At 37.3% G+C, this 288,358-nt stretch overlaps 10 protein-coding genes across 17 annotated transcripts in view; 7 read left to right on the top strand and 3 right to left on the bottom strand.

Annotated features, from left to right (window-relative positions):
• The window catches only part of phf1 (PHD finger protein 1), a 16,003-nt gene extending 6,486 nt beyond the window's left edge, over nt 1-9,517 (top strand). Inside the window, exons 7-15 of one of the 5 annotated variants that reach the window (XM_079895665.1) lie at nt 1-52; nt 141-209; nt 297-420; nt 1,174-1,241; nt 1,641-1,772; nt 2,934-3,012; nt 5,305-5,420; nt 5,760-5,843; nt 7,581-9,517. The exon at nt 1-52 is cut by the window's left edge and continues 44 nt beyond it. In XM_079895665.1, coding sequence (XP_079751791.1) covers nt 1-52; nt 141-209; nt 297-420; nt 1,174-1,241; nt 1,641-1,772; nt 2,934-3,012; nt 5,305-5,420; nt 5,760-5,843; nt 7,581-7,839 — 983 coding nt within the window. In that variant the 3' untranslated portion in view covers nt 7,840-9,517. Of the gene's footprint in view, nt 53-140; nt 210-296; nt 421-1,173; nt 1,242-1,640; nt 1,773-2,903; nt 3,013-5,304; nt 5,421-5,759; nt 5,844-7,580 lie in introns of all 5 variants that reach the window. The other 4 variants (XM_079895663.1, XM_079895667.1, XM_079895664.1 and 1 more) reach the window with 4 other exon arrangements.
• A 4,888-nt stretch (nt 9,518-14,405) lies between these two features.
• On the top strand, nt 14,406-130,138 carry syngap1b (synaptic Ras GTPase activating protein 1b). Its single transcript, XM_079893710.1, is given in 22 exon segments — nt 14,406-14,653; nt 44,754-44,890; nt 53,662-53,767; nt 89,274-89,368; nt 95,214-95,335; nt 99,107-99,260; nt 99,856-99,954; nt 101,825-102,064; nt 102,633-102,968; nt 103,869-104,013; nt 104,105-104,249; nt 106,241-106,477; nt 107,374-107,575; nt 107,684-107,889; nt 109,249-109,462; nt 111,466-112,041; nt 112,421-112,864; nt 113,853-114,029; nt 115,621-115,832; nt 120,691-120,763; nt 128,688-128,897; nt 128,899-130,138. Coding segments are annotated over 22 exon segments (4,224 nt in total). The 5' UTR covers nt 14,406-14,631; the 3' UTR covers nt 128,971-130,138.
• Nucleotides 130,139-135,292: 5,154 nt separating this feature from the next.
• smg5 (SMG5 nonsense mediated mRNA decay factor) lies at nt 135,293-161,434 on the top strand. Its single transcript, XM_079894875.1, has 22 exons — nt 135,293-135,703; nt 136,778-136,876; nt 137,123-137,246; nt 137,341-137,497; nt 140,248-140,337; nt 140,431-140,520; nt 140,696-140,774; nt 140,980-141,105; nt 143,200-143,268; nt 143,374-143,585; nt 144,211-144,348; nt 144,642-145,487; nt 146,272-146,441; nt 146,553-146,628; nt 146,729-146,904; nt 148,255-148,413; nt 155,196-155,255; nt 155,382-155,541; nt 158,024-158,114; nt 158,210-158,284; nt 158,400-158,538; nt 160,341-161,434. The coding sequence occupies exons 1-22, from the start codon at nt 135,639-135,641 to the stop codon at nt 160,422-160,424; spliced, it is 3,285 nt and encodes a 1,094-aa protein (XP_079751001.1). The 5' UTR covers nt 135,293-135,638; the 3' UTR covers nt 160,425-161,434.
• Nucleotides 161,435-164,940: 3,506 nt separating this feature from the next.
• Nucleotides 164,941-187,951, top strand: paqr6 (progestin and adipoQ receptor family member VI). Of its 2 annotated transcripts, none has more exons than XM_079894418.1 (8): nt 164,941-165,203; nt 177,365-177,609; nt 178,621-178,748; nt 181,586-181,791; nt 184,320-184,446; nt 185,356-185,452; nt 185,585-185,729; nt 185,845-187,951. In XM_079894418.1, the coding sequence occupies exons 2-8, from the start codon at nt 177,559-177,561 to the stop codon at nt 186,102-186,104; spliced, it is 1,014 nt and encodes a 337-aa protein (XP_079750544.1). In that variant the 5' UTR covers nt 164,941-165,203; nt 177,365-177,558; the 3' UTR covers nt 186,105-187,951. The 2 variants fall into 2 exon arrangements, with proteins under 2 accessions (XP_079750544.1, XP_079750545.1); XM_079894419.1 differs by having other exon boundaries at nt 181,564-181,791.
• A 4,776-nt stretch (nt 187,952-192,727) lies between these two features.
• On the bottom strand, nt 192,728-220,834 carry ntrk1 (neurotrophic tyrosine kinase, receptor, type 1). Of its 2 annotated transcripts, XM_079894959.1 has the most exons (17): nt 220,343-220,834; nt 216,821-216,895; nt 216,258-216,329; nt 213,299-213,367; nt 212,957-213,108; nt 212,529-212,671; nt 212,081-212,219; nt 208,360-208,692; nt 208,254-208,271; nt 207,396-207,451; nt 207,203-207,305; nt 204,691-204,855; nt 204,465-204,595; nt 203,279-203,451; nt 199,091-199,331; nt 198,632-198,790; nt 192,728-196,431 (listed from the first exon to the last, which is right to left on the bottom strand). In XM_079894959.1, exons 1-17 carry the CDS (start codon nt 220,519-220,521, stop codon nt 196,246-196,248), a joined length of 2,394 nt encoding a protein of 797 aa, XP_079751085.1. In that variant the 5' UTR covers nt 220,522-220,834; the 3' UTR covers nt 192,728-196,245. The 2 variants fall into 2 exon arrangements, with proteins under 2 accessions (XP_079751085.1, XP_079751086.1); XM_079894960.1 differs by lacking the exon at nt 208,254-208,271.
• A 22,020-nt stretch (nt 220,835-242,854) lies between these two features.
• On the bottom strand, nt 242,855-244,308 carry LOC307173023 (apolipoprotein A-II-like). Its single transcript, XM_079895824.1, has 4 exons — nt 244,225-244,308; nt 244,037-244,106; nt 243,427-243,553; nt 242,855-243,323 (listed from the first exon to the last, which is right to left on the bottom strand). The coding sequence occupies exons 2-4, from the start codon at nt 244,080-244,082 to the stop codon at nt 243,104-243,106; spliced, it is 393 nt and encodes a 130-aa protein (XP_079751950.1). The 5' UTR covers nt 244,083-244,106; nt 244,225-244,308; the 3' UTR covers nt 242,855-243,103.
• A 1,550-nt stretch (nt 244,309-245,858) lies between these two features.
• LOC307172926 (apolipoprotein A-II-like) lies at nt 245,859-246,968 on the bottom strand. The gene is made up of 4 exons (XM_079895685.1): nt 246,908-246,968; nt 246,723-246,792; nt 246,320-246,446; nt 245,859-246,216 (listed from the first exon to the last, which is right to left on the bottom strand). The coding sequence occupies exons 2-4, from the start codon at nt 246,766-246,768 to the stop codon at nt 245,997-245,999; spliced, it is 393 nt and encodes a 130-aa protein (XP_079751811.1). The 5' UTR covers nt 246,769-246,792; nt 246,908-246,968; the 3' UTR covers nt 245,859-245,996.
• Nucleotides 246,969-248,143: 1,175 nt separating this feature from the next.
• Nucleotides 248,144-252,079, top strand: rbm8a (RNA binding motif protein 8A). The gene is made up of 6 exons (XM_079894065.1): nt 248,144-248,267; nt 248,741-248,800; nt 248,880-248,957; nt 249,848-249,984; nt 251,367-251,503; nt 251,661-252,079. Exons 1-6 carry the CDS (start codon nt 248,201-248,203, stop codon nt 251,704-251,706), a joined length of 525 nt encoding a protein of 174 aa, XP_079750191.1. The 5' UTR covers nt 248,144-248,200; the 3' UTR covers nt 251,707-252,079.
• Nucleotides 252,080-252,925: 846 nt separating this feature from the next.
• otud7b (OTU deubiquitinase 7B) lies at nt 252,926-279,816 on the top strand. 2 transcript variants are annotated; one of them, XM_079893842.1, is made up of 13 exons: nt 252,926-253,141; nt 266,304-266,490; nt 269,110-269,290; nt 270,066-270,236; nt 270,499-270,726; nt 271,687-271,788; nt 272,104-272,231; nt 272,785-272,891; nt 273,244-273,371; nt 273,852-274,001; nt 274,317-274,431; nt 275,256-275,340; nt 275,932-279,816. In XM_079893842.1, the coding sequence occupies exons 3-13, from the start codon at nt 269,206-269,208 to the stop codon at nt 277,384-277,386; spliced, it is 2,754 nt and encodes a 917-aa protein (XP_079749968.1). In that variant the 5' UTR covers nt 252,926-253,141; nt 266,304-266,490; nt 269,110-269,205; the 3' UTR covers nt 277,387-279,816. The 2 variants fall into 2 exon arrangements, with proteins under 2 accessions (XP_079749968.1, XP_079749969.1); XM_079893843.1 differs by having other exon boundaries at nt 252,930-253,141; nt 275,256-275,334.
• Nucleotides 279,817-285,650: 5,834 nt separating this feature from the next.
• mtmr11 (myotubularin related protein 11) overlaps nt 285,651-288,358 on the top strand; it is a 30,634-nt gene continuing 27,926 nt past the window's right edge. Inside the window, exon 1 of the mRNA XM_079893610.1 lies at nt 285,651-285,996. Within this exon, the coding sequence (XP_079749736.1) occupies nt 285,940-285,996 (57 nt within the window). The 5' untranslated portion in view covers nt 285,651-285,939. The remainder of the gene's footprint in view (nt 285,997-288,358) is intronic.

The raw sequence follows: 288,358 nt of genomic DNA, 5'->3' as shown, positions 1-288,358 counted from the left end.
TTCATGAAGCTTGCACTCAGTGCCTGACCAAACCTCTTCTCTATGGAGACCGGTGAGGCTGATGCCATTGTTGAGCACATGCGGTTGCTAAGCTAATCCTGTCTAAACCTTTTCATCTGCGTCTCTGCTTCACCTTTCAGCTTTTATCAGTTCCAGTGCTCATCGTGCACAAATGGTTTAGAGACCATCCAGAGGCTTCCAATGACCTGGTAAGTGCACTTCTTCTGTTCTGAATGAGGAACTGATCTGAAGAGCTGAATGTCATTTCTGATGATCCTTATTCTGTTGTATTGCAGGGTAGATTTGGCCCATTTGGTGTTGTATCACCTCTCCTTGTGCTGCAAGAGGAAGTATTTTGATTTCGATCATGAAATCATGTCTTTTGCAAATGAAAATTGGGAATCTTTGCTTCTTGGCACGGTAGGAAAATATCCTAGTCAATAGCACAGCACAATTTAAAGTCAACGTGAAACACCAAATGCAATTTTTCTTTTGCTTTCTGACATATTTATGAAAGAAACAGGATATTTATTAAGAACAAATGTTGTGCAGGACCTTATTTTATTTACAAGAAACTGGATCAAAAGTCATTTTAAAGGCAGAGCAATATAAAACCATTAAAATTCTCTTTCATTAATTGCAATCAAGCTGAAATAAAATCAATTATTAGATGCAAAACTTAAACTTAAAAAAATAAACAAATGAAAATGAGTAAAATGCTACTAATTAAAAAACAAATAGGAATAAATATATATCAAAGCTAAAAAGATATATTTAAAACAGTTTTTAAAAAATGACAATCTTAAACTGAAAGGAAAACTGAAATGTAAAAAAAATTATAATTCATATGAATTTTATTGGGCAAAAATAATGTTTTCTCCAAAATAAGCATTTTTCCTCCATAAATTGTAAATGCCACCCGCCCATCATGATTCATGGCTTTGATATTGACTAATATTACGCACTTGAATATGTCCCGGTCCGACATTTCAATAAGAAATACATCAACACAGGAAAGAACTCATAGAACTCAATAAAAAGGTCAATTTTGATTTCACGTTGTGAATGCATTCACTTTGAATACTCTCTCTTTGTGGTCAATCTGAGCTTTTACCTTTCAAATGCATTTGTTACACACTGCCTTTCATTCGACTCTATATTTTGGTCCCTCAGCTGTCGGACACACCGAGGCAAGACCGTTGCCAAAACCTGCTCAATGCTTTAAATTCCCACAAAGACAGGTGAGACACGGATTATACTCTGAAAAGTGCCGTTCTGCTTGATTTCCATGCGGCAGCCCATAGGGTTATAGCACATATTTCCAATAATATCTGCAAAACCATTACTGTAATTGCTTTACATTATAAGTGACTCTGCATGTGTTATTTCGCTCTCTACAAATAGTGTTTTGATAGCTGAAGGTGGTTCTGTCTTTCAAAATAAATAATTCAAAGCCCATTTCCATTTTCCTTCTGTCAAGGTTTGTGGATGATGCCGCTCAAATGCTAGCACTTCATTAACTGAATCAGATGTTTTAGTTGGCGAGTGTGAGACGCCCAGGAACAAATAAAAATCTGTCAGCGAGCCCTGAAGAACAGCAGTTGAATACCAATCCAATGTGATTTTGATCTGTCGTAAAGGTTTGTCTCGGGGAAGGAAATAAAGAAGAAGAAGTGTCTCTTCGGTCTCCAAGTTCGGGCTCCTCCCCCTCTGTCATCGGACCAATCTCCTTTCATCGCTGAACAGCCAATCAACATCACCCACAGGAGAAGGTCAGAGGCAGGAGCACATCAAGCTCTTTTCATATCAGCATTCACAAACTATTTTACTTCTGTAATCTGATGTAGTTCTGAGTAAAACAGGATGTCAGTAAGATAGAAATGTATTTTTTCTGTTGGATAATTCAATACAATGGATAAATCACGTACAGTACCAGAATGAACACGGGAGTTGATGAGATGGGAAGGGTTGAAAAGGAAAGAGGGATTAATGACATAAGCCGAAAACAAAATGTATTTTAATTTTATTTAAAAGATTACGGAGACTTTACAAAATAGAAACAATAAAACCCTGTAAGTTGTCTTTAACACAAGGCAGAATTAACTTTGAAGGAATGAAAATAATTTTTCCTAATTGATGATTTCCTAAACATGAAAAACACAAAAGTCACATTTTTTAAATAAACTTTTGGCTGTTTTTTGTGATCATGTTTGCCAAGTTCAAAAAACGGGACACAAAAACACCACCAGTGTGATTTATATATTTTTTTATAATTTATATTATAACACTATTTATAATATTCTATTTATTCTTAATATTTTAAATAATTACTGTTTGTTTTTTTTGTGACCATGGTTGCCAAGCTCAAAAACAGGATGCAAAAACATCACCAGTATGAAATATTATTTAACAATTAATATAATTTTAATATTTTTAATTATTATTGGCTGTTTTATGTGACCATGTTTGCCGAGCTAAAAAAACAGGACACAAAAACACCATCATTTTGATATATATTTTTAATAATTGCTATTTTAAATTACACATTTTAATATAATATTTAATATTTTAAATAATTATTGACTTTTTTGTGGCAATGTTTGCCCAGCTCAAAAACAGGACACAAAAACACCACCAATATGAACCATATATATTTCTTAATAATTTATATTTTAAAAATATTATTTTAATATTATATTTTGTATTTTAAATAAATGTTTAATAATTAATTTAATTTTTTTATTTATTATTATTATTGACCATTTTATGTGACCATGTTTGCCAAGCTCAAAAGCAGGACACCAAAACACCATCAGTATAATATATTTTAAATGACAAATTTTAATATAATATTTAATATTCTAAATAATTATTGACTGTTTTTTGTGACCATGTTTGCCAAGCTCAAAAATCAGTTGTCGTCTTTGCTCCAGCCCCACGTCACTGTCCTGCCAGCGGAGAGCGGTGGGTCCGGAGGCCCGTAAATCAAAACGTCGGGTCACTGAGACACAGGTCAGTGCGTCTGCCTTTAACAACAGCGATCAAAAGATGTCTGGCAGAGGCCAAGACACCCTGCATCAGTACTGAGACTTTCTCATTCATGAAAGACACCCAGCATCCCCTTTTGGGTTTGTTTTTCTCTTCATGTTCATTTGACTTATTTTTTGCAACATGCAACACTGAATCAACAAGGTCTGTCTAGCCTTGCAAGTAGCCATAAAATACATGTACACAAAGACACAATGATTGTATGCGTCCATTTTGCATCCACACTTGTACTGTAAGACAACAATTTTTCTTATTCCGCCGGGTAAGTGTGCAAAAAAAATTACATTTTGATGTTATGTTTTTATCAGTTCATATACAAGTTTTGGGTAGGAGTCATAGTATTTTATTTTATTTTATTTTATTTTATTTTATTTTTATTTTTTTTATTTTTTTATTTATTTATTTATTTATTTATTTTTTTTAATTTAATTTAATTTAATTTAATTTTTTTTTTTATTATTTTTTTTTTTTTTTTTTTATTTTATTGTTTTGCTTCATTTTGTTGTTGTTGTTTTGCATTGCACAGGTAGTCAAGCTTTTTTTCCTAACCCATATAAAAACATATTAGTTATTGTTTTGCAATTGCTTTTTTTATCTTGTTTTGTCCCATTTCTTTTCATTTCTTTTTATTTTATTTTGCACTGCACAGTTAGTCCAGTTACTTTGTTTTCCTCATACATCTTACATAAAATATGTAAATATGTTTTAAAATACCATTTGTGTTAATGTTTTGCATTTACTTTTGTATTTTTATTTTCATTTCATAAAAATATGTATTTCAAAATACCTTTTATTTTATTTTATTTTATTTTATTTGACCACAATTTCCTTTAGTGTGGCAAGCACCATTTAAATTATTTATATGCATTTATATGTTGCTAGCAAAAAAACAAAAACAATTATTGACAAAAAAGTTGTCATAATACCCATTTATTTTTAAATGGTTCTCAATGGAGAATAATGCTTTTTGCATGCAGATTGTTTTTGTAAGGACATCTACCAATAGGGTCTGACTAACAGCCATAGCTAACTAGCCAAACCTCATCTAGTTAATGTGATTGTTCATTACCATCATTTCCAAGTGACCGGGCACTAATGCTATCTCTAGTTTTGAGCTGCTGTATCAAACTGCTATTGTCAGTTGACTTTGGTATGATATGTAATGTACCACAGAATAATGCAGTCATTTAGATTCAGTATGTGTACGAGTTCATCCTCACACTTGTGTCACACGGCACCATCGCTTCTCCCCCACTGTGTGCTGTATTACAAGGCTAACACAGCCATAAATCTTAAGACTATGGGCAGAAATCACCTAATATCATTTGAAAGTCTAATTTTCTTTTGTGCTTTCCAGCACTTATGAACAAGAAACCATTCTGTTGGAGAGGCGTCTCAATTTTTTTATAATCATCATAAATAATAACAAGAGTCCACAGGCATACAGGCGACATGAATAAATGCATTTCTGCATTTATGACATTTGCAGTCTTATTTAAAGGTACAATGAACCTCAGTTATAAAATAATATCAGTCAAATATTTTCAGCTGTATGTTTTATCTTAATTATTTTATCATGGAAGCTTGTATCCACCACAGAATAATTTTTTTCTAAGATAATTGTGACTTTTTAATCTGACATTCACGATTTATTTTTCTCTCAATTGCGTCTTTATATCAGGCAATTCTATCGCAATTCTGACTTTATAACATGCAATTGTGACTTTATATCTCACACTTCTGACTTTAAAACACGCAACTGCGACTTAATATCTTGTAATTATGACTTTATCGCAATTATGACTTTATAACTCTCAATTGAAACTTTATATCTTGTAATTATGACTTTATCGCAATTCTGACTTTATATCTCTCATTCTGACTTTATAACTCTCAATTGCGACTTTATATCTTGTAATTCTGACTTTATCACAATTCCGACTTTATAACACGCAATTGTAACTTTACATCTTACAATTCCGACGTTATAACACGCAATTGTGACTTTATATCTCACAATTCTGACTTTATAATACGCAATTGCGACTGTATCACGCAATTGCGAGAAAAAAAGTTAGAATAGTGAGATAAAAATTCCCTTTTTTATTCCATGGCGGAAACAAGCTTCCATAGTATATACATATGACTATTTATTCCTTAGAACACAAAAAGTGATTTTTGGAAGAATATCCTGGTGAATATGCCTTTTAAACTGATCATGTTTATTATTTATAACAGTTGATCATGTCATTTTAGACTTGTCCACCAGGAGTTGCGACAAACGCTATTGACCTAGTGCCATGTTGCCATGGTTATGGTGATGGAACAAGCCTGTATAACCCCAGAAAACCAGAGGAAGAGATGAGTTTGGGGTTAGTAGCGCGTTAAAATGAAAAACCATAACATTTTCAGATATGAAAGCTTGTTTCTGCCACGGAATAAAAAAATGAAATAGGTAGACCAATTGCGACTTTTTATCTCACAATTCTGACTTTTTTCCTCAGAATTGCGAGTTATCAATTTGCATTTGAGACATACAGGTTGATATCTCACAATTCTGAGTTTTGTTTCTCAGAATTGCAAGAAAAAAGTCTGAGTTGTGAGATAAAACGTCACGATTACCTTTTTTTATTCCATAGCGGTAACAAGCTTTCATACTATGAACCATAATCACTGTTTAATTTATTAAAAAAAGTCTTTATGTATTACAGTTCACCTCCCAAGAGAATGTTTGCGCTCTATCACCCTTCATACAACGGATCTCAGGACCTGTCTAGAACTCTGCATCATTACAGGTCTGTACACTGAAGTCAATTAGAGATGAATTTAATGCTACTGTCATTCTGAAAATGAAAATGATTTACTCAGCTCATGACGTTCCAAACCGGTATGTGGTAGGCTTTATTCAAGCTTATCAGCAGGTATCAAGCTCCAAAAAGGACCACCATAATAACGCAGCAACTGTGTTTATACTTCTTACTTAGTATTTTTGTCTTTTTTCCAATGCAAATCAAGATACATTTACTTGGGTAGGAAAATTACTTGAGAAAAAGTCTTTAGTCTTTAAAATTGATCAATATTAAGTGAGTTCATGCTTAAAGGGGTCATGACATGAGAAATCAAATTTTCCTTGATCTTTTGACATATAAGAGGTCTTTGATCCATTAAATCATCCTGCAAGTTTCAGAGCTTAAATCATCCTCCTCATTAAAAATAAGAATTTATTTAATCAAGCCCTAAAAATGGCTAGTGTTGATATTGCGGGATCTGTAACGTCATACGGGCAAAAATGCATTTGGGAATGACAGCCTCCAGAGCAATACATTGGCGAATAGATATACATCATCACACCACAGGCCCCGCCCACTGGTGTTCAGCCACTTAAAGGAATAGTTCACCCAAAAATGAAATCATCCCATAATTTACTCACCCTCAAGCCATCCTAGATGTATATGACTTTCTTCTTTCAGCCAAACACAATCGGAGATATATTAAATAATATCCTGGCTCTTCCAAGCTTTATAATGGGAGTGAATTTTACCATTTTATTTTGAAGCCCAAAAAAGTGCATCCATCCATCATAAAAGTAATCCATACGGCTCCAGGAGTTAAAAAAGGCGTTCTGAAGCGAAGCAATGCATTTTTTGAAAGAAAAATTTCCATATTCATAATGGCAGTTATAAATATGGAAATTATATTAATAAATTATAATTATATTTTATAAAAAAAAAAAAATTACATAAATTTTTTTTGAGTTTCTTTTTCAAAAAATGCAAATCATTTTCTTCCCATTATAATCACTGACTACGCTGGATACAGTAAACAGATCCTCGTTCAGTTTCTGACGACAACAGGACAAATGAAAAATCTTTCTTTTTAGTAAACTCTGTGTACACAAACAATGTTCTCAATGCTCGAGTTCATGTGTAGAGCCTCTGGTGATACTTCCAGCAAAGTTTCATGTTGTGTCGAGCCTTCTTAGTGTTTTAAAAATAGCGATTTTGATGCTATCATAGTCGTGCCCCATGCACTCCCATTCAAAAGTCAATTTGACCGAAAACGAAAATACGGTCAAACTTAAAAGTGGCGTTTCCATTCTAATTATGCTTTTACACGAAAGTTTGACTCGGGTAGATTCACAAAAATAACCTAGGTTGCAATTTGGCGAGAGTTACCCTTTAAGTTTATTTTTCTTACCCTACTGACTGATATTTTTTCCTGTTTTAAGCATAAACTCACTTAATTTTGATACATTTGTCATAAAACAAGACTTAATATCTGAAGTAAGTTTGCTTCTCAAGTAAGTGTATCTTGATTTAAGAATGCTTAGATATTTTTATTAGAAAATAAGATTATTTTTATTTAATTTTTTGGCTGTAAACTATTGTTGAACAGAAAATATATGTATAAGGATGCTTTCCAAATTCCCTTTGAGAAAAAAAAAATATATATATATATATAATTTAGATTTTGGCTGAACTGTTCTTTCAAATTGAGTACTTTTTGCATGTCTGTGTAATTGTTCTGTTCAGTGCAGAGGACCCTTGTCGACTTCCAGCCCCCTGCCTTCCATTCTCTCCGTCCTCGGGTCACCCACCCGGACAGCGGTATGAAAGCTGCCCTTCTCTCTTCCTGCGTGACGTGCCACCCTACCCCAGCACGGTCGGCATGGGGGGGCCCACGGCCATGGGATGGGGGGGAGGCGACGCCGTCCGGATCCTGGCCAGACGCGTGACGGCGGACGGAAAAGTCCAGTACCTGGTTGAATGGGGAAATGTGAGCGTGTACTGAGACTGTGTGAGATAGAGAAAGAGAAAGGGGAAAGGGCTAGAGACATCAAGACGCATCATTAAGGTTTGCATGGTTACGAGCAGAGGTGTGAAAGCATCAATGAGCAGGTGGGTGTCTCGAGAAGAAAACCACAGCGAGCAAATCCAGGTTGAGCTACACAGCAGCTTCACTCTGAGATTATACTGTTAAATCTCTTTAGTTTCTTTTACAGTGTCTCCTATATTTTGAATACTGTTAGAAAACGCCTTTAGAATGCCTTGAACTTTATTATCATGATTTGTAATGTATAAGCTAATCATCGGCATCACATGTCGTTCATGTACGCATAACGGTCAAAATGTACAATTTCAGGAAAGCTTTTTTTTTCATGCGGTCACATCAATAATTGTAATATTTTAACGACAGGGAAATGAGTTGTCCTCTAAAAATAGTCATTAAAGAAATACGGTTCAGTATGAGTTCAGTCGACAGCAGTTATGGCATAATGTTGATTATCACAAACATTCATTTCCTCTTGTCCCTCCTTAAAGGTACGGTTACATTTACAGTGGAAGTGAAGTGTTAACATGCTCGCTATTTCAATAGTATAGCCGTATTTAACAACTGTAAAAATGATTTAAACTACTTTACAGCTCAAAATGATAAGATTCACATTTCTGCTTTTAAATTCTCCAAAAGTTGACCGTTACTTCCATTGTAAATGCTTCACCGTAATCTCGAGTTTTATGCCACAAATGTGGTCGATTGACCTTATCTTGTACTGAATTGAGGAATATTCCTTTAATAGTAAGCATATCATTCAAATGTTTCATGATGGATGGCAAATAAAACATAAACAATGCAGATAATCCCCATCTTTAAACATCAAGAGATCATTTTTTTTAGAAGATATGCTATTGAGAGAGTGGATTTAAATGAATATAAGACTGTTCTTAAAACTTTTAACCCTGTTAAAATCACTGTAACTTATATGGAAGCCTATTTCTGCAACAAAAGAAAAAACAACATGCTTTTTGTCATAATTATGACATGAAAAATCATTATTGTGACGGTTATAATTTTGATAAAAAGTAATAAAAAAATCTATTAACATTTTCTCATCATTTCAACTTTTGTCATAATTATGACAGAAATTGACATAAAAAAAGTGAATGAACTCATAATTATGTGAAATGATGAAATACGTCATAATTATGACTTTTTATCTCAGAAATAGTATTTAGTATGTAGGTTATGTCGTGTTTTTTTTTCTTACATGGCGGAAGTAGGCTTTTATTGTAACTCGAACGACTGCAACAGAAAAATATTTAAAGATGACAGAAACGAGTCCCTGAACATTTATCAGGTCCAATACAGATTACATGCAGATCATTCTACCTGAATAAAAACATGAGGCATTTAGTCCTTATGTGAAGCGCATTTCATCAGTGAATGATAATGAATGTATTGTGTGTGTTTTTATTTCTTTATTTTTTAAATCCATGGTACGTACTTGTTAGGTCATAGATAGACAAATTTTATGTCAGGGTGACCAGAATTAGCAGACTGTAGTCCTTTTTTTTTATAGTCAAGTTTAATTTGATGTATTCTTTGACGTTTTGTCAGATTATGTTTATATGTACTCTAGGTTGACACCTAAAATGTAAACAAACAATAAAAAGATACCATTATGTTGTATAAAAGTTGCACTTGTCGACTTTCTCTGTTTAAATTCCCTTAAGATAAAATAAAAAAAAGAATTGTGTGATTTCCTTGTGGGAAAATCCCCATGAGGAAAACAGCTTATAAATCATAAGTGATGTTTTTTGAACATGTCAAAATGCAGACAGTTTTTTGTGATGAGTAGATTTAGGGGTAGGGTTAGTGTAAGGGGATATAATATACAGTTTGTAGAGCTTAAAAATCATTATGTCAATAGAAAATCTCCATAAAACATGAAAACACAACGTGTGAGAGAGATTAATTATAATGTGTATCATATGTGCATTTCTTATTGCGACCACCGGGTGGCAGCCGTGTACGACCATTGAACGCCCACCTTCCCCTAACAGGTGAGCACTATGACACTAGGAATTTCGTTATAATACTTCTCACAGGTTCAAGCACGTTGTATTATGTTTTATAAGGACTGTAATGTATTTTGAGAAATAACATAACAGCAGACGGCTGGAATGTTGTAGTTTGGAGTTTAGATATGCGCTGAACGCCATTTTGGCTCCGATTGCCTTGACAGCAGGCCTCAGTTTCTGGCTCTGTGGAGAATCAGAGAAATATGTGCATTAATACAGTACTCCTTCAAGTGAGCTTTGAAATATCGTAATTGGGATTTACGTGCACATGATTGACCAAGCCTAGTCGTGTTTTGCAGTGAAAAAACAAGTTATGACGTTAAAGGGGGCGTGTTGTTCGCATGAAAGATGGCGGGAAACAACTCTGCGTTATACTGAATGGTTTTGCAAAGTTATTTAAGTTTTACCTCTTTATTTCAACACTATTGATTTGTTATAAAAGAGCTAGACCTAACCTTTTTTCTTTAGATAGCCTACCATGCATAGTCATTTTAAAAGTGATGCAGGTGTATTTGTGTATGCAAAAGTGTGTCTCCATCATGCATTATTTGTTTAGGCTACTTCTGTATTTTGTTTCTGTTTTGAGTAGGCCTATGTGAATGTCAAAATACTGATTAACTTCCCATGTACATTCGAAGGCAACATGTTTAGTTTGCAAAGAGAGAGTTTTTTTATGCTTATTAATAGTTTGGCAATGTAAGAGTCTATAATAAGAGAGAAAATGTCAGTAAAGAGACTATAAGAGATCAAATGTAATTATGTTTAACATTTAATAGCTGAATGACAATCCAACATGTTCAGTTTGTAGTCTTAAAACCTGGAAGGGAACTTTCATTTATGAGCTATAGGTTTCTGTCTGCAATTTTCTATGTGTTTTTATTATAATAATATTTTATGTTTTGCTTTAACACATAGTCATACTCAAATTGGAATTTTGAAGTGCTTTTTTTATTTATTTTTTTTAAGTTGCTGACAAGCTTAAAGGGATAGTTCACCCAAAAATGAAAGTCCTGTCATTAATTACTCACCCTCATGTCGTTCCAAACCCGTAAGACCTTCGTTCATCTTCAGTGAGAATGTGTTGGAAAGGGAGCTTTCTGTCACTCCATTGACAGCTACGCAACTACCACTTTGACGCTTCAAAAAGTTCATAAAGAGATCTTAAAACTAATCCATATGAATTGAGCAGTTTAGTCCAAATTTCCTGAAGAGACTCAATTGCTTTTTTATATGATGAACAGATTGAATTTAGGCTTTTATTCACATTTAAACATTGATCAGAAAACATACACAGAAGCTCAGCTGAACATGCTTGACGCGCAAGAACAAACCTTATTGTTTTTTACGGGTGCTCAAACGTGCTGTGTAACACGAGAATGAACTTCATTGGTTCTCACACGTCAAGCAAACAAGCTTGAGCTTCTGTTTACCACAACTGAGGGCTGTTTCATAAAAGACGCTTAGAAAAGCGGGGATTAAACTCCAACACCTGACTTGAATGAACCTAACAAATAAGTTGGGGCTAAAGCGGTTTCATAAAAGGAAATTGAAGTTCACGCAATCCCACTAATTTGATCCAGGTTTATCACTCTATAATTGCGTGTGCACGCTTTTCCTAAGCAACCCTAGAGGTCGAGCATGGATCAAATGGATCCACCATCAAACAGCATATATTTTGTGCTGTTTTATGCATTTGAGACATGGTGTTTTTCTTTAGTGCAAACATATATTTCACAGGTATATTCTCCATCTGTAAATGTTAGAAAGTCGTGCAAATATATCCATTTGCTGCTAAACTTCACATTGAATGAGCGCTGCTGCGCGCATGCACGCCAAATGAGCGCAATAATTCTGACTAAAACATACATTTTGGTTAGAAAATGAATATGCAATATTTTATAACACCAGAAATATCTTCAAACTATAAATATTTATCTTTATTATGTTGGATAAGTTGCGGTGAACTCATCGCTCATTACACTCATGTATTTTATAGGCTACTTGAACAGAAGTATAATTCAGGGAAGACATTTTTAAGAAACCAAATATAATAAAGATACAAAATATAGTTTTGGGTGTATGCTATCTTATTTAGAATGCTGAGAATTACAGCTTTTAAAGCAATAAAAAATAATTGGAGAAAGCAAGAATCCCCAGTTTTAAATTATTGGCTAGATTTAGTTTCTAAAGTACACTATGGAGAGGATAACATGAAATTAAGCAATAATTTTGAAAAGATATAGGCAACTCTAATACATATTACATTATTTATTTATTTTTTACATAACCCATTAACTTTTAATTCTAGTTATTTTATTTATTTACTTATTATTTAATAATTATAAGTATACTATTCTTATTATATTCTATTTAAATAATATTACTTGAATAACTTATTAGGAATTATGTCATTATAAGACTTTGAGATAAATATGTGAATGTTTCATTTTTATTAATATTTATTTAATAATAAATATTAATAAAAAAATCATTTTTTTTCATATGTAAAAGTGTCTAACTATGTATTTATTGGTTATTGTTCTAATTATGTGTTTTTTATGTGTTGGTGGGTATTATCACAAAAGTAAAAATAAGGATTAATTATGGGGGAAAATATTATGTCTTTAAAGCAACTGTCCATTAATTGTGTTAAATGTGTTTGAATTGAAAGACATAAAAAAGTACAAAAAATATATATGCTAAAATATTTGTTGATGGACATTAAATGTGCCTTATTTAGAATTTTAAACCTACAAGCAAGTGTATTTTTATGATAGCAATAACTGTAAAGGGACTATTGTTATGGGGTAAATCAAATAGGCTAATACTGTAGGCCAATTACTAAGCTCAGATTCATTTTACCAGGTCAAATTAAGTCTGTTCTTTTGAAATTATTCATGTTAAATTTTGTGATTTTAACTTCTGCTTTAAAAAGAGTTTTTTTTTTTTTTTTTTTTTTTTTTTTAAGGTTCTAATGTTCTTCGAATAACCATAAAAATGTATTACAGCTGCCAAACAAAGCCAGAGAGAAATGTGTTCATAAATCTTTAATAAAACAACCTAATTAAATCTTGGGCACAAAACATGCAGCCAGTAAGAATAGAAAACCTGTAGGATATATATCTCTATGTATGTATGTATGTATGTATGTATGTATATGTGTGTATATATATATATATATATATATATATACACACATATATATATATATATATATATATATATATATATATATATATATATATATATACACACACACATATATATATATATATATATACATACATATATATATATTTGCACACACACACACACACACACACACATATATATTGCGCGCGCAAATATTATAAAGATGTCATCAGTCATTGGGAGATTTTCAAAGTTTAATCTGAAACCTTGTAAAAAGGATACAAAAAGTAAAAAAATTCCCCCTATCGAAAAGAAATGTTATCTTATTCTAAACTATTTATCCATATTAGGTAAAGACACTGTTAAAATAGTCATGTGACTTCTTTTTGTCACATTGCAGCAGTGCTTCCGGGTTCTACGTCAGAACGCTGGCTCAGTATTGGCCTGTAGCCAACCACATGCATCGTGGTGAAAAGCATCAGAGACTGACATGGAAGAAAAGAAATTGTTGAATAAAGTCGTTTTTTTTTTTTTTCACAAAAAGTATTCTCGTCGCTTCATAACATTAAGGTTAAACCACTGTAGTCACATGGACTATTTTAACGATGTCTTTACTACCTTTCTGGGTCTTGAAAGTTGTAATAACGTTGCAGTTTAAGTTTAATTTGTGTTCCGAAGATGAACGAAGGTCTTACGGGTTTGGAACGACATGGGTGAGTAATTAATGACATAATTTTCATTTTTGGGTGAACTAACCCTTTAATGTGTGTTTTATTCAAATCACGAGCAATAGTAATACTTTTCTTTACAGTAAAAAATGCTGTGTTGTTTGGGTCAAATATGGACAAACCCAACCGTTGGGTTTAAAATGTAATAAAAAAAAATGTAACCAACGGTTGGGTTTGTCCAAATTTGACCCCATACATTTTTATCCTATAACGGAAATCACTTATCATAGTCATAAATCATAGTTTTATATTTAACTGGTCTGTACAGTAGTTTGGTTATTATTTTAGATGTTAGATCGAGGTTCAAATGAATTGTTCACTCATCGTGTAACTTCAGAACCCAGCGATGGCATCAGAATACCGTAGTAGCCTACTCTTATTTATATGATGATTAGCCTACCATATTCATATTCGATGGTATTTACATGGTTAATTGTCAATTGAATCTAAATGGGATTATATCACATCCAATTTACAGACAGTGCATTTAGATCGATCTACTCTGGTAAACGCGCACACACATACATGCGCGCGCTCTCTCTCTTCACCGCCCCCTTCTCTCTCTCTCTCTCTCTCTCTCTCTCTCTCTCTCTCTCCCCCTTCGTTCTCCTTCTTCATCACTCTTGTTTTGCGCGTGTGTGATATGTGATGCGATATACGGGCTGTAATCATTCCAATGGCTCTTGTCGAGCATGGACGATGATTTTGTTTCGATTCTTCCATTCGCATTACGGGAATATCGCTCCAGCATCGACGCAGTCCATGAGCACAAGGGGTTTTTGGCTTCCTTTGACTGCTGAAGGATATTTTCGCATGTCGAGAGACTGATGAGACACTGAGAGCACGTTCAATGCCGTTGGAACATGTCATATGTTCCCTTTCAAGGTAAGATTTGTGCTGCGTCCTCCGTGTTCCTCCCTCAGCGTCCTCCTGCGCTAGAGGACCACTGATGCTGATGCTGATGCTCTCAGTGCTGCAGGTGGAGGACTGCTGTCATTTTATCACTCCAAGTCAGGCAGCTTCTGTGTGCTCGTGAGGGTTAGAGACCCCTCTGCCCTTTACGACGTTTTACAATCTGTTTAAGCACCTGCAAACCCTGCAGGGTCTCCATCCCACTGCATGGAAGCTCACTGGTTAGAGGAATTATCTTGATTTGTGTATATGAATGAAATGGCTCAGATGCTCACTACGAGTATTGTACTGACATATCCTTTCATTTGGATACTTTTTGTGTGTGTACTCTTGAGTTTTGTGAAGTAGCTGACTGGGATGTTATTGCATGCTTTGGGGGGAATGAGCTTATTGCCTTCCTTTTGCAACGATGCATCTGTTTTCCTCAATAGCAGGCGCATCAATACTTTAACAGGCACTTAATAGTTTTTAAATGGAGTATTGCTGTTGAGTGAGGAGCGCTGATCACTCATTCTTATTTTTTGTGCATGTAATATTAAGTCACTTAAGTGGCTTTGCGTTTTGATCTCTTGCGAGGAGAATTCAGCTTCATCGGACTTATATTTTGATGTTTTGTCTTTAGCTGAATTTAAAATGATGTCAGTTCAGCTTTTATATTTGAGTGCTGCTGGTTATGTTATAGCATAGCCTAATATTTGTGTGGACAGTGTAAATAGTTGCTTTGAACTCTTATACTGTATGATGAAAAAGGAAAGATGACTAACTGGGTCGAGAAGTAACTTGCCCAATGACTGACCTCTGTCGGTTCAAAGTCGAAGCGTGCAAACTGATTTTTGAGAATATAATGTGCCTGAGTTCCACCTAAGCTGTTTCCAATTTGTTTAGCAAAGAGGGTTTTCTAATGGGAATTTTCTTCTAATGTTTGTTCCGTAAGGGAGAATAATTGTTTTGGAATTTTGGAACACTTTCAACAGTGAAAGTAGACTATGGTCAGTGTCTAAAAAATAATAGTCTAACTGTCCTAACAGCCTCATAATGTGAAAGTAATACTATAAAGCTAATTTCAAGACTTTTGCTGCCTGTTATTAATGTCTACAGACATATTTCAGTGTGTCACAGCATTTTCATGGACAATTGACAATGATTGTTGTAAAGATCATCATTGGCTTTGTAAAAGAAACTATCAGTGAAGAAGGAAGACCAAACTAAAGGCCCATTCACACCAAGGACAGTAACTATAATGAAATCGATAAAGGTATAGTTCTAAAATCGTTCTTAATATAAAAGAATAGCAAAGTCCGCACCACAACTATAACGAAAACGGCACAGAGAAACAATATCTTTTTTTTCCAGCTGATGAATGATAAAAACATTGACAGCCAATCAGAATCCACCCTGCTTTAAAGAGCTTGAGCATTTAAAGTGACAGACAACAAAACTGTATAAACAGAACAATATTATGCACTGGTGTCGACGCTAATAGAGTTATTGTTATAGTTATCTTTATAGTTATCGTTCTTGGTTTGAATGGGCCTTAAAGGGATAGTTCACCCAAATATGAAAATTCAGTCATTATTTACTCATCCTCATGTCGTTCCAAGCTCATTAGAGGGCCAGAAAGCTCTCAGATTTCATCAAAAAGATCTTCATTTGTGCAAAATTGGAATACCGCATAAAACATTTGCGAATAAAGCACCATTTCCATCCAGTGAGTCAAAGAGATCAAAATTGTCTCTTCCTGATAAACTGCCGCTGAATATCACTAAGAAGAATGGAAGTTGATGTAGGAGAAGCCACTGTATATAATCATTTTTGTATGTAATATTTTACTCATCCGAGTGCGCAGTCGAAACGCAATAAACACGGTCATGTTAACGTGCTTTCTCAGGTGGATACCTGCTGTTTGGGAACGCAGTCGTATAAGACAGTTCTGGGGGGTTATTATACCGAACCACTTTGCTCAGGCATTTCAGAATGACCAAATCAGCATTTCAGACGCTGTGCAAGAGATCGGTCTGCTGGTTGGTCCAGTTGTGCCGTCCCATCGCAAAGTCACGTGTCTTTTTTGATGATTTATTCGGCAAATGTGTTTCCATCGTTTATGCGCATGTTTTTTTATCGGATAAAAAAATGATCCGACTCAGATGAGCGCATTTATGCACATTTTTAGAATTTATTTGCAACTGGCGTTTCCATCCAGCACATTTTTTATGCGATATCCCAAACTGTGCATAAAAATAGGTGGATGGAAACATAGCTAGTGAAACTTTACACTCTTTGGTCTCTCCTTCAGGATTGTTTCAGATATACTTTATAAAGAAAGGGCATCATGCCATCATGATCGTAGAATGACATCACATTCTGTGGCGTATTTAAAAGAAAAACATAATTCAACAATATCAATACATCATTTTTTTTTTACAAATATGCAATCTACTCCACTTTACTGCAACGCTGTTATTCTGCAGATTTACGTTTTGCATTCTTTTAATCCAGTTAAAAGGTCACACTGTGGTGTATCAATTTTCTATTAAACGTCTGCATGTGATATTAATTCGCAGGTTAGAGTTCATCAAACTTGAACTTTGCAACGCAGCGAAATGCGACACTTATTCGCTTGAGCTTGTGCTTCCTGTCACTCAAATATCGAAATATATATTGAGATTATGCCTTAAAATTCTGGCTAGGGAGTTCACCAGGGTTTGGAAGAAAGCTTCTGACTCACTTTAACATCAGCATTGCAGAAAAAACATCACTGTACTCCGGGGTTTTAATATTCACACCAGGACCAAAGAGGCCAGCAAGATGTTCCCTTATTATAAAGTCAGCCTTATAGTAATTCAATTATACTCAAATGTTTAGCCTACAGCTTGACTTAACAGGCTTCTGTAGAAAAGATGGTCTCCCCATTTTGATTGGTTTTAACTATTCATGTTGCCAGAAGGTCATTTAGGGCCAGAAAACCTAAAGACTGATTCAGTCCGAAGTCAGAATAAGGGGTTCTTAACAGATTTTACATCCATCAGTCATTTTAAATAGTAAAACTTTTAATAAGGATCTATAAACGTACATTACCGTTCAAAAGTTTTGGGGTGAGTGCGATTCTTTTTTTTCTTGTTTTCTCTCTTTTTTAAAGAAAGTACGATTTTAATTCATCGAGGATGCATAAAATTGATAAGTAGACTGCTTCAAAAGATTTCTATTTCAAATAAACTGTTTTCAGCACAGTTTCTTGAGCAGCAAATCAGCATTTTAGAATGATTTCTGAAGAATTGAACACTGCAGCTGAAAATTCAGCTTTGCATCACAGAAATAAATTACATTTAAAAATACATGCAGCCTTTTTTTATTTTATCCACCCAAAACTTTTGAACGGTTTACTGTATGCATACCGTATAAACAGCAGCTACAGTTTGTGATAAATTCATATTTTAAGCTGTAAGCAGAACATGCTAATTAGTGGGGTTTTTTTTGCTTAGACAAGCATCATTTTTATTGTAGCTCATATTCAAGGGATTTGAACAAATCTCTAACCTTATTAAACTTTGGTGTGTAGTTTGTCCTGAGTATTTCATGAGATTGTTGAGAAGAGGTGTGCTATTACTGTACTTTTGTGAAGCTCAATCACTGACATACTTTTTACTCATAGACTGTAGATCTACAGTAGGACTAAATATCATAGAGTGATTTTTTTGAAACTGTACAGTAGCATGCGAAGCTACAAACTAGTTAAAGTTTAGTACAGTCAACTCACTGATTTAAATAAAGTAGTTAGCTACTTTACATGTTGTTAAGAAAGCAGACAACTATTAAAGCTATTTAAGGGAACAATGCCTTTATAAATTCAAAAGAGTCTGATGATACTGTTTAATTCAGGAATTATCACATTTTATCCGGCACAAAAACATCTGCATTTATAATTTAGGGTGACCCCTTCTTAATTGTACAATGTACACTCTTAAAAATAAAGGTTCCAAATGGGGGTTTTAAGAACATTTTTATATTCTGAAGAACCCTTTTCCACTACAAAATCAAAAAACAAAAAATCTTTCATGCAATCAATGGAAATGTTCTATGGATGTTAAAGGTTCCTGGGAACCACAGAAGCAAAGAAATAACCTTTATTTTTAAGAGTGTAACTGCTAAAATTAGAATACATGCTCAGCATTTATATAACTGAGACGAACACATACTGCAGTGACAAACACTATAATTTAATTAAATATTTCACTTCAAAAGAGAAGATGCAGGAGTTTTGATCAGTGAATCATTTATTTAAGTGAACCTTCTGAAACAAACACATTCACTAAAATGTATCAGATTTGTTTATGCTGCATATGACATATACTTGTGGAAAAACTAGCTTGTTTCTGGAAAAGCTAGACGATTATGAAAACAGATAAGCTGCTCTCTTAAAAATAAAGGTTATAAAAATGATGTATTTGTAGAAATTATATTTCTTTATGTGAAGAACATTTTAATAATCTAAAAAAACATTTGCACAATGGAAAGTTTCACACTCTTAAAAATAAAGGTTATTTTTTGCCATCATTAGGGGCTTTTGCACCGGGTAGTTCTAAGAACTTTATAGGAACTAGCCACCAGGGCGGTTCCCCTTGGGCCGTTTTCCTGGTGACGTAATTAAGCCACGCCTGTTGTTGTGACTTTGAAGCAAACAGTATACAAAGAAAGCAAACAGTATATGAAAAAGCTTTAGCATTTGGTTGATGCCCAATGTCCCCAGCTGAGCAGAAATAATCGCTTGGTCCCCTCAAAGTCACGTTGGATTTTCTCCTTAGCGTAAGGGTTGAGAGGTCCATCTATCACTCTTTTCCATGTTAGTTTGTGGAGGAAATATACAGGCTATAATATGTGTGTACACAGGCTTTTTTTTAAATAGCAGGTGCTGGTGTTTCGTGTGCGTTTGGCCAGTACACTTATGTCACTGGTAGTTCCTATTGATCTGGTTTAGACCCTACTCTGAAGTAGGAGCTAATTAAGTTCCCCCATAAGTCGTTCCTAGAACTAAAATCATTAGTTCCTGCGGTGCGAACGCGCCAAAAAACGTGTACTTCCGCAATTAGTTCTAGGAACTATGAAAAGGTTCCTCCGGTGCAAAAGCCACTAATGATTCCATGAAGAATCTTTAACATTCATGGAACATTCATTTTCATTGCACAATGGTTGAAATTATGAGAAAAAAAGGATCTAAATGCAGCATTTTTATTTAACTGAGGCCCCGTTTACACGTACATGGTTATTTTGAAAAACTGAGACATTTCCCTTCGGTTGTGCCCCTCGTTTACACGCAAACGGAGAATTCGCCTCTGAAAACGATTCTTTCTAAAAACTCCGGCCAGAGTGGAGATTTTGGAAAACTCTGTTTGCACGTTTGCATGTAAACTGAGAAAAACGGGCAGTCGACGTCACCGTATGCGACAGAACTTGCACTGCGTCAAAGGTGCGACCTATATTTTCGGGATTCTGATTGGCTAACGTGGGCTTGAGCTTCTCGTTACACTGCCACCTACAGGTTTGGCATGCTCTTGACGGCATATACACGGGTTTGTGTAAACGAACACTTTTCTGAATACGGAGAGGGTGAAATGTCCGTTTATGAAAATAACCGGCCACGTGTAAACGTAGCCTAAATAACTCAACAAGAACTGACAATGAACAGAAGGTAACACAGAGCTTAAAATACACTGAACAAACCAGTGTATCAACTAAATGAACATCAGGTGCAATTGATAATCAAACAATGTAAAACCTAGGAGACTAACTAGAAGTGGGGAAAAGGAAACAGAAAACAGAGCAAAAACCAACTCATTGTAAAACTCAAACACAGATTAAACCGGACATAACCCTGACAGATTCTTAATAATGGAGAATGTTCTTTAAGAATTGGAAACTTAAAGGAACTAACAATGGTTCCTCTATTGCATCACTCCAAAAGCCCCCTTTTGGAACCTTTATTTTTATGTTAAAGTTTCTTCATGGAATCGTCAATGCCAATAAAGAACCTTTATTTTATGGTGTCACACTGCTGAAAAATGTACATTGTTAGTAGTGTTAGTTGCATCACTACTTTTATAGTTCTTCACACTGTTCTTTACATAATGTAGGCCTGCTATATGACTAACACCTTGAACTTTTTTCCATTAACTAGCCTGCAAGGGATTTGATCTTTTCCTCTGTGTCAAATTACATGCTGATGTAGCAGCTTATGATATAATTGTGTAGAAATTAATATGAAACCTACACAGTGGCACCTTACACCGAGGAGCTATTCGTGACACGTGAAGACAGTGGATGCGAGTCCATCCATTAGTTCTCACTCGAGACGGCCATCAGTGAGTGAGAGTTATATTTAAAGCTCTTATACTGAGAGCATCGGCCAGCTGACACTGTTAAACTACAGCTGTGCCTCAGCAACTTTTTGTGAATCTTTCGGGGAAGAAGAACGGATCATCCGCTCTCAATTCTCCAGATACAAAATATGATTTTAGCATTTCACTATTTACTGTAGCTTTCCTGACCCGAGTTTTAGACTCTCACACTTTTTCGGATGTTTTCTCTTGTTTCTGACATTGTGTAAGGGCTAAACATAGACCATGCAAGTATGTGACTGCAAATGCTACTAGCTATGCTAATGTAAATAACTGCAAACAAGCTCATGCATCACTTGTTTGCAGATGCCACTTGGTGTATACATAATGCACTGACATTGATATAGATCATTATAGATATTATTGTGTGGCTTAGGTGTCCAAAATCATTTGTTTTTTAAATGATTCAAAGCAGCAGATACTGTGTAAATCATTCATTTTTTGCAGTCTTAGCTCCAGTGATGGAGTATTAGCACACAGAGACAGATGACAGATGCAGTAGGTAGGTGGAGTGTGGCAGACTGCCTGTTTTAGGACTTCACGGCTCACGCTCTCGCTTACTGATGCAGTGATAAAGAATGAAGCTTACTGTAATTGACTGTAATCAACTCTACACAGCCAGGGCAATATAGAGCCAATGGACCCCGCAACAGAAGCCCACCATACTGGCATTTCATTACAGCACGTTTATGAGACTGGCCATGACTGGTTATGAAACTGTTTAATGTGTGTGCATTCCTTCATTATATAGAATGTTTGCATGCTATGATGCTGTTTGCAGTGTTTTGAATATGTAAAACAACACATTTATAGTTAGGACCTCCTTCATAAAATATAAATATGTATATTTTAAGACCTGGTTATACTGTGTGTGAACATTTTTTTCAAGACAGCATATTTAAATATTAAATAAATGGCATTAGTAACTAAAGCCAAAAGTTATTATTATTAAAATATTAATAAATATTTATTATACTATTTATTATAAAATAATTTATTATACTATATTTCACAAAACTGTATGCATATTTGTTTAATTTATACTATTAAAATTATGGCTCACGATATAATGGGGAAAAAATTAGAAATAATATTAAATAATTGCCATTTATGTTGCAATTTTACTAAAGGCAAAGGAAATTATTACATTATTATTAGGAAAATTGTATGTACGGTTATATCCTGATGAGAAACATTTTCATTTATATGCAGTTTAAATGTTCAGTGCTTAGAAATATTTAATGTATATATGTTAATTTAAAATATTAAGAAATATTTATTACACTATTTATTATAAAATAATTATTATATTTTTCACAAAACTGTGTCCATATTTGTTTCATTTATTAAAAATATAGCTCACAACAGAACATTTTGATGTAAATAACATTAATAATTAGCATTTATGTTGTTATTGTACTAAAGCCAAAAGAAATTAAATTATTATTAAGAAAATTTGTATTGTATTGTTAGGTGTCTAAATATTTCCATTTCCATTTATATTTGTACATCACTTAGAAGTAAATAAGACATTTTTATTAAGATTATTAAGAAATATATATATTTTAAATGTATTGTAATTCATTGAGGTATCATTCATGCCTCTTGTGTAAACGAGTTACTAAAGTTTACTAAGGGTTTGTTCAAATCACTAACCCTAAATATAATCGATTATAATAGTGATGCTTTTAATCTTGAAGACTAAAATTGTGTGCTTTTAAAGGATCTGAATAAATAAAGCTAATGGGAATTACACATTAATATTGCAGGGATACATTAGTGCGGTGATCGAGCGCTGTATCCACAGAGGTTAATTTCTTTTATAGACTCGTATGGCTCTAATTCATGTCAAATTTCCATATTTTCATCAAAACACTCAGGTGCTTTGGGAGTGGAAAGATATTAGAAACATTCATTATCCTTTGAATATTATCTTAAGGAATTAATCAAATCTGTAGCCTTAAGGGTTTATACAGACTATTTGAAATGACAATTCAGTCAAACATGTTTTTTTCAGTATTACTGAAATTACTTCTGTAATATTCAAATAATTTATATTGCATTGTTTATTTGCATTTCAACCACAATTTAGTAAGTTTGAGTTTGTTTCCATACAACTGCTCCTTTAAATAACGAATGCATGAGGTGCTGTTTAGAACGACTAATGTGAAGCCTATAAATGAGTTTAGGAAAGATAATAAGCATGTAAGATCCATCAGTAAAGCAATGGGGCTCTTTGCACAGACTGTTCTTTTGCACGTCTGCAGCACTGCATGTAAAAATGGTTTGATATTGAGGTTTCTCTCTTCACGCTTTCATGTATGATTTTCATTCATGTTCTCAGATTTCTGTTGTTTCTCCGATACACTAGTCTAGAACAACTCAGATCGGTGGCGGTTCACGTAGCACTTTGTTCTTTAGTTCTACCCCGCATGCTTTTCTCCAGATGTGACATTCTTGCTCATGGGGCTTGCAAAAATAGAGAAATTGATCATTTACATGGGTTTTGTATTTGGATAACATTTCTTTAAAGCATGTCATTTAAGGCAGCTCTTTTCCATACAGTGACCGGTTTTAGAGACCTTAGCTGTCGAGCTTCAAAAAGGACAAAAACCCATCAGAAAAAGTTCCATAAAGTTGCCTGTATAGGTTATATTTCAAGTCTTCTGAACCCAGACAATATCAAGCCAAAATTTAAGCAATTATTCACTGTTTTGATGTTTTGACATCAAAGTTTGTTTGAGATAATGGCATGAAGTAACAACATCTGGCAGCAGTGCTTATGACTGTTTAGTGGCCTTCTCTCAAAAGCTCTGGGTTTGAGATTGAAGCGAGATACGGTGGAGGGCATGTGTCTATTCCAGTTACTGCTACTCAACATGGAAGTAACCCTTGAGGTTGTGCTTGTGTTCTTGCTTATCATGTAACACGATGACATCCCTCCCTCGAGTGGAAGCTACACTGTGTGAAGCTGCATTCACAAACTAGCTGACTAGCACAGGGATTTTCAGACTGTTTGGATTTCAAGGACCACCTAATAAAATCATTGGCTTTTAAAGGACTGCCTTCATAAAATATAAAAGTAGCTATATATTTTAAGACCCATTTATACTGTGTGAGAAAAATAATAAGTTTAAGAAAACTTGTTTAAATTGAAATTTTGTCATAAAAGCAAAAATTATTTACATTTTATTATTTAATTGTAATTTTTTACTTGTTTGATGTAAACCATAGGTCATGACTCATGTATGTATAGATCAGAGGGAAGTTGAACGGTACGGACGTCACAGTTCGGTACATACAGTTAGACGACAAATACAGAAGTCCAGAAGGGGTCGCACGCGGTAATCTAAGCGTGTTTCTTTAAAAATGAAGGATACAACAGATGGATCCTTCCCTACCCCAGAATAGAATTGTGCGCCAGTGACGAGAGTATTTTTTGAGAGAAATTGCCGAATTACACTTTTAAACGTAAGTATTGGGTTTCAGCTTATGATACAAATGTAAAAAAAAAAAACTAAAAAAAACTTTAAAGCAGTTCAGATGTTGGAAATGGGAAGCCTCAGGTGCTGCTTCACTCGCAGGTAAAGTAGGCTTTTTCTACTTCTCGCTCATCTCTCCGTGATTTCTTGAAAAAGCGTAATATTTAACTTTGTGCATCCGCCATTGTTTCCACATGTTAATAAACTCAAACGGTCAACGACAATGACAGCGCAGGTTACACACAACACGTTAATCAAACCAATAATTAGAGTAATGTTAGAGTAACAAATCAACAATTCCTTATAGGGGTGCACGATTAATCGCAATTAATCCAAAATTGCGCTTAAACCGATTTGGCTTAGTGCAATTATGAAATTATTTTTTATGCGCAGCTTGTCAGTGAAGCACGGCTCTGTGATCAGTAGTAAATGCTACTCCATCTGAAAGCACTGCGAGTCTGAGTTGCTTATAATGTGCGTTTGAAAAAGCAACATGCGTCATACATCTTTCCAAACATGAGAAGCATTTATGAACCTCTTGTCTAACAAAAGTCAACATTTAATAACATATTTTTACTCCAAACTCACTTCATAACATTAGTTGAGTTAGTTGAGAACTTCCTTCTGTGAGATGATGTGGCTTCTTATGGTGTGTGCTGCATACCAAAAGTGAATGTAATTATTTGTGCGAGTAGATTACATACTAAGTCAATGCAAAGATGCAAATAGACTCTAATTTGTGCCGGGTGAATGACGAGAAGTGGGCTATGCGATTGCCGCGAACGCACGATATTCACCTCAATCTAATTTCAAATCAAGCGGGATATTTGCATGACTCACTGTCGCGGAAGCCAATCAGCAAAGAGCTTATTGACACGTCCGGTTTGACATGTCCGGTTGTATCAGAAAATGGAGGAGAGCATTATTGTAGCCTTCTGCGGGCACCCTGAAATTTCACCGACTCAACTTCTTATTCATACAAAGACTGGACAAAAAAGGAGATAGTTTGGAGACAAGTAAGCGAGGAAGTTGGACTGGTAAGTGATGAAAATATGCTGTTGTTGTTGATGATGTGCGTGAAGACACTCCTCATCGCGCAATGTTTTTATTTGCGTGAGTGACCCGAAAAACAAGTAATCCCACGAGTAATCTAGAGCGAGTTACGCAATGCGAATATTCGCTTCGCTTTTGGTGTGCACACACCATTACACAGAATAAGGCACACAACATATTATTTCATAGTATTCTATACAGTGATAAAGGATTTGTCGATTAGCATTGAAGTATAAATATACTTTATTAACTTGAAAATACTCAGATAAACCATATTGTCGTAGTTGTGTGTTTATTAGTCATGTTTAATCAATCAAAGCGTTTCAATCTTCTGTTTATTAAGATATAGGATTAGGATTAGGATTAGGATTAGTGATGTCTGGTTCGTGAACGAATCCTCCTTTTGAACCGATTCTTTTTAGTGACCCGGTCGAACCAGTACACCAAATCGGACTGAATCGTTCAAAACAGTTCGCACCTTGTGTCAGCGCTGATCAACAAGTTACTAAAGTTACTCACATTCGGACATGCCTGACAGTCACTCCGACTAGAAATAAACCAATATCCCGGAGTATATGTTACTCCAGTAACTACAACAGTTCACTAAACTGAGACGTGCTGTTCTGAGAGAAGTGATGAGCATGAGCAGCTGATACTGAGCATGCGCGTACTACCAAACGTACAGGTACAGGTACAGCGGTTCACCGAGAACCAATGAGCTGGAGATACTGAGCATGCGTGATAACCATCTCTGAACCAAACTTTCTTTCGGCCAACTGATGCTGTGCTGATAATATGAGCACGGGTGATCAGAGGACTTGAATGAGGGGGCGAATTCGGCAAAATGTAAGTTTATTTATACTGAACATAATTATAAACGCAACACTTTTGTTTTTGAGTGGCCTTTTATTGTGGCCAGCCTAAGGCACACCTGTGCAATAATCATGCTGTCTAATCAGCATCTTGATATGCCACACCTGTGAGGTGGATGGATTATCTCAGCAAAGGAGAAGTGCTCACTAACACAGATTCAGACAGATTTGTGAACAATATTTGAGAGAAATAGGTGTTTTGTGTACATAGAAAAAGTCTTAGATCTTTGAGTTCAGCTCATAAAAAATGGGGGGTAATAACAAAAGTGTTGCGTTTATAATTTTGTTCAGTGTAATAACAAAAATAAAATAAAACAATTGATGAAGACCAGTTTATTCACTTTATATCTTTAAGACATGTAAAACATCTGCGTTTGCACATCACCTATAGGGTTAATTTGCAAAACGTAATTGTAAGAAACTTAAGATGATTATGACGATGATTACTATCAACTAATTGAAGTTATGATTACTAATTATTTTTATGTATTTTTATCCGCCGGGGTGATAGAATTGACGTCATTACGTGAGGACGTAAAAGAACTGGTGAACCGATTTTTTGAACCGGTTCATTGAAATGAACTGTTCGAAAGAACCGCTTCGCTGAAAAGAACCGGACTTCCCATCACTAATTGGGATTTCCTGGAATGACATGGGTTTTCTATTTCTGCTGGGCATATTTGGAGTTTCTGAGCGAGAGCGCCCTCTGGCTTTCAGATGGAGCAGCATTTACTACTGATCACAGGGCCGTGCTTCATTGACAATTTGCGCATATTTTAAGCAATCAGGAATCTCTGGGGTAAATGTACCATGTAAACTTGTGTCAGACCATAACCCCAAAACCGAGGTACATACCGAACCGTTACTGTTACACCCAGTATATATAATTATTTTTTAATAAAACTTTAAGTAGTTTTGTTTTTATTTATTTATTTGTATGGTTACAACTATGCTGTCTGAAAAAAGTAATTTACACAATCTCATGATTTACAAAATATGATTGGGACATTTTGTTTTTTTGTTTTAGAAATTTTCAGTGAATCCCCTAGTTTTAGATTTAGTTTATTTAACTGTTTACAACAATTTAACTTGTGTCTTTATCTGTTTTTGCCATTGCATCATGTCTTTTTTGATCCTCTTTTGCCATGAGCATTTTGTTTTTTAATTCACCATGGGCAGGCAAGTTAAAAATAGTTAAATTTTCAAAATTAGTCCTGAAATCCTGCATTCTGAAGCCTGTCCTGCTGTTTTTGAACACAAGAACACTTGACTGAAAGCTATCTGATTAAGCCAGAAACCAGTCTAATTATACAGAGCTTGCTGAGACAGACTGGTCGATTATGAAAATATAGTTTTGCACATCCAATACACAGTACAGTCAGCATAAGGTTATGAGTTCAAAACAGCTGTTACTTCTTTGCCCTTTCATAAGTACCTGCAAATCCATTTATGAGAAAAGCGTTTTTTTGTTTTTGTTTTTTTTGTCTTTAAACGGTTCCCACGTGGTGCTGTGAAGTCTTTGTGGGATAAAGCTGGAAAGCAGCTCTTGAAGGTGAGCTTTAGAAATGAGTTTGATGAAGGAGTCTGTTGTGTGAATTTTAATATCAGCCTGTGTTCGCTCCCCACTGACAGCGCATTAGAGTCGTGTAGCTGTAAGCTGTCTTCTGCACGACTCAGGGTTCATTTTCACGCTGGCTTACAGCCCTTTTGCAGGATGACCTAGGTTTAGTCGGAGAGGATATCTGCATTATGTTACTTGTATGCAATAACATGCTCCACACACACGCGCTGTCCCTATTAAACCCTCTTTTCCCCCCTTCTCTACCCCTCACACTCGGTTTAACTGCGTTTCATGCTCCCGGACCACATTTTATGCTCATAATCTGCTGCACTCAATGTCCTCGGCCTATAGATCAGTGAGCATCCAGGCTTCTGCTGTATAGGCCACCTGCTCATCACTGTCTGGGACCGAAGGTGTGACCGGGACGGGCTGGCACACACTGACACACACAGATCGTGCAGGTAAACACACGCTGTGTTGCATGAAAAGTGGGCCAGCATGTGCCTGTGTCTCTGCTGTATAGTGTCCTCACTGGACCTTCACTGGTCTCTTCAGTACGCTGAAAAAAATTGGTGTAGAAGTTACTTTGAAACAATTCGTTATTTGCACTCAAAATTCACAAATAATTACAAAGAAATTGCAAGAAACTATAGAAACTTGTCTTGTCACGGAATAAAAAAAAATCAAAAGGTAATTGCAAGTTTTTAGAATTGAATTATCTTTTTTTTTTTCTCAGAATTGCGAGATGTAAAATCGCAAGTGCGAGAAAAAAAAATCTGAATTGTGAAATATAAACGCAATTCTGAGAAATAGTCAAAATTGCGAGGAAAAAAGTCATAATTGCGAGAAACAAAATCAAAATTGTGAGAAAAAGTCACAATGATGGACACAATTCTGACTTTTTCCCTTGCAATTGTAGGTTTACATCTCGCAATTCAGACTTTATAACTCGCAATTGTGAGCTGAAAAAAAGTCAGAATCACGAGATGTAAACCTACAATGTAAACCTCACAATTCTGACTTTAAAAATTGTATTCAATGTCGCAAACAAGCTTCCATAAGTAACACATTGGAAAGTAGAAAGACTAAAATAGTACTTTCTTGCTAAACATAAAGATCTTTGTTTCATTGTTTCACTTCGAAAAATCTTTTTTTTTTAAGATTTTAAAAGACTGAAAATTAATGTGACACTGCAAAGTAATGATGCTAAAAATTCAGCTTTGCATCACAAGAATAAATTACATTTTAAAATATATTCAAATAGACAACAGTTATTTTAAATAGCAATTATATTGTACAATGTAACTTTTTTTTTTTTACTGTATTTTGATCAAATAAATGCAGCCTTGAGCAGAAGAGACTATCTTAATTTTAACGACCCCAAACTTTTGAACGGTAGTGTACATATTAGAGTTGATTTCTCTTAAGACTTAAATGTATTCCTCTGTTGCTTCTCAAAAAAGTTCTGTCCATCTGCTATAGCACCATTGCGTGTGTCTGCTCTGTGATGTTGGCGAACTAGCGCAGGTATGAATGTTAGCGACTGGCCTCAGGGTAATGATACAATGACACAGTTCTCAGTCTATCTCTGGATTGAGGACGGATCACTATAATTACGCTTTATCTCTCAGGACCCAAATCACGACCCGTTTTCTCTCAGCGGAGCGACCCACACGCATAAAGACATATAAAGGAATACACTTAGGAGCAATGCAACAGAGCGCACACACACATCTCTGTGCTGAAGCAACGAATGATGGCTGTGTCATGTGTTTTTGCAGACACGGATGGGAAATATTGTAGCCCCAGACTGTCAGTGATTTATTCAGCATGTGGAATATTCCAGTGAACGGAAAATACGGTACAATGCAAATATGCAAACTTCATTGAGGCACTGCTGCACCTCGTACTTGTTTTGACAGTTTCTCCGGCGTTAAATGTAAAATAGATGCCGGAGGACAGGACGGCTGTGTTTCGAATGGAACATTAGCTTGCTGAATACACAGTATAGTGGCATATATATAAAACATAGTATGTGAAATTATGCAACTATAAACTTGTCACATGACCTCATCTTGTTGCATATAGATCTTTAGAATTCTGTCTTTGAACTTCCGATTTTGCGGTAGCTCTGTATATTTCTGTGGCATCACTGTCGAAGAGTAATTAGATGGTGAAGTGGATTTACATATTGTAGCGTTAACGAAAGTTATCATGAGCATTGTAATGTTTGAAGCGAATGTCATAACGCATATCAGTTAGATCGGGAAGATTTTAAAACGAGCGGTTCATTCATAAATTTGTTAGATCTTTCCTTCATGCTGTGGAAATACAAACCTGAAGACGGAACACAACAAGCAGCGCTAAAAATGAGTGGGGCTACAAAAGGTCTATAATTCAGTGAATGGCATTCAGTTGTCATCTTGAAAGTAAATATGAGCATTTTCATCTAAATTTGTGTAAAAATATTTTAACTCTTGGCAGTCGGAGCCAATTATGTGTCCAGGAAGAGATAGGGTGCACTGCATTGTGGGATACCGTGCACAGTGTAGTGTGCTCTGTTGTATGTGGCACCTTATTGCACATGGTTATTTTACGCAAGCGGTCAAGGTCTGGCTGGTTAGCATAGTAACCCCTTGCTGGTAGATGCTACCCTGAAAATCCAGAGTTCTCGCGAGAGCACAAATTGAATTTGCTCAGCGAGTTTACTCTGGCGTCGAGTAATGATGCTCATTAAATATGCCCTTGAATCCGAGCTGCACCAATCACATCGGGTTATCTGATATAGGCGGGCCAGAGGCGAGCTAAACAGAAGACAACAGCGCTATGACGTCGAAGTCATTAGTAAACATTGCAAGATGGCTATGGATGAACACCAGTTGTTTGAAACGGCTTTGGCCACTACAATGAACAAGTTAGACTTGGCTTTTTATCTAAAAGAGGAACAGAAGACGGTGCTCGAATTGTTCCTTTGCAAGAAGGGCGTTTTTGCTGTCTTGCCGACCGGATACGGCAAGAAGAGTCTAATCTACCAGTTAGCTCCGCTGGTAGCTAAGCGTATGGGGCTTGTTGTGATTGGTCGTAGTGTTATTCAATTGCATGCAGTGAGATTTTCAAATGCATGCTTGGTGCCGCCCCTCGAGCTGGGCGATTTTCATTAGTCGATGCCAGACCCTTAATCTTTCAGATTTAGGTCTGGATTTCCAGGCTAGGTAGACTAGGTACACTGCAAAAAATTATTTCCTTAGTATTTCTGTTTTGGGTTCCAGTACAAATATCTAAAATATTCTTAAAGGTGCAGTAAGCGATTTCTGGTAAACGCTGTTGATATTTGAAATCACCAAAGCAAATACGCCCCTACCCAAAAGGATCACACTCCTATCTTGATGCCTCCACCCCTACATTCACGTACACACTATGCAACACAGACAACGACTATGGCGGAATCTGCTGTGCCTGCCACTTGAGGGTGACTTGAAGTCATCAATTAGTGAAAGCAATTTGTGTTGCTATGATAATTCAGGTCAAATGTCTAAATGTTATTTAGCTCCTTTACTTTGATGGTAAAGTCATCCATTCCTTCCCAAAAACATGAACAGCTTCCTACATAACACGATAGTCCAAGTAACTAATATATTACAAATGTGACAAGATTAAGGGGTTCTAGAGATCACTAAAAGGGGAACCAAAAGAAAAAACATATATCCTCGTCCCCTGCGTCCGTTTTCCGGCCTTCTTGCTCCTTAATGGCGCTTTTCCATGACCAGTACCAGCTCAACTCGACTCGCCTCGTCTCGGCTCGCTTTTCGCTCCGTTTTCCATTGCAGATAGTACCTCCACAATAGTACCGGGTCGTCATAGCGACGCCGCAGGAAACTGCCGTGACTTAATCTTCTACGCGACACACACCCGCTACCCACACACACAGGACAATGGAGGAAATCGAGTGTATGCTGTTTTTGGATGTTTTTGTTTTTGCTGTTTTTTATTCAGGATACTCCGTCTGCCGCGTGCAATGATGACGCCGTGAATAGTGACGATTCTCTCTGACCAATCAGCAGTCTGCCATGTTTTCACGTCACATTTTAGTATCGCCTCAGCTCGCTTAGAACCTCGCCGGAGGTGGTACGAAAAAAAGTACCTGGAAGCAGCTTTTACACAGTGGAAAACCAAACAAAGGCGAGTCGAGTCGAGTCGAGCCGAGGCGAGCTGTTACTGTGTAGTGGAAAAGCGCCATAAGTCTATCCAGCACTGGAAAGCTTCTTCGATATCAATACGGGTTCTACCTCTTGCCTGATCATAACCCTTCTTTGTAAAGGTATATTCCACTGGCCTTTTCCTCTTTTGTATTTTTTTCTGCCATCACTCTCTTTGCTAATGTATGTCTTCACTGAGCTCTCTCTCCTCCCCCATCATGAGTGGACACGCCCCTTACTGCTGATTGGCTACAAGTGTGAGTTGGTGCTCGGTCCGATCCACTTTTAAACAACGTTTTTCAAAAATCGCTTACTGCACCTTTAAATTAATATATATTATAAGCATGATGACAATATATTAAGTGTTGTATTCTGACTAATGTATCAAAATTAGGTGAGTTTAAAATTAAAACAATAAAAAAAAAAAAAAAAATTCAGACCCCTGCCAATGTGGTCAGAAAAATATTCTTGTTTCCATTGTAAATTGTTTATTTTTCTGACCCATTAGCAGATTTTTTTTTCTTGTTTTAAACTCACTTCATTTTGATACATTTACTTAGTAAAATAATAAAATAAAATGAAAAATGTATCTTGGTTTAAGAATGTTTAGATATTTGTACTAGAAAACAAGACAAAGATTTTAATTTTTTTTTTTTTTTTTTTTGGCAGTGTAACTATACTATATTCTGAGGGCAATTTTTTTTTTTTCTATTGATGGCATTGAAAGAGTATAGCTGTTTATTCTGGTTAATTACATTTTGTTTCAAGCAAACATAAATGTTACAGATATTTAATATGTTATTTATATTGCATTTATAATGCTTTAAATTGATAAAAAGTAATAGTTAAGACATTAATAATGTTCTATTTCAAATAAATGCTGTTCTCTTTCTATTCATCAAAGAATCGTGATTTTTTTTATAAAGGTTTCTGCAAATAATATAAAGCAGTACAACTGTCTTCAACAGACTACATACTGCAGAAATAGTAAGAGTAAGAGTACGATGGTAGTATGCTATGCTATTCTGTCATTAAGAAAAAAGAGGGGTATTTTCCCACACAGGCGTGAGCACCAGCATCACATTTCTTTTAAGTGTTTCATAGTATCAAATACTATTTTTCTCACTGTTTGTGAATGCTGTCTCATTTTAAATATTTATGAGCTTCCAAATGAGAGAGAGAACGACAGAGGCTGCATCCGAAATCGCACACTTAAAACAGGGGTAAAACAGTATGTGACAAAATAAGAATGTCCGAATTCACAGTACTCATAAAAGAGTAGACAAAAGTACCCAGATGACCTACTACTTCCGACAAGATTCTGAAGTGTGCATATGATGGACACTTTACTATCCCATGGGGCTATAAATGGCAGTGAAGCAACAACTGATGCTGGTAGATCACATGACCGTAAGAACATGGCAAATGTAGTACGTCTGAATTACATTCATACCACACACATTCATACTATAGGAAATACTCTTTTAGCGATATTCAAAATAAGTACCTGCTCAAGTATGTGTTTTCGGACGCAGCCAGAGAGTGTGAGGGGAGGCCGGGAGACAGATGGATTAAAGGTGGAGGGGGGCTGCTAGAGGAACACACAGGAACGGAGGTTGCCAGTGAGTTTGTTGGAGGGTTGGATCTCATTTTTTAGCTCATCCTTTTTGTCTGAAGGGCTGCACAATTATGACAGTACACATAAGGGTTGATTTACAGTAATTATAATTATTCATTTCAATTAATAGAATTTACATTAAATGTGCACTCTGATGTTTATTATATGTTGCACTGGTCGATATCTCCTTGTGCTTATATACTGATACTCAGCAGCGTGAATGTACCATCACACACTGAAAAAAAAAAAGATATGTTCAATAAGTCATGACAACATGTTTTTACATTACTTTAACTCATCAAAATAAGTTCAGCCATTTTCAACTTTCTTTTTTAAGTTATAGCCTACAAGATTCATCTCATTTTTTAAAGTCAGTTTAATAATATTTAAGTTGAAATTATTTAAACAGCCAAGTTGATTGTACTTAAAAGTTTTAGGCAGCAAGGTTTTTTTTTTTTTTTTTTTTTTTTTTTTTTTTAACAGTGCATAAAGCAAAAAAAAATTTAAGTCACCAATGCCATTGTAGAACTTGAATTCCTCATTATTTTTCTGGTTAATCGTACAACTCTTGCTTGATATATATGACAAAATATGGCATAATATAATATTTAAGAGTTTTAGATTTGGCTCACTTTTTGAGTGTGCTTTTGAATTAAATGCAACAGGATGTTAAATTAAATTTGAATCTGAATGACAGGAAGAAGACTGTATTGAATTTCAATTAAGACATTTAACAGAATTTCAACCCAGTCACACATCAGGCCAATTTTATTAGTCCAACACATTATGCACTATAATTACATCTTTAATTTTGAGTAATTATGCCTGTTTATTCCCTGATTTGTGGAATACATTTCCTTTTCAAGTGTATATTACCATTTAAAAATCATTTGAAACCATGGTTTCAGATGTTTTCATGATTTCAAATGGTGTGTGTGTGTATATATATATATATATATATATATATATATATATATATATATATATATATATATACACACACACACACACACACACATTGAGTAGCCTATATTTACAAACTTGCGATTAATCGATTTGACATTGAAAGCATTAAACTTTCTTATTTATTCCATTTTAATTGTGTTTTCCTTACAGTTACAGTTCTGTATTGTGTGCCACTTTAATTCAGTTCGGAATGGCCCTGATTTACGAGTAACTTTACTTGCTTGTTCTGCACATGGGCGGCAGTTTCCATCAAACTGAGATTATATAACAATCATCACCACTAATTCATCCTCTGATTTCCACATCTCATTCACTCATCAGATCTCTGGTTTCATGTACACATACTATGAGCTATACATAGCGAACAGAGAGAGCAAACGACTGGAGAGAGGGAGAGAGAGAGAGAGAGAGAGAGAGAGAGAGAGAGAGAGAAATAGAGTATTTCATGGATGGCTAGGTTGCTATGGGAACAAGAAATGGTCTCTCTTTTCCCAAAAAAGTGTCCTCGTTCCCTCTGTTTCTCTCAAAACCCCTCATTTTTCTCTCTCATTCTCCTTTTGCTTTCTTTTCCATCTCTCTCCCTTCTGTTTTTTTCTCCCTCCTCTCAGTCTCTCGCTTTTTTCTCTCTCTCCCACACATTTTAGCACTCTTTCTCTCCGCCTCCCTCTCTCTTTTCGTCCCGTTCTATCCTCGTCTTCCATACCTCTCTCATTCCCCCTCTCTCTCTGATCATCTGTCTCTTTAACACTCACTTATATTCTATTCTTTTCTCGGTTGTCATGGCAATAAGCTGGGGGTGTGTGGGTGAGAAAGAGCGAGGGAACGTGCGCGCGAGAGAGAGTGGGTGTTTCGGAAGTGACATCTCTTGGGCAGTAACCTTGTTTCCTGTATGTAGATTTGTGGGGCGGGAGCTGTAAAGTGCAGCTACAGTGACGCCGTGTGGAGGATGCGGCGAGGAGACGAGCAGGTACTGTAGATGGAAACGCTGCTTCGAGAGCTTCCAGCTATTGATCAGGACTGCATGAGGACAGCTTTTCTTTCCACAACTACAGTGTGCAGTGGAAATGCTCGGGAGGATTAGCATGGAAAATCACTCTTTAATCTCAGTCGTTTCTCCTAGAGAGCAATGAGATTAGTAAATGGAGGCTTTTGCTTAAAAAACATGTGTGGATTGTAGTTTTGTGGCTTTTAGGCCTAGATATGGTCAAGTGTAATTCTAAAAGTTGCTTGAATTAAAAGTCTCATCTTTTGCTTATACTGAAATCAGCAGCAGTTACCAATGCTATTGTTGAAATCGTAATCCCGATTGTTTACTGTATCTGATTAAACGTTCAGTATATATGACAAATTATGGCAAAAATTCAGAGTTTAAGACTTGGCTTATCACACTTTTTGAGTGTGAATTAGAATTGAATGACAAGAATTTGCCACGCATCACCACAATATGTCCATCGCATTATTTTCAGATAAACATTTTATCAATAATAATAATATTAAAAAGTATTGTATTATATATAGCCCAGCCCAGACCTAGCCCATTGTTGAGGTTGACCTCACTTTACCTTATGTCGCAAAACAGAATTTTCTTCCTTGAAATTTTATTAAATAGTAATTAGGCATGTACCGGTGTTGTGTCGAATTCTGACCCCCACCAAATTATTGGGGGGTAATAATTTGGCAGGCAGTCGGAATTCGGCACAACACCGGTACACGTATTTGTACCGCAAACTTTTATGTGTCTGTGTACAAGACGAATACAGCATTGTAGCCTAACCACCAACAGTAATCACAATAAGCTACGCGTTTTTACTTTCTATAAGAAACAAAGTGTAATTTTTCAAATTATGTCCATTTTATCATGAAATTCAAACAATAAATTAGGTTTTGAAGGTCTTTAATTTGGCATGACAGATCACTACATAGGCGCCTCAGTTTAAGCAGCAGCGCGTGAACGTGATCCTATTGAACATCAGAAGGTATGTTGAAAGATACAGTACAACTTACTGAAGCGTATTATTTCGTGTAATCTGTCAATCAGTTTTTCAACGGTGGAAAGACATCAGTAAAACAGTTGTAAACAATATCCCACGTAGCATTACACCTCAGGCAAGTCATTCAGTGTCCAGTGTCCACAGCTTGTTGGTCAACTAGCGAAATTAACTAAATATATGCACTATATTAGCCTATATATTCATTATATTTTACTTAACCTGTTAGTTATGTCTTGATTATTTAATGTAGGTTTAAATAAATCTGGAATGAAAATGACAGCCACTGTGTATAAATGATTATAATTCAACAACGAATTGGAGTAAAAACATATAGACTAGGCCTAATTAAATTTAGAAGTTAATGCAAAAACTGCCTTACGTGCAGCTTACATGTTTGCATACAATTTGTTATTTGAGTGTTGATTATTATATCTAAAAATAAATAGCAACTGAAATTAGACTAATAGTTTGGGCTCTGTTGTTAACCTTTAATATTATAGTAATGTGCAAGTAACGGCTCCATATAGTTTACAGCATTAGCAGAGATAATTATTTTATCCTTAAGAAACTTTTAACTGTAACTGAATTCATTTAAAGACAGATACATAATGTATTCAGTAAACCACTGTTTAATAATGTTTAATAATGTGTTTAAAATAATTTTATGTTTAGTTTTCTCCCCTCCTGCTGTACCGAACGAACCGTCAGTTTGGTGTACCTATAGCGTTATTATATAGTGATATGATATTGATGTACAAAAACAAAACATGTTTGGCTCAATTGTGCAGCCCTACAAACAAGCCTGGAGCCTTTTTTGAAATATTAATGTTAAATCACAATATTATTTTTTTTCACTTATAAAAACATAACAATAAAATACAGATCTACTTTTAAATGGACTTCAATGGAGATTATTTTTTTCTTTACTTTTTTTTTTTGCCTTCAGAATGTTGGCATCTACCAGACTGACTACCAGCTAAACCTTGACCTTTTGGTGAGAGACCTTGGGCTCTGTAAATAACAAAATATGTATTATTTGAGCCATTCTAAAAACTAGAAAATCATAAACATTCTCAACCTGTCAGTCATTTTGCATGTTGGGGTTTGCTGGCAATATTGATTAATAACTGAGATGTCTTTGGAGATGTGTTTGATAAAATCACTTTTTGACTAAAAGTCAAGAGATCTCATTTCTCATCTGTTTACTTCCAGTACCAAATGATCTGAATTTCTATCCATATTCATTTTAGAACTGTATGTCAAATATTGTCTATTTGTATCTATTTTTATTCCTCCAAATGAGTTTAGGAGAAACATCTGAGACAAAGCCGATGCTTAAATCTCCTGAGCTGTAGATCATCCTCTGAGCAATAACATTTTGTTCCTGCTACTGCTGGATGACACATTCCTGCCTTTTAAAGTCCATTATGATGTGAGGTCACATGTCCATCACGGGGCATGAGCGCAGAAACTCTTTTGTGCATGCATCAAAGCACGGCCTTTCAGTGTGCTTGAGCCTACTGTAACAGACCATTGACATCGGCTAATGCAACACAGATATGATTATGAAAAACTTGCTTCTACTCTCTTTTCTGTGCACTACCTGCCTGGGGCATCTGGAGATACTGTGTGAATATTTTTAGCACTGTTTTGAGTGCAGCGATGTGAATAATCAGTGTTTCTCCTGTTGGGCTGCGTAATGACAATGTGAGGCTGACCCATCCGTGGCCTTTTCCTCATGTGCACGGCACACATCATCACCCACAGCCCGCCAAAGAATAGTAGCACCCTCTCAGAAGTGTGCAAGCCAAAGACACTCAGCGTATGTGATGGAGAACATGAAGAGGCGCCTGCAGCGTTTGTGTCTGATGTCAGAGGGTGTTTAGGACTCTAACTGGTGCACTCATTTACTGATCTGTTGCAAATGTGCTGAAACAGATGCATATGAAGAACAGCTTTTGTTAAGAAAATGTTACAGAAACAATTACTGTGCTCTAGAAATAAAGAGGTCATATTATGCCCTTTTACAAAGTCTCTATTTAGTTTTTGGTCTCTACTAGAATAGGTTTTCAACATTATTTTTCACATATTCTCCATTGTTGCAGCTCCTCTCTTCCCAGTCTGTCAGTTCCTGTCTCTATGAAGCCCCTCCTTCTGAAAAGCACAGTGTGCTCTGATTGGTCTGCTGGACCACTGTGTTGTGATTGGTCAACCGCTTCAAGCGTGTTTGGGAAATGTCACGCCCCTTACCATGACCGCGAGTTTCAACACACTACTAACGTAACTCAACTTTGCGTATGGCTTGGACAAGAATTATTTAAATGAGGATTATTGTGATGTTTACGCATAGCCGTGGGAACGTATTATAAGTGGGGGGAGTGGGGGGGGGGGGGGGTGCTGAGAAAAAAGGTGTGTTGATGTGGGGGGGATAAAGTTTTGCCAGGAATTAAGTTTTGAGTGTGCATAGTAGGATTGGCGCGGTAGTCGTGTTACCGGTGTACCAGTTTGTCCATACACCGAGTTTTGCATTTTTATAGAAATAAAATCATTTTAGTTCAGTTGGACAACGGATGCTACAGTTATAATGTGAGGCGCGTCTGCTCCATAGATCAAGTCATGACGCGAGTGAGGCACGATGACTGACAGGACGATGGCGGAGGCAAAAGCGCTTTTGTTAATAAAAGTTGCATTTCTTTGTCTAATTTAAGTGAGTTTGTCATTGTTTTATTGTTGTTGTGTTTTTTTAAAAAAGCAATAAGGAACCACAAAGCATTCACTGTAAAGTAAGGGGATTTTTTTTCTAAGGCCCCATGCCAGGCGATGCTGCAGCACGTTCAGCACCCCTACCTCCTGTGGTACTACATGTACCCGGAAGAAAACTCAAGACTACAATCGAGGCGCTTCAGGGAGTTCAGAAACAGTGACACTGATATAGAGAATACCTCCCTTTGGACTGGAGTGACTTAGTGCTTTGTAACTTTGCGGACCTTTTACATGCTCAAACAGCAACATTACACACTAAAGAAAGTTGAAAATGTAAAAGAGCATAATAGGTCCTCTTTAACTTTCACGAAACAAATCCTCCTTCAGCCAGGCTGTTTATCGAAATTAAGCTGCAAAAACAGGTGGTTCAAAATTATTATGTCATAACCATGAACATTATAGGGTTAGTTCACCCAAAAATTTAAATTTTGTCATTAATTACTCACCTTCATGTCGTTCCAAACCCGTAAGACTTGTTCATCTTCGGAACATAAGTGAAAATATTTTTGATTAAATCGGAGAGCTTTCTGTCCCTCCATTGACTGTCTCTCTCCATCTTTGAAACTTCAAAAAGTTCATAAAGAGATCGTAAAACTAATCCATGTGAATTGAGCGGTTTAGTCCAAAGAAAGAAACCATGACAAGGTTGTTTTTTTTTTTTTTTTTTTTTTTTTTTGATCAATTTAATAAATCCTTGCTGAATAAAAGTATTAAGTCTAGTCTTCTTAAAAAATCTTTTTAACAGTAAGTGTATGTTCCCTTTAGATTTATTGGCTTGAACAAACACTAACATAGTACCTTGTGTTATATTGGCATAAAGTCACTTCATATATTTCTTGCACCTAAATCATTTCATGTTCTTTCCCTATGAAGTCTTTAGTTATTGTCATAAGCAGTTTCTTTCATGGCGTGCCGTTGAACAGAGCAGCGCTGGGCAGCTCACCGGAACTTCTTGTCAGGACAGAGCTGGATGTGACAGGCGATTTCCATGGCAGAACAGATTTCAGCTGGCTTACTGTCAAGCCGGAGAGCCCAGCGCGCAGTAGTGAGTGTGTTGCACAGCCCAGCGGTGGGGCTACGGCTCAGAGCAGCGGCGCAGTACTGTGTTTACTCTGCTTGTTCGAGTCACTTCATGGCCTGCTGTCATGTTAAAGGAATAGTTCACCTTCAAATGAAAAGTCTGTCATTATCTACTAAATCTCATTTGTCGAATCATATCGACTACTTTTGTAGTTCCTTTGGGGTGCTTGTTGCATCAGAATTTATTTGTTTAAGTTCAATGTAAGGTTCTCTTATGCTCACACAATGGCTGCACTTATTTGATCATAAATACAGTAAAATTACAGTATATTATTAGAATTTAAAATAATTTTTCTATTTTTCTATATTTCAAAATGTAATTTATTCCTGTGATGGTAAAGCAGAATTTTCAGCATCACTACTCTAGTCTTCAGTGTCACATGATTCAATGCTGTTCAATTGTCAATGCTGAAAATGCTGCTTAACACTTTTATGGAAATCGCAATACATTTTTTGCGATTCTTTGATGAAAGTATTTGAAGTAATTTTTTTAATAATTTTGACATTTTAAATGTCTTTTGTGCATCCTTGCTGAACAAAAAAAAAATTGCTAAAAAAAAAAGGTGTTTTGAACAGAGGTGTATGTTCCCTTTAGCTTTATTAACTTGGATAAACATATTGTGCCTTGTGTTAAATCAAATCAGTAAAAGGTTCAGTGTTCAATAGACATTCTTTTCCAATTTCTGAAGATGCTTTTCAGAAATTTTTTTTTTTCTGAAGAAGCTCCAACAAATGAAAAACTGAAAAAATAAATGTCCATTTGTCTATGCATCAATTCTAGCAAACATAAGGCTACTTAAGTCCAGAGATCTGGTTTGTGAGTGCATTTCTCTGTTGTTCTCGAGTGCTTGGAGGAAAACTGACAAATGTGTGTGCGAGTCTGGACAGAAGCGTCCTGAGCTGGTCCAGCATCCCTCTGATGCCGCCACCATCTGTCAAGACTGTTTCTGATTGGCTGGAGGTTCCGAGGGTAGGGACTCATGCAACGAGAGGACACCGGGGCAGAATATCGACTCTGAGCTGTTTTTGGAGCGAAAGTGTGGGAGACACGTCTAGCTGTAAGTTTTATAGAAGAACAGAGATGAAGTAAAAAAGTCAAAGGCCAAAGTAATGGCTTTATTGCTCTTGCCTTGGCTGACAGGGCCAGAGCTGAACCTGATGAAACCTTAGAGCTGTACAGGGCTATCAATATCAAAGTCTGCACATGAGTTATACGTTTACAGTCTGAGGAGAAAGACCCCCTGGTGTCTGTAAGGTACATTGCTGTCTCAAAATGTAGAAGCTCATATGTATTGTGGTGTTTATGTTTGAAAGCTGTGTTTGCTATGCTTATGAGGAGCCACGGACCAAAGGTACCACGCATCTTAGGTACATATTGTGTCTGTTGGGTTTTTTCTTGCTGTTTTTGGCTGGGCGTCTATGACAGCCCATTGAACCATATGGTAAAAAGTTGCCAAATTTGGCACACTGATTGGGAAGGGTATGAATTTCATTTTGACCAACTGGTTTAACTCTGATGTTAGTGTTGGCCCACCAACAGTCCATTTACTGACTGATGTAATGCTTACAAAAAGCTAGTAGGCTGATAAGTGGTAAATTATGTGTGTGTGTGTTTTTGCGCAAACAAAGCACTCGCGTTGCTTCATGAAATTGAGGTTTAACTACTTGGGTCACAAAAGGTTGAAAGTGGTAGTTGCGTAGACCGTCAATGGAGGGACAGAAAGCTCTCAGATTTCATTAAAAAGATCTTAATTTTTGTTCCAAAGATGAACGAAAGTCTCACAGGTTTGGAACGACATGAGGGCGAGTAATTAATGACAGAAATTAAATGTTTGGGTGAACTATCCCTTTAATGATTTTAGACACACAGAAATTCGCATTACGAAGACTACACAAATTTACGCTGCTACTTCAGTAGGGGTGGGAATCTTTAGGAACCTCACGATCCGATCCAGTTCCGGTTATGGGAGTCACGATCCGATTCCAGAATGATTCTTGATCTACTTTTTTCCCCGTATTAAATCATTTACCAACTTGAAAATCTTAAAATCTTTTTATTTAATTTAATTACATAAGTATCATCACATAATATTATTTTTTTTTAGTATTTTTTTTAATAATTACACATGAACATTTTTTATTAAATATTAATATCCTTGTAATACGTTTCAACCTTTCTGAACTTTATAAAAAATATTATTTTATAGACTGTTCGAGTATTTGTGTGCGAGGAATTGGAAGCAACGCAATGTCATCGTGCATCTGCGGTTAAAAATTAAGCTCAGAATCTATTCTGAATCGTTGGAGAAAGAATCACGATGCATTGATGTATCGATTTTTTTCTCCCACCACTATTATTCAGGCGTTTCCATAAAACTGTTCATGGAGAGTGTTGCGCCATCTTTTGAAATAATTTTTTGCTGTGCCTGTCAATTATTGTGAAACAATCCAAGATGTATCTGACCTTAAATAGCACATAAAATTGCTGCACTAGTCGTTGTATGATGATCCCTCACTGTCTAAGTGGGTGTTTTTTTAGACATAATAAGCTTCGAAGTGGACTAGACTTTATGCCTCAAGTCAAAGGACTGTCTATACACTAAGGTTACTTTAGCAGTTCTAGCGCCACCTATTGGTTAGAAAATCACTTCTTAAAACTCTGGAAATCTTCAAGTGGTGCTAACCGCAGAGCCAAATTATGTAATGGGTGGAGCTTTAACTAGTCCTGCTCCACCTCTGTGGACCTAATTAGGGTTAAGGCCTGTTCACACCGGGACGAATTTCGCGCGCGATATTCGCCGACGTTTAACGCCTCGTGACTAAACAAAGGGCGCCAATGTGAGTGTGCACACCGACGTGAAAAACGCCACGCGTAAAAGCGTCATTTTTTTAAAAACGCCTCGGGTTCGTTTTTTTGGTTTGACGCACCGCGTCAAAAACTATCCGACCAATGAGATTGGCGCTTTTGCTCACGTGTCTGGAGCTTCTGAAGTTACAGTAAAACACAACTTGGGGGCGCTCAAACACAAAACGGTCTTGCCGAGCACTCATACGTAATGGCGAAGAAGATATACGCCAAGTAGCGTCTACACTGCCGGGAAGAAATAAGACGAGGAAGTTGCAAGGCAATATGAATGTAGAGCTGCTGGTCTCGTTGGTGTCGGAACATAAAGAACTATATGACAAACGCGACAGCGACTATAAAAATCTTGATAAAAGAGAACTGTTATGGAGTGGTATTGCACCTTGTGTACCGGGGTATTTCTGTTTTACATTAAGCACCATCTAATGTCAGGGAATGAATTTGCATGTTCACTCGGCTCATCGTCAGCGAGAATCGCTTGAGTGTGAAGACAAAAAACGTGTTGAAAAACGCTGGCGAATAGCGCGCGCCGATATTCGTCCCGGTGTGTAGGGTGCTTTAGGGTATGGCTAGACCCTAAAACCCCACCCCTAACATTCATAGAGTAGGGGCTGGACGTCAAGCTCCACCCATTGGATCTGCAGTGAGCATCCTCTCGATATTTTCGTGACTAAGATGAATGTTTTTTTTCGGGTTTTGGTGCTTTCTTTAGTTCCGTGCAGCGGTTGTGCTGCGAACTATTGGATTGTTGTGTTTTTCCAGGAATGTGGCTACAAGTCAACCCACCTAAGAAGACTTCTTCAATGCAGTCACGGCCAGTGCTGTGCTGAATTGTTAAGGATTGTAACACCTAATCCTATTAAGCAAATTGAAGTATGATAATTCATCGATATTCATACAATATATATCTTTAGTTCAGCCATATAGCTGATCCACTATTTTACATGGTTTTTCAGTCATTCTACAGTAATGCATAAATTAATTTTACCATGACAATTGAATGCTAACATTATTCAAAGCGACTTGCACTGCATTCAAGGTATAGATTATTTAAATTTAGTGGATGACTTTGCAGATGAATGTTTGGTAACAGCACCACATACTGGTCAAATGTTGTATGTTCCGGTTAAATATAGACTTTGAACTAATTGGAATTAAAGCATAGTTCTGTCTTGCATTTTTATTATCAACATGCAGTCCCTTACCTGTTGTCCTCTCCTCCTCCTCCTCCTCTCCCAGATGCGAGGTATGCTGTCCCCCCCTCCTACCGACAACAGCCCTCCTTCGCTGCTGCTCCCTCCTACGAGCAACCCGACTGGAATCCTCGTCTGTGTGTGATCAGTGGAAATCAGCTCTACATGTTGGACCAGGAGGAGGTACTGGCAGCCCAATCACATGTAATCATGCACTTCCTCAAGCACTTCCTTTCCAGCCTGTTCCTTTACTGAGTTTGTGTGCCGGGTGGTAATTTAACCGCCAGTTCACATGAGGATCTTTATTTGAGACTTGCAACGGATCAAAACACACACTTTCTGTTTCTATATTCTTTAGTTGACTTGCATGTACAGTCTGGGAGTGATGTAAGTGCACTTGTGTAACTCGCATAAGTATTAAGTGTGGTGAGTCATTATTATCAGTTTGTAAATTATCAGTAGTCTGATTAAATCAATATTTGAAGAAGAGAATACCAGTTTTTATTCTAAATATTTTTCAATGGCAAGTTACAAAAGTAAGGAGCAGTTATTATGTATGTTATATATATATATACATACACACTCACACACACACACACACACACATGCACAATATATAATATATTTTTTTATTTATGTATCAGGTTATAAGTACAATATACAGTATTATGTCATAATATAATAGTGTATGTAAAAATAGATATATATTATATAATATTTATATTGTTGTTATAAACCCGATAAATATATATTATATTATATGAATTAATTATTATTGTTGTAATATATCCGATTAATAATCTATTGTAATACAGTATAAATACAGTATACGGTATCATGTCATATTACTGTATAATAGTGTATGTAAATATAATGTTGTAATATACCTGATAAATAATATATTATATTATTAGAATAGCATTATTCTATAATATTATAATATATATAATATATATATTTTAGTTATTAATTAAAAGTCTATATAAATATTAAAAAATATATATTTACATTTTTTTTAGCAAATGAAATGTACACGAAATTGCTGCAGTTAACCAAACAGTGATTACTCGCAATTTGGAAAAGAGAAATAGTTTCTTATTCAAATGATCACTCATGGAGGGGTTCAGATGCAATTTGCTTGTTTTAGTAAATAAAAACAAAACAAATATATATATTAGGTTGGGACGTGAACACAAGTTCCTTTGCATGTTAAATGAACCCCACAAATTCCAACCCCATTCTTTTTTATTGCATTCTTAAGGTCCTTGAACACTGAGTCTGACAGTGTGTCTGAGTGTGCGTTTTTTCGGATTTGTCATTTGGTGGCTCTGAATTGTCAAAACACCTCTCAAAATGCTTGCTACGGATGCGAAAACCGCAGAAAATCGAACCCGATCCGATTTTTTGTACTTTTTTGACGAAAGTTTTGGTGGCAGTGTGTAAACGTGATTGACAAAACATGAGTCGGATTTATTTTTTAACTTGCGAAAATTTCAGACGCGAATTTCAGACTTTCGGACCTTTAGAGTCTAGTCTGAGCGTACCTTGAGGAAGTCAGCCGGTGCAGTGCCTGTGGATCTAATGGACACGCTGGCTGAACTGTAAAGCAGGCAGCGATGTGGATCAGGTCTCTAGTGGAGGAGAGCGCTGAGAGGCTCATTAATCAGAGGCACCGTCCTGACTAATTGCACCCGTTTTGTTGCATGTCCCGATAAGGCCACACTTTGAATAGATGTGAATCAGTCGTGACAGGCTAATGGCTGTCACCTCTGTGAAGATGAGCACCATGAAATATTCATGGTTGTCACTCATCTGCTGCAGGGGACAGTTGCAGCCCTGTTTGTGTGTGTGAAGGGTCTTCATTCAGGTCCTGTAGTGAATGACAATCATCTCCTCCATGAAGACATTTGCACTCTGGGAGTCTGCAGGAAGACATGCTTTCTCTGATTGTTTCAGGAGGTGTTGATGAGTGAGGCGAGTAAAGTACTTTCCAATCAGTTTATGATGTTACTACTTTTAATTGTTCTAATTTGCTTTGAATTTTAGTACTTAAATGTCAAACTTCAAATTGATTTCAGTTGGTTCCAAAGGCAACAATTCTAATTTTCATTAAAAAAAAAGTAAGTGTAATTTTATTTCAGCATTATTTCAATTAATAAAAAAATATTTTTAATAGTTTCAGTTTTTATTTTCTCCTCAAGTTCACTCAGGTGTCTTATCAGAGTAACTATTTACTAATAATACATATATGTATATGTATATGTATATGTATAATATATATATGTGTGTGTGTGTGTGTGTGTGTATAGGACTTTCTTTAAAAAAAAAAAGAAGAAAAAAATATATATAATGTTTAATATACATATATTTACTATTAGTGTTACTATTATTTATTATCTACATTATTTATTACATTATATATTTATAATAATTATATTAATATTATATATTATATTATAGAATAAAAAAAAAACACCTAAAACCTACTTCTGGTAATTTTGTTTTTAAAATTGTGCTTATATGTCTAAAAATAAATACCACTTGATATGTATTTCATGCAATGACATTGATACATTATATCAATAACCGTCTAAATACATTTAAATACTTTTAATTGTCTGATTTACAGCTAATTTGAGTCATCACGTAAAATCATGTTGAAAGAGAATCAGATTCAGAGTAGGTTACAGTTACGTGGATGATAGAAATGTAGTGACTTGTTGCTATGCTCAGAAACAGCCTTTAGAGGGAGTGAGAGAGTGAGGAGTGATTTGCCGCCATGTCATTAGATCCTAATTGATGTTTGGTGACAGTGGCCCACGTCCGACTCCACACACTCTCTGTGCACCAGCCCTCAGATGAATGGTCCTCGTACAGATCTGTGCAACCGTGACACTGCGTTACGCAAGTAGACCCAGAGCAAGGCTTCTCTCGCTGTGAGTGGGCGGCAGCCATTCTTGTAGTTGCCCCAGGAATCAGGCTATGGAATCATGCGCTAACCAAATCGCTCTCTGTGGCTGCTCGCATTGTGTTTCATTGTGGTATTCCAAGATGTCACAGTAAATATATTAATTAGTATATGGACACAGTCAACAGAGAGGCTTTGATCGCAGCTGACGCTGTGACAGAACATGACAAGTCTTTGAGAAGAGCCGTTAGCATTGTGGGAGTCTGTTTGAACTGGAGGAAAAGATTATGTAATGGATTCCTGGGATGTGTCACGTGAAAATATGAGGAGAGCTCATGAAATGGCTCTTTCCCATAGAGAGCAACAGTAGCTGTCTAGTTTTGCAACGTCCTTTCTGGCAGTATTTCTCCCATTCATTTCCCCCAAAGGGATTTTAATAAAGTCTTTGTTAATTCATGCCATTAACCAAACCAACCAGTTACAGGGTGTATATCACAGCAAAATAAAAATAATAGTCAAAATAAAACACTTACTAATACAAATATTTGATTTATGTCGTGCGATGTCTTCATTTTCCAAGTGGCCGGTTTGTTTGTGCAATTGCATAAAACCAGAAGACTTTCCAAATACTCATATAAGTAATAGGCTTTTTTTGAAAAGAATAATTAGGGAAGATTAATAAATTATGAATATTTTTTTTCTGATAATGAAGTAATCATGTAATCAGTAAAAAGTAACTAGTCTGATTATAAATTCAGATTTGAAAATGTAATATAATCTAATTACAAGTATTTAATTTTTGGAATCTGATTACGTAATCCAGGTTACAAATAATCAGTTACTGATTATTTATAATATACTGTATATATATATGTGTGTGTGTGTGTGTGTGTGTGTGTGTGTGTGTGTGTGTGTGTGTGTGTGTTGCAGAAAGACTTATTAAAAATAATTTGAAATCATGCAGACTGACGGCTTCAATAGAAGCATATCATCAATTAACACGCTCATTGCTCACAGTAAGTCTGTCTTTAAATGTTTAGAAGTTATTGTTAAAAATCTATTCCCCTAATGAGTAAATGAATGGGATTCCTTATCTAAAATAGCCAATAGGTTTTAGTTGCTATTGCTAGTCAGAGGCAGGAAAAGAAAAGATTGTATATTATAATGTTTTCAAATTTATTTAGTCAACTTTTAGGAGAGTTCTGGCTTATAAATGTTAGTCTCAACGCGAATGCTAATTTTAACCTCTTTTAACTGTTGAATAGAAGTTACTTGAATGCACTAACATAGGTCTAAAGATGTCTGTTTTGTTATTTCATTTATCACTATTAAAACATTTAAAAAGCAATGTAGAGCTGCAACAAGGCTGCCATTTTGTTGTAGGTGGAGAATTAATTTCCATATATTTGTGGTGAGAAAACTGTGCATCCATCTATCTATATCTTTCAACTGCCACATCTGACTGATTGCAACTGTATTTTCAATCCATAATTCAATGATTGCACAGTAGAAATGAAACAGGAGATAATATATCTCTAGTACAACGTTCTCAGGATCAGGATACAAACAAGTGAAAATCATCCTGTGTCATTTATTACCAGAGCAGCTGGAACCTGACAGTGATGTGATGTTGATAGAAGCAGACAGATCTCATCCTTCTTCTCTTTACCTTCGCTGTTCTGCTGTGATACCGCGGTGTTCACGGGGCAGATCCGGGATGGAGCGGGATGTCAGCGAAGTCAGTCGAGGTTCGGGGTCAGTCGGGCTGCCGGCAGGGTGCTGTCAGGTTGGGCTGTGATCTATTAGCGCACCATTAGGACAGAACGGACTGCACACCTGCTGCTCTCCTCCCTGTTTCCTCCCTCACCTGCCCCATCACACAGCTGGGCTGGTTTAGACTGCGCTGACATATGGCATACTCCCCTATAGAGCAGCATGGATGCGTTTGCCAAGCCTGAGCTCAGTCCAGATTTAGGTGGGATACACACAGAAAGGGTTCTTGGGTTCAAAACAGCTAGATGTTCAAACAACAGGACACAGATGCCTCAAAGGTGAACTACTGTATTCTAAAGGTGAAATTAGTGTCACCAACACATAATCAATTTTTTTCCTTCTAACACACTCCTGATCTGCTATATACATATATAATACAATGAAGTCTGGATCAAGCTGGAGAAATGGCTACCAAATTTGAATACAAAATACTGTTGCCACTGAAAAGAAAATTACTTTTCTCTAATTTCATAAAATATAGGGCAGCCTTTATCCAAAGGAAATTATTTTTAATGATAACTTATAAACCATTAAAGACAGCACTACTCTGAGGTTGTTAAGCCATCATGCTGCATTATTTAACCTTATTATTATTATTTTTTTAAATAAGCAAATTTAGCAGTGGAATTTCTAATAAAAAATTACATTATTCTGCCCATTATATAAATTATATACCATGATTCTGCAGCAAAATCTCCACCAATCAGAGAATCAAAACAAGGAACTGGCACTAAGGCCCTGTTTACACCTGGTATTAAGAAGTATTTTCATCAATCCGATCACAAGTGAATGACGCTAAATACAGGTCTAAACGTGTCTAGGGGCCGTTGACACAACATCGTTTTCAACTAAAAACGGAAAAACACATTTTTTGAAACCGATACCGCTATCACACACAGAAAGGATTCTTGGGTTCAAAACAGCTAGATGTTAAACAACAGGACACAGATGCCTCAAAGCTATCACTCACTATCCAGCTAGATTCATCATCAATCACCCCATCAAGGTCGGTCAGAAATCTTGGAGTAATATTGGATGACCAGCTGACCTTCACAGACCACATTTCAAAGACAGCTCGATCATGCAGGTTTGCACTGCACAACATCAGGAAGATCAGGCCTTTCCTAACACAACTTCTCGTCCAGGCCCTGGTCATATCTAGGCTTGATTACTGCAATGCTCTTCTGGCTGGACTTCCATCATGTGCAACTAAACCTCTACAAATGATTCAGAATGCTGCAGCTCGTCTTGTCTTCAACGAGCCAAAAAGGGCCCACGTCACTCCTCTGTTCATCTCTGCACTGGCTACCACTCGCTGCTCACATCAAGTTCAAGGCATTGACGCTTGCTTACAGATCTATCACAGGGTCAGCTCCCTCCTAATTTTACTCGCTCCTACGAATCTACATCCTTACCAGAAGCCTACGATCGGTCAACGAGCGACGGCTCGTGGTTCCATCACAGAGAGCCACAAAATCACTTTCCAGAACATTCTCATTCACGGTTCCATGCTGGTGGAATGCTCTCCCCACCCTCATCCGGAAATGCAGAATCCCTGACAACATTCAAAAGACAACTGAAAACTCATCTCTTCCGTGAGCACTTAACCTCTTAAAAAAAATTTTAAATTCCTTTTCCATTAATCCTCCCTTATCGGGCTTATGCTACTCTGAACAATGCCTCAACTTTGTATTTTGAGCACTTCTTGCGCTGTTTTTGCCTCTTCACGATGACTCGCTTAATTTAGTCCTAAACTGTAAGTCGCTTTGGACAAAAGCGTCTGCTAAATGACTGAACGTACCGTTATCATCTCCGTGTAAACTATAAAAACACAAATTTATGCAAATGGTGTCATGCGCATGCTTATTTTGTTTTCAGTCTATAGATCTTATGCGCCAGAGAAACAAGCCCGAAGCCATCTTTGAACTTCTTTGAACATCTTTGAACTTCTGTTTTTTTTAGCTCTGTATATTTCTATGGCATCGCTGTTGAAGGAGAAGTGAATCTACTTATTGTAGGGTTAATGAAAGTTATCATGAGCATTGTAATGTTTGAAGTGGATGCCATAACAAACGTCAGTAGACCGGGAAGATTTTAAAACGCGCTGTTCATTGACGGCGTTTTTTAGTCGTTTCCGCGGATCTGTGTGAACGGGGATAGTTTTGACAATGTATTCATCTGTCCGCAAAATATGCAAAGGAAAAACTTTTCAATTTTTATTACATCGTCGTCATATAAATGTACCCTAAAACGTTTTGAGCTTGTCCACTTTCGACCACTTCCAGAGGTAGTCAAAAATACATTCGACCGGATTGTAGATGCTCATGTGGTCGAATGCATTCGAACAGCCTCAAAAGACGCCTTCTCTCCGGCTACTGACTTAACATTACGGGAAGCGCAAAAATCCAGAAGGGATTTAAACCTTGTCGGCTGAAGACCTCACCTATGTTTGGTTTGAAAATGAAAAACGGACCAAGCACAATGTTCTCTCACCATTCCTGATTTCTAACACACACTCACAGCATTTGCCGTGATCTTGCGGCAATAAGAGTTGGCTGATGTGCTCCGTATGTTTTTTCCGTCATCTCCTTTCGCATTTATATATAAAATGTGAGTTTATTTCGTCCATTAGATCAAAAGAGAGTTTGTATCGTTGTGATTCACCATGTACATAGCTGGTTGGTTTGGTTAATGTCTTGTAACTCTTTAATGAAGACTTCTTGAACCAAGGCCGTTGGAAAAGTGGGCGGGCACTGTTGCGCTCTATATCCAGTGATTGCTCGTCTGTTGGGCAGCTGATTGTCGATCAGTAGTGGGTCCATCTCCACCTGGTCTCTGACTCTGTGTTTTGTTCACAGTTACTCTCTGTGTTGTGTGCCAGATAACATTGAACCAGGTAATTGCTGCCAAGCCAACGACTGTGTTGCCCAGCTGAAATCACAAGTAGAGTCCCACAAGTCCTGATACACATTGTAGATGTGAATCTATTGGTTTCAGTTTCTTGAAATTAGCATGATTGTGACAGACCAAGCCTAAATTAAATCTGTTCATAAAGCGATTGTGTCTCTTCAGAAATGTTGGACTAAACCCCTCAATTCATATGGATTAGTTTTACGATCTTTTAATGAACTTTTTGAAGTGTCAAAGTGTCAGTTGCGTAGCTGTCAATGGAGGGACAGAAAGCTCTCAGATTTCATTAATGTAAGTAATGACAGAATCTTCATTTTTTGGGTGAACTGTCCCTTTAATGGCGTGCACTGAGTTTATCCTTAAAAATAAATCTGCACTGCCTGCATAGTAGATAATTGTTCACATAAAAGGGCATGTACGTTAATAAACAACGATCTTGCATGCTTTCTAGTAAGTCATGAAGGATTTAGTGCATGCTGTGCATCTTTTATGAGGCAATACTTCATGCAATTATGTTGCAACTGGCTATAGAGCCATTTTAAAAGACATACAAGTAAAACATAATATTTAGTTTGCTTTGCCCTAACAGAAAACACCCTCATGGTTATAACATAATGTAGACATCCTTCATTTTTTAAACTATAAAGACAAACCGCACGAATGCACCGTCAGGCAGAGTGCGCACCATTATCTTACTGTCAGTCAGCTGTGTCGATCCCTTCAGACCTCCTAAATCTGCATTTTTCTCCGTGTGTGAAAAGCTGAGCTGTGCATAAAAATGGAAAGAGTTTCCCATAATGCAGCTGGGTCCGAGTGACAAGGCCACCCCTGAAACATTTTAGCTGCTTCCCATAGGGCTCAGTGTCTGATCCTCTCTTGCCCCACTCATTTATCACACCAGACTGTAGGTAATCGCCTCCTTCACAGCCTTGCTCTCGATATCCCGATCGTATCTCCCTCCGGATAGTGCCGGCGAACACAGGAGAGACGCTCACGCCGCTAAACAACCCCTGTGCAATTTGAAGGCAAACTTGCACTGAGATGTTATCCTCCGTGTGCTTGCGGACCCCGAGCTCACGAAGATGAGTGAGCTCTCCCTATTAAGAAGAACTCCCGTGAGATGCAGCCGCATACCGAGGCTTAAATAAACACATTTAACACACAAGTTTGCAATTATTTTCCCCACTCACCCCAAACACACACCATTGCTTTATTATTTCAAGGAATCTAGTCTCAACGGGACTTGTTGTTTTAATAGCGGAGGTTTCCGACTGGTTTAGCGCAGAGCCCTGCACGTTTGACTCAGCTTGCCGTATTGACCTCACACTCTTTGCACTGACCTTTTATCTCTGCTCTCCCGCAGGTTCACCCTTTGTTGATGCGCGAGCGGCGCTCCGAGTCGCACAGGAACAAGCTGCTGCGACGGACGGTCAGCGTGCCTGTGGAGGGGAGGCACCATCCTGAAATGGGTGAGTCGCACACGTGCCGTCCTGCTTCCACTCGATCTGATGCCTTGACAGTGACACCTTTAACAAAGCGCCTGCACTATTAAAAATGAAGGTTCTTTAGTGGTTCCATGAAGGACCTTTAAAATCCATGGAACCTTTCCATTGCACAAAAGGTTTTTATAGTTGAAAAAAGTTCTTTAGATTATTAAGGCAAGACATCAGGTGAATAGGGTAAAACATTTAACTAATAGATATCACCATTATTCCCCAGTTGATTGATTACATTAAGAATTACAAACATTTTTTTTGCATAACATTTTTTCTGAAATTGTTTCAATATGCAAATGAGGCATTATCTAATTAAAGGTAGGGTAGGCAATTTGTTTTTATACTGGTTGATATACTGTTTTACTGGTTAAAACTCTCTTCACATTCTGATAGCAATCAATAATAGAAGTGGTCTAAATAATAAAACATGTACATATATCTTCTGTGGAAGTCTCAGGACCAAAAAACGTTCATCCAATCATTGCATTCGGTCCGACAACATATGTATTTCCATACCTCCGCCAACTGCTCGCACAGAAATCACACGTCATTACCACAAACGAACAGCAGCCGCCTTTTACAGTTCCTCCTTAACCAAAACAACAAGCTTATGCTGCGTTCACCCCATGTCGTAAATGTGATTACAAGATGGGAACCCGTGAGGTTCTACCCGGAGCTGATTTATGCATTCCTATGTCAACACTATCAACACCGAAATTAATCTGCAGCAGTCAAGTGGTTCAAGCAAGAGCTCTGTAAATTGTTTACTTTGATATAATTGTAATGTTCTGTGGTTTAAAACATAAGGTAATTTAACGCAATCTCTCGTGATGCTTTGCAGAATCTGCTGTGTGTGTGTTTTGAAGGAGGCATGGCTTTGGAGATGCTCTGAAGGGAGGGTGGGATCTCATGCTTTCAAAGCTAACTTGCTATTGCTAGCCTTGCCTACCTTTAAAGTGTAACTTTATTTATGATTTTCAGCCCGCTTTGTATTTTTACAATATCGGAAGTATATATAAATGAACAAAGTTTACTCATTCTGTTACCTGGACCGAGAAATTCACATTTATTTGTCAGCAAATGTCCACCGGATTACACGTTTGACTGTTGACAACTCTGGGGTCTTTGTGAAAACTATTGATTATACTTCCGCATTTTTATATCTTCTGCCCACGGACAGTCGGATCGACCGAGGGTTATTAACAGAAAAGTTAGTGAGGGTAGGTTTATCACTGAAAATTGTACCGTACTTTGTCTGCTCTTTAAATAACATTATGGTAAAAATGGAACACTATGGTAACAGCTTTCTTACCTTTCTTACTTTGTACGAGACAGCATTTTTCTTTGAGTGGAACTGACAGAACGGCAGTTTCTTTCAGTTTTCTTCCACCGTTTGACCTAAAACACTGTTCATGTTTATCCAGTTTGTAATGTTTACTAAAAAAACCAGAGGTTTTTCAGATTTTCTGTCGTGGCATTCTCTCAGTATTTACGATTCTTTGCAGCCTTTAGCCACTGTCTACAACGCACTGGATCCTTCCCTGGAATCCGAAAGCAACTCACTCCCGCTAAACATTTACTCTTTGAATTCTTGCACCTGGGAACAATACAAGTCGACACCATTATGACTAAAATTTTGCTAAGAAGCAAAACTTCAGCAGCCAAGTTTTATTGAGAGCCCATTTTGCCAGTGGTGAAGTACCCCTTTTAATATGCACTAAATTTGCATACATTTCGAGAACAGAAATCTAAACATTGGATAAAGCCAGTTTCAAAATTCTTTTTTTCATGTTGTTGTTTGTTATGATTAGAGTCAAAGGTTTTTACATAATGGATTTTTATTACTCCATAAATATATATATATATTCCAATATAGATAAAAGTTTATATATATATATATATATATATTATATATATGAAGTGAAGATTTCTGGCTCATTTTGACAAAATGGGCTTTAAGGATATGCATTGTAATTGAAATATATGCAAATAGATAAAATGCTATAAAATAAACACTTACTATTTTCTTTCCATTAGTTTGAAAAAGCACGTTATGAAAAGCCAAAGAGCACAAAATTGACCAGAGTGTGAAAACACAATGTTTTTGCCTATATCTAGCCTTAAAATGTTCTTCAAACTAAGAAAAAAATGTTTCTTCTATGGCATCACTGCAAAACCTTTATTTGTCAGAGTATAGCATGCTGACTCCTGGTGAATAGCACATCCGTGCGAGGTGTTGAACGAGGTGGCCCTCTGCTGATCATCCGAGACTCCTTTCGCAGTTTCCGTGACAACGATTTGGGATTTGCACGGTTTCCGAGAAGGGCTGCCCACAGCTATACGTTCTAATGAACGTGAGCTTTTCTCTGAGCAACACAGGGGCTCCATACCACCATATGCCTTCCAGAAAAAGAGGCCTTAAGGAAAACGAAATATTGAATGGAATTTATCTCAGGAGAATGGTGTAAATTAGCTGACAAGGCATGCTATTTAGGGGTGGGAAGGGGGGTAACGTTTAGTGAACTATAGATTAATTCTTCATTGCATAATGACACAGTGACCTATTTTGTAGTGTCTTTTCCTGTGGTTCCAGCTTAATGTGCACATGTGTAGACTTTCAGGATGAGACTATTTAGCTCTGTTCCACACTTTAGTGAGCAGCCTCGCTGTCTAAACACTGCAAAACCTGTTTTCTTAATTAGTGCTCTATATAAAAATCCTTAAAACGGGCGGCACGGTGAATCAGTGGGTAGCACCTTTCTGTGTGGAGTTTGCATGTTTTTTTCATCAACTGTTTTATTTCTGTTTTTGAGTATTTACATTTACATCAACTCTCCACCATTTTGGATTTTTTCCTTGCGAAGGATGATGTTGCTTTACTGGCTGATACACCTTATATAATATAGAGTTTGGTAGTTGAAGGTGAAATGTGTAATTCTGGTGCCCTTAGCACTAAACAAAATTGCAAATATAATTTTCAAACACATTTCTTTTGCCCTAAGCAAACAGATCATTGATTGAGCTAGAAATTGACATGAAAAAGCACCCAAATAAACTGTGCAATATTTTGAAACCACCGCAGATAGCGGTGGTACCACACCACATAGAAAGTGTTTTAACATAAAATAAATTACTCTCTTCTCATTTAAGAATTATTTGGCTTTAAGCAGCTAAGTATGGTCAGAAGCTATTTGCTAGGATGCCCTCCAAAGAATTAATTGAAAAGGAAATTCTGAAAGCATCGGTCCGCGTGGTTGAAGTTTGTCTTTGGGTGTAGAGTACTTTCACTGATGCAGTCAAATTTTTTTTTTTTTTTTTTCTTTTTTTTTTTTTTTTTTTTTTTGGTGCCTTGGGCGTTAGAATTAATTGAAGACTAAGTAATAAACAAGCACTTAAAGCTTTGGGTTAATGTTGGTTGTTAATTGCAATTTGCAAATCACCAATGCAGTGGCTCTTATGCGGCGAAATCCAAGAAGGTTTGTCCAGATCCAGGCCATAAAATCGGCCTCAAGGTAGTGTTAATTTATTAATAGTAGAAAATATTATCTGCTATGTGACATCTATGTGAGAGAATTTTTGTAAGTGCTGCAAATCACTTGCTGTTGTTGGTTAGAATGGATCTAAAATACTCACCCAAAAATTATTTACTCCCCCTCATGTACTATTTCTTTCTTCTGCAAAACCAGAGATGTTACTTCCGCTGGAGCTCTTCAGTCTCATTTGTGCTTGTGTGTAATTTTAAAATGTCAAAATGGACACAACTTACACAAGGTTTTGTCTTCAACACTTTAATTATGATCTATTCTTCACACAAATCTAACATATGAGTTCAAATGACTTTTATGGACTACATTTATGGCACTGTTGTGGTATTTTAAGGTATAAATATCTACTTTAATTGAGTTGTAAAAAGCAGCTCAGACATTTCAAAGATCTTTTTTCGGCGGCCAAGAAGAATTTAATACGGCTTTGGAACCACTTGAGGATGAGTAAATGATGACAAAATGTTCATTTTCAGCCTTAAATAAATAATACTGTTAATAGTTAAATTAAATTTCATAGCACATACTGTAAGAAATTTCATCTTGACAAAAACCCAACTTGACAGTACAGCACTGGCTATGAAAATAGTTCTAGGCTAAAGGAATTACTGTGATGTGGCGAGATATATAGTCACATGAGAAAATGAGTCACATTAATGAATAAAATTCTCTTTATTTGGGATGGCAGAGCATATTGCTCTCAGCTAGCTAACTAACAGTGTGTGACTGGGCAAAGATTTTGAGACAAGGCATTTGTGTTTTATGCAGATGTCTTCATCAGAGTGCACTAAAGGAGTACACTTTTAAAGGGATAGTGCATCCAAAAATGACAGATTTGTCATTATTTACTTATACTCATGTTGTTCCAAACCTGTATGCTATAATTTCGAAGAATCTATATACAGTTTTTTTTCTATACAATGATGTTCAGTGAACATCTTAATGCTAAATGTTATTTTATTCATAAAATAAATACAAATAAAATGAATAAATAAAATTCACCGTTTACTATATTGAGATTACTCTGTATTGATTGTGTTCTACTAAGATTTTCAATCATAAAGAAAGAACAAAAACAAACACACACACACACACACACAATTTTACTCAAATTAACTTAGAAAATGATTGTGGTTCAGATAACATAATATTTTGAGTTTCTATTTATTAAACCAATCTGCTTCATTTTATTAACTCAAATTTTTAATTTCAATAAACTCAAATTTTCAGGCAACCAGGTAACTTTTTTAAGTTAAACCAACAAGAATTTATATATATATATATATATAATATATATATATTAGCGTGCATGCATTTCATTAATTAAAAGTAACAAAAAAGGCATGCATAATATAACAAAAGATTTTAAATAAATGCTGCACATAAATTAAGCAGCAGAACTGTTTTAATAATAAAACTGTTTTGATAATAATAATAATAATTGAGCAACAAATCAGTTTATTAGAAGGATTTCTGAAGGATCATGTGACACTAAAGACTGGAGTAATGATGCTGAAAATTTAGCTTTGTCTACAGGAATAAATTACTTTTCAAAATATATTAAAATGGTTTAAATATTTCGTAGTATTCGTGTTTTTATTGTAATTTTAATCAAATAAATGGTTAGCATAAGAGACTTCTTTCAAAAACATAAAAAAAACATACTGTCCCCAAACTTTTGCGCACGTTCAAATAATGAGAATGTATTTTTTTTTTCTGAACTATTCCTTTAAGTGGCATTTTTGTCTTCATTACACACCCAAGTATGAAGGTGTATATTAAATAGTCTTTGCTTGCGCTATTTTCGGCAGGGGAACATCATAACAAGCACATTCTGTGCTTGTTTTTGAATCAGATTGCTGAGATCACAGCCATAATCTTACTCCCGATGTGAGTTTTATGCGCTCAGAGTTCTTGCTTTAGTTAAAAAAAGTAGTGCTACATAGTGCAATATCTTGTGAGAAACTGCACTTACATTTGTACAGATTCTCCCAATGATTAGCTTTCTGTCTCTCTTCCTGTTTCTAGAGAGACTTCATTTCATTTTCCAATATTTCATTTAATGGAAACATTTCTTTGTACCTGCAGGATGCCAAAGGCGAGACTACAGTTTAGTCAGGCCTGTTCTCTTTTGTTCACCCTTTCTTCCCCTGTTCTTCACACACATGAAACTATATGAATTATTGATTCAGAGCATGGGCATGCAGTTTTTCTTCAGACAGAAAGAACATCATGCTGTGTCTTCGCAGTGCCATGAATCTCTGTGCAGCCGTTGGGTTGTAATGCTGAATAAATGCTGTGCTCGCCTGTATTCCCTGTGGCAGAGGGTCCACCTCCCCTTGTGCCTTCATGTCACGTCACTATCATCGTATTTACAAGATGAACGCACCACAATGTCGTGTAAGATTTTCTGTAAGCTTTGACTCTGAGTTGGTTTCAATTAGAGAGTCATTGTGGGAGCAAATGTGCTGGGGTCATAATATGTTTTTAATAGTTTGTGTTGATTTTGTGTACAGTTCATGAAGAGTACTAATTATTAATCTAGTTTATGAGCTGGCATGCTTGTGCGACCAAAATACATTTCATACCCTAATGGAATATTATAGTATTACTTTTAGACGAAAATGGGGGTCCCAGTATAATCACGCCACATCGGCTGTCTTCCAGTGCCCTGCGCAAGACTGAGACCCCTGTTGTGAGACTAGCACGGACAAAGGGGTAGGCTTAACGCAAGAATACCAAGGTACACTGGGTAACATATCCCAGGAGGAACATGTAAAACAATGCCTACTCATAGGGAGGACTTAGAATACACATATGACCCGAGTACAGGATGCATATGGAAGACTCAGAGGTATCCAGCCCGCAGGGTGGAATGTTTCAACCTCGAGAGAGAGGGAAAACACAAGTCGAAGGAGACTTACCGTGGAAATACACATGTAGGGGTCACCCAATGGGGGAACCATGCACGTGGAACACCTAGCCAATCACGTGGGCTGAGCAACCGGGCAGCACTCTGGTGACGGCATCATCAGTGTAGGAGGAACTCAGGGTCTTGGAAGGAAGAACTCATCTGAGTGAAATAGCGCACACATCCAGTGTGTGGAGTGGAATGGCACAGCAAGTGATGACACCACCTGGTTCACCACCTGATCTCTGAACGGAGTGGTGGAAACCTTTGGCACGTATCCAGGATCACGTGAGAGTTGGCTGGCCCGAATTCCAGGCACGCTTCGTCAACCGAAAATGCCTGCAGGTCCCCTACCCTCTTGATGGAGGCCAAAGTGGTCAGGAGCGCTGTCTTCATGGACAGGAACTTAAGTTCCACTGACTGCAAAGGCTCAAAGGGAGCTCTCTGCAGGGCAGATAGCACCACTGCGAGGTCCCAAGAGGGTACAAGAGGAGAGTGAGGAGGATTTAGTCTCCTCGCTCCTCTAAGGAACATGATGACCAGGTCATGCTTCCCCACAGAGACTTACCTTCAACTGCATTGTGATGTGCGGCGATAGGGGCAACATACACTTTGAGGGTGGAGGGAGACAGCCTTCGTTCCAACCCCTCTCGCAGGAAGAAAAGCACGACACTGATTGAGCATTTTCTGGGGTCTTCTCGGTGAGAAGAGCACCAGGTGATGAAGAGGTTCCACTTCAACGTCTTGTGGACAAGGCTCTAGCGGAAGTGATGATAGCCACCACCGGAGGTGGTAGGGTACTCAAACCTGCCTCGTCCCTTCCAGAAGCCACACATGTAGGTTCCATAGACTCGCGAGGAGTACTGGTTCAGAGAACCAGGTCTGGGTGGGGCAATTAGGCGCAACCAAAGTGACCTGCTCCTCGTCCTCACTGATCTTGCACAGAGTTCGTGCAAGAAGGCTCACTGGGGGAAATGAGGCCAGCTGTGCGCCAGTGCATCCGTGCCGAGCGTTCCCTCGGTCAGGGAGTAAAACAGGCTGCAATGGGAAGAGTCGTGGGAGGCAAACACATCTACCTGTGCGTCGCTTAACTGTTCCCAAATCAGCTGAACCGACTGGGGATTGAGTCTCCATTCCCCAGGAAGTAGCTTAAACCGTGAGAGCTCGTCGGCTTCATGGTTCAACTCTCCCGGGATGTGAATGGCTCGAAGCGACCTCAGATGCTTCTGACTCCATAGAAGGAGGTGGCGGGTGAGTTGCGACATATGGTGAGAGCGTAGACCACTTTGTCGGTTGATGTACGCTACTGTCGCGGTATTGTCTGAGCGGACTAGTACGTGTTGGTCCTTGAGCAATGCACGGAAGCAGTCCAGAGCCAAACGTACCGCCAGCAACTCGAGGCAATTGACATGCCAAAGGTGCTGGAGTCCTGTCCAGGTCCTGACAGCATGTCCACCATCGCTGCAAACCAATCCAACGGACGAACGCATTCGAAAATACGTTTCACTGTCAACATCTTGAATGGAAGCCTGTGAAGGGATCGGTTCAAGACGTGCAGGTCCAGGATTGGTCGTAACCCACCGGTCTTCTTGGGTACAATGAAGTAGGGGCTTTAGAAGCCGGACTTCATTTCAGCTGGAGGGACAGTCTCGATCGCACACTTCGCCAGTAGGGTGGCGACGTCTGCACGCATGACAGGGGCATTGCCACCGACCATGGTGTAACGGGCTCCCCGGAAGCGGGGAGGAGACCGTGCGAATTGAATCGCGTAGCCGAGCCTGATGGTTTTCGCGACCCAGTGGGACAGGTTGGGAAGCCCTAACCAAGCTCCCAAAAACTAAGCCGGAGGGGGAGCAGTGGGGAGTGGAGAACAAAATATTCTCCCCTGACCCTCCACTGGGGGAAGGAGTGGTCTTGCTACCATCTCCTGAAAATAACTGATTGCCATCTCTGAGCAGCCCGTCTCAGGAGCGCCGTTTGGCCTGGTGTTTGGCAGGCTGCGGGGCTGGAGCGGGCTTGGGCACCTTCCTGCGGCCACCTCCACGGCGCGGCCAGGGTGGAGGCTGCTGCTGGGGCCAGGCGGGAGGGGTGGGAGCTGCAGGAAGGCGCCCTCGGCGGCGAGCAGACTGAGGATTCTGTGCTGATGACTGGGTGGAGGCAGCAGCAAGCCATCGGAGCAGAATATGCTTAATAGCCTCAGTCGGCCAAGCGATTGCGAGAAGACAATGGAGACTTCCAGGACCTCGTGACCTCCTCATGCACTTCCGGGAAGAAAAGTATTGGGGGCGGCCGCTGACGGGGGAGTGCGCTCGCGGCACCCAAAAACCAATCTATACTTTTTTCTTTTTTTTTTCTTTTTTTTTGCTGCATGGGGCAGTTTGATTTGCTTTATCCTCTTGCTCACATTAAAGGGGCAAAACAACCACACATTGTGACTATAAACACACTGTTTGAGAGACAATCATTTAAAGAGGTTTATTTTGCTTTGTCACAGTGTGAAGGGAAAAATTGCAGCTCGCCGCTTAAAATGTCGATCAGAAGATTCTGCCAGCCATTGCTTTGACAATGGGCTGAACAAACACACAAACGGTAAACTGTTATCCCACGCGGCTAGCGTTCTCACCTATCAATGTCCGCCTTTCAGCAAATCAGTTAGGGCAAACGTCTCAAAGCGGCATTAATATTCATGACCAAAACCACGTCTGGCACATCCACTGACAGAACATAAACTTCCTGAGGAGAGAATATGTGAACAACAGAAGAGAAGAAAAGGTTTTTTGGAAAAAAAAAGTGCGTTTTTATATTCACAGTTGCACCAGTGTTTCAGGCTGAAATATAAAAACTTTTATAACAAAAATGAGTGACTGAAACTTTTACCACTGATACTGATTGGCATATTTTTTATTCAAAGTTAATACAGTTTTTCTCAGTCGCTTTGGAACATTTCTGGAATCATCCTTAACATTTGCAACCAGTAAGTGCATTTCTCAAAACAAGTGTTTATAAAGTATATTTACTGTATAATGTAAAATGCAATAATGTAATATTACAGTAAGTATACAGTATAACAGTATAATGAACATTGTCTGACACAGACAAGGTTGTTCTCCCAGCATTCGGCTGTATAACTTTCGACTCGTAAGGTCATGATTGAGAATATGGTAGTGGCCCTTATTACATCAGAAACATTCATACATCCTTGGCCTCTTCTACCACTTTGTCTGTTTTGCCTCCCTACCCTTCCATAACGCATCATTACTCCTCTTCTTCTTCCTGACTGTTGACCCTGTTTGTTTCCTTGTTGTTCTTCCATTATCAGAATTTGTCTGTCTATACTTGCCAAATGAAGGTTCATGAGATGCACCTAGTTAATCATTGGTTGATCTAATACTTTACCTTTCCCTTCATTAGTGATATTCAAGATTCAAAGTCTGAGAGATGTACAGAAAATATGCCTGACAGTTTATGACAACTAGTTCAACCATTTTTAACTAATACATCAAACTAATACTTTGACGTTGTTATAATACATTGACATAAGCAATTGATAATGTAATAAACAGCAGATAATTGTACATAATCAATTGCATGAATGTACCAAAGCATTTGCAATTTGTTCAAAAGAATGAGAAATTGCTTTTATGATGTGCACAAATGACTAGATAATGTGGAGGATGAACAAGTAGTTTTGAGAATTTCAGTTGTGATCTGAGAAATGCTCCAAAGCGACTGAGAAAATGTTTTATATCTTCAAGGAATAACATATTTTTCTGGAATGTTGTGGAGTCAAAATTTAAAGTAAAAGATTCTAAAAATAAAACTTTATTTTACTATAGTAACAGAGTAATAATGTCTACCGTAGATAAAGGATTAAGTACACACCTAATGCATATTAAAGATAGATGGATGGATGGATGGATGGATGGATAGATAGACATACTTAAATACAGACATAGATACATTACATAGATATAATTTAATAAATTAACTTCTGTGGATCAGGGTGAAAGAACATCCCAAAATCCATTATCTATATGGAATTTCTTTGAATTACAATTCAAATTCCTCTTCCTGTCATTCCAATTCAAATGCAAGATGTAAGATGTGGCCGATTCATTTTAAATTCCAGCTCATGAGTCAATTCTTCAGTTGTGAATTTTCTGCTAAGATAATGACTGCCTGGCTCTGCATCTCTGGATTTAACGCCCCTTTGCACTGCCCGACCTTCATTTCTCTGGCACAAAGAGGACGCCACACTCCCTTTCTGTTTGCACGCTCCCCCTTGGACATTTTAGACCTTCTTTGAATTTTATTTTGTAATATAATATAAATTCTGTGTGCCTGGCTCCTTTTCCAGACACATCTTTTACTGTAAAGTGTGAGTCAACTTTTGAATGATTACAGATGCACCATATATTGATTATACAAAACTACGGGCTGAAATAATCCCTGACATCTATGGCTCCCCAAAAGGCAGAGGTCATGCAAGGCCACGCAATTCCTTTTCAGTGCTGTTGTTTTTGCGGTTCTGCTCCAGTGCTGTTGCCTCATATGTTCTGTCATATGAAATATGCAACAGGCATATCATGGTGCCAGTGTGTCCGGAGGCCAAAGCATTGATATCTAGAGATCTACCACAAAAAAATTATAACGCTGACTAGTATTGATTTCTAGGAATGATCACACTGATTTTTTGTGGCATATGACAATGTAGATGCATTGAATGATTATCAGAAAGTGATCACACACAGATGCATCATGAATCATCGTTTAGATTTTGAATGCAACTTCTAAATAATATCTATATTAGATATTCATGTTGCACAATTCTCTATGGGCCCTATTTTAACTATCCGAAACGCAAGTATCAAACACGAAACGCAAGTAACTTTGAGGGCGTATCTCGGGCACTGTTGCTATTATACCAGCGGGATAAATTACTCTTGCGCCTGACACAAATCTAAAAGGGGTTGGTCTGAAGTAGCTACATAGGTGTGGTTTGGGTGTAACGTGAAATAAACCAATCAGAGCATCATCTCACATTCCCTTTAAGAGCAAGTGCGTTTGTTCCATGGCGGATTGCTATTATAACGGCGGATTTGCCAGGCGCACGCCAGGAGCGGTTCACAGCCGAGGAGACCGACGTTCTCGTCAGGGCCGTAAAACACAGAGAAGTGACATTGTATGGGGATGGGAGAAACCCAACCAAATTAGCTTAGTTAAACAGGCGTATAATGATTTTGGTAAATGTGTATGGCTATGTGTTATGGCTATTTTTTTACATCTTCATGGACACCACAATGATTTCCCTCATGTGGAATATTTTTCCTTGTAATTATGTATGGTTTGCAAAAATGGCAACTGCTGCGTCTGTGTGTAGATGAGAGAAGCAAAGTTAATGCGCGTTGTGCACACGCTACATTATGGCCAAGCATGCGCCCTTAAAATAGCATCTGAACAGTTCATTCCCTAATTTACCGACGTGCGTCTGTCGAGGGAAAAGTCCACTGTGCGTCGGGTGCAAAATAGGAATGATATATGCGTCGGTGTACAAAGTCAATTGCGCTGGGTGCAAGATAGGGCCCATAGTCTGATAAGTTTGTAATGATGGGATAGGCCTATTTAAGAAAGCCACAATGACTGTGTGTGTGTGTCTAAAGGCTGATGGTGTACTTTTAGAGGACATGCTTGTCTCTTAAGGGGCTTTCGCACCGGAGGAACCTTTTCATAGTTCCTAGAACTATTGGTGGAAGTACCCGGATTTTGGCGCGTTCTCACCGCTGGAACTAGGAACTATTTTAGTTCTAGAAACTCTATTGGAGGAATTAAACAAACAGATTAGCCTATATATTTACTCCACAAACTGACTCTACGAACATGGAAAACAGTGATAGATGGGCCTCTTAACCTTTACGCTGAGGAGAAAATCCAACGCAACTTTGAGGGGACCAAGCGAAACATGATTATGTATTTCTGCTCAGCTAGCATCACTGGACATCAACCACACAGCATACGCTACTAACTTTTCATTACTGTCTACTTTCTATGTCTAACAGTTCTATCTAATAATGTACAGTATTAGACAGGACTGTTAGACAGATCGTAAACTATAATGAACACGAAGAATGCAAGCACTGTTTGTTTGCTCAGGCTCTGGCGTTCTGACTCTGAGCGCCATCAAAATAAAGAAAAAATTAAAAGGTCAAAATAAAGATCCGCTGCGCCGTCAAAATAAAAGTCACAACAACAAGTGCGGCTTATGTCTCTTCAGAGTTCCTACTGGTGGTGTGAATGCAACCAGAAAACGTTCCTATGGGAACCATTAGTTCTCGGGGAACCACCCTGGTGGTTAGTTCCTAGAACTATCCGGTGCGAAAGCCCCTTTAGATTCACTATTTGTCATGAGCAAGAAGTGCTGAATTGTCTTGATTTATCTGATGGCTCATAATGGCTGCTGCTCTAGCTTTGCTGTTTTATGACTGTCATATTGAGGAATTAAGTCCTTCAAGTGGTTTGTTTTGTTTAATAGTTACCAGTGTTCAATTAAAGGTTGTTATGCAAAAAGAACTTAAAGCCATCTCTTAAAATATCCACTCAGTGCTCCGTGAAGGCTTGATGTCATGACTTAATTGATGCAGTGAGTTGGTTTTACCTTGCTGACAAGCATCATCATACTGCCGATGAGACTTGCTAGGTTTAAGAGTTTCTTTATCAGAGTGTCACCAAGTGCAAAAAGCGTGGGTGGTAGTATCTTTTGACGCGACTGCCCTGGGTTTCCAAATGCATTCTTCTCATTTTACTCGTTGTTTATCAGCTCGGAGAGAAGTTTATTTTAAATTAAAATTAAGAAAACATTTGAAAAGGGAAATAATTTGCCTGATTGGTATTTACTAGTGGAAATAAAGTGTTTAATTGGTAGGGTTAGGGGTAGGTATAAGGGAGGGCTTTAGGGATTGGGACAATGTCCCAATAAATAAGCTTCACTTTACAATTTTAATAAATATAATAATCACATACACTTAATATGTTGTTATTCATGCATACTATTTTATAATATAGTACTACAATACACTCAAATAGTATCTGCCACTATTTGCACTAGGTTAAATAGTCTAGCAACTATTTACACTTAGTGCAAGAAAATACTGCTATTTTTCACTTAGTGTAAAACGCATCTATCACTATTTGCGCTTAGTGCAAATATAGCTGCTGCCTTTCTTTATTGTTCCATCTGAACATTTCTTGTTAAATTAAAGTGATAAGGAATTCCACATTGCTTATTCACCAAACCCTGAGTTAAAAATGACTAAAAATCATACTATCATGCTATTGCATATTGTATAGCAGGGGTTTTCAAAGTCAAAGACAGTGGACCTCCCTTCTAAAACAATATACACAAATCCCCTCCCTCCCCCACCATGAATTACATATACACAGATTCTTAACACAACTATGAAATTTATAAGAGCAGTGATTTATTTTTGTTGTTGTTGTTTGATTAGCATTAACAGACAGACAGCAGCTGGCAGGCCTATATGAGACTGCTGTCACTTTAAGACCTTATGCATGGATCCAATATAATCGTAATTTTGCTGCTTGACTGTTTCAATTTAGACATAACTGACTGTTTACATGAATACTCACCAAGACAGGCATTTTGACACATAAGCGTGTGTATTTGACTGTTCAAGCGCAATACTAAATTCTACTAAATAGAAAGTTAAATAAATTCAGTACTGCACCACCGAAAGCCACCTGTCAGTAACCAATTCAGTCCTCTATCGCGGTTAATTGTGCTTTTAATAACTCATTATCAAGCACAACCTGCTGAAGGAAGGATTTCAATCCGATTGAGCCATCAGCCTGATTATAAACCGTTAATTTGAGATACTGTGCGGTGAGTACTTACTAGCACACTAAACTTCTAGTCTTAGTTTTTCTGCAATACTGCGCATTTTCATTATGCGTAAAATACCTGTATGACCTACTTCATTTATCAAAATAAGCAGTAATAGAGCACACTGTATTGGTTACTGTGTCCTACAATGCAATGCACTCAACCTAACCATTCTTTGCAGTTTGGATAATTGAATGACTGAATTGGAAGTGATATCATTTTAACATTTCTTATTTATATCAGAGTGATTTGGGTCTCATTGCAGGCACTTAGCCAAACTTTTTGATGTCATTACCAATAGAGTTCACTGGAAGTTGCGACCAAAGTTTGCTAACAATGCTTTTGTGTATCATATTGAGTATCATATTTGATACATCAGGATTTTAGGGCTCATATATTATGGGATAATATGTAGCTGCCACTCTAAGAGGAAAAACACCTAAGCTGAGCAAAAACATTTTATATAATTTGGTGCTGTTGCTGATACTTATATGGCCAAAAAGTAAGATGAAATTATAATAGTACAGCAGACTACTTACATACATATAAATATCAGTCATCACTCTATATCTCCCAATAATATGTCTTAGTAAGATGATATTTAAATGCTAAGTTTTATGATTAAGGCTCTGTAGTTTTATTGTGTGGGCAAAACATATTATGCAATGCAATATAATGATGATTGAGAGATTAACAAATAAACATTCATCAAAAGCCTGATGAATCATATTTCATACTAACATTTGAACATGAATTTTCAAAAAAAAAAAGATGTATGGATGATCAATACATCCTTGGATGACCCAAGTTTCTTCAGTCCAGTAAGTATTCATCTTGAATATTACTACAATATAAAAGTTATTCTTACATTTACTTAAAAATCAGAGAAGATTTCACAGCATAAAGACACGTACCACATCCTGAATACTATACAGTAGGCATTACAGGGTTAATTATAATAATAGTAATATTTAATATTTCTCAATAATTTCTAAAACAGGTAACAGCTAAAACAGGACAACATGACAACCATTTCCAATCAGGCAACAAACCCCTTCAGGGGGCTTGAATCTTGGACAATACTGGTTTATGGTGGCAGGACACATATACAAATGTGCCAAAGGGGTCTGTGCCCACCCCCGTACTACCTGTCCCAGTACTTTAATATTCTGACTGTACACTCAAAATGATGCACTTTCCCCACCACCAAAAAGTACATACTTTTAGTGCATAGTATAAGCAGGCGAATCGGGCCACAGCCTGCAGTCTCTCCAGCTGCCTTCCTCTATCATGGAGACTAGAGCCATTACTGCTCTAAATGATGATGTGCTCGCAGCACTGCGGCCCCACTAGTGCAGATCCTTTCCGAGAGGGTGGGGAGTGGAAAGGCTGTCAGGGTACAGCTTGCCGCCGATATCTCCTTTCTTCAGAATCACTGTGCAAAAGGCTGCACGAGAATCGCTCTCACACTCTGTCACTGCGGGTGTCGAGCGACATGCCAAAACAGATTAATGCGTGTGACAATTATTGTGTGTGTGCGATGATGTGGCTGTTTTGCATCAGTTGCGTATCATTAAGTGTCCAAGTAGAAGGCAACCCAAAACAAGCATGCGTGCATTTGTGTGTTCACACGTGCATATGCATGGAACAGCAAGTTTACACAACAGTCTTGGCGCAGGGCCTATCCAGGTGGCACTGTGTACGCTTCATGTGCGTCCTCATTTCAGCATCATTCCTCTCGCTCACACTGACGCCAGTTTTCTGCTGGTCTGTTTATCCTGTCTTATCTCGGCTGTCACATAAAACCTGCTTCCTGCTTGTCACCTTTTTACTAAATGTCAACATGAAATCAAAGTTGACCCTGTTTACTTTCATGTAGAGTATGCATGCTCCCTTTTTTTTTGCACAATATAACGGTACCATATTGGTTGTCAGCCGATATTGGAGAGTACTGTTCGTAAAACAATATGATATTGGTTTTTCAATTGTGCATGCTCATTTTACACTGTACATATTTTGCCATTATTTAATGCACTATTAAAGTTAATCTTTAAAAACGCTTTTTTAATAACACTTTGAACTTAGAATGAACAATACTTCTTCAGCATTCTTAGTTAATCTCAATTTAGTTAATCTTAACATTTATTAATAATTTTTTTAAGATCATAAGTTGTATCTGTTAACATTAGTTAATGCACTTTAAACTAACATGAACATTTTTATAAACTAGCATTAACAAAGATTAATAAATCCTTCAAAAATATATTGCTCATTGTTAGTTCACGTTATTTAATGCATAAACTAATGCTAACAAATGACACCCTATTGCAAAGTGTTATCTTGTAATCTTTAGCAAATCTCTAAATAAATATACATTTTTCAACATATTTCATTCAAGCCAGAATTCGCATTTAAAATGATGTGAGTGATTGGCATGGTAATGGGTATGACAATGTTGTATGTTTGGTCTTGGCGGAATAGATCTGCAACGCTGCTGCTGCTGCTGCAGAGCAAGTACGGGATCTGCTACTGCCAATACATACACGACACGCTGCTGTGAGCAAGTAAGACATGCTGCTGCTGCACAATATAGAGTACATGCATTACCTGTAGCAGATCTATACAGGTGGAGCTGGGGAAGGTGGAGGTTTTCTGAAAATGCGCTGCACTGCTAAGGCAAATGCTACCCAAGTATTTAAAGGTTGAGCAGCGAGCTCATTGGCTACTGAATACGGCAGGAACCAATCAGCTGCACCCTATAGATAACGATGTGATTATGAACAGGTGAGTAAAAGGACCTATCAGCCTGCACAATCTAGTTTCATGCCAGAACTTTGTATTAATTTGTTTTTATTTGAAAGTAAAACATCTATATGTATAAGTGCATTTATTCTATTTTTTAAGGAGAAACATTTACACAATGAATTACATATGTATATTCTACAATACAGTACATGTCCATTCACACAAAACAAAACTGTAGAGAAAAAAAATTACAGTATCCGGTTGATTCAAATGTTTGCTTTTTGAACATGTTGATATATTAAATTAGTACAGAGAGATACACGAGGGGGAGAATCATTAAAATTATTGATTTGAGTTGAGTTTTTTGTTCGTGATTCATTAAATCATTAATTCAAAAACAGAATCACTCAGGAACATTCATTTATGAGTAATCGTTGACTCGTTGATTTGTTCAAAAACACTGATTCATTCAAGACTAAAACAAGTGATTCGTTAAATCATTCACTCATTTGATTAATTCAAAAACAGATGAATTGAGAGACTTTATTTTATGAGTGATTTCATGAAATCATTAATTTGTCTGATTTGTTCAAAAACAATTTATTTAGGAAAAAACAAGTAGGGGTGATTTCAGGTAAATTGGGACACTGTTTTGCCGTTGAGATGACCGAGAAAAATGACCCAAATTATCCTGAATTAACCCCTAACTGTCTTTGTGAGTGATTCATGAAATCATTCAGAAATCAAAAGCACTGATTTTTTCAGTAACGCCAGTATGTGTTCTGCTCTAAGATATGCAACTGTTCGTTTACAATTTATCTGGTTATTGGCCATAATTGAACTTCAACCTGGGGCTATAGTGGACTTTTCAGCAGTATCGATGAGTTCCTCTCTTTTAATATACCTGTCACTTGCAGTTGCCTCAAATCGGTTGTCGATTGTGACATGTAGTTAGATTTTAGCAGCCGTAGTAATGCCTGTCATCTTCTTCATTATCATTTCGTTTGTCTCGAACTGATTTCAAATGACGGTCACAGTCGAAGGCATAAAAACCACAAAGAAATGTGTGCAAATGTCAGGAGTAATAATGTCCTCTCCATGTGGCTTGGCAAAGGTCAAGATATGTTCTCTTATTGGCCAGTCATTCACACAGGAATTCAGTTTGGTCATGCAAGCGTCCGATTCCTTCTCCCTCGGAGCGATGGCATCAGTGGGGACCTCGATATGAGACCGAGAATGCAGGAGGGCTGAACTGACACAAACAAGTGTCCTTTTAGAGAAAGTAATAAAACCTGTGCTGGTTGAGGTGTTTAGTTGCATGATTGTCCCTTCGGCATTTTGCAGAGCTTGTTTGCTAGGATTCAAAATAAGTAACCAAATGCAGTCATGTCTGATTAGCAGAAGGAAAAAAAAAGGCTTGTTACATAATCCAGCAATGCACCTTTTCACAGAGAAAGAGATTACATTAGTGTCGCAACCATGACAGGGTGGTGGAGGAAGAAAGAACACATAATGTTTGATGTATGAATGTAGTTTCCATATGAACAGTGTGTGTGGGGGGCTCTGGATTTTATACATTAGCTTTCACAGTTGAACGAGCTGTTGATGAGATTTTAAGTATATATGTTTACTAATTGTTTGTGGTTATCTGATGTCACTTAATGGTCATATGTATGGTATGGTAATGTCAGGGTTATATTCAGTGTTCCTGTGTTTGGTGCTTTGGTTACTTATTCAGTTACACCTGTTGTTCATTTTGTTTATTAGTTTTGCCCATTTAAGCCCTGTTTTTAAGTTTTGTTCTGTTCACTGTCCGTTATTGTCGCTTTATGCTAGGTAGTTCAGTTCATGTCTAAGAGTTTATTCCTGAGTCTTTTAAATAAGTTCTTGTAAATAAAGTTAAGCTGCTGCGATTAGATCCATCTTTGCAACCTAACCGTGACAGAATAACGGACTTAACTTGGATCTAGCGGCAGCAAAAAAGAATCCTCCTCCTCTCACAGGTGAACCAGTCCCTAGAGAGGCTCACACAGGCGTTTCTGGACCGTTGCCATCGCGTCCATTATGATGACGACTGCCTGTGTATGCTTTTCCGGACAAGCCTCAACGTGGAGACGAGAGCGCGTTTGCCGGAAATGAGCCTCCAGGGACTTTCATGGAGTACGTGGAGTGGGTAGTCCTCCACAACAGTTCACTCTTCACGTTCTGCAAGAGCGAGAAGCAGATCACCGCCAACCACAGCCACCAGCAACGACGAACCCTGAGCCCACTGCAGACGCAGATCCAGAGCCCGCCACAATACCAGCAGCAGTAACAAAGGAGATTGAGCCAAGGATCGTCCCGTAGCCCAAGCCCGAAGAAACGTCTGACCAGGTGCCTGTGCCCCTGGGATTACTGGTGGAGTTTGAGGGGATGTCATGGAGACCAACGCCCTCTACAGCGGCTGCTTATAGACTTTCAGAGTGAGTGCATCCTTCCCATTTCTGTTTTCTGCACCGAGCTTGTCTTTGTTATCAGTACTGAAATGTTAGAATTTGAATTCCCGTCCTGCCTCCCGCTCCCACCTCCTCTGCCTGTTTTAAGTCTGCCTGTTCCATGTCAGCCTAGAGATCCATCCCTGAATTTTATGCCTGTCCCGTGTGACCCTGTTAAGCCTGTCGTTTCACCCCTATCTGTACTGCCCAGTCCTCCAGCCCTGCCTGCACTGCCTCTCCTCAGCCCTTTGGCTCCCCCTCTGGTCATCATTGGTTTGTCTCTGTAAGAGTATTCGCCAGCTCAGCCCATAATGTCGACCCAGTAGCTCCACCTTGGATCTATGAGCCCGCCACTTCTCCTTGGCCTGTCGAGCAGTCAGCTCCTCCCTCTCTCGGCTTCACCTGGGACCATCGTCCCTTCGTCTCCACCGGGCTTCCTCGTCCCTCTGGCTCCACTTTGGTCAGTCATCGCTCTGCCTGCGCCATGATTTCCGGTCTTTCACCTGTGCCTCGTCCCTCCATGCCTTTGGCTTCGCCGGGCTTCTCTTTCCCTCCGGCTCCACCTTGGTCCTCGGTCGCTCTTCCTTCGCCTCAGTCCTCCGGTGCCCTGGCTTCATCTGGAACCTTCGTCCCTTTGGCTTCATCGGGTTTCTTCGTCCCTCTGGTTCCACATTGGTCAGTCGTTGCTCTGCCTGCGCCATGGCTTCCAGTCCTTCACCTGCACCTCATCCCTCCACCCCTTCGGCTCCGCGGGCTTCTCCTTACCTCCAGCTCCACATTGGACCTTGGCCACTCTGCCTTCGCCTCAGTCCTCCGACGACCTAGCTCCACCTCAAATGCTCGTCGGTCCTCCCTGCCCTCCAGAATCTGTGCCATTGCCCAGTCCCTGCAGTCCTGCGGTTCCACCTGGGTCTCCACTGCGTGCTTAGTCTCAGTCACTCGTCCCCCTGGTTCCAGCTGCCAAGCCTCCACCATGGCTCCTCCTTCCCTAAACTCAGGCCATGCCTGCATCCTGGCCCTCCTGCTGGGGATTCCTCCCTGTCTCTGCCCACCTTCATCTCTGCCCTTACCCTGCCTGGCCCATATTCCTGCTCTGCATCCCCCATCTAAGCCCCCTCCCGCCCTCCTCTGTTGGACTTTTTTATTATTGAGGCACAAGGATGCGGGGGATATGTCAGGGTTATGTTCAGTTTTCCTGTGTTTGGTCCAGTCTACTAATACTCTAATGAGAGTTAGTTGACATGTAGTTGCAAAGTTACTTATAGTTAGTATAAAGTCTGTAGGAAGTAGAATGTCTTCCTACAGACATACAGACATAGATCCATTGAAATATAGTGTGACCATAAGTTTTTATAACTTAATGTAAAGCGTTAGAAAAACATGCTTAGAACATATTTTTGTTAGCCGGGAAGCAGCTCTACAGAAGACAATGGTGTTGTTGTTCAGCTCAAGTCAGTTCAGTGTTGATTCAATTCAGTTCAATAACAGTGTCGATGTTGCAAAATTCGTGAAATCAATAATATTATTGAATTTTAAGGGTCTTTTAAAATATCTTAAGTGTTTTTTTGTCCATACAATGGAAGTGATTGGGCTCCAACGTTGTTTGGACCTCCTCACTCGTTTAAATATCTTATGTGTTCTGCAGGAGATAGAAAGTCATACAGGTTTGGAACGACATGAGGGTGAGATGACAGAATGATGAGGTCCAAACCACAATAAAATGATGACAGAATTTTTATTTGTGGGTGTACTGTCCCTTTAAGGAAAAACATCTGATGCAAAGTTGGTACTTAATGTAACTGAGAACTCTATTAAGTTTCCTGAGATATGTAAGAGCAATCGCTGAACAATACAATTTGAACCTCTGGGTGTTATTGTTCATTCTCAGCGAGTGAGACACACACAAAGCTGTAAGTGTTTGTTTGATGTGTGTCGGTGTTTGTTAGTCTTGCCCGGCTGCTGTTTGGTGTTGATCCCAGTAGGTGGTAAATCTGTGGGAGGTGGGTGGAACCGTTATTCATTCTGTATTCTGTGGTGATGTTGAGTTCTCTGTTACACTCTCTTCACTGATGGTTACCAGGATTCCACCAATACAAGAAATTATCTCAAATCAAACCTGGAGAAACACTGGCATTTATAAACATCACATGATTGCATTACATGCACAAGGCCTGATGCAATAGTTTGTATTGTTTAGAGCAGAAGTTGCTCTAAAAGGAGAAAGGAGACTTAATTAAGTCCTCAGTTATGAATCCACTTTGTCTTGAATTTCTTCTTAAAATCTTAGAAATAATAATAGACACATTTAGAGTAATTTAGTAGAGCATATTGATGACAAACTAATATTATTTTTATTTTTATCTTTATTTTAGTCCCACTGAGACAAAATAGCTGTCCAAAATAGCATAGCTCAGATAGGTAGAATCTGATGGGAGATATTGATATCAATATTAGGGAACACTATTAACTTGCTGCTTATTAGCATGCATATAACTAGCATACTGGCTGTTTATTACTTCTTATAAAGCACATATTCTACATTATCATATTATACATCCCTTAAAGGGATAGATACTTCCGGAACAAGCACCACTGAAAAAGGGGGCGGGCACTGTTGCACTCTATTGGGTAGGGTTAAAGGGATACTTCACCTAAAAATGAAAATTGTGTCATCATTTACTCACCCTCATGTTGTTCCAAACCTGTATGAATTTAAACACAAATGAAGATATTTTGAAGAATCCCGGCAACCAAACAGTTGATGGGCTCCATTGACTTCCATAGCATGAGGAAAAAATAGTCAATGGGTCAATGCAAAAGACTCAGCAAAGTCTCTATTTGTTCTCTGTTTGATCTCATCGCTGTCTGTGGGAAACAATGAAGAGACAGAAGAGATGGCCTCTCTGATTTGTCTTGGCCATGGGCTGGTTCTTTAAAAGAGGAAACATCTCAGAAGGGAGTAATTGTATGCTAACGAACACAGTCAGGCAAATTGAGGAGCTGAAAGAAAATGTGAAAGAGAAAAGAGACATTTGTACATTGAGCTTAGCCTAAGATCGCTAATGGTAACCATGGAAATAATTATAGAGCAGACTGACTGCTAGAGAGAAAAGAAAAATGAAAGAGAGAGGGGAGGAATTAGAAGAGGGAGAGAAAGAAGAGTGCATCTTTGAATCGTGAATCTTGGTTTCTAAGTTTTAATAAAACTCGGGGCAAGGCAGACAGATATTAAATTGTCTTTGATCACGTATCTAGTGTTCTTTTTATTAAATGTACATATGGTCAGGCTCTTGAATGAGGGATATACGTACATTAGCCGTGTCCATTTTCATGCGGTCTGGATCAATCGCGCTGTTCTTGAGGTGGATTCCAATCATCAGGAGGGATGATGTGTGCGTCAGCTGTCTTTGTGAGCATTAAGATGCCTCTCCACTGGAAATGTGTCCAGCTCGGCCTTGTCTCAATGGTTCAACTTTAGTGCTTGCAGGCCGGGTTTGGGCTTGCAGTCGTCATGGAAACTCACATCTCTATAACACGCTGATCATTTACACAGCACTTTCTCTGAAAATGACCATTCTTGATTAAAAACGTAATTTTTTATTTATTTTTGATGCGATGTGGGTGTGATTTGTTAAAGAACCCATTAATAATGCAGTCTTATGGTTTTTAGTGCTAGAAAGCTTCTAGAAGTTTTGTAAAAAAAAAATACAATATACAAACTACCATTCAAAAGTTTGGGGTCAGTATGATTTTTTTTCTTGAAAGAAATTAATACTTTTATTCAGTAAGGATGCATTCATTTGCTCAAAATTGCACAGTAAAGACAATCATAGTGTTACAAAAGATTTATATTTCAATACTGCTTTTTTTTCCCACTTTCTATTCATCAAAGAATCTTGAAACAACGTATCAAGATTTCCACCAAAATTTTAAACTTTCAACATTGATAATAATAAGAAATGTTTCTTGAGCAGCAAATCAGCATATTAGAAAGATTTCTGAAAGATCATTTGACACTGAAGACTGGAGTAATGATGCTGAAAATTCAGATTTGACATCACTGGAATAAATTACATTTTAATATGTATACATTTTAATACAGTATAATTATTCATTTTATATGTACATAAATCTGTCCCAAATGCTGTGTATAAAGCCTACAGATGATGACGAAATTTAAAAGATTTAAAAAATCTTTATAATCTTTATAAAATAAAGGTATTTTTATAAAACAAACTTAGATAGTCCACAGGTAGCGTCACAGTGTGTTCTAGTTCAAAAACTCACACAAACAATAACCAACAAGCAAGGCATAGAAACGAGGAACTTAAATATACACAGATAACAAGCTAAAAGACTAACAGGTGGGATGATCAAATGAATATCCATAGCAACTAATGATGGCAAAAAACATGAACTATGAACATGAACATGAAACTAAACAAAGAAATGACAAAAATATCCCTGACTCTCTCTCTCTCTCTCTCTCTCTCTCTCTCTCTCTCTCTATATATATATATATATATATACACATGCATACATACATACATACATACATACATACATACACACACACACACAAAATACATTATATATATTCAATTCTGAGAGTGCATGTACAGTACAGAGAGACAGTTATATAAAACTACTTGTCAATTTTTAATATAACATTAAATGACATTAAAAAAATTACTTTAAAAAAACATATATAATTTATACATTTAATTTACATTTATACATTAATTACATATAATTAATGTACATTTCTGTTAATAAATACATATTTATACATTTCAATATATATTATAAAAAAAGTAAATGTCTTGACATTTTAAATGTGTATTTATACAGTATATTAAAGATAGTCCATCCAAAAAAAAAAAAAAGTCATGCAAATTTGAAACGACATGAGGGGTAGTAAATGATGACAGAATTTTCTTTTTTTTAGGGGTGAACTATCCCTTTTATGATTGCTGTACTATCACTCTTCCAAGCAATCAGACTTTCAGACTGCCAGAATATCATAGAAACTTGAGGCTGAGCTCTTTTCACCAGTAATGAACCTCCTGGCAACCAGTCAGCACACCCTAGCAACCGCATAGCATCACTACTCAGAACACCGTAGCAAACACATAACCAGAGCACACAACCACGCAAACCACCCTTGTGCCCCCAATCAAATGTAAAAATCTATGCTAGTTATACAATAGAATTAATACAGTGAAAGCTAACATGCAGCTTGCAGCGTCTCTCTGTACTGTATATGTGCACTCTCAGAGTTTAATCTACATTGTCATTTGTCTTCAGTTTGTGTAGTTGTGTAATTACACACATTCCTCCCACATAACCTGCCTCTACACAAGCCTCTCCACTCACCGGCTGCCTGAAAGCATCACATCCACACACACACACACATACACAAGAGCTGTGTGTGTGTGTGTGTGTGTGTGTGTGTGTGAGAGAGAGAGAGAGAGAGAGAGAGAGAGAGAGAGAGAGAGAGAGTTTGCCCCAGGCTTTTACATGAAGTTCTCTCCATCAAATCCCATCTCTCCCCCACCCCCCTGTCCAGCTCACCCCCTCTTCTCTCCTCTCGCCTCCTCGAGTGAGTGAGAGCGCAGTAAAGAAAAGGACAACCGCAGGAAAGGATGCGTCGCCTTGCTGCTGATATTCCTGCGTGTGTGACTGGAAACAAGCAAACATATTCCGGAATACAGCAAGCCTTTCCTCATGCAAAGGATTTCCGATGTCATTTTGGAATTGCTTTTGGAAGTCCTCATGCAAATGATCCATCCGTCTGAATCCTCATCATCTGAGCTTTGATTCGTCGCTAAATGCATCGGTTTTGTGCAAGAATGAACGTCTGAACTTCGTGCGCTCGGAGGATTTACGCATCAGTGTCACTGGCACGGAGCTGCGGAGAAGTCTGGCTCCGTCACACACATACACGCACACACACACACACAAGTTTGCATCAGATGCCAGTGTTTTACTGTCTATGGAAGTGTAAGCTTAGAATAAACGCCTTAGTCATGTGCACGCACGCTCTGAAAAGTTCTCGTTTAGAGCGTTTTAAACGTTGATAGCTCAATTGCAACGCTAAACGACGCCTATAATTATAGCTGAAGTAAAACATGAGAGAGTTTCGCCGCAGATCTGGTGTTGGTAACCGCAGTAAAGGCAGAAGGGAAACGGCTCGTCGGTTCAGGGTCGTGCGTGAAGGCGCCGGTGAGCGTCCCCGGGACCCGGAGCTCTCTATCTGGCACTCTTCTGAGGAACAGCCGCTGTCAGGGCTGGAGAGAGTGACTGAGACGAGGTGGAGGAATGAGACACAACAATTCTAACAGTTAAATAGAGTCCTTTTATAGAGTTCAAATTCTTGATTGTAAATATTGACATTTTTAGTGATTTACTACATAACAATTCTTAGGTATCAAAAATAGATATCAAAATAGAAGTCTTAAATATAGTATAAGTGAAATACATGTATTCAACTATTATATTTAGCTTACTTGCAATAATAATTCAAGTTAATGCATAAATGGCTGTTTTTAGTTAGGATTTACATTTAAAGAGAAGTATTATGGCAGTGTTGAACTTCACAAGTGAACGTGACATGCAGAGATGTTCGTTAATGCATATAGGATTACTTGGGGAAAGCAAGAATGGAAGTTTTTCCGGATTTATTTAATGGTCAAAAAGTCGCTGATGCCAGATTTGAGAGAAGAGTGCATATAGACACATGATTACAACCAAACATGGTGTGGGAATCCACCCTTCTGTTGACCTTTAGAGGAACACTTGATCTGCTAAGGGAAAGCAATCGTTCTCAAGTGAAGCAGAAACAAGTGACTTAAAAGAAATCAAGACTGGAATATGATTGGAGAAGGACAGTTTGGACAATTTGCCTTTCTTGGTGGCTTGAGATTTCTTCTGGATCCTGGACGGGAATAATTAAGGAGGAATAAGGGATTGTACCGCCCCCTTACAGTTGCATTTCTGCTGTAGGTAGGAATAATATGCATATTACAGTCATTTGATTTAGTATCTAAACTGGTTCTCTCATTTTGTGAACAACTAGGAAAACACAAGGTCACATCATTTAACTGGTCTTTTGAATGAATTTAAACATGCACGGCGTGACAAGTTCTTTAAAAAGCTGACTTTATTTAAATGTGATTGTTATTGCTTTTGCAAAAATTGGAATTCAAAAATATTTCGTTATTTTAAATGAATTGCATCATATATCAGTCCTCATCCTTTTTGTGCTCCTAAAAAAATCAAAAAAATTTGACGATATGTAAAACTGCATAGATCTAGTCATTTGATTTATGCATAGCTACTATATTTCAGTCTTTAAAATGTATTTCTAGTCCGTGGAACTTTTTGGAAGGTTGTTTCGTGATGCTTTTATGAAAAGAGTTTTAAAAAAAAACAAAAAAAACAACACTGCTGCAGGAGAAAAATCCTTGACAATGACAATAGAAGAAAGCATCGCACAGATGTCCTTTGGTAATTTGTCTCCAGGATTTGCAGGCATCACTTTCTTTCCTTTTTTTTTTCTTTTGCAGCTTCACTAAAAAAATCTTCTTACATTTAAAAAAAAAAATAAAGCTAAAGTGTGTGATTTCTGTGCCACTACAGAGGCACCAAACGAATTGGACAAATAATGACAATCAAACAGGTTTCCCAAACACTCCCATTCGTCAAACACACAGATAACCCCGCCCCAAACTCACACCATTGGTTGAGCCAGTGTTATTGTTTCACTCTGATTCCTTTAGCCCCCTCCTGGTAGATTCTGTAACTACACCATCTCTATTGACGGCTATTCAAAGGTTGCTAATAGAATTTGTGGTAACACTTTATTTTACAGATTCCTTGTTACATACACATGTACTTACTATAGTAAAAACAGTAAATTATGCATAATTACATGCAACTAAACCAAACCCTAACCCTAATTATAATACATGTTCTTAATTTCTATTACTCAGTCCTTAAATGTATAATTTACACTGTAACAAGAGCACCTTAAAATAAAGTGTAACCGAATTAGTCATGTGACGTTTACAGCTCAGACCTACTTATAATTGTCTGTGCATATTGAGCTGGGATAGGAGATAGATTACAAACTTCACTTTTAAGAACAATACTCAATAAGGCTTAATTTCAAATAATATTGTTTTCATTTCTTCTTTGTTTTATTCAAGCCCCGTACACCATTACAAATCCAATTTAGGTGTAAAAATCGATCCACTTGCAACCCCACGCATATCAATCAAAAGTTGAGCATTATTTTTTGTCATTAGTTTCACTTTTTATCATGTTTGCTCCCCCTCCTCTCTCTGTCTCTCTCTCTCTCTCTCTTCCGTTCTGTCTCTCTCAAAGGGACTGAAGCTTGAAGCTTTTTCCACCCACACACTTCAGCTCTGGCTTTCAGCTTGACATCAGATTTACATTGAGAATAAAAAGTGCACACACACACACACACCCACACATACTTGTATACACCTATGTTGGAAGTCCAGCTTGTTCTCCCTTCCATCATTATTGTGTGATAGAAAATATCTCCTTTTATCCTCAAGTTGCAGAACACATGCTTATTTTAGCGATATGTTTGATAACAGACGGTGCCCGTTTGAACTTCATCGGAAAGGCAACTTGCCATTTCTCGTCCATCCGACAGCCTTGTTCATACATGTTCACATTCGTGTGAGTCTGTTCCATCACTTCAGTGTTTCATCATGTTAGTCAAATGTAAGGTACTAGAAAATGTTGCCATGGCAACCAAATAAAGAGCCTGGATTTGGATCCAGAAGGACAGGGAGAAATTGAAATAAATGGATGTATCGAGCCCGCTTTACTTTGGCTTTCAGTTTGGCATAATTAAAAGGAATAGTGACCTCTGACCTGCGATCAGGTTCAGTCCATTAAGTTCTGTGGTTCTTGAAGGGCATTTATAATGGTGAACATTTATATAGTGTTTTCAATGATCTCTCCATCTCAGACACATTAAAGTGATTTAAAGTTTATTTTTGTACCATATGATGATTCATATTAAAAACTGGAGATTGATTTGCAATTAGTAGTTGCAATGCATTTGATTTTTTTTATCCTTTCAGAACATTACTGTGATGGTACCATACTATACCATAGTACTGAATGACTACTATATTCATATACCCTAACATTCAAAAGTTTGGGGACACTAAGATTTATTCAGCAAGGATGCATTCAATTGATCAAAAGTGACAATGAAGACAAGTGCTACAAAAGATTTATATTTCAAATTGATGCTATTCTTTTGTTAACGTTTTATCAAATGATCCCGAAAAAACTGTTTTCAACATTGATAATAATAAGACATTTCTGAAGATTTCTAAAGGATCATTTGACACTGAAGACGAGTAATTATGCTGAAAATTCACCTTTGCATCACAGGAATAAATTACATTTTAAAATATATGCAAAGCAATTATTTTAAATTGTAATAAATATATATATATATATATATATATATATATATATATATATATATATGTATATATATATATATATTAGTAATGTATTTTATTCCATAATAACAGCTAATTAAGTGAAGGGTGTATTTTTTGTAATATAACTGGCAACACAACTCCATTTTCACGAATAGAGATGAAAATCATAGGAAATTCAGATTCTGATTGCATACAATTTTTTGTTTCCTTAAAGGAGAACTCCAGTCAATTTTAACATTGAGCTCATTTTTTTGTACATTTGGAGTGCTGTCAATACAGAGAACAACGACAAAAATCGGTGTTGCCTACACCGAGTTATTCTATTTTTAAAATTTGCACCCTGTTGACTTCAATGGGGCAAGTACTAAACCTGCTTTTAGCCTCTTAACATCCTTGATGTGTCATTACAAGTGCACAGAAAATGTGAGTGATTCCTTCTGAGTGAACACGAGTGAGTCTGACTGCAGTAGATGTGAAAGAAATGTATAAAAATGATGTTATTTAAGCCAGCGCAAATACCTTTGTTTACATCCTGTTTTTCGGTTGAAGTCCAAAGTAGTCGATTGCAGAGTTCACACGCATAGGTTTAATACCTATGATCACGCGCGTGAACTCGGCAATCGACTACTTTGGACTTCAACCGAAAAACAGGATGTAAACAAAGGTATTTGCGCTGGCTTAAATAACATCATTTTTATACATTTCTTTCACATCTACTGCAGTCAGATTCACTCGTGTTCACTCTGAAGGAATCACTCACATTTTCTGTGCACTTGTAATGACACATCAAGGATGTTAAGAGGCTAAAAGCAGGTTTAGTACTTGCCCCATTGAAGTCAACAGGGTGCAAATTTTAAAAATAGAATAACTCGGTGTAGGCAACACCGATTTTTGTCGTTGTTCTCTGTATTGACAGCACTCCAAATGTACAAAAAAATGAGCTCAATGTTAAAATTGACCGGAGTTCTCCTTTAATAGTTGTTTTAGAATCTTGTAGTAATTTTGTGGAAGGAGGAATGACCAATGTTTGACAAGCAATATTCACCATCCTCAAAAGAATGTTACATTTTTAGCTAATTTTTTGAATAGAACAATTTCAGAACAAAGTTATTCAAATTCTTGGGCTCGTCGTCATCATGGTAAAGCACATCTCTATTACATGCTGATCATTTCCATTGATCTCTTCTTCTGAAAATAACCGTTCTTGATTAAATCCATCAAAAAGCCTCATTCATGCTGTGTGCTTCTAAAAGTTGATTAATAAACTTTCAGAAATATATATCTGTGTCTGTTTGTGCATATACACTACTATTAAAAAGTTTGGGGTCAGTATAAGATATCTTTTTCCGTAAGAAGTTAATACTTTCATTTAGCAAAGTAAAGACATTTATAATGTTACAAACGATTTCTATTTCAAATAAATCCTGTTCTTTTTAAGTTTCTATTAATCAAAGAATCCCCCCAAAAATATATCACAGTTTCCACAAAATATTAAGCACACAACTGTTTTCCAAATGTTTCTTGAGCAGCAAATCAGCATATTAGAAAGATCATGTGACACTGAAGACTGGAGTAATGATGCCAAAAATTCAGCTTTGCATCACAGAAATAAATTATATTTTAAAATATATTCAAATTCAAAAGTTATTTTAAATGGTATTAATATGTCACATTAATACTGTTTTTACTGTATTTTTGATCAAATAAATGCAGCCTTGGTGAGCATAAGAGACTTCATTCTGATTTGTAATGTTCTGTTGAGTTCAGAAATGATCCCATATCCTTATCTTGAACAAGAATCACACTCGAAAGCTGATCGGTTATTCACAGTAGTAGAAAAGAAGATTCTAGCTGATTGTCATGACAACGGCTCTTATGCTTCTATTTTTGTTTATGGTTTTCTGTCCCCATTTGGCATAAAAAAAACTGTTAGTGGAGCCAAAAGTCATGAAAATGATTCAGTTCCAGTATTTTTGTCAAATAAAAATAAAAAACGGGAAACAAACAACCGATTCTGAACGAGAAACAGTTAAAGATTGCAAAACATACAGTATTCAAGAGACAGCATTACCAAGAACTGAGGCCTCAGATGAATCGGTATGTAAAATATACTTGACTTTAATGGACATATTACATAATAAGAACTGTAAAATCAGCTGAGTTGAGGCTGTGCACCAGGAGAGGGATCAGGAGGAGCGATTTGGAGATTTGAGGTCTGACGTTCAGGATCGCAAAGAGACCGAAAAAACTGATGAGATTGAAAGTGCAGAGAATAGAATGGATGTGAGAGGTGAGGGGAAGGAAAATGCTCTCATAAAAAAAGAGAGAGGCAGAGAGATGGATAAATACACTGTTTGATTTATGTAAAAGAGTTGCGTGGGTGCAAGGCGAGAGAACTGTATGGCTGTGATAGTGTGTGTGTGTGTGAGTGAGATGTGAGCTTCAGAGATTGAGAGAGAGAGACAGATTGCTTTGGCTGGAGAGACAGTGGGTATTTACACTGAGATTTATGGGAGGGTTATCACAGCATCGAGCAGGAGAGACTGATGGTTTGATGGTTGAGCACTGCTTCTTTCAGTCTTTTCTCCTCCCAGCACCTCTACGTTCATTAAGCCGCCCATTCATTTGTTTCTGTTGGTCTTATTTTAATGACTTAACATTCCTGAGCAATAGTCGTGTCTATAGCTCCGCCAATGACTACGCTTCGGTATCCGGTACTTACTCAAGGACGCCAGTCAATAAGCACTTTGTTTGCAAGTGCCTGTCTCTTGTGCCTGCAGTTAGACTGTTTTATTTCTCAGTGTTTTGCCATTTTCTTTACTTCGCTTTGGTCCAAAATTAACTTTTACCACGTCTGCCAATAATAGCAGTTGAATTGAGAAAATTCACTGGCCAAAAATATTGCATGGAAGTGTATTGTACATTATTTGTATTATCTTTGACTTTTTTTCAGCAAGGATGCATTAAAACTGATCAAAAGTGACAGACATGTATAATGTTACGAAAGATTTACATTTCAAATAAATTACATTTTAAAATATGTTCAAATAGAAAACAGTTAGTTTAAATTGTAATAGAGTTTTGCTGTTTTTACTGTATTTTTGATCAAATAAATGAATAAATATAATGAATTCTGAGGTAGGCAAGGCCGCGAAGGGTCCATCTGTTTTATCCTTCTTTAGCCGTGAAACAAAGGACGCATTTCGAGACCACATTTGAAGGAGCCTTCGAATTGGGACAGCCTTCGTTGTACACACGCACATTGAGCTTGTTCTTTTCCTTTTAATGGCGGTTGTTAAACCCACTTAAAGGTGAATACCGCCGCCTACTGCACAACACATGCGTGAAAGCTAACATATTGTACGATTTTGGGCTGTCCCAGATCAAAGATGACCAATCGTGGCGAATTCTGTGGTCGTGGCTCCAAAACGGTGGTCCTACGTCGTACAGTGAGAGAGATTCAAAGATGGCCGTTGTCACGGTCTTGCGACCAAAGATAGCCTGTGATAATTTTCTGACAGTTTCATAAATTTAGGATGATCATCGCACAGTGTGTTTGCTGAATAGCCAATAAAAATGAAACATGAAATGGCGTATTGATCAACGCGACATACTTAAAACGACTTACCTCAAGCTCCATTTACAAAACTGGCATGCCAGCCCAGTTGGCCTCTGTTCCCTAGCCATGACTGCATCCATATTCTCCTTTTTCGCTTCCTCCTCTTTTTTCAGCTCACATAAAAACCACCCAAGTGCGATTCATCTTGCTCTATTTGTTTACTACTAGCACATGCTGATGACTTTTTATTCTTCTATATTAACTTGCGTCGTAGCCTACGTTTCAATAGTGTCATTATCATACAGTCTATATACAGTACATGTCGTACCCAAGTTCATTAGATCCATGTCGTACAGTGTGATTTGTAATGATCTTATGGAATTTCCGAAATCACACAGTCTGTAGCAGGCATTAGGATAGCCGATATAAATCAGCCCTGATACTGATCCTTGAGATCATTTTGAGCTATTTTCCTTGCATATTTCTTGGCCACAGATCAATGGCTCTGTTCTAAATTGAAACTCATAGTGTAAGTGATTTGGAATAGTAAAATGCATAACAATTCTGTACATAGCACATATAAATAATCAATAAATATTCTTAAATGGATTGCATTATGTTAATTAATTAATTGTTTATAGTTATTGACATTTCTTTTGCTTCTTTTGCAATTATTCTTGTTGAAATGCATTATGGGATTGCCTTCACCACAACAGCTAAAAGAAGGTATCTTACCTTTTGGAACAGCCCTTGCATTGGGAATGCTGCCTACATTGGCAGTCCACTTGGTTTTGGGACAGAGCCATACAGTGTCACTCGCAGCATCATATACGAGATGAGCCAGACTCCGTCTCTCAGTGAAATGCAACCTGGCACTACAATGTAAAGAAAAGCCACATTGATTTTATCGCACAAATTGTTGTTTTGGTGGTTTAATGTGATGAACGTTATAAGTAGATATAAATATGTCTTTCCATGATACATTTTTTTCACTAGAAGTTGTGCGAATTCAAGACAGATGTCACTGACTAAATTGTGATCTAATGTGCAGCCAGTTTCACTTGCGTTTGGCAATATTTTTTTTATTTTTTTTTTCAATTAAAGAATAGCTGGTTTCACTGGTGATATGAAGGTGGTCTTAGATTTTGATACCTACTGGCATATAGATAGAGCATCTTCGATTACCAATGCATTTGTAAAAAAAAAAAAAAAAAACTATTCACAGGTATATTTATGACACATAATTTATTGAATCTATACCTGAAAGTATAAAGAAAATACTGTCAACATGATGAACATTTTATATAAAATAAAACAACTTTTGAAAAATATGATTTCTTTTAGCTTGATTTATATTTCTTTTCTTTCTTTTATTTTTTTGGGAAAAAATAATTATTTATATTTAAATTATAATTTATTTATATTCAGTAAAATGAATGACTTTTCATTATTGGGTGATTGATTTTTTATATATTAAATATTTAATATTTTATTGTTTACCATTATTTTTATTTTAGTTTTAGTTTCAGTTATACTAGTATTTCAAATTAAACTTTTTTTTTATTGCAGGCAGTTGGCACTTATTTACTTTACTTTTTTTTTTTTTTTTGTTAAATGGTTGCAGAGTAAAACTGGGCATCATAACACTAAAAGACTAAGGATCACACACTAGCAGACTTTCATGTCGTTCCGAACACAATAAACTCGCGCAGAAACGTGTGCCACTTTGCTAGGAGACACGTGACAAATCAAAACAATATGTATTCTAAAATCGGCTCAAAATATCAAACATATTTGACGACTGGATGGAATCATAGTCTGAAACTTAAAAATCTGAGTCTGTGCCCTTCATATTCTATGCGATTTTCTGGGAAATCTGTCAGCTCCGACTGCTGTATCCTGCAGACTGCAGACTTTTGGCAACTTAAACAAATACTTTCGCCTGGCTCCGCAGCGCGAGTCTCCGCAGAATGCGCAAACACCTCCCCAAACGGACGAGGCGTTTATACTTGACGTTGTACTATTCTGTGAAACGACAGGGGGTGACTCGAGTAATTGTCCTCTAAACCATCAGGAATCAGCGGTGAGAAGAAGAAAGGTCCACACGTGACAATGTTTATTTTAGTACATCACCACCAATACCACACTACAAAAAGAATCATGTAAAATCCAGTAAACCCTGATATTATTACTTGTGACATTAGAACAAAATATGTGGATATGAAAACATGTATGTAAGCAACTAAATTAACGATCTCTTAAATATTTTGTAATTTCACTAAACATTTCATTAAGTTTCGTGGACATTTTATAAAACATGGACCTTTATTTTTTATTAAAATGGCTTATGTCTGCTATAGGCTCATTTTGTAAATGTAAGCAACTAATTTAAAACGCACAAACTGGGTGCCGGTGCGGAGAGATGTACATGCTCGGCCAGATTCGGCTCGAAGTCGTGCATCTTCAGATGCGGAGCCGCACGCGCTGTTACAAAAAAAGCCGTGCACACCGGCAAGCAAAATGGTGTTTTGCGCACCCAACGCACAGGACCGCCCACAGTTTTGGTACGCGCTCGTGCGGACGCGGCGAGTATAAACCTAGCTTATGATACTTTCAGCCTGCAAATCGGGACAAAAATCTGTGCAGAAGTCGTGTAGTGTATTCCAGCCTTTTGTTACATTAGCCTAATTGTCATAGGTTAAATGGTCATAAATATTACTTAGTACCATAAAATTCCCTCAAAATACATAGTATTAAATAAAAAATATTATTGAACAAAAATATATTACATTTATTTCACCGAAAAAAAAAAAGTTAGGTTTGTTCTGACACTTTTTATCGCTCTCTCTTTCAGAAAACGCTCGGCTTCGGCGGAAGAGCATCGCCACCGGGAAGCAGCCAAGCATGGAGATCCCACCCACTGCCCCCCCACAACCCTTCCGACAATCCGTGAGTACCCCACCGTTCCATCCCAGATCCCTCTCTCCCTCCCTATCCCTCTCGCTCCCGTTCGCCCCTCTGCCCCTGTCGCCCTCTCTCTCCCCATCTCTCTCACACAAGAGAGTGAGCACCCCTCCGCTCCCTCATTCCCTCCCTCTCTCCCCGACCGTCTCTCTGACTCTCCCTCCCTCAGTCCCGCTCTCTCACTGGGCTGCTGGTGAGTGGAAGGTTGTGGGTTCTAATCCAGGGACTGGACCCAGTTTGGCAGCACAACCCTCTCTTGAGGTACGTTATCTAACAGCTGAGCTGTCTCCGACACAGCTTCTGCTGTGGGTTCGAGCGGCCGGCGTGCGGTTTGAAAGTGTTAGACAAACAGTTAGTCACGCAGGAAGCAATCATGTTTATCTGTTCTTTAGCCAATGATTGAGTCATTATGTCTGAGTTCATCAGATATATAACTAACAACTTCTTTGCGATTAAATTATTTTGTCTGTTTAATAATAGGCTGAAAGTGATGACTTATGTTTAGTGTCCTGGTATAATTGAAATGTGCAGGGATTTTAGCAGCATGGCAAATACTTAAAATTGAAATAAATGAAACTGAAACTACATTGTTACTCTTTGCGACAAAGTAGTGTTGACATTTTTGTCCCTCTGGTGCTCGGTCACTTTTCAAGAACACCAGAAGGTCAACCCTACCTTTTCACTACTTTCCCGCAAAGAGTAACAATATTGTATTGTATTGTGACAGAATCTGTAGTTGCTGTGGTACAGAAAAAAAATTGTGGTACAGAAAGAAAAGTTTCCTTTTTTTTTTCTTTTTTTTTATAAATGTTTTACTTCATTGGAATGCTATGACACTTAGTGACTTTTGTGGCACTTGCTACTGTATGTGAAAAAAATTAAGACCATGATTTGAAAAGGTTAAATGGTCCTAATTATTGCATAAATATTACTTAGTACCATACAATTCCTTCAATTATTGATTTATTGTTGAACAAAAATATATCACATTTATTTTACCTGGAAAAAAAAGTTACATTAGAGGTGTTCGGCCACTTTTGACTGGGAGGAGTATGAGTGTGTCCACTAAATGTGGAGCACAAGAGGGTTAAAAATAAAGCTTCCAAAAGGGGGTTTTCGCTGTGATGCCATAGAAAAAACATTTTTGATTCCCCAAATAATCTTACAGTGAACAGTTCTTCAAAGAACATTTTAAAAATCTAAAGAGCTACTACTATAAAGAACCTTTTGCGCAATGGAAATGTTCCATGGATGTTAAAAGTCCTTCATGTAACCATCAATGCCAATTTATTCTTAAGAGTGTGAGCAAGACGACTTTTGTTTAGTGTCCCGGTTTAATGAAATGAAAATCTACCATTGCAACTGCAGATTTTGCCAAATCTGCCAAAAATGCCATTGCTATGTACAAGCATAACACATTTTTATGGGATCTCATTTGGTTTTGATGATTCTGGTGGCAAACTAAGTTACCCTAGTTTTATTGTACTAAGAACTAGATTTACTAACAGCTTACGCCAATGCAAACCCTCTTTTGGCGTTAAAAAACTGTCATTATTGATTAAATACACACAGTGAAAAATTAGCGCTGAAAAGGCGTGGACACAGTAATTCTTTTGGCGGCTGACCTTGTTGCATATGCATTTTGTAAGAGTTTCCTTTCAGGCGCAAAATTTATGGGAGGAGATTATTTGAATGATTCATGTAAGGTGATTTAGTTGGGCTGAGCCTGGTCAGTACCTGGATGGGAGACCTCCTGGGAAAAATAGGTGTTAGTGAGGTCTGTGTGGGTCCTAACGCCCCAGTATAATGATGGGGACACTATACTCTCAAAAAGCACCGTCCTTCGGATGAGACATTAAACCGAGGTCCTGACTCTCTGGTCATAAAAAATCCCAGAATGTCCTTCGAAAAAGAGTAGTGGTTTAATCTCGGCATCCTGGCCAAATTTGCCCAATGGCTTCTGTCCATCATCATTGCCTTCTAATCATCCTCATATATACTGATTGGCTTCATCACTCTGTCTCCTCTCCACCAATAAGCTGGTGTGTTAAATGTAACAAATTATTATTATTATTACTAAGGTTTGCGTCAATTTACTGGTTTAGTTAGTTTAGTAAATCTGAGTTAATCTGTTCTGAGTGGTTGTTAATGCATTGCAATGAGGTGAATGTTCTTGTTGGCTTCTAACAAACGTCAGACCAGAAGTCATTCATTTCCAGTATATTGGAGCTCTGTGGCGTTCTGATCATTTTCGTATGCGGAATTTTCGAATCTGATTTGAATCCGCTTTTGACCGTACATGACTGCCAGACTGAATGTGATGTTTTCTAATCAAAACTATGAAAAAGAGTGTGAAAATTGCCAATATTTACTTTTCTTTATACACAATTTCTCTAAAATGGGCAGTTTTGAATAATTATGTCCGAAATAATCATTTTAGAATTATTACACAATTATTTACATTGATGAGTTCTAGAAAATGCACTATGCTTATCTTTCAGATATACTGACGGTGATTTGTTTTGTGTATACATTCATTATTCATTCATTATACCATGGTGAAAAAGTGGAGGGTCACTGCTGCTTCTCAACCAATCTGAAAGTTCTGTCCGCCTGCCACTAGGGGGACAAAATGCGAAGAGATAGTGGGAAGGCGGTTTCACTGAAAGTGACAAAAAAAATGCCCCAGATAATTCAAATATAGGGGCCGTAAATGCTCCTTGTTCCATAATTGATTTAATTGGAGTATTTGACATAATTAATGGCCCACTGTGTTTTTGTATGGCTCGAAAAAAAGAAGTAATCTATAGAAAAGCACCTACAAATCAGTTTTAAGTATTGTCTGTTAAAGGTACAGTAAGCAATTTCTGAGAAATGCTGTTGAAAGTGGATCGGACCGAGCTCTACAACACACTTGTAGCCAATCAGCAGTAGGGAGTGTATCCACTCATGATGGGGGAGGAGAGAGAGTGAGCCAATCAGCAGTAGGGGGTGTGTCCACTCATGATTTGATCATGGGGGAGGAGAGAGAGTGAGCAAGAGGGAGATTTAAAGAAAGAGTGTAGAAAGAGAGATGCCTGAGAGACATTACAAAGGAGAAAAGGTCAGAGGAATATCACTGGAAGAAGAAGGGTTTTGTTCAGGCAAGATCAAAGACCTAAGAGGGCCTGAAAATGGATGCCAAGATTGCGTTGTTTCTGCTCCATACGGGAGTTACATTGGTTTTGCTGTTTCACAGAACCAAGATATGCTGTTGCTGTAAGGTTAGCTATAGTAACAGGACAGTTTTGAGTGTCATTGTTTGTCTGGAGCTGGTGTGCTGCTGGCGACTAACAAGAGACTCTTGCTTGTATATACTCTTGTGTACTGTGTGTTCATTTTTTTGTTCTTCCTTGTCATTTGTTCGTCATCTTCACTGTATTTTTCACAAAGTTTTTTTTTTTTTTCTTTGCTTTAGCTATAGGGATCTCCCAGTCACGTGACCCCTAGCCGTGTGTCAGCCATTTTGACGGTACATCCGTCAGCTACTCACATTGGCTATACTGTCTATGGACTGTCTAATGGCAATATATCTATTATTAGGGGTGGGTAATATATTAGGGAGTATATTATTATACTAATAATCTAATTATTAGTATAATTGTTTTATAATTAGCCTAAATATTGCAATACTTTGCGCTACAGTATTGATATAATTGCGTGCGCAAAATATCTCGATACTGAACAGAATCGAGTTTTCCCCCACCACTATTATTAGCTTCAGCTAACTCTTCACGTCATGTCATCACTTATTAGCATCACAAAAATATATATCAAGTATACAAGAGGAAGATAGGAATAGATCCATATGAAGCACCGCAAGTTCTTTTTACAGGCATTTAATGTGTAGAAAAACTTCCTGACATTGAGTTCGGTGACATTTACAGCTGACGTTACCTTATTCACTTCCCATCACGCTACACCAGAGCTTCATTAAAAGCATACAAAAGCAGGCTATCGGTTGTCATGGACATGTTACAAAAACTGAATAGACGTAAAAAGTCAAGTAACCTTGTATAATTTCATCTCAAATTTATTGTATATTTTACATGCACTTTTATTATTTGTTTACATTTTTCTTCTTGTACCTTATATCACAAACAGAAGCCAAGCACCACCATCAGCGTTTTGCCTGTATATTGCCGCCAACCACTTGTTTCTCCGTTTTGTTTCTTTCGGGATACGGTATAAAGATAGGCCTATTCCTTTTGTATGATCACGTATCTGATCGCATCCAACTGCACAGCATCGCTCGGGCATGATAGAATATCGCGACGAGCTGCAGTATCAATGTAGTTTATACCAGAGCCCGTCTCTGTTTATACTGTCTATGGGTATCACCGGCGGTTTAGCATTTTCTATTCCGTCAAAATGGCTGCTCCAAATGGCGTGACGTCACGCGGGATGTCCCTATAGAGACATCCACTCTTGCATTGTGTGTTTATTATTTTGGGGGCAGAGCTATTTTGGGTTGATTTCAAATATCAACAGGGTTTCTCAGAAATGGCTTTCTGCACCTTTAATTAAATAAAAGTTAATTTCTAACCCTAGTTGCAATATGGTTGTTTACTGGTTGCGAGGCAGCAAAGTTTCAGGTATACAGGTTTTAGGCTTTGGATCTGTGCAAATGAAATGCCACTATCTAAATGGAAGGTTTTCAAAATGTAATTTGAGCTTTCTTTATAAGTATAAACTTTATAAAAACTAAGAAGTAGATAGCACATGAAACAAATGTTGAATAAAAGTTTTAGTTGGTTGAGCAGTTTGGGCTGAATTAATTGCATAAGTTTAATACTAAGGGTTTGTAGTGCATAATAAACCACTAAACAGAATGTCTGAGGAATATCAATACACTGCTGCCTTAGACTGTAATTATCACTGAGCAAATGAGGTTTCACAGCTTCATCTGCTATGTCTAAACATTCTTCTGTTGATGAGTTGTATCTAAGATTGCACGTCTTATGAACAAATTACGTACACAGTGAGATTTTACATGATTTTACTCTGTTGTGGCGTGAACCTCTGTTGCCAGTCTGTTCTTACTGTAGGCGTCGGGAAATATTTATGAAGCAATACTTCCCACTATTGGTTGACTGTGGATAGTGCAACAGTGCCAGAGTGTTTTGCCACGAGCAAGGGAATATCATTTCAGTCAGTTGCACCACAATTTTACATCTGCTCATCTAATTAATTTATTAATTAACATCTAATAATAATTTATATTATACATTTTTTTAATGTTTATATATAAACAACAAATTTTTTGCCATTTTAATATAATAATAAATATAAGAATAATTTTTTTGTAAAATATATATAATTTTGTTTTACATCTGCTCAATGTTATAATATTTTATATTATTAATAATAAAAATAATGAATAATTATTTTGTCTATATATATATATTTTTTTTTTTAAAGATATATGCAACATTTTTACTTTACTCCAATTAGATGTTTTAATAAAACAATACAATAAATAATATAAAAAAATCATATATAATAATTATAATAAAAAAAATATTATAAATGATAAAAAAAGTACATATATTTTTTCAGTGTTAAAATGTTACATGTAAAGTATAAATGCCTGTACACTGTGTGTTTTATATGGTTAGATGTTTTTTTTTATAGCCCTCATAAAGTTTTAATAAAATGCATGCCCTCACGTGAGCTAACATTGTCTATTATTAAGTTTTCTAGTGTCAGACTATGCAATCCAAATGATGAATTCCTTAGGTTTGTTGTCTGTTGTCATGCATATTAATTCTGAGTCTGTTCTTTTTCTCAGAGTTTCCTCAGTAGAAGACTGAAGGGGTCCATTAAACGGGCCAAGAGTCAGCCCAAACTGGACCGAACCAGCAGCTTCCGCCACATGATCCTCCCTCGTTTCCGCAGCGCCGACCAGGACCGGTACCGTCCAAACTCTTCCTCCCATAAACGCATGCTGAAACAGTGCTGTGTCATGAGTATTGTACAGTCATAATGAGAGAGTTCACTCAAAAATGACACCCTGTATTCTTTTCTTTTTTTCTGTGAAACAACAACACTTCACTTTTCCAATGGTTTGATGGTGAATTATACTGTTAAACTCCAAAAACGCACCATTAAAGCATCATAAAAAACAATCCAATGACCGGTGCACTATAATTCCTGACCTGAAATTTAAGGAATTCGTTTATAGTGCATGAGTCGTTTTGTGTTTCAGGAAAGAATGAAAATAATATAAAATCGTTATAAAATAGAGGTCAGCGAATCATCATTTTTGGATGAGCTGCTCCATTAAACGCCGGTTTGCACTGCGGTTTAATATCTCTTAATATCTGCAACGTCCTCTGGTTCCTTATTCTTCTTCTTCAAGCATCCAGACAGGTGCTGAGGTGCTCTTTTAATGGTTTTTTCATTCATTTATTCATGCTCTAAGCTCAACCACGGTCAGCCTGTGTTCTTTGAGAAAAAGGCAGGTCGTGCTTTTTGAAGTTCTTGCTCAGTTTGGACAGGGAAGTGCTCCAGTGACGTTTCCTTTTCAAAGAGGAAGTTTTCCGCTGTGCTGTATCTTCTGCCGTTTTGAGTAATTCAAACAGACAACTCCGCTTTCATATAATCGTTTGATTCAGCCCTTAACTGGAATCGTTCTGAGCTGGATTGTCGTGTGACGCACAAATGGAGTCTAACAGCTGGAGTGACAGTGTGCGGTGCGGCATTTCAGTGCTGTGAACGTTAGCTCATGGAAAGGCATCGTTTCTTCTGCTCCCTTTAATTTCGGGATGTAATTGTGATGTGATCCACCTGATCTCAAATAGAACTGCTTGTCAGGATGATTTAAATCCACAAATCCAACATGCCAGTAAAAATGCACTGGAATTTTGTGTACAAACCTCACTTATCTTTTGGATTTGACTGACTGCGTCCCAAAAGCTTGTTTGTGTAGTTTGTGAATGAATTTCCTCACCCTCTAGTCGTTCCAAAACCCAAAATGAGGGTCTTTGGAAATGTCCAAGTAGTTCTTTTCCATGCAAGCTAAATAAATGATCTTGTCAGGCTCAATAAAAGCTCCTTAAAAGTGGCTTGTATGATAGCTTTGTGCAACGAACAGACTGAAATGTAAGTCTTTGTTCGTCTCAGTTACTAAGTACATTGCTTTCCGAGAAGAATAATCCCTTTTTTTTTTTTATCTAGCTTCCCGCACATTAGTCTCCTCACCTGCTCAAAAGCCAAACCTAATGGAAGATGGATGTTATGTGAAAAAAATGAAATGTACAGTACATTTTAAGTTCAAACATAAATCAAATGCACCCTGTTTGAGATTTCATTCCAATATAATAAAAAAAAAAATTCTATTAGAAGACAAGGCTGCATTTTAGTTGATCAAAAATACAGTAAAAATCGTAATATTCCTGTTCCTGGGCTGTTTCTTCTTGTCCGTCACTGTTAGATGTCTGACACCAGTGACATCACACCTGGCGAGAATCGAGAGCTACAAGTCTCTAAACATGATATACAGTGCGTGAAGCATCATGACTACATTTACAATACTTTTATGGTGATTTAATGTTATTCTGAAGCTCGACAGCCCCTCGGTCACTATATGCCTTCGTTGTATGGACAAAAGCTGCTTGGACATTCCGCTTAACATCTCCAACGAGTAAATGATGACAGAAATGTTGTTTTTTCATCTCTGTCCTGTTGTCCTCTTGTTACTGCTGGATCTCTGTCCTTCATTCGGTCTGTCTGTCTTTGTCTTATTCCTTTCAGTTCCCATGGTTTATGTAACATTTTGATTTCCTCTGAGAAGTCTCTCACTGTCTCACTACTTTCACTGTCTCCATCTCTCTCTCTCTCGCTCTCTCTATCTCCCTCCTCCACTCGCTCTATCATTTCTTTCATTCTGACTCACTCCTTTGGGTCTATTTTTATACCTTCCATCTCTTTCGCTCTGTCTCTCTCTCTCTCTCTCTCTCTCCCACACTGTATGCACTTAACGCTGTGAGGCTGTATGTATACATATACAGTGATTCTCCGAAGACGCAGGGGAAGCGATACATCACTAGTAGGGATCTAACAATTTATCACACTTTTTCTCTTGATATTTATATAATTGTACTTCTCGATAAGCTTGTCAATCTTCTCTTCAGCTCTTTTAAGGGTTTGTGGCTCTAAACTGCGAAGTGAGTGTGTGTGGGGGTTTTGCAGGTACAGTGGGGTAAAGGTGTATGTTGTTATGCAGTGTAAATGTGCTCGCATTTGTGCTGAGACTGATTGGAAACGTATGCAAGTAAAGACTTTTTCACTTTTAAGAATTCTCGAATTCATGAAACTATACACTTAACGACACGTTCGCTCATGTTATTTCTGGGAAAAAACTTTCCTCCTACTCGCTAATTACCCACAAGCCTATGGAAGCTTGTTTTTACTCTGCGAGGTATAAAGTCTTTTTTAAGGAAAAAAGACAGGTTTTTTTTTTTTTTTTTTTTGAATTGCAAGTTTATATCTCACAATTCTGACTTTATAACTAGCAATTGTGAGATAAAAAGTCGCAATTACCTTTTTTTATTTTTATTCATGAATCAGTATATTTACAAACAGGATAATTTAAGTTTATTATTATTATTAAATTAAGTTTTTTATGCAGAGTAAATGTGCTCGTATTTGTGCTGATTAGAAATGTGTATGAAAGTAAACCTTCTCTTACTTTTAAGATCATATTAAAGGGATAGTTCACCCAAAAATGAAAATGCTGTCATCATTTACTCTTCCTCAAGTTGTTCCAAACCTGTATGACTTTCTTTCTTCTGCTGAACACAAAAGAAGATATTTTGAAGAAAGTCGGTAACCAAATGACTGATGGACCCCATTGACTTCCATAGTAGGAAAAAAAAATACTATGGAAGTCAATGGGGACCAGCAACTGTTTAATTACCAACCTTCTTTAAAATATCTTCTTTTGTGTTCAGCAGAAGAAAGAAAGTCATACAGGTTTGGAACAACTTGAGGAAGAGTAAATGATGACAGCATTTTCATTTTTGGGTGAACTATCCCTTTAAGGGGCAAATTCACAAACGATACACTAAACGTTTTCTCATGCTATTTGCTAATTACCTACAATCCAGTTTAACCAAGTGCAAAATGCAATGAAATCAAATCCACCTTGAGAATTTAAGATTTTTCTTTTCAGCACCAACAGTCTAATTTTTGGAAATTAGGCTAATTTTAGATGATTTTTTAGTACTTTATGCATTATGAAAAAATATTTGTTATTTTTAACGTTGAACTTTGAAAGTTAAATTAAGGAAAGGAGGTGGAAACAGAATTTTATTGAAAAGTGATGATTGTGTACATATTTTTACTATCAAAGTAAAAAAAAAAAAAAGTATATGGATACGCAGTGTAATTGAGTGCGCTTTCAGTATTTTCAACAACTTAAAAACGTGATGTGCAAAATCCGTTCAACACTATTCATTTTTCTTAGTAAATTCTCCCCAAGTGTTCAAGCCCTCATGATTTATCTCAGGGTTGATGATAGAGGCTGATGTCGTTGTCCATATATCACAAAAAAAGGACTTGCAAAGAAACCCGACTTTTGTAATGTCAAATGCAATACTGACCTCATCATGTAGGCGTGTGATGTAAGCGCAACCTGTGAGCCTCTTCTCTCTCAGACATGCTGTTATTGCTCCCTCACAGGACTCGTCTGATGCAGAGCTTCAAAGAATCGCACTCCCATGAGTCTTTGCTGTCTCCCAGCAGCGCAGCCGAGGCCTTGGATTTGACACTTGATGAAGATGCGATCATCAAGCCTGTTCACTCCAGTATACTGGGACAGGAGTACTGTTTTGAGGTGATCTATAGCAAACTATACACTTCAGACTCATAAGTTGCATGCTCCTTAGAAAATCAATGAGATGTTTATTAAAAAATTGAATTTTATTTTTTTATTTAATACAGCTCTGATGGAGCTATTTTAACTGTACATATTTAAAATAATAACCGAATTTATGCACATTTTCCTGTTCAAATGTTCACACACTTAGTGTTCACATTTCTTAAAACCACGTGTTGCTCCCTCAACCGTCAGTGACCTATCTATCTATCCATCCATCCATCCGTCAGTCCGTAGATCTGTCTATCTATCGTTCTATCGTCAAATTTTTCCAACTAACAATTCTGCATACCTGAATTCAAATTCATTTTAAATTCAGGGATTGAAATAGAATTTAAAAGGCACCAAATTCAGTTCTGAATGGTACATAACCATGTCTATCTGATGTTTTGCATTTCCTTTTGGTGCCACTAGTGGCATAGAAATCACACATTTCACTTTGAAGCATTTAATGCATGACTGTATTAGCTCCAGTGCCCTGTGGAATTGTGTTGCTTTTTCTCCTAATTACACTGATGGTTGAAATAGTGAAACTCATTATTCCTTTCCTTAGGTGACAACTGCTTCAGGAACAAAGTGTTTTGCCTGTCGGTCGGCTGCGGAGAGAGACAAATGGATAGAGAATCTACAGAGAGCTGTCAAACCAAACAAAGTGAGTGTAAAGAAGAAAAAGCAAAGAGGAACGCTCTCTTTCTCTCTCCTCTTCTTCCATGACTCTGCACCAATCTACTTCAGCAACAACCTCTTCTGTCATTTTCATCTTTGCACTCATTTTACCCTCTACTGGTGTTTGTGGGATTCTCAAATGAACTTCCATGTGCTGTTCTGCCACATAATGAAACAAACTCCTTTTTTTAATCTGGTATGCTAAGATGTATCCCAAAGGCCAATGCAGAATACTGAATGTTCCTTCTTCAGACATCTATTATCTCTCATGTTGGCTGTGTCTGTTGTTTGGGTTTTGAATGGATAGGCTTTAAAAAGTGTCTCGGTGGAACGAGCAGTGTGGATTGACTCGTCCAGATGTTCAGGCAGCGGGAGTTTGGACTGAATCGTGGAGAACATGACACAGGCGTCCAGAAAATGATCAGCTTGCTCAGTCTTGCAACAGATGCGTTGTCAATATTACAATAAATGAGGACAGACCAAGGGTGTTCATTAGTTTGGATTATTAGCTGATTAGTTTAAGAAGTTTCCGAAGTTATGGAAAAATCTGAGTAGTTCATAGCAAACCATTGAAGCACTCACTGGCAAAAAACACGATTTGAACATATGGCACCATGGGAATGCCATGTTTTTTTTGTCTTTTTTAACGTTTACCATAGTTTCTTTGACATAGTCACAGATGGAGTCACAGTCTGTTCACTGACCGTCAAAACGGGAAAGCTCTAATCAGAATTGTTATGTAACTTCTCGGATTTGGGTTGCAGTTTTTACCAGTCCACCTTTACAAGGTACAATGTGCTTTCCGTGAATGTGTGAAATCATCACCATATGTTCGCAAATGCCTTGAAAGATATTCAAAGTTTTAAGACACTTAGTTGTAAGTAGATATCCATGATCAGAATTGCCACTTTATTAATACATATTATGTTATAATATTAATGTATATAATAATAATGTTTAATATTATAAATATGTAAATCTATAAATAAAAAATAAAATATAAATATATTAATAACAACTTTATTATTAAAATACATTTTAATTAAAGTTATTTTATACTAATGATAATAATAATAATTATAAGAAATTCAGATCATTTTGTATAAATATAATATAAATATATTAATAATAAATGTATTGTTAATATAAATATTGTACTATTATTAACATAAAACATATTTTATATAAATTGCCGTAATAATAATTATTAGAATTATAATAAGAATACAATTAATATTTGAAATGTATTATTTCAGGATGTGCAGAAATTCAGATCACATATTTTTTCCACTGTATTTTTGGTACACTGAATTGACATTATTTTGATGCATTTCCACATAATCAATATGTCTAATGTCATGGATTACAGATTTACCCGCTTATGAACAGCATGTAAAAACAGAATGAACTGTGATTGGTTGCTTTTTGCATTCAGTAGCATGGTATGAATATATATATACCAAAGTATAACCACCTGAGAGACCATCACTGTAGCATATTAACATCACAGTATCTTTTAATAAAAGGACTGGAGCTTTTTAAATCTGTTTTTAAGGGTATATTACTATAAATGCCAGTAGAAAACGAATGTTCCAGGGCCATTTTGATGAGTCTGAATGACTCATCTTTCTCTGAAACATCATTGTCTATGACCACTCCAGCACTTTAGACATGCAGTAGGTGTTAGACTAACAGTAATTCAAATCATTATCCTTTCTAAAGCACTGCCACCCTCAAACTTGCAATCTCTCCTGTCTGTCCGCATGCTTAACAGCACATTTAAAGTTCTGCAAACCCTCTCACCATCACCTATAGTTTATATATGATGCAAATATGATTCTGTTTCCCACACTCAGGACAACAGTCGACGCGTCGACAATGTTCTGAAGCTGTGGATCATCGAGGCCCGTGAACTCCCACCCAAAAAGCGCTATTATTGTGAACTGTGCTTGGATGACATGCTTTACGCCCGCACCACCAGCAAACCCCGAACCGACACTGTGTTCTGGGGTGAGCACTTTGAGTTCAACAACCTGCCAGCTGTCCGCAGCCTCCGCCTTCATCTTTACAAAGAGACAGATAAAAAAAGACGCAAGGTAAAAGACCACCTCGTGCTCTTCTGCTAGACACTCAACTCCAAATGAATACTTATTGTGGCTTTTTGTTCATACATAAGACGTCTAGGCTAGTGTATTTGTAATGGCACACTAGCATACAAATATTTTGATAAGTGACATCAAATATATGAAAGATATTCCAAGGTTTTTTTTTTTTGAGGTGCTTGGTGGCATTTAAACTAGATATCCACAAACAGATTTGTTAAATAATATAATAAAATTTACATTTAATATTATCAAAACATATTAAAATATATAGTTAATATAGTTATGTAATCCAATTATATTGAATCCAATAGACTCTACAAAATAAATTCCCAGAATATATGCATTTATGCAAATAATGCTTCATGGTAACTGGCTATTTAAAAAAAGATCCTGGAAATACAAAACTGCACTTGACAAGCAATTTTAAGGTTTCGAACATTGGCACTATTTTATTTTTTATTTTTTTGTAGCTTAATGATGCTAGCCTTTCATTAGCTAAGACAGGGTGCATCCTGCTATTTTAAGGTGACTGATCATCATCATTTTTTGTCCATAACAGGAAAAGAGCACATACCTGGGCTTGGTCAGCATCCCCATTTCCAGCATCACTGGCCGTCAGTTTGTGGAGCAATGGTACCCCGTCATTCAGCCTAGTGTCCTGGCCAAGGGTGGCGGTGTGGGAGGGGGCAAAATCATCAACGCCTCTCTGCGGCTCAAGTCACGCTTTCAGACCATGAGCATCCTGCCAATGGAGCTGTACAAAGAGTTCGCAGAGTATGTCACCAACAACTACAGAACGCTGTGCGCGGTTCTGGAGCCACTGCTGAGCGTCAAGAGCAAAGAGGAAGTGGCCTGTGCTCTGGTGCACATCCTGCAGAGCACAGGGAAGGCCAAGGTAGGACTTTGTTTCAATAATATATTGAAGTTTGTAAGAATGTTCAAAATCTTGGTGAGGTGCCTACCTAGACAGGATTTTGAGGCATTGGATGCATGCTCCTGACGCAAAAGCTTGTCTAGGTAAGATATAGGTTAGCATATATACTTTGTTGTGACAAGCTCAGTTACAGTTGATTATAAATATACTTTTGAAAAATTATTTTCAGATACCAATCAAATGCTTTCAGCTCCATTTGACTCATTTTGCCATGTTTAAATCCAGCACCTGCTAATATATCTTTTAATACTGAAATTATTGAAAAAAATAGTTTAATCTAATTAAAAATGAAATATTTTGCCTAATATTTGTGTATCTTGTGTAATTTATACATTTTTGGAGATGTTACATTAAATTGGCAACATCCTAACATCAAACAAATGTGGCACACAGTATTATTTTACTAGTATTTATATACTATTATAGTATTTATTCATATTTTAAATAGACTTAATATATTCTCTTGTCATTTTAAATTTAGTTTGTTTTAATAATTTTATGTGCTTTTGTCATTTTTATATTCTTTTTTTTTTTAAATATATAGCTTTAATTTACATAGTTTATTTTTTAGTAATTTTAGTACTTGGTCTTAGCAATGGATTTAGCATCAGTTAATTGCCAAGGCAACTTTTCTAATTTGAAGTAAAAGCTTTTCATCTTTTCATTCATTTTATTTTAGCTTTATTTAAATGACCGAAAACCATTTTTACTAGCTTTAGTTAACAATAGCAACACTGGCACACAGAGTTGCTGCCTATCTAGGGCACTCCAAATCAGTCACTTATTTGGTTTTATCTTGATTTTTTACATGCAAGCAATTGTAAAGTGATTACAGATGTATCTTCTTTTGCTCTGCACAAGGATTTTCTTTCAGACATGGCAATGTGTGAGGTGGACCGATTTATCGACAGAGAGCACCTTATCTTCAGAGAGAACACCCTGGCCACCAAAGCCATAGAAGAGTACCTCAAACTCATTGGACATAAGTACCTCAAAGACGTTTTAGGTGAGAGTTCCTCAAATTTTGAGATTGTTTGAGAGTTGTCGTTGTTTCTGTTGCTTTACGCTCACACATTAAGGGTTTCATTTGAATTAAGGTGATTTTATCCGAGCGCTGTATGAGTCAGAAGAGAACTGTGAAGTCGACCCAATGAGAACTCCACCTTCTGTACTGCCCGAACATCAAGCCAACCTCCGGATGTGCTGTGAGCTTGCACTCTGTAAAATCGTCAACTCTCATTGGTTAGTTACAAAGCCGACATAGGACAGTCCTCTTATGGGCCGTTCACACAGTCTTGAGCTGTTTTAAATGGACACGCCGTCTTAAAGGATTAATTCACCCTAAAATGAAAATCAAGTCATCATTTACTGCCCCTGGTGTTGTTCTAATGTAGTATGCCATTCCTTCTATTTCGGACCACAAAAGGAGAAATTTAAAAATTATATTTTGCTTGCACTCGTCCATATAATAGCAGTGAATAGCAGGGATGAGCCTGGCTAGTACCTGGATGGGAGACCTCCTGGGAAAACTAGGTATCTTCTGGAAGAGGTGTTAGTGAGGCCAGCAGGGGGTGCTCACCCTGTGGTCTGTGGGGGTCCTAACGCCCCAGTATAATGATGGGGACACTATACTGTAACAAGCAACATCCTTCGGATGAGACTTTAAACCGAGCTCCTGACTCTCTGTGGTCATAAAAATCCCAGGATGTCCTTCAAAAAAAGAGTAGGATTGCCCGGCATCCTGGCCAAATTGACCCATTGGCTTCTGTCCATCATCATTGCCTTCTAATCATACCCATCTCAAAAACAAAAATATGAACAAGCACTTGTGATCCATATACAGCTCCTGCTGAAGCATTTCAATAAATGAAAATGCTTACTGTGAAAAACACTTAGGGTGGGTTGCACCAATAAGGATTAAATTAAGCAAAGTTTAACGCTAATCAAAGATTTGTTGATCTGGGTTTTATTTTAAATCGAGTTGTGTTGCACCTCTTCATTTTAAACGTAGATGAACAAATCAGGGATTACAATTCTAACCTGTGATTAAAACAATCAATCTACGATAAAAAATGACTCCCTCATGATGTATTCGCCAATTTAACAGCAACAATGTTAATATTCCATTTCCTCTTTTATTGACCACTAGAAACTCTCACTCTGACAATAGCTCTTGCCAATAAAAGAAATAAACTTGTAAAATGTCAACTGTGTTTATAAACTGCTACGTAGAAAGACTGTTAGAATTAAAGGGCTGATCAAGCAGCATAGGCAGAGGGTGAACCAACGGAGATGAACTGACTTATTGGTGCAACCCACCCTTAAAGTGCCTTAATAATGTACTAAAACAGAGATATTAAAAGATCAAATTCAATTTACACCTTTTTGATGATGCCAGAATTTGAACTGCGGCGCTAATAAGAGTCTCACGAACGCACACGTTGCACAGCTGTGGACAGAAGACCAACAGCCAATGTCAAGATGTTCGTTGTTTTTTACCAAACCCTATTGTATACACCCAGAACACTTCTGTGATACTTTTGTGTTTTTTTTTTTTTTTTTTTAAACCTTGATGCTGGTCGATATTCACTGATATTATGGACGAGCGGGACATTTTTTTAAATTACTTTAAAAAAGGGCATTTGGCGTTAGAACAACACTAGGGTGAGTAAATGATGACTTGATTTTCTTTTTGGGTGAACTATCCCTTTAAAAAACAGCAAGATGCACTGCAGCAATCAAATACATCAATATAGCACGTTTACATAGAGGAAAAGATACTACTAATAAAAAAAACAGCTGGGACAGATGCAAGAACACATACTGTGTGAACGGCCCCTTGCTGCTTTTTTCCTATGAAAAGTGAAATTCTTCTTATGCACAGTGACAGTAAATTTTTTAAATGGGTACATTTTAAAATTTATTATATTTAATAATGTGCACTACGCCACAGGCCAGTAAAATTGGTGTTATTTTATACAACTGTGACTCTTTAAAACAGTTTAAGTGGCAAAACAGCTTTTTAATGATAGTTATGATAGCAGATCTTCATTAAAATCTTTCTTAAGATTGCATGGTGAAAATTGTATGATGATGCACATTATTCTTAATCATGAATTTCCAGGCTTATATATTTTAATGTTTTAATATATTTTAAAAGAATGGACAGTGAAAACATGATAGCAAACCAACTGCGTTAATCATACTGGAAATATATTGTTTGTTTTCCCCAGTGCGTTTCCAAGAGAACTGAAAGAGGTGTTTGCGTCCTGGCGCGTGCGATGCGCTGAGAGAGGAAGAGAGGACATTGCAGATCGACTGATCAGCGGTTCCCTCTTCCTGCGCTTCCTGTGTCCAGCCGTCATGTCGCCATCCTTATTCAATCTCACACAGGAATACCCCGATGAACAGACCTCACGCACACTCACCCTCATAGCCAAAGTTGTGCAGAACCTTGCAAACTTCTCAAAGTCAGTACACACTTCTTTAAGGTGTTTTAACTTTATTACCATGTCATCATTTTTGCTGTATGCTCTGACTCTGAGTACTGTGACTTGCATTCACGCTGGTCTTTTCAGCAGGGAAACCATTCTGATTGGAGATGGATGATGTATTGGGACCATTTTGGTTATCATATCATACCGATATTTAATTGAATTTTTCACATCGGATATTCAATTGTGCATTCTCATTTTCATCATTCTGAAATGGGATGCGTGATATAATGGGACCATATTAGTTATCAACTGGCATTATTTTATTTTATTAATTTATCCACACTGGATATTTGTATTCTCATTTTATCTGTTCCAATGCTTAACATATTGGGACCATATTTGTTATCAACTTTTTTTAATTTTTTTTTATCCATATTTGATATTTAGTTGTGCATTCTCATTTTCCCAATTTTTAAATTTAGAGTATCTTTGTGCCATCTAAAGCTCACTTGAAATTAATCTTTAAAATGACTAATACTTCAATAACACTGTATAATGTAATATTTAGCAAATATTCAAAATTAACATCCATTTTTCACACTGTACTTTATAATGTTATGATGCTTAAAATCACCTTTTCAGCATTTAAAATAATTGATCCGGGACATTCTTCTTAACTTTGGGTTAAGGACACAGTAGTGATGGGGATCTCTTTTTTCGTGCTCCAGTATTATGGGTTACATTATGACGTTAGGGCTGTCAGCCCAGATCATTAGACATTAAGCTATATTAAAGCTATAACATCAGTGCAGCTGTTACTGATGTTGATGATGATGATGAGCATTATCATCTTTATCATTGACACAACATTCTATGTTCCTACTAACCATATCAGCCCGTGTCCTTACCAGTTCTTCTCTGTATTACAGGTTTGGCAGTAAGGAGGAGTACATGTGCTATATGAATGAGTTTTTAGAGATGGAGTGGGGCTCCATGCAACAATTCCTCTACGAGATCTCCAATCTCGATACCGTGAGCAACGCAGTTGCTTTTGAGGGCTACATCGACTTGGGAAGGGAGCTCTCGATCCTGCACAGTCTTCTGTGGGAAGTCATGGCACAACTAAGCAAGGTAGATGATGTTTGATAATCTAGATGAAGATAACTGTGATTGTCTACTTGCGTTTGTGATCGGTCATCAGGTTGGTCTCCTGTTTTCTGTCTGTTGTTTGTGCCAAAGGACGCTATCATCAAACTCGGACCATTGCCCCGCCTTCTAAATGACATCAGCATGGCCCTCCGTAACCCGCACCTCCAGAGACAGCCCAGTCATCAGACAGACAGACAGCCTCCAGAGAGACAGACAGATAGACTGCTCTCCAGGCCCAGCTTCAACAGGGCCATCTCGTCCGAGTTCCAGAACCTCATGATGAGAGACCTCAACAGGTAGCGCCTGGGGTCTTTATATGCACGCGTTATTTGTGTCACATCGCAGCACCTTGGAGAAGACAGGATCTTCCAAAACCTAGTTAGTCTGCCTAATATTTTTAGGAGTCTATGCCAGGGGTTTACAAACTGGAGAGGAGATGCAAATGAGTGCTAAAAAAAACATTTACAGGATTTCATTTCTTTACTGTTTCATTCATGCTTTCTGTTTTTAAGCTTTTTTATTACATTTTACATATACTTTTTAATAGTTTTTGTTTGTTTTAGTACAATAACTATATGAAAGACAATTATTTAATTTAGGAAACATGTTGTCTATAATATCACACTTGTATTGTATTTAATATAAAATCATATATATATATAATCAAATAAAATCAAATATAATAATCATTAAATATAAAAAGGTGATTTTATATTAAATATTTTTCAAACAGTACCAAAAAAAACATTTAAAATAAAATGTATAGATATTATAAAATACTATAAAATACTATAAAATATTATATATAAAAAGGGGTCCCTCAAAAGAGCATCACCATATTTGGGGGGGATGCAAAGCCACCTACAAGTAAATAAATAAATAAATAAATAAATATTTATTTATGTATTGTATTTTATTTTAGATTATTTTTTTTTTTTTTCTATTTTTGCATTTGGATTTTCTTTGCCGTCATCTAAAAAATATATATTTTTCATACTTCTGCTTCTGTCAAAGCTTTTATTGTTAACTTTAACTAAAAAAAAAAAAAAATTATTTAGTTAAAAAAAATAAACATTAACTGAAATAAAATAAAATATATTTTATTTCAGCGAGTTGCCAACATTTCTCATTTTTATTTAGTTTAACTTGAAGTACTAAAATAACTAAAACTAATTAATAAAAATGAATAAAAACTATATAGACAAACTAATAAAATGACAAAATTACTAAAGCTTCAACTAAAATTAAAGTGAAAACAGAAAATAAACAAATAAAATCTACTTTAAAATATTAACAAAAACTATATGATAATAAAATAATACAGTATCAAAGTTTATTTTATTTATTAATAAAATAAATAATCAACTACAAATCAAATATCACATCATATGGCTTGCTAGGTTTTGGAACTGAGCTTGGTAAAACTTTATTGTGATGCTCCCCAACCAGACATTCAACTGACTATAACAAACTTTTCAACTACATGTAAACTTAATGAGAGTTAGTTGACATGTAGTTGACAAGTTAGAATGTCTAAAGTGGACCATCGAAGTAAAGTGTAACCCTGAGCTTAAATGAATGTCTTATGGAATATTGCTCCTGGAGCAAATGAGCATGGAAACTCTTCCTTGTCAACTTTCTCATATCTCATCCAGTTCAATCGATATCACTCGCCTGCCCTCTCCAACCTCTGCCATGTCCAGTGGCGGAGCCCCCCCATCCCGAGCTGGAATAGGGGGTTTTGTGGATCGCGATCATCCTCACCGAGCCTCATCTAAAGAAGTTTTCTACGTTGCCCGTCCCCCGTTGGCCCGCTCTAGTCCAGCGTACTGTACTAGCAGTTCTGATATTACTGATCCAGACCCAAAGGTAAGTCCCAAAGGACAGTGGTTCTGATTGGGTGGGGTGTTCTGATTAAATAATATCCCCTTTCATTTAGAATTCTTTCATGACAATGGTCAGTGCTTTCTGGTCCAAATTCTCATTTGAATAACAGCTCACTCCCTAGCACACGTTTCCCCAGCTTTTCTGAGGGTTCGCTTTGTTCCTGTCGGAGAAGGAAGCGCCACTGACCTGCTCACTGCATGGTCAAATACCACCCAAGCATGGAAAAGAGGGCTACAAGATGATGTGGGTGCAGTCAATACATAAAGAGATTCTTTACGTTAATCTTCCATCACCATTTAGGATTCAGGGTCCTGACATACAAAAATGTATATTTCACCCAAAAATGAAAGTTTTGGGATTATTGTATCCTGCACTTTCATGTGCAATGTTTATAGTGACAAGTTTTCAGAATGTAAAATAATTAGATAATCTAAAATAATTTAAAATCATATTGTTTGCGAACTATATTTCAGGTCTTATGAACACATACGAGAGAGCGATAGAGAGAGAGGGAGAGACAGATTTAATGTATTAATTGAAAAAAGTTATATGACACAAATGGCACCTGTCATGTAAGGTTTTGCCTCAGACGGACACACAATACCATGTTTAGTTCATTTGACTTTTGTCATCCATTTCATCTGTACTTTGGCTTCAAAATATAAGTCTCAGAATATAGCATGTGTCATTCTCCCAATAAATAAAAATAGAAATTTAGTTAAAATTAATTTTTCTCCTATAAGAGCAGATGGTAATTATTTATTGTTTATTTATTATTATTTATTTTATTAATAATTGTATTAATTATGTATTATTATTATATAATATTATATTATTTACCATCATTTAAATATTATATTGTATAGAATATTATATTTTAATAAATAAATATAATTTTCCTTGACATCATTAGCAGGGGTGTGTTTCCCAAAAGCATCGTTAGCCAATTATGGTCACAAGTTCCGTCATTATCAGCATAGTTTAACAAGTCTGTGTTTCCGGAAAACATCGTTCCAACGAACATTCGCAAACAGCATCTCAAACTTGTGTGGTTGGAACAGCTCTCGACCTGTGGTTAGAAGCATAGTTTCTAGTTTGCATGACATGTGGACTTAATAAATCCTTATCTTTATCCTTATCGCAAAATAAGCAAGCTGACATTCAGTACAACCCGTGTCTTTTATTTAGAATACATACAAATGTAATTTACGTCTTTTAGTTTGGAAATCTGGAAATAGAGCAAAATAACTGAGAAAAATGAGAATTAGTCCTCAGATGCCATGTCTGTAATTTATAGCAAAACATCTAGTGTTAATTCGATCTCAAACAGTTTCATTTAAAGAAGTTATTACTCCATCACCTGCGTGACATTATTAACCAACGTGGTTGAACGATCAATTTGCAACAATATGGTTTCGGGAAACAGTCGTGACTAGCAAGTTGATTTCTCCAACGATGCTTCATACGTCGTTATACGGAAAACGCACCCCAGGACAGCTTGGCTTCTGTTCTTTATATTATTATTTATTATACAACATAATTTTTTGAAGATTCTGTAAATTTAACCAAAAAAAAAAAAAAAAAAAAAAAAACGTACCTCTGTATAGACTATAATCAATAAGCGAAGCATGATTTTTATTTATTTTTTAAATGGAAAAACCTTTTACACAAGCATTAAACAATGAAACAATGAAACATTTAAATGTTTCAAATAAAAATGTTATTTGACAAATTGTATGAAAAAGAGCTGCATAAAAATTATGTGTTTACATTCCACTGAAAAAAGAACAGCATGACAGAGTAAATAATGACAGAAATTTCATTTTTGGGTGAATTATTCCTTTTAACCCTCAAGTAACATCACTCACATGCAGTCAAGCCACATGCATAAACCGCCCACAACTGCTGCGCCCGGCAGGTATCTGCAGCGCTCTCGCCCGTAGGTTCTAGGTGTTAATGAAAGCATTTCTATGATGGACCTCCAGGACTCAAGAATGAACAGCGTCTCTAACCTGCAGTCTATGGGGGACATGCTCAACTCTTCCCAGGCCTCGATTGCCGGCCTCGGCAGCTACGGTGGGCTCGCGGCCTTGGGAGGAGGCCTCGGAGGTCAGCTGCGCGCCGGAGGGCGTATGTCGGCCGGATCCGGCGGTTCCAGCATGTCCGGAGGTCTGAGGTTGAGCCAGCTGAGCCAGATGGGAGCCACCACCGACTCGCTGTCCCAGCAGCAACAGCAGCAAGCCGCCGCGCTCCGCTACCCCCTCTCCTTCCAGAACCCTCTGTTCCACCTCGCTGCTGACGGGCCTCAGATTCACCACCAGCACAGTCGAGCCCAACCTCCTCCTCCTCTCCTGCTGGCCCCTGAGCCGGACGCCTCTCACCCAGCGTACATCCCGCAGTTCGCCCATGGTGGTTTCTCCCGAAGCGAAGACCTGTCCACCCTCAGACCCGGCCCTCATCTGGGTCAGCCGAGCATCATTCACTCCCACAGCTACAGCGACGACTACACCCGCCATAACCAGAGTGACTTCAGGGGACGCCAGCTCTCGATGCACATGCAGGTATTTTCTTGACCATCGTTTTGATCTTAAAAAGGACCTATTATACCCTTTTACAAAGTCTTGATTTTGTTTTTTGGGTTTATCAGAATAGGTTTTCATGCTTGAATGTTGTAAAAAGACTTTTTTTCTCACATATTCTCCATTGTTGCAGCACCTCTCTTGCCAGTCTGTCAGTAACTTTTCTGTTAGTTCCTGTCTCTATGAAGCCCCTCCTTCTGAAAAGTGCAGTGTGCTCTGATTGGTCAGCTAGACTAAAAGCATAAAATCTGTCAAATATTGTTATATTATCCATTGTTTACATCAAATTTCTGAGTAAATTGATTAATAAATGAGTGGCAGAAATGGAGGTCGTTTATTTAAGCATGTGTCTCATGACCAGGAGCAGCAGCAGATGGCAGGCATGGCATCGCAGACCGGCACATCTCATTCATCACTAGCCACGCCTCCTTCCACCGTTCAGCCTGTCCGTCAAAGCTCCATGGCTCCTCCCACACAGCGCATGAAATCGCAACCCTCACATCAGCTTTCGGTGAGTTCTGCCGCCGCCGCCACCCCTGCAGCAAAGACCAGGCCACAGAGCGGAAACCTGCTCCAGTCCCCGGAGTCTGGCTTCGGGAGCCGGCAACAGGGGCCCCGACAGCAGCTGTCCGTCAAAGACAGCACCCCCCCGGGCCTGCCCCATCAGCAGAGCTCCACCAGGGAGAGCCAGGGATCCCAGGGCTCTCAGGGCGGAACGCCACAGTCCACACAGCAATCGAAATCACATAAGGAACGCCAGCAGGTCCAGCAACAGCATCTGCTCAAGCCTACCATGAGCAAACAGGTGTTCGGATCAGAAAACTCCTACTCTACCTGTTATCAGTGTCTAGTATTTCTTTTTGTGTGTGATCTATATAAAATTCTTTTTAAAAAAGTGTAGAACTTTTCAATAGCCACCAAATTGGCAATATTTTAATTGTTTTAACTCATTTTGTTTTGTAATCAGCAATATTTATCACACCACAATTTATCCATCTGAATGGAAAACATAGTGATAAATGTGGTTATTTCAAATAAATATTTATTTCACTATAAAAAAATATATATCTATATCTTGTTAATTGTACTTTTCACAAATTATAAAAAAATAAATAAATTTAAGGAATATTTATCACACACAAAACTTTTCACATATTTGTGTAGATTTTAGAGAAACATCTGCAGAATTCTGTGAAATGGATTTAAGCATAATAAGATTAGTCAGCATACTTAATAATAACATTTTTGTTCAAATAAATTAATACTTTTATTCAGCAAGGACGCATTAAATTGATCAAAATTGGCAGTAAATGCTTTTATAATGTTACAAAATATTTATAGCTGGGTTTTTTAAACCTTCTATACATCAAAGTATCCTTTAAAAAAAAAAAATGTTCACATAAATGTTAAGCAGCACAACATTTCCAACATTGATAATAATACTTTGCCAACAATTGTAATAATAAGAAATGTTTCTTGGGCAGCAAATCAGCATATTAGAATGATTTCTGAAGGATCATGTGACACTGAAGACTGGAGTAATGATGCTGAAAATTCCTCTTTGACATCACAAGAATAAATTACATTTTAAAATATATTCAAGAAAACTTTTTTTTAATTGTAATAACATTTCATAGCATTACTGTTTTCAATGTATTTTTGATCAAATGAATGCACCCTTGGTGAGCATAAGAGACAAAAACATTCAAAATCTTACCAACCCCAAACTGTGTAAATATTGCAACCCAAATGCCTGTTTCCTTACTTACATGATGTTTTGCTCTTTTCCGCAGGGCTCGTCCCAATCTCCATCCACTCTCAACCCCACGACCCCAGCCTCTGAGCGAACCGTCGCCTGGGTGTCCAACATGCCTCATCTTTCTGCTGACATAGAGAGTTCCCGCATCGACAGAGAAGAATTCAAGCTAAAGGAGTATTCCAAGAGCATGGACGAGTCGCGTCTGGACAGGGTGTGTTTCTCTGTTTCTCAACCAGATACAGTCAAACCCAAAATTATTCAGACACCAGATATCATTTTTTATATTTTTTTACTAGTGGGTGCAGGACACTATAGTTCATTTATCTAAGTGAGGATAGCAAAATAAAGTAAACTGTGACATATTATACCCAAAGATTCTTCATACAGCGGACTGCCAGTAAAATGTATAGAAATTTGGGACCAAAAATGATTCAGACACTTGTTTTGTTTAAATGTTTTTCCTTTAATTGCTAATGCAACCTTTTTACACCACAGACTGAACAAAATTAAGCATTGTTTGGTAATTGGTTGACCTAAATTGGTATGATCTAATTGTGTACTTAACAGCTGACAGCTATTCAACCTAATTCATTTGTGAGACAGTCTAAACAAAACCAGTGAAATATCAACTGATTTGATAACTCTGAGTTCTTGTCATATTTTATTACCATTTTCTAAACTATAGCGAATAAACTGTGATAATGTGAGAAATGTTGAAGGTGTCTGAATATATTTTGGTTTGACTGTATATTAGTTATGTGCTTTGGGTTTATTTTAATTAAGCCAACAGATATTGCCATGCTAGACGGCTGTTGTGATGTGAATGTTGTGAGCTTTGAATTAGAATTACTTCAGAGTGTTTTCACACAGTTTGTTCTTGATTCCTCTACTCGTGCAAATGAACTCGTCTCCGTATACCAAATGTCCCAAGACACTCAGTTGACTGAGCGCAGTTGTGTCTCAGCACACAAGTGTCAAGGAAATGCATATCATGTCTTTCACCTTGGCAACAGATGGTGCCTGATTTATGCATTATTTAAATATAAAATGAGAATGAACAGCCTTTTGCTCTAAACAGACTACAGGAGAGAGCAGCATGGGCTTTCAATCAGGACGTCCTGACTGTTCTTTACCCTCTGTTCCCCCGTCTGGATGTTCGTGTAGAGGTGACACGCAACCTCTTTTCATTGCTTCTCGGTGTGCCTATTAAAGGACAGTTTCATCTTCAAAATCTGCCATTAAATCCTGTTATGAATCAGCACTTTCTCATTCCCATGTGGTTTGCAAGGAGAATTTGTTCATTTGCATTGACTGTAGTTGCCCACCCAGGCAACATTTTCATGCATGAATGACACACTCCTTGCGGAAAAGCTGTAGGGAGCAAAATCGTGCTTCCGATTGAAGTTGCAAAATTTTGGCCAAAATCTGAAAGTTGCTCATTACTGGAAAAACCACACTGTTTTGAAAATGGCTGAGCTACAAAATTATAAAAACAGTCATTAATTACTAAACCTGATGTCATTCTAAACCTGCATGACTTTCTTTCTTCGCACAAAAGATGCATTTTTGCATCCTGCCCTGGATATCCTTCAGAAATGTACTTTTTTTTCCACTGAAGAAAGAAAGGATTTGGAACAGCATGAGAGTAAGTAAATGATGGCAGAATTTTCGTTTTTAGTTAGTCACTCGCCAACGCTGGACACTAGAAGTTGCTTAATTACCTTACTGTCTCAACGAAACGTCAAGAGGGTGACATCTGCTGTGATAACATGCCCGCTGTCCTCATCTCTTGTCTGGTGCAGGTGCGTGAATACGAGGAGGAGATCAACTCTTTGAAGGATCGTCTGATGATGTCACACCGTAAGCTGGAGGAGTACGAGAGGAGGCTGTTAACTCAGGAGCAGCAGACCAATAAAATCCTGCTGCAGTATCAGAGCCGACTGGACGACAGCGAGAGGAGACTGAGACAGCAGCAGATGGAGAAAGACAACCAAATTAAAGGAATTATTGACAGGTAATATGAAAAAAAAAAGAGGCTGGAGAAACAGCAGTGGTCACGTGATCACACTCGCTGTGCGCTACGCTGTGCACTTCCTTCTAAGCTCAGTTGACGATGACCCCTTATGTCAGGGTTCACCAATCTCGGTCCTGGAGGGCCGCTGTCCTGCAGAATTTAGCTCCAACCAGCTCCAACACACCTGTTTGAAAGTTTCTAGTATGCCTAGTGAGACCTTGATTAGCTGGTTCAGGTGTGTTTAATTGGGGTTGGAGCTAAACTCTGCAGGACAGCGGCCCTCCAGGACCGAGATTGGTGAACCCTGCCTTATGTAATTCTATATAGAAATAGTGGCCCCAAAAAGTATTTAAGCCAAACTTAAAAATGTCTGAATGTCATTGCATTAGATAACAAAATATCAAAATGTCAAATCAACATAATTGACATAATTTAAAAGAAATATAGCTCACTTTTCATGCAAAGCACTTCCCAAAAAGAAGTGAGAAAACATTATTTACACTTTCATTCAAAAGTTTGGGCTTAGTAAGATTTACTAATGTTTTTGAAAGAAGTCTCTTAATGCTCACTAATGTTGTATTTATTTGATTAAAATAGATTTTATTAATATATATTAAAATACAATTTATTTCTGCGATGAAATGTTGTTGAGCATCATTATTCCAGTCTTCAGTGTCACATGATCCCTCAGAAATCAATCTAATATGCTGATTTGCTGCTCAGGAAACATTTATTATTATTACAAATGTTGGCGAAGTATTATTATCGATGTAGAAAACAGTTGTGCTGCTTCATATGTTTTGTAGAACTCATGATACATTTTTTTTCAGGATTCCTTGATCAATAGAAAGTTCAAAAGAACAGGATTTATTTGAAATAGAAATCTTTTATAACATTATAAAAGTCTTTACTGTCACTTTTGATCAGTTTAATGCATCCTTATTGAATAAAAGTATTCATTTCTTTAAAAAAAAAGAAAATCTTACTGACCCCAAACTTTTGAATGGTAGTGTAATCTGTTCAAAATGAAGACAGATTTATGTATTTATTTATTTATTTTAAGAAAGTGAAGTTCTTTGATATTTAGTTTGACATTCAAGAATTTCTTTCTTGAAAAACATGCTTTTTAGGGTCACTGTATATATGTTTTATACATTTTATAAGGGGTTTTCTATCTAGAGCGTCTGCCATTTCTATACAGTATAGTAGCTTAACCACATCTTTACTCTTGGACTTCTCAGTCTTGTAATTGCCGTGATGTGTATCATCACAAAGCTGCTTTTTAATTGATGAACTGGGTTTATTTCCTTCCTGTTGTTATTTTTGTTTCATTTCATCTTTTTTATTACCCTGTTATTTGGATTCGTTGCGGCTTTGTGAATCTACAGAGACACATCTGCCAATATTTTGCTTCTCTCTTAAGAAATGACTTCACCCCAGCCATTGGTTGATGAAATGATGTAACTTCCTGTAATGCAGCATTTACTGCATATTTTGTGTCACAGAGTATATTGCTATTTCAATCCAATTCTAGGAATGAAGACATGGAGTGAAGACACTCAGATGGGGAAGGGAGACCAGGGTTCTTTCTCCCAAAAGGGCATACAAATATAAATCATCGTCTCTTCCTTCCTTGGCGTGTATTAGTGCAATACCTTTATGGAATGATCTCCAAAAATCATCATAATCATAACTGATCATAACAAGATGTGTTTGTAATTGAGGCAGTCGTATGTGTGCAGTATTGTTAATGTATTTGTCATTTTAAGCGCTGCCGTCCGAGGAAACAAGTTTGACATGGACAAAGTGTCATAAATTGTGCTTAAGCTGAAAAGAAATTGCTTTATGAATTGCTAATGTTTAAAGCACTTATTCAGAAAGAAAAATCGCTGTTTTCTAAAGCTCTTACAAGGATCATTCATCCATTAATAGAAATACTGTGGTTATTCATTCATCCCTCATGTCGTTGCGAACCTGTATACTGTCGTTAACTTTTCAATGGAACACAAAAGGAGATTTTTTTTTATCTACACACATCTTTCACACACAAGCACCAAAAAGGACAAAAACACCATAAAAGCAACCATCAACTTTTGTGTTCAGCTGAAAAAAGACAGTCATACGGGTTTAAGAACGAGATGAGGGTGTGTAAATGATGATGACATTTTCATTCATTAGGGTGATTTGATCCTTTAATGAGGGTAAAAACTGCATAGCTGCAATAATAAAGTATTTAGACAAGCCTTTATTTGGCTTCTGCTTATTTGTCTTGAGACAGAAATGGTGCAGGGGATTTTTCTTCCAAATAACCATCATTAATTGTAGCAAAGCATCTTGAAAATACACAGAATCACTTCCTGATCGACCTGCACATGTTCTCTGCTGCACTTCTCTCTTCACTGTGTTCTATAACATACTGTGATGAAAGTGATCATCAAAATAGATCATATTTCAGATGTTCATGTTTTCCATATCTTTATGTGCTATCACGAGAACAGCGATCACTTGTGTCAACCACTCCTCATCACATTTGGATTTCAGTTGTTCAGGTTTCAGTGTTTTGATCATTCATTTTGAAATATGCAATAAAAGCAGATATTTCCAAGCTTCAGAAAGAGGCTTGTGTTTGCTTATATTCAAACAAAAGCCTCATATATGATTCCTAATATTCAAACTCATGACTTAATTCTCACAAAACCTGTTCCAGGTCATGTTTCAGTCTATAACCAATAGATAATTGTGTTTGTATATCATTGCACTGCCTTAAATTTATGCTGCTTTTAATTTATTTATTTATATAGTCATAATGCAAAATACAAAATAAGTTTAATTCTCTTTATGCAAATTATAATCTTTTTTATTCTTTTGTTTTAATGGTGAAAATTTGATTTCACCCTCATAGATAAATATTAACACAGTTTGGTGAGTGTGCTTTGGTATTATGTTCAATGTAAAATAGCAAGAAGATACAGTATAACATATTAAACATGAGGTAAGTGAGTTGTCATGCTTATGAATATCTTATTTTGTGTGGTGCTGTTTGTGAAATAAACATAGAGATATTAATTATAGAGCAGGAAACATAAAGAGTTAGTTCATTTAGGACTGAAATGAATTTTTAGAAAATCTCTTTTGTAATGTGATGTTGATATAAATAATCATTTTGACTGAAATAAGCCTTTTCCATTGTTAGACTTTCATATATTAAATTGATGTATAAAAATGAGTGTATTAAATAATCTAATACTGTTAGAAAAGAATAACAGACATTGCTTCCCTATAAATTCTTTTGAAAGCAGAAACATAGAGCATAGAATCATATATATTCTGTATACGAGATGATATATATTCATAACTCTTGTAGCCAAACTGTGTGCAATAAATATACCTTGATAACTGTAGCGATGAAAAATAGCACAATGAAGGTTTATTAATGATTCCCTCTCGTGACCCTTCTGACCTCTGCTTGTGAAATGTGTCTGACCCCATGACCTTTTGTCTGATCTTTGTTAATAAACAATCACATTGTTGAATATAAAACAGGCTTGAGCATATCTTTAATAAATTGGATGCTTCTGTCTTTTTAAGAAATCTTGAAGCACTAAATTTTTTTTTTTTTTTTTTTTTTTTTTACTTTTGCATTTGAATTTTGTACAAGCAATATAATATATGTACATTTATAAATGTAATAAAATATCCAATCATACTGTTTTAAACCTAAACTGTGGAATTCATTATTTATTAGAATAAATGCTAAAGACTAGAATAAGTTAAGGCCCGTTCACACCAAGACAGATAACTGTAACAATAACTATATTACCGTCCACACCAATGCACGATATCACTCTGTTTATTAAAGCACGTGCTGCAGTTTTGTCGTCTGTCGCTTTAAATGCTCGAGCTCTTTTAGCAGGATGGATTCTGATTGGTTGTCAATGTCTTTATCGTTCATCCACTTAAAAAAATCTTTCTGAAAGTGATTCCAACGCTGTGCCGTTATCGTTATAGGCTAGTTGTGGTGCAGACTCTGCTATTCTTTTATATTTAGAATGATTTTTAAAACTATCTTTATAGTTATCATCCTTGGTGTGAACAGGCCCTTTTCTGCAATGAATTAATGTATCTTTCATGATTATTTCATATCAGTTTACATCAAAACAATGTCCAATCTGTCCCCTAAACTGGCACAATGATACCTATCCAATGAAACTTCTCATATTTGACCCAGATGCATCTTATTAACATGTACTGTCATGTACTCGTGTCGTCTTGTCAACATAAATCAAACCAAACATCATTCCTTAGAAAGCCGTCATTCACTTGATAATCGCACCACTATCCTGCCCATTAAAGTGCTTCGTTTGGCTGCCACTTGTTCCTAAAAACAGCATCTGATGTGATATCCCGAGAGGAAATGTTCACGTGGAGATATGAGAACATCCCTGTTTTTGTGTGTGAAACCGAACGTCGCTTTGATGCGCGCTGGCGGCCACTTCAATGGCGTGTAATTTCTGAAATAAGCTGCCAGTAAGAGCGGCAGCCGTCGTTAGAAGCCATACAACGTGGCCCAATTTCATTTATCAGCTCACTTATTCCCATGGGATGATGGAAATATATCATCATGATATAATATGGTTGATTTTTTTTCAACAGTATGCTTTCCAGATTGGACCAAAAGCCATTTCAAAGCAAACTAATTCTATTTATCCCCCAATTAAAGCATGTCGACCTGATATGTGTGGCAGATGAACACTTATTGTTGATTGTCTGATATCAATAATGTCTGTGTGCTTTGGAACTAATAATGTCTCCCTCTTTCACTCTTTCTTTCTCCCTCGCTTTCTTGTTTTCCATGAAGACTCATGGCTGTGGAAGACGAGCTGAGGGTAGGGGTGGTGCCTGAGCAAAAACCCAGGATATTCGCAGACCAGGTCTGTCTTCTTATTCTTTTTCTCTGTGAATATCTCCTGGACCGTTCTGTCCGTTGTTTGCGTGTCTGTCCCTCTACGTCCACGCTGGAATGTGTCTTTGCTTGTTCGCTCTGCCTGTCTGAACGCTTTACAGGACTGCCGTATTATATTCAGTAGGTCAGCACTTACAGACCTCAGATTTGATCCACTTGAGGAAGAGCAGCACTGAAGGAAACATCCTGATGCTAAACGCTGGACTTTAGGAAGGAATGCTTTACTGATCAGATGTTGATCTTTTTCTAAGCTCAGGACACTTAGCCCCTGTTTCAAAGACAGGGCTTGGATTAAGCCAGGATTAGGCCTTAGTTCAATTAATCTTAGAAAAAAACACATTACTGGTGTGTATCTTGAGACAAAACAATTGCAATGACATATTTGAAGATATTTAGTGCAAGTTGCTTTCAGTTAAAACTTGTGATGAGACTTAAGCCTTGTCTGTGAAACTGGGGCAAAAGTATCAACCTTTCCTTGATCTTATTATTTTTTTTATTTTTTTTTTATCTATGGATACTGTAGCTTTGTGCAAAAAATAATAATAATGTCATAAACCCCAAATTTTAAACATTTAACCACCCATGACTGTCTTATATAACTACATTACCGTTCAAAAGTCTCTTCTGCTCACCAAGGCTGCATTTATTTGATCAAAAACAAAGTAAAAACAGTAAAATTGTGAAATATTATTACAATTTTAAATAATTATTTTCTATTTAAATGTACTGTGATCAAAGCTAAATTTTTCAGCATCATTACTCCAGTCTTCAGTGTCACATGATCCTTCAGAAATCATTCTAATATGAATATTTCTTATTATCATCAATGTTGAAAACAGTTTGCTTAACAGCTGCTTAATATTTTTGTTGAAATCGTGATATTGTTCTTTCAGAATTATTTCATGAATAGAAAGTTCAAAAGAACAGCGTTTATTTGAAATGGAAATCTTTTGTAGCATTAGAAATGTCTTTACTGTCACTTTTGATCAGTTTAATGCATATTTGCAGAATAAAAGTATTCATTTATTTAAGACAATCTTACTGACCACAAACTTTTGAACTGTAGTTTACATTAAAAAGGGGATTTCAGGGAGAGAAAAATATAATAATACAAATATTCAAGACATTACCCCCTGAATAGAGTTCTTTATTGTTTCATTTAAGTAATAATTATTAAGATGGTTCATCTAAATTACAAAGAAGAAAAGACAAGAAACCAATGAGACATTGTTATCACACCAAAAGAATATAAAGCTATAAATTAATGTAGTATATCAGATCACTTGCTCTTGATGATACATGTTTGAGTTCATACTGAGATCTCTTCGATTTGAATATCTATTTATTTTGATATCTTGACAAATCTGAGCACAAGTTTGAGACAAGGCTGAGATCTCCTCTGAAACTCTCTTTTGATCATTGGGGTCTTATGAGAAACATTTTGCTCTCCATTTAATCTTATTTTAAGGTATTATAGAAATGTTTCCAATGAGATAGAACCAAAAGTACGTTTTGCATAATTATTGAATTTTTGTAGCATTATTTGCTCAGTGTTGCCTTACCTCGAGTGGAGAAATGTTTAGTTAAGCATTAGCACCTCCAGTAGGGATGTCAAATGCTTCATGTTTCTTTCCATGTGTCATCCCTCGCTTCTTTTTTATGCTTTGATTTCTCATAAATGGTGCATCGCTGTACTCTATGTTACAACAAACACCAAATTCTCAGCAGTTCCAGTCTGTGCACACACGTCACTCGACTTCTCTGATCCAGAGCTCCAGCTGTCTTTAAATCAACTTCCAATGTGACTTTGAAAAGAAGAAAATCAATAATCCTGTTTCTGATGAGATAAGATAAAACGAGGGAGTTGAGTATGAGCTGCACGTATAACTCAGGGATCAGGGAAACAGCTGAGTGGACAGAACCTCAGACGAAAGTTCAGCACAGTCAGCATAGATTCTCCTGAAGAATACAATTAGAGTGTGAAAGAAAGCATCTATTAGATGAAGCTCAGGTGGACGTTTGGAAGAGATGCAACTGCAGGGTTCCAGAAGAAAACATCCTTTTAACATTCATTTAACATGTTTTAATGTTTAAATCACCCAGATGTGGTTGGTTAAAAAGAGTCTGCAGATTAGCTACATCTGGGCCTTATAACATCCTTTAAACTGATGATTAGGAAATCTGCATGAAACGTAAGTTGCAATAGTCTTTTCTTCCCTATGATGATGTATATCCAAGTGAAGCTGCTTCTCAAACACTGGGAATTGATTGGTTGTGGTTTGCTATTGGTCGATCTCATGTGAGTGACAGGTTGTCCCGCCCTCGCGCCAGTAAACACATCATCAGAGAAGAGAAGAGATTTGGCTGAGAGAGGGAGGGCAGTTATTTTGATTAAAGAAGTGATTTCAAGGTCATATGAATAAAAAAAAAAAAAAATTCACGGATAAAGAATGTATGATAAAAACTGCAATATTCCATAAATAAAGCAAGAATTGCTGATTTTGATGTCATGGTGACTTAAATATCAATTAATTTATAATAATAATGAATTTAATATCATTCATTTTCTTAATATTAGGTCAAAAGTTATTTTTAAAGTTACAATTAATTGTTTCTAATCACTTGATAATAAACAATTGTAATAAAATAGCTTCCTTTTTTAAATTATTATAAAAACTCTTCCAAAGCCACTCTGATTTCAGCAAGAGAGAAGTTTGTGTTTGTAAAGTGCCCTGGTTTTGTCCCGTAGTTTTTAATGATGCGTCTCTGTCAGTTCTGTGTTTGCTCATGTGCTTGGCAGACGTTCACACGCTGTGTTTGTTTCTGTTCGGCTGTTTTTCCCCCCTCCACTTTTATTATGTCAGGTGCATTGAGCCAGTAGCATGTACCTGTTCGCAAATGATTAGGATTTTAAGAGCTGAGGAATAATTCTGTGGAATTTTGTAGAGAAGAGTTTTATTTTGTTTATCCTGTAGCTGCATGTTGGCTGCAAAATAATAAAGATGACCAACGTGGCATTTAGAGCTTTGTTTGCCTTTTACTTTGTGGTGAGCTGAGGTATGTATGTGTAATTTGGTGGACATTTAAATGTTTGTCTGGGAATTTGTGTGTGTTTTTGTGTGCGTGTGTGCGTATGTCCACATGCATGCCGATCCCGTCTCACGGACACACACTCCCTTTGCCTGCTGTGCACAGGCCCACACCCTCACATACACACCTCTCTGTCCTCTCCTGTGTGTTGATGAGATACGGTGATTTCTCTTAGGGGAGGCGGCAGTCCATCCTAGTGCAGCCCCGCCTTGCACCCGTCCCACTGCGAATGCAAAGGTAATGAATCACCTGACTGTGACCCGCCCACTCCACCTCTGTCTCCTCCCACATCCACCGTATGTACACTGGACTTGTCCACACACATACTGTACACACACACACACACACACACACACACACACACTACACCTCGCCTGCACAGAGTCATATGCACCTCTACTTTCTTTATTCTAGAGTTAATTATACTAGAATAAATGTTGGCTTGACAAAATCTGAAAAAAGCCATAATTGTATGTAAGCCTTATGTAGTTGAGGAGTTTGAAAAGAGATTTGATGATTAAAAGTTGAGTCTTGTGATAGATAGATAGATAGATAGATAGATAGATAGATAGATAGATAGATAGATAGATAGATAGATAGATAGATAGATAGATAGATAGATAGATAGAAGATAGACAGACAGACAGACAGACAGACAGACAGGCAGATAGACAGATAGATAGATAGATAGATAGATAGATAGATAGATAGATAGATAGATAGATAGATAGATAGATACACAGACAGATGTATGGATAGATAGATAGAAAAATGTATTAATAGACAGATAGATAGATAGATAGATAGATAGATAGATAGATAGATAGATAGATAGATAGATAGATAGATAGATAGATAGAAAAACAGACAGATGTATTGATCCTGTATAGATAGATCCTGAAAAAAACAGTACTGTTAACTGCATTATTCCTACCAAAAATAAGAAATTGCATTACAATTAGTTTAATGGAAATGAATGCATCAGCTAGTTTTTATTACTTTTGCATACTGCAGAAAAAACAAAAACATTAAAACTACGCCAGACTGATGAATGTAATGACATCATTTGGATACAAGTGCATTGTCAAATGCTGACTATCCTGAAAATAATTTTTGCTACCATTCATAGATTCCTAGAGATGCTGTCATTTTTAGGAGCTTGTTTGTTTGTTTTGCAGGAGGTTTCACCTCACATCCATACAAAATGCCACAATTTCAGCATAATCTGACATAAAATAGAGGTGAGCAGGGCATATGGCTCAGTGCAAGGCGAAGGACTTCTTGTCATCATGTCCATTCTATCTACATCATCACCATTGCACTTTGAAACAGATGATGATGATTTCTGGGAAATCTCCGTATCTTTCTCCGTGCCGCCCTGACAGGAGTCAGGGGTGGGTTATCAGCGTGCATGAGAACCCGGATGAGTGTGAATGTGTGTAGGTGTTCATGCTTCTGTTGCGGTGTTTAGAGCGCTTCTGGTGGTTTACAGTAGAAGTATTTGTGTAGACATTTGTGCATTAAGTGGTGTAGTTTGTTGCATAGAAATGTATTGTTCATGGTTGCATTAATAACTCATTTTTTACACAATTTCTTTTGGGTAAATTAAGACATGCAACGTTCATGTGAAGTAAAAGGCTGGATGAAAGTGAAGGGTGAATGTATTTGATGATTTAGTTTGCTTTAGATGATGTTTTAAAGGTTTCTACGTGTGATTGCATCAAAAGAGCTGTAGAAACACATCAGAACGTATTAACCCTTTCTTTTGAACCTAAATTACCTGACAGACCAATTCAACCAGGACTTCGATTTGACCACCTAAAGAAAAGCAATGGTTCCAGACAAAAGTGACCGTCGTATGAGTTTCAGTTCTGACAGAGATGCACCCTTTACTCCTGTTGTCGTCATCACTTGTCTTTGTTTAGTGTTGCAGCTAGTTCCAAACCTCCGTTCCCCAACACTAATTCCATATTCATTCTCAAATACTAGGTTCTGATTGAGAAGAGAAAGAAATTGCACCATAACGGAGTCAGACTGACTTATGTTAGCAAAGCTAGCCACTTCGCTAATGTAACAGTCTGGAACCAAAGCAAATTCCTTGGTGTTAAAAACATAGAACCTATTAAAGTTGAGCCATTCACTTATAATTCTTGTAAAAATGAAGTCAAATACAAATACCAGGTGAGTATATTTAGAATGGTAAAGCATATTATCACCAAATGTTGTTGTCATGTTGTTTTGTTGAGTTTCTCATGCATTAGCCTCAGCTTTAACTTTAGGTTGATTTAACTCCAATGTTTCCACCCCAATCCAGATTTCACTGAAAAGGACTGAACTTGATGAAAAACACACTGAGCATGATTTAGATATAAAATGAGCTGAGGCTGCTTTTGGCACTGCACTGCGCCTCTGTAGGTAAGATTAGAGGATAAGAGCAAAATAAAAATGGTGTCTCCACTATATGAGAATCTTAGCCCAGCTACACATAACAAAAAAATCTGAAAGTCAAACTATCCCTTTTTTTTTGTTTGTGTGTGGCAGAAATGGGCTTGAGGTTGTTTTCACGCTTTTTGTGCAGAGCGGACCCAAGTTCAATATAATTTAACCAGCAATGATAATATACTAGCTATGAAACTATTGCGGGCCCAATGTAAATATAGAATTTTTAAAAAAGTGTTAAAAACAGAATACTATATCTGACCTGTAATATATTAGCCAAAGTGTTATATAAATATTTGAGTATTTGAGTATACTGATAGATAGAGAATTTAGAAAATCTGATATATCATTTTAGCATGACTCTTTCTGCAAGTTACATAGTTACGCCAGTAGGTGGCGACAAGTGACTGTTTTCTGTGTTATGAGTGATTCACTGAATCTTTCTCTACCAATTCGATCAAAAACACATATTCATTTATGCACAAAGCAAGTAAGCTATTTATGAGGGAGTCATTGAATCATTCACTCAAACGATTCATTCAAAAACACGAATTCATTCAGGTATGAAACCAGGGCTGCATTTAAGTCCACTTTTTTATGCCCTTCCCTTGCTAACATTGCACAAGTGCCCACTGCTGGTGAAACCTTGCAATGGGTTTAAATGAAACGCCCTAAGCCCTTGATCACTTGTGGATAAATTAAGTGCGAGTTTCTGTTGTGACGTCACAATTTTGTTGCATTGTGGTCTATGAATCTGCCTGAAGTGTACACGCTCCCTCGGTTAAAATCGAGGGGTCGAGGTTCTGTCGAAATTAACTTCCCTCGTTCACTTTACAAAGTTGAATGCATTTCAAAATGGCGGCGTGTAGTTTGCAATAGGTTGTATCCGAAGCGCACACTTCCCTACTACATAGTAGGCGAAATTCAGTATGTGTCAAAAGTAGTATGTCCGAATTCACAGTACTCATAAAAGAGTGAGCAAAAAGTACCCGGATGACCTACTACTTCTGGCGAGATTCTGAAGTGTGCATACGATGGACAATTGTACAGTTGGAACCAACCGAACTCGGGTTCAAACCAAGTGTGGAAACTCCCTGAAATTCTAAATAGTGGATTTGACACTGTTTTGTAAATCAAAAGTAAATTTTGATATAAAATATCAAAATTGTATAATCATGCAATATAATACAAATATAAACTACTTTCTATAAAATATTTATAAGATAGTAAATGGATTGAAAATTTGTTCCCTAGAGTCATTTGAGCTTGCATAACACTGTCAGGCACATCTTCACAAGGCAGACTGTCACAACAGTCCAGATATGCTTGTGATAGCAGAACAAAAAGCACCTACATTCCACATAAATATTCATTCTCACTTCCTGTTCTTTTCAGTTGATCACACTTTTGCATCAGTTGCATGCTCAGTATAAGTCTATTGTACTGCACTCAGACACTGGAGTGAGTGCAGTGGTAGGGGTCATATCATGAGTCATCAATTTTTCTGATCTTTGAGGTCAAATAAATGTAAACTTTGGGACGTGACATTGCCACTTTATATATAACTGGTAATCTATTTTTATGCTTCCATGAGAAGAATTGAATGATCCAACATATATTTTTGGACCAAAATCAAAAAACAAAAAAAAAATCGATTAATCATGATTAATCACATGTAACATAAAAGTTTGTGTTTATATAATATGTGTGTGTGTGTACACACGTATATGTATGCATATATATATATATATCTGTGTATATATACACAGACACGCACGCACACACACATCAAGATTAATCGATTTGACGGCTCTAAAAAATATGTGTTATGACCCCTTTAATGCAAAATTGATAATAAATAAATAAGTTTCTCTTCTTACTTAAAATCACATTTTGGGTATATTTACCCCAAAAAATCCAATATTGAATCGTTCAGTGTCACTGACAACCACTCTGGTCTTCTGCAGTGCAACCTCACAAGAGCACAAGTGTATCAACAGCATTTGTAATTCCCTCCTCATCCCTCTCTCTTCCTCTTTTTTTGTGTCTATCCCTCTTTCCCTGAGCGTTTCTATGGAAATTTTTCATTCCTCTGCTGTACAACTCATGCTCCTGTTTTATTCCTCCTTTACTGCTCTTCCAATCCCTCATCACCTCAAATCTCTCTTTCTCTCTGTGACCTCTATTTCCTTTGATCTTCCTGTTCTGCATTTCCCTATCGATCAACTTGCCATGGGAACTCCTTTGCATTCCATTTGCCTTTTTTTTTGTGTGTGTGTGGAATCTTCATCCTTCCATCCCTCTTCCTCCGCCTGCTCTCTTTCTTCTCCTCCCTTTTCCTCTCTCTCTCTCTGTCTTGCTAGGAAAAGCAGCTTTCCGCCTTGGGTTCAGCAGACCCCGGTGTGAGTTTTGGAGGAGAAATGACCAGCACTCCTGGCTTTGTTGGAGTCTCCCACTCGGACAAATCCTCCACCCGATCCCCCCTGAATGGAATCTTGTCCTTCCCGTTAGCCCCCCCTCCTCGTTCTCTTCCTCACGCACAACTCCGGCCAAACGGAGAGCTCCCCGGCAACTGAAAAATCAGCAACAGCATCAAGGGCAAGTTTGGAGGGGGAGCAGGTCAATTACAACGTTGACCATATCTGAGAACATTTTTAGGAATTCCGAAGAAAAAGTCACATCTTTTGTCATCCGCATTATAAGGATGTTTTTTTTTTTTGTACATTAGACTGAGGACAAATGGGAGGCGGGACATTACTTGCACCATCCAAAACAAAAGGGCTCTCCATTGGATCCGATATGTTATTCCGACATCACTTTTTCTTTGGATCAAAGTTAAAAGCCCCTTGCACGTACAGTACCTCTGCCACCACGTCATCCAAACCACTGGAAAGTGCTTGGTTCAGTTTCCAAGTTTTTGACTGAGCTCCCTCATATTGCGTTTAAAAAAAATCCCAAGAACGTTGGAAAAACAAACGAATACGTATGTTTCGAAGTGTATAGAGATCGAAATTTGACCCACGAACATGCATCAGCTTTGTCTTGGGGATTTTGTCTTGTCATCTGCCTTCCCTAGTGCCTTTCTGTATCTCTAGACAGGGTTTTCAAACGAACACAAGAATAAGGATGGCAGAATTACAGAAATGGTTGTGCAAACTCCTCTCTCTTCTCGAGATTGCTCATTTAGGAGAGATTGATGTGTTCTTCTGCCGCAATGTAATGCTGAAAATGTCAAGTTTGGGAATCCGACCATGGCTCGGGTTTTTGTGGACAATGTCTGGAAAGTGCTTGTGGTCTTTGAATTGCCTCACTAGACTGAACTTGTGCAATGTTTTCTCTTCTCAATCTCAGAACCTATGTGTATTTAACTGGTGCTATGGATTCACAAAGCATTGCTCTGTGTTACATCACCACCTCTCATTCTGTCATCGTCCTAACCGTTCATATACAGTATGTCTTCGTCCTCCCATTCATCTCCTTACAGGCCAATTTTGATTTCTTTCAGTGTGTGTGTGTGTGTGTGTGTGTGTGTGTGTGTGCAGCGTGAGGTGATCTCTGTCAGGTCAAAAAACCTTTTGTCTTTTTTCTTAAAACAAAATGCTAGGCCAGAATGCAGTTTTGGTCATAAGGCATTTTTTTATACTGATGCGTTTTCCTCAAAATGGCATGATGCGAAGAGAGTTGATATTTCAAATAAGCAGAACTTTGTGTGTGTGTTTTTTTTGTTTGTCTTAAAAGACATTTTAAACTCAACATGAAAGGCAACTTGAAAGCAACCAATTTTTAATCTATTATGTGACACGTTTTTGAGTATAAAATAGATAAATTTGAACTTTTAGGAATTGATGGGTATAATGGATTTTGGTGGCTGAAAATTTAATTTACATGGATTTGTGATTTTTTTAAGAGGTGGTGCATGTTATATTTTGTTAAAAGATTATGAAAACAACCCTGTTTTTAATATAGAATACCATGCACCAAATCATCATAAAAAAATAAGATCAAGAATGTGCATTGAAAAAGTAAACAGGGACTTGCACCAAATAATCATTTACATTTATGCATTTGGCAGATGCTTTTATCCAAACTGAATTCAAGGTATACATTTTATCAGTTCATGCATTCTCTGGGAATCGAACCCATGACCTTGGCTTTGCCATACCGTACTGTTTGAGCAACTGGAAAGCTACAAATTTAGGAAAGCTCTTGTTAGATAACTGACTTGGTTTGTAAAATAATCAAATCTTACGTACTGTACAGAAATATTGCTAGCTATAATTCTTCATTTAAGTATCACTGCCATCTGGTACTGATTGTATACCTCATCGTTCACTACAGCTTTCTTTTTATTGTTTGTTTTACGATTAATCAGTTCATTGTCATGTTTCTACAGACTCAAGACATTCTCGTGGCTTCGCTGACACAAGTCATTCATTTGTAACCCAATTCATTGCTGATTGCCTTGTTGTTGCATTGAAAAACTACTCAAGTTCTGTATGTAATACAGCTACACCAATACAGCAGGCCTAGATGAGAGCAAGGAAACATTAATCATAACTGCACAATAAAAACACTGAGCTGTACTGTAATATTTAAAGGTTGGGAAGGCACTAGAGAGGAGAATGGACTGATTGCCATTTTAGCTTTTTAGAGCTTCGAGGGCTATCTTTAAGTGACTTCTACACCATTTAGTAATAATCAACAGGCAATTTTGTTTATGTCCCAAAAGCGGTTGAGAGAAATGGGATAACAGGGTTATCGGCTGATAAATGTGCCATGACATGAATATACCTCAGACGTAAAATCGAATGACTCAGGTAAACTTTCAATTGCCTCACAGTTTACTGCAAACTGGAAAAAAAAAAAACACATTTTAAGTTGACCTGCCTGTATTGGTAGTTAGTCCATTTCTTCTCTGAGATTAGTAGCAGTGATTGGTCAGCAGCTCATCAAGCACCTCCTCTTTTCCCTGCATCTCCAGCCAATCACAAAGCTTCATGGAGGACAATCTGGAACCTAATTGGAGGCCTCACCAAGGACATTCTTCAGGTTGGCCGATGTTTAATTCCAGAGTGCTGTCACGCGATTCGGTTGGTTGACAGAGGGGAAACTGAGGCTTAGACTCAGTGCCAGAGCCGATCCAAAGAAAAAAAAAATAGGTTCCCCTCCTCTGACGTGCCCTCTCTCTGATATAATTTGATGTGATGGCAGTTTGGGATGCTTAACATCCGTCAGATGGCTTCTGCGTGCCTCTTAACAGTACGAGAGATGACGTCGCATGCAGCGCAAGTGGTTCGTTGAGAGAGTTGGAGAGGTTCTGTGGATAAGATCAATCTCAAAGGTGCTGTTTTTTAGGTTCTTTACTAACTACATGTAGGATATTGAACAATCCTCTACTTCTTCTCATTATGATCTTCATTAGCTCTGCCTGTCATGCCTGCCTGTGTCTCAATCATGTCTTTTATTTTGGGGAAACAGAATATGCCCAGCCTTTTATTCTCAAGAGACGCTGGATTTGGTTAGAGGCTGGAAGTATCCGAACTTTTGTTTCCTGGTAGTTTTCTACTACTTTGACTGGACCTCACCCAGATGAAATCACATATTTACATGCTGGTAATGTGAGACAAGAACTGAAAATAATCCTTTTTAGATCCGTGAATTTATGTGACAATCTCCTTGCAAAGAAGTATCGACAACCTGTTATTTTACCTGCTCCCCCTCTCCGCATTTTGCTACGTCCCGGATCCTCGGCAACTCCTTTGTATGTGAAAGAAAGATGGATTCTTTTACTTTTTAACTCTCTTTCGTTTTGCTGTGGAGTTCTTGGTTTTATGAACGACGCTGTTTGGATGTGGAATCCTCTTGTTTAGAAAATTGGCGGTCGAACGTTTGTGGGTAGTTTTGAAAAGCGAAGCCAAGTTGCTGTTTTAAATTTAACTTTATTTCCTTTGGATGTCATTGCCGGGCAACACAGACATTTCTCTGCTTCCTTTTTACACCACTAGACAAAAATATCAATTTTGAGAGATCATGCAGGTCGAATAATGCTGTGGGTGACTGTGTGTATATACAGTGTGTGTACAGTTTTTGTGTATATACTGGATGTATGGTTATACAATATAAATATATATATATATATATGTATTTGTACATAAGGTATGTTTGTATATGCAGTGTACAGAATGTGTTCTTTTACACCGATTTCCCTTTTTCTCAATATGTGGACAAGAAAAAGCATAACAGAACTTTGTGGGAATTAAAACTCATGTTGGCGACTCGTCGACGGATGTCTTCGAAGCACTTTTTGCTCAGGCTGATTGTACGCAGTCTGAAACCTACGATGCGTCGCCGTGAGTCCGCCACGTGGTTTGCCAGTCTAAAGCTTGCACTCATTTTCTCACTGATTGGGGTGTTTTGTAACAGGTTCTGGGTGACCAAGCAATGCTTGTACATAAATATATAGCCTAGGCTTAATACCTACCGTATGTATGCATATATCAACTTTTCCAGACATAAGTCACCTGCTAATCTTTGCAGCTTTTGCATCTCCTCTTGCTTTCAATTTCAATGCGGTGCCGTGCATCAGATGAGTTTTTTTCTTTTGGATCGCTGTTAGAAGGTCGCTCTTTTGAGAAGACGTTCCCATTTTACTATAGGCTACTGACCTTTTATATGGCTTGATGCTTTATTCCCTCATTACTTGCCTAGCAACTCTTCCATGCAAGTAAGCGCTTCTTTGTCCCCTGTAAATGAATGGAGTTCCCATGATGTGCCTCTTTCTAATAAACTTCAGTTGATCTTTGTCAGCCATAAGCCAATCACAGTCATCTTTCTTGACAAGCCATAAGCCCCGCCCCTAAATTTCCATTTGTGAAAAGGGCAGACACTTGGGAATTTTATTTCTTTTTGTATATATTATATTAATAGAAAGAGTGGTATGTCAGAGTGTATTGCCAATGTTTTTGGATTTGTTATGAATGTTGATATTCTGGTTATTGAATTATGATTATTATTGTAATAATATAATGACTGCTGTTATCATTTCATCATTCTTTAGTTTATTCAAAGCTGTTGAAGACTTTCATTTCTTTTTGAATAAATCGGAATTTATATTTTTCGGGTGGGCTAATTATAGAAATGAAATCAATTAAACAGATGAATAAAGAAATACATTTGTATTGAATTCATTTATTATATTGAGAATGATGTTTTTATCTATCTATCTGTCTGTCTATCCATCTATTATTTCCTATCTATTATTGAACTAATTTATTATATTGAGAGTGATGTTTTATCTATCTATCTATCTATCTATCTATCTATCTATCTATCTATCTATCTATCTATCTATCTATCTATCTATCTATCTGTCTGTCTGTCTGTCTGTCTGGCTGTCTATCTAATATTTTCTATCTGTCTGTCTGTCATCTATCTATCTATCTATCTATCTATCTATCTATCTATCTATCTATCTATCTATCTATCTATCTATCTATCTGTCTATCTGTCTGTCTGTCTGTCTGAAAAAATAAAGTTGTTTCAGTTAAAATGACTGATGCCACTCACAGCTTCTTATGGTCTTCATCAACTCAACTGGTAAAATCCATCTTTACTAATGCTATCAGTCAAAGTAGAAGATATAAAGGATCAAGGAAACAAGATGGAAGCTTGTGATTTCAGGATTGCTGTGTCGTGTTAAAACCCCCTGCTGATGATTCACAAATGCAGTTGCCAGGTGATGCCAGATGGTTTGCCTGCTAATCGTGTCCAGAGATGAGGGGTTGATGAGAATGTGTGGGATGAAATTAAGGCAGCACAAACAAATTCCTATGATGTATACCGGTAACTTTACCATTTAAATAATATAGAAGTATATTTCTTATTACTGTAATGAACATGAGATTATTTTGCATTATGAAACTATGACTTTGGACATATTCTTGGGATAATTTGTGGGACTGACCCTATTTACTAAATTATATTTATGAACTTTATGAACTTCTTATTTTATGAACAACTCATACTTGTCTCTAGCATCAGCATGAGATGGCATTAGCACAGTCATTGCTGATAGAGTCAATAGTGTTTCGCTTCATGTATCTACTCTTCAGCACAATGGTAACCACAAAACTTCAACATTACAGAAACTCTTAAATGTCAAACATAACAGCATTAAACACTAACAGGACTTTCCCTTCACACAAATTAACACTTCATTACAACCTTTATTCTCCTTATCAGTCATATGCAAAGCATGGGAACTAGAAATTCACTGCCTAATTTCTGAAGTTATCAAAAAAAAAAAAAGCCAATTAACAGAAATTTTAGTGTAAATTACAGACGACATTAAGTTATTGTAATGATCAACATTATTATGTCAACAGAACTCTACAAAATAATGTTTGCAACTTAAAAGGTTTAATTAAAACAATAGCCTAAATTAGATTTTTTAACTTACAGAGTTGTCGTAACAGGTCTCCTGAATTACTTTTTAGAGTGTGACTTTCACTTTCCATTCATACAAATCTTATTTAATTACAGTGTACCTTTGCACAAATCCATTATTTAGGCTATTGTAAATTGTAAAAATGTTATACAAATATGGAATACATGGTGATTTATCTCTGGGTGATCAACTGATTTAGACAGTGAGAAAAGATGCAAAGAAACAAAGTACAGAACATATTTCTGACAAAATACCAATGAATTAATTGCTAAAAATAAATAAATAGTGTTATTAAAATATGTTAACGACATAAAAATAATTCTGCAAGCTTCTTAGAGTTTGAAGAAAATCCCTGTTATTATAATTTTACAGTATAAATAATAACTGTACTATAGTAGTTTGGCAGGAATTCTGGCTATCATAATACATTTCTGAGTAGGCCTACTAATGGTCATTGTTAGGAACCGTGGCTGATCATCTCGCCTGCAGAGCCGAGCGCTATTTGCAACTATCGCGATACTTGTAGCGGTCGCTGAACTGTGTGCGGTGGGAGGGGGAAAAAATGGCCGCTCGCGAAGCGACACTCGAAATGATGAGCAACAACAACACAAACACAACCCCTTCAAAATGTGACAGCTGACCCGAACCGACACCAGCACACACACCGGCTTCCGAACGGATGGGTATCGCGGCCGGTGACGGTGGAGGTCAGGAACGACAGCGTTTGTTTTTAAGTTGTAATTTGAGGGAAATAGGTGAGTTAGCTAGCCTGCTAACGTTAGCCGCGCGCTAAACTAGAGCTGAACGAACCAGAACCAGTACAAGATCCACGAAAACAGACCCCAACAGCCGCACTATCACTGCTAGGATGAGCGGACCGGGTCAGGACAGCGAGCCAGAGGCCAAAGTGCTTCATATTAAACGGCTGTACAGGTAAGAGCGTTGACAGCAGGCCGGTTCTGTCAGGAAATCTCAGTAATTCTTTATGGATTTGATGTTTTTTTTGTTCAGAAGTGTTTGAAAATATATTGATAATGCTAAAATGCTAAATGAGACACTTGACACTTGAATACAGAGGCCTGAGTATAGTCATTTTCAGTCCATTATGTCTCATCTGGAAATCTTATATTATTTGGCATGTGTGGCATGAAATTATAGCTATTAAATCTAAATTTACTTTATGATTTATGTCCACAGATACTCTTTTTTATTTCCTATAAAATAACAGATATGGGTAATTAAAATAATAGGCCTGAATTATATGAGAATTGAAGATAGAATATTTATAGCATCTGCACTATGCAATGATTGTTAACCCTGTAAAGCCCTTTTTTAATTGAAACAGTTTATTACAGGTTTTATTTTTTAAATGGCCAAAGATGAAATTCTGAAAGCTTTTTATGTAAATACATGACTTTATATATATATATATATATATATATATATATATATATATATATATATATATATATATATATATATAACAGACTTCTTATAAAAATGCATGTAAAATCTGTCTTGTCACTCTATATCTCCCAATAAAACCTCTTAGAAAGATGATCATATATGATACTGTAGGCTTTTTATGGTTAGGAGCAGCTGAAATTAATCTTTAAGCTCTAGCTCAAATGCCCGTGTTTACACATTAACCATTAAAAAATAAATCAAAAACATAGCTCTGATGATAAGTTACATTCACAATATGATTAGTGAAGTTTTTTTTTTTTCTAATACATTTTTATTGTCAAAAATATTGTTTGTAAAGCAACAGTTATATTGCTATAATGCGTCTTTGTGAAAGAAAAAACTTGTGGAAAATTATTCCATATAATGCAAACCATTACTGATTTGTTTGAATTTCAACCCCATAGATTTAACTAAATCATAAATCAATAATTGTGATTTTTATTATTATTATTATTGTGAAAGTGTTGAATGGGATTTATTATATTGTGAGTTTGTGGTGTATATAACAGTGTTCATCATTTCTGGTCTGTTTTCATGAAGGGCTGTGGTGGAAACGGTGCACAAGTTGGATATTATAATCAGCGGCAAGTCGTCGTATAGGGAGGTCTTCAAACCTGAGAATATCAGCTTGAGGAACAAGTAAGCACCAGTTTACTCTCTCTGCAACCCAACCAGGCACAGTGCAGTATAATCGGTTAGATAAGGTTGTGTTTACATGGAAGAGAGCTTTTATTGCTTGTCACCTGGTTAGGATGCAGTTACATTAGCTCTTAATAACTCATCAACATTCCCATATACTTACTTTACTGGGCTTTTTTTGTTATATATATATTATTTTATATATATATATAATTTTATTTTTATTCTATTTATTTTTTTAATCAGATTGCGGGAACTTTGTGTAAAGCTGATGTTCCTGCATCCTGTGGACTATGGACGCAAGGCAGAAGAGCTTCTTTGGAGGAAAGTCTACTATGAGGTCATTCAGGTCATCAAGACCAATAAGAAGGTACTGTCATGTAACACTGCACATGTACTTTTTTTTCTCTTTTTTTTTGGCTGTTGTATTGGCCATCAGGCTGAAATCCTGACTGTGTTTACAGCATATTCACAGCCGCAGTGCTCTGGAGTGTGCCTACAGGACTCATCTGATCGCTGGGGTGGGCTTTTTTCAACACCTGCTGCTCTATATCCAGTCACACTATCAGCTGGAGTTACAGGACTGCATCGACTGGACACACGTCACCGACCCACTCATCGGTGAGACATGTTTCCAGACGCATATTAAAGGCAGCGTTCTCACAGTCATGGAAAACTGGGGAATATCAAGGAATTACAAATGTAAAATAAGTCTAAAATATTTTTAAATATTATAATAATAATACTAAAAAAAAAAAATATATATATATATATATATATATATATATATATATATATATATATATATATATATATATATATATATATATATATATATATATATGTAAGGAATAATTGACGAAAAGCCTGTTGAATTATTAGAAAAATAATGCACACCCGAGGTGGTAATGCGGTCACGACGCAAAGCGGAGTGCATTATTATTTTTCTAATAATTCAACGGCCTGAAGTCAATTATTCCGCTTATACTACAGTTACCACAACTCGAAACATTGTTCAGATTATGTATTTCAAGACGTTTGTAAAGTTGTTGTCATTAAAACGCTCTTGTATGTAGGACTAATTTCTTACGCATGTAATACCATGCCTCCGTTGCTAATTCCAAAACGTCATTTTAGAGTTAGTAACGGAGGTTTGAGCCACTGATAGCAGACTAATGCTGGGACACACGACTAGCTGACACATTCTCTGACTGTTTTTATCGACTGCAGCAGATTTTAAACACCGACTTTGAACACAGACTGAACGCGCTGAACACGCGTTTGGGCATGATCAGTCATACGTATCAAATTACATTCATAACCGGCCTTAAAGTGTGTCCCCGGCTTTATGCAGTTATTAATGCAGTTATTAGAGAGAGATGTTGCAATAATGAGACAGAAAAGCATGTGCGTCAATATTATTATTTATTTATTAATTCAATTCGTTATAATTAATTTGTTCATTCTTTTTTATATTATTGACAGATGACAGTAGACTAGCCAAATAAATGAAACTCAAAGCCATTTTAACAAGTAGGCCTATCAATAATTATTTATTTGTTATATATTATCTGCAATAAAAATCCGTGCTGCAGGACTATCCATTTATTTAGCCTGTATTCAGTTTAATTTTCTATTGATTATAGATAGCCTAGGACTATATACTTTATTTATTAAAATTAAACTGCATGTTTCCATTGATTGTGAAGCTAGACATTGAAAATTGCAGATCAAGCGCATAGGGCTGCATGCTTTTTCTTGTTATGAATTGTATCCTATTTTCCGTTATTACAGTTAACTACGTGAAGTGATATGGAACTGTAAATATATATTAATAAATATATATTAATTACAGTTACTATATTAGTGATATTTAAAAAAACAATCATATTATAATAAATATTTCTATAGTAAATGTGATTTTTCTCTCTCTCTCTTTCTCTGTCTCTCTCTCTTAACTTCGTACTTTTATTAAATTGGCTAGTAATTGCTCTTTGTGAGTGTTATCTTTATGAAGTAATGACAAAAAAAGTTGTGGAAATTTACTGTTCAAAAGTTTTGGGAACCCAAAGTCATCATTTATTAGCCCTCATGTTGTAAATATGTCTACCACAATATGAACAATATATTAAAGTTTTCCCCAATTATGGAGAACTTGAAAATATCAGGGAAGTCAAACATTTTGATTTCCATGCCTGGATATGTCCGGGAAAATAATTAGATTTTTAGTGAATGTACATTATTCTAGTTATAGGGTTCCTACACAGATTGGAAAACTATGGAATTTGATTTGAGCGATATCCAAGTATGAATATGTATGGACATTTTTTTGTGTTTCCAGACTATTGCCCTTATTAAGTTTTATAAAATATAAATGAAAAAAATAATCAAATAAGCAGAGTGTTTTTATGGCATGATCGTACATTTTCATTACTCAAAACTGTTTGTCTTTACCATAAGTGAGTCTTTTTTTGACTTCATTAAACAAATGTATGTGTGCCATTCAAACCAGCAATAGATAAAGGAGCAAACGATCATCTGAGACTGTGCTTTGCTGTTTGGTGATCGTGCAACATCAAACCACATTTACAGTATCAAACTGATGTGTCAGAGGTGAATATGTAAAGGTTATAAAGCGTTTTAGGTTTCTTCTCATCATGTAAGTGCATGTTATCACTTCAAGATAACCAATTAAAAAAGTATTTACAGATGACTGTAATATATGGCATATATAATGCTGAAAATAGTATATGCTGTATGAATCATTTGTTCAATATGAACTGAAAAATCTACAGAGAGGCTTGGGAATTTGTGCCTGGAAAAGTATGGAATTTTGAATATCTGTAGTTATCAGCTTTAAAATATATAATTGGCTGGAAATTGAAAATTCCCATAAATGAAAATTCTGTCATCATTTACTCACCCTCATGTTCTTCCAAACCTGTATGAATTTCTTTGTTCTGTTGAACACAAAGGAAGATATTTTGAAGAATGCAGGAAACTGAACAGTTCTGGGGCACCAATATTTGTTTTCCTACTATGAAAGTCAATGGTGCCCCAAAGCGGCCTGGTTACAAACTTTCTTCAAAATATCTTCCTGTGTTCAGGGGAACAAAGAAATTTATACAGGTTTGGAACAACTTGAGGGTGAGTAAATGATGACAGAATTTTCATTTTTGGCTGAACTATCCCTTTAAGAATGATGAAAAAAATATGATTTAGTCATCACACTTGAAGTCATGGAAAAGTTCATTGGTCAAAAAGTTTGGGAATACTGTGTAGCAAAATCTATTGTATCTCACATTATAGCCTGTCATACTACCCAGTGTTAGCGTTTGCTGAATGAACCTTTCTGTGCTCAATGACCACAGGTCGTAAGAAACCAGTCTCAGCCACCCCTAAAGAGATGGAGTGGGCCCAGATGGCTTGTCACAGATGTCTTGTGTACTTGGGAGATCTTGGTAAGTGTGTTCTCACTTGATATTTCTTCAAATCAGCCTTGGAAAGCTGTGTCTTGCAGTGCGATCTCATGTTCACGTTTGATGTTTATGAAGCGCGGTACCAAAACGAACTGGCTGGAGTGGAAGCAGAGCAGCTGGCGGAGCGCTTTTATCACCAGGCCCTGTCTGTCGCACCTCACGCCGGTGAGCGAGTCCTCTCAACAACACATTTTCCTGGCACAGGAGAGCATGCTTTTTATGATTTTCTCTGTTAAACAGTGAATTTTAATTCACATTTAATGGTATTCATTGTTATTATTTCATTTTATTTGAATTTCACATTATTGCATTGGGGAAATGCAATTGTTGTCTTTTACAGGCATGCCGTTTAATCAGTTGGGTACGCTTGCTGGAAGTAAATTTTATAATGTGGAGGCTACTTACTACTACTTGCGCTGGTAAGGCTTCTGAGAACTGAATCATCTTAACGCATATAAAGTAAAACATGACATTAAATGTATATAGCAGCAACAGCACAGTAATAATAAAGAGGGATGTGAAGGACTGTTACATTCCTTTTAAATTGTTGTTTAATATGATTAGCGTTCCAAGAATCTGATAACCCTGCATGAACTTGACAAACTGGTTTTTCCTGTTGAACAGCATTCAGTCAGAGACACCCTTCGATGGCGCTTATGGGAATTTAAAACGTCTGTTTGACAAGGCAGCCAAGATGTACCACCAGGTGAAGAAACAAGAGATGAAGAAACTTTCACCATCACGCCAGAGGTGTGTTCCCTCTCTTTTGTGTACATATAAAAGACAGGATGAAGGAATGTTTCTGAAAATGTGTCCATTGTGTTCAGTGTGTTCCTGTAACATAAATCAGTGGTTCTCAAACATTTTGACTTGCCTCCCATTGTTCAACACAATATTCAAAGGCCCCTCATATATGCTATAATATTTCTACCGGTGTTTCTGCTGTAATTATGACAAAGCTGCTTGTAACACTGTGCATTATTTTAGTAAATGAATGAATGAATTAAGATTTAAAGTTTCTGTAAAACACCTCTGATCCATATCTATATGCCAGAATAGAGACTTGGGGGTGAGATCAGTAAACAACCACCTAACAATGCTCTATAAAGCTCTAAGCAATGACCTGTGGCCTGTTGCGTGAAGCTAGCTGAACAAACCCTGAGTTTCAGAGTAGGTTTAGAGTTGACTAAACCATACAAATCCATCCTGGTTCAGCGGGCTCAGTATAAACGTTCTCTGTCAACTCAGGTTTGATCCAGAGTTTGTGATTAACCTGAAAGTGTGACACGTACAGCCAATCACATGGAACATGGGGAGTGTCAATTTAATTCACTTCTCGCAAGAGAGCTGTGCAATTCACTTCTCTGCTGAAGATTAAGAGTTATTTGGGCAATTCCACGCAAAAATGTCACATCCATAACGCCAACACAATACCATGGCATTGTGTTGGTGTTATGGATGTGACAGTTTTGCACGGAATTGCCCATTTATGAAAAATATCATGAATTGAAATGCATTTAAATGGCTTTACATGAATAAACACTGCTGCTGCAGTAAAAATATGAGAAATGTCTGACTATATCAATGCAAGTGAATCAGCTGAATTTTAAATAATAATTAAATTAAATAATAATTAAATTAAATAATAATTTGAAGTGCTCAAAAGAAAACAAGTTAGCTTAGTCATTTTAAAAGCATTATATATTAAAGCTTTTATTTACATGTGTATATGTATATTAATTTAAATGCAACGTTCAATATTAATTGTCAATTCATATAATACTTATTTTAATAAATGAATTATAAATAATTATAATTCATATAATATAAAATATTAGTATTTATCAGTGGCAAAAGGGCAATTTTGTCAACAAAAAAAAAATCACTATGAACTGCTTTAATTTGAAGCAAAAAATACAGGGGGAGTGGCTTTAATGCATCAGATATATGTCACTTTGCTCACAGCTGATTGGTCCAGTTTTGGCTTGCGATCTTTAACCCTCCGGAGCACGTTAGCTGTGTAGCATAAGTTAGCATGGCAATGAACACCGCTAAAAACAAATCTCAAACTTACCTGGGGTGCGTTTCCCGTACAACGGTGTAACTCGCTGCTGAACTACCTTAGTGCGATGCATCGGTGAAGAAATCAACAAACTTGTCACGACTGTTTCTCGAAACCATATTGTCGCAAATTTGTCTTTCGACCACATTGGTTAATGATGTCATGCAGGTGTTGGGAGTAATAACTTATTTTAATGAATCAATTTGAGAACTAAAAAATGCTAGATTTTTGCAATAAATTACAGACATGGCAGACTAATTCTAATTTTTCTCAGTTATTTTGCTTTATTTCCAGATTGAATCAGAAGGACGTTCTTACGATCTACAGCATGTACGCACATGCACACTTTTCAAAAAGGATGCTATAAATCTCTTGACAAACTAAAAGACATTAATGGCATTGGTATATATTCGAAATAGAAGATCTAGATTGTACTGAATGGCAGCTTGCTTAGTTTGCTCAAGATAAGGATGTATTAAGTCCACGTTATGCAAACAAGAAACTATGCTTCTAACCACAGCTTGAGCAGCGATGCTGTATGCGACTGTTCGTTGGAACTATGGTTTCGGGAAACACAGATTTGTTGAACTTTGCTGATAACGACGGAACTTGCAACCATAATTGGCTAACGATGCTTTTGGGAAACGCACTCCTGGGTAGCAACTGAACCTGGCTTCATGCAATAGGCCTCTGGAAACCACACAAAATGTTCGACGTAGCCTCATGGTGGAGACTAGTATTGGCAAGCAGCAGTCACATTAATTTGGTTATTCTCGCTTCAGGTCAAAAGACATCAAAAGACTGCTGGTGAGCTTCATGTATTTGCAGAGCCTGTTGCAGCCCAAGAACAGGTGAGAGCATCAACCCGTTTAATGATGTAAAATCCCTATCCCTCCCCTGAAAGGTACAAGATTGAATTTGAGATCAAGTTTACTAATAACCTGTCACCTCTTCAGTCTGATGGAGACGGAGCTGACGTCACTGTGCCAGTCCGTGCTGGAAGACTTTAACCTGGTGCTGTTCTACCTGCCCCTTCCTGCTCACGGCAGCCAGTCAGCCAGCGAGGAGGAGGAAGAGCACGACTCGCTCTGTTCTGTGCTTCCTGACAGCCTCATATTCAAGATGGTGGTGACTTGCCTTATGGTGGTGCACAGCCTGAAGAGAGGGGGTAAGTAGGGACTGAAAGGATTGATCATGATGTTCAACATCTGCTGCTCGTTTTACGCCATGTCATTTTGTCATTAATTTGCATTCAATAAGCAGACAGATACTGCTTCACCAACCTAAAAATAGTGCTGGCTTCAAACTATTTATTTTTATTCAGTGAAATGGCAGATGTGTGTTGCTTCAGGCCTATTCTGATACATCATGCAAAAAGCACAATTTCCTGGTATTACTGCAGCTTTACCAGATACAACATTGTAAAAAGCCATAATAACTTTTTGCCCAAACCAGTCACCACATGCCATGAGATATTTTTTTCCCTGTTGTCAACTGTCATGTCTGCATATTTATATTTTTACATAGGTGCTATTTATATACTTTTATAATATTTATTAATATTTTGAGTTCGATTTTAGTTTTTATATTTTCGGTTTTATATAATATATAACATTTCAGGTTTCTTTGGTCATGAAAAATGATCAGGGAATTGTAGAATTGTGATTTCCATCCATCCATCCATGATTTAATGGCTGTTAGGGCACCGTTGGAAGCATTACAACCACAGTTGTTCTTTTAATTTTCTCGCAAATGAAGTACAAACTCATCTGTCAACTGTAATTTAATTCTAGCTTCAAAGCAGTACAGCGCCTCCATCGCTTTCACATTGGCTCTGTTCTCCCATTTGGTCAATCATGTCAACATTCGACTGCAAGCTGAACTGGAGGAGGGAGAGAGTGACGTCCCACCCCTGCGCACTGATAACACTGGTATGGGTACTTCTTTGCTTCTATGTGCTTTTGTCTTTCTGATTGTAAGGTACTTTCGTAATCTGCCAGAAGAAAATATGCAGTGCTGCCTTAGATTTTAGTGAGAAGTAGGTATCTTAGAAAGCACCATAATGTTGGCATCTATTTTTTGTAATAAAGCACCTATGATACCTTAAAATGCTGTCTAGTTAGGCAGCTCTCTAGGATTTGGAAAAGCTTTTGTCTTTGTTTTCCTGCTATGTGATTGTTCAAACTTAAAACTAACCTTCCCAATGTGATGCATTTGTTCGTAGATGATGCTGAAGCCAGAGATCACAGTGGTGCTGCTCTCTCAGAGGAGAAGACCCTGCAGAACGGCTCCCTGGAAGAGGAGGATGATGAAGAGGAGGACAAGGAGAATGAGGAAGATGTGACTAAGGGGAACGGAAGTACAGTGGGGATGAAGAAAAGCCTGGAGAAGAAGAGATCAGCTGAGGAGAAGCAAAAACAGAAGCGGAAGTTCTCACGACTCTCCATGCTTCGCCGCAGACGCTGTGCTCACAAGGAGGACGAGAGCGACCTGAGCGAGGGATTTGAGAGTGACGAAGAAGAGGACGAGGAAGGCGGTGGTCCGGTCGACGGTCTGGGAGCCACTAGGGTCCAGATAAACTCTTTAGGAAGGGAAGGGCGGAAGGGACCACTGGCAGAGGATGGCAGCTTCGAAAGTGGTTCAGAGGAGGAGGAGGGCGGCACTGCTTTTGACGTCGAGACGGATTCCGACATGAACAGTCAGGAATCTCGTTCGGACCTGGAAGACATGGAGGATGCAGAGAATGCGCCACAACAACCGCAACAAGAGGAAAACGAGCAGCCGCAACCATCTAGAGAGGAAAACTCGACCCCTCCAGTAACCAACGGCCCTTTAGTGTCTAATGATGCCAGCATCAGCAGTAACCTGCAGGCCATGTCCTCTCAGCTCTTCCAGGCGAAACGCTGCTTCCGGCTCGCCCCCACCTTTAGCAATGTTCTGCTCCGCCCTGCCGCTGCCACTAACCCCACCCCAGACTCAAACCCCGCCCCAATACAAGAACCCACACCTCCTACTGGAGAAACACCGAAGCACACGAGTCCAGAGATCGCTAATGGAACCAACGACAAAGGTATATTGCATACAGAGAAGTCATTTTAGTTTTCTGCAATTAATTTAACTTAGTCTATACATGCTTTTTTATATACATTACACTTTTGAGCTTGGTAAGAAGTTTCTTATTCTCACCAAAATTTATTTGCATTTATTTGATTAAAGATACAGTAAAAATGTTAATATTGTGAAATATTATTACATTTTAAAATAACTTTTCTGTTTTAAGTGTCGTATTATCCTTCAGAAATCATTCTAGTATGCTGAATTGGTGCTTAAGAATTTTTTTTATTATTAAGATTAATATCATATACTATACTATTTATTTTTATAATCAATGTTGGAAAAAGTTGCACTGCCTAATATTTTTATGGAAACGATCAGGATTCTTTGATAAATAGAAAGTTGAAAAGAACAGCTTTTTTTTTTTTTTTAAGAAATATTTTGTAATATTATGAAACTATTTACTTTAAAAAATCTTACTGACACCAAACTTTTGTAAAGTAGTAGTATTACTTGTTAAGAAATTTGAAGTTTGAAACTCTTTTACATATAACCAAAGTCCTTCAGGTCCATTCAGTCTACAGGCTTTCATAGACAACCTAGGAAGTTGGGAAAGTCTCGTTTTTTTAAGTTTTGTTACAAGCTATTATTCACACATTGTCAGTAAAAAAGTAAATTATGCATAAAGCCCCTTTAACGCTATATTTTTACCCCGTCTTTAAAGCACTGTTATTTTCTTAAGGAAGTGCAGATTTAGCCTTACTTATAAAAACTAAGATTATTTGATTTGCTGTTTACAGATCCTGACTCTGATTCTGAGGGCAGTGTTCACAGCAACCAGTCGCTTCCCAGTGAGAAAACCCTTTCTGAGCGACTGGAGATTCTGACCAATCAGGGTCTCATCCAGGTGGTGAAGGTCTTTTTGGATTGGCTGAGGACGAACACTGATATCATCCTCATGTGCGCTCAGGTACATCTGAAAATTCTGCATTTTTCTTGAGAAAACCGCACAATCGTTTTTTTGTTGGTGTTGTTGTTTCGCTACACTTTTGTATACATGTTGGTCTTTTTTCTCAAACAGAGTTCTCAGAGCTTGTGGAACAGACTCTCAGTGCTGCTTAATCTACTTCCTGAGGGCAGCAAGATATTAGAAACTGGTGAGAGAAGTCGTTATTATTATTATTATTTTTTGTATTAAAGTAAACATATCCTTTAATTTCCCTCATAACGCAATCTTTTCCTCTCGTTCTGATGCAGATTTAGGTCTGAATAAGGATGTAGCAGAACTTCTGAATGAGTGTGAGCAGCCTGGTTTGGTCCAGACACTGCTGTTGCCCGAGGATCTGGCCCTCCGCCACCTTCCTGCCCTCAGCGTAGCCCATCGACGCTTGGACTTCACTAACCAGAGACCCCCACTTACCCCTCTGGATGAGGTAACATCACACTTACCTCTTTATTTGGAATTATTTTTACAATTTGTTTGTGTCGTCAATTGCATTCTTCATATATTCAAATCATATTTCATTTAGGATATAAATTTTTCCTTGTGTTCATTTAGTAAAACTGTGGAAAACTGGTTTTACAGGTTACCAATGCTACCAGGTTACGTTTTTTTTTTTTAAGAATACTAGATTTTTACCTTTGTTTTACTTTAAAAACATTTGAATCTTAAAGAAGCCTAGTATTTAAAGGGATAGTTCGGGCAAAAATGATATTAAACCCATGATTTACTCACCCTCAAGCCGTTCGAGATGCATATGTCAATCTTTTTTCAGACGAACACATTTTCGTAGCGTTTGATTTAGCTATACTTCATTCTACGTCACGACGCTTACTACGCTACGTCCTACGTCATACGCCAGCATCCATCTCCCGTGAACGCGCTTTGACCGTTGTCGGAAGCCAGTTATTTTCGTTTATAAAGTTTTAAATATGTATATTTTTACGACAAAACCGCACGGATTACCCTCAGAAGACCTTCGTTTATCTCCCTGGAGCCGGATGGATTACTTTTGTGAAAGTACTTTTTATTTTTGATGCATGCACATTTTTGGGACTTGAAGGAGGTGGACCCCATAACTTGACATTATAACCACTGAAAGATCTAAGACATTTTCTAAAATAACTGAAAATGTGTTCGTCTGAAAAATGATTGACATATGCATCTCGAACGGCTTGAGGGTGAGTAAATCATGGGTTTAATATCATTTTTGGCCGAACTATCCCTTTAAAATGTTAAGACTTTAATTTGTACACATAAATACAGCCTTGGTGAGCATAAGAGACTTATTTAGCAAACATATTACTGAACTCAAACTTTTTAACGGTAGTGTATATTGTTACAAAATATTTATATTTTAAATAAATGCTGTTCTTTTTTAACTTCTTATTCATCAAAGAATCATGAAAAAAGTATCACAGGTTATAAATAAAATATTAAGCAACACAACTGTTTCCAACATTGTTAACAAATGTAATTATTCCAAATGTGTTAGTAGTACATTTGAAAGCACCAAATAATTATATATATATATATATATATATATATTGGGATGAATTATTTAGTGCTTTCAAAAGTACTATTAAAACAGTTGGAATCATTACATTTCTTAGGATTCTCACTCATCCCTACTTGAGTGTCATAATGTATTGTTCAGGGAAAGTCAAGTAGCTGGTTCCAGCTAATTAGTGTGCAGAGGATTTCATTAAATTACATAAGTGCAATTAACATTCATGGTCTTTTGCTTTCTCTCTTTATGTCTTGTTTTCTCTGTGCTGTCCAGTGTGTGGTGCGCGTGTGCTGCATTCGCAGCTTTGGTCACTTCCTCACAAGTCTCCAAGGCAACGTGTTGCACTTCAACCCAGAGGCGGGCATCTTCACCAGCATCAGCCAATCGGAGCAGGAGAATCTGATTCAGCAGGCCAAGGCCCAGTTCCGCATGGTAAAAGACATGATATTTAATTGTAATGGAAGAAATAATAAGCCAAAGTATTAGTTTAGCAATAATAGATTTGCTTCAATTTGCACTAGAAACTATTTTCTCTTAAAACAGTAACTTAAAACAGTGACTTCTTTTGTGTATTCGGTGCATTGGTTCGTTTGGTGATTTCAGTAGCTGTAGCATTTAAATACATGCCAAAATAGTCATGGAAAGTGTCTCTAAATGATAGGGTCTACACAGACATGTCTGCGGTAAAGAAAACAAGGCTTTTTCATAAAACCTCACCACATTTGTGAGCTTTTGCTTGAGAGCCTTATGTTGCCAAGCAACCATGCAGCCCTTACGGGTAGAACAAATGATGCTTGAAGTGCCACCTTGCTGTGCCGGTGAAGAGGCGGCCCTTTCTGGTACAATTTCATTAAAACCTTCAGAGTCTGCGAATGAAAAGCATGTCATAGACTGCCAGGCATTCATGGAATAAGGCTGTAGTCAACAGCGCAGGTCTCTCATAAGACGCCACTAAATCATGACCACTGTAGTCAGCGTGAACTCTCTGTCCCTGCTGTAAACCCAGCTCAGAGTGTGAGTGTCCTGCATTATTTTAAGAAGACTCTTTTGTTGGTTTTAGTTTGCAAGCTTTAATTCAATTCCAGTTTTATTTATTTGTTCCTTCAGTCATCTCTCTGTGTAAACAGCAAAGCATAAATATGAGATCTGTTATTTTCCGATTGGCAATATGCATCTGATATCGGACCTACATCTAAACACATCAGAAGTTTTCGTCATTGTCACGTGTCAGTAGTGTTAATTTCATCAACGAAAATTATGACGATAAAATGTTCATCAACAACGTTTTTTTTTGCCATGATTAAGAAGAGACAATGACAAGAAGACACCAAGGTCATTAAACGATAACTGTGTCTATAATAACATGCATTATCTTTGACGAAAAAAGATGAGACTAAAAGTTTGTTAAAAAGTAAACTACAAAAACTCTATTTATGTCGGGGGGGAAAAAGAGGAGACAAAATATTACAAACTGCTGTTCAAGCCTCTACTACGCGCTTTCATGCTTGCGGTTGCCAGATGTCACGAGCAGCCGTGGCTTGTCTGTATATTCATCCAAAACATAGACCTCTATTTAAGCTAAATCATTAATAAATTTGTATATGTGTTCAGCATTCTGCAACAAATATTTTTTTGATTTTCTAGACTACTTTAAGTCGCAAAGTGAGCAGGATATATTAAAATTTAACGTATGGCTTCAGCAGGCGTCTATTATTATATTAAGCGGGACATCCGGTCTCAGAGCCCTCCCCAGCTCTACAGTGCTCCACAATTTTCCAGTGTAAATCTGTTGTGAACAATGTAACTGCAGCGCAGATTTCAGACTGCCCCAATTATTTTCACGTTAGCTTGCGTAAAACCCCGCTCCAGACCAAGACGATAATAATCAGCTTCAGCTATGTGTGTATAAAGCCCCTTTCACACAAAGTGTTGATTCCATAGAATTGCTAGAGTGCCTTCTGTGTGAACGCAAACTTGTCCCAGGATCGATCCCAGGATGGGGACCTAATAACATTGCTGGTATCAGTCCCAGAACGCGCCCTGTGTGAACAAAAGGCAGGACCAATGCTGCAAGGGGTGTGTCGTAGTGATGACGCATGAGTCTTTGACCGGGGTTTTAAATGCAGATCAACGTTCAGTTCACATTACACATTAACAAAGAAGAAAGTTTGTGTTCTTCAAGAAACAAAGGTAGGACAAAAAAATGTTGCAAACATGCTTTAATGTTAAAAAAATATAATATTTTTCACATACTGTACATTATTGTAGCTCTTCATGCCCAGTCTTTCTAAAACGCGTTTTCCACAAAGCCCCTCCTTCTGAAAAGCGTAGTGTTCTCTGATTGGCCAGCTTGACCCAGTGCGTTCTGATTGGCCGAACACCTCATGCGTTTGTCGGAAATGTAACGCCTCCTTACCATTATAGCAAGCTTCAGCTTCCAAAGCGATTATAAATACAGTTAATAATGTTGTCAGTTTTATGATATCAGTTCGAGCCAGAGTCAGATTCTGAAAATGCAGATGACCAAACCAATCATTCAGAACCTGACACTCGTATGTATTTACAGTACACAAGCCGCGGTTCAGCTGAACGTCACAGACACCACCAGTTTGAAAGCGCAGGCTACTTCAACTCTGCTTGAGCGGAATACTACATCCATGTTTGTCATCTTTTCACCAGAAGTTATAAGTGGAGAACAGAGGATACTATGTTTGTGAACAAATCCATCTCTGCACGTTTGATCGGAAGAATGACAAACAATATGTGTTACTCTACACTGCGCTTAACTTGAACAGTCAGCAAATAATACTTTAACAAATTATAAAGCATACTTACAGGCTCTGATTCAGAAGCGCCAGATTACCCTAGCAAATTTAAAATTGCCTTATTTTTTAGAAAATAGCCTTAGTGCACAGCCGGCCTTGTACTCTCCCAGATTCAGGACACTGTCCTCCGTGAAATGCGCTTCACACACATGAACGTTTGGGTTGTACTGTTCTGGAACAGTGTTGTAAATAAATCTTGATTCCTTATTCTATAATAATAACTGATTCCTAATTGCCTCCACTGTCGGAAGGCCGAATAAAGTGCTGCTTTTGCTTTCACATAGAAACACTCAGCATCTCCACAGCATGGTGGCGACAACACTACTGACCACTGAAGTCACGCCTTCTTTCTTATGCGTACGCATTTGGGTGGCATTATGCAGATATTTCCACAGTGACGTAGGTCTGCGAGGGAGAACTCGATCTAGGTGTTTTAGCTAGGTCTGAATCTGCCTTCTCTTTTAAATAGAATAATTATTTTTTATAGGAGACTTTGAGCTTTGTAACTTAGCAGATCTTATACGCGCACAAACAGCTACATAACACAATAAAGAAAAAGGAAAATATGTAAACGCATCATATGACCCCTTTAAGGCAAATCTATGCATGTGTCATGCATACTTTAAAGCCTGTCAATCAATATTACTCAATCAACCACCCTCAGGCTGAATAACGCAACCTCTGCCAAATGTGTTTTGCGTGTGTTCAGCGATTAGAATATAAAGCTTACAAAAAATGTTTATCATAAACAAGCGCTAAGACCCTAATAAACTGCCCTACCTAAATTTATGGTCACGAGCCGCTACTGATCACGAACTTAAATCCCCCAATCAGAACTTTCTTCTTAAAAGGATACATTTTCTGTCAGGTGTTTTACTTAAAGCTACACTGTGTGATTTTTACCCCCATCTAGCGGTGAAATTGTATATGACTACCCAGTGAATATTAGTTTCTGTTCCTCTCAATTCCGAGAGCGTTTTAACTCCTACGGTGGCCGTATTATTCCAAGATTAACATGGCTTCCAGTTATCACTTCGTCCATGACAATAATAAACAATACGTCTAAAATGAATAAAACTACAGGACAGATGTCAGGAGGTAAACGTCACCCTTGGAATCGGCTATCCCAGCATAATCAGATTAGGCTAATGTTACAATGTGTACAAAGTAAAAGCAATTAAAAATAACTAAAATTTACAGTGTCCTTTTTTTATATAGCTTAAAAAATTGCACCTTTAAAACTATTCATTACCTGTGATCTGTCGCAGCACAGATTTATGTTACAAGGTAAACAATACTTTTTCACCATTAGGGCTGGGTATCGATTCAGATTTTACAAATCGATTCGATTTCGATTCTCAAGCTCTCAATTCGATTCGATTTCGATTCTCAAGCTCTCGATTCGATTCGATTTCGATTCTCGATTCGATTTTCGATTTCGATTCTCGATTCGATTTTGATTCTAAATTCGATTTCGATTCCACTCAATGAATAGCCTATATATTTAATACAAATCCTATATTTATAAAAAAAAAAAAAAAAAAAAAAGAAAGTAAAGTGAACATAAGTTTGGAAGTGGTTAATTAATAAAAAGAAATTAAGAGCTACCAACCTGTATATTAAACATACAATAAATAGACAGGGTTTTGATGCAAGATGAAAAATTTATGCTGAAAATTGGACAAGTCAGAACAGTCGCATGCCTTGATCAAACAGGTTAAAAATCCTCATATAAACCCATAAAAAAAAACTTGCATATATTTTATCTGTCTAGGTAGGACATATAGGCCTACAGAAATTGAATAAAGTTATCAAACAGTCTGCGATGCATTAATTCTAAAGTATATATGCATTAATTCTAAAGTATATATAGACTAATCCTTATTAAAGTTACAAAAGTTATTTAGTCAAGAGCAGTGAGTGTTTTTATCTGTTCCCTTTGTTCTTTGATTAACTTTAATGACAGAGATAATTAGTGGCTACTGTGTACTGTCCCTTTAAGAGACCAACCGCTGCTAACAGAGACGCGGATCTCACACGCGCCTCATCATTCACGTTCATCATAAGACTGCTCTTATGTTATGAAGATACTCGACAAAAAGACATTTTGGCATAATTGTGTGTGTTATTGTTCGTTCAAGCACGAAAGAGAACTGTATTCTGGGCTGTCTTGTGCGCACGCACGATATCAGCTCGAGTCTTTCTGTGTCACAGGACATTCACGTCATTGCGTAGGCTTGACATCGCGATTGCGATATGATTAATTGTGCAGCACTAGTTGAGGTTATTTTATGATTAAGATAAAACAAACATAAAATCTCACAGCATTAGCTATAAAATGGAGTTTGCAAGCCTATGAACAGTGGAGGAAAACTAATACTGGCTTTTGGGTAATAGATAAATAAATATGGGAAAAAATCGATTCGTGGCGTTTGAGAATCGATTTTGAATCGACCACATTTTAAAAAACGATTAATCGAAAAATCGATTTTTTTGCCCAGCCCTATTCACCATTGACGCGAGGATGAAGTTATACTAGAGGTCGATCTGGCGTTATGCACAACCATGCTATGGTTAGACAAGCAACTATAAAACTTCGAATTTACACAAATGAATTACAACAGGCTGAATTACCTGTCGAGAAGAAAGCAGGCAACCTCGGCGTCCGTTTTAAAATCTTTTCTCCTCATGAGCTCTTTCCATCTGGGAAAAGTTACTCCAATATTGACTATGGTCTTGCTGATTTGTCTGTCGCGTTGACGTTTTAATTCTCTCTTTCAAATGTGAGTACGCACACACACACACACACACCACACTATCTTTCAAATCTGCCGGCACTCGCGAGCTCGCGAGTAATCTCCCCCTCGCATTCGTCAGGTGTCACTGAGTGAAAAACGCAAAAGGCGAAGCTTGAATTTACAGGCATGTCCCTCTTTGGCTAATGTAGTTTCAAGATGGAGGGGCAACCGGCATACGAACCCCTCACCCGTATGTACTTTCAATGGCAGATTATAAACTTAAGAGAATACTTTATTACTTGAAAGAAGTAAATATACATTAATGAGCACATATATTTTTGAAAGAACTAAGTGTTTTTTGCTAAGAATCAACTAAGAAAGTTACACAGTGTAGCTTTAATCTTTGCAATCTGGCAAACCATGCATATGAGTTGACATTCTGTTGATTTGTGCTTATGTGAAAGAGTGCAATAATTCTGATGAAATTTAAAAATACATTTCTTAAATGACAAAAAAATTTGAGATTATAGTTTTCAGTAAAATAATCATGATTATCAATTTAACCATTATGCAGCACTACTTTTCACTGACTAAAATGGCCAGACATTTAGTCGGCTAAAACTTGACTAAACAAAAACATAACGTTGACTAAATACGAAAAAAAATAAACTCAAGGAACAGTTGACACAGGACTAAGACTAAATAAAAAAATAGCTGACGAAATTAACACTACGTGTCAGATAATCTTAGTTCCTCTCTGAAACCATCACATGACATTGAGGTAAGGTTAGTGGAATCATGGGAATTTGTAAACATGAATCATGAAGCCTTTTCAAAATTCAGTGGTTGAATCTATAAAATGTCACAGATCCAAAGATGAACACGGAATATATGGAGGGTTTTAAAATGTTGTTGGATAGCAGCAGTAGTTTATCCGTTCATTTTGGCCCATATTATTGATCCTGCATTTTTCATAATAGATATTTCGGTCTGTAAGACATTTATGGTCACAGACAATAATATTGACTGTAAAAATTTCCCTTTTTAAGGATCAACCTCTGCTGTCAGTGTCAAGTGTTTTGAATGGTAGTGTACACAAGAAATATTCATGGTATAACATATAAATCTGAAGCAGGAGCAAGACTAAACTTCATTGGCACAATAAGGGCATGTTATGCAAATAAATCTAATCTCCAAAGCCATCTTAAAATTTACAAAAGATCCAATGCTTTTAGTTTATATTTAATACATATCTCTCTGTCCTTATATTTTCCCTCACTCTTACAATATTACCTTAGAGTTGAAATGTGTGAAATAAACTGCAAGGTGCCCTTTTTGTATTTTACTTCCCAGAATTGTAAGGTTACATTTATCTGTGGTTTAACCATTAAACTCTTTAAGTGCTCTTTAAAGTTATTCTTTAAAAAATAATAATAAAGAATCATGCCCAAATCACCACTGTTTTTGCGTTTGTGTTTTCCTGTCTATTTACTGTATACTGCTCTGGCGTGTTTTTTTTTTTCTCTTCCTCTTTAAGGGTAAAAATATATTTAGCTGCTTATTCACACCTTGTGTTTACTAAAGGTAAAATCTGAGTAATATTTTGAGGTTACACAGAGGTGATGTTGACCTTGCCTCATCTCATCCACAGGCGGAGGAGGAAGCTCGCAGAAACCGGCTCATGAGAGATATGGCCCAGCTGCGCCTACAGGTCAGACCAGCTGTTGGGTTTATTTTTAACTTTCATTAATGCACGTCGTCTTCACAGTATTTATCCAAATGTACTCAATTAATTGAAGCAGTAATGAACCATTTCCTTGTCTCTCTCTCTCTGCAGTTGGAGGTCTCTCAGCTGGAGGGCAGTCTGCAGCAGCCCAAAGCCCAGTCCTCCATGTCTCCTTATCTGGTGCCAGATACCGCTGTTCTCTGCCAGCACCTGGGACTGCTCAGACAGCTGGCTGCCAGCGGCTGCTTCATCATCATCATCCCTCGCACAGGTCAGTCCACGAGTCTCCTCCCATCTCCAAATGAGAGTTTCCAGATGTGGGAAATCTGGACATAGCCTGGAAATGTCACGGAAATGAATATATCTAATTACTCCATTAACTAAAACTGTTAGAAATCATTTTCAGTCATTTTAATAAAGCTAAAATAAAATATTTATCCATCTTTTTCCTGAATGCAGAAGTCTCGCCTGACTCATGGCGTAAATATCCTTTACATTTCCGGTCTCCGGTGTTTCTAGTCCAATTAGTATATTTTCAGAGCTGAAAATGTAACGTTAAAGCTGTTAAAATTGTTTCAAAAAGCACATGGCTCCATAGTGCCATCACTTTACAATGTTGCATTGACCATCTTTTGTCAGTGCCTCACCCGTCAAAGTTTAATAAGTGCGTAGATGCCCGAAGTTAGCTACATTGAAAACAGATGGGTGCTCATATGCTTCATCCAGCTCCCGATCAGGTGAAGTTTGGGGGGTTTTGCCCTCAAAATGAGAACAGTGCACATATTCTTTCTTCTGTTGAACACAAAAGAAGATATTTTGAAGAAAGTTGGTAACCAGACAGTTGATAGTAGCCACTGACTTCCATAGTATTTTTTTTTTCCTACTATGAAAGTCAATGGCTACCGTCAACTGTCTGGTTACCAACTTTCTTCAAAATATCTTTTTTTGTGTTCAGCAGAAGAAAGAAACTCATACAGATTTGGAACAACTTGAGGGTGAGTAAATGACAATTTTTGTTTTTGGGTGAATCACCCTTTTAAAAGCTGCATATTTTCTCTTTTCAGTTTTTGGCATTAAATCCAAGGCACATGGCGCCGTATACGGACATTCTTTTCAGATTTGCTGGTGCTCAAAACACTTACCGTATTGTTCAGAATATAAGAAAATGTTTTTTTTTCTTAGAAATACATCTGAAAAAATGGGGTCGTCTTATATTCTTTGTCTGAACGTTTACATGTCAATAATACACCCGCAACAATAGGGAGCACCAAATATGAGTAAAACTAGTGTTTCCCCCAGAACTGATAAATGCAGCGGAGTTATCAAACAACTCTCATTAAGCAGCCAAGAAATACGGTGTGTCAGAGTGTAATGTTAGAAGATGGCAAACCCAAAAAGACAGTCTTAAAAATGCCAACAAAAAGAAAAATGAAATGAGGGGCTGCCCATAACCAGAGCCGGCATCCATCTGAAGGCACTGGAGATCACCAAAGAGCTGAACATGCGCACCAGCGAGGACCTCGTTTCTTATTTCGGCTACATACTGATGCACTTGCCTGTCAATATCCTTGAAGCGGCCGCTTTAATGCAGCGTAATGGATTAGCGCTTGCCCTTTGACACTTTAGGGAGAAACTGCTGTCTTTTCATATCCCCTGGATCAGATGATTTACCAGTATTTACCATAGGCCTACTTTAAATACAAAAATTAAAAATTTCAATATGAAAAAAATATTTTCAAATAAAGCATTTTCTAAAGCAATAAAGATTTGGTATTCAAAAAGGTACATCTTGAAAAGGAGGGTGCGCGTGTGTGTGTGCGCGCGTGTGTGTTTGTGTGTGTGTGTGTGTGGGGCGGTTGTCTTATGTTCAGGGTCATCTTATATTCGGAACAATCCGGTACTTTCCAGGAATCTCTTCAGTTTATTGATGTTGTTGTGGCAGCCAACAATAGCACAGCTTAACCCTTCACTCATTTTTAGTAATGTTCAAAAAGTTTCTGTTTAATTCAGTCACTCTTTTTTTAGCCTGTTTTAACAATGGTTTCCTATGGAGAGCGGAACAGGAAAGCGTGCAAACGGAAGTTAGAATCCATCGTTTACTCAGGAAAAAAGATGATATTTTAAATGATTTTCTAATTGGAAAAATTATTAAACTTTGTTGCTTTTAGAACCAACTAAAATAAGTTTGATGAAGTACTAAAAATACAAAAATCTGAAATAAGAAAATATAAAGCTTATTCATGTTTATTAATAAAAATTCTGTAACAATATACATTGCTAAAATGACTGCACAAACTAGTTTGTAAACCATAGTGAAGCCTGATATGGGCAAAACATTCTTTTGAGTAATTCGAAGTGTTTTATGAAATCATTCTGAATGATTCATTAGCATGTCAGTGTGACTCAAAATGATTTTAAACAATTCTTATTCAGCCTAGAAACGGATAATGACATGTAAAAGGAAATTTATTGGTAAAAAAGAGTGGGAGCCTTGGCATCTGAATGGCAGCCTTCTGATTTTATGTGCAAATATTTTGAATTGCCTAACAGTTTTTACACTAGGTTTTTTTTGTTTTTGTTTTAAATGACTACACTTTGAATGATTTAAGATCGAGACTTCTCCAGTTTGGCACCTCATATGTAATGAAAAGTAATCTTAAATGGGCATTTTGCACAGAAGGTGTTAACCGTCAGGAATGATCAGTCAATATGTTTTTGCAAATTGCCTGACTGAGATTTCTGATCTCTTGCAGTGATTGATGGTCTGGATATGCTGAAGAAAGAGAACTCCGGAGCGAGAGATGGCATCCGGTTCCTTGAGACAGAGTTTCGGAAAGGGAACAGGTACATCTTGAGGATTGTAGCTCTGTTTGTTCCAGACTGCAGACCTGTAGAGCTCAGTCGATGCTGAGCATTTATTCTTACTTACTATGCAACAGGTACATCCGCTGTCAAAAAGAGTCAGGAAGAAGCTTTGAGAGGGACAAATTAAAACGACAGGACATAGAGGCCTGGTAAGCCCCGGCATCTTCACTTCTTGTTTCAGAGCGAAGTGATGTTAAATTCAGTTGTGAAGCCCTGTAGGGTTTTTTGCAGACAGCATCGCTGCATTGATTGTTCTGTTGGCAGGCACCTGTATAAGATGGTGGACAGCTGTCGTCAGCTGACGGGATCTCAGAGCAGTGGAGATGAAGACACCGCTGGCATGGTGACCATTTTGACAGGACACTCATTGGAGGAGCTGACTGAAAGATCAGCTCCCATGAAGGTCAGTTGTCCATTAGAAGACTCCAAATAGGCTTTTATAGTGTGGTATTGGTTGGCAGTTTAACCAAAACTTTATAACAGTATTAGATTGTATTAGAGGTGCACGATTAATCATTTAAAGATCGCGAAGTCGATTCAAACACCCATTTAGTGATATTATTCCTAAATGACAATATTTCGCCTGTGTCTATTAAACCTTTGACAAGTACGATCACATGAAACATATCAATCTGCTTTGCTGCTGCCGCTGAGCTAGAGAGAGCAGTTGTCATGTTTATATGTGAAAGAGCTTCACTAACAGTCTTTTTTAGTGTCATTATTTCTGTGATACAGGAATTCAAATAATCACAGAAGCACTGGGATAAAAGTTTATAGTTGCGATTAAAATAGAGCAAATCACCTTTTGAAAGTAACTTGATGCTTCAAATGAAGATTGTACCAGTAGGTGACGACAAGCGCCTGTTAAAAAATGTATTTGTCGTCGAATCATTCATTCAAGAGATCCATTTAAAATGCTGATTCATCCGGTAATGAAACAAGTCTTTATAAGCGAGTCATTGAATCATTCATTCAAACCAGTTTTTTTTTTTTTATTCAAATTAAATAAACATTTTGTCCGAATTTCTAGAATTTTACATGTTGTATTCTTAGTACAAACATCTTAGTATTCTCTAATCTCTTAACCCTTAAACAGGCAAGAGTAGAAAATAAGCAACAAATAATTTCATGTCATTTTTTTATATCATCTGGACTTAAGTAAATCATATCCAAAAGAATTTTTGAAAAATGTTATGTATTTTGGATTTTATGAGTTGTGACTCCCAGATCACATTGCCTGTTTAGGGTATAAAAAAAGGACCAAATCTATAACTGTAACTGCCATTGCATGTTTAAAACAATTATTATCCTATACTTCAACTCATATTATATATCATTGGAAAGCTTACAAACTCAAGATTCAGCCTGTGAAAACCGTTTTGAAATCGGACCTTGCGTTACCATAAAAATGGTAAAAAAAAAAATGGTAAAAAATGTTGGATTTAGGTCAGGCTGACTAATTGATCACAGATAACTTGAAGCAAATCATGTGACCAGCATACTCAAGACAGACAGGCTGTATCAGTTTAACCTGTAAATTTTATAATTTGTAAAAAAAAAAAAAAAAAAAAAAAAAAAAAACTCAGAATACAAAGATTGTTACAAAAATGAATACAAAGTTAATCCCTTTTTTATACCCAAAAGTGGCAATGTGACTCGGGTGTAACATATATTTCAAAACGTGCTAAATAACAACATGAACAACATTTTTATAAATTTTCTTTTTCAGCACCTTAAGACAATGTTCATAATTAATATTAGCAGTGTTAGTATTATTTTTTCAAAAGAAAAGTAAGTTTAATATATATTTACTTAGTGTCCTGCACCACTGGCAGCCATGTTAGATTTAGGTCAGGCTGACTAATTAATCACACATTTTTTTAAACAAATCATGTGACCAGCATACTCAAGACAGACCAGGCTGTGATAAATGATAAAAGGATTTGATGAAAAACGCCCCAAAAAAGACGACAAAAACTATGTTACACCCAGATCACATTGCCAGTTTTAGGGTTAAATAGAAAGCTACGCTATTTCGTAGCATCACGTCTTTTACTTAGTTACTCCCCAACACTGTCATGCCACCCAGACCGAGTAGAATCATCCAGATGTTTCTCTGTAAGAACCGTTGGGGTTATTGTCGTAGTGTCCGTTTGTGTGATGCAGTGGTGTGTTTACACAGTTTTTCCATTGATCCGGCTGTAGGTGTCTGTCCAGGCGGTGGCAGCGGCGGGCATGGAGCTGAAGAACATCACCGAATTCTACCGGCAGTGGAAAGAGATCGGCTGAGAGACGGCGTGGGACGCAAGGGGTCGGCTTGGCATTCAGCTGATCGCACACTCACTCCCCCTCTCTCTCAATCTCTCACTCTCTCTCTCTCCAACTTTATCTGTATCTGTGTCTCCAGGGGAAAAAATACTCAAAAGATGGAGGTTTGTAAGGAAGGGAGGGTGCAGGAAGTGTTCGGAGAAAAGAGAAGTCAGATGCACAGGGGCTTTAAACGAAAACGGCGCATCCTCGACCCCGACACAGGAGGATTAAAAGCTACAGGGTGAAATAACTGCGTTTAAGTGCCCCTGGTGCGCTATAACCAGGCATATCTGCCGATGAAATGAGTGTATATGTTTTGAGAGAGAACAAACATTCATGTGCATATATGTCAAAAACAAACCCATAAATTGAAATGTATAGAACAATGTTTTTGGATTACTTTTTATTTCCGTCTTTTCGCTTCAGTCATGGGGGTTGCACTGCCACGTGGATGTGAGTTTTTGACTGGAGCGGTGAACACCGTCTAGCGTTTACCCGTGGTTCCTAGGGTCACGAAGGATTCAGGGTATAGGGTGTACACTTCTTTTTGATGATTTGTTCTTTCTAACGTGGCTTTCCCCACCAGTTTTTTTTTTTCTTTTTGCAGTGTAACTTTGTGATTTAATGTATTGTGTTATCTGTGTATGAGCAGGAAGTCTGGCAAATGGTTGCTTTGATTTTATTTTTGTATGTCGTATTATTGCCTTTATATGCTGTGCTGAACACACAGGAATGAGGTTGGGTGTCGAGATGTTTCTTTCTGTTATGGCATAAAGAAACGGCTCAGAGTTACAAACATCTGATTCTCTGCTTACAGATGTGGAAGTGTTTCTGCTCGACTCTAAACATGAGATTACTACTCAGCAAATCTAGTCGCAGCCATTCGCCATCACATTCTCATAGTAATTGTCCCATATTGCACATCGCAAAGGAATCCAGTGTATGTGTGAGGCAGTGCATTAAACAATAAAAGATTTCATTTAAAAATGCTCTGTTTAGTCCCTGTCGTGCTTTTCAAATGCATCATCGTTCAAATCTAAAAAAAATTATTGAAATATTGTTACAATTTAAAATAACATATTTCTATTTAAATATATTTTAAAGGTACGCTAAGCATTTTTTTAGGCCAAAACATTTTTTGTCACGTACAGCAAACATCTCACTATCCGCTAGCTGCCTGTCCCCTGAACAAACTGTAAAAAAACGCGGTCTCTGCAGACACCACAGGCTCCACAAACGGCAAGAAGAACAAACTGGTCTAACCCGCACCACGAAACATAACAAACTGTTCCAGCCAATAACCGACAAGAAGGATTTGGGGGGGGGGGTTAGTGCGCGGATGAGGAGGAGGGAGCGTCAAGCTAGCCTCCGCTTTGTTTGACAATACTTTAAACGTCAACAAGAAGTGACGTTACCCAACATCACTTAGAGCACCTTTAATATGTCATTTATTCCAGTGACTCAAAGCTGAATTTTCAGCATCATTACTCCAGTCTTCAGTGTCACATGATCCTTCAGAAATCATTCTGATTTGCTGCTGAAGAACCATTTTTTATTATCAATTTTGCTGAGTATTTTGATATTTTGCTGGAAAATGAGAATTATTTTGTATTCTTAAAACAACGAATGCTCAAAAATACAGCATTTCTTTGAAATATAAATATTTTGTAGCATAATTGTCTTTGTTACTTAAACATAATTAAAATATCTTACTGACCACGAAATTTTTAATCGTTGTGTATTATAGGAATTATATTTTGCATTTATTTTATTTGAATTATTTTCTAGCAATAAATGTTAAGTAAAAATTAAAATAAAATAACAATAAAAAACTGCTAGAATTTGTAATATGTTTGCAGGTTTAATTAAACCTGATTAATTAGTCCTAAACTCAGTGGGGGCTAGCTATAGTTTGAGACAAAACGTTCATAATTATTGATACATTTTCAGTTCTCACTATAGATAGAAAAAACAAATTATGTATCTAATGCTTTAAAATTGTAATGGGATGCTATACAATAAAATCAAGGGATTTCTATATTCATGGCAAGCAGCAAACATGCTAGCCTGTTCCTTCTCTTTCCAGTATCTATTTGGTCTAAGTAGGTCTCCGTTCGATTATTTCCAGCGTCTCATGCCCTCATGCGCTGGGCCCTCTGCCGAGGACTCATTGTGGCATTATGGCCAGTTCTCTGGCAAAACACCAAGTGCCACACTGTCACAGAATGGCTGGGCTCTGCCCCACTTAATAGGGAAGAATTATTTGCAGTCCAGTCCAATGACCAAATGTACCCTGGGGTTTCAGTGGAATGGAGGATGGGGAAATGATACCACAGCTGAAAACTAAACAGTGCTGTTCAAATCATCAGTGTTCAATGTTTTAATATTGACAAGCGCTGTTAGACCACTGAGGCAGACCAGCCTAAAAATGTATATTTTTAAACTGTCCGCCATCTTACATCCTAGCCTACAAGAAATGGAGCGGTGCGTAATGGAGAGCAGCATTAAAAAAGATCAAATATTGGGGGGACAATATGGCCATTTCAAATTATTGGGGGGGATTTGTGCCCCTCAATGTCTATGGTGGTTACGGCCCTGCTATATATTAGGCGAAAATCTGTTTGTGACAAAAGAACTATGTCCGAAATTTACCCGACGCTTTTAGTTTTTACAGTGAAAGTGCGTGCGTGGTTTAACGACCCACTTATGGAATGCCAGACCTGACTTAATAATAAATAAATATACAAAGTAATGTAAAAATAATAATAATAATAATAATAAATAAATATATGAAGAAATGTAAAAAAAAAAAAAAAAAAGTATTTATACTTTTATTTCCTTATGTATAATTGTGTTTTTTCCACATTCTTTTTCATTTATTTATGCATTTATTTATTTCCACTTTTATTTATTTTCACATTTATTTATGTATATATTTCTGTCTACATTTATTTATTTCCACATTTATTTCTACATTTATTTATTTCTACATTTCTTCCTCTGTATGCTAATGAGGGGGGCGTGTTTTACCTCAGACATAGCAATCGAGCTCAGAGTGGCAGTGCTGAAGCTTTGAGGCCACAGCGACACCTTGTGGTGTGACCAAACGATACGCAAGAGATTTGTAGACGTGCCTACAGATCACGGAATGAATGACTTAGAGATGGGCAATATGGCCAAAATCTTATATCACGGTTTATGTCCTTTAATATCACCCTAACTGTATGTATAGGTTTACCATACTCTTTATTCCAGACATGGCCGTAAAACATCAGCCGGTTGGGATATCTAAAATGTCTTCTTAAAGGCACCATCGAGCGCAATATAACAGGCAATATGTTAATATAATAATTTCTTAATTCCGTGCTTTTTCTTAATTAAAAATAAATAATAATAAAATTATTATATTATATTTTTATTATAGGCCTATCCGTTTCTGATAATTCCAGGTTGCTGTGGTCACTCAGGTCGTGGTCATGAGATACAGATGTCGTTCCTTCAACATCGTGGCCACGAGAAAAATATCGTTCAACATAGGATCTCATAAGGATGCCATTACCTCGACAAAATTATTTCGTGGCCATGGCTTATAATCACGTTCCCATGAATTATCTCGTGGCTATGACAAAACTAAGTGAACCGAACATGAATCACGAATCGGCTGAATGAACGATTGATTAAACTCACTCATTGAGACAGTGCTTGCCGCCACCTACTGGCTGTTTTAGTTTAATATTTAAACGTATCATTTCATTGTTTCCATCATTTCATATATCTATATTCAAAATGTTATATTTAAAACAATAATATTACATTATTTCTGCAATTAATTGTGGTGTAAATGCAATGTTCTAGACATGGTAACGGCCTTTCTACGTATGCGATTTCAGATGCAGCCAATCATTCTTATAAATCTTCACCAGTAGGTGGCGATACATTACACTTTTTTAAAATCATTTTAGCAAGTCATTTAATCGTTGACTCAACTGATTCGTTTTCACTTACTCAATTAAAAAACACAGAACGAAACACTAATTATATACTTAATACTTTATTAATGTCTAGAGACTAACTGAAAATATGATCATATAAATGTTAAATGCCTGTTAAGAGTTGTTGTTTCCCAAATAAAATAAATAAATAAACAGGGGCTTTTAACGGAAGAATGTCACCTAATGAGAGAGATACCCAAATAAAATTCTGTTTTAATGGAATTATTATTATTATTTAAATATTTTCATTATATAATATAATATAGAAATATATGATACCATTGCATAAAATCAATTAAGCACTCAAGGCCATATTGCAAGATTGTGAATGGAGCCTCGAAGTGTCAAATAAATGCATTTCCCCTCTTTTTTGTAGCATCATTTTTTACTTTTACTTGTCTTTCTTAGAAACAGAGCGAGGACGCTAAAAGTAGTTGAACGGGTTTCGTGTTTTGTTCTCGCTGGTCTCCTGATCTCGAACACTGGGCTGCTTTCATGTCTCCATCCAATGAGAGAATGCTCGTGCACGGAGGGTGGGATTTCTACTGTTGTTTGTGTTCCTTTGCCTAGGAATGTGAAGGACACACAAAGCCTGAATGATTCTCGGGGATGTCCACTAACGTTAGAATCTAGTTCAGCCATGGATGTGTAGTTATTTCGCGCTTCTTTTTCCCATTAACTGTAACTTTTTCGGATCCCAAACTGGCGACCTCACATCTCCAACTGGCACGCGCAAATGATCTCATAGACCAGATCAAGCTCAAAGGTTTGGACTTTACGTTTTCTCTTGCACATTGAGCGTTATGTTGGTATTTTAATCCATAATGTCAGATTTGTTGCCGCGCAACAACAACAACAAAATAGTTCTTCGAAAGATATATTTAAAGCAATGTAAAGAAAATACTTTGTCAACATGTCATGTTCGAACTTACAGTGGCAGTGGGTTGTTGTGAAATTCACAACAACCTCTCACACAAACACTCCACAAAGATGTTGCGAAGTTGGTGAGGAAAAAGTAGAAGTGTAATGTTGCTCAACAGCAAAGTGGAGGACTGAAGTTTGAATGTTCAAGTTTAAGTTTTGAAGAGTAGATCATCAAAAAGTTACAGTAAAAGTTTGGGTTTCTAAAGTTGAGTAAATGAGTTTGGCATTTTGTGAATTGTGGAAGTGTTGAGTTGACAATGATCACCTCCCCATGGGTGAGAGAGAGAATGTATATATATAGCGTCGATATAATGGGAGAGCATGGTTGCTTTTGCAGAACTGCCCGTCTTTTCCTCGAACACATATGGAACATAGTCTATCCATTACATTAGTCCACGTGAACAGGCTTCTGTAAGTAATAAACCCTCATTACTGTAGCACTGACAGCATCAGTCTGTCTAGGTCTCTTTTCATGCTGGACGCCCTCCTGAGTTCCATGTTTCCACCAGAAGATATGAAGAAAGTTACATGTATGTGCTTCTGTTGTACCTTTATACAATTGTTTGGATTCTATATAGTTTGCCAACTTTCTAAAACTTTATTGGTGTCCATAATGCAGCATTTTGAAATATGATGATCCCCTTGTGAGGGACCCCCTTCCTAAAATATAAGTAGCCTACATCTATAGATTCTCATGTATGCAGTTCCATTTATAGGCTACTATCAGAGGCGGACAGAGTACACAGCTTCATTACTTGAGTAAAAGTACAGATACCCCTTGCTAAATTTTACTCAAGTACAAGTAAAAGTACTACAGTCAGATGTCTACTTAAGTAAAAGTACTAAAGTACTTGTTTTTAAAAGTACTTGAGTATCAAGAGTACAAGAGTACATTTTCTAAATATTGCATTACTACTGCCACAGTGCATACATTGGTAAACACAGCAAACACTTGAAGCAAAAACTATCATTAACTTGTTCAGAAAATTGAAATAGTCTGGCGAGGTGGGGCCACGGGTTAGCACATTCACGGGATGCGATATTTTTTTTTCCCAGGATGGTAGGGGAAGACTCATGAATATTCATTAGGGAAGTCATCCCTGATTGGTCTTAACCCCAGTGACGGGTAGGTTTAGGGGCGGGGTTATGGAGGTCATAAGACCCCCAGTGATGGGTAGGTTTAGGGGTGGGGTTAGGGGTAGGTCATTAGACCAATTAGGGATGACTTCCCTAATGAATATTCATGAGTCTTCCCCTACCATCCTGGGAAAAAAAATATCGCTCCCGGGATGGACCTGCTGCTTCTTCATCCATTATTTCGTCCATGGTTTCGTCTCTTATCTAAATCTGACCATGGAGTTGACTTTGGCGGAAAGCTGAAGGTGATTGCTGATAGGCTGTCCCAATCAGTTGCGCCTGCACAATCCAATCACATTTAAGAGGGTTTCCGAGATGTTTCTTTTTTCCTTTCCCTTTTTTTTTTTAGAAGAAGTAACGGGTACTCACAGTTATGGATAGAAATGTAGTGGAGTAAAGAGTACAGTATTTGCCTTTCAAATGTACTTGAGTAAAGTCATGAGTACTCCCCAAAAATGATACTCGAGTAAAGTACAGATCCCTCAAAATTGTACTTAAGTACTGTACTCAAGTAAATGTACTCAGTTACTGTCCGGCTCTGGCTACTATTTTAGAAAAAGTAAGCTTATGCATGATATATAAAGACTAAATTAAATAACTGGCAAATAGTAATTGTACTAAAGACAAAGGGATTTACTAAAACATCATATGGAAAATATTTAGTTTGTATTAAAGTCAGCATCTGTTTTGTTAATGCATGTTCTAGATCTTATTATGAATGATTCATCCATCTGTTTGTTTAATTTTTCATCTGCAAGCTTGAATTTTTGAGCGACCCGCCCACATCTGTCACACTTGTACGTCACATTACAGAAGTAATGATCTGTTGCAACGTCCATTTCATCGCTACTTGGAAAAGATGACGTTTTTTTTTCTACTCACTATCCGTTAAATGTATGAACCATTTCAATGAATACTGCTCCAAAGCTGTTTTACAAAGAATATTACCTTAAAACTCTCAAGATAAAGAAGTCAACTCCAAAAAGAAATTCAGGTGCAAATTATACATGTCACAAGAAAAAGGAGATAATGCAGATTTGGTTTAAATTCAATGATACATTTTTTTTGGTATAAACTATGACTATCATCAATAGAATAAAATAATCCCAATTAATTTTATGATTTCTGATTCTGACCAAAAACAGATTTTTCTGTCTAAAATAAGTTCAAATTATGGCATATTCAAGCATATAATATCTTAACATGTTAACTCTGACATCTCTAAACACTACATTTTGTAAAATCTTTTTTGTGGCGACTGTTTCGAGTATGCAAAACCAAAAAGCAACGTATTACTAACCACCCAGACAACTAGAATGGCAGCATGTTAAAACCACTCGGAACAATATGGAAATGGCACAGCAACCACAACACCCTGCATCTTTCACACAGGCATGCACCACTTATACACCGATGCCTATATGCTGTTCCACATGCTGCCAAAACAGCGCTGACCTGCCCTGGCATGGACTCTACAAGAGCCCTGAATGTGTCCCGTGGTGTCTGTCTGGCACCAAGACGTCAGCAGCAGATCCTTCAAGTCCTGTAGGTTACGAGGTGGAGCCGCCATGGATTGAACTTGTTGGTCCAGCACAGACTGAGATCTGGGGAATTTGGAGGCCAGGGCAACACCTTGAACTATTCATCATGTTCCTCAAACCATTCCTGAACAATGTGAGCAGTGTGATTATCCTGCTGAAAGAGGCACTTCCTCCAGGGAACACCACTGGCATGAAGGACCAGGTCTGCAACAATGTTTAGGTTGGTGGCACGTGTCATATTTGCGTTCACATGAATGGCCAAACCCGATTTCCCAGCAGAACACTGACCAGAGCATCACACTCCCTCCACTGGCTTGTCGTCATCCCACAGTGCATTTCTTCCCCAGGATCACGGTGCACTAGTACATGGCTGTCCACGTGATGTAAAAGAAAACGACTCTTCGGACCAGGTGACCTTCCACTTCCAAAGGCTTCCGTGCCCATTGTAGGCGTTTTCAATGGTGGACAGGAGCCATCATAGACACTCTGATTGGTCAGCGGCTACACAGCCCCATACATAGCAGAGTGTGATGCACTGTGTGTTGTGACACATTCCTCATATAACCATTATTAAAATTGTGTGGACTTGCGCCACAGTAAACCTTCTGTTGGCTCGGACCAGAAGGGTTAGCCTTCGTCTTGGGCGCCCAACACCCTGTCGCCGGTTTGTGGTTTTTCCCTCCTCAGACCACTGTTGGTAAATTCACCACTGCTGACCGGGATCAACACTCTAAAAAACACTGGGTTAAAAACAACCCAATTCGGGTTGTTTTCAACCCAAGGGATTGGTAAATATTGGACAGAACACATGTTGGGTTAATTTTACCCAGCAAATTGGGTTGTTTATTTAACCCAGCATAATGGATTGATTTAACCCAGCATACTTGATTCATTTTTAATATTCATTTTTACTTTTTTTTTTTTACTTCATACATGAATTAATGTATACGGATTAACTTAAATCCTCTAAACTTTAAAAAAAATACTCGACACAACCAATACTTGCATGATAATTCCTTTATTTTCAATCATATTTTATATAATTTTTAATACATATTGACAACATTTAAGCTCAAATATTATATTATACAAATATTAACAAATATTATCAGTAAAAATTAAACATTTATGAGTAATTCAACTGTAATCGACCAGTCTCTGTTGTCCCGTTTCAGCGGGGAAACTTCTAACTTCAGACCGCCGCCCTGCGTTCCACTCGTAGCCGAAATATGCGCCGACTGGCTCCATAACCTGGCCATAAACAAACAGTGTACAGTTCTGAGAACATATTTTAACATCATACGTATTTATTCTGTATATTTAATGCAAGGCATCAAGCATTTCCATCACGCGAAAAGACCGGCGCGAGTCACGCGACACTAGATGACTCACATCGCGCTCCGTATGTTGCTTTGCATAAAATGTAACGATATGCACCATTTTGAGAGAACTGCTCTCACCTGAAGAGGTCGCAAAAAGCCTGCGATAAATAACTCAATCCCTGGGTTGTTATGCTTACCCAAGATCTGGGTAATACAAGAAAACTACCCAAATACTGAAAAAATAACCCAAGAAAATGACCTAAAAGGCTCAACCCAGGATTTGGTTAGAAAAAATAACCCAAGATTTTTTAGGGTGAACCCGCAAGCCTTTCAGTTTTAGAGAGTCTCTGACCCAGTCGCCTTTCCATAACAATTTGGCCCCTGTCAAAATCACTCAGATCTTTATTCCTGCACATTTCTCCTGGATCCAACGCGTTGATTACGAGAACTGATTGTTTGCTTACCATCTATTCTACCCAGACATTAATATGTGGCATTGTTCAGAGATGATCAATGATATTCGCTTCACTTGTGACTGGTCAGAATGTTTTTACTCATCAGTGTAAATTTGCTTCATAAAAAAATCTTGTTTTACCCACATGATAGTAACAGGGTCTTTAATTCCTTTTTGGTGGTTGTTTGACTGTTCACTTCCAAAAAAATGGAAGTTTCTTGTCATTTAAAGTTTGGTTCTTGTAAGTGTTCCCAAATTATACTGAATATTACATGTGTTCTATATTCTGCTTTTTGTTCTAAACCCTATGACCTATGAAAAGCTCACTTTTATGTTCCTTCTCTTCTCACCGTTCCTGCGCATTCAGGATGATTTCGCCTACACGAACTGCATAGTCAGCATTTTTCAGGACGGCAGGAACTTTTTTTCAGTTTCATTCTCTCCAAAGTCTGAAATATAGAAGCAAAGCACGTGATATTGTTTAAGCCGTTGTCAATTAAGTGTACATTCTTGTGGCTTTCATGTTTTCAAAGTAATTCTATGGGATTTTCTTTTCTTTTCGTTATAGTCTGCCAGGTATACAAAATGGGTTTGGGGTTTGTTCAAATCCTTACTTTTAAATATGAGCAATGGTTAACAGCACTAATAATAATTTGTTAAATCTACTGAAATCTAGAGATGTAATGTATGTTAGGTGCAGTTTGGGTCCAGTGCGCTGCTTGGTATCATTAAAAGCTTTCGTTTCCATGAAAAAGCCTTAAGCAAAATTTAAATGTACCTTCCAAAACAGGTTTTGGTTGTGCTAACAGAAATGTTTTCTAGCAAGATATTTTGCCTAATTAAAATTTGCAACAGCTTTTAAAACCTGATTGTAAAGTTGTTCAAACTTGGTGGAAAATTCCAGTTCTCCCAGTATAAGCATTTGCATGATTATTAGTCTTGTGTGTGAAGGTGGTAGCCAGACAACTTCATCCCATGATCATGTATTAACATGACAAAGGAATGCTCAGAGGCTGAGATAGTGTCCGTACGGTTACTGCAGTTACACGTGAGCCGAACAGAACACGCACATACAGGCTGCATAGGCGCTCTTTTGTCAACACACAGTGATAAAGACGTCCATTGAGGCAGATCTTGTGACACAATCACGAGCCAGAGAAAGAATGTCAGAATTACTGTAGAGGGTGAGATGTGGAGCGAGAAAAACACAAGGACCCAGAAATCAAGGTCTTGAAACATTTGTCTTTGTCTGATATGTTCTGGATTGGATTATGCAGTAGTTCGTGAGCCAATGTGAAATACAAATTGACCCTATATGTACCTTTTTAATGGACATTCCTGTTCTTTTTATGAACAATCCATCAGTGCATGTTATTCCAAATGGAAAAAGTGTTTGTAAAAATGCTAAATTCCGTCAAAATAACTTACACTGCCTCTGAAATTATTTTGTTTATTGTCACTTAGCCTTCTTGGTCCCACCCAAAAAATCCACTTTTGTAAGTATTTAATACACCATTTCAGATTATGAGTTACAGTTCATTTCTGGCTAAAATATTACAAAACTTTTGTTTATGAAATGTTCTTTAAAAAAAATTTAATTACAATGTTTTAGTGAAAAACACTACTGTTCAAAACTTAGAGAAATTAGAGAGGAATTAATACTTTTGATTCAGCAAAAATGCATTCAATTGTTCAATAGTTCAATTGCTACAAAAGATTTCTAATAAATGCTGTTCTTTTCTATTTATCAAATAATCCTGAAAGAATGTATCACGGTTTCTGCAAAAATATGAAGCGACACAATTGCTTTTCAGCACTGATAATAATAAGAAATGTTTCTTGAGCAGCATATTTCTGAAGGATCATGTGACACTGAAGACTGGAGTAATGATGCTGAAAATTCAGCTTTAATCACAGGAATAAATTACATTTTAAAATATACTAAAATAGACAAAAGTTTACACAATATCACTGTGTTTTTACTCTCAAATAAATGCAGCCTTTTTAAGCATAATAGACTATTTTTAAAAAAACAAATCTATCCGACCCCAATTTTTATGCATATTAATGCATATGATTGGAAATGACTAAATATCATTCTTCCTTGTGTTCATTTAGTGAAGAATTTGTAAAACATGTCTTGAGTAGTATGGGTCCCACTTTCCACCCACTACCCAGGCGAGTACAATAACATCCATTCACCTCTAGGTGTCGCTATATTATGCTAATTTATGCATTCGCTAAAACTTCTGGAACCATAAGGCCTTGAATAAAATACTTTTATTTTTCCTTACACCACTGTGCCCTCTTCCAACCATCTGGCTTCATTCACGTAATGTTGCTTTTCACAATCCAATCAGTTCCTGATGGATAAAACACCCATTCTTTGAATATCCTATTTTTATCAGAAATACATCAATATGAATTGCGACAATACAGTTCTCTCTTTCGTTGGTCACAGTTGGTGGACACACACACCCACATCAGATTCAGCTGAGCTCATCTGCTCTTCTTGTTTAGACTCAAAATGGTGTGTCATGGGATTAGGTTAGTCAGTGCAATCGAAACATCTCCACCTATCAACAAGACATGTTGTACGCAAAAAACGAACAAACATCCAGTTCAAATTGAGCAGTGGCAACTGGGATGAGACATGTTTGCGAACTGTTTGTTTCTGAATAACACGTTTCCCAGAGGGCATTATTGAGGAGAACTTCATATGTGTTTATGTTTGACTTCCATAGAAACAGCTGATGTATGAGACATTCCACAATCCGTTAATCCATAAGATCAACACTGGCCCATGGAATAATGACAGCATATTCCATGAATGGATGTCCAGCCCTGCATGATCTGACCGGGAGGAATTTAGCCGTTGTATCAGTTTATGCAAATCCGTTTGACTGACAGTTTCTGTAATCTGCTTTCAAAGCAGTAGTTCATCTAAAAATGAAGATTGTCATTGTTCAATCTCCCGCATGACACTCTAAAGCCATATGACAATCTTTTTTTATCTGTAAAGTCCAAAAGGAAATGTTTAGCCAAATGTTCATGCTGCTCTCTTCCATACTGTGAAAGTATACTGGACCGTTGTTGGTATTGTTAACTAAAACTATTACAAATCCTTTTTGTTGATCAAAATAAAGCTGAAAGAAAATTAAATATAAATATAAGATGAAAAACTTTTTCATTAAAAAAACATGAGAAATGAAAAATGTTTAACTTGACTAAAACTGAAATAAAAATAAATTCAAAAATTCAAAAAATTAGAATATTACATGAAATCACACAGTAATTACACAGTAATACCATGGTCATTGAACCAGGTTTTGGTTCTTTTGGCAGTGTGGGCAGGTGCAAATCGTGCTGGAAAATGAAGGAAGCATGAAGTGCTCTGGAAATGTCCTGGTAGACGGCTGCGTTGACTCTGGATTTAATAAAGCACAGTGGACCAAAGTCCTCTTTTCTGATGAGAGCAAATTTTGCATCTCATTTGGAAACCAAGGTCCCAGAGTCTGGAGGAAGACTGGAGAGGCACACAATCCAAGATGCTTGAAGTCCAGTGTGAAGTTTCCACAGTCTGTGTTGGTTTGGGGAGCCATGTCATCGGCTGGTGTTGGTCCACTGTGCTGTCCACTCAACGCAGCCGTCTACCAGGACATTTCCAGAGCACTTCATGCTTCCTTCAGCAGACAAGCTTTATGGAGACGCTGACTTCATTTTCCAGCAGGATTTGCACCTGCCCACACTGCCAAAAGAACCAAAACCTGGTTCAATGACCATGGTATCACTGTGTAATTACTGTGTGATTTCATGTAATATTCAAATTTTTTGAAATCCTGTTTTAGTGAGTTTTATGAGCTGGAAGCCCAAATTATGTACAAATAAACAACTAAATACTTGAAATCGTTTAAGTTGTGGGCCCTGAATCTATAATCTATGGAAGTTTAATGTTTTGAATAGCCTGGCTAACGTCAGACCTCTTTCTCATTGAGACGTGGTCTGGGAACCACATGTTCATTTTCTCGTATTTGAGGCGTGGTTTACGAATGCCCAGAGCCGTTTATTGGGCGCTACGAATGTCTATCAAATGCGCCTGTACGTAGCTCATAGCCAATCGTTTCAGTTATACCAGATGACGTATGTAGAGCGACAGAAATTCGACGAGGAAGAAGACGAAATAAACTTGCGTTCTAAACTACTTAGAACACTATCTAAGGCTGCATCGAAAGGTAACTTCGCGTCTGATGCCATGTTGGATCCATAGATATAAACAAACTGCTTCGGTGTGTCGCATAGACGTCGTCACCGTCTTGCTGCTCCCTCCCCGTTCTGTGATTGGTCCCCTTGCTGAGGCGAAAATCTGGTCCATGGTGTCCAGGCTTAGCCTGACTATGTCAGACTTCCTACTTCCGCTAATTTCATTTCGCTCCTGTAGTCAGTCTGAGATAGCAGCGTATCTTTCAGTTTTCCACCGGTCTGGAAACAGCCGGGCCAATCAACGAACAGAGGGCGGGCTGAGAGCCGTGACGTAGACGCTGATTGTACCGTGGTGGATGCGTACTTGCGTAGATTTACTTCACATAATCTGCAAAAGTCGTTCACAGCCATGTTCACTTCCGGTATTTCGCTCGATGGTTTAGTTTTTGCATCATACATGTGTTTACAGTGGAAGTTAGATGTGGCTGAGCATGCGCATAACACACGCCATAACCAAACGTTATGTGATTGGCTTACGGGTAACCAGTGATTTTAAACTTCAGACAAGCGCCCCCCCGCGAGAAAGAAAACACTTCTCTATTATGCTATTCCAGACTCTCTCTACGAAGCAAAGTGAAGTAGCAGAGTCTGGTATTACCAGGCTAGTCCAGGCTGCCTAGCAGCGTGAATAAAATCGCGCTGCGATCAAGGCAGCATGGGGAAACCCAGGCTACGTTTTGAATGGAATTATGGAAATAAATAAACTTTTCCATCATATTCAAATTTTTTGGAAAGGGTCTGTATACATTTTGTACTTTTTAATGGTCCATTTAAGAGCAGTGTCATTGGATTTGTTTTGTAATTATTAGGCCACTTAAACAGTATCAATATTAGTTTGATTGCTTTCGAGTCACTGAAATTGAAATTGTTCGCTTCAATACTAATGGGTAGTCTCATTTTTCATTTATTGTGGATAGTGACATTTTAATGGATTTTTCATTTATTAAAAGATTGTGGTGAACAGTATAGGCAAATTTTATTATTGATATTTGTGTATATGAATTTGTATATATGACATGTGGTGGTTCACTAATGAAACAATATCATCCCTTTAAGCCATTCAAAGCAAATAACCTTATATAAATATTGAGAAATAATTGAATCATAAATAGCTGGGGAAAAAATGTGCCATGTCACCCAACCTTAATAACAATCCATTTAGTCAAATCCACAGAGTATCTTCAAGCAGCTAGAAAGAGGCATGTCTCTTATGTAGAGGCATTGCTCAAGCATTTCCATCTGCTTTGTTTAGGCTGCCGTTTGTCCGTGTGCAGAAAGCGTGCTCATTTTCATACGGCTCCACGTGTCAACAGGAAACTCTGTGAACCTCACAAAGCACATTCTGTTCTAGTGTGCAAGATTGGCCCCTGTGCAAAGCAAAACACGGACCCCTTTAGAAAGGCAGGTACTTGGAGCTAAAGAGTTGAACTTCAGCTTCCAAGAAGATGGATTTATTGCTCAAAAGTTGTGCAAAAATGTTTTCATGGAACAGTATCTTGCAATGTCACCAGTGTGCCAAGTTATGTTCCCAGCTATTGGTTGAAATACTCAAACTGGAGGCCCATACTGGGGTGTGTGAAGACAAGATATCTGGGATTGATTTGAGTGTTAAAGCTTTAAAGCACACTAAATTTCTCTAAAGTATTTCTCTAAATTCACTCTGTAATCGTATAAAATAGAAATGCAGATATGGAACTGTATGTAGTGAAAAGCATTTTAAAGTCAACATGAAATCAAAATTTACAACTTGTTTTATTTATGGAATGTTGCAGCATTTATTAATAATGATTTATCCATGCACATAATTATTCTTTTTTTTTCCATGTGCCCTCGTAATCTGTAATCAAAATATAATAATTCCTTGTGTCTCAGAACACTGACTGTTTAAGAACTGTTGAGCTTCTAACTGCAGCTGCAGTGATGCGAAGACTTTACCAACTGGTGATTGGCTCTTTTATTTAGAAGGCGGGACTTATTCCGTCATATTGCGTGTTGTACTTTCTCCCATTCATAGTAATATGAGTCTTTCTATAAAGTCTTTGGATACAGCATTTCAGCAGTGTACTATAGTTATATACTGCAAATGATTTAGGTATTCTTTGCATACAGAAAGTTCATACTCACATACGCATTTGTTCATAAAGTTTGGGGTTGGGAAGATTTTTTTTAAATGTTTTTGAAAGAAGTCTCTCATTGCTCGCCATTGAGGCATGTGAAATATTATTACAATTTAAAATAAATTGTGCATTTTAAAATGTAATTTATTCCTGTGATGGCAAAACTGAATAATATCACTGCTTAATATTTTTGTGGAAACCATGTTTACAAAAAATTCATTCGTAACAATTTGTTTGTAAACAATGTTTTCACTGTCACTTTCGATCAATTCATTGCATTTTTTTTTCAATAAAAGGATTAATTCCTTTTTAAAAAACCTAAACGTTTGAACAGTAGTGTACTTTCTACTGCACACTACTTACTTTTAAAATAGTAGAGCTAGTATACCATCCATTACATGAATCTGTGAATCTTTACCTATGAAAAAATTGTTTTTAAACAGTTTTTAATGATAATAATAATTATATTTATTGTTTTCTTTTTTTATCATTCTTCCTTATGTTTTGCTAGCCTGACTACGTCAGACTTCGTACTTCCGCTCAATTTCAGTTCGCTTCTGTACTCAGTTTGAGATAGCGACCTTTCTCCCCATTTTCCTCCGGCCTCAAAACAGCCGGCCAATCAACGAACAGAGGGCGGGCTGAGAGCCGTGACGTAGACGCTGATTGTACTGTGGATGCGTAGATTTACTTCACATAATCTGCAAAAGTCGTTCACAGCCATGTTCACTCCGGTATTTCGCTCGATGGTTTTGTTTTCGCATCATACATGTGTTTACAGTGGAAGTTAGATGCGGCTGAGCCTGCGCATAACACACGTCATAACCAAACGTTATGTGATTGGCTTACGGGTAGCCAATGATTTTAAACTTCAGACAAGCGCCCCCCCCCGCGAGAAAGAAAACGCTTTTTCAATTATGCCCTTCCAGACTCTGTCTACGAAGCAAAGCGAAGTAGCTGAGTTTGGTATTACCAGGCTAATGTTTTGCATATTGTTCATATTAATATGTTTCACGACATTGGGCATCAAGTGGTACTAAACGCACAATGTAAAATCTGGGTCCTGAAACAAATCCATTAATTCAAAGCTTATTGAATGAGTTTTCAGCAGTAATCCAACTTACTTTTCAATGCATATGGGTGAAATAATGGGTTTGTCTCTCTCTCTGCAGTGTTTCCTGCGTGGCGGGGGGCTGGTGAGGGTCATGGTTGGGGCTGGACTCAGTGTGTGAGGTGGGAGGCTGGGGAAGGGGGCCCGTCCCGGGGCCTGGAGTGTCCGCTGTGGTGTGTCCTGTGTCGAGGAGGACGGGAGAGACTGAAGCAGGCCTGTCAGAGAGGGAGGGGAGCACTGCGCCTGCCCGCAGACATGCTGACCCTCAGACTTCCACAGCTCTTTGACATCCACCAGGTGCCAAAGGTGAGGACAGGACTATCTGTTTGACATACAAAAGGAGCGTTTGAAACAGTTTAATATTGTAGTTTGGAGAACAGACTCTACAGTGATAAACTGTTTCATACGCTCCCTTTAAGGGAAATCCCTGGGAAATCCTGCATGTACTTAAAAGTTACAAGCCGAATAAGTGGGACCAAGTGGTGCAAGCCACCGTTTTCAGTTCTGCTTTAATCTTTCTTAAAGAAATTGAGTCCAGCACAGCACTGTTTCTGTAAGATTACATCAGATGAATGACTTGCATTCAGAATATTAAAGTAGCCCTATTATGCATTTTACCTTTCATGTATAGTGTTTTATAACACTGCACTCAAACACTGTAGTTGTAGCTGAGACTAGAAGGTAATCCTGAAATCCTCTTTGCATGCACTTTTAAAGGACGAGGAATTGATATGGTAAAACCGATAACCGTTGTTACTGTTTGTATCACTGTGTATCAATTGCTGTGGAAGTCTCCGGAGCTGAAGTTCAGATATGGTAATGGGTGTTTTGTTTCACAAAACACGCTGTAATCAGTAGACCTATCACAACAGACTGGGCCATCTGACCAATCAGAGCAGAGTAGGCTCTCCTAAAGGAGGGGTTTAGAGAGACCGAATCCTTTATCGCACTGTTTCAGACACTGACACTGAGAAAAGAGGTGATGCTGCAATGTATATTATCATGAGAACATTAAAGCATTTTTTTTTACCTAGGATGCATGTAAATCTATTGTAGGAGACTCCAAAACTAAAAATAAAATAGCATAATAAGGGCACTTTAAAGCAGTAGTTCACCTAAAAAGTCATCCCCCTAATGTCATTCCAAACCTGTATGACTTTCTTTCTTCTATGGAACTATAAGATCCATCTCAAGTCTCCTGGTTTTTGCTTCGATGAAGGAATACAGAACACAAAAGATGATGTTTAGAAAAACACCTTTTTTCATGATTCTTTAGTTGTTTGCGTGTATTTTACTCGTCCGTGTGCATCTTTGCAGGTGTTTAGAGAGGACGGCATCATGTCTGGGTACCGCCATCCCAGCAGCTCAGCCCTCGACTGCATTCTCAGCAGTTTTCAAATGACCAATGAGACGGTCAATATCTGGACCCACTTCCTGCCGACCTGGTAAAGAGCCCAGTTAAACATATAATCTCCTTTCAGTGCCAGAGCTAGTAGTTTGTCAGCTTTGAAGCTTTGTTTCAGCTGCTACATTATGCAATTATGATTTAGCTTATAAGCAGACACTTTTATGCAATATCAGATTTTACAGGGACTAAACACATTACTTGAAAGGGATTATGTATTTGTAGAACTGGGCAGTATGACCTAAATCTTGTTTCAAGTCATTTAATATATGGTACTGTATATATCTGATTAGTGTGATTAGAGCAGGCTCTATTGTTATATCATATTGTTATTATTATTTTTATGATTTGCTATGTATTTATGTAGTTATATTTCCAGTCATCCGTGTCACATGATCCTTCAGAAATCATTATAATATGCTGATTTGCTGCTCAAGAAACATTTCTTATTATTATCAACGTTGAAAACAGTTGTTCATGCTTAATATTCTTGTGGAAACCTTGATTATTTTTTTTTTTTAAATTAAAGAAAAAAAAATATATTATTAAAAATTTACGAAAAATGTAAAAATTTACAAAAGCATATCGTGCAGTTGTTTTATTTGTGATAATGCAATAAAACATGACAAATTGTGCGAACATAATTTCTGGCCTTGCTGTCATACAAAGAAATTAAGACTTTTTTTTTTGCATTTTTTTGCATGGTAAAATAAAACCTATACTGTAGATTGCCTTTCTTGCCAAATACTTTTGTCAGATAAATATCTTGACCAAGTTCAGTGTTTTGTTTTTTCTCTGTATTTCAAATTATATATATATATATATATATACACTCACCTAAAGGATTATTAGGAACACCATACTAATACTGTGTTTGACCCCCTTTCGCCTTCAGAACTGCCTTAATTCTATGTGGCATTGATTCAACAAGGTGCTGAAAGCATTCTTTAGAAATGTTGGCCCATATTGATAGGATAGCATCTTGCAGTTGATGGAGATTTGTGGGATGCATATCCAGGGCACGAAGCTCCCGTTCCACCACATCCCAAAGATGCTCTATTGGGTTGAGATCTGGTGACTGTGGGGGCCATTTTAGTACAGTGAACTCATTGTCATGTTCAAGAAACCAATTTGAAATGATTCGAGCTTTGTAACATGGTGCATTATCCTGCTGGAAGTAGCCATCAGAGGATGGGTACATGGTGGTCATAAAGGGATGGACATGGTCAGAAACAATGCTCATGTAGGCCGTGGCATTTAAACAATGCCCAATTGGCACTAAGGGGCCTAAAGTGTGCCAAGAAAACATCCCCCACACCATTACACCACCACCACCAGCCTGCACAGTGGTAACAAGGCATGATGGATCCATGTTCTCATTCTGTTTACGCCAAATTCTGACTCTACCATCTGAATGTCTCAACAGAAATCTTCAACTGTCCAATTTTGGTGAGCTCGTGCAAATTGTAGGCTCTTTTTCCTATTTGTAGTGGAGATGAGTGGTACCCGGTGGAGTCTTCTGCTGTTGTAGCCCATCCGCCTCAAGGTTGTGCGTGTTGTGGCTTCACAAATGCTTTGCTGCATACCTTGGTTGTAACGAGTGGTTATTTCAGTCAAAGTTGCTCTTCTATCAGCTTGAATCAGTCGGCCCATTCTCCTCTGACCTCTAGCATCAACAAGGCATTTTCGCCCACAGGACTGCCGCATACTGGATGTTTTTCCCTTTTCACACCATTCTTTGTAAACCCTAGAAATGGTTGTGTGTGAAAATCCCAGTAACTGAGCAGATTGTGAAATACTCAGACCGGCCCGTCTGGCACCAACAACCATGCCATGCTCAAAATTGCTTAAATCACCTTTCTTTCCCATTCTGACATTCAGTTTGGAGTTCAGGTGATTGTCTTGACCAGGACCACACCCCTAAAAAGCAACTGCCATGTGATTGGTTGATTATATAATTGCATTAATGAGAAATTGAACAGGTGTTCCTAATAATCCTTTAGGTGAGTGTGTGTATATATATATATATATATATTTTTTTTTTTTTTTTTTTTTTTTTTTTTTTCATCATATTTTGCTTGTTTAATCGAACTTGTTGGGTCATAAATAAAAATAAATGTGCCCTCCAGACATCACTTTTGGATACTACTACCTGTGTATATAAATAGACAGACAGTTCAGAATCTGAACTCTTTTTGGATGAGCCATATTCAAAGTCGTGAACTGATGACTGATAAACTGTGATGTGCTCTATCGTCATATCACCCAGCTGAACGTTAAAGACCTAATAGTACATGAAAAGGTCTAACGGGGTCATGACATTATTTTTAATATATTCCTTGAGGTTCACTGATAATGTTGTTAACATTTTTTGTTGCACATGCAAATTTCAAAGCGATGCAGCCTGTTGTGACTGTGAGATCCAATACAGCTGACTGCTTCATCTGTCAACAAAAGTTTCTTTGCGAACTCTTTATTACACTATGCATCGTTTGCAAAACAATATGCAGTCAAATTCTCTGAACAAACAGAGATAATCCACCGACGCGATCCATTAGAGCGTCAGTGAATATAAAAGTGTCAGCCTTTAAGCGACTGAACACCAGTGGCCGGGGCCTGTGGTGCGATGATGTAAAACTATTCGTCGATGTCTTATGCAAATGCTTTGTCCGTGTGACGTCACAAGTCCCCCAGTATCCAAACAACCTGTTTTTGGAGCTTGATTAAGTAAGGCACTGTTTACACCTGGTATTAAGGTGCGTTTTGGTCGAATTAGATTTATCATGTCATGACCCCTTTAATAACCAGCTTATCTGCTCTACTTTCCTCACACAAGACATAAATGCCCCGTGTAGGACCTGTGCTGTGCTATTATAGGTACTTCCTGTGGCGGTTCAGCATGCTGTGCTTTACGCTGGACTTCCTGATGGAGAGCTACTCCTGGCCGATGCTCGTCTACATGCTTCTGATCTGCCTGTACCCCTTCACCTCCAGCTGCGCTCACACCTTCAGCACCATGTCCACCAAGGCTCGTCACGTCTGCTACTTCTTCGACTACGGAGCGCTCAGCCTGTACAGTCTCGGTACGCTCCAGTTCTCCTGGGTGATTCTGTCCTGTATGTTTTGTAAGCTGTTAGAAAATCTGGCCCTTTAGGTACTGATCACCCTATTGGCCGGTATAGACACATTATCATCATAACATAGTGGCCTTTCCTACCAACTATTTTCTATTTAAACATCACTGGTGAGACTGCATTTAGTCTTGCATAGTCAGACTTTTGACTAACAAGCTAAGCCATGGTACTTTTTTTTTTTACATTCTCAACAAAAATGAAAAAAGATTTGATGCCGGTAACCTGACAAACTTATCAAATTCACAAATTAGTTCTTAATCAAAAGCACTCATCATATCGACCGGGTAACTAGTAAACACAACTTGGTTGCGGTTTGAAAATAGGTAGTGCAATGGTATTGCTTTTAATACATTCATGAGAAAATTCTGTAAAACCTTAGTTTAGGGTCCAATTCTCACTATTAACTAGTTGCTTATTAGCATGCATATTACTAGGATATTGGCTGTTTATTAGTACTTATAAAGCACATATTAATGCCTTATTCTGCATGACCATATTCTACATCCCTTAAACTTAACAACCACCTTACAAACTATTAATAAGCTGTAATTAGGAGTTTGAGGCAAAAGTCATAGTCAATAGTTAGTTAATAGTGAACATTGTTCCCTAATCTAAAGTGTGACCATATATATATATATTTAGTTTTAATTTATTTTTAGTCATTCTAATACTTTAAACTTAGTCATTTCAACTTATTTATTTCAGTTAGTTGTCAAGGCAATGTTTCTAATTATTGTTTAGATTTTGTAACTTTTTATATGTAATATTTTATTTCAATGACCAAAAATGTTTTTTAATAGTTTTAGTTAACAATAACAGCACTGCATTCCTGTACCTCAAACAATGCGTATACAGAGCATAGTGCTAGCAACATCAAGGTCATTGAGGTTTTTTTCCAGAGAATGCATGAACTGATAAAATGCATATCTTAAATGCAAAGTAAGTTGCTGCTAAATGCATAAATGTAAATGCATGACATTGTGAGATAAATGTGCCAGACATTCTGTCAGCCGTCCTTGACAGAATATAGAAATCCCTATACCTGGCCAGTACAAAAGGAACACAATTCTGATGTAAAGCTGATGTCAAATAGGAGAATTTCACGAAAGCCAGCTGTAGAAAGGAATTGGAGGGTTGATGTGAGGTTATGGAAAGCATGAGCTTTGGAGGAAATGAGCCGTCTAATACACTGCTGGCATTTTATTGTATGACTTCAAAGGAAAGAAAGCAAATGCTCTGGCTCCACTGGCTCCAGAGAAAACCTTTAAAGTCTGCATTGATAAAGAGAGAAGGCTGAGAAACTACACATATCGTCCGAGGCACTTCAGAAGCGTGAAGAGCTAGTGTGAAATAAAAGTGCAATTTTAATAGGCTCGGAACACTTTACCTTACATAGAGCGAGTAATTTATAAATGCACCTTTTAAAATTATTCTTTCAAGCAGAAATCTATATTACAGTATGTTTAAAAAAACATATTTCTGCGGTATTTCCATTCATTTGACTTCGGCCACAATAATCTGTACTGAATGATGGTATGGTCAGCTGGTCAATATCCTGTGTGTAGATCAGCGAGTCTTTATTGTAAAGTCCCATAGTCTAATAAAAATATTATTCTTTCATTTGTGGAATGTGGAATGAAACCCTCTGGTCATGTTTTCCAGTTGCGGCAATGAAAGAGCTCTTTTGAGAAAAGCAGAGTTACTGTATATGTTCAGAGATCTGGCATAACAGCCAAGCATTACAAAAGACACAAATCCAATAAAACATGGTATTTAATACTGTAACTATTCGTTTTGTGCAGTATATGCCATGCAATGTTTCTTAAAACTGTGAGTGAAACATTACGCAGTATGCAACCGTAAATTTTTTAAACGGTAGTATGCTACGTTGTTGTCACAGTGCCTTCTTGGAAATAACGGTTCATTTACATTAAGTTTTTTAATAGTGTTTAGGCAATTTATCCAGGTAAATATGGGAGAAATTCACATACTATGCGTAGTATGCATACTACATACTTCAGATATAATTGAAGTACTTTGGTTATATGCTATTTCAAACATATCCATACATGCACAAAAAAATCAGTTTGCAAAAATCAAAATTAAAAATGTAATCATTTGATCGCAAATGCCACTATTGTTTGATATTTTGTTAAATAACACTATAACATTGACTTTTTTTTCTTTTCTTTTTTACTCCAAATACAGAAATGTTATATGTATAGACTATACATATAAAATGTCTTTATTTGGAGACAAAAAAAATGTCTATGTTATTGTGTGGTATTGTTTATTTGTTTAAATCTCAATCTGTTAACAAATCTTATTTATACAAGATTCATAGTTAACTAACCAAGAGTTGAAAACTATATCCAAATGAAAGCATGCATTTATCTTCTAATTAATGTCTTTCTGTTAAATAGAAACACTGTGTCATATATGTGTCTGTGTTTTAAGTATGCTATACTCTTTTACAGGTTGCGCCATCACATACGCCTCTTACGTGATGCCCGACTCCTGGGTCAACAGTTGGCTTCACCAGCATTTTGTGACCATTGCCGTCTGCAACTCGCTCTTTTGTACCAGCATGTCCTGCTACTCCAGGTGAGAGCGGTTTTGAGGGTAATTAAGACTCATTTACTAAGTCTGCGATTACATGGGCTAATTCAGATATCATTGTAGCCAGACTCAGAATAATAGTGAGTTTATGTAACTTAAGTCCTTCTCACACACAGACCTTTGTTTGTTCTGACCTTGTTTTTGGTTGCACAAAAGGTTTCAGTCATTTTAATAAATTATTTACAGAAGAACTTAACTGGTTGTTAAATTCAGTGAATTAATTAGTTTCGCTTAGTTAAGCACGACTATCTCTCATATATAATGTTAAACTTTGGCACGTAACTTGTCCCGCTCTGATACCTCAAATCGTGCAGGTTTTTGAGAAGAGGTGTGCGATTTATTTTTCTAAATGAGCGAGTGTATGATTTATGTTTGGAGGATGATGAAATGGAGGATTACAGAAAATAATTTATATTTATTTATTTAAAACTAAAAAGCATTTAACTATGAATATAAACATTTAATCTACAAGAAACACAGTAGTATGCAGTATGATAAAATACAATTTTGAAGGTATCCATACATCCGATAAAATGAGTTCAAAATCATTGAAATTCAAAATTAAAAGGCTCAAACATAATTTGATCGCATGTCACTTTTCTTTGATATTTTGTTAAATATCTAGAGAGAGGTTGGGCTTGTTTTGGATAGCACCATTAATCAACCACATGACAACACCCATTAACCATCGGCAACACCCTAGCAACCATATAAAAACACCCCGACAACCGCACTCAATAACCTTGCATTGTGGTGGAAACTTTTGCATGATCAAGCACCACTCACATGCTCTTCATCTAAAATAAAACTAAAAAGCATTCAACTATGAACATATATTATCTATAATAAGCCAATTTTAAGTGAGGGTGCATTTTCCTCTGTCTTTTGTAACAGGTTTGTAGAGTTGCAGTACCCACACATAAGTAAAATCTTGAGAACGGCCGCATTTGTTGTCCCCTTCCTCTTTGATAGTATCCCACTGTTTTACCGAGTAAGTATGGTCAGACTTGATTGCACATGTAAATTAGACACTTAATTAAGCAAATCATTCCTGCGTAACACCAGATATGGATGCTCTTTTTAATGGACGGCGATGTGTGTCTCTCTCCATGTGTGTGTATAGCTGCTGTCGTGCTGTTGGGGGAGCTGTAGTCCCAGTGAAGCTCTGGCCAGCCACTCTTACCATCTGTTCTTTGCGTTTCTCACATGCTTCCTGTTTGCATCTCACCTGCCCGAGAGACTGGCCCCTGGACGCTTCGACTACATCGGTACCTCATTTTTAGCGATTTTACAGTTGTCTTTGTTTGGTTTTTAATGGCTATAGAGGTTCATACCAGTGTCACACGGTTCTTTTGACTAGTTTTTCACTCACTCTCCTCCAAGGTCACAGCCACCAGCTCTTTCACATATGTGCGGTCGTGGGCACCCATTTCCAGATGGAGGCAGTGTTGACGGACATGTCGTCTCGCAAAGAGTGGCTGATGTCCCACTCCGCTTTACCTTCCTTCCTAGGTACCTTGGGGACTCTCGCAATGGGTGTCCTGCTCAACCTGGGCATCATCGGCATTTTTAGCCTGGGTCTACCGCGAACACCTCACCAAAGCACTTCGGCCTCTTGTGGTGCCCACCCTCATCAGGAGTAACAAGCTTTCTTGACCACTCCACACCTCACTGTGCACCTTTCTGGACGATGTTACTCTAGATTTCACTAGCGCACTTTCACTGATATAAAAGCCTCTAGCATTGATACTTTTGTACTAAAAAGCTTTCATTCTATGTATTCTAGTTTCCTTTTATACTTACGGTTTATTATTTCAGCTGAAAACCCTAATGATAATCGCAACCTTTCATGGTGTTATTTAACCGTTGTGCCTTTGATTTTTATTCTTGAAAGGTTGAGGGTTGAATGACGCTAAAGTTGATAATGTTATATTTTAACATAGTTTTAAGGGTTTTTATAAACATTTGCATCATTACATAATAATGTTATCATAGCTTTAACTGGAAAATGATAGTAGCATTAATCAGGGATTTTATATTTGCATTAATATAATCATGAATAACATAATTAATCCAATTTTATGATGTGTGTGCATATCAAAATATACAATGGTCAAAAATTATGGTGAATATCATATTTAAAATGACTGGCGTGTCGGTGAAATTTTGCCCCTTTAAATACTTGTATTTGTAATATCCCTTATTATCAATGGTGAATTGTTTGGATTTACTGGAATGCTTTAGAATACTCTCACAGGTACAGTAACATTAATTAATTGAGTGATATTTCTAAAAACACAACATTTCCATTTTTACACTTTCGTATCTTGAATGATAATGTGTACTGTTTAGCTCATCTAAGCATCATTCTCCTACTAAACTGCATCTCATGGGAATATGGGGCTGCACTGGAGTCCGTCACTGTCGTTTCGATGTTTCTACAACTTTGAGTTATGTGTCCTTCTCTGCATCAGGTCACATTTCTGTGGTATTGTTTTGTTCATTGCAGGTTTATGGCATACAATACAGAGTGTTTTATAATGAAGCACAAGGCTTTTGGTTTTATATTTAATTGCATTTTGTCAGTGCACTTGTCGATTTTTTTTTTTACTCCGGTGCAATGTAGTGCGTAACTCAAAATAGTTTCTTTGCTCATGCAACACTAGTTACGTTTTGTTCTTAAAGCTAATCATTGTGTTTGCCTAAGCTGTTAACCTCCATCTGTCATTTTGTCCTTTAGTAGAATACTGCACTTGTTTTGTCTGACCGAACAGTGCAGGACAGGTACGAACTGTAGGCTTGTAATTTAGTGCAATTAATGCTGCATAAAGGCAATAGTTTACCGGAACCTTTTCTAAAAAGCTCTTAAGGTCGGTCACATGGTGGTAATGATGTTTAATGGTCGGTTATGAAAGGGATCTTGGTTTAAAAAGGAAAAGTAGGTGTTTCAGTGGTTAGTGGCGGAAAGGTTCTGCATTTCTCCAAATGCCTATTTGTAGTTCGACAGCAGAAATTCTCGCTCACTGTGTGTGTGTTTTTCAGCTCCAGCCCTGACGGAGTCTGTTCTTCTGCTATAAGAGGTTTAGATGTGAATGTGACTGGTGACAGTAGTATTTTGTGCACTAGAGTTAAATGCAACGTAAAAGGTTTTGGCATCCCAATCCCTGTGTGTTTGATGGCCTAAATGAATGTATTGCAGTTTTTGAAACTGTGTTTTTAAAGACCCATTTAATGTTACAATGTAGCATTTAAAATTGCCAAGAAAATTAAAATTAGAAATAGTAATTTTATTTTATTTTTAAATGTTCCAGAAATGTTGTTCTGTTTTTTATTATTTTTTACTATAATGCTTCCCTTTAAATCTGAGAATTAAAATATGCGATCATTATTGCAATGCCTTTTATTTCCCATTGTCATTTTTGAAATATTTTTGTAACAAATGTGAAAAATATGAAAGTGCTTAGAATTAAACTGACCCATTGTTCACTACAGTGTTTGTCCAGTGATATCATTGAATACAGAGTGATTACGCAAATAGCATTATTGGCTTACCACAAAACTGTAGGAGCCAATTCTATTCTTGTAATTCTGTTGTGTAACAGATATTTTTAATAGAGTGTTTGTTTGCAGTATAATGAGGACTTGTGAATCATTAGTAATTCACTTTAGAGATTTAAGTACAGGTATCTATGCCTTCCAATACTCTCTATAAAAAGTACAATATTAAGAAACTTTAAACAATTGTTCACATTTTTGTGTACTTACATAGTTTGTATTACCTCATGTTAATAATTTAACTATTAATTATGTAATTAAATAAATTATAAAATAAAACTAAAATATTTCTACCTTAGAATTTTCACTTGTCACACATCAAGACTTTTAAAGTGAACTGCAAATAAAGTATTTATTTATTTATACATACATGCATACAATGGTCTGTCACTCTGAATACTTATTATTGGCTGGGATGTTTGCATTAAAACCATAAGTTTACTGCAGGTAGTTCCAGTCAGTTTAATCACCACCATTGCTACTTTCATTGAAGCGCTGCGCACGGAGACAAACATTCAGGGGTGCGTTTCCCAAAAGCATCATTAGCCAATTAAAGCAGCACTCAGTAGCTTCGGGATTTCTTCGCTGTATTCTCGCTTTTTGCTCGCAGGTTTCTCTCTAGAGCTCCCCCCACAGCTTCGGAATAGATATTTGACAACACTGTTGTAAAAACTCTTTGGTGATTCTCAGACACCAGATCGATCAACGACATCAAAGCAGATGGGACATTCTTTAAAACGTCTTCTTCATTCGGGTTCGGACAGCGTGAGGGAGCGCAATAATGACAGCATTTTAGCAGATTTATTTTGGCCTAAAGCAATTGTTTACATCGCGAGACCTGATATCACGCGAGACTTCCTGACACGGCGGCCGGCGGCCCGCCGGCTCAAAGTTGCAAGTGCGTATTTTCCGCTCACGGGCACCAGGGGGGTGCGAAACGACCACCATTCAACCCAAAATAAGTAATATAACCATTCCAATGACTCCGAAGCTGTTCAGTTAAGGTAAAAAAAGTTACTTAGTTCACCTTTAAGTTCCGTCGTTATCAGCATAGTTCAACGAATCGGTGTGTCCCGAAACCATCGTTCCAACGAACAGCATCGCAAACTTGTGTGGGTGGAACGACAGCTCTCGACCTGTGGTTAGAAGCATAGTTTCTAGTTTGCATGACATGTGGACTTATTAAATCCTTATCTTAAGTCAAAGAAGCAAGCTGACAACAATCAATATTTTATTTAGAATACATACAAATGTAATTTACGTATTTTATTTTGTCAAGAGATTTAATCGTCGTTCTTGAATAGTGCGCATGTGCGAACGACCTTATACGCCAGAGAAACGAGGGCGCCACCATCTTTAGAATATTGTCTTTTAACTTCCGTTTTTGCGGTCGCTCTGTATATTTCGGCGCTGCTGTCCAGGAGTAATTAGCTTTTGAAGTGGATTTACTTAATGTAAAGTAAACGAAAGTTATCATGAGGACTGTAATGTTTAAAGCAGATGACTTAACAAATGCCAGTCGACCGGGAAGATTTTAAAACGAGCCGTTAATTAAACACGCAAAATCACTGTGAAAATTAGACCGGAAGTCAAAAGACAACGAGCGCAGCGCTGAAAAGGGGCGGGGCTACATAAGGTCTATAGAGCTGGTAAGTCCCGCCCCTTCCGCTAACCCCACTGGACCTCTAGGTTGAAAAATCGTCAATGCAAGTGAATGGGAGAAAATAATTATTTTCTGGTCCCGTTTGAATTGTGCCATGAATGTGAACATATGTTGTCTGTGAATTTTTAATATAATTTTTCATGTAAAGAATGCTACAATTTAGCGGGTAGAAGTTTGATACGGTTAGACTTTGTGTGAGAGCACTTTGTGAACTACAACTCTTCGCTGCTTTCGACGCGTTTGAAACGTCACCACCACTCGCACACGGACACTAGCTCACGGATCCCGCTAAACATGGTTGTGTCTTTGGTGCACTTCACCGCCTTCTTTCAGGGAGAGGACAAAATCGTTGAGGTTGGCGAAAACCACGGGTAAGTCAACTTTATGGGGTGACGTCACATAGGCGACATGTAGTCTTTCTCGTTATGTCTTTTCCACAACTGCTAGCTGAAGAATCATACCATATACTGTCAAACTCGTAACATGAAAAATTATATAAAAAATTCACAGACAACGTATGTTCACATTCATGGCACAATTCAAACGGGACCAGAAAATAATTATTTTCTCCCATTCACTTGCATTGACGATTTTTCAACCTAGAGGTCCACTTGGGGTTTTACGGATGGGCGGGACTTACCAGCTCTATAGCCTTCCTAAGAACGAGCCTATGAATCTGGAAATTAAGCAAAATAACTGAGAAAAATGAGAAATAGTCCTCAGATACCATTTCTGTAGCCTGATTTATAGCAAAACATCTAGCATTAATTCGATCTCAAAACAGATTCATTAAAAGAAGTTATTACTCCATCACCTGACATAAACGACCAATTTGCGGCAATATGGTTTCGGGAAACAGTCGTGACTAAGTTGATTTCTTCAATGATGCATCATACTATAGTAGTTAAGCAGCGAGTTACGCCGTGTTTCGGGAAACGCATCCCAGGACAGGAGTAACTTAGGCCTACAGAAACTTATCAACGCTGCCCTGCGACTTTGATTAATAAAATAGCTTCGCCACTGAATCGCTAAACTAAATGTCTCAGTAAGGAGGATGTAACATTGCTGTTTTTGAAGTAATTAAACTCGACAGCTCCATTGTCGGTAGACAGAGAACCTGCACTGATTGAGGTAATAAACACGCAGGCAATTCTCTCTCTCTCTCTCTCTCTCTCTCTCTCTCTCTCTCTCTCTCTCTCTCTCTCTAATTAATTCAAATGATGCTATAATTAATTTAAAGAAATATAATCTTACCACACACAACTACTAGATCTTTTTTTTTCTTTTCTTTTTTTTTGTCTACTGAAATTTCTCTGAAAGATATTTTTGCAGTGTTTCGTCAGCAGAACAATCCAAAAACATTAAATAACAGTACAACCCAGTGAAGAAATGTATGTCTATCCCTCACAGACTCACTTTGATTCCTGTTAAGAATCAAAATGTCGCTGATGTGAATAAGGTCTATTAGGCTGATGAGAAAAGTCAAATTCAAATTATAGAATAGATAGGCCTTTAGTTCCTGTCCTGGATGCTGACTGGTCAAATCAGTGTTTCGGGTAAACAAGATCTATATGACTTCAGAAGGCTTAGAATACTGTATAGATCTTTTATTTTTATTTTTATGATTGAATAGGTTTTTCTGTTTAAAGATTGACAACTGTCACTCTCCACATATGTGTAAAAATCTGTATGAACATTTCTCTTTTGTTTGTGAAAATAACGTTAGAAATAACGTTAACCTAAATAGTGACAGAATTTTCATTTTGGTTGAACTGTCCCTTTAATTGTGCATCACAAGTCATTTTAGTGTCTGAGGCAGGAATACACAGACTGCCTGGAAAAGGGGTGAAATGGAATAGTGGTCCAGACACAAATGACCCGTGAGAATTGAGTTTAGGCACCGCAGAGGCAGCGATACCATTACCCAGAATGCATTACAGTTCTCTAGAGTCTCTGAGCTGAGGCAAAATAAATGTGTGGAAGCGATAGTAGGCCTATGTTGCCCCCCTTAATACAGATGTACTGTGATAAGTGTTTGGCTTTCTTACAAAATCACCCAGATATGTTCAGCACAGCATTCGTGAATAGCTGATTTGTTGTCAAATGTTTACAGATGCTACATTTTAATTGAATGAAACCATTGCCTCTTTCAGGCTATGGTACAGTATGTTCGTGGATGTATCTGTGTTGTAATCTGTATTAGTACTGAGGTTTCAGCTTCACCTCCATCTGTCACCTTCTTCCAGCATCTCTTCTGTCCATCTGTTGGTTTCTGTAAAGATCCTCTTTATATCTCATCACCTCTGCCATGTTATTTGCACTCTCAGTTATGTCAGAAAAATCAGACCTTTTATACAAAGGATTAATGTTATTAATTTGGGTAACACTTTTACAACAAGGTATCATTTGTTAACATAAGTTAATGCATTAGCTTGCTAACATGAACTAACAGTGAGCAATAGATTTTTAAAAACATTTAATAATCTTTGTTAGTAAAATGTTAGTAAAAATTGAATTGTTCATGTTAGTTCACAGTGCATTAACAAATGTTCTCAAATACAACTTTGGATTTTAAAAACGTACTAATAAATGTTGAAATTACCATTGACTAATACTAATAAAATGTTGTAGAATTATTGTTTATTGCCAATTCATGTTAACTAATATAGTTAACTAATGTTAACAAATAAAACCTTATTGTAAAAACCCAAATTTGATTATTTAATTAGAAACCTAGAAATAGTGCAGAATCTCAAGTATTTCTTCATTTTACATCATTTCTTGGTTTTAAATAAAAAAATATATATATTCAGTTAATTTCCAGGTCTGAATGAGATTTTGAATCCCACATTTTCAGTGTAGCCTCTGATTTCTGAGCGTCATATAATGTAAAATTAGTTTTACATAAAAACAATAGAAATAGAAGTATGTTTGCGGATTGATATGGCTGATATCAACTAAATTTGCATTTATGAATAAATATAGCATAATGTGAACATCATGCAGCAATAATGTGAGATAAAAAATGAGATTATGACATATTAGAATAAAATCAAGTTTAATACAGCTACTGTACATTGTCCATCAACAAAGTCAAAACAAAGTCTATCCAAATTGTTATATATATATTTGTACAATGAAACAAATGATAGTATGGCTGTCAGATGCTGATGCTCTCTGACTGTTATTGATGTTAAAGGAATATTTAGCTGTAAACCAGTTGTTTAATAACCAGGCATTGAAATATAGACTTGTATTTGTGAAATATTTTAAAACACTAGGTAAGATAAGGGTTTAATAAAAATAGAAAATCAATAAAAGAAAATAATGTAATTCAGTCACTAGATTATGTACAAGAGGCACAGCCAGTGAGTAAAAATGATGCACCCATTAATAAAATAATAAAATGGTAACGCGTGACCACTGTAGATTAACATGCTGTATGATAAATTAATATTTGATTGATTGATTGATCTATGCCCTTGCACCAGTATTATCATGCTGGGATTCTGGCTGTGTTCGGAATTGCATACTAGCACACTGCTCTTATGGTTTCTACAGCATGTGGTTCAATGGTTGTTAGTCACATGGCAATTACAGCTCAAAATACAAGGCCATAACTGACAGCACATGAGCAAAGATGGCATCATGCATGTTGTGTACTTACAGACCGGCATGCTCTGGCTGAGCCATTGAGATGAATGGGAATGCTCATGGAAAGCAGGTGTTATAGTTATTATAACACAAAATGTTATAAAAAATAATTAAGGCAAGATACTACAAGACAGAACCAGTGTTTTTCCAAGCTCTGGTCAATTTCAACATAACCTCATGGCAATTCGTAATTATTTTATGTTTTGGTGAATTGGTGGCTAATTCGTATGAATTCGTACAATCTCATTCGTATGTTTTCGTATGATCTGCTGACGCCCCAGTGGTGGTTGGGTTTATGGGTAGGGTTAAGGGAGAAGAAAATCTTACATTTTTGTATGCTTTGCATCGTGCAAATTCATCCAAAATCACCACATTGTACTGTGAGATTGGGTTTCCAGTTAAGATTTTGGGATATTTTGCTTTATGGGTTCAGTTCAGTCCCAAAATCGTACCTGGAAACCCAATCTCACTGTACAATGTGGTGATTTTGTATGAATTTGTACGATGCGAAGCATACAAAAATGTAAGATTTTCTCCTCCCTTAACTCTACCCATAAATATTAATATCCCAATACGTATATTTTGCTCTCGTAACTTGTCGTCTTCAGATAAGTGAAAAGAAAACATACAAAATTTACATTTAAGTGTTTATTTTTATTATACTTTATCTATTTTGATATTTAAATTAAATGTATTTAAAATACTTTTTCTTCTGCAATCTCCACTTGAGTTGCACTACATCCACCAAACTTTACAGTTTTATTCCTATCTATATTCTGAATGATTTTACAGATTTCAGTATATGAATAATTTTTTTTCTGGCTGTTGACAGTATTTTCGGATTTATTGAGTTATTCAAGAGATATCCAAAATCCCTTCTGTAAAAACCTATAACTCAAATCAACAAAATTAAACAATTTTGAACTCGGCTTTATCAAATGTTCATATTTCTGTTTTGGAAAGCATAACATTTCATAAAACTGGTAATACAAAACAATTGTCTTTGGGTATGTTTACTTGACAATGTACAAAAAACTGAAAAGTTTTTCCCTTGCTTTTTTCGCATACAGATGACAACATTGTCAAAACAATTCCCGTTCACACTGATTCACGAAAATGATAAATAAAAAAAAACCTCTGTATTCTGCTGCTAGGCCAGTAGTTGGCGATGTCACTGTGTAAAGAAACACTACATGCCTATAAACCTTATGAAGCCCCGCCCCTTTTCAGCGCTGCACTCATTGTCTTTTGACTTCCGGTCTGTATTTCCACAGCGATCGTGCGTATTTATGAATGAACGGCTCGTTTTAAAATCTTCCCGGTCTATTGACATTTGTTAAGACATCTGCTTTAAACATTACAATCCTCATGATAACTTTCGTTAATTTTACATTAAGTATATCCACTTCACCAGCTAATTACTCCTGGACAGCAATGCCATAGAAATATACAGAGCGACCACAAAAACGAAGGTTCAAAGACAATATTCTCAAGATGGCTGCGCCCTCGTTTCTCTGGTGCATAAGGTCTATAGAATGAACATGTAATGCGTGTGCACATGATGTCACAGTTTTCACAAATTCACGATTCTGTAGTTTACACTGACTGTAGCGGTATCATTTTCAAAAACCCGATTCCAAAAGCTTGCGTTTTCAGGCCGCCAAAACGCCATTGTCGTGTAAATGAACGGCAAAAACTTTCGCTTTTACTAGAAAACGATGTTGTGTAAACAGCCCCTTAATGTACTGTTATTAATAAACTTGGGAAAGAATGGTGATATCTATTGTTTACAATGACCATATTCACCTGTAGTGTCTTGCCTAAAGCATGCAATTCATGTGACAAACTACTGCTTGAAAATTGTACAGTTCCATAAAACATACTGTTTGGATTAAAAAATAGTATGCAGTATGTTAGTACTACATTCCGTACGCAGCCCGTGAGTTTCCACTGTTGTTGTGTAGTTGCTGGCCTTGCTGATGCTTCTGATTTAGGAAATAAAGCAGAACTCTGGAGCCATAACAGGAAGTTGCTGTTAAACATTGAGAGATGTACAATACATGCATGTGAATATCACGCATAACATGTTGATGTAATATATTCATAATCGCAAGACATTGAAAAGAAATGCAGTCAGCTTGGCACAACGTGGAAATCAACAACTAAAGAGTGTTTGTTTTGGGGGCACATTATTTAGAAACTGCACATGATGGTTAAAGGTGAAGTATGTAATGTGTGTGCCATTAAAGCAGCAAATCCTAAAATAATGACCAGGAGTTATATTACAGAAACTTCCTATCTTTATTCTTGACTTAAGATTTTAAAACATTCTGTTTACTAAGTTAGAATGATTCTGTAATACAGGCCCTGGTTTTCACTTTACCCATCTCCCATTGGTCAGACAAAACAGTAAGTCCCTCCCCCAAACTCACGCCATTGGTTGAGGAACTGTTGTTGGGTCAGCCTGGGCGGAATGCTCAAATAAACAGAGCCACCGTTTTTACATTTATGGGGAAATAAGCCTAAAATGTCTTGAATATTAATCTGAAAATGACACACTTCACCTTTAATGAACTTTAATTACAAGACCTTGACAACAGTATCCTTATATAGAAAATCTAGTGTCTCTTCAGGGTTGAGTCATGAAGATCCATGAGCAATTTCCATTAATGCATGTTCAAAGGATCCACTGTCCATTTACTCAGTCCATTTCAAATTTAAACACATGGACACAATCTTACACGTTTAGTGGATTAAACGTCGTACACATCAACAAACACCGCAAAAACGTTCATACTGCACATCTGAGACAGTTTGTGAATTCTGTCTGTCCTCAACCCACCATTATTTCCTCCTCAGCCCAAACAACCTGCCATCAGAAGCATGTCTTTTCCGTGCAGGACCATGTGCTGCTACTCCAGGATGTCCAGATAGACTGGCGGGCTCTTGACGAGGGCCACGAGGCGGTTGTAGATGTCCTTGATGACGAGCCTCTGCTGTGGTTCTCTCTGCCAGCAGCCCTGCATGAGGAGGTGCACTTCCTTTGGGCAGGTACGTGGCCGTTCAAGCTCTCGTCCCTGCGTGATACACTCAATGGCCTGGAAAGAGAGGAAATATTTCATATTTACAATGAGATAATTGCCAAAAATGGTTAAGATGGTTATAGTGGTATTTTAATCTGCAGGGTATTATTCAATATTTGTAATATTTAATATATATTATGCCTATAATATATTAATCCATTATATATGTTTTTATTGTTTTTATTATTATTGTTAAATTATTGTATATATATATATATATATATATATATGTGTGTATATGTATGTATGTATATATATATATATATATATTGTTTTAATTGTTATATCGTATTTTATTATTATTTGATTTTACATATATGTTTATTTTTTTATTATTATTATTGTGTTTTTTTCCTGTCCACTTTTAATGTTAATAATTCAAAAAAATTGTGCACAAAAATCATTCATGAATTGATAAAATGATTTTTATTTTGGATATATTATATATATTTAATTATTTTCTGAACTGAATTATTATTATAAATCAATATATATAATTATATACAGTATATTGTAATACTTTCAAAGGGGTCACATAACAGACACTTAAACGTAATTATTAATAATTAATTAATAATAATCACTAAGATATTACAATTATAATTGAATAATTATTTTGTATGTATTTTATGACCCCTTCAAAAGCACACACACACACTCATAGCATACATTTATATATGATTATTAAAAATTGTAATTTTAATATTTTTAAATTATTGTTAATTGTAAAGTCTTCACAAAAAACATTTATTATTTAAAACATATTTTCTACCTTCTCTTTGACATTTTGAATTAAACTTCCCTTTTTTGCAGCTTTACCTTTAAAATTCCAACACAAGCTATATATCGAATAGAGATTGTTGACATGTAAATGTGGGCAGTCATGTAATAAATGTATTCAGATGTTCAGAACGGGCCGTTCCTGTAGCTTTGTGTCAATAATGCTCTTTAATTTAGTGTGAAGGAATTTTTCAGTTCTATTACAGCACGTTTTCGTAGTGCATTATGTACACATGTATTTCAATAAAAAGAAATCAAAGAAAATTTGATTTCTCATGATATGACCCCTTTTACTCCATTTTCTACAGGCAGTAGCTGCCTGTAAAGAATCACTTTCTTTTCTCCATGGCTATTCCTGGTGGCTATTTAAAACGCCAGTGACTTCAAACCCTTATAGCATTGCCTCTTAATCAAATGAGGTGAAGAGACTGTCAGCACCACACAACATCATTCTGAAATGGGCTTTCAATCACTGCAATAAATTAACAAAAATTCACATTGACCCCTCTGAAAGTCTGGCACCCTCTTTCCTCGCAGATGGAAAGTCACGAACGATCCGTCTCTGTCCTGTACAATTAGGCTCCCGATAATTAGCTGTGTCCATCATGGCTCGGGAAGGATTAGGTTAACAAGGTTAAACAACGTCGGCCCAAGGCGAAGATGAGGTTTAATTGGATTAAAATCGAGTCGGCGGGAAAGTGATCTACCTCTCTGTTGAAAGAAGAGAGGCCTCTCCAGCGTAATAGTGCAGTTGTGGTCACACCAGAGTCCACTTTTTGGTGCCTAATCTGAGAGGTCTGGATCACTCTGGAACCGAAAAAATCTATTGATCTTCTCGTTCATAAGTGCTTAAGAGCACAGTCTGATCCAGTCCAAAATGGATGTTCACATCACGATGAAGGTTGGGAATAGCTCTGTCTGTTTGCTTTAGCTCACTGACCAGCACTGATGCCATCCGACAGCCTAAATCACTTCTGCCATTGCAGGTAAACATTACAGGAGTCATTTACTGCCAAATGAAGGTCTTGACTGCCACTTTTGGTCAATTTAATGCATCCTTATTGCACAAAACTATCAATTTCTCTCAAAAAAAAAATCTTACTTGAACCCAAACTTTTGAATGGTAGTGCAACTTTGATTGAAAAATAAAATGTGCAAAATAGCATTGCTTACTATTTTTATCCTTAAAAATACTAAAAGAATCATGATTAATTAGATCAATCGGAACCACAATTATTACATTTCTGATTTCCATCCATATACAGGAACCACTTGAGGGTAAATGATGACAGAATTGTAATTTTCAGGTAAACTTTTCCTTTAAAATCTTTTTTGTGGTTGTATTGTTTTAAACGCTCAACAGTGGATAAGTTTGACATTTAAATAGGTACAATTATGCAGCCATGAATGGTTGACATTATATGTGGCACTGTACCTCACTGTTGGATAGCTGATACCACGGTTGTTTGCCGTAGGTGAAGATTTCCCAAAGGACCACTCCAAAGCTCCAGATGTCACTCTCCGTGGTGAACTTCCTGTACATGATGCTTTCTGGCGGCATCCAGCGAATGGGCAACATCGTCCTCCCACCGACCTGATGGCGTGAACGAGAACAAATTACAATCAGACATCTCTGCTGTTGGTAAATATACAAAAACTTCAAAGGAAAGAAAGGCAAAATCACAATCTCTTTAGTGTCTCAAATGTTTCCGGTTCGTGTCTCAAATGTTTCTCAGATGTCTATGATTTCTCAAATTGTAATCAAATTTGCATATGCCAAAGGTAGAGATCTCAATATGAACGTACTGTAGATATTTCCCACCAAAGACCAATGATCTGTGACTTTTTACAGTTTTTGGAGTAACATCATTGATATTGCTATGAAATGTTTTACCCTGTAGTAATCAGTGCTGTAAATGTCTCTCGACATCCCAAAGTCTCCGATCTTCACCACCAGCCCTTCTCCAACCAAACAGTTCCTGGTGGCCAGATCTCTGTGGACAAAATGAAGGGAAGCGAGGTACACCATGCCCGAGGCGATCTGAGCTGCGATTTGGAGCATCTGAGGAAGGGTCAGCTGACCCATCAGAGGAACCTTCATCTCGTCCAAGATACGAGCATCTGGACCGTGAGCCCTGTACAAACACGACACGCATTATAAGACAGCTGCCTAAAAACATTAACCTGAGAAAAGCATGTTATGTGAAATTTCTACATACATCGATTACCATACTAAATTGTTCTAGATGTTTAGTATACATTCAAAAGCACACTACACTCTCCAAAAGGGTGTTTTCGCAGTGATGCCTAGAAGAACCATTTTTGGTTCCAGAAAGAACCTTTCAGTGAGCAGTTCTCAGTGTGAAGAACATTTTTACATTATAAATATGCACTGTGTGCAATGTAAAGGTTTTATGGATGTGTTTTATGCATCTATGGTTCTTCATGGAATCATAGATGCCAATAAAGAACCTTTATAAGAGTGTATGTGAAATACTGTATCCCACAATGCAATGCAATGCACTCTACTTGATCCTCCACATAGTGCTGCAAAAATTACATATTTTTGCAGACCAGACAAGTTAGCGTGACCCTAGTGTCACATAGCCAGAGACTGACGACAGAAGGTCTGCACTTTATAGCAGCTTTCATTGGCCAAGAGGATGTTTGACTGACATGTAACACAACCATTCACAGTTTATTTTGTTCTGCGTCATGTTTTGTGAAAATGTATCGTTCATATTCCTACAATGGTCTGTAAAATCTTGGACATATTTTAAGGAGTCTATGCCGCAAACTTTACATGCTTCACAAACTTTTGAAAATCCAGCGTTTAGTTGACCCTGATAAGCGCTCACTGTCACAGTTGTAAACACAACGGTTTTCTTCTTCCATGAGGGGGTTTGGCATCATGGTATCAAAAGAATGGACCGTTAAAGAACGCAACACACACGTCTCCTGGACATCCTGTAGAATTCAACCAATCAGATGACTACTTAAAAAATCAGCCGGCGAACTGTGAGGATGAGACTAGCATTAACCTGGTTCCTTCAACAAAAAGGCTAAAGGATTGTTTAAATCGGCTTTTGGATTATTGCAGAAAATAATAATGACATTTAATGTCCCTTACAACCTCTATAGTCCCATCAAGCCACTTGATAGCCTTTTTCAAAACATGCAAAGGTTTTTAGAAAAATTGTGTGGGGTATTATTGATGTATTTTATGTCATTGAATAAAACATGAAAACATCCTGAACTTGTGTTAACCACAGACCTTATTTCAGCCATTTAACAAAAAATCCATTCAAAAATGTTCTGGACGATGGAACTGGAAGCTCAATTATGCAAACTTATTTCCAGGTTTTTGGAGTAATTCCCGCAGTACTTTATTTCCACCATAATAAATTAACTGGAAGTGACAACAACCATAATCTTGGCACACTATTTAATCAAACTGCTTAAAGGCTGGACAATTTTGAGCAAAATTGAATGAAAAGTAAAAAAAAATGTATATTAACAACATAACTGGATGACAACGTGACAACAATGTAGCATGCTACTTTTTATCACTACATTGATTGTATGTTGTTTCACATGCTACTTTTTTCAAATGTTTAAATAGTAGGCAGTATGCAACAAGTATTATGCTAGTATTCTATTCTGAACACAAGCATCCTACACTGAAAAATTCAGGTTCTTTATTGACATCGATGGTTCTGGTTCCATGAAGAACCTTTGACGTGTTTGGAAACTTTCCATTGCACAAAAGGTTATTTTATAGTGGAAAAAGGTCATTAGAGATATGATTATTAAAATATTTTTCACACTAATAAAAAAATAACTTTAAAGAACTGTTCAAGGTTCTTTGGGGAACCAAACTATGGCATCACAGCGAAAACACCCTTTTGGAACCTTTATTTTTAAGGTTGTAGTGGTTAAAAGTCGTTTATAATGCCTTAATTATACTGTTATGCTTTTGAGCAAACTCTAGATTGTAGTAAGTGTACTGTAAATTACATTGGATTAAAAAAAAACATCTGCTAAATGAGAGCACAAGCACCATTGCCTTGCGTGTCAGGCCTCAATGAGCAAACCACTGTCTCCATTCATCCTAATATACGCATGCAAACTCTCTGCCACTCGCTTGCCTTCTTTTCTGCTCTGAGGTTTAGTATGTGATCCCTATTAGTTTAGCAGGCAGGTGGCAGGATGGGGCAGCTGCAACCGAGACTGGAGACACATCCATACACGTGAAAATGCGATTTCCATCTCCCCCTCAAACATTCACTTGTCCCCACTCCCAATCTGGCCCCAGCAACCACCTGGCAAACAGACTGGATCTTTACGCACCGAGACTCAGCTGTGCTGGACATATGGTCAGTCAGTCCCCCATCAGCCACCTCATACTTCAGTGAACTTTACATCTTAATTAAGACTGGAGCATCACAAAGCTGGATCCGCATTTGGGCTCCATCGCTCTTCTACTCAGTTTGGGCATTGGGTTTCAGTAGATGTAGATGGAAATATGGTAAATGAAAGGCTTTGAATTTGATGTAACTTTTCATGTAACATGAAAGCCCAAAAGAAAATGCAGAAAGTTGACTAGCATGCCAGATTAGTTCAGACTAGTATACTAAACTTTCTTGGGTCGAGTGCAGCTTGCATCCTATTTTTCCCAAGCAGGACTTGACATTAACACACACCAAATGCGGGTGTATTTCAGCAGTGGCGTGTAACGCAGTCACTCCTACTAGCCACTTTAACGGGTTGAATTATATATAAAATACTGTATACTTTTTTCAATTGGAACCTTTTAAAAAGGCATCTGAAATAATTATTAATTAATACATTTTTTGATACATATCGTTACTGAAATATGTGACCCTGGATCACAAAACCAGTCACATGTTGCATGTATACAAGGTATATTTGTGGCAATAGCCAACAATACATTGTATGGGTCAAAATTATACATTTTTCTTTTATGCCAAAAATCATTAGGATATTAAGTTAAGATCATGTTCCATGAAGGTTTTTTTTGTAAATTTCCTGCTGTAAATATGTAAAACATTTATTTTTGTGAGTGAATGCAGCACAATCGCCAACATAAATGGACAACTTTAAAGGAGATCCTTAGATTTCAGATTTTCAGATAGTGGTATCCCGGATATCCCAAATATTGTCTTATCCTAACAAACCATACATCATTGGAAATCTTATTTATTCAGCTTTCAGATGATGTAAAAATCTCAATTTCAAAAAATTTACCCATATGGTCCAGGGTCACATATATGAAACACTTCCAATACTCATTTTCCGCAGAATAGATACATGATACCAGCTGAGCTTTCTCTCTCTCTCTCGTCTCTCCGACAGCGAGTTAACACACAAACCCGCCTCCATTCACTCACTCGTTTTATTTTAATCCAGATGAATATTGTGTTACAGGACTTGAACTTCGCATCATTTTCTCATTCCCGTAGATTTTGTGCTCTCGCCCAAAGTGTGCATGCATAAAGCCGCCTCTCAGAACTAAATTGAGTTATTTTTCGCTGCTTATTGCACTTAAACAATCAAACACATACGTAATAATGTAAAAGAAATGCCGGTTTTGGCGGGTATTCATGTAAACACAGTCGGTCATTTTTTAAATGAACGTAAACATTTGAGAAAGAAAACAGATGTGTAAGAGTATAATGGATCCGTGCGACAGGTCTTAAAGTGACAGCAAATAATGGGATAATATTAAAAATATCTATATGGCAGTTTTTCCCCATGGTATCGATGCCAAAGGCCAGTGAAAATGCTGGGTGGCTAGTAACTTTGGAAAACCACAAGCCACAGTGGCTGATGAGCAAAAAGGTTAATGTCAAGCCCTGCTGCCAAGTAATTTCCTAGATTCTTTTGGCAAAATGGTCCAAAGAAACAAGTTTGTGTGTTTTTAAGGTTGCCCTAAGACAGCAAATGTGGATAAAAGCTCTGTCTCTAAAGACTCTTTCAGCTGGCCAGTTTCTGACCGCTACACCACTTTGTTGGCACTGTAGTTAATTCGCTGTGAGTGGCTGGTGGTTATTAGACTGACCTTAGAAAGCGGTTGAGGTCTCCGTGTCGCATGTACTCAAACACCATGGCCAGAGGTTCTCCGTCTGTACACACACCGTAGAACCGCACTATGTGTTCATGCTGCAGCACCGTGAGCAGCTCGGCCTCGCGCTGGAAGTCCTGTCGGGTGGACTCGCTGGCAACTTTCAAGGTCTACACATGAAGACAATCAGATGTTCAGTGAACTTACGGTGCTCCAAAAAAAGTATCTGAATACTTACAAGAAAAGCAACAAAGGTAATGCATTCTGGGAAATGAACTTTTTTTAATGTAAATTGCATTTGTAATTTAAATCTGTTTTAATGCTACTTCCTGACATTCCAATTCCAATTCCAATTCTTCATCCAGTTCGCTACTTAAATTTGAATTCAATTAAATTTTGAATGGTGCTCAACTCTGGTTTCATGGTTTGCAACAGTATTATTTATTGATATTTTGTATTTTATTTTATTTTTGGTTTTCATTTAATTTTTTAATTTTTTTGTGGTAATTTTTAGGTAATTTTAATAATTTTGGTGTGCTTATTTGTCATTTTTAATAGTTAAAAAAAAAAAATATTATATTAAATATTTCCATTTAGCTTTGGTTTTAGTGTATTTAGATTTCAGTTTGAGTAATTTTAGTAATTATTTTTGGAATTAATTGAAGTTTTTCATCCATATTTTATTTTGTTTCAGTTAACAAAAATGTTTTAAAATAGTTTTAGTTATCAATAACAACTTTGCTTTGCAAACATTAATTTTCTGTGGTTGTATTGAATGTGGTTTCTAGCTAGTTATCTAGCTTGTTAACATACATTGTGAAAACTTGTGATAGTCTTGGGCAAATCTGGAGGAATTGGTTGAAAATTACTAACCAATCAGTAATGTTTTGCATTGCTTGCCATTGTTCTTGTTCAAATCTGTGTATATGCATATAGCTGCCATGCATGGAGTTAAATATTTTAGCTGTATAATGTAGCTTTTGTTGCAAAAAAAAAAAAAAAAAAAAAAAAAATATATATATATATATAGATATATACAGTATATATATATATATATATATATATATATATATATATATATATATATATATATATAATTATAAAGAAAAATGTAACATTTAATGAAAACATGAAATAACCCTAACCCTAAAAGAAGCCATGATAAGCTAAAGCATGATCATACCTTGATAGCAACCAGCATCTTGTCAGTATCAGGACAAAGGTTGGCACATTCTGCCAGGTAAACCTTGCCAAAAGCTCCTTCACCCAGTTCCCACTTCAAAATAATGTCTTTTCTTTTAATGTTTTGGACACCTGCAAAATACAAAGAAATAATTACTTTAATTTAGTACAAACTGAATCAGCATGCTGAAAGCTTGTGTGCTATCAGGAAATTGTGAGACACTCACACATGTCTTTGTCTTTGATGATGCCACAGAAATACTGCGGGTTTTCCACAAAACTGGACAAGCCAGAATCCAGCGTGCTGTCATCTGAAGATGGAGGACTTGCCCCGAAGTTCATGAAGCGGAGAGACACGGCCAGATCGTCCTCAGTGCCTAGAACAGACGAACCTGTGGACACACGGACAGAAAGTGGTTCCCAAGCAGCTAACAGTGTGTTGTGTTGTATGTACAGTATGTTGTGTTGTATAAAATAAAATTGACAAGTTACTCCAAGCACAAAAAAAGCATCAACAGAATGTTTACTTGATCCGAAGCAAATCACCTCAGTTTTAGGAAGCGGAATTAAATGCAAAGGCCTCTCCTTCAAATCACAAAACCCACTCAAGCTATAACCGCAGAGACCCCAGACTGGGCAGAGAAGAGGAACGCAGGGAATAGAGGGCGAGAGGGGAGGGAGGCAATCAGGTCCACTTAGGCACTTTGTGAGCGGAGCGAGTGGACCTGAAAAGCCTGGCTCCATCACTCTTCTTTAATGGCTGGCTCGCGGCTGGGGCTCCCGATGCTATTTACTTTGCATGCTGTAATTAAGACCTGGCAGCACTTTGCCGAGCTGTTAGGCTGACACTGTACAAAGTTACAGCTTAAAAGAGACCGTATTTCGCTCCCTTATTGTGCGTTACTTAAAAATAACACAATGCCTCATGTGGAACTCATTCCGATTCCAAAATAATAATGGAGAAAGTCATTTTGGCATGTTTTGTCTCCGGCTTTCTTGTTTAGCGATAACATTCTTCCGCTGTTGCGCCTGGTTTGTTTCTGCGATGTGTTTGTTTAGTTCCCTTTCCTTTGAAAGATCTCAAAACATCTTCGTTTGAGGCTTAAACTGATTTAGCTCTCTGATTAAGTGAAAATTGCTCTGTCATTAGCTGGATTTTGGGAGAAATACATATTTATTTTTAATGTAGCACTTTTGACAGATGAAATGATAACATCTCCACTTCACTCATATTAGTAGCCTAGCATACAAAAAAAGAAATAAATACAAATCCTTCAAATGGTGGCCACTATATTTAGATCACATGACCATGTCACATCAGCCAGTAATAAAAAAAGTAAAAATGTTCTATGTTCTAGACATTCTACTAACTAAAGTAACTTTGTCAACTACATGTCAAATAACTCTTATTAGAATATTAGTAGACTGTTAGGTTACGGTTAGAAGAATAAGTTGACATGTACTTTCAAAGTTGCTTAAAGTCAGTAAATGTCTGTTGAGGGACCATCAAAATAAAGTGTTAGCAGATATTAAGAAGACAGTCAGTAATACTCTAATGAGAGTTAGTTGACGTAGTTGAAAAGGTACTAATAGTTAGTAGAATGTCTAAAATGAGCAATCGAAATAACGTTAATTAATCACACAATCCATTTTACTTCCATAATATGACGTACTTTTGAGCAAAATAGGATGTTTAATAAGGAAAAATTAGGGGTGGGGCTTGATTACACATGCCATATTGGATAGTTGGTGGGAAGATTTTGAAAAGTAAAAGGGATGTATAACAGGAAAGTTGTTTCAGAACAGTGCTGAGCAAGGTTTAGGAAGCAAAAATAAGAGTAACATGCACAATTAAAAAAGTAAATGTGGCCGGTTTTGATTTCATGTTGAGACCAGAGACCAGTTTCAGTCTTTTCACAAAGACTGTATATGAAGAGTTCAGGTGCAAAAGCCTCTAAGTGCCATCTGAAATTTTCTTCTAGAAGGATAATTTTTTATCAAGCTTGTATATTTAAGTTCAGTAATTTCACATAAATGACAATTAATAGGTCATTTTCATTGCCATTTAAGTGAAATTACTGAACTTAAATATATGAGCTTGATAAAAATGATCATTCTATAAGAAAATTTCAGATGGCACCTAGAGGCTTTTGCATCTGAACTCTTCATATATACTAAGATGGTGCACTCATATTGCTATGAATGGGAGAAACTGCAGTGTACAATATGGAGGAGTAACACTACAGCTGCTGTTAGAAGCTCTGGTTTCCATTTGAGATAGATTTGAAATATGACATTTAAATGTGAGTTTGGCAAGAATTTTCCCCTTTCAAGTTGGTCTTGCATGCCCGAAATATCTGCCCGGAGGCATTGGAAATATGACTGTCGAGTACCTTGAAAGGGATTTTGGTAATACATAAAAAGTCACCATGAAATGTTAATTACAACATTTTCAAGCAAAACAGGATATTTAATGAGAATGCAGGGTGAGGCTTAATGGGATCCGTCGAGAATTCATTTGATTGTGAAAATGAAAATGAAAACTTCAACCACTAAAGTTTTCATTTTCATTTGATTGTGAAAATGAAAACTTCAGTGGTTGAACAGCGAAAGGGATTTGTAACGAGCTGAAAAGGAAAGTTGTTTCAGAGCAGTACAAAGCAAGGTTTAGGAAGCAAAATGTTTGTTAATATGGAATAACTCGCACAATGAATGTGCATTAAGTAAAGAAGAACTTACGGTGGATGCCGAACTTGGAGTGCTGTCCACATTTATTGATGACAACAACCATGATGAGAAGAAATGTGCACGCAAACACAGCGAGACCCACCGCTACTGACACCTATGAATGTGCAAATGGACAGAATTAGAGCGATAACACTTGTACAAGAATGTAAAAAATAACAGGATGTTGTGATTACTCATCTCGTACCCCAAACACTCTGGTCTCCAGTTTCTCCGTCTCCGTTGATTGGTTGGTGGGAAGTGCTAAGGTTAAAACATTTAATGAAATGTTACTTTATCAACATTGCCAAAAAATATGTATTTTCTTGTTTTCCAGTACAAATATCTAAACATTTTTAAATCAAGATACATTATTAAGTATTATGCCCTTATATAACGTCTGATTTTGTTTTTGTTTTTCATGTTAAATGTTCAAAAACATTATTTTTCACATTCTCCATTGTTGCAGGTCCTCTATTCCCAGTCTGTCAGTAACGCTCTGTTTAGTTCCTGTCTCTATGAAGCCCCTCCTTCTGAAAAGTACAGTACGCTCTGATTAGTCGGCTTGACCAGTGTGTTGTGATTGGCTTACCATAACAGTGAGTTTTAACACACTACTATTATTTTGTGTATGCAATGGGCGGGAATTATTTAAATGCGGAATATTGTGGCATGTTTGTTCCCAGAAGTAAACTCAAGACTAAAATCAAGGTGTTTTAGGGAGTTCAGAAACTGATATAGAGAAAGTTTAAAATGTGAAAAAGCATAATAGGTCAAATATATCATTTAAGATATTAAATATTAAATCTATCAAAATTAAGTAAGAAAAATCCTGTTTTTGCTTTGAATTTTTTTTTTTTTTTTTTTACTCCATGGCAGATATTTTTTCTTGTTTTGAGAAAAAAGTCACTTAATTTTGATACTTTGTTCATAAAGCAAGACTTAATATCTTCTGTAATTTTGCTTCTCAACTAAATGTATCTGTTATTTAGGAATGTTTAGGTGTTTGTACAGGAAAATGACAACGGGGCGTTGACCTACGGGAAGCTGATTTAGAGAAACTTACTTGGCTCATCAGGGTGGACTGGCATGTGGAGAGAAATTATAACAATAAATTACTCAATTCACCACAAAGCTGATGCCATACATGTTGTGTGATGATGTGCACTCACCAGGAATGATGCCCTCTGGGTCAAAGGGGTCGAAAGGATTTAGCATGAACATCCCCTTTGCCGTAGCCTGGTCCCTACCCAGTTTATTCTCCACGATGAGTGTGTAGTTGCCGTTGTTCAGATGGGTGGGCTTGTTGAGGAACAGACACCCGTGTTGGACGGAGCCATCGGTCGCGTCTCTGATCAGTTCGGTGTAGGTGTAGCGGGTTTCGATGAGAGGCGTGTTGTTGTACAGCCATTTGATGGTGGCGGGAGGATTGCTGTCCACAGCAAATGGGATACACCAGTGATGTTGTGGTTCTGGGTCCCTCAGAAACAAGATCCGCACTGGAACTAAACACAGACGGGGAATGAGTTCACACGTGTGCAGTGAGACATAATCACAGTCCATTAGGGATGCACAATATCAGCCGATATTGGATATTTAATTGTTGCTGCCTATTTTGAGACTTAGATATCATCTTGGGCTAATGTAAAGGGATAGTGATAAATAATGGCAAAAACATTCTCTTGATGTGCAATTTCCCTTTAAGAATGCAAGTCAGAGTTGTGTGTGCAATAGGATAGTGATATGTGTGCTTTTGAGGATAAAATGATATTTTTTTTAAAGTACAAGCATCCCAGAGGTCCCTACTCTGTTAGATTTCAAAAATGAATTGTTATTATTATTGTATGATGTGTGCATGTGTTCATTTAGCGTTTTTGTCACTGATAGCACCTGTGCATAAAATGTTAAATACCTTTTTTTTTATCAAGTACAATAAACGTTTTGCTTCTAACTGTCTAATCTCTATTTAATACTGTATTATTACGAGAACTTATTCCTTTCTTATTTAAAAAGTATATATATTTTAAAGCAGATTTCAATAATAAAATGTACTACTATTATTATTATTAAATAATAATAAAGAATTATAATAAGAATTTAAAATAATTAAATAATTATTGAAGAATTTTATGTATCTTTATTAAATGAATAAGAATGTACAGTAATTTTAAGAATACTGTACATTATATTTATCCATTATTTGTGTGTGTGTGTGAGCTGTTGGTTTCTAGTCTCCGCTCTTATTCTGCTTCTGTATATCCAACTATCAGGCAGCAGATTACTGTATGTATTCCTATTGGTAGTCATTGCATTGCATCACTGCTCATTTGCATAAAGTTGAATTCGCTAACTGCCGCAAACCATTGCTGTAAAGAAGTCTGTTAAAGAAGTTCACATAATGTTCCTGTATGAATAATGCTGTTCTATAACTAGTGCCTGTTCTTCAGAATAGCTCGGATGACTGGAGCATCCATCATATTTTTTTTCCCATGAATCAATGTGCTCAATCTTTACATTAAACCTGTTGACCTGTTATAAATAATAAATCTCTGTCTGTTTAGGGGACCTAACCACAAGAGGCACTTGAGAGCCGGGTGAAGGTGGGATACAGGAAATGGTTCTTTTAGCCGGGAGAACATGCTGATGCGCACAACCCGGTCACTGCTTCATAACCATTTCAGTGCTCTTAACCCATGACCCTTCCTTCAGAAAGTGCTTCGCACGGAGAATCACAGTCATTTGTGTCATGGCCTAGAGTTCACGCTTGAAAAACCGTCCTCGTTACACCGGCCCGATGTTAACGGTTGAGCCATTTTTGAACTCCGCTAATTGTGGTAATCAAAAGGAATTAAATAATTGAATCCATTAATTGGGTTGCGGTAAAGGTAGATGGCCAAAGGTGAATTTCACCATCAGTACACTATGGCATAACTAACACTAGGGAATTATATTATCGATTGGCGTCTGGGTTTAATAAAAGATGTTTTTAGGTCAGAATTATGCCGTGGCAGCACCTGTGGCTAAAACCCGACTGCTAATTTAAGAGCTAATTAAGCAGTGGCCGGCTTCGAGCCGTTGTCCACCAGTCACGTGATTCTGATAGACTGGCAACTAGCACACTTGCTATCTGCCAATCGGTCCTCACAATTATATTTCCGGACTATGGGGGAGAGAAATCCATTAGTAGAGAACAAACAAGATCTGAAGACAGTTATCATCCCATTTTCCTGACAGTCATTATCGCTCCCCTGATGGCTATACATTTGTCTGAAGTCAAGCACTGTTTTTCTTCTTTCTGAAGAGGAGGTGATAAACAGTGATAATTGCTGTGGTGTGGAGTGCGTCATATGGGAGGATTTTCGATGGAAAATTCCGGCCGTTGCAATGCTGTTGCTTCTGAGAAGGGCAGGGTTATCATCGTTAACTAAAATATGAAAAAACTTACATTTTAAATTGAATTAAAGCTATAAAGATGAAATAAATAAAACATAAACTAAATGAAAATGGCCTTGGCAACTAACTGAAATAAGTTTAAGCACTAAAATTAATACATTAATAAAAAAATATATATATAAAGTACTAAAACTGAAATTTTAAATATTATTATACTTAACTAAAACCAAAACTTAAACCATAAAAATAAAAAAATCGAATTGAAATATAATTGTCACAGTTTCACCCAGTTTGGACTTTTCCGGTTTGCACTATTTCCCGCCTCTAGTTTGTTGTCATGGTTACAGATTTGATTTCGTCATTTAGTTCGATGTGTGTAGTCAATCATCATTGTTTTCAGTTGTATATAAGTTCATGTGTGTTCTCCTTGTCTTTGTTGGGTCTCATCTGTTGTATTGCTTTGTTCTCTGTTGGATTTACTAGTGGATGTTATTAAACGCTGTTTTGAACTTTAACCTTCTTCTTTCGTGCGCTTACTACCACACAACCGTGACAATATTAGAATATAAAATATTAAACTTATTCTATTTAAGCTAGCTGCCAAAGCAACATTTCTCATTTTCTTTAAGTTTAACTTGATGTACTAAAAAGTATGGAGCCCGCACAACACGCGGGAAAAATATCATGGCTACAAATTCACAAATCGCTCCCACGACTTACTAATACATCAGAACGTTTTACTAATCCGTTCCATCGTTTTAAGTAAATTGTGCGCATGATATAATAATTTGTTTCCTTGTTTTAGTTCAATCAAAATAAGTGAATGAATTAGCACAACGTAGCCGTGATTAGTAAGTCGAGGGAACAAATTATTATATATGCGCACAATTTACTTAAAACGAGAGAACGAATTCTTACAATAAATATATATTTTTGTCCGCATGTCATGTGCAGGGCTCCATAATATGAATTTAAACTGAAAACTTTTTAGACATTTTTTTAAATTACTAAAAGTTAAACTAAACTTAAAACAAAAATAAAAGCTAATTCAAAATATTAATAAAAGATATAATAGTGTATAAATAATACAAAAATGTAAGGAATAAGGAACCTCAAATGGGTTTCACACTTTGAACATGGCTTAGTTGTTTGGCAAGATAAATTTCATAATAACTTTGGGTTTGAGTCACATATGTTGCTCTGTTAATGAAATCTATGGATGCCTGGAGGAGTAAAAGAATAAAAGTCTTGCAATTGCTACTTTATGTTTCAAAGGTTGACTTTCTAATTTTAAACTTTATCTCAGTTAATTTTTTTTTATTTTTTACTCATATGCAGAAATTGTTTTCCATAAGAATCTCATCTGTTGTCGCATTCAGATTTGAAAATGTGTTGGTAGACATTTATGCTAAACCCCTTGGTCATTGGCAGATAAATAGCAGTATATGAGGTGAGAGAGAACATTTCAGAAATTACAGAGCAAAAAATTTCAGTTCTTACATTCAATATCCAGCTGCACCGTGGCTTCATCCATTCCCGCGCGATTCTCCGCCTCACAGGTGAGATTGTGCAGGTTGTCTCCAGAAGACACGCTCCTCATGTGGAGAACCAGCTCCAGGGTTGATCCCCAGATTACTTGCTGTGGACAAAGATGAATGTAGACCAGCTTTAATGGATTGACAAAGATCAAACATCTCTTAGAAGTCCTGCAACAATGTCTGATCAACCAACCAGGGGTAAGGAACTTCAAGAACAGTTCTTTCAACTAATTTTACTGTACATGTATTCATGTTGTCCAAAGTGACTTACAAATGAGGAATACTTCAAGGAAAGTGATAAATCATAGGATTATGGTTATGATTGCATATTTTTTTTATCTTCCAGTACCAACAAATGATCTTGATCCAGGCACATGAGTAAAATACAGTATGAAGCCAGTGTCGTGTACCTGCAGGGTCCAGCTGGACAGTAGATGCTCTGTTCTCCAGCGGATAGTCGGCGTTGGTACTCCAGTCACCAGACAGGTAAATGTCAGGTTTCCACCTTCTTGAGTGGTCAGTGTCGGAGGGTCAATTTTGACTTCAGGAACACCTGCAGAACAAGAAGAAAAAAATTCACTGATTTTAGGATCCTAAACCTTTGAACAGTAGTGTATGTAAAATTGTAAAGTAACCATTATGACAATTGTGTTTCACTAACTGAAAGGTGACGTATTTTAATGGTTTATTTCAAACAGTTTTCCCAAACTCACAGTCACAGCGTTTACACTTTTGGGGAAATCAATCTTGCTTATTGTCTCTGCATATTTAATTGGGATGGAAGTAAAGTTACACACTTGATCTTAAAATATGTTTCATTCCAGATAGGTGCACTTACTACAATTATCCATTTCAAATGAATCCAGCTGAATGCTGTTGCCATTGTAGATGCAGTTTTGTTGAGAATCAATATCGCTTTGTCTTTTTCTATGCCATTGCTGAAGCCAGTAAATGTCACATGAGCAGGTGAGTGGATTGTCCCTCAAAATTCTGTGAAAAGAACCGATTTCTTTTGCTTACTTCATGCTTTTAGCAAAATAACACATACATAGGACCTCAAATCTATCATTTCAGTTTTTCAGACTGAGGTAAATTGTTTAAATTGTTCAGTCTCAAATCACCAGCAGAGTAAATCTGTAAATCTCAGCATAGCAGTATATGAGTGGAGTTTGATACTCACAGACTCAACAGAGGGACCGAATGAAACACCCTCCAACTGATGTGCATTAGTAAATTAGAGGCCAGGTTTCTGTAAAAGAAGAGAAGATGTGAACTACATATGCAAAAGAGAGATGCTATTGGCTCTGTTGTACAATAGTTAAATATACTCTTAATAAATAGGAGTCATTCTCTTTCAAAAAATGATGTGTAGGCAGCTCAGATACGAGAGTTTAACCTGTTTTATCACACAACTAGATTTTTGTTAAATGGGAGCTAATTCAAAATATTAATAAATACTATAATAGCATATAAATAATACTAGAATAACACTGCCTGTATGGCTCCATTAAACCCTTCAATGTGAGTGGGATTTTTGGCCAGCTGTATTGTTTTTCAGGTGAAAATTCGTCGACAATCGCTTGGAAAAGTAATGGTACCACAACTTGAGGTATCTTTCATGTCCATAGCCTATGAAAGATACCTCAAATTATTAGCACAAATTATTTACACACACAACATACAGGATGTGTTATGTTCTAAAGAGTAACGGCCAGTTCACATAGAATGCGTTTTTCCATTCCACTGCGCTACTTTTCCGTAGATTTTCAATGTAAACTTGTGCAGTGCTAGACGGATGTGTTTGACCATTGCGGTTGCATCTCACGTCTTTTGCAGCATCTCGTGCACAACACGCCATTCCAAAAAAAGCGGCACTCAAGTTAAAATAAGTGCAACTTTTTAAAAAATGCATCTTTAGACCTTTAGGGGAAGGTTTTCGCTTCACGAGTTTTTAACCACAAAAAAAAAACCTTTTCCATTGTTTTGAAACATTGTTTTATGTAAACATGGACTATAGATGGACGTTTTTAACGTTCTCACGCATGACACAGCATTCTAGAAAAGAACTCAAGAAAACTCAAGAAAAAAAAAAGTTAGATCTTGCCATTTTTTTCGTTCCACTAGCCTCGCGTTTTTGCTGTTAAAAAGCGCAGGTTAGTGAAGCAAAAAAAAAAAAAACGAGATGTGCTTTGTGTGTTAGGTGTAAGTGCCTATAGGCCTACTTAAGCTTAAGGGCTTGTTCAAATCGTTACGTATGCGCAGTAGCTAATGGCACTATAACAAGATTCAATGCAGCAAAATATTTCATAGTAGCACTGCATTTCTAAATAACACTGGCACGCATCTCTCTGTATTGGCTGACAACTGGACTCAAGCTTAATTAGTTGAGTGATTTTCTCTCTTTCTCACAGAGAACAGGTTTGACAAGTGTGAGAGAGTGAATTTTGAAGGCCTGTGTGTTGGCCACAGACATAGTTTGATAAAAAAAATTGCATCATTCTTTTGTACTGAAAGGTTTCTGATTCAGAGATATTTGTCCTCTTGTTTCATTGAATTTTGCAAGACCTCTGGAGGAGACGGAAGCTGAAATCAAAAGCTAAATAAAGAGAGATGACAAACAATGGGGACAATAACGGCTTGGCAGATATAGATTCTCTGTGGCAGGGCTAATGGGGGCCAGCAAGGGTTCAAATATTTGTTTTCCCTACTCCCAAAAGTTCATGTCAGATGGGTCGGCCATCGGGGCCTATCTATTACAGCTCGATTCTACCGTAGGGAGAGAGCGTCTGAGAATAGCAGCTGCCGTTTCATACTGGCGTCGAAGGGAGGGGGGGGGGGCGTGGATTTAAAGAACCGAAGCAAAGGATGGATCAGGGGTATAAAAGATAGGCTCGTTTATACTTATGATTTTTCATACTGTACATCCCCACCGCCACTTGAAGCTTACAGACACATCTGGTCCTCCGCACAGCCCTCTGTGAAATATTGATTGCGTGATAATGGACCCTTAGTGGAGTGTATTTATTATGCATCAGTTGTCAATAATACGCCAAAGTGGGCGAGTAAAAGGTGACTGCTGGATATGCTCTCATGTTTCCCCAGAACCCCCCCGTCCCCCCCCCCCCCCCCCCTCCTGTGTGACCGCTTTCCCCCACATCAACAACAGTGGGCATGTCGCACACACTGAAAGATAACGATTACAAGATAGTGGAGATAAGGGTCAACAACCTTTCTGCTAATATCATTAGTGTTTTGTTGATGCTGTGATTAGAAATCTTCCCTTCAGGAGGGAATAGCTCTTTTAGCCCTAAAATGCATGATTAAAAATAGTTATGCTTCTGTTTTTAGGTATTGATTTACTCTGTTTTATTCTATTAAGATGTCTTGTTGTGGAGGTTCTATAAGGTTTCTTGGTATAAGTGAAGTTTGATTTGTTTTAGGCTATACATGATTTGGATGAGATCAAGTGCATTAAAAAAACATTATTGTCCCCCCAGTTTTTGGGAAATGATCATTATATTTTGAGATTTTTTTCCATCTAGTGATAATTCATGGTGATTAAAGATCAAGCTAAATAAATAAATTCCACATGGACACTGAATTAAAGATTGCCATTGACTTCCATAGTATGGGGAAAAAAATACTATGGAAGTCAATGGCTACCTTCAACTATCCCTTTAAGTCTCCTAAAATTCCAGAAAAGAAACAGCATACAGGTTTGAAATGACATGAAAATGAATAAATAATGACAGAATTAGAACAACTGGAAGTCATGTCACTCAATTAATATTCAAGAGTCAAGCTGATTTTGTAATGTCTCTTGCATCCCACCAAACACAATTTTCAGATTGTTCTTACGCCCTTGATGACCATGAACAACAAATCTCTGCAAATTTCTTTTTAATTAGGGGAAATAAATGCAATCAAATGATTTCTGGAAGTGAAATGTAAAAAATTTTTCCTTAATAGTCATTCAGTTGCTAACTAACTTTAAATGTGTCTAGGGTTTTTACCGCCTGAGACCAATAAAGCAGCTTCACTCATCAAAAGGGAAGAGGATTTGAAGTGATTGACAGGTACAAGCCCTGAGACCCAAGTGTATTGTGGGAAGGCCAGTCGTATATGTAAAGAACACTCACACATACTGCAGCTTGAAATTATGCTGGAAGGCATTTTCAGAGATATACACCATCCCACAATCTGTGACCGTCCTGAAAAATATATACACAAGTCAGCCAGATAATTGACTTTTTGAATATGAGAAGTTTGAATACCGTTCAAATTTTTGTTGTCAGTGTAAATTATTAATTGGAAATAAATGTATAATTTACTGTCAAAAGTGACAGTAAAGACATTTACATTGTTCAAAAAATGCTGTTCTCACAGTTTCCACAAAAATATGAAGCAGCAAAAAAACCTTCTGAAGGATCATGTGACACTGAAGACTGAAATCATGATGCTGAAAATTCAGCTTTGACATAACAGGAATAGCCTACATTATATTGAAAAAAAGGTTTTTTTAAACTGTAATATTCCACAATATTACATTTCTTACTGCATTTTTGACCTAATTAATGCAGCATCGGTCTGCACGAGAGACTTCTTTGTAAAATATTTTTAAAAAATGATACAGACAGTATTGTATAAATGATCTTTAATCTTTTTTGAATCTTGTACATCGTTTGTAGTCTTAAATACTTACAGGTTCTTCAGTTCTCTGTAGTTGGCGAGGTCTATGTCTGTGATGTTCTCCAGGTTTGCTTGATTCTCTATGTAGCTAGAGGGTTGAAATGAAAGAACAGGTTGAAATTCAACTATGTCATTATTTCAAATCTGAAACTGTTTACTGTATGTTTCTGATATATTTCATTGGTACACATTATTTCTGATTTTGTTTGCATGATCAAATGCAATAACTTGCTTCATCTCTAAAACGACTTTACTTTTCAGATTATGCCACAAATCCATCTTCAACTTTCAACCCTTCCCCTCCAACCACCTGACTCCAATCTGGTATGTAACGCCCCCTTTTCATGATCTCATCTATTCCCAATCCTACATTATTTTTCAACGAATATCCTATTCAATCAGGAATATATTGAAATAAAATAATTTTTCATATATTGATCTTGCTTTGTTGAAATACTGAGAAACATGGAAATGCAGCCACATAATGACATTCGTTCTTAAATTTTTTGTTGTGCAAATATTTCAGTTAATTCATGTTCACCTGAGTACATTTAGCAAGAAGAAACTTCTTCCATCTCCACTCTAAGACTTATATTAAATAGTTTTGTGCCCTTGCAGCCATTATTATGGGGCATAAACACCATCAGTGAAGTATTTTGAAATCGATTACTTTTTCATTTCCACACAAGCAGTTTTACTGAAGAGTACTTGTACTTCAACGAATGAGTTTCTTTTTGAGAAAAAGTTTTCATATTGGCTCATTGAATCAAACTATATATCGCTAGTCTATGTGTCTCATTTCGAGGCTGCACTACATTCCAAATTAATTTTAATAATGGTTACTGTTCTGAAATAAGACTTCCTATGACGCATGCAGAGGATGCAGCCTTTCAAATGAGACACTTCATATGATGTATGCTTAAACTTAGCTGTTCCATAATTCAATGCAACAAAGTAGTATAGTTCAAAAATCCACTAACAGAAATTACCATGATGTTGCCATGTTTTTAGTCTCTAATCATCTAGAAAACTTCATCCCGTGGGTCAGTGTCGGCTGGCAGCCGCACTTGACATTAGCAAAAGCCAAATAAACCACAAACCTTAAATATCAGAAATATTTTTATAAACCATCTTGACAAACTCATATGATGTTTAAGTACATATAAAATTCAATTTCATATGATGCATTCCATGATTTCTGTAGTGCTCCTTTCATTGTCAATACATAATCAGACAGGTGCAAATTATTGCATTCAGTGTACCATGCTGAAATATGTTTCTTTTTTAAAATTACAGCTTGAAAGAGGTGGGATATAATATAACCAGTGTTTTATTGTGTAGTGAGGCATTGAATATACACAGAGTCATGCTGATAATAATGACCCTGCCTAATATCCTCTCTTACTTGTACATAAATAATCTGTTCAAATATAGACGCTGATAACTAAAGACATTTCTTCTGACTTCACTGGAATCTTTTGATCTGTGATTCGGTCCAGTTGTGTTCAAGAAGCACAAACAGATATTCATTAGCGTCTGATTGACCCAGAGAGCCATAACGCAATTACAGAGCAGGTGGGACGACATCTCAAACTGCTTTGGCTTATTGAATCGAGTCGAGTGGGCAATATTTCATCTATTGTTTTCAGCGGGGCATTCACAAGCAATTCGCAGAATGGAATTTACAGCATGATGAATGATGTATTTGTGCTGCTGGTATGAAGTTAATGGTCTCTTGTTTTCCTCCCCGGTAGAAGTGCTGTTCCTCTGTACTGTGCCCGTCTCACTAATACAGCGAAATGCTGCGTTTTTACGGGCACAAAGTGTTCTGTGTAAACACGTGGTGAAAGAGCATTCTCATTTATTGATTGAATGCTTGTAGTAAATGTAGAGACTCCACTGGAGTTCAGAGAATCACACTCGAGCAGGTGTACTGAGACAAACAACAGTGGCAGCCGTGCAGAACTTTACCATAAAAATACAGTGATGACGTCAGACATTGTTCGATTGCATATACTTTACAGTTATTAGCTGTTCTATATATATATATTATTGAATTATCTTAATTATTGAATGAAGCACTGATTGACAAATTTTGACCTAAGCTGATTTCAGTGCAACTTCCAAGAAAAAAATCTCTTATAATTTGGTTGTTTGTCTAAAAGAAATAGCAGATATTCAGCCATTTTCATTTGAAAATGGGGTCATTTGAGTTGCACTTTTTTGTCATCTATATGTTGCTTGAATCTCATATTGCATTATTTTTCTACATAGGAAACAGGAGTTGTCAAAATGTCAAAGTTGCTCTTTTCTGTGTAATGAAATCGCATGGAGCTTAAATTTAAGCTTGATTTATTAGAACATGATATTAGATTGGGATCTGAACCCAGGTTCCCTGCTTACTATGTTGAATATTTTTTGTCTCATCTCTTCCAGGTCACCAAGTGAACCAGATCCTGAACACATGATCTCTAAAAACACCTCTTGAGCATAATGGTGGTACGATGGAAAGGCTCATGATGGTGTACAGTATCAAAAAAAAGATATATATATCTCCAGGATCTATGAGTGATACACAGATATGGGAAGCGCACATTGTGACCCAAACAAACACTATCAAGGTAACACACATCTAAATACCACTAAATAATGCGAAAACACTGACTGCATAAAACGCTCCATTTGACGTAATTAATAAGACAACAAGATGAAGCATTACTTAGATATGAGGTGGATATTGGTATTGACACCAGATTCTGATGTGAATTATATGGTATTGTAAAAGTAGTGTAAAGGTACATTGGCTTTTTAGATATAATAAATCTAGCATTTCTTTCCATTAAACATTGCATTATTTACACTGAAGGGAGGAGAACGAGAGAATGCATGAAACATAGTGAGATAAAGATTGTAAGAGGTGTGGTGATTATCTTACTATACGCATAAGTGCCATAATCATATAAACACTATTCTGAATGAAGTGCAACATCCTGCAAGGCTTGGTATCAATGTTAAAACACGCGCACCTGTGGGAAACATCTGTCTGACTGTACACACATGAACATTGAGATGTTTTTCTCACCATTTCCGAGAATAGATTATGTACCTGACACTCTTAAAGGCACTTAAAGAGAAGCTCAGCAGCACAAAGTACCAGGCCACTTTCCCTCCAGCCCTTGATTAGTTTCCAAGTATTTCCTTGTTTTGGGAAAATTCTGCTTTCAGTGCATTAGGTCCTGATTCCACTAGTTAAATGAAATGTACTATAAAGCAATAAATGCAGGTCTGACAATTAGATTGGCCTGCCAGAAAGAAAAAAAACCCTCTAGGCTAAACCAGGGAACGCATGCACAAACTATACATCCAAATGCCCAGATTTCTCCATGAAAATTCATGAAGGCCAATCACTTTGATTGAACTCGCCACCTGTTCCATCTCCATGCAAGATCGAGCACCGCACTGAACTTCCTCGGAAGTCTCAGCAACTTTTATCAAAAAGCTCATCGAACAGATTCGTACACCAAACTCAACTTACATTTCAGTGACGTTTTCACTCTCCTGTGGCGCCAACGCCGGGATGCTGGTGATCCCGTCCAACTCCAGGCATTGCAGCATGGCAAACGAACAGCGACAGGCGCTTGGGCATCCGCTCAGGGCTGGTGCAACCAGGACAAGAAGCAAAACCACAATCTGGACCACCCTACGCTCAGCCATGGTGGGGTTCGAGTGAGTTTGTTCTCCTGGAGGAATCTCCACCCTGCAGTGAGGAGAAGCGGCTCTTCTCTTGGCCAGCACTCAGGGTTATGATCCCATCCAGGAGCTGAGCTATTGAGCCGTGTAGAAGGGCCCAGGGGAACGGTGGGCTGTTGCCTCCTCTCCTCCTCTCACTACCTCCCAGTCCGAGATGGAGAAAAGGAGGGGAGGGGCAAAGCGGTCCATTAGTTGAGTGTGAGATGAGAGAGAGAGAAATGGTCACCAGACACCTCTGTGACACTTGCAGAAGTGACTGTAGCCAGACTCATGAGCTGCAGGTGGACACGGATAGATCGGAAGTGACCATGAACTTTGAGCTCATGAGGCAAAACAACTCATGACTCATGTATGCACAAAGGGCAGGGATTGTGCCATTTACCCAATAGTTTTATAGGAGCATGGCAAAGGTGATGATTCATTGTATCATTTTTCTCCAACATGTATCATTCTCTGTTAATTTGGATTCCTTGATACTTCAGCTTGTTATGGAAGCTTGTTTCCGCCACAAAATAAAAAAAATAAAAGATAATTGCGACTTTTTATCTCACAATTGCGAGTTTACATCTCGCAATTCTGACTTTATTTCTCAGAATTGCGAGATATAAAGTCAGAATTGCGTGAAATAAAGTCAGAATTCTGAGATATAAAGTCAGAATTCTGAGATATAAAGTCAGAATTGCGTGAAATAAAGTCAGAATTCTGAGATATAAAGTCAGAATTCTGAGATATAAAGTCAGAATTCTGAGATATAAAGTCAGAATTCTGAGATATAAAGTCAGAATTCTGACTTTTTTTCTCGCAATTGCGACTTTATATCACGCAATTCTGACTTTATATCTCAGAATTCTGACTTTATTTCACGCAATTCTGACTTTATATCTCAGAATTCTGACTTATAAAGTCAGAATTGTGAGATATAAACTATTCTAAGGTAAAAAAAAAAAAAAGTCCGTCTTTTTTTTTTTTCCTTAGAATTGGACTTTATATCTCACAATTCTGAGAAAATATGTCAGAATTGCGAGATATAAACTCGCAATTATGTGTTATAAAGTCAGAATTGCGTGATATAAAGTCAGAATTCTGAGAAATAAAGTCAGAATTGCGAGATGTAAACTCGCAATTGTGAGATAAAAAGTCGCAATTATCTTTTATTTTTTTTATTTTGTGGCGGAAACAAGCTTCCATAGCTTGTTGTTGGGTCATGAGGTTATATATTTAGACAGTTTTGTTTCCTCTTTTAATTCTCAGACACACTAACTTTGTCCAAAGTGCTGGGGATCTTTAGTTTTCATAAGCATATAAATGTTAATCCTGCAAGAAAAAGAAATGTTAGTTATGATTAATAATAATAAAAAAAACTTATGTTATTGCAACTGGTCCAATGATCTGTGAGGAGCCATATGTGAGATCGCTGTGAAAGTCTTCATTTAACCTCATTGCTGTCTAGAAGAAACAACTGAGATATGAGGATTTTTCCTGATAAAATAAGTAAAAATAGACTCAAATGTTACAATAGTTAAAGGTATGAGAGGAAAATGATATTGCTCAGAGGCTGCTCTTTCACAGCTCAGGAGACTCAATGGAGATCTCAGATGTGAGTATCAATTTCGTCTACAATTTCCTGCTAAATTCCTGGTAAACACAAATGTTAAATGAATCCGAATAGCATAACTCAGATCATTTGGTAATGTTTGATGAGAAATATTTGAGTTCATATTGAGATCTTTGACATTTGATTTCTGATTCATCTGCAAATCTGAGCACAGGTTGAGACATTTAGAGATCTCTTCTGAAACTCTGAAGGAGGCACATGTGAGATCACTGGGGCTTTTTCTCAGCAGAATAACTATGAGAAGCAGGAGACTCAAGCAAAGGTCTGCATTTGCTCTCCATTATTGCTGTCCTGAAGAAACAATTGAGATTGAGGAGAACTAATTTTTCTTCTTTTTGTCTGAGAGAAAAGATGTGTGCTCAGAAGTTGCTCTTTTTTTGCTCCATAGACATTTACAATAAACAGAAATCGTTTCTCTTAAAATGTCATGAACACAAATAGGAAATTGTTGACATGAATATAGAAAATGTATAACTCTATAATTTGATGAGAAATAGGAGTTCAAATTGAGATCTTTGAATTTTGATTGCAGACTTTGGCAAATCCGAGCACAGTTTGAGACACTTTGAAATCTCTTCTAAAACTTTATTGAGTTTACTGCGTATTTTTATCAAGAGAATTAATCTGAGAAGCCCATGCAAATGATTGCATTTGATCTCTATGTAATATCACCGCTATCTATTGACATATTTAAAAAGATCTAAGTAGTGATTTTTCTTTCCTTTTTTTTTGCTCCAGCAGAAATTTGGAATGCTCACAAGTTGCTCTTTTATTGCTCAGGAGATCCGTTTCATTTACAGTAAGAATCGATTGAGTCTCTCTTAAAATTTCATGGAAAATTGTTTACATACATATAGTGCTATAAAATGAAAGTGGATAGTATAACTTAAAATCTGAGGAGAAATATTTGAGCTCATACTGAGATCTCAGACTTTTGATTGCAGGGATCTTGTCAAATTCAAGCAGATGTTATGAGATCTCTTATGAAAATCCAGAGATGTGCAACATGAAATTACTTCATTTCAAATCTCATTTAGTTCTAGATTGACATGAAAGAGTTGTTTCCCTCGTGTGTTACAGATCTAGCTGTGCCTGTTGTAATTTTCCATGTAGCTCAGAGACACTCAATGCTTTCTGGTACTGAAAGGGTACAAGAGGAGGATGGATGTTGTTGGCCGACTGCAGCTGTGATTGCAGAGTCTCGTCCTCCCGTAAGGGATAAATATTGTGCCCCGCCTCCCTCTCAGAGAGTCTCCATACACACATCAGTAAGGTCATAATGCCCTGACCACAATTACTGGCAGGACCCGAGCAGACCCTTTTTCTGCTGCAATAAGGACATAGTGATGGCTCCAGACTTCCTCCTCTTGTTCCCTCTTCATCAGGATCAGCAAAGTAAGATATAGTAGGAGAGAGAGAGAGAGAGAATGAGGGGGCGAGTGAAAAATCCATCTATGGTGGTTTTCTATCCCGTGGCCCTAAAATGGCAACTCTAGAGTTTGGACGGTTCTCTCGTGCTCTTTAAAAGCTCAGCTTGTGAAGAGGCTTTTAAGACCATTTCGTAGATTCCGGACTCTATTATTACCTCAGTTGTTTACCTCTTTACATCTAACAGTGTACCTGTGTGCTTCCACAATCCATTGATTTCTTTCCGCGCATTCTCACTCTTTTAGAAAGAGAGAAAACCGTCAGCATGAGGAGAGGCTGGCTGTTGATACTCCCTCAGTGTGCTTTAAAGAACGACTCGCAGAGAAATCCATGCTGACCATTACACCTCTCCTGTCAAAATTTTCTTGTTGTTCCAAACCCTTTCAAAAGGAGTCATTTTTAATAATATATTAGGCTCTTTTCCATTAACTTACAATTGAGGTGAACTAGAGCGTTCACGCTTGAAAAATGACCAAAAAGAAGTTAATAAAAGTGTCTTCTGAAGCCATTGTGTCAGTGGGAGTCAGATCTGTCCGATTCATGTAAAATCATTTAGACGATTTTGTGAACTGGATCAATGATTCATTGTAAAGTTCTGACTCAAAAGAAGGTTTCATTCATGAATCAGACAATTTTTTTGGAAGAGACTTTCTGATTTTCTGTATAAAAAAAAAATACTGTCATTATTTTTCGGCGTGCCCTCCCAGTCCATTAAATGTAGGCGTAGGAAGTATGAGTGATTTTAAACAGGATATGCTGAATAAGTCTGTCAAGCCAATCAAAGTAGAGAATAATTCAATTACAGGCCAAATGAACCACTCCCACACAACACAACTACTGCTAATGGGCTGCAGCTTCCAAATAAAAAGGAAACACCGGTTTCCTCTACTCAAAGGCTTTGTGCAGAATTGAATAATGTTTTTCTTCAGAGTATACCTAATAGCGTACTGCATGCTCATTTTTTTAAATATATGAAAAAGTATGCAGTAGCGATACTTGTTTCAAACAGTAAACGCTACATTGTTGTCACACATCCACATGGAATTGCATGTTTAATTTAGAAAGTGCCATCCATTTATCTCTGAAATAAATATGGTTATGTGTTTACTTAAAATATAACTTTATTTAAAAATGTGTAAAATTTTGGCCTATATATTTTATTTATTTTAAAAATAAATTAATAAAATTGTATTTAAACATTTTGTTAACTTTTTTTTTAATTAAAATTCAATTATATTTAACCCTCTGGTGCTGATATATCAGTTTTGCCCGAATTTAAATAATAAAAATTTTTTTTATTTGTTTACTTCATCTGACACCTGGTAAATGTTTTGGCATAAATGGATCATAACTATTCCATAAATATAATTTACCACCATAAAATCCCATTAAACTAGAATGTTGGTAACCAGACATTTGATTGAAGCCATTGACTTCCATAGTATTTTTTTTCCTACTATGGAAGTCAGTGGCCTCATGGAATTGCATATTTAATTCAATAAAAAAAAACAATTATTTCAAATTCAATTTTATTATAACTTTCTGGTGCTGTTCTGTCATTTTTGACCGAAAATGTTTACATTTTTTATTTATTTATTAGCATTTTTTACATCATCGAAATTGTACGACACTTGGTACAGGTTTTGGCAGTTAATGTGTGAACACAAACACACATTTTTTTTTTTTTCTTTTCTGTTTTTAGTTCAACAGGAAAAAGAAACTCATACAGGTTTGGAACAATATAAGGGTTAGTAAATGACAGAATATTAATTTATGGCCGAACTATCCCTTTAAAATGTCTTAAATTTTGCCATGTTTTAATTATTTAAATCTATTTATTTTTAGTAACATTTTATTTGAAAATGTCTATAAATATTGCCATTTATTTAAAATCAATTTTTAAATTGTATTTAAATATTTATTTACATTTTATGCTAAAATACCTATTGCATTCAATGTTAATATTTTTTAAACATTACTGGTCTTAACTTGTTTCTCCCTTTTTTTTTTCAAAGCAGCAGTGATATCTGAACCTGGAGAGATATAAAGACGTATTATGACAGAAGGGGAGAGTAGTGACCTGGCTGCAGGTTACTCAATCCACATCAAACTAATGTCCTGCCACAGAGAGAGAGACCAGTGCAGAGTGGACCGGAGTAAAAGCACTCCTGGAACTGGTACAAGGAAAGGCTTTTACACCTACAGTGGTTAATATATGGATCTCCACACTCCTGCTGTCCACTGCCACACACAATAAAGCAAACCATCGACCTGTACGCGCTACATTTGCATATCCGGTTAAGTTATGAGTAATGCCAAATTAAAATAACACAGTAAGTTTGTGAATTTATTGCAACTCCTAAAATGTGACCCTTCCACCTAAGTATTAAAAAGATTGTTTAGTGGTTCTTAGGAGAATGATATGTGGTTGTTCTGGATCGTTTTTAGGGAGACAACTCAAAGCAAGCAATGGACCAGCACTATAATGCATTTTTCAGGTTGCAGAGCATTTAGATTAGGGGTGTCCAATCATAATCCTTCTCCTTGAGGGCCACTGTCCTGCAGAGTTTAGCTCCAACCACACACCTAAAGCAGATAACCAAGGTCTGACTAAGCGCAACTTCCAGGCGGGAGTGTTGAGGCAAGTTGGAGCTGAACTCTGCAGGACAGTCACCCTCCTGGACCGATTTTGGACACCCTTGATTTAAATGAACAGTATACAATTTGGTTTTTATGTAAAAAAGTAAATAAAAACAACAAAAAGGATATGTTTTGCTGAGCAGTGCAGGGTGTGTCCATCTCCAGTTCAGCAGCTTTTGCCTCATCTTCTTCTCACATCATCTCTCTACCAGGAACCAGCAACACCCAAATCATAGTATTCAGAGCAGCAGTGTTAGTGAGACTCGCTGGGGTAAACCTGGGATCGATTGGCTCATGCTGCTGGGGGTTTTGGTAATGTAACCGAATCTAGGTTCTCTCATTAGGGACACGAGGAGCCCGTCTTCATGCAGATGAGCCGAAACTCGAGGAGCAGTTCGCCAAAGACTAATGAACATGCAGCATCTCCTCTCATGCCTCCATTCTGGCTCGCTCTCACAGTTGTCTCCATTTCTGCCTCTTTTGTGTATTAGCTCACTCACGGTCTAATTTCCACCTGAAATTAAAGCAAAATCAGGGCCAGATTTATAGGCACCCCCTGGACATGCGAGCATAGTGAACATTTTTAATTATTATAATTATTTCACTCTAATAGTAAAACACTGTAAGAAAATTACTATCTAAATGAACCTTATAAAGGCCCACTGAAGTACCTTGAAATATTATTCAATATGTTGACGTAATTTCCACTGAAACAGGAGGACAGGGTGGACATATCAATTAGCCCCTCCCCCTTTTTAAAATAGCCAATAGTATTTTGTTTATGTCACAGCTCGCCAGAGCCGTTGAGCTCGGTAAAGCCGCAGTTTCCTTCTAAAATCTTCTCCATATCGCTTTAAAATATAGCATTCTGCAGAATTCAAATGGGTCCGATACATTTTGCGGTCTGCACCTGCCACCGACTCAGGCATAAGATCCGCTCTGTGCTCTCGTGTCTCTGGACCGGAGCAGACTGTGCACGTGCTGCGGGGGTTCACTTGACACTAATGTGAAACCAAACTTCATTTGCCTCAATGGAAAACATATTTACACTATCGTTCCCTATCCCCATAGTGCACTAAGTGCCATTCACCATGTAGAAAATAATAAATGCGTGAACAAGTGACCGATTTTAGGCACAGCTTCAGGATCTATTTATAATGTAGGGGGCTTTAGATTCTAGAGAGCATTTGATTGGACAGGAAATCTGAAGAGTTGAAGTGCAGAGTGATGTCATCAAAATCATTCATCCATATTTGGACTGTAAGTTTTGAATGCTTATATCTTCTAAATGCGGATTTTGTCATTGTTTTGGAGCACACTAGCTTATAAATAACTGTAAGACTAACATAGGCTGGCTATTCATACTAAAAGCCAAAAACTTGATTTCATGGGGACTATAAAGCACATAATCAGGGCCGGATTTACAGGCATCCCACAGACGTGCGAGCATATTACACATTTTTAATTATTATTCATTATTTCACTCTTATAGTACAACACTGTAAGACAACTACTATATAATTTAACAGTTTAAATATTGGCACAAACGTCCTATTTCCATTTAGTGCCATTTTAAAAAAATAAATCATTACTATTGGTCACCCTTTACATCTGTCTGTGGGTTTTATAAATATTCAACCAATGAAATGTATTAAAAAGAGCTTGTGACTGAACCTCGTATCTCCATTGGATACTTATACTGTCAGTTAAACCTCATAACTCCCCGCCTCTATTGTAAATGAAGTGCCACACAAACCGTCTCTGATTGTTTGCATTGCAAGGGGAAGGAACTGGTTCTTTGAAAAAGCAGCTTTTTCTTAACCCTAGAAACACTATCTTAAGCTGTGCGGGCACGCAGTGCGGGGGCCCCCGCTTGTTGGAGGCCCCGCGATAACCCCGTGCCAGGTTGTGCCGATAGACGATGTATGTGATCAGCTTATAAACCATGATCAGAAGATGATCAGTTATCGGCCTTATCAAGAGGATTTGACATTTCCAGTAATGTATTAAATTATTATTATTATTACAAGGCTACTACTTTTATTATTAAATTAATAGGCTATTACAATTAATTTGCCCCGCAATCATTTTAAAGCGCATAACCGACGAGCCGAAGATTAGTTAGATTAGCTTGTACTCATCATTTCAAAAACTAGCCTACCTGTTTTACACGAAATTCTTCTCTTCTAATTTTTTCACTTATTATGGGCCACAAGAGAAATATTAAGAAAATAGATTAAGACAGTTACCGTTAGCAGCATGTTTAAGTAGATAGCCTTCTCTCATCGTCTCTGAGAGAACCTTTAATGCAGCGTCAGATGTTCCTACTTTCACTTTCTGTAGGCTAGTGAATAATTGACTGGGGTTTGAGACTTTTTTACCGGCTTAACACCGGCATTGTTTGCACTTGCTTGCGATATCCACTGGCTCACCTTCATGGTTTTAAATAGCTGGATTTTTCCAATATTGTGCGAATATTTCCTTTAAAATGAAGGACAGAGGTTTAGATTTTGCGCGCGTTATTTCCCGTGATAAAATCAAGTAAATTACTAAATAAATGACTAAATAAAAAAGTAGGGCCTACGCTATACCGCAATAGGAGAGAGAGAGAGAGAGCGGCATCAGCACTGGGTGAGATCATCTTTGGCTTGAATAGATAGGCCTACACAAAGTAATATTCATCTACGGCGATGCGTGTTGCGGTAGCGCCGCCTATAACACGATCTCACGCGTTTGTTTAAATTTAACATTTTGGGTGGAGTAAAATCTACATATGTGGTTTAAAAAAACAGATGCATTTACACTTTTCCAGTTTCGTCTGGAATGCGGCCCAGACCTCCTCCTGAAGTGGTTTGAGCGATCGGATTTAAATCCGTCTCGAAAGCTTTTCGGACGGCATTTAGGCCTACACCTGGTCTTTTTTACGATCGGATAGTTATCCGATCAGAGAAAATACGAAGTGACCCAGTGTAAACAGACCCATTATGTGTTGTTTTATTTTATTTTTAAGAAGGCACTATCATCAGCCGCATGGCTTCCTTGCAAATATTCTAATAAAAGTGCTTTTAAATAGCGAGGAATCAAAAAATGATTCACTCGAACTGTATCGACTGATCTTATGTATATCTCATCAGGTTTGGTCTTGGTCCGGATCCATTCAATTATTATAATGCATCATTATGAAATAGCCCAATTACGTGACTGACCTCAATGCAAAAATATAATTGAATTTCTTTAAATGAAAGGGTCCCAAAAAGCCCAAGGCTGTTTCGTGGCTGTTTCAAGGGGCTCAGGGTCGATTGCCATTCACAAGAAGATATGAAATGTCTTCTCTGATCCTTGAAAAAACTGCAAATAACAAACAGGTCTTTTTTTGTTTCTTATTTATGAAGTACTTCCTATTTGTGAAGCTAAAAGAACTGAAATAGCATTCCCTCGTTAGTCGTGGGTATTCAAAATTAAGTCTTTAGTTCATTGTCATGCACAAAAGAATGTCAATACATTAACACATATACGGGGGATATGAAACTGCGCTGCAAATTAAGAGTGGCCCTGCTTCTATTATCATCATTTAAATCCTATAGAGAATATTAAATAATCTTTTGGTGATGGATTAAACACAAACCTTTTTCATCTTCTCAGTGTTTGATGGAGATCAATCCTTTCGGTGGTTTGGCATTTGAGGCCAAACATTAACCAAATATCTGGGTGAGTGCATTTTCTTTGATTAATCTTGTAACCTACCAAGGGTTAAAGGTCTATGGCCAATATGGCTTGATGCATTATATTATCTTATGCATAATGATTTATTCATAAGTCCACAATGATTTTGCAGTAAATGGAAGCTATTCCCAAACACAACAGTGGAACGTTGCCTTTTCTGTCATTATCGGAACTTATTGGGGATGTTTGTTCCAATGCAAACTAAAAGAAAACTGGCCTGTGCATTAAAACAAATCAATAATACGGATGTAATGAGGCCACAGGTGTATGTTTGTAATTTACAACGGCTTGGAACTAAGAAAGTTTTGGTTGTGAGTGTCTGCAGTTTACGTCGTAGAACAAAACGTCCTAGTATAGTTTACCACAGACCTTATTTTACTCATAAAAACCCCATTATAAAAGCCCATAGGAAAATCTCTAGGGAACCACTGGCAAATTAGGGTATATGTTTACATGACAACAATGTACAAAAAACATATACATTTTTTTCCTTTGCATTTTTAGCGTACAGACGACAATGTTGTCAAAAATTATTCACGAATAACGACTAAAAACACTGTATTCTGCTGCCAGTAGTTGGCGATGTCACTTTGTAAAGAAACACTGGGATACTCTGTCTATTGGATGGAGGCTTACATTCAAACAGATTGTGTCACAGATTCAGTCCGAGGACTGGTTTGTCACGATAGATTTGAAGGACGCGTCCTTCCATGTAGCCATCCATCCTCATCACAGGAAAACCCGGAGGTTCGCTTTCGGGGGCGAAGTGTACCAATATCGGTTTCTTCCCTTCGGCTTAGGTTTATCATAGCTCAATCCGAGCAGCTGGCGGTTCGGCATTGAGATGTCGTTCTGTCTCTCATCTGTTAATAGCCCCGTTTTGGCAGGCCCGAGTATAGTTCTCGGACCTAGAGTCTCCCCTCGAATGAGAATTGTGGAAACTTTGGGCTTGGCCTCTGAGGGTACCAAACTCATAAGTTCAGGTCTCTCAACTGAGGTTGTTGAGACCATCCTCCACTCCAGAGCTCCCTCCAAGAGGAAACTCTACACCTTGAAGTGAATATTTTTTACTTGCTGCAGCCTATCAGAAGCTAGTTACTGGCATTGTTCCAGGCATGCTTTATAGTTTCCTGGTCGATGACGTCACATGACGCTCCGTCATGCCATTGGACTGATTTCATAAGTGCTTCATGACGCAATCATGCAGAGGCGTTCCCACAGCGTCTCGACGCAGCATCTCGTTCCCTCTTCAGGGAACCAGCGTTACAATCTTAACCCGAGACGTTTTTCCACAAAAAAGTTTTTAAAACCAAATCTATAAATGTGGTTTTTCATAAGATGACTCACTGACTCATAATGAATCATTGGCAGTTTCAGGAAAGAACTTAAGTTGGATGTGATCTAAATGCACTTGAGCTGCTGTAATTCTGCTAAAAGACATGCTAGTAAACAACAGACTGAATTAGCAGTTATTTGCTTTTTACGTCATTCACCATGACCACCTCTTGCTCCAGGTCTTGGAAGGATGAGAAACGTTTGAGGTCATATTGAGTCCATGTATACTTTTTTTTTGTGTGATATTTTTGGTGACTGAGCTATACACTATCATTTGAGGTCAGTCAGATTTTTTTTAAAGAAATTAATACTTTTATCAAAGGTACATTCAATTGTTTTAGTTTTTTAAGTGACAGTAAAGACATGTTGCAAAATATTTCTGTTTATATAATTTATATAATTCTATAAATAAATGCTGTTCTTTTGAACTTTCTATTCATCAAAGAATCCTGACAGAAAGTATCATCATTAGTATTTCCACTAAAATATGAATACTATTTTCAACATTGATAATAATAATAAATTTAAGTTTATATTAGAATGATTTCTGAAGGATCATGTGACACTGAAGACTGGAGTAATGATGCTGAAAATTCAGCTTTGATCACAGGAATAAATTACATGTAAAAATATATTTAAGCTTTTTTGGATTGTAATAAAATTGCAGTGTTTTTACTGCATTTTTGATCAAATAAATGCAGCCTTGGTTTGCAGAGACTTCTTTCGAAAACATTTAAAAAATCATGCAGACCGCTTTTCATCAATAGAGTAGATTAGATTAGATTCAACTTTATTGTCATTATGCAAGGTACAAGTACAGAGCAAATGAAATGCAGTTAGCATCTAACCAGAAGTGCAGAAATATAGTGTTCAATATATAGATAAGTGCAGAAACATGTCCACAGTGTAAGTGGAGCTATAGCTTACAATATGTACAAAATATATGAATATACTAAAACCATATAGAAGAAAATGGGCAGAATGTACCCATTATGTACAGTATGAGCAGCAACAACGTAAGTACAGTTAAAATATAATTAGTTATATGTACAGAGTAAACAATGTTCGATCTGTGCAAAGTATAAATAGTAAAAAATAACATGTCCATCAGTACTCAGTAGCGCATATATATAATATGACTTATATTTATGATATCATCATTTTAAATGAGCATTGCTGCACAGCACATGCCACACATTTCCAGCTCATCTATGTTACTGTGTTTACTAGTACTACTGACCTCTTCAATTGTCTGTCTAAACACACCACTGACCCTTGTAAGCAGATTTTCCGCTCCCGGTCAGAGCGCGGCTGTGCCAACAGGGACAGATCGATAGCGGCCAACCCTGACATTGATCACGGCTAGAGATAGCCTCATCGTTCAGATGTACTCGCAACATGTTTGTGTAGTGGCTACATGAGCCCAAACCAGATTCTAGCAGATATCAATCACAGTCTGTCCAGTCTCTCTTCCAGTACTCCGCTCCCTCTGCTTCTGTTATTCACACTCAAACAAACAAGATGTGTCTGCGTATGCAAAGAAAGAAGGATTAGATGCAACAGGGAGGTATTGAAAGGGAATTTATGAGGAAAAACAATAAGGTGTGTGTGTGTGTGAGAGAGAGAGAGAGAGAGAGAGAGAGAGAGAGAGAGAGAGATGATTTGTGGGCCTCTCGTGTGCTAGCATTACAAGAATGGCCCTCATGGGTGGCATGAAAAGGCTCTTGATTGTAAGGAGTGGTAACTTGATATTCGAGCTCCTTGCCCTGATAGATTTATTTACTTGCAGCGCCTCAGCCCTGTCTAGAGAGAGAGAGAGAGAAAGGAGGCATCGCTGTTTTATTATGATCATGTTTTGATTGAAGCTCTTTGTGTTTCTTGCACCACTGTACTAATTATTTAGACCTGAACTGATTTTATACAATTTACATGTGATCTTCAAATATTTATTTAAATGTCAACATAAAATTGATCTTCTTAATACACATTTGTCATCTTTTTATGCCCGCTCCATTGTGCATATAGGTCTATAGGACCTTGAGAAAGCTTGGCATTCCCATTCATCTCAGGCCTTGTCCACAGAAATACGTTTTAGTTTGAAAACGCATCTTTTTGAGAACGCTTTCCTAAGTGGATCCATTTGAAAACACTTTTCGCATTGCAGTGTGGGCTGTGAAAACAGAGGTATTTGGAAAGAGATGACGCACGTATATTGAACCGATAAATATGTTTGTTAATACCGCTGTCGGCTATGTCCCAATTCAAATGCTGCATCCTTCGAAGGCCGTGAAGGTGTTGTTAAATGGGACGGTCTAGCCTACGGAGGACTGTTCTTTTTGCCTATAACTGTGACAGCTGCCAATGATGAGTGACAGGACCGTTTGTACTATTCTTTCATTTATGTCCATTTATGTATAATAAAGATTAGGGGTGTAACAATATATCGTGTCACAATATATCGCAATGCAAAAATGCAACAATATGTATCGTGGATAGTAACAATATGTATTGTGTAGTTCACCCAAAATTAAAATTACTGTATGAGAAAAAATGCAAGTTTTCATGTCAGTACTACATTAAATTATTATATAATGTTGAATATAATGTATAATAATGCAGTGGGGGAAGATTTGTGGGTCCTGATCATTCCAAATGTCTCATGTTACCAGTAAAAAGTGGCCAACATTATTTCAAATATATCTAGTCAGTGAGCATATTAGTCTAAAATAATTCTGTATTTTCCACTTCAGAATCATGAATATTTTTATTCTGGTGTCTCTTTGTCCTGTGAATTGGGTTACCAGCACCAAGTCCAGTTCTATTCATTTACACCCACAATGTAATACCAAATTTAGCATTTTAATCAACAGTACATTTTTTGTTAACTTTTTATCATATGTCTTGGAGTATCGCAATAATATCGTATCGTGATATGTATCGAATCGTGACATGAGGGTATCGTTACACCCCTATAAATGATATATAATCTCATCTAATTTTAGATATTTGAGTAAGTTTAATATCTTATTAATATCTTATTGTGGGCTAATATCGTAACCCAATACTTACGTTTAAAAGTATTTTCTCTCAAAAAATCCTGTCACTGGTGTACAATGAATTCTGGGGTAGGCAAGGCCATGAAGGATCCATCCTTCATTTAACGGGAAATGAAGGACGCATTTGGAGGCTGTATTTGCAGGAGCCCTCGAACACCCTTCGTCGCGCCGCGGTGACTCAGTCGGCCTTCGAAGGATGTGGCCTCTGAATTGGGATGCAGCATTTGTGCCTGTTATGTGCTATTCACTTTCACACTGTTGCTAAAGAAATGTTACTTTGTACACTCTTTATATCGCAGTCCCGCAAAGATGTCAGAAAATGTACTCGCAATTGCTGTCCTGCGGCAAAACATCAGAGCAGTTGCGTTTTAGACCAAACAGATAATGGTGTAATAAATTGTAATAAATATAATTACAATTTAAAATAACTGTTTTCTATTGTAATATATTTTAAAATGTAATTTATTCCTGTGATGTAAAGCTGAATTTTCAGCATCATTATTTTAGTGTCACATGATCCTTCAGAAATCATTCTAATATGCTGATTTGCAAGAAACACTTTAGTTTTAGTAATATTTTAGTTCAAAAGAACAGCATTTATTTAATCTTTTGTAACATTATAAATGTTTTGCTGTCACTTTTGATCATTTAAATGCATCCTTGCTAAATAAAATCAATTTCTTTTAAAAAATCTGCTTATTTTTATTTAATTTTTTTTTGTAAACCTTAATACATTTTTTTCAGGGCTCTCAAATAAATACAAAGTTAAAAAGAACAGAACTTCATGGACTTCAACCTTCAATTCCAAAGCGGTTAAGATCGTGAGCCTGTGCTTTCTTTTAAAATTATTTTTGTAATGTCCTCATATTATTTATTATTATACATTATTTTTTTTTATATTACCCTGAAATAAAAACAAGAGCAGTTGGGTTCAGCAATTCGTTTAGAAAAAAAAAAAAAAAAAAAGTATGAAGTTTTCACAGCATCAATCTTAAGAGAGAGAGAGAGAGCGAGAGCGAGTCCTCATTTAGGGCAGTGGACCTATTTAGCCTGACGACCATTAAATATGAATTAAAAACCACACTGGCCTTTTTGCCTCTAAAATGTCATTAGGCATCTTTATGGCAAGCAGTTGTTGAATAAGCAGTTTGCAGGACTCCCCGGGGTGGGTGCTGCTGGATGAGGGCCGCCTCACGAGTGCCACAGGGCCAGATGCATGTAGTACTAACAGGAAAGCTCTGGAAAATAAGAAGGGATAATAGCTACTGAAATGGAATTTACATTAAGAGCCCTAACGGAGTGAAACACTTCTGGTTTGGGCCGTTTGTGGCGCTGACGGGGGCGGGTGTGGGGGGCGTTGAGTGGAGCGGAGCTTCACCATTTCCTCAAATGGCTGCTGGGGAAAATGAAAATGAAATTGCTGCATTGGAACAGCAGGTACATTAATGGAGAAGCATTGCACAGCTATCAAATATATCTTTCCAAACAACCGTGTGTGAGTTCAGTACCTATATTGCAGATTTATACAATAGGAAGACTGTACATGTGGCCATTATATGTTGCACTTATTGATTATGTACAGTATGTTCTAATCAGAGAACATATAATAAATCTGGTTTGTCAAAAAACAAGACATTTTGTCGTGTTGTGTAGCTCTGCCCACAGTGAAATGAAGATAACTGTAAGCTTTCAATGTTTTCCTGTCTGTTATTGAATTATGCATGTAATATCACTGTGTAGAGGCCTTTAAGTGTTTTTCCTGTATTAAAATATGCCTTATGAAAAAAATATATGGTAATATCATGTTACTTTGTCAGTGTGATTACCAGGGTTGTGCAGAATTGTGCAGGATATGGCCATTTAAATTGCATTTCACTTCCTGAATTGAGGAAACAAACAGAATTGCAATTTGAATTTAAGGATGTTGAACTAAAAATTTACAGAGCTCCATATATGATATGCGGTGGGAAAAAAACGAGACAAGATTTTGTGGCCACGAATTAACAGTACATTCCCACACCTTATTCATTTGTTTCCTCATTTTAGTCCACAACCACGATTTAACTAAATTAAAATAAGGGAATAAATTGATGAAATAAATTATGTGGCCACAATTGAACTAAAACAAGGGAATTAATTAATAAAACATGGCCACAAATTAATAAGTTGTAGGAATAAATTCTTAATTCATGGCTAACTGGCCACAATATTTTGTTTTTTACACAAGACATTTATAAAACTGTAATCTTTGACTAGAAGAGCAAAGTACGTCTGTTAAAGGTTTGTCTGTTTCATTGGTTCCCCTGACCTAGTTTTCCTGTGTGTTTGATTAGGCATTTAGTTCACCTTTAATATACTCATCCGTTCCTTGTGTTTCACGTATTTATACTCCTTGTCTTCCTGCAGTCTTTGTCCGTTCTACCATTTATATTACGTTGTGTATGTTGGATTTACCCCTCTGATCTCCTGAGTTTTGTCTTTAAAGTCATTTTGCTTCTTCGTCTTTGTGCTGCTTACACATGTGACCCCTGACAACGTCAAGACAAACATCTACTTATATAACTATAACTACTTGATAGAAAGCCTTCAAGGTGTATAGTCTATAACTATATGGGCCCTATCTTACACCCGGCACAATGCAGCGCCAAGTGCGACGCAATTGTTTTTCGCTAGTTTCAGTCCGACGCAATTATCATTTTCATGTTCTGCACCACATTGTTTAAATAGCAAATGCATTTGCGCCCATTTGTGCGCCCATGGGCGTGCTGGTCTGAAAACTTGGTGTGTTCAGGCGCATTATTGGGACGTTGCTACTTTTGGGGCAACTAGACTGTGCCATTGACGACAAAAACCTGGTCTAAAGTCAATGGTGCAATTTTTTTGGTGTAATTTAAAGAGCGTGTTAGACACACACAGGGATGCACAGCAGCACACAAACATGCCAAATATTAAAAATAAAAGGATTACAATGTAAAATATTAATATTGTGTATCCGCGCAATAGCAGATCCGTTTACGCTCTGGAGAAGCGTTCAGTTTTTCCGCTTGAAAATTCCGTCATGTAAATTGCAATCCACCATGGCGCGAGCGCAACTGGCTTTTAAAGGGGATGGGAGATGAGACTCTGATTGGTTTATTTCACATTATGCCCAAAACAACAACACACCCATTACTCATTAAGAGAATAGTGACAACCCTTTTAGACCATACGTTGCGCGCGCTGACCATTTTCCCGTCGTTAAACTAGCAAAAGTGGATTCAGACACGCCCTAAGTGAACTTGTGCCTTGCGCTTGAGACCATGCGCTTAGATCGTTAAAATAGGGCCCTATGTGTTCACTACCTGTCTAGCGACGTGTGTTTATGCTGATCTTTGCAAATCTTCTATTGCATGCCATGATATTATGGATTTTGCGATTGAGACAGCCCTTAAATTGGTCGACTCCCTGATCAGTGCCCTGACTTCTGAACTAGGGAGCTGATTGAGACGCACTCCTCTCATCGTGCCATTTCAACTTCCTGTGTGTTTTAGCCAATTCAATTCACATTCAATTCAGTTCTGATATTTAGAAGACACATGACGCACTTGCATGTCCAAAAAAGCATTACAATCATAGATATGTATATGTATTTTGCGTTCACCCCATGTCGCAATTACCGCAATTCCGTGAAGACAACAAGTGATGTACTCTGAGCTGTTCTGAGCTGAATTATGCATTATATGGCAACACACCTAAATGAATCTGCAGCGGTCCTAGGGTACAAGTAGGAGCTCTCAGAAAATTCCTATCTTACAAGTTGTAATTACGAGCTCTGCAAGGACGTGAACGTTTTGTTGAAAGTAGAAATCTCGTAATTACGGGATTAACACTTTGGCGTGAACACACCTGTAGATGCCACGTTCGAACGCTCCAAACGCCGGTCCTGACCGGTCCAGGTCCAATATGGCAGACAGTTCACATATAGCAGCCCATAGAAACAGCCACTTATGAGGCATATATGTATACATATCTATGATTACAATCCAATTGTGCTCTTTTCTAAATGATGGTTAATTTTAGAAAGCTGTATGTGTAAAAAGCATGTTAATGAAAAGGGTGTGGCCAGCTTTAATAATTCAGTCTAATTTTAATTTCCTAATTAAGAAGGAAAGCCCCTCCAAGAAAAGCCCCTCCAGAAAAATACAATTAATTGAATTGTCCTTTTTAATCTTGGAAATACCGAGTCGTAGCCAGCCGTTGTCTTTCTCGGCGTCTCTCAAAGTGCACCTGCCTCCGCTGTCAGTACAAAAGAACAATCCTTCACTGCCCTGCTCTTGCTCAGCCGCTCACTCTCTACTGTTTTCAAGTCTGTTCTCTAATTCTCCTCCACTTTGTAGCTGAACCCATCAGTCATGTGCATAAAAGACCCACTGTGCTTCTCAGGACCACTGGATGTGTATTAGAGCAATTTAGTGTAATTTACATTATGCTGCAGGTCCCATTGTGAAGACCTGTCTAAAACTCACTGGGGTGCGTCAAACTTGCGTTATGCTTTTCTTTTTTTTTGCCACCGTTAATGGGCTGACCTCAACTTAATGAAAGAATGGTCATCTAATTGCTAAGCGTTTGCCTTAGAAAATTGCATGGCTTTACAGCATAAGTTAAGTTGAATAACTTTGGTTCAAAAAAAAAAAAAAATTCAATAGGAAATGGCCTCGGTGATCTGATTCTAACCTGTATCCGATTTTGCTCTACATGTATTCAAAAGCACTGTAGACTACTGTAGACTATATAAAATGGTATAGAAATGATATAAAATCCGGTTAAACTGTATGCTAAACTACTACATTATTAAATCAATTACTTTATAACTATGGGGAAAATATGTATTTAAGTAGATATGAGTCATACTGTAAGTCCCTGCATTTATTAAACTTTGCTCTAACATTAAAGTAATTATGTTTACCACTTGTATTATTATGATGGATATCAGTATATTTAAGTAGATTTCGACAGATTTAAGTAGTTCCAGTACATTGGTTTTATAAAAAAATATTGTCAGTGACACCAAAATGCTATCCCATAATCTTGTAATCTGGAAAAAGAAAAAAATGATATCTCAGAGTGTAAATAAAACCTGGTTTATGCATGTGCAATAGGTGAAAGTTAAATGTATTTACATGACTATGTGTTCAAATTCAAAACAATTGCAGGTTAATTATTATTATTATGCGAATGCAAGATCACGTAAAATGGCACTAAAACCACCAAACTAAAGAGTTTTACTAAAACACACTGAAAATGATCTACACCAGTATAGTACACCAAGTTTAATTTGTGTGGCACTGCTCCTTTTAGCCAAAAAAACGGCCTTTGGTTTCTAAGGAGGCTTTTGTATCTCCTCCATCGCCTAGCAACTATCACCAAGGCCAGCGCTTCATTGTTGCTGAGGCAAAGCGCTGCATGCACTGCATTGTCTGTCTACAGATTCATCTGTACGCTTTCATTACTCGCTATTTCACTAAAATGCACTTGATGTTCAGGTATGTCAAAAACATATGCACGCATAAATCATGATTTAAAAAATAGTTCAGCTCAAATGTGCATTGAGAAAAGCTCTTTAAAGAACACGCTAGCCTATAGGACAGATGAACTTATATACACTGGTTACAGAGGGCGGGACTTTTACGCTGAAAAGATTGTCAAGTAAAATTTCATTGACGTCATTTTTACACAATATCCTTGAATAGCACCTGTGTGCTGGGTGGGGGGGGGGGGGGGTGTCCGTCTGTCAGCTTTGAGTAAAAAACATAACCCATGTCTGCAAAACCTAGCCATTAGTATATCCACCGCTGACCAGAGACGCAGAGCTTTCCTTGCACCCGGGGCCCTTCGCGTTTGAAGAGATGAGACTCCTCAGGAACCTCAGATTCTGGACCATTGGTCCTACAGTCTTTCCAAAACAAACCTGTAGTTTTGTTCCCCAATTTTCAGCTAAAGCACCTTGGAGTTTGTATCAGTACTCCATTCATCTGGCCTCTGTTTTATTTTCAAGTGCCGCCGAGACTCCAATTATCAGCGGGAGGCTTCTTCTTTTTTCTTTTTCTATTTTTCTTTTCTTTTTTTTATCAAAGGCAAGCCCTTTCGTCTATAAACTGATTCTTTTGAGAGACACACAATGGCTGTTCATGGTGAGTACCAAGTGTTTTATTTTATGTCATGTTGTTGTGATGTGAGAATGGTGACTTGCAGAATGTACGCTTTGTTTGAGATCAATTTTACATTTTAATTCATCCGTTTTTTTTATGCATCCTTTTAGGTCACCAGCTATTAAGGACATGTGTATTTCAGAACATACGGACCAACTTAAGGTGGAGTTTTCCACAGTCCATCACTTATTTTAATTTCATCCGTCAGGAATTGACATGAATGTCCTTGTACATCATTCTGGTAAGTTTTTATCAATTTGGAGAAAATTTGTTTTTGTTTTTTACTACACTGTTAGAAGAAAAGGTTCTATAGTAAAGAACCTTAAGGCTTCTGTCAGGCGGTTCATGGGATAATTTGATGGATTTAGTTTTGATAAAATTAATTTTGTTTTAAATCATTTAAAATTGTAATTACATTTTATGAATTAAGCAGCTTGTAAACATACTTTATCACTTGAAAAAAATGAAATAACCTGTTAAACAGTAAAGTATTTTGCAATCATTTAAACCATTTAGAACCTTTTTGGCACAAGGAGTTCTTTCAAATTGAGTCAAGAACCCTAGGGTTCTATATAGAACCCATTGAACCTTTTTTTCTAAGGATGGAACTACAATTTGAGACACTGAACATCACATTTTACTTGTAATGTTTTTTTTTTAAACTCATTTGCTTTTTTCAGCATTGTCATATGACTCTGGCAATTGGCATTTGACATTGAATTTCAAAGAGAGATGCTGATACAAAATGTGCTTTATGAAGGCTGACATGCGGGCGTGAAAAGCTCGCTGTAATTTATTTATCTCGCTGTACAAGGAGAAGGTCAGCGCGGACTAACAGTGTGTCCCTCACGCCTGTGTGACCTTCTGACGAAATATTGCATGGTACTGGTGATGTGAGCTGACAGTGGCCAAATTATTGCTTCATAATGAGTTAAAGGGATAGTTCGCCCAAAAATGAAACTTTTGTCATCATTTACTCACCCTTGAACACAAAAGAAGATATTTTAAAGAATGTTGGTAACTAGACAGTTGACAGCACTCACTGACTTCCATAGTATTTTTTTCCTACTATGGAAGTCAATGGCTACCGTCAACTCTCTGGTTACCAACATTCTTTAAAATATCTTCTTTTGTTTTCAACAGATGAAAGAAACTAATACAGGTTTGGAACAACTTGAGGGTAAGTAATGACACAATTTTAATTTTTTGGGTAAACTATCCCTTTAAAATCCTGACAGATGTATAAAAAACATTGATTTGTCTTGAGATGGGATAGTGACTGCAGGCCAAGTCTTACAATGACGGAAAAAAGGTGCAAATAAAATCACGACTGGAGAGTTTGAACAAGAAACATGTTTTGTAAGCTCTGATATCTCTAATGCACTCATGCATGCCTCTTTTTGTTGATATTATTTAATGCTTTTTTTGTCGATTAAACCAGCTTCTAATGTGGTTCGTCGTCTGAGATGTTTTGATGAAGTCTACTGCAGTGTGGAAGACTAGTGATTTTGTTGTTTTTATCTAAGAAGACAACAAGTCATAGTCTACCTCACGGCTCTATGATGAATGTCTTCAATGCACACAGAAAATAACCAGAGTTTATTTATTTACACTGCCCTCTGCTGCCAAACCAAATGACTGACATGAAATGAGGTTATTCATTTGGAAATAAATGTAGCCTACCTAGATTTCAGTGTGTGGTTATTCAGATGTCTGTGAATGTGCATTAGGTTTAATGCAGGATAGCTGAATTATTTTCTTACTTTGAGGCATCTGTTTCCTGCCATCAAATATTGTTCTGTGGTACAATCAAGAAAAAAACTAGTTAGAGAAAATGGCAAACCTGGGCTTCTCTGAAATGTTTTTATAACCTTATTGTATTGTTCTCATTCTTTGTCATCATGTCTTGGCATTGGATGTGAATGTGAGATTCATTTCTTTAAAACTAATTGTTACAAAATAAAAAAAATTACCATTTCTTTTTCTTTTTTCTTTTTCTTTTAAATAAAATGTATGACGTGGTCACTCATCCAAAAACACTTGTGCTCAATGCATAAATCAATATTAAATAAAGATGAAAAATATTCACATATTCACATTGTTATTATAAGAAAAGAAAAATGTTCCTATTATAGTTACTGTATAAGGCTGTGTCCTTGCTTTTTTTTAAAAAGATATTTATAAACACATTTAAAATACCAAGAAAATGAAACACGATCTTCATCCTTATGGTTTTTGTCTTTAATCTGCTGCAACACAACACCACATTTTTATTTGAAAACAATTTGAAATATTTTCTCTCACAACCTTGATTTGTCAACTTGAACATGTCGGGAAAATGTTTGGATTTTTACATGATTTTCCTCATTTTAGGGAAGCCCTAAAAACAAAATGGCTTCTTCATTTAATACATGTGAGATATGCACGGAAAAAAACACACAGTTTGTGAGAAAATGGAAGGAGGAGATACAAAGCTTAGTGACTTTTAAATCCCTTTTATTATTTTAAATATACATAAAGAGACCAAAATGGAAGAAAACTACAATGGTGATTCTGTGGGTTTACTGGGGCGGCAGGATGGCTTTGGTCTTCTCAGCCACAAACTTGAGGACGTCTTCAACATGGGTCTGGACCATGTCGGCCAGCGGGGCGACCTGAGCCTGGACGGAGGCGGCCAGAGGCTTGATGTGGTCTTCAATGTTGCTGGAGAGGGGCTTCAGCTGCTCCTGGAGCTTCTCAACCATGGGCTGGAACTGGGCTCTGCTCTGCTCGAGGTAAGCGCTGCAACACAAACCAAAGAGAATTCATTCATAACAAAGTTCAGTTGGATCATAATTCTGTTGATCATTTAAATCCACAGTTGAGATGATGATGATGGACTTACTTAGCCTTGCTGGCCAGCTCAGGGCCCTCAACGTTCTTCAGATTGTCCACGAGGTCCTGGAAATACTTGGCGATCGTGTCCAGCTCAGCAGGAACGTCTCTCTTGACCAGAGATACTGACTCAGAGCCTTGAACATCAACAGAGATGGTTGATCAATACACTCTTACATCTTGAATGGCATTACTCTCAAGTGCTCAAACTAAATCATGTGAAAGACACTATGGCTTTTACTGTATGTTTCAACAGGACACTTTAAGTATTTTACAGAGTAAAGATAAAATATCCACCACACACATTGTCTATTTAACCCCTAAAAATAAAGGTTGGAAAAGGGTTTTTTACTCGCAGTGATACAATAGAAGGACCATTTTGGGTTCCTCAAAAACCCTTTCTGTGAATAGTTCTCAAAGTAACCATTTTCTCTTAGTGTGAAGAACATTTTAATAATCTAAAGCCTTTTTAGAACCTTTTGTTCAATGGAAAGGTTCCATGGATTTTAAATGTTCTTTATGGAACCATTTTTAAGAGTGTAAATTAGCTGAATTGCCATATTGTATACACAAAATACAACATTGAGAGCATCACAAGTTAACATTATTTAAAGTCTCACCAATGGCCAGAGCAACAACAAGGACGGCGATGAGGGAGAATTTCATGGTTGCAGGTTGGGTGAGAGTTGCCTGAACAGACAGAGATAATGATTTATTTCAGTTAGTCAGACTTCTCTTAAATTTCAACAGAAATTCAGTATCAACAGCAGAGCTCGACATGACCAGTATAATGCAGATGCAATCTTACCTTACGTCCAGGGGTTCTTAGACCAGATGGTGTGTTCTCCAATGAGCCGTGGGTTTTTATAGTCCCAGGACAAGTTCAAAGGGTGACCAGTGATGAAATCATCTACATACACTGAACCTTTAGGCTTTACCTGACACTGATGAGATCGAATCAAAGTTCAACAGTAATCTGTGTTTGTGCTTAATTAGTGCATTTTTGTGGAGTTTCAGTCGTCTGATAACGTGATCAGTGCAGCGCTTCTACGTGCAGAGATAGTTCAGGGCTTATTTAAACTGAAATAAAGTAATCAATGTTTTTGTCTGTGCAAGCACTGAAAATACTGTTTTGGAATTTGATTTAAATAAATGTATACCCCAACTCGCTTGTGTGGTGATTTCAGTGAGAGTGGGATGATGTGAATGACTGTTATATTTCGTTTTTTGTATGAACTATATATGTTCATCAGCTTTGACTTAAATGTACTTGTACCTCTGGATTTTAAATTTCTTTTATTGTGAAACTGTCTCATTATTGTTTTGAGTCTGATCTTGCATGTGTAAAATATTTTAATGCAGTAAAATTAGGATGAAAGCAGACCTTAGTGACACTGGCAAACCTTTAATTATTTCCATGAAATGTTGTTTCTTTCAATCTTTGTAATTTTACATTGGAATATAAGAACAAAAGATTAGAAGCTAACTTAAAATGGAAAAATCTAAATAGCATTTGTTTTCTATAAAATTATTTGCAAAAAGCTTATTGTATTAGAATTGGAAAGTAAGCAATTGCCTTTTGTGTTTTTTTTAAATATATATATATATATTAGCCTATAAGCTAAAAAATAAATGCCTTTTGATTTTACAAAATTATTTGATTATGCTCTAAAATATAAACTGCAAAAACCTGTTCTTAATCATTATTTAGAGTCAGGAACACACCCATCTTACAATGGTGTTCTGAGGGATTTTAGAGTGTTGCTATGCAGTTGCTATGGTGTTCTGAATCCAGCTGCATAAACAAGGCCATGATGTTAAGACTGTTATTATGTTAAAGTGTAAGTTCACCCAAAAATGAAAATTCTGTCATTAATTACTCACCCTTATGTCGTGCCAAACCAGGGCTTTCGTTCATCTTCAGAAGACAAATGAAGATCTTTTTGATGAAATCAGAGAGATTTCTGTCCCTCCATTCAACGTTCATAAAGAGATTGTGAAAAATAATTCATGTGAATTGAGAGGTTTAGTCCCAATTTTCTGAAGACAGAATTTTCATTTTTGGGTGAACTATCCCTTTAAGAACTTGTATGACCAATAGCAGTTAGCTGGGGTGAGCCTTCTTTAAATTAGACCAATATACTTTTAATATAACTGACTTTAAAAAGTTATGAACAGTCTTAAAGAAAAAAATTATATGATGACTAACTTAAGACTAGTTGCGGTTTATGCAACTGGCCCCCAGATGATTGTTTATACTGGACAAATCAAAAGAACCCACAAAAAGTCCTTATGGTCCACCATTGTAAAGGCTATAGGTTTTTTTAACAGCTTTATCATCCAACAGGCCAAAAAGTGTTACATTTAATGTGAGACATTTGAATAACCCGCCAGCACAGAGATGTCACTTTTTAATTGTTTTTATTATTTCAAACATGCCAGCATACATGAAGAGAGCATTCCCTGCATTTTAGGGAAGCCCTAAAAACAAAATGGCTACTTCATTTAATACATGTGAAATGTAAATGTACATGTAAAGAGACCAAAATGGAAGAAAACTACAATGGTGATTCTGTGGGTTTACTGGGGCGGCAGGATGGCTTTGGTCTTCTCAGCCACAAACTTGAGGACGTCTTCAACGTGGGTCTGGACCATGTCGGCCAGCGGGGCGACCTGAGCCTGGACGGAGGCGGCCAGAGGCTTGATGTGGTCTTCAATGTTGCTGGAGAGGGGCTTCAGCTGCTCCTGGAGCTTCTCAACCATGGGCTGGAACTGGGCTCTGCTCTGCTCGAGGTAAGCGCTGCAACACAAACCAAAGAGAATTCATTAATAACAAAGTTCAATTGGATCGTAATTCTGTTGATCATTTAAATCCACAGTTGAGATGATGATGATGGACTTACTTAGCCTTGCTGGCCAGCTCAGGGCCCTCAACGTTCTTCAGATTGTCCACGAGGTCCTGGAAATACTTGGCGATCGTGTCCAGCTCAGCAGGAACGTCTCTCTTGACCAGAGATACTGACTCAGAGCCTGGAACATCAACAGAGATGGTTGATCAATACACTCTTACATCTTGAATGGCATTACTCTCAAGTGCTCAAACTAAATCAGGTGAAAGGAGGCTTTTACTGTATGTTTCTACAGGACACTTTGTTAAGTACTTTAGAGAGTAAAGATAAAATATCCATCACACACACTGATATAGTTTGTCTATTTAAGCCCTAGACTAACTGAGTTGCCATATTGCATATACAAAATACAACATATCTTGAGAGCATCACAAGTTAACATGATTTAAAGTCTCACCAATGGCCAGAGCAACAACAAGGACGGCGATGAGGGAGAATTTCATGGTTGCAGGTTGGGTGAGAGTTGCCTGAACAGACAGAGATAACGATTCATTTCAGTTAGTCAGACTTCTCCTCTTAAATTTCCATTAAGTATCAACAGCAGAGCTCGACATGACCAGTATAATGCAGATGCAATCTTACCTTACGTCCAGGGGTTCTTAGACCAGATGGTGTGTTCTCCAATGAACCGTGGGTTTTTATAGTCCCAGGACAAGTTCAAAGGGTGACCAGTGATGAAATCATCTACATACACTGAACCTTTAGGCTTTACCTGACACTGATGAGATCGAATCAAAGTTCAACAGTAATCTCTTTAATCTTTGTGCTCAAATGATGCATTTTTGTGGTGTTTCAAATCACATAATCACTTTAACATGAGAGTATGTCTATTTATATCACTGGATTGTCTTTCTTTTTCAGTCTAATGCCCCAAACCCATGTGAGTGAATGTTACCTGGTGACTTGAGATTTTATCCTAAAACCTTCTGAGCTATTTTCCTCTTATGCTTTGACTTACACGTCAACACAGACCAGCTCAGCTGTTATTCTATCACAAACTGATTGGGTTTATCTAAGACTGCAGTGGGGAATATGTCTACGGTCAGGTATTCTTGGTTATCTAGTCCCCCTTTGTCATATAAAGTGACTATTGGAGTCCAACGTTAGAAACAAGCGCTGAACTTTACACTTGAAGAACAGATCATTTTGATGTGGGCATTGTTTGAACTAGATTTATAGTAATTTAAGTTAATTTATAGTATAGTAATTTAATTTATAGACTTAATACATTACCAGTTTGTTGTCATCAGGATTGTTTAAAATGTATTAAAGTAGGCTATAAATGAGGATCATAAACAATGTAGGCCTAATTAAATTAATGTTTTTATAATTTTGCCTAAATAAAAAGTGACAGTAATAGAGACTCACTAAATAAAGAAGACACCAAAACGTTTTTTTTTTTTTTTTTTTTTTTTGTGCTGTACAAAGTATGTTAATTATTTATGTACTTTATTTTGATGTTTTAATAAACGTTTAATTCCTGACCTATTTATTTTATTCTTATTGTTATTTATATTGGGTTGTATAGGCCTGGCTTTAGAGACAAGAGTTTAGATTAAGCCAGGATTAGGCCTTTGTTAAATTGGGACATTTAAGTAGTGCCTTAGCTAGGACATTAAATTTGCCTTAGAAAAAAAACATTACTGTTGTGCGTATTTTAAGATATGTCAGTGCACTTTCAGGAGTATTTAAACACCTCAAGCATTTTAGTCTGGGACTAGGCTGTAAATAAAATTCAGAGGTACGACGTCCTCCAAAACAACAGATGGCGAAGTAGTCGAACAGAATGTGAAAGAAGGCAAACAAGACGTGTGTCGCAGTGAGTATTCTGCGCATGCTCGCAGTCGCACTCTCGCTCACTCACAAGCGGGCATCATGGCGGACGTGCTGGATCTTCATGAAGCGGGGGGTGAAGACTTTCCTATGGACGAGGATGGTGACGGTACAGTGGTTATTTATATTCGAACAGTCCATACACATGTACATTTTTTTAAATGATAAAAAAATCACTTGTTTATTAGTGCTGAATGTGTGTATTACCCGTATTTACGTCCGACGGGCCTAGTCAGATTAGCACGCGTGCTAATAGTTGGCTAATTCAAACGAATCGCGCGCTGTACTGATTCTACTTAACTTTGTTGCCTTGCTTTAATTTTTATACGTTTTACTGGTTTTCATGTTTATCGTTGAAATATATTATATTGTATGGTCGTTAAGAATACAAGCTCAGATGTAAAGATTCATCACAGCGTTTGTGATGTTAAAAAGACAGACAGTATGCATGACAATCTTCTATTAGTTTATATTATTTAGTTCGTAATGTTTATAGTTATCTTCAAAAATGTCTACGCCGTTGTTGTTATTTTTGAATACATTGTAAGAGTCATTCTTTTTTTGCTTTTGTTCACCTTACAGAGAGCATTCACAAGTTAAAAGAGAAAGCCAAGAAGAGGAAGGGTCGTGGGTTTGGATCAGGTAAGTCACCTCATGTCTAAGCCTGTGTGTTTGCGTCTTAATTAATCGTGCTAATGATGTTTGGTGCTTTGTTTCACAGAGGAAGGAGCGAGATCCCGAGTCAGAGAGGACTATGACACAGTAGAACAGGATGGAGATGAGCCTGGCCCACAGAGATGTAAGTGGAACTCACAGAACTGTAAATTACATGCAAGTGTATTTTGCAAATCACAGAATATCAGAGTATATTTGATGTTAAAGGGATAGTTCACTTTGAAATTAAATTTTGGTATGTTTTAGCTTACCTCAAGGGCATCCAAGATGTAGGTGTCTTTTTTTCTGCAGTAGTTTCAATTTTTATATTTTTAGGTCAAACCGTTCTTGTCTGTCAGTCATTTAATGCAGGTCTGTGGTCACGGTCTCAAAGAGCATGCACAGAGTCCAAATTAAAGCAATTCCCCATCATAAGTACACATTGATGGCCTAAGACACGAAGCGAGCGGTTTGTGTGAGAAAACGAACAGTATTTATATCGTTTTTTAACTCTTGCACCAGTCTGCGCACACGTCACACACCAGGATGCGCGCGCGCCCTCAGATCACTTGGACGTGGCTGTGTACAAGAGTTAAAAAAACGATATAAATACTGTTCGTTTTCTCACACAAACCGCTCGTTTCGTGTCTTAGGCCATCAATGTGTACTTAAGATGGGCAATTGTTTAATTTGGACGATGGGGAATTGTTTTAATTTGGACACTGTGCATGCTCTTTGAGACCGTGTCCATAGACCTGCATTATATGACTGACAGACAAGAACGGTTTGACCTAAAAATATCAAAATTGAAACTACTGCGGAAAAAAAGACACCTACATCTTGGATGCCCTTGAGGTAAGCTAAAACATACCAAAATTTAATTTCAAAGTGAACTATCCCTTTAATGTTGCATATCAGCATCTGACATCTCTATGCCTGTAAATTCTTCTTTTAACATATTGGACTGTATAAAAAAAAAACTTTTATCGCTTGTAGATTTTGAACCATTTTGAACGTGTTTTGATGTCACTTTAGCTGTTGAAGGATGGATTCTGTTTGTGACTGGTGTACATGAGGAGGCGACGGAAGAGGACGTCCACGACAAGTTTGCAGAGTTTGGAGAAATCAAGAACTTGCATTTAAATTTGGACAGAAGAACTGGTTACCTTAAGGTTAGTTTGGCTTTTTTTTTTTTTTTGTGGTTCAGAAAAATATATGCAAATATGTGTAAAGTTAGCTGAAATATTTTTATTTTTATGTTTTTCACTTTATTTGTAACTTTATGAATGTCTGCTTAAGTGTGTTTGTAAGTGTATATATATGAATGAGACTGAAAATCATTAAGTTGACAGGTACAGGCTTTTGTGGTGGTCAGTTTTGGATTGGTTTTATTGGCTCAGGAATGCTTTTCTCTCTGTATTTGCTCTGAAATAGTTTTTTTTTTTTACCTCAATTAGAGGAATTGTTGAACGAGGGATTCACCTAAGTGTTTTTGATTTCGTCCACCAGATGGCAGTGTTTTAAACAAAACACAGAATCTGATTATTTTTGTCTCAAATTGATGACCAATTTTTGACAGTGTTTAATATGATCTTGCTGCTTTCTTGTACTTAAAGGAATAGTTCACCCGAAAATAAAAATTCTGTCATTATTACTCAACCTCATGTCTTTCCAAACCGTAAGAATTTTGTTCATCTTCGGAACACAAATGAAGTTCTTTTTAAAGAAATCTGAGAGCTTTCTCTCCCTCCATAGACAGCTACGCAACTACCACTTTGACGCTTCAAAAAGTTCATAAAGAGATCGTAAAACTAATCCATATGAATTGAGTGATTTATTCCAAAATTTCTGAAGAGAAAATCGGTTGCCTTGCATGTCGTTCAGACGTCCTCTTGGACGGTCCTTGGCCAATGAAAGCTGCGATGGAGTCTAGACCTTCTGCCATCAGTCTGAAGGTCTGGCTACTACTTTACATGTGATTAGTGATGTGCATCTTCAATCGTGTGTCTGCTCAAGGACTTGATAAACAAAAGTGAATTCCATTTGCACAGTTTTAACTTTTTATTTTGTGCACATGTGAAACAGAGTTCTTTGGTCAATGCATCAGCTATCAGTCATCTAATAATGGTGTATTGTTAAAAATTACACTTTTAAAACAAATTTCATCTGTGGTGTCCTGGTACTTTCAGATGTGCTCTGTGTAGCTCTTTTTGATCACAAGATGCTCAATATGCAGTTTTTTTTTTTTTACATTTTGACCCTGTTGCATTTAATTTGTTTTCATTAATTTGAGTAAATATATATCTGTCGGCAATTGAGAAACTCATATTGGTGGATCCTCACATTTGGCAATTCTTTTTTTGCTTGAAGATTTTTCTCAGGTCAAAGCTGACACATGATCAGGCACAAAATGTTTAGTTTGGTCTGTTTCAAGACAAAGAATGTGAAAGACAGTTGTGGAACCAGGCAACCAATGAAGAATCATCCCTTTGAGGGCTTCATGTGGTGTTTAAAAAATTATCTTGGCAAATAATGGGGCTTGTTTTCTTTATAGGGCTATGCATTAGTGGAGTACGAGACTTACAAAGAAGCCCAGGCTGCGATGGAAGGGCTGAATGGACAAGATCTTATGGGGCAACCAATCAGCGTTGACTGGGGCTTTGTAAGGGGACCCCCTAAGAGCAAGAGGAGGTGAGTCAGTATCTTATGCTGTTAAACTGGATTTATTTACTCTGACCGTTTCACTCGCTCATACAATCTTATTTTATAGTGGAGTTTGTCTTCTATAGTATTTAATGATACAGGTTGACATATAACATGACTAATGGACCAATGTGTTTTCCTCTAGGGGTGGAAGGCGGCGCAGCAGGAGCCCTGACAGACGGAGACGTTGATTTTTCCCATATTAAACACCATTGTCTGTTTTCCAGCCATTGAGGCATTATAATTTTCAAGACAGATTGGAGTGTTTGTATTTCTTTAAATAAGGATTTTAGTGTTGCTTTTGAAGGAGGTGGTTTTTGTCTTAATTGTTAGTTATTCAGCAACTGTCTGTAGGTCTTTTGTTGAAGAATGACAGACGTTACTGAAGCATACATGTTAAAGCTGTTGGTATTTCCATAGCTTTTTTTTGTTTTTTTGTAAAAAGTGGCTGTACACTTTAAAATGTATGTAGATTGACGTCATTTCCTCATTGAAACGTGTTATGAGTAGTGATTTGTATACTTCCAATAAATTAATTTGGATTAAAATCTTTGTTTCCTGCTTTGTTTGAGATCATTTGGGTTTTTACAATTACAGTTTTTACTTAGAATTTACAATTTTACACATGCGTTACTAAAATAATATAAATTCAAACTAACTGCCATTACACTATGCCAAATTTTGTGTGTAAATTTATGTACTTGAGTTGCTTTTGAGGGCTTTTTCAACCCTACTGATATGTTCAAATTTGGTAATGTCTTTAATGTGGGTCAAATTACTCATTTCAAATTACAATTCATTCAAAATATTGTTTTCATTTCTTTCCTCTCACTGTACTTAGACCTCTTTTTTATTAAGTAGACCAAAATATATTTTTTTATTTGTATTGTTAGTCACACTAATTATAAAAACGTTAGATGCATTTTTACCTAGTTTTGAATAACCAATTTATTTATTTTTAAATAAAGGCAATTGTCATCAGAATTCGCATTTAACCAGCAGAGCGATGTCATATCTCTGTTAGGAAATGTTTTTAACCACTTGCAGTTTTCCACAGAAATGATAGGCGTTAATTTATGATTTCTGAGGTCATGCTAGATGAACATGTGGAAGTGACCAGACAACATGCTGATGACATTTTTCCAGCATCAGCAAATTACGTCATGGCGTTGTTCCGACTTTGTCACAGGTCCGATTCACTTTAATAGGCTCCTCGAACCGATGCCCATCATGTACTATGTGGTTGACCAACCAGCGTGGAATACTGAGCTCCCACTCTCTTTTCACATTTGCCCTTTTCTGCCCACAGGCGGAGCTTAATAGGAAATTCCAATCGCTATTGGCTCACATCTATGCCCGTCAAATTCAACTCTCTCTCTGATTGGCCCAAGCGGTCAGTTGAGTTTCCTTAGATGGGCGGATTTGTAGCGCCTTGGTTGACATTGTTGTTGTTGTGGGAGTAAGAATGTACTTAGTCGTCAAGTCTTTTTAAGACAACAAGCAAGAGGTATTTTTGACATTTACACAAAGCTGAACAACACATTATCTCCTGAGGAACGGATTTTCTGCGATCGAAAAGCCCAGACTGGGAGGAAATGAGAGAGAAATTCCGCGAGGCCGCTCATGGTAAGCGCGCAACTGCATTAGCTTTAGCTCCGCGAGCCTGAAAAACCCTCACGAGCGTTTTGTAACGGAACCGGGTCATTTTTCCTCAGCGTTTGAGTGGTGTTGTTGAAAGGAAAGTGTCCATTATTTCCGCCATATCCGTAGTTTAACATCAAAATAGATGTTTTCTGTGGAAAAACTGTGTGAAAGTAGAGTGTTAATAAGGGAAAGTTGGCCGTTAGGTCATGTTTTAGGCTGGACACTCTTGAGGGGACGGTGAGCGAACGGGTGACCCTTCTTTAACTGCTGAAACTAGATTAACTAACAGTCACAGACTCTAAAAGTTCAGCACAAGTCTTATTGAGTGCTTTTAATTGTGTATAACAAGACTTGTTCCTCAGTTTCTGGGCTAACGCAATTTTGTGCCTCAGCAACTTTGAGAGACACTCACTGTCCGCTAGCCGAGTAGCTAACTAACGTTAACGTTAACTGGTCAAGCAATGACAGTCTGAAAGGAGGACAAATTGTGTAGTTTTAAAGGTTTAACGTTATATTAGTAAGAACTGAAAATGTGTTATGGATTAGTGAAGAAGACTATTATCTGTAGCAGCCAATGGCTGTGGCCACTCCTTTCATCCCAGTGACCCTTCATGCTTCACTGGGATTTGGTTGTCATGTAACTTAGGCTATGTAACTTAGGCTATGACTGACCTGTGCATAATATTTGATTGGCATTTGTTTTATAGACTGTAGCTTATTATATAGTAAAATGTGTGTCCAATTCTGGTTCGTAGTGTATATTATATACAGGGTGTTATATGCTGACCTGATCTGTATCCTCACTTGTTATCGTCAAGATTATATTAAGATGAAGATCATAAACGTGAAAATAATTTATTTTTATTCGACATGAAACTTATTGCCCGCACATGGGCACTGCCATGTCATGACATGTCATGCAATTGACTGATAAAAAAAAACATCACGTCATGCAATTGACTAATAAAATATTCAAATTATAAGCAGTCTTTGCTGGAGTGTTTAAAACAACAGTGATGTCGGTCCAATTGAGAATAAATGGCAGCACATCAGTTGCCACAATCAAAGGACATCCAAAACTTCATGTATCAAGGTCAATAGGTGTCAATTTAAAGTACAAAAACTGCTACTGTTTTGAGAAACGAGAGTTGGCTGAACTGTTTCATCTGATTGCAGTTTTACAGAGATGGGTGTAATGTTTTTCAGTGGCCCAAATGTGTATGTGAAATTGTATGGGATTTAGGTTAATAATCTACTTTTTCCACAACTGTCCTACTTATTCCATCTTTCCTTCTGGTGGAATTTGACAGACATCCTCCGAGTGTGGCGCAGTCATTACCGAACCCCGCTTAAAATGAAAGCTGTGGGCACTTGCTGCCATGGTTCGAATCCCTACAATGTGTGTGTACGGTTACACTCAGCTCTGAATTATTCAGCTCTGTATTTACAAGCTCTTTTGTCAGCTTGTTGTTTAGTGAAGGCAGCCACCCCTAGACATGAAAGTAGGACGTGCAAACAAAGTCTTGGGTTTTAAGACTGTTCAGGGTTGTTTTTTTCTTTTGTGTGGACCTTGAAAATAATCATAGCTAAGCCTTCGTAGTTAACAGACCCACTCTTCAGCCTCATTATGATTTGATATTTTTTGTACTTGCAAGATTGACAATAGCATTTTTTTAAGCATTTATTTCTTTGTTTTTCTTTTGACTAGTACATTTCAGTAGTCCATGTGATATTACAAATACATTTTTAAAAGTAGAAATATTCTATGCAGTGTCTATTAATATTTCATGAAAGCTGCATGCACAACAACAATTATAACACAATTTAGAAAATGCTGTTTGGTGTAATTTTTAGATTGAGTTTAGCATGTCACACCCCAAGACAGGTTAAACTGAATGGCTGTATTAAATTGTCCTGGACTTTTTGTTTTCTGTCTAAAGCGGGATGTTTTTACACTTTAACTGTCCTGTCCTGTCGTTCTGCTAACCTGTAGTTGTCTGTTAGATAAGTTTAGGCTCTTATTTTAATTAAGAGTGACCGTGTTCAGACTAATATCATGATTGTGTGTTGCTTCTCCTGAGTTTACATCCATCGTTCTATCATTGTTTTACCAGGCTTGCAGTTTACACAGTACCTCAAAGGCCTCCTTAAATACCAGGAAAAGTGTGTTGTTTTATGTGTAGTTTGCAGTAAACAGGTTGAAAGTTACATGATCTTAGAGCTTTTTCCTCTGAGTCATAATCTATTTACAGCACACCTGAAATTGAAGTACAAGAGTGTGCTTTGGAGTTCTGCGCTCCATTATTTCTAAGTCTTCTACATGGTTGTGCCTCTGATGTTATTATTGTTTTTTGGGAACTTTTGGGTTTGTTTTAACAGTTTAGAGAGTGCGTTAATGCTGAAAACATGCTTAAAAGTTATGCGGATAAGCATGTTTAAGTGGTCAGCATATTTCATCAATAGAGTCAGGAATCATTATTTGGGTTGGGCCAGTTTGCAGCAGACGGTGTGCATGTTTGTTGTAAGAATGTTTTATTGCCACTGTTTAAAAGTAATAGGGATACCTGATTATGGACACATGCAACTTCAGAAACCTGACAACCAATGCTTATATTCTGTGCTTTACATCACAGTTCCTTTTTTCACTTATCTATTTTGGAGAGCTAATTGTGAGCTAGGTGTCAGGTAAGAACCTGCAGGTGCTACTAGTTAATTATGAAAATTTAAGTGGTGTCCCCTCACCAGTGGGTTTGAGAACAGCAGGTGAATGAGAGCAGGTGGGCCAGAGAACTTACATATCACTTACAGTGTTATCCACTGAGCCAAAATGCTCCCACAACAATCATCTGCCCCAACAAACAGACCTCACGCCAGAGATGGCAAAAGTACTCACTTCCCGTACTCAAGTAGAAGTACAGATACTTGTGTTAAAAAATACTCTGGTAAAAGTAGATGTACTGATTTAACTTCTTTAATCAAGTAAAAGTAACTAAGTACAGGCTTGGAAATTTACTTAAAGTATAAAAGTAAAAGTAGCCTTGCGAATGACAACCATTTTTTATGCAAAGCTACCTGGATCACACAAATGTTACTAGAGTGCAAGCTGAGAAACTTAAGTGGATTTGGAAAAAAGGTTCTTTATCTACCATTGCCTACATTTTAAATGGATGTCTGCCAATAGGCCTAAAACATTACATAGCCTATATGATTATTGTCACAGAGACTGGGACTCCAGGTTAATAAGATTCTGACTGAGTAGCAAGATATGAATTCAGTTGTGATTCTGTGAGAATTCACAGATCCAGTTTCTCATTTTTAATCTTAACATTTAAAGGAATCTACATGTATGTAATGATTTTTCCGCGAATGAATGCAGCCGAATCTGTCGAGTCGTCTTGTGGTGTGTCAAGTGCAACGTATATTCCCATCCAATTGGCCGTTCGCATAGACCGGTTTGCAAACCATACCCTTCCGTTCCCTTTAGTTACTGTTGCTATGTCCGACAAGTGACGCCACTCTCACGTCACACACAATGTTCACACGCAGTGAAAAATACATTGCAGAGCAGAGAAGACACTGACAAGGCGCTGACAGACAGGACACACCATGTTATTTTTGATATGAAACAAAGTCTCACCTTTCAAATTTAGTAATTTTTAAAGAAATTTAAACAATAAATACCGTTTTGTGGCTCTTTAATGTGTCTGGCAGATTGCTGTAGAGCCTTAGTTAAAGCTGCTCGTGAACCGATCATCACTTCCTTCTAATTAATTTATAGCATTAAATAAACATGAATGAACATAAGAAGGAATATACGTCGAAAATACGTTGGTACACTTCGTTTTTCAAGTTTAAATCCTCCAATGTTAATCTACTGGCGGATTATGATTGGTCAGATTGCCTGTCAATCAAACTCCCTGCGAAGGGTTGATGACATGAAAAATAATAATGGTAACTCCACTGAAATGATTTGAAACTAAAGTAACGAGCCAATTTTGAAAAATGTAAGGAGTCGAAAGTACTGATATTCGTATTAAAAATGTAAGGAGTAAAAGTAAAAAGTCTCAAAAATAAATAGTAAAGTAAAAGTAACGAAGTATTTGTACTTTGTCACTTCCCATCTCTGCGTTATGCCATATTAAATAGAAGATTTTTTTTTTTTTTATTATTGTTTTTGCTTGATATTGAGCTATGAGCCATCATCATTGTGCCTTTGAGCAAAGCAATGGGGTCTTGCAGGTTGATCCAGGGGTATTGAAAGTGTTTGCTGAGTGACTGACTGACTGCTAACATTGTCTAGTCAGAGAGCCTTGTCTCTAACTTGTTTCTTGATGTTAAGCTGTAGCTTTAAAATGCAGGTCCTTTTTTCTACAGCTCTGAGTTTCTAGGAACTAGTTGTTCTCTTGGTTTCTGATGACAGCCAGTGCCCACAGTTTGATTCATTCCTCTGGAGAGTCCCGCTTGCAGCATACCTCGCTGCCCCAGACCTATGCGTCAACTTCATATGAAGACTAGTCACATTCTTTAAGAAACCACTATTCTTCAGAGCGCCACAAATTATGCTGTGAAACAAAAGCACAACCGTTAGTCCAAACAGTGGCCAGAGAGTCAAATAAACAATGTAACCGTCAGTTTACTGTCAGTGGGCTGTCACTGGGCCCAGTGTCTGGTGTGAAAGTGTGTTGATCACATGGCTCATGCGCTGAACATCAGTCTTGATCCAGAGCAGCCGTAATCCTATCCCAGAGAAGCTGAAGAGGAGTCTTTCGCATGGGATGACATCACAGGGATTGAAGCAAAGATGCCTGGCTGTCGAGCTTGCAGCACGTGGGTATTCACATGAGCAATAGCTGCCTTAGGCTGTGGATAATTCGAGTTGAGCTGCTGCTGTGTACACTTTAGGTGCCTGTAGTGTGTTGTATGATCCAAATGTCCTTCTTGAATATATATTTGTTTGCTATATAAGAAATATTACTCTTGCTGTACCCTTGTGAAAAGCCGTCCCTTGAATTGGTTTGTTTGAAGTGTTTTATTTGAACAACGAAGCAGTTAAGCTTGACTTGCTTAAACGTTTTGTGCAGATAAGTTTCTTTGAGTTTACTCATGGTCATGGTATACTTCTTTTGCTTGATGAAAGGAAGCAGCAGCACTAGATCAAATCTCATTAAATACGCCTTTTAAAAGCAATGTGTAAATCAAAATGCAAACCACACCCTGCCACCTTAATGTAGATTATATAACTGTGTCAGATTAAATACAACAACAGAGTCGCTTGAATTCATCATTTAAGCAACAATAGCATCCTTTGTAGGAGCCGCTGCTTGATTCCCTTGGCACAGTGAGCATTGCACATTTTTCAAATGACAGAAGCTGTCTGACGTGATTGTGCACTTTAAACTGCCTGCTCAGATGGCTAGTTTTATAAGGTGTGTTTGTGAAATTTAAAAACATAATTGTGACAGTCAGATGTGGATTGAATAGGGGAAAAACCCAAATCATGTTCACAGAACAATATGACTCCTTGTCCAAACATTGTTTAGTTTAGGTTGGCAAACTCGCCCGCGCTGTTAAAACTGTGGCGGATTGTTTGCCAGGGTCAATGAAAACATAACTGTCGCTATCTTTTATTATTATATTATTATCTTTTTCTGCAGACAGCAGTAGTCTTAGCCATGAAGCAGAATTGCCATTGTGCTACCAAGATGGCTGGCCCAGATGGACATTTATTTTTATTTTATTTTTGCATTTCCTTCACTGATTTAAGGTAAAAATCTGTAGAGTTCAACTAAATGGATTTAATTGTGTTAAATGGGCTACTACACTAGGTGAAAGAATCTGTTGAAGCAGATGTTGTGTGGGCTTGCTGATAGGCTTATCTCTTAGTATTTGTATTGTAGGATATAAGACTTTAGCAAACTCTGAATATTCCCATACAAACTCTTTAAGCTTGTTAAAAGGCATTGGCCTCTGTAGATGTTCTAGCTCAGTCTCTGGTTACTAGCAAGTGTTTTTAAGCAAGTGGTTACACAATTAATTTATCTTAATTTTAAACATATATATTTTAGTTGAACTTAGTCAATAGCTGGTTTCCAACCAAACGTGAAGCAAATTATTTCTCAAGTTCTCAGAAAAAAAGGGGAAAAAATGCGAATTAGGTGCATTTCCATCAAGTTGTTCGAGTGGATGACTGTGGTATTGGTAAACTAGTCAACAACATTAAATAAAACAAGGCACACATAGAAAATGGAGACAGGACTGCAATTAGTTACTATTGGGCAAGATATAAATTTACTATCAGTGCAATATGCAATCGCCAAATTGAATGCTGTGCACAAAAGAAGAAATGCAGATTTTTTTGATGAAGGTACTAGCAGTAAGTGCATTACGACCCCGTTGAGCCCCATACATATGGGGAAAACAACGTCACTAAGATTTTTAGGAGGTCGTGGTGACCAGACATTTTTCTCACAACCTGTGGCTACGACATTTCAGAATGTCAGAGAGGCCACATTTGAAATTATATGCAACATTATTGACAGCATCAGTGGAAACCGCAGATTAATCACGTGGGTTAAATGTTCGCTTTGTCAGAATTTAAATGGCAAATGCGTTTCCATCTCCCATTATTCGCATGAACTCTTTTTCCCACAAGTCAAAAACCACCTCAAGCTAGAATAAAAACTAGATGCTAGAATAAAAACAAAATTTGTCGTTTCCATCACTCGTTTCTGATGCAATACTTCAAAATACAAACTTTCTGTAACTAGCACAGCACAAGTAGGAAGATGTGTGTTAGTGCACTGGCATAAGTAAAGCTATTGCTCATTGGCCATAACATCATGCATACATGCAGCCATCCACAACCTAACCAAGCTCTACTCTTCAGCACAATGGTAACCATAAAAATGTCAACATAACAGAAACATATTTAAATGTCAAACATGACTGAACATTAAAAATGAACAGATCTATCCCTTCACTCAAAAAGGAACGTGTAAACAGAAACCAGCAGGCTCACGTAGCCTACCTCCCTCATTCAGAAAAAAAAAACGTAAATTGCCAATTAATTTCAACTTAATTCCATATGCAAAGCATGCTGGGAACTAACAATCCACTTCCCAGTTTCAGTTGATGCAACAAAAATCATTCAAGTTATCCCAACACAAATGGTTGAAGTAAACTTCAATTTTAAGTAGATTGAACACAATGAAATTAAGTTAGGACAAAATGTATAACAATTCTGTTGCTTTAGCTCATGTAATTTGAACAAGCAGCAAAAATATTTTTTTTCCACTGTATATACACGCTATGTTTCCAGTTTCTGTTCTGAACTCAGTGACACATTTCTCACTCCAGAGACCAAAAAAAAAAAAAAAGATGACTCTCTATTCCTCTTAGCTTCAAATCATTTACTGTATAAACTGTTGCTGAAATAGTGTATTACGTGATGGGCTGTGAGCGGGTCTCATTGTGAAATATTTCTCAGTATCAGTAAAGTGCATTGTGTTCTGTGGTATTCATAGCATGGGGGTTTGCCAGAATTCTTGCCCTCCTGTTTCCCCTCTGCTGTCTGTTTTGCAGACTTTACTTTGTACTTTGTGTTGCTTTTTTTGACTATGATTATATGTGGCTATTTTTAGTAGTCAAGAACAGGCTTTTCTAAACTTGGCGCTTTGCTGATAAGAGCTTGAACGTGCGTTGGAAGCTCTAGTCCCACAGAGCGTTCCAAGATATTCACATTACATTTAGCCTACATCAGACTTTTGACCTATTTCCCAATATTAGAACTGACATAAAAATAGTTTTGTCATTTATTATTATTGTTTTGTATGTACTTAATTTAATTTACTAATTAAATTTGTATTTTTTTTTTTGCTTCAGGGAATAATATGATCTTAGACTGAGGAAGGACAAGACATAAGGCTAGGACTGGGTATCGTTCAAAAATCTTCTATACCGATACCTTGACTTCGATACCGGTTCCTGAACTTTACTTTTTTCGGTACCAATTTTATGAAATCCATTTTAACAAGATTACATTACATATTACCTAAAAAAAAATCACGCTCAAGCGCATGCATAAAGTGTACCACAAAACACTGGCAAAAGTAGCCTAATGATTATGAATGTGTCAGGGAAAAATAGCAAGGAGACATCTAAATTGTTTATTAATAAAATAGTAACTAGAAATGCACCTTTGATTTGGATTACATAATCAGAGAGTATATGTTTTCAATTCAAATTGGGTAGTTTAAAAGTAGACATTTCAAGGTTTCTATATGCCTATTTCTCATGTCTGTGAGCTGTGAGGCAAGTATCCTATACGCTGAGTTTCGGATCATTTGTGACGCACTCCAGTTCTTCTTGCAACCGAAGACGGAGCAACTTTCTGCTCTTAATTTTTTTTCTGATTTGTTGTTTTGCAAGTCTTGGCACTAGTAATGCTCTTGTTGCAAATATTGCATCGCACGCTGTTGGCACTGAGCCTGGTGAAATGTTGCCACACTTTTGATCTTTTCCACATCTTTTCTATGGGGGTTGGGACGCTTACAGACTTCAGCATCGTGTGTGAGCCACGTCTCTCGGAGTAACCGGTGTAAACTAGTGTTTTTCCCTGATGCCTCGCCACAGCCAATCAGGCTGCATGATTATTGGCTCACTGACGTTGACGAGATTAACGCCATAGGTATCGAAATTTGATACCGAACGACAAGATATTTTTTGATACTCTGGTATCGAGACAATTCGGTTAGTGTCTAAAAAATACCCGATACCCTGCCCCACATAAGGCTTGGCTTGACCTATCAGCATTGTAGAGTGTCTTGATAAGTAAAAAATAAAACGAATCGTTATTAAGACCAGAGAAGGGAGGTGACAGAAACATAGCATATATTCTATCTCTTTAAAAATGATTTATTTTGTTTTTTATTACCAGGAAATGGCAAACGCAATTGAGCATTGATTAGGAGTCACACAGGGGACTGCATTTGGACTGTTTAGCACTTGCTTAACTGCAAATGGACAAATTAACAGTGACTCTATGCTCCTGCTTAACAATTGGTTTGCTTTGCACTAATGAGTTTTTAATGGGGGCTGGACAGGATGCTGAAGAGTATATATCTGTGGTGCAGTCCTTTATTTTCCAGAGAGCTTACACATCCCTACACAAACCCCTGAGGCAGCCCTTTGCTTTCAGGCCTCAGTGTCTCATCACTGCATGGCCTGTCTTGGTGCAGTATAGCGAGAAGGTGCAAACTGGGTTTTGAGAGCACTTTCTCTTCTTTGCTGCATCTCAGAGCCCTATAGTGATGTTACATAATGATACTACGCTTCCCATGCCTAAACCAATTACGCCAGCGCCAAGCAGTTAAGTTTGCTAGGCTCATCAGATCGTTAGACTTCATTGGACATTGTTTGAATCATGCATTTGTTAATTATTCATTTTGTTCATGAAATGATGCTTAATGCACTGTTGTAATTTATATTAATCAAGTTTTCCTCTCCAGAATGTGCAATTTTATTTGCAAGAAAACTAATTTTGTCAGTTTTGTTTGGAGCATGATTATCTGAAAAATGACTGCAGGACAAAGTGTTTGAAAGCTTGTTTTTTCTTTTTTGTGTGCAATTTTTGTTTTGCTTGTAGGGCAGAATCATTAAACATAAAATATGTTCCCTTCGGCTGTGATTTTGGTTGCTTCTCTCAGCATTTAGCTAGAACAGAAAAATGACTTGACAGTGAGACTCAGATGGTCGTGTCGCACCTGGTCAGGACATGGTGTGAGAGAGTGACAATGTTGTCATGTTGTGATTGACAAGCGGTCTCTCTTTCACTCATGCTCAGCAGTGGTGGTTGCTTGATACCAGTTGGGCTCATTAATGCAGCTCTAAAACCATGGGGAACATTCATTCAATTATCCTTAAGCAGTGACTTCTGGTGAGGAGGTCTGCTCAGTTTTTTTTTTTTTTTTTTTTTTCCTTACAGTATTGCATTTGTATTTGGATCATGCTTCTTCAGTTTAGTCTGACATTACTAATTTGGATTATGAGTAGCAGATGGCTGGTTAGTGCTTAATCTTGCTCATTTATGCTGGTGTTGTGCTCTAGTGAGCTCATTAGCTCTGCATGGGCGGACAACACCTGAAGAGAAACATCCCTATTTTTGCTTGGAGCATTTATACCATATATCCAAACAGACTTCTTCAGCTGCTGATTCTGCTATCATTAACTCTGCTGTCATTAACTCACATTTTTGTATTCAGAGCAAATGTACTATAACACATGAACAGTAGTATTAGTTTCTCCTTTTACAGCTCCAAAATTTATCAACTGATTGTTCATTGAATAACTTAATTTTGAGGAGGGATGTTCATTTCGGGTTTTTTCCCTAACTGACAATTGAAGCTTGTTAACCGATCACTGACTGTTAACTGACAAGTTATGTTAAATTAGAATAAAATTAAATCAGAATGGATAGCCTAAGTGTCTGTGATCCATTTAAAATAGTTTTAACGTGTATTATCAGCATAAACAACAGAAGAACATGAGGATTCATCGTCACATCACTCACCTGTAGTGCTTCTGAGAATGGAGAAAAACAGAATACAATCATATAAAAGGAATATATAAAAGGCTTCCTGTTTGTTTTCAAAAGCACAGTTTTGTTTTTATTGTGAGTGCACACAAATAAAAGTAAACTCTTTACAGTTTCAAACGAGGTCTTACACTACTCTGATGGGCATCAGTGCCTTTCCTAGACTTTTGGGGGCCCTTTGCAAAACTTTGCGTTCATAAAAAACTACTACTATACAGAAATCTAATAAAGTAATCATATGTAAAAAATAAAACACTGCATAGGTTTCCCCATATGAATTAAATATACATTGATTCTTATTAAGGTTACTATAGTTATTCAGTGAAGAGCAGTGAATGATTCTCTCGTTCACTTTCCTAAATGTTGATGTTCACTTAAGACATAACTGACTGCATTTAAGTGAAAACTCACCAAGACGGACATTTTGACATCATTTTTTGTGTATTTGTCATTTAAGTGCACACCCAAAGCCCAATGTAGCTTATACTGGTCCGTGTTTGACTCCATCTTGGATTGCGCACACAGAAAGCTGCTTAGGGAACAGGTCTCGTATTGTGCCGAATGAGGGAGGTAGGCTACGTGAGCCCGCTGGTTTCTGTTTCAATTTCTATTCACTCCCATAGTCCCATTATAAAGCTTGGAAGAGCCAGGATATTTTTTTAATATAACTCTGATTGTGTTTGACTGAAAGAAGAAAGTCATATACACTTAGGATGGCTTAAGGGTGAGTAAATTATGGGATAATTTTCATTTATGGGTGAACTAACCCTTTAAATTACTTTTTAAATCATTTAACCGATAGTATTAATCGGTCAAAATTCTTATTGTCATTTAACGGTTAACCAGTTAATTATGAGCGTCCCTAATTTTGAGTAAATATTATGAAAAATGAGTGTTCGCTTAACCAATGTTATGGTCTCAATTTTATATTTTAGTATGTTTTGCATTATGTTTGTCATTGCACAGCCATTATTCTAGTTTCTAACTTGCTTATGTGTGTTTTGTAGCCTACTTTTGGGGAGAAAAAAAGCCAAATGTGTCATGAACTGTTTTCAAATTAAATGTCAGCTACCATAGAGAAACAAATTCTTGCCATAGAACAGGAACTTTGTCAACTCAGGGCGTTTTCACACCTATAGATCATTTGTTGTCTAGAGGTTAACAGTGTCAAGACGCAACACTATACGAATGTTATAATGTTATAATCAAGGCTTCGTCGGGGCAGCATTCTTGCACAGAGAAGCACAATTACACAACGTTTTAAGATGAAGAGGTGCACTTTTGGTTTTCAACTGTGATAACTAATGTGCTCACTCACTGAATCAGACACTACTGCTATTTATGTAGCACGTTTCCCATTATGAATCATATTGTCCTTTGATTAATTGGTCTGTTGGGTCTGATAGCTTTCACACCTCAAGCGAGTTCGTTTGCGATCAGGCCGAGACCACCTTGTTCAGGCGGTCTCCGAGCGATTGTTTTGGTGCGGATTCGAGTGCAGTTGCCGTGTTCACATATGCCTAAACAAACCGAACCAAGGGAGAAAACGCACCAGGTCCAAAACAAACGCTCAGGTGTGAAAGCACCCTCAGATTCAGTTTAAGATGTGAAGCTCTACTCTAGTCTCATTATTATATTGCATGCATGTCATGAGATATAAAGAGGAAATCTGACAAGAAAATGAAGGAGAGGCATGTCAAGTCTTGTTCCGTGCATCAGGACTAAACAGTGTGTTTCAAAATGTGTCAGTTCCATGACAGCTATAAAATCATGCACTCTTTCTGTAAAAACATAGGCTTACTTTATTTGTTTGTTTATTTAAAGTGATATTTGCAATTTCAAAATACCCTCATATTAACCAGCTAGATGATGGGATCTTGGTGCCGCACTTAAACCAGCACAATTCACGACTACAGTGCTCAATATGCCTCGTAAATCCAAATGCATAAAAATGCATGCATGTGATCATTGAACTGTTGAACATAAACAACGCAGCACTGGCTTGATTGACAGTTCCATAAACTAGCCTAGAACTCTCTCTCGCTGACCTGGGGTCATCCTTATTGTTGAGCCCTGATGCATCTTTATAGGGGAGCGAGGGTTACAAAAAGTTGAGTTATTTCCATAAACTGATGCAAATCTTTGTTATTAGTTTAACCTGTACACAGTCATCAGCCATATAGGTTAGAGGGTTATAGTCGGCACAGTGCACAGAGCAAACACAACTCTGTTGACCTCTGCTTGTGTGCGTCTCTGTTTCAGTGATCCTGCTATCTTAAAGCACCCACGTGTTGGCAGCAACGCTTGTTATGTAACAGACAAAAGCCCGGCTAGCAAATGCAGAAAAATCTTTTGGGTGCTTTCTGTTTACAATCCATCACCTAGGTGTCTCTGGCAAACCCTGAATGCCATGATGATGCAATGCCTGTGATGTTGAGATCTCATCCGAATTGCGTAGAAGCTGACTCTGTAAACATGCCAGTTGCCTTTTGTTAGTCGTTTCTCCCTCAACAATCTGAGATGATAAGTTAACTTTGACTTTCTGTTTTTCAGGTTTTCGTGCACAGCATCCATCTCTGACCATTTTGCTTGCTGGATGGTTCTCAGAGCCTGGCTGCTGCTGAGAGATGGGCTGTTGACCTTGTCCTGGGGGCCCAGACCTCTGAAACTGCTGGCCTGTTGTGTTTGTTTGTGTTAGAAGAGGCTGACTCACTCTAACTAATGTTATGAAAGATGTCAGGTGAGTGTGAACCAAGCTTTATGCTATTGAGTCATTTAGGGTTTTATTTAGCACTTCATATTTCCTTTAAACTCTTGACAGGAGCTGTTTTTGAGTCACTAATCTTATCCCCACCCAGTGGATTATTCTGATTAGCTGCTCTGGCAGGAGTTCTTTTACATGCCTAGAAATGATCAGATAGGGATGCATAATCATGTTCCAGATTCAACCGATTCCCTTGTTTTTGCTGTTAGTCTTTCTCTAGTCACTTTGCTATAGTTGCCATACAAAGTCAAAGCGAGAGAGAAAGCAGCTTCCTCGCTGAAAAGGCCCTTTATGTCCGTCAGTGGCACAGCGAGCTGCCTGCCTTTTTGTTGGTCATAGAGGTGGGAAGGGCCCAGTAAGGAATCATGAGTCATGGGCATTTATATTGAAAAGTTTGAGTCAGAGCTTTAAGGGAGGTGACCACAGCGCTGACAGGATGTACCATTACATCAGGGAGGGGTGATTTAAACATTGGGACTTTTTGACTGCATAAAGTTATCATCTATATGTGACGCCTGTGTTCGCAAACCCGTGAAGTGTGATCAGCAGCAACGAATCACTATTTAACACCCTTTCCTGTTGAGGATTGTGTAAATGGCACTTTAATTTTATCTGTCATCCATTAAGCTTTATTATCGTCTAATCTTGTTTCAACAGTCATTTAAAATTCTTCATAAAATGACTGACCAACTCTGCCTGAATGAGGCATGGAGAGTAGGGCTGCCCAATATTCAAGATTTAAAATAAAAAAACGTTTTAAATAATCTGATATATATATTTTTTTATTGATTTTGTTTCGCATATCGAATATTTAAACGTATTTAAAAGCTACAAATTACATAACCAAAATGCTACAGATGTTCCAAACAGGATTTTTATAGCCAAAGCCAACTAGTGATTTAATGTCAACTTGATTTCCTGAGGAAGGTTTTTTTTTTTTTTTTTTTTTTACCGTTTATACGTACCTGTCATAACTTGTTATATCTAAGCTCTCTGCTCTCTGTCTGTGAACTGAATTAATGTAATGACAAAAGTTTACTCTCTGGTTAATTAACTGAATTAATGTAATGACAAAAGTTTACTCGGTGTTCAGATTTGGTTAATTGGTGTTCAGATAAACTCAAAGAAATGGATTTTTAATTATGGATATTCATTATATTATAATTATATAGAATTATTTTTATTTTTAAGTTACTGAATTATGTGACAAATATAATGTAGTTTAATGGAAAACAATGTGAGTGGAGCTCAGTAGCCCAGTTTATTCTCTGCTATCTGAATCACCATTAATGTTACAATGTTATTGCAAGCCCTTTCCGATATGCATATAGTGATATGTATTGCTGATATTTCAATAATTTCAGTAGATCGTGCAGCCCTAACGGGTAGTGCAGTGGCATTGTTCAGCTCCTCCAGTGCTTTCCTGCGCTGCCTTCTCAGCTGACCATCTCTGTCACAATGCTTTAAGCAGTGCAGTTTGAGGCGTAAAGGTTTTTTATGCAGCCTTCGAGTCATGTTGGAATGAATGTATTTATGAGACAAGTGCACATGAATTATACTTCAATGATCAGTGATACTTCAAGAGTCGTACTTCTTAGCGAGAAACATTGGTTTACCTTTAAGCCCTGACCCAAATTGCTATTTGTCATAGTAAGTTGTAATTGTGAATATTGACTGTGCAATTTAGTCTGTGCGTTTTGTGTACTGTTGATGAGGAATAGCTATAAACCTTGCTAGAAAATACTACTCATTTAGCCAGTTTATGAGGCAGCAGACTTGCGTAACAAAGTAAATTTCCCATCATTATCTATGTATCATTCTTGTGCTGACACAGAGAAAGCATCAATTACAGACAAAATTTGCTCTTTTTTGAGTTACATTTTGAACCAAAAAAAGCTTCCGGTCTTTGAAAAAGTACAAAAGAGAGCTTGCTTGCATCTTATTCTGACCAAAATCACTTGAACGCACATGTTTTTAATTATGACTTGCAAACTCACAAGTAGGAACTTCTATGACAAGGAAGATCAAGAACTAAAAACAATGTATAAAGCTTATTGGTTTGGGCTCCACAATATGAATGGATGTGAATATGATTTTTTTTTTTTTGTCTCGATCAAAAATACAGTAAGAACAGTAATATTCTGAAATATTATATTGAAATATTATTTCAAAATGTGATTTATTCCTGTGATGTCGAAGCTGAATTTTCAGCTTCATTACTCCAGTCTTCAGTGTCACGTGATCCTTCAGAAATCCTAATATGTGATTTGGTGCTCAAGAAGCATTTCTTATTATTATCCATGTTGAAAACAGTTGTACTGTTGAATTACTTAATCTTTCAGTTACTGTTCGGGACTTTGAAATGCTCCTAAAACAGCTGTATCATACTATCCACCTTTCTAATGAATTGCAAATTCTCTGTAATGCAAACTGAAGCGTTCAGCTGAGCTACACAGCAGAGGTCACAGGAATGGCATGTGACTGCTGGAGTCAACAGATCTCTGGTAATGTGCACCAATATGATGCACCGAGCTAAAGCTTGAGCATGGCCTCACTAAGGTTCTCTTCTATCTGTTTTGCTCTCTTGCTCTATAGGTGTGGCCGTAATGGTGCTTTTGCTGTGAGGGAGAATTGCTCTCATGTCTTTTCTCTCTCCTGATGCCCCCTTCTACACTGTAAATTCATGATCACATGACTTTGGATATGGACGCGGTCCTGTCCGACTTTGTCCGTTCTACTGGAGCTGAACCAGGACTGGCCAGAGACCTGCTGGAGGGTGAGCCAAAACCATCCTGTTTCCCATTACCCCCTCTTCAGCTTTGATTCATTCATTTTGCTCCAATAAGAAGTCAGTCTTTTGGTAGAGATGATGGGTGGAATGACCAAAATCTTATATTGTTGAATGAGTACTGTTACATCACTTTAACTATAACACAAAAACAAACCAACCCAAAATGTTTAAAATATGACATAACCATGTAATAATGTTTTTTTTTTTTTTTTTTTTTTTGATAATCCAATGCATTTAAATGACAAGTGGTCTCTAATTGTGTTCCTTTTATTTGAAACTTGATTGATGCAATCCAAAATATTCACAGTATGTACCACTTGAATTAAAAACAAGACTCAAAACTATATTATAAAACAGATAGCTACGACTGATGAATTCTATTTGAGTGAGCCATGTAGAATTCAATATGGCATCTATCCTGACTAAGGTCTTTATGATTAACTGACTACAGGAGGGAGAAGAAAAACAGTGACTGAAGCGTCTATATGAACATGTGCAACAAAACCTTATCTAACCCAGCGCATGTTGCCTAGCAACACTGCAGATAAGAGAATGAGTTAAAATATACATAGTTCTGCAGTTTGCAAGCTTTACAGTCACTACAGACCAATATTTACACTAGCTACTGCAGTGGAATGTGTCATTGAACTCTGCTGCACCTAACAATGTTGGGTTAATATTTAAACTCCTAAGCAGAAGTGCAGTGGAACTATGACCTCTTATTTACTTGCACACTTCATGATTGTGACTCTCCTCACAGGAAAGAATTGGGACCTCTCAGCTGCGCTGAGTGACTTTGAGCAGCTGAGACAAGTGCATGCTGGGAACCTCTCATGCACCCTTGCTGAGGAGAGAGAGTACCCCTCCATTGAGAAAGAAATGGCACGAACGGGGCGGTCCCTTTTGCATCGCCAAGATGAGGTTGTGCAAGGTACGAAAAGCACTTGAACGCCTCTCTACATGGCCTGACCTCAATTCTCAAATGGTGTTTCATAATTTATGTAAATGATTTACGCTGATCATGACACCAGTTGCATATGATGTAATTTCAAAGCCTTGCCCACTCTCACCTGACTAACATTGTTTTTCGAATTGAAAGGAGTGGTAAGAATAGGTCGGCCAGATAATAGGTTACCAGTGTCTAGTTTCATATTCTCCAGTATGCGCAGTAATCTGAACATGTATCATGGCAGCGGCCACGGAAAAGCGACTGTCGAGGGGGATCTCTCACGCCAGCTCCACCATCGTCTCTCTGGCTCGCTCGCACGTGTCGAGTACGGGCGGCAGCAACGAGCAGCTTCTGGACACTCCACTCTGCACCTTCCAGTTGCCTGACCTCACCGTCTACAGAGACGACTTCCGCGGCTTCATCGAAAGAGACCTCATTGAGCAGTCTATGATGGTGGCATTGGAGCATGCGGGTTAGTCATTTTAGTTCAAGAATCTCTCCTCTGACAAACAAACCAAATATTTTTTTATATTATAACTATTATTATTATAGTAGTTTTATAGTCAGATATTTCTAACATGACATTTCTGTTAGCTACATTATTCTCTTCTGTCTATATAAGCATCCTGACTAAACTGTAACCTCATAAGTTACTGATTTGAAATGCCCTACATAGGCAGAAACGCCATGTCATACATATACTGGTTCTTATGTGACGCACACAGGAGTTAGCCACTAGCATGATACTATAATAAGCACAAAGATACACAGCACACACAAGTAATGGGAAAAAGGTCTTTTTTTTTTTTTTTAGATTTAACAATTTTTATTGATAGTTTTGGATGAATTATGAATCTAATCATAAGTATATTCATGATTGATATTTCACATGGTTCACCATCGCCCTTTCAGTACTGCCTACATAGGCAGCTAACTGGGTTTTGGAACAGAGACCTAGGCTGCAGCCGAAATCGCATACTCTCGGTGTTGGAACTTCTTTTGAATAAGTAATTACTTTGTGACTGTTAAAAAAGTATGTTCTATTTAGTATGGATGTGTGTAGTATGAATGTAATCTGGACATACTACATTCGTCATGTTGTCATTGTCATGTGAACTACCAGTGTCGGTTGCGTCATTTCACTGCCAGTCCCCCTCATGGGATAGTAAAGTGTCCTTTGGATGTGCACTACCCGGAAATAGTAGGTCATCCAGGTACTTTTTGCCTACTGTTTTATGAATAATGTGAATTCGGACATGCAACTTGTTTACATAGGTTTTTATATATATATATATATATATATATATATATATATATATATATATATATATATAGTTGGGAAGTATGCGATTTCGGATACAGCCATAGAAAGATTTTTAAGAAGTATCAGTGTCTATAGCCAAAAATATTTCAGAGATTTGTTTTTCAACAGGACGATTGAACTGGTGGACTCGTTTAGGCACTGGATGTCAGAGTTTATTACCTCTGGCTACTAGTGGTGATGGGAACTGCCTGTTACACGCAGCCTCACTGGGTAAGTGTTCAAACTGACTTCTGATCTGCAAGTAATCAGCATAGAACAGATGAGATTTTATACAGTTTTATGTGGATTAATTCAAGCTTTCTGTTGGTACTACATTTAGCTCAAAGTTTACAGGCTAAAAGATGGAAATCATTGAAAATATATGCTGGTTGATATATCGATATATTAGTTCCATACAGGCACTTTTAGAGTAAACACTAACTATTGTGTCCAAAACAACAGTAAAAGGACTGCATACTCACCTAGAAATCACTGCCAGATGAAATCTTGGTAATTATGCTTAAAACATTGAACATTATAATGCAGGTATGTGGGGCTTCCATGATCGAGACTTGATGCTGCGGAAGTCTCTCTATGCACTGATGGATCATGGGCAGGAGAGGGAAGCTTTAAAGCGAAGGTGGAGATGGCAACAAACCATGCAGAACAAAGAGGTTAGAGCACTTTTGGTTCATTATTTTGTACAAAGAGATTGCATCAGATAACACTAATCAATTTGGTATCAGGCTTCTTAATTAAAATATACACTACCATTCAAAAGGTTTTTTATTTTAAAGAAATGAATACTTTTATTCAGCAAAGAAGCATTAAGTTGGTCAAAATTGACAGTAAAGACATTTAATGTTACAAAAGATTTCTATTTATATTTTGTTTAAACTTTCTACTCTTTAAAGAATCCTGTAAAAAAGTATCACGTTTTTTTTGCAGTCTATAAAACTTTGCAGACCTTTTACATTCACAAACAGTTGTAATAAACACTGCATTAAAGGTAATATTCAAAAATTGCACTTTAAATTGTAGTAATATTTTACAGTATTACTGTTTTAATTTTGACTATATTTGATGATAAAAATGCAGCCTTGGTGAGCGTAAGAGATTTCTATAAAAAACATTAAAAAGTCTTACAGACCCCAAACTTTTGAAAATGTAATTAGGAAAATTTCAGCCTAATTATGTTTATGTTTATGTTTATGAATTTGTGTGCAGTCGGGACTGGTTTACACAGAAGAAGAGTGGCAGAGAGAGTGGAATGAGTTGTTGAAACTGGCATCTAGTGAACCCAGGATACACTACAGCACCAACGGCAGCAACGGGTGTGTTGATTTCATCTGATTTAATTTTCTAGATTGAAAGTTGTAAACAGGTTTTCTGCAGTGTAAAGGTCCTTGCACACTGAATCCGAAATTTTCGCATGCGTTTTTTCGTATCCGTCATTCTGTGGCTCTAAACTGTCAAAACACCATTCAAACCCTTGTTACGGATGCGAAAACGCAGAAAATCGAACCCGATTCGATTTTTTTTTTGACGGACGAAAGTTTCGGAGGCAGTGTACAAGTGTGATTGACATAACGTGAGGTCGTATTTATTTTTTAACGTGCGAAAATTTCGGACTCAGTGTGCAAGGGCCTTAATGCTCATGCTGTGAGTGTGTTTTGTGTCCCGCAGTGCCGAGTCACAAGAGGAGCCGGTATATGAGAGCCTGGAGGAGTTTCATGTGTTTGTTCTTGCTCACGTGCTCCGCAGGCCGATAGTGGTGGTGGCTGACACCATGCTGCGGGACTCTGGGGGAGAAGGTAAATAAAGACAGAATATTACATTTTGGGTGAACGATTCCTTTAATGAGGGTAGTTTGATGCACTTTGTAATACTCTAACATTCACAATGCAAAACTCCCTCCCTTGTCTATTGAAGCTAAGCTGGAAAAATGACATCACAAGTCTTCATGATCATAATGTAACCATGAGCACATTAGCATTAGGCTTGCTGCAATAGTCAGTGTTACCGGTGTTCAGCCGCAACACCAGTTACATCACTTGCCCACCCATGAAAATTTCCTCACAGTCACATCCTTAATTAGCATATGACTGTAGCAGAATTTCAAAATGGTTGTGTAAAACTAAATTATGACATTAAGGGAGAAAAATAAAATTGCATAACTGTTGACTATGTCCCATCTAAATAATGAATTTTCCATTTGTCCTTCCATGTTCCATTAACAAAGCATATCTCAGAGTTTGTCTCTGATATCTCTCTCTTTTTTGTCACTTGTTTAGCTTTTGCACCAATCCCATTTGGAGGGATTTACCTGCCTCTGGAAGTACCAGCCAACAAGTGTCACCGCTCTCCTCTCGTTTTGGCATATGACCAGGCCCATTTCTCTGCCCTGGTCTCAATGGAGCAGAAGGACTGTTCCAAAGAACAAGGTGAGGAATGGTTTATATGTAGCAAATCTGTTTGCTTTTTTATGTTGCATGCTGTGTGCTGTTCTTGCCTGATAAACCAGTTTTGCCAACCAGGACAGGACAAAAAAACTGCAATAATTTATGCTTGCCAGAAAGTCTTTATCCACTTTATGCAGCTTGTTTTTTCAAAGGTCTTTAGACCTGTAGTCTTAAGAATTCAGTTGAATACTACATTGTGTTTGTAAAACAAGCCAAAGTATACATAAGTAGTGAAATAGTGTAATTCAGAAAGGCACTGACCGTTTGTTATCTTTTGTTTGTCAAAAACGTTCACAGTGGTGATCCCTCTGACGGACTCGGATCATAAGATGCTGCCTTTGCACTTTGCTGTGGATCCTGGGGAAGACTGGGAATGGGGCAAAGATGACAATGACAATGTGATGCTAGCAAGGTAGACATTACATTATACGCTGATTAGAAAACTGCTGCTCATGCATGTAGTTGCACTCACTGGACAACATTTCTGATATGCTGTCAGTTACCACAGACAATAATTCAGACTCAACAAAATGTTTACAGTAAAAAAAACCTGCATGTCAAGTTTGAAGCGAGACATCCGCATTTGTTTTGTCAAAGAATTTATATTAGTCATTTATCCATGCTATTTATGTGTTTATACACTCTGAGGGAAGTTGAAATTATTCCCTTTGGTAATCAACAGCATTTTCTAAATGCCATCCATAGATTTTGATTTGTTTTAAACCTGGAGCATTCTTGTAATTGCTGTGTGTTGTGCATATACCAAATTTGCCCAGAAAAAAGTATTCAGGTTATTTTGACTATGTAGTGCCAAATGACTCAGCTCTGACTTATTTACAGCAGAGTTCAGTAATGCCTGACTGTAATGAAGGCATTAGCACTGTGAAGCCTGTTGGAACTGAGCGCTGTTGGCCAACACTCAAGATTAGCAACTCTTGTTCTTTAATGCAGATTATCGCTAAATTCTTGCTATGAATGGAACACAGAGAGGCACTTAAATAGCTCAGGGTTGCATCTGTAGTTACCTCTTATTTCCACAGTTTTTACATTTGTCAAAATTTGATATGCTATTTTAAAATATTTCACTTGAATATCTCTTTAAATACTTCAAATATGTTTTTTACTTTTGCAAATGTTATTTATGCATTTTTCATGAAACATGCACATTCAAAGGCAGTTTGAATACCATTTATAAGTGAATATCTGCTCTCTGACCTGCCTATTGTTTGGTTTCAGTGTAACCTTATCTCTGGAGGCCAAGCTCCATCTGCTGCACAGCTACATGACTGTCACCTGGCTTCCCCTACCCTGTGAGGTACAGGTGAGCTTCTAGCTTGCTTTGCCGTGCTAATAATTACTGGTTTAGTTTTAACTGTTAACCAGAAGTCTTTGGTAAACACTTTACTCTGACAACAAAGTGCATCCAAAGCATTTTCATTTTAAAAAAATCTTTAAATAATTTTTTTGATTAAACTGGCATAGTGTTTCCTTATCACTTCCCATATTAAATGTATTAAATGTATACTTTTTATAAATGTAATATATTTGATAAATATTAATATATTTATTATATACAAGTTAAAAAGTCATTACAAACATGGAAGCAAAATGTGAACTGAATTCATTTTTCCTTCAATACATATTTGTTTTTATGTTTACTTTAAACTTGAAATGAATAGATTCATACACACACACACACACACACACACACACACACACACACACACACACACACACACACAAATATTCTTCAAATATTGTGTTAGTCAATAGGGGGCCTTCAGGTCAAAACTGTTGAAAACCATTGATTGAAAAGTCATCTTTGAACTTGTCATTCAGATTTTGTACTGTTCTCGTTATTTGTATTCCAGCTTAATCATCTAGTGACAATATTTTGTGTTTGCATCCACAGCAGGCCCCATTGGCCCAGCCAGAGTCACCTACAGCGTCTGCAGGAGAGGATGCCCGCACCCCGCCAGACTCTGGAGAGTCAGATAAGGAGTCCGTCAGCAGCAGTTCCAACGGCAATGGGGACAGCAGTACTACTGGAACCAGTGGGACAACAGGCAAAACAAGTGGTGGATCTTCCAGCTCCTCTAGCTCATCCAGTAACAGTTCAGCTGGGACGACTGGCACAATTGGAAAGGAGAAGGGGAAGAAGGACAAAGAAAAGGATAAGGACAAGGACAAGAAACGTGCTGATTCCGTTGCCAACAAGCTGGGTAGCTTTGGCAAGAGCCTGGGCAGTAAGCTGAAGAAGAATGTGGGAGGCCTGATGACGGGGAAGAACGCAAGTGGAGGCAAACAAGAGGGTCTGGAGAAGAAGAAAGGCTCTCTGAGAGGTCGTAAGGGCAGTAAGGACAGCTCTCCTTCCATTCAAACCGGCTCCGAGGACTCTGGGAAAGGTTCACCCTCCTCAATTAGTGAACGGCAAAACGGAAGCTACTCTTCAGAAAGTGACCCTTTTAAGTACAGCTCGGATGTGAAAGTGAGTCTTAGCATCCTCCGATCCGCAATGCAAGGAGAAAGGAAGTACATCTTCGCTGCTGTACTCACTACTAGCAACCGTCAACCGTTCCAGGAGGAGATGATCCAACGATACTTGATGGATGCCGAGGAGCGCTTCCGTGCCGAACAGGAACAGAGGAGGGAAGCTGAACGGAAAGCAGCAGGAGGTCTTGCAACAACTAGTGGATCTCAAATGAAAAAGGATGGGCCTGAGCTGAGTTACCGAAGTTTTGAAAGCAAAGAGGAAATTACTGATAACTCGCCTCCTACTTTTAACGCATTGAAGTCGACTTCTTTCAGCCCGATGATGTACTCGGGTGTGGTCCCAATCCCAAGGCCCACCTTCATTGACCATTCTCCCTCCCCAATTACTCAGCATCTACATGTGCACGGTTACATGGATACACGACGGCAACTGGCAGGAGGTTCGTCGTCTTCTTACCCAGGCCTACCATCCTATGCTACCTTGCCGCGACACTGCCCCCTTGCACAGGGTCCTCCCCATTCCCAGTACCACCCACCTTCCACCAGCTTGGGTAGCCCATCCCGTATCATCACCCCCTGCCTGGCATCTTTTTCCCAGGAGCATGACCCAACTGACTACCCAACCGAACCTACCGGAGGCTATACTAATGGCTTGCGGGACTTGCGCACTACTTTGGACGTTCGTAATGGGCCGATGCCTGTGAGGCATTACTCCTTGGGCAGTGCGGGTGGCCTTGCAAACCTGCAGTCCAGCAGATGCCGAACGCCTACCTGCAATTACTACGGCCACCCCGAGACGGGCAATTACTGCTCGTACTGTTACAGAGAGGAGTTGAAGAGACGGGAAACAGAGCCGGCCATCCACAGGTTTTGAATGGACAATCTCTGTCCCGTTTCTCTCATATAGGACTCATTGGAGCCCACCATGTGAGCCACATCATATCCTGTTTGTGTGGATCTTGCTTTAAGACATGAGATCGGCCTTTCTGAACCAGGTTACTGAGACTCTGTGTCCACAGTGAATGGGCATTGCGGAAATGGGACTGCTGTTGTGTTACATTTGCTGTGGCTCATAGGCAGGAGCTTAAAGCTCCTCACACATTTGCTTGACGTGGTCATCCTCTTACCTGTCTCCTTGTCTCCTCCTTGTGGCGAGAATGTAGAACACGGGCAATAGACATTTGAACACAACATGCTACACGTTGCGTCACATGAACATGCCGCGTACCCCAAAATACACGTTAAGCACAACCAGAAAATGCGTATTTATATTAGTTACAAAAAATCCATTTATATCAGCTGCAATCAAAATAAGACTTGCCATATTGCGAGCGTAAGGCAACAACACTCTGTTAGCTTCGAGTGTTATCCACATCGGCCTATTTTACTGTAAAGCTACAATACTTTAACTTGCACCCCTTTTGAAGCCATACTTAGTTGGCTTAAATTAGCTAATATGGTGCTTTCTCGCTTCTAAGATGTTTAACTTACGGAGCTGAACCTTGACAGACAAAAGGTTCGTTTTAGGTCTTTATATGCCCTGATTAAAAATTGGCAGTCATTTCCGTTTTATTAAGTGTTTCTAGAACATTTAAAAGTGCAAATCCTTTCAAATTAGCGCAAAGAAATCCCTTTCTCAAGAAAAGAAATCGGACATATTTTTTGGAAATGGTACATCATGTTGTAGTATTCAAGTATTATGTTGGTATTATTGATAAATTAGTTCTAGGTACTTGCAGGTCAAAGGGGGCGGATGTTGAAAACAATTTCTGACCTCTTCAGTTGTTACTGCTGCACCAAATAATATGGTGTTCCTTTATGATATTGGGGTTAACGCATCAGCTTCCATTCAAATTCACTGGACACAAGATTATTGATAGACGCAGTATCGCCCCCAGAGTAGTTGCTGCACCAAATCAAGCACTTTTCTCATGTCCAGAGGTTGTGCATGTGGGTTTTAGATGAATAGACTGTTATGTTGCTGTGCTTCTAGTCTGGCGGTTTGCTCCATTCTGGAGGCAGAGCTTGCGGTTCCACTCGCGTGGACTGCGGAGGTCAGGGTTCGGCTGTAGGTGCCACTGTGTTGTGCGCAAACTCACTTGTTTCCTAGTTGCCTTTTCAGTCTTAGTTCAGTCCTCCCATGAGGATTGTTGAACTGAATTTCTACTTTTGTTTGGTTTTGGATTCACAGTGCTGATTTTCAATGTTTGTGGACGTAGAGGGATGCTAGCAGATCTCTCTAAACTATACGATGCACCTTGAGTCGAGATTTTGTGACAAACGCTTTCAAAATCCTTTTACACTGTTAACAGAAAGGACAGCCTCTGATAAAGCCAGTTGTACGAGTCAGCCAGAAATGGAAAATGCTGTCATTTACTCTCTCTTGCATGCAGTTCAAAACCCGTATGACTGGGAAATAGCAAATTAAATAGTCCGTTTTCCATACAATGAAAGTAAATGTGAAGCATACAACTTATATGTGAGTAAAAGATCATGAGTTATTATTTACACAAAGTCTTGCCCTCTGCTCATTTACTGACAAATTTGACATTAGTGAGGACAAATGGTACTTGGTGTCCTGCAAATAAGCACAACACACCAATGTGGACGTGCGAATGAGATTTTGAGAGCTACGTTGGACTGCAAACACGTACTCCGTTTTCTCTGAATCTGAGTGTAGATGAGCCAAAGTCTGTCCATCTTATATGTTAGATCATAGTAGGGAAGATCAGTTTTTGCTCCATTTTAACTAAATGTTTAGTTAAATGCCCTGTTCAATTTCATTATATGGAAAAGAGCTGTCTGGACATTCTGCTAAACATCTCATTTTGTGTTTGACCGCAGAAAGAAAGTCATACAGGTTCAGAACGACATGAGAGGGAGTAAGTTATGACAGATTCTTTATTTTGGGGTGAACTATCCCTTTACCCTCTCATTGCTCATGTGAAATGGGCTCTTAGCACCATAAGATGATGTTGCTGCTGTGATCATGTTCATTTGATGTGGGTAAGTGTTCGTGTACTGCAGATGAAGAGCTGCGTCGTAGCGAACCGCCTCTGCTTCCGAAACACTCAATACAAATGTAATCAGTCGTATGCAAATATTTGTATAACTGTGTCAGCTCAAGGCCGCATTGCATCTCCAACGTTCCCACATTTGCATTTCTGATTTGCACAATTAAAAATATGTCAGGCTAGTATCCTAACAATTTCAACACACCTCTTTATATTGTATCTCCCGTGTTTTCAAAGCTTAGATTCATTTTATTCAACATTCACTTTTTAAAGCACTAAATTTCCTATAACTGTCCAGCAAGATGGAGGGTTAATGGTTTCATTTTCTTTTCTCCCCGAATGAAAGCGAGATATTTTTGACACGTTATTCACTCGCATAACCAATAGATGGCACACTTGTTTAGGTTTCTTTTTCATCATCACCCGTATTTCTACATCAATGCCTCCCTAGTGACCTTTTGAGACTGGCTCAGTTTTTCTCAGTGTAAATAAGGGACAAAGAGTACACTGCTGCTGCTTTTGTTTGTTTGTTTGTTTGTTTGTTTCATTTGGTCAGGCACATTTGAATATAAGATGCAAGCAATTCAATTTTTTTGGTCTTATGTAAGGCATATACCATTTACCCAGATTTCCACTCTGCTAAGTCGCAAAAAGGAATTCATCGCGTGCGTGTGTGTGTGTGTGTGTGTGTGTGTGTGTGTGTGCGCGTCTGGTAAATTGTGCTTTTGTAAACATATTGCAGCTTCAAGGCACAAACCAGAGGAAACTGTCAGTGAAATGACAGCTACTCTCCGTTGGAGTTTATGTTCTCCTTCCGATGCACTCGTCGTTTGCGTTTAACGGATCCATTTATTTAACAAATGGAAAGGTCATTCAGCCACCCCGAGCGTTGGACTTCAATAAGAGTGCAAAGATTTTTGTATTAAGAAATAAAAAATGTATAAATACGTTCAAGTTATTTTTGTAAATCGAAAGCAGTTTTCCAGTGTTTTTTAAAGATGCGAATGTATGCTGTAGGACCGTACCCTGAGTCGAAGTCAGCGGAGTCAGTATTCTGGTGCGTACGGCGCTGTCTGACGAGAGAAGCCTCTTAAATCAGAGAGTTTCTTTTGAACAAACTAATTTCTCCATCAGTGTGATCTGACAAGGTATGATTTGAAAATATATATTTGTAGTAAGATTTTTCAAAAGACTGGGATGTTTATTTCTGAAACTAGGATGTTCTTTCTTACATGGCTATAGTTGTCAAACAGACGGGCCTCCTGAAGTTTCCTAATTTCTATTTTAAAGCGAATTATGCTACTTAATCACATTTTGAGTACATTTTTTAATGATGGTGTTGGTGGCGTCCACCATCAGTTTTCAAACACTAAATTCTCTTATTTAATACAGTGGGCTTTGTTTTGTTATGACGTAGCTTACTTACTATTTTTATATGGTATGTTTTCATGGATGTGACAGAGCTACAGTCATCAGCATTCTCGAATTTGCATGAGACTGAAACTGTTGCATGTACAGAACTGGCAGATGCAATTTATCTAATCATATTTGTGCATTACTTCTGGCTAATTGGGCGATTTGTGTTTGTTTTCAGCCGTTTCACCTTTCTCTGTGTTTGAGAGGTGAACCCCAGGCTGTGTGACAGTGCAATCTAGGTGGAAAGAACATCTGATTTTTATGTTAGTTTTATTTTATTTTTATTTTATTTTTGCACCGTTTTAATAAAATTCTCATTGTATTTAAACAGTTGTTTGTATTGATTTTTATCTTCCACTCTTGCTCTCTACATTTGACTATAGAGTCTTCGTTATAAAAACATCTTGTATTTTTACAGTGACACAAGCTTTCAGCTATATAAGGTTTCCACAGGCATGGACAATGTTAATGGGAATTAGTAAGGGCTTAATTTGCAAAATAATAATTAATAAATAATTAAATAAATAATGGACATATACAGAATATTTTACTGCTTTTATAATCCAATAATGTAATGCAACCTCAATTTATTTTCCAGTAATTCCAATATCCAGCAGTGTCATTTTAATATCATTGAGATATTATACTTTTTATAAATATTATGAATCAGTTCTTTTTATATTTTTGTTTAATTTTCAGTAATTTTTGTTTTGTTTTTTTTGTTATTTTTATTAGTTTTTGTTTTATAGGTGTGTGTGTGTTTGTATATATATATATGTGTGTATATACACTCACCTAAAGGATTATTAGGAACACCTGTTCAATTTCTCATTAATGCAATTATCTAATCAACCAATCACATGGCAGTTGCTTCAATGCATTTAGGGGTGTGGTCCTGGTCAAGACAATCTCCTGAACTCCAAACTGAATGTCAGAATGGGAAAGAAAGGTGATTTAAGCAATTTTGAGCGTGGCATGGTTGTTGGTGCCAGACGGGCCGGTCTGAGTATTTCACAATCTGCTCAGTTACTGGGATTTTCACGCACAACCATTTCTAGGGTTTACAAAGAATGGTGTGAAAAGGGAAAAACATCCAGTATGCGGCAAAAATGTCCTGTGGGCGAAAATGCCTTGTTGATGCTAGAGGTCAGAGGAGAATGGGCCGACTGATTCAAGCTGATAGAAGAGCAACTTTGACTGAAATAACATCTCGTTACAACCGAGGTATGCAGCAAAGCATTTGTGAAGCCACAACACGCACAACCTTGAGGCGGATGGGCTACAATAGCAGAAGACCCCACTGTGTACCACTCATCTCCACTACAAATAGGAAAAAGAGGCTACAATTTGCACGAGCTCACCAAAATTGGACAGTTGAAGACTGGAAAAATGTTGCCTGGTCTGATGAGTCTCGATTTCTGTTGAGACATTCAGATGGTAGAGTCAGAATTTGGCGTAAACAGAATGAGAACATGGATCCATCATGCCTTGTTACCACTGTGCAGGCTGGTGGTGGTGGTGTAATGGTGTGGGGGATGTTTTCTTGGCACACTTTAGGCCCCTTAGTGCCAATTGGGCATCGTTTAAATGCCACGGCCTACCTGAGCATTGTTTCTGACCATGTCCATCCCTTTATGACCACCATGTACCCATCCTCTGATGGCTACTTCCAGCAGGATAATGCACCATGTCACAAAGCTCGAATCATTTCAAATTGGTTTCTTGAACATGACAGTGAGTTCACTGTACTAAAATGGCCCCCACAGTCACCAGATCTCAACCCAATAGAGCATCTTTGGGATGTGGTGGAACGGGAGCTTCGTGCCCTGGATGTGCATCTAACAAATCTCCATCAACTGCAAGATGCTATCCTATCAATATGGGCCAACATTTCTAAAGAATGCTTTCAGCACCTTGTTGAATCAATGCCACGTAGAATTAAGGCAGTTCTGAAGGCGAAAGGGGGTCAAACACAGTATTAGTATGGTGTTCCTAATAATCCTTTAGATGAGTGTATATATGTGTGTGTGTGTGTATATATAATATAATATAATATAATATAATATAATATAATATATATATATATATATATATATATATATATATATATATATATATATATATATATATATATATATATATATATTCTTTTTTGTTTGTTTTAAGTTTTAGTTATTTTGTCACATCAAGTTAAACTAAATTAAATTGAGAAATATTGCCTTGGCAACTGGCCTCGGATATCCAGTCACTGGAATAATGTGTAAACCCTGAATTAACCCTGAATCAAATTAACGAGAACAAAAACCATAGCCATAAGCAAGCATGCAACTTGCTTCCTCAAAATGCAGCTGACATCTTTCCTTCCAATTGTTTCAAAAATGTCTAAAGTCACTGCAAGGTAAAGTCATTTAAATGTAATTCCCAGAAAGCACTGCCTGTCATTTAAGACTGCTAATTACCACAGCATGTGATCTTTACCTTGTATCACAACACAGTTAACAGGGTAAAGAGTAAATAAAGTTTACTCTCCCTAATTCAGCTGTATATTGGATTATTGGAAGCTAGTTTGCTTTTGTAATGTGAGAATATACACCTTACATTTTAGTAGTTGCCAGATGAGCGCTCAAGACATTTGTCTTATTTATGAGGTATTTTTGTGGGCTATTGCTTGTGAGTTATTTTGCTCTAATAAATTCAAAGTGAGAGTCTGATGAATTAGTAATAGCAACACTGATATCTTTGGGATCAGTTTTCATTTGTTTTTGCTTTGCAGGTATCAATTTCAAGAAGCCTTTTTCCACACAGTGCACACTGCATCAGTGCACATCCGTCTGAACGCTGATGCTGCTCGCTCTTCATAATCTGACAACTGGTGGAGGCTGCTGTGTAATGGTTCATTGATACTGAAGTGACAAGGTAACTAAGTGTCAAAAGCTATGGGAATGTCAAATGTGTTTGTTCATTTGAGAATTGCAATATGTTTGTGCAGATGGGAATTATTGTGCAGTAGTCTAAAATTTTGAATGACATTTCTTTGCATTTAGATGCATTGGTAAAGCATAGAATAATAATAATAATAATAATCAAAAGCTTTCACTACCTAGTAGGCTTGCCGGACGTTTTGATTTTTTTTTTTTTTTTTTTTTTTTTTTTAGCATGCAAAACTGTGTAATGTTTGCTGGTTTAGCATTTAGACCTCTAAACTCCACTAGTGCTGAGTATTTTTTCAAAAAGTGTGATTATGAATGATAGAATGTACTTTATATTTTATATAGTACTTAGTTTTCTAGTATTTGCTCTTTTTGCAAATTGTCTCTTTTTTTATTTATTTAACTTATTGCTAACTTTGAAAGTTTGTATTGCAGCAAGTCTAATGTTATTGATTCCTTAAGATTAATCACGTTGCCTATCCCTCGCTATCATTTTAGATAATGATAGATTTAGAAATGCATCTGCTTGCTAAATGGATGTTAGTGGAATTATACAGTTTTTAAAATAATTGTATTGATAGCTTAATAAGGAGATAGACAGACTGATGGATGGCTGGATGTCTGGCCTAAGAAAATGTACAACTTTATTTAAATATTGTAAAAAAAAAAAAAAAAAGATTAAAGATTTTGTAAGCCTATTGCATAGTTGTGCTTGGAGTACATTTTTTTTATTTGTGATAACGCAATGAAACATGCCAAATTGTGCGTGCATCATTTTTGGCCAGGCTGTCATACAAAGAAATTATGAATGAAATATGAATAACTGATTTTCCATTGTAGACAGATGGATGGATGGATATTCTCAAACTGATATATACTCAGTGTTATACACACAAAAATATTCAATAGACTTAATAATTTAGTCAAACAAATATAAAAAAATTGAAGATACTGGCTCTGCTTGGAACAGCATATTGCCTTAGCCTACTACTGTCATGGAAAAGCTAGGAATTTTGAAATACTAACGGGAATTGATAAGGTCTTAATTTGCCAAAAATAATAATTAACAAAAAAAATCATACATTTTATTGATTAACAAAATTAAGTTATTTTTTATGCTTGCATCTAAATTATTTCATGTAAGGCTAGAAGCTGATCTTTTGCAATCTCAATGATGTCATGCTTTAAGAGTCTCCAAAAAAGACCTGGGCACTGGTAAAACATCTACTATAATATTTTTCCATATTATAATACTATAATAGGGAAAAAATAATATATAGCTAATTTTGAATGGATGTCAATGGAAAAGATGCTTTTCCAAATGATGTGTTTGTCTACCAGCAGGGCTAACAAGGCTATGCTAACCAGCCAAACCTGACTTAACCCCTTGGAATGACCTGTTATTAGACAAGCACCTCTTACCTTGATGGATGTTAATCCATCACCCTGTAAATGAAAGTTCAAAACGAATGCATTACATTGTGAGATACATTACACACTGCATCTTGCTCTGTTGTGTACGGCACACATATAGTAGCCTAGAGGTCATGTGGGTATTTCACACACAAAATGTGCAAGCTATTTACAGTAGGCTGTGCATACTAGACTGTGTAAATAGTAAGAGTACTACGGTAGTATTCTACTTCGAGGACAGCCACTGATGTCGAAAAATGCTGCAGTTTTCTAGGTTTGGATCCCTGATGGAAGCAGCGCACAGAAGCGCATTGAGTGTGTTTCGCGGGACTGGCCCTTTAAGAGACTCGCTCTCGCTCCTGGTTTTTGTTACTCAGTAACACCCGTGTCATTTCACTATGGCGAAGGGGCGGTAAACAAATGCGATGGAAAAGCGCGTTCTCTGTGTGAAAATACATTTGCTTTAGAGATGATTTGGCGTTTAGTTGGATATGTTAACAGTACGGGACGCAGAAATGTGTGAAAGTGATGCAGACAGCGCGCGGACCATCCGTTTTCAGTAGTCTAACATGGACCAGATCAAACCTTCACCACCAAACCTCTTCCAAATACACCATTTATCCTGTTAGTCCGGGTCCGTTTTAGGTTGAAATCATGTTGACAGGGTCCAAAACCACCTTTAAAGTGAGACAGATGGTACCGGACATGAAGGTAAGCATTAAGGTTAAATAATAATATAAATATCATTTATTTAGGAGTTTATCATTGTTTTCTCGTGTCTGCGGTGTCTACTCGTATTATACTACGCAAGCAAAATCTTGAGAAAGGGTTTCGAACACATCTGTGTAAATTGTATTCATTTCACCTGTCAGTGTGTTTGTAACAGATGTGTAAATGTTTAAGTTGGCTAATGTTTGTGCAACTTTCATGTCCATGTGATTAGTCACTTTCCCGGGAAAACGGCAATTAAATTCCTAATTTTACCAGAAACACTTTTAATGGATGTGTCCACAATCTGCAGTTGTTGTAGAAGTCAGTTTTCCATTTAAAAAAGAAAAAAAAGTTTTTAACTTTTCCAAGAATGACTCATTTTGTCTGGTGTATGAATTTGAACTCCAGCACTCCACCAGTGTTTAGTATTTTTTCAGATGCTGTGATTGTTAATGATGGAATATACTTTTCTGTTCTATTCTATCCGTATTGTATTTAGAAACGGCATTCACATAGTTTCAGTTTATTTAGCAGAAACTCTGGTTGCGAATCAGTTTTTCCATTGAGAAAAAAATCTATAACTATAAAAATGCTCTTTAAAAGCAACAGGAAAGCATACATCTGCTTTAGTGGTTATGTCTGGCTGTTTGTATTTGTTACCTTTCTGAAAATTATACAGTCTAAATATGTTTGAACAGGATTTTTAGTTGGGATTTTTTGGTGTACCTTTTTACTCACAGGGTGTGGTGGGTTTATTTTTTGTGATTTCATTCATGCATTTAGCATGCTCGAGTCATATACACATACACCTCTTTGTCACTCACTTACTGTTTTTGGAGATTGCCAGTTTAAATTATTTCGCATTTGTTGTATGGAACAGAGGAAATCAGACTTTCTGCCTAACATCTCCTTTTGTGTTTCACGGAAGAAAGAAAAAATGCATGTCTGATTGACATACGAGTGAGTAAATTATGTCAGAATGTTAGTTTCTGGGTGGACTAGTAATCTACTTTCTTTAGTTGTAATCTGCTGGTGCTCACCTCTGCTGCATAACTTTCTCCTATGGCTATTTTAAGATGGCTGGGGGGGGGGGGGGGGGGGGACGCTAGCAGATGCCTCCACTCGCGGATTCCCGAGAGCGTAGAGGCCCTAATGTGCTCAACATCTGGCTGTTGCCATGGAAACAGCCTACCCAGAACTCACTTGGTGTGTGGATTCTGAATATGCATTGTGTGCAGTGTCAGACATGTAATCCAAGTGGCTGTTCCCTGCACAGAAAATGAATCCAAGTTTCTGAGTGTGTAGATGGTGTCAGATTTACTGGATGGAGCCCACCCAAGCCGGTGCATTTGAGAATGGGACGACCTATATTTTGCTCCAGTGCTGTAAATGAACAAATGGAAAAGGAATTGTGAATGTAGCAGTTGTGGCGAGACTTCACCACATCGGCTTTTTCATTTAAAAGTCATTAAACCAGCTCAAACCAGTAACCCAGTCATTCTTCACAGCAGTGGCGGTTCGCCAGGGGAGGCAAAGCCTACCCTAAATTTTGAGGTGGACAACGGGAGGAGGGCAATTGAATGTTAAATAAAATTCCCAGTTATTAGTTTCATTGTCTCAGAATGTGAATTTCTTGTTGTAATTTCGCTATTGTCACACCATAAAATATTACTGAAGTCAGAACCATGTCTGATTGATGCCACGCTCTTCCTCAGACATGCCGAATCTGCCATTCAGAAAACTGTGCTAAGGCGAGTCTGAGGGGACGGAGAAGGCAAATCCATAGCTAGAGACAGTGTCCAAAATCATATACTGTCTGAGTAGGGACTACATTTGAATTTGAACTTACTTTGCAACTGTTAACAAGTATGTTCTATATAGTGTGAATGAAATTCGGACGTACTACATCCGCCATGTTGTTACTGTCATGTGACCTACCAGCGTCAGTTACGTCGCTTCACTGCCAGTCATAAATACTCCCCGTGGACTCATGGGATATTAAAGTGTCCATCGAATGCGGACTTCAGAATCTCTCTGGAAGTAGTAGGTCATCCGTGGACTTTTCGCTTATTGTTCTCGCGTACTATATAGTAGGGAAGTATTTGATTGGGGATGCGTTGGTACTTATAGACTCCATTGGTTAAAAAAACATTGAGTATTTCACTTTTAGTGTTTAGAGTGTTGAGAAAAAATACATTGCAGAGGCAGCTAGCCTCCCTTGGTATATCAACCAATCATCACAAAGATGTAAATTATGTGATATTAGTTTGAACTGGTCCTGCTGATAATATACCAACTACCTTAATTATGAAGAGAGAGTACAGATATTGAATATTTAATCGCCAACAAATTTACCAAGATG

Source organism: Squalius cephalus (assembly GCF_949319135.1).
Source record: "Squalius cephalus genome assembly, chromosome: 15".
NCBI lineage: Eukaryota > Metazoa > Chordata > Actinopteri > Cypriniformes > Leuciscidae > Squalius > Squalius cephalus.
Note: the sequence above shows the minus strand (reverse complement) of the source record. Positions and strands in the feature narration are given on the sequence as shown.

What these genes read in the sequence shown, in the direction of transcription:
- smg5 (XM_079894875.1), top strand. Translation starts at nt 135,639, where the DNA reads ATGAGCGGACCGGGTCAGGACAGCGAGCCAGAGGCCAAAGTGCTTCAT. An exon ending in ACTTACTACTACTTGCGCTG is followed by an intron (nt 140,775 to 140,979) that starts GTAAGGCTTCTG and finishes CCTGTTGAACAG; the next exon opens with CATTCAGTCAGAGACACCCT. An exon ending in GCACAGCCTGAAGAGAGGGG is followed by an intron (nt 143,586 to 144,210) that starts GTAAGTAGGGAC and finishes ATTTAATTCTAG; the next exon opens with CTTCAAAGCAGTACAGCGCC.
- paqr6 (XM_079894418.1), top strand. Translation starts at nt 177,559, where the DNA reads ATGCTGACCCTCAGACTTCCACAGCTCTTTGACATCCACCAGGTGCCA. An exon ending in AGCATGTCCTGCTACTCCAG is followed by an intron (nt 184,447 to 185,355) that starts GTGAGAGCGGTT and finishes CTTTTGTAACAG; the next exon opens with GTTTGTAGAGTTGCAGTACC. An exon ending in TGGACGCTTCGACTACATCG is followed by an intron (nt 185,730 to 185,844) that starts GTACCTCATTTT and finishes CTCTCCTCCAAG; the next exon opens with GTCACAGCCACCAGCTCTTT.
- ntrk1 (XM_079894959.1), bottom strand. Translation starts at nt 220,521, where the DNA reads ATGGCTGAGCGTAGGGTGGTCCAGATTGTGGTTTTGCTTCTTGTCCTG. An exon ending in TCGGTCCCTCTGTTGAGTCT is followed by an intron (nt 213,109 to 213,298) that starts GTGAGTATCAAA and finishes TTCTTTTCACAG; the next exon opens with AATTTTGAGGGACAATCCAC. An exon ending in ATCAGCTATCCAACAGTGAG is followed by an intron (nt 196,432 to 198,631) that starts GTACAGTGCCAC and finishes CTCTCTTTCCAG; the next exon opens with GCCATTGAGTGTATCACGCA.
- LOC307173023 (XM_079895824.1), bottom strand. Translation starts at nt 244,082, where the DNA reads ATGAAATTCTCCCTCATCGCCGTCCTTGTTGTTGCTCTGGCCATTG. An exon ending in TGTTGTTGCTCTGGCCATTG is followed by an intron (nt 243,554 to 244,036) that starts GTGAGACTTTAA and finishes TTGATGTTCAAG; the next exon opens with GCTCTGAGTCAGTATCTCTG. An exon ending in GAGCTGGCCAGCAAGGCTAA is followed by an intron (nt 243,324 to 243,426) that starts GTAAGTCCATCA and finishes TTTGTGTTGCAG; the next exon opens with CGCTTACCTCGAGCAGAGCA.
- LOC307172926 (XM_079895685.1), bottom strand. Translation starts at nt 246,768, where the DNA reads ATGAAATTCTCCCTCATCGCCGTCCTTGTTGTTGCTCTGGCCATTG. An exon ending in TGTTGTTGCTCTGGCCATTG is followed by an intron (nt 246,447 to 246,722) that starts GTGAGACTTTAA and finishes TTGATGTTCCAG; the next exon opens with GCTCTGAGTCAGTATCTCTG. An exon ending in GAGCTGGCCAGCAAGGCTAA is followed by an intron (nt 246,217 to 246,319) that starts GTAAGTCCATCA and finishes TTTGTGTTGCAG; the next exon opens with CGCTTACCTCGAGCAGAGCA.
- rbm8a (XM_079894065.1), top strand. Translation starts at nt 248,201, where the DNA reads ATGGCGGACGTGCTGGATCTTCATGAAGCGGGGGGTGAAGACTTTCCT. An exon ending in TATGGACGAGGATGGTGACG is followed by an intron (nt 248,268 to 248,740) that starts GTACAGTGGTTA and finishes TTCACCTTACAG; the next exon opens with AGAGCATTCACAAGTTAAAA. An exon ending in CCCCCTAAGAGCAAGAGGAG is followed by an intron (nt 251,504 to 251,660) that starts GTGAGTCAGTAT and finishes GTTTTCCTCTAG; the next exon opens with GGGTGGAAGGCGGCGCAGCA.
- otud7b (XM_079893842.1), top strand. Translation starts at nt 269,206, where the DNA reads ATGACTTTGGATATGGACGCGGTCCTGTCCGACTTTGTCCGTTCTACT. An exon ending in GGCCAGAGACCTGCTGGAGG is followed by an intron (nt 269,291 to 270,065) that starts GTGAGCCAAAAC and finishes CTCTCCTCACAG; the next exon opens with GAAAGAATTGGGACCTCTCA. An exon ending in AAACCATGCAGAACAAAGAG is followed by an intron (nt 272,232 to 272,784) that starts GTTAGAGCACTT and finishes ATTTGTGTGCAG; the next exon opens with TCGGGACTGGTTTACACAGA.